At 45.8% G+C, this 287,531-nt stretch overlaps 5 protein-coding genes, 2 long non-coding RNA genes, 2 other non-coding genes and 1 pseudogene across 16 annotated transcripts in view; 6 read left to right on the top strand and 4 right to left on the bottom strand.

Moving 5' to 3' along the window:
- The window catches only part of LOC126939074 (uncharacterized), a 10,517-nt gene extending 3,040 nt beyond the window's left edge, over positions 1-7,477 (top strand). The window contains exon 3 of the long non-coding RNA XR_007720298.1: positions 7,400-7,477. This is a non-coding gene — a long non-coding RNA (uncharacterized LOC126939074). The remainder of the gene's footprint in view (positions 1-7,399) is intronic.
- LOC126939075 (uncharacterized) lies at positions 500-7,522 on the bottom strand. Its single transcript, XR_007720299.1, has 3 exons — positions 7,455-7,522; positions 1,698-1,754; positions 500-734 (listed from the first exon to the last, which is right to left on the bottom strand). It is a non-coding gene; the product is annotated as an uncharacterized LOC126939075 (long non-coding RNA).
- A 20,204-nt stretch (positions 7,523-27,726) lies between these two features.
- Positions 27,727-55,964, top strand: ALDH3A2 (aldehyde dehydrogenase 3 family member A2). 4 transcript variants are annotated; one of them, XM_050763909.1, is made up of 11 exons: positions 27,941-28,031; positions 28,164-28,325; positions 30,427-30,658; positions 31,426-31,511; positions 33,720-33,928; positions 35,167-35,284; positions 38,792-38,933; positions 41,316-41,482; positions 43,234-43,333; positions 50,167-50,402; positions 51,966-52,090. In XM_050763909.1, the coding sequence occupies exons 2-11, from the start codon at positions 28,173-28,175 to the stop codon at positions 52,047-52,049; spliced, it is 1,527 nt and encodes a 508-aa protein (XP_050619866.1). In that variant the 5' UTR covers positions 27,941-28,031; positions 28,164-28,172; the 3' UTR covers positions 52,050-52,090. The 4 variants fall into 4 exon arrangements, with proteins under 4 accessions (XP_050619869.1, XP_050619867.1, XP_050619866.1 ...); XM_050763911.1 differs by having other exon boundaries at positions 27,963-28,031; positions 28,154-28,325; XM_050763912.1 differs by lacking the exon at positions 51,966-52,090 and adding an exon at positions 53,949-55,964 and having other exon boundaries at positions 27,727-28,325.
- LOC126940041 (small nucleolar RNA SNORA31) lies at positions 39,989-40,079 on the top strand. Its single transcript, XR_007720566.1, has one exon. It is a non-coding gene; the product is annotated as a small nucleolar RNA SNORA31 (small nucleolar RNA).
- A 726-nt stretch (positions 55,965-56,690) lies between the features above and the next one.
- On the bottom strand, positions 56,691-96,183 carry SLC47A2 (solute carrier family 47 member 2). Of its 3 annotated transcripts, none has more exons than XM_050763902.1 (17): positions 95,891-96,183; positions 94,646-94,747; positions 94,248-94,316; positions 93,353-93,501; positions 92,249-92,291; positions 89,825-89,869; positions 89,415-89,512; positions 88,861-88,958; positions 87,740-87,853; positions 86,570-86,637; positions 85,193-85,301; positions 84,250-84,325; positions 83,765-83,834; positions 59,872-60,004; positions 59,700-59,794; positions 58,306-58,393; positions 56,691-57,285 (listed from the first exon to the last, which is right to left on the bottom strand). In XM_050763902.1, the coding sequence occupies exons 1-17, from the start codon at positions 96,011-96,013 to the stop codon at positions 57,065-57,067; spliced, it is 1,701 nt and encodes a 566-aa protein (XP_050619859.1). In that variant the 5' UTR covers positions 96,014-96,183; the 3' UTR covers positions 56,691-57,064. The 3 variants fall into 3 exon arrangements, 2 of the variants coding, with proteins under 2 accessions (XP_050619859.1, XP_050619860.1); XR_007720286.1 differs by lacking the exons at positions 56,691-57,285; positions 58,306-58,393 and adding exons at positions 58,402-58,527; positions 58,809-59,446; XM_050763903.1 differs by lacking the exon at positions 89,825-89,869.
- Positions 96,184-118,247: 22,064 nt separating this feature from the next.
- On the bottom strand, positions 118,248-128,686 carry ALDH3A1 (aldehyde dehydrogenase 3 family member A1). Its single transcript, XM_050763917.1, has 11 exons — positions 128,577-128,686; positions 125,225-125,391; positions 123,509-123,740; positions 122,824-122,909; positions 122,291-122,499; positions 121,382-121,499; positions 120,617-120,758; positions 119,797-119,963; positions 119,285-119,384; positions 118,592-118,722; positions 118,248-118,499 (listed from the first exon to the last, which is right to left on the bottom strand). Exons 2-11 carry the CDS (start codon positions 125,384-125,386, stop codon positions 118,485-118,487), a joined length of 1,362 nt encoding a protein of 453 aa, XP_050619874.1. The 5' UTR covers positions 125,387-125,391; positions 128,577-128,686; the 3' UTR covers positions 118,248-118,484.
- A 4,885-nt stretch (positions 128,687-133,571) lies between these two features.
- On the top strand, positions 133,572-136,995 carry LOC126939485 (TBC1 domain family member 25-like; annotated as a pseudogene).
- A 14,274-nt stretch (positions 136,996-151,269) lies between these two features.
- On the bottom strand, positions 151,270-256,708 carry ULK2 (unc-51 like autophagy activating kinase 2). Of its 3 annotated transcripts, none has more exons than XM_050763872.1 (28): positions 256,097-256,708; positions 254,488-254,580; positions 253,552-253,593; positions 236,576-236,608; positions 236,203-236,239; positions 228,493-228,666; positions 226,766-226,839; positions 224,646-224,747; positions 223,354-223,412; positions 220,367-220,449; positions 207,452-207,499; positions 206,722-206,810; positions 198,140-198,311; positions 191,684-191,744; positions 186,009-186,146; positions 183,053-183,198; positions 180,767-180,847; positions 178,688-178,974; positions 177,397-177,584; positions 176,922-177,025; positions 166,968-167,117; positions 164,415-164,623; positions 162,627-162,805; positions 161,721-161,839; positions 161,212-161,369; positions 158,013-158,148; positions 156,735-156,833; positions 151,270-151,510 (listed from the first exon to the last, which is right to left on the bottom strand). In XM_050763872.1, the coding sequence occupies exons 1-27, from the start codon at positions 256,184-256,186 to the stop codon at positions 156,775-156,777; spliced, it is 3,111 nt and encodes a 1,036-aa protein (XP_050619829.1). In that variant the 5' UTR covers positions 256,187-256,708; the 3' UTR covers positions 151,270-151,510; positions 156,735-156,774. The 3 variants fall into 3 exon arrangements, with proteins under 3 accessions (XP_050619829.1, XP_050619831.1, XP_050619830.1); XM_050763874.1 differs by having other exon boundaries at positions 164,415-164,527; positions 256,097-256,250; XM_050763873.1 differs by lacking the exon at positions 151,270-151,510 and having other exon boundaries at positions 154,590-156,833; positions 256,097-256,689.
- LOC126939064 (NADH dehydrogenase [ubiquinone] 1 beta subcomplex subunit 4-like) lies at positions 221,855-222,392 on the top strand. The gene has a single exon (XM_050763961.1). The coding sequence runs from the start codon at positions 221,995-221,997 to the stop codon at positions 222,382-222,384; it is 390 nt and encodes a 129-aa protein (XP_050619918.1). The 5' UTR covers positions 221,855-221,994; the 3' UTR covers positions 222,385-222,392.
- On the top strand, positions 249,608-249,678 carry TRNAG-CCC (transfer RNA glycine (anticodon CCC)). Its single transcript has one exon. It is a non-coding gene; the product is annotated as a tRNA-Gly (tRNA).
- Positions 256,709-287,531: the final 30,823 nt, after the last annotated feature.

Below are 287,531 nucleotides of genomic sequence, written 5' to 3'. Positions count from 1 at the left end.
GGGGGGGAAACAACCTAGTTTGCAGGTGAAGACTGAATGAGAATGCATATGCAACACTCACCACGACGCCTGGCACATATGTTCGCCCGACGTGGAGTTGGTGCTAGGATGCAGTGGGGTGTGAGATGGGGTCAGCTCCTGCCCTCTGTGGCTCATGGCCCAATAGGGAGACAGAGATGAAGCAAGTACATGGATGAGTGAGAGCATCGTAAATGTATGTGATAGGTAACATTTAAAAGCAAAAGCAGAGCCAGGTGCAGTGGCTCACGCCTGTAATCCCAGCGCTTTGGGAGGCTGAGGAGGGCAGATCACCTGAGGTCAGGAGTTCAAGACCAGCTGGACCAACATGGTGAAACCCTGTCTCTATTAAAAATACAAAAATTAGCTGGGTGTGGTGGTGCGCGCCTGTAATCCCAGCTACTCAGGAGTCTGGGCAGGAGAACTGCTTGAACCTGGGAAGTGGAGGTTGCAGTGAGCTGAGATTGCGCCACTGCCCTCCAACCTGGGCGACAAAAGTGAAACTCCATCTCAAAACAAAAACAAAAACAAAGCAAAAGTAGGACTGAGATGCATGAAAACTGAGATGACACCTTTTTGGCTTGGGTAGTCAGGAACGGTCTTTCTTTATTGCTGTTTAAGCTGAGACTTGAAGGATGAGAGGAGCCAGCTTGGGAGTCTGTGTGCAGGAACCAACTGCTCAGCCTGGGCCAAGGCTCTGCAATGGGTCCAAGCACCTGGCGTGGAAGGGGTGAAGGGTTAGTGAGGAGAGGAGGGTAGAGGGAGGCTGGAGGCAGCATGCAGGGCCTGTAGGCTCCAGAAGGAAACAGCCATTCTTGGTGCCACGTAGAAGTGGGCTTATAGGGGCACAGGTGTGGGTGGGAGTTGGGATGGCGAAGAAGGCTGTTGGAATCGTCCAGGGGCACAAGCAGGAGGCTGCTGGTGGGGGAGGAGAGAAAGGGGTGGATCAGTTATGTGTAGAGGCAGAATCGACAGGTTATGATCAGGGTTTGGTTGTGGAATGCAAGACAGTGAAGGAGAAGGGTCACAGACTGCAGAGTTTCTGGCTTGAGCAACTGTAGCAGTAATACCTGTTTGCCTTTTGATGCTTTTTGAATGTCCCAACCCAGTGCAGATATCCCCTTTGTTTTGTTTGTTTCTTGTTTGTTTTGTTTTTAAAAGGTCAACTGAGGCCATCTCAGCAGTGGAATTATGGGCCATTTGTGTGTGTGTGTGTGTGTGTGTGTATGTATATGTACACATATATATGCGTATATATACTATTATTGACTGTACAACAAAACCTGATCCATACGAATATTGATCCGTACTAGAAATTCTTAATATCGCATAGTGCATATATTCGTTCATTGGACATGGCACATTTCAGTCAAGAAATCTCTTGTCAACATGGATATCCCTGCCAGGTTTTGGTCTCTTAATCTACCAGCCTCCGAGAAATCATCATCCCGCTGGGGAGTGCTACCCTCCTCATTCCAGGCCCATAACACTTGGGGGCGACTGTCCTGAAACTATACCTGGCATCTGGTTCTTACTTCAGGGCCATAAAACTAAGATCACCCACATGTTCCCCTTAAATAAGACATCTCGATGGACTAATGACTACCACCCTATTAACCAGTCACGGGAGCGCTGTCTTGCATTTCGTATTTTTAACTTTGGGGGATGCTGTCACTCACCATTGCATAAGGCCTAGTCCCCTCCGAATCTGCCATAGATGAACTTGGATTTGATTCCTGCTAAATCAATTGTAGAAGCTGAGCTTATATTGAATATTCCAGGCTGGCATAATAAGCATAAGGTATCAATTAATTCATGCTTGAAAGACATAACAATTAATCAATAGGCAGGTATGCTCACGCATGTCCGCTCACTTTCAAGAACGATTTCCATTAAATCCGCAAAAACAAGAGACTAAAATGCAACCCAGTCAGAGCCCAGAAATCATATTTTAACCACGAATACCCCAACAGCCGCCCCTCGATGGATGTCATTTTCCTAAAAATCTTAAGATCCTCCTACTAAATTAAGCCTCCATTTTATATAACAAATACAATCACTAAATTTCCACCCTAACACTGATATAATACCTTGAGCGTACTCCTCTGAAAGTGCTACCCCATACACCATACCCTAAATCAATTATGTCCGAATTATGAGTGGTCCTCTCAGCCAAACCTCTGCTAACTCAACTTTAAAGACCCTGAATTCCCAGAACTGTAAACGACTATTTATACTTACTTCTTTCCTTCTCATATTTTAATTTTACATAAGTATTTATGCAGTTAATGTAGCTTAATTATTCAAAGCAAGACACTGAAAATGTCTAGATGGGTCTGCACAACCCCATAAACAGATAGGTTTGGTCCTGGCCTTTCTATTAGCTTTTAGTAAGATTATACATGCAAGCACCCACGCCCCCATGAAAAATGCCTTCTAGATCACCCAGATCAAAAGAAGCAGGTATCAAGCACGCATAAATGCAGCTCAAAACACTTTGCTCAACCACACTCCCATGGGAAACAGCAATGATAAATCATTATTAATAAGTGAAAGTTTATGCTGATATCTAGGGTTGGTCAATTTCGTGCCAGCCACCGTGGCCATACGATTAACCCAAGTTAATAGAACTCTGCGTAAAGAGTGTTTAAGGTCTGGCCTCAATAAAGCTAAACTCCATCTAAGTTGTAACAAACTCCAGCTGAAATAAAATATACTAGGAAAGTGGCTTTAATACCCTGAAGATACAATAGCTAAGACCCATGCTGGGATTAGATACCCCACTATGCTTAGCCCTAAACTCTAATTAATAGTTACATTAACAAAACCATTCGCCAGAATACTACAAGCAACAGCTTAAAACTCAAAGGACTTGGTGGTGCTTTATATCCCTCTAGAGGAACCTGTTCTATAATCTATAAACCCCGATACACCTCACCACTTCTTGCCCCCGGCCTGTATACCGCCATCTTCAGCAAACCCTAAAAAGGTTGTAGAGTAGGCCGGGTGCAGTGGCTCACGCCTGTAATCCCAGCACTTTGGGAGGCCGAGACAGGCGGATCACGAGGTCAGGAGACCGACACCATCCTGAGTAACATGGTGAAACCCCGTCTCTACTAAAAATACAAAAAATTAGCTAGGTGTGCTGGGGCAAGGTGGCGGGTGCCTATAGTCCCAGCTACTAGGGAGGCCAAGGCAGGAGAATGGCGTGAACCCAGGAGGCGGAGCTTGCAGTGAGCCAAGATCACACCACTGCACTCCGGCCTGGGTGACAGAGCGAGACGCCATCTCAAAAAAAAAAAAAAAAAAAAAAAGTTTAACTGTTAATCTAAAGAGGGATAGCTCTTTAAACCATAGGAAACAGCCTTCCAACAGAGAGTAAAAAATATTACCACCACAGTTAGCCCAAAAGCAGCCACCAATTAAGAAAGCATTCAAGCTCAACATCTATCTATCTTAAATTCTTTTTTTTTTTTTTTTCTTTTTGTTGAGACAGAGTCTCGCTTTGTCGCCCAGACTGGAGTGCAGTGGCCGGATCTCAGCTCACTGCAAGCTCCGCCTCCCGGGTTCACGCCATTCTCCTGCCTCAGCCTCCCTAGTAGCTGGGACTACAGACGCCCGCCACCTCGCCCGGCTAGGTTTTTGTATTTTTTAGTAGAGACAGGGTTTCACCGTGTTAGCCAGGATGGTCTCGATCTCCTGACCTTGTGATCCGCCCGTCTCGGCCTCCCAAAGTGCTGGGATTACAGGCTTGAGCCACCGCGCCTGGCCTATCTATCTTAAATTCTAATCACTCTACTGAACTCCTAACATCACATTGGACTAATCTATTACTTAATAGAAGCAATAATGTTAATGTAAGTAACATGAAGATATTCTCCATTGCATAAGCTTACATCAGATCGGAATAACCCATTGAAAGCCTAATATTAATAAGCACCCTATTATTTATACTGTTAATCCAACACAGGTATGCTCTAAGGAAAGATTACAAAAAGTAAAAGGAACTCGGCAAATCTTACCCTGCCTGTTTACCAAAAACATCACCTCTAGTATTACCAGTATTAGAGGCACTGCCTGCTCCGTGACATACGTTCAACAGCTGCGGTATCCTGACCATGCAAAGGCAGCATAATCACTTGCTCCCTAAATAGGGACTTGTATGAATGGCTACATGAGGGTTCAGCTGTCTATTACTATTTTTTTTTTTTTTTTTTTTTTACAGGCGTGAGCCACTGTGCCCGGCCAACTGTCTCTTACTTTTAATCAGTGAAATTGACTTATCCGTGAAGAGGCGGATATAAGAGAAGACCCTATGAAGTTTTAATTTATTAATGCAAATAAAAATTCAAAAAAAGCCTACAGACCCTAGCCTACTATCCCTGCATTAAAAATTTTGGTTGGGGTGACCTCGGAGCATAATCCAACCTCCGAACAACCTAAACTAAGACTGCGCTAGTCTAAGCGAGTTAATACACATTGACCCAATAATTTGATCAACCAAGTAAGTTACCCTAGGGATAACAGCACAATCCTAATCTAGAGTTCATATTGACAATAGGATTTACGACCTTGATGTTGGATCAGGACATGCTAATAATGGTGTAGCCGCTATTAAGGGTTCGTTTGTTTTATGATTAAAATCCTACATGATCTGAGTTCAGATTGGAGTAATCCAAGTCAGTTTCTGTCTATTTAACATTTCTCCTATTACAAAAGGATAAGAGAAATAGGGCCCACTTCATAAAGCACCCTCACCCCATAGATGATGTTATCTCAGTCAAACAGATCATCACACACCCAACCCAACAACAGGGTTTGTTAAGATGGCAGAGTCCAGCAATTGCATAAAACTTAAAACTTTATAATCAGAGGTTCAAGTCCTCTTCTTAACAACGGGCCTATAATTCACCTTCTCCTCCTCATCATTCCTACTCTAATCGCTATAGCATTCCTTACACTCATTGAACGGAAAATCTCAGGCTATATACAACTATGCAAAGGACCTAACCTTGTAGGTCCCTACGGACTGCTTCAACCACTCCCTGACGCAATAAAACTTTTCACCAAAGAACCCTTATGGCCCTCAACATCTGCTATTACCCTTTATGTTACTGCTCCAACCCTGGCCCTTTCTATCGCTGTCCTCTTGTGAACTCCCCCCCCATACCAGATACTCTAATTAATTTTAATATAGGCCTCCTATTTATACTAGCCACATCAAGCCTAACCGTCTATTCTATGATCAGGATGAGTATCTAATTCAAATTATGCACTGATTGGTGCATTACGAGCTGTGGCCCAGACAATTTCATATGAGGTCACCCTAGCCATCATCCTGCTGTTAGTTCTACTTAAGTGGCTCATTTAACTTATATGCACTCATCACAATGCAAGAATTCCTCTGACTGCTCCTACCATCATGCCCCCAGCCAGAATATAATTTATCTCCACAGTAGCAGACACTAACCGAGCCCCTTTTAATCTAACAGAAGGAGAGTCAGAGTTAGTCTCAGGCTTCAACATTGAATATGCCGCAGGTTCATTTGCCCTCTTCTTTACAGCAGAATACATGAATATTATCGTAATAAATGCCCTAACTACTACTATTTTCCTAGGAGCACTACACACTATATATTCATTCACCAGAACTCTATATCACAAATTTCATTACCAAGACCCTCCTTCTAACCACCCTGTTTTTATGAATTCGAACAGCATACCCCCGATTCCACTATGACCAACTCACATATCTTCTATGAAAAAACTTCCTACCACTTAAACTAGCATTCTGCATATGTTATATCTCAATGCCTGTCCTAATTTCCAGCGTCCCACCTCAAACATAGAACATATGTCTGACAAAAGAATTACTTTGATAGAGTAAACAATAGAGGTTAAAATCCTCTTATTTCTAGAACGATAGGAATTGAACCTACCCCTGAGAATCCAAAATTCTCCATGCTATCTGTTACACCACATCTTAAAGTAAGGTCAGCTAAATAAGCCATCGGGCCCATACCCCGAAAATGTTGGTCATACCCTTCCCGTGCCAATTAATCCATTAGCTCAACTTATTATCTACCCTACTATTTTCAGAGAAACTCTTATCACAATGCTGGGCTCACACTGATTTCTCATCTGAATAGGCCGAGAAATAAACATACTAGCTTTTACCCCAATCTTAATTAAAAAAAATAAATCCCCGCTCTACAGAAGCAGCCACCAAATACTTCCTTACACAAACAACCACATCTATAATTCTCATGATGGGTATCCTTTCCAATAACCTGTCCTCCGGACAATGAAAAAGAATAAACACTAGTAATCAATTTTCATCCTTAACAATAATAATGGCCCTAGTAATAAAACTAGGAATAGCCCCCTTTCACTTCTAGGTCCCAGCGGTAACCCAAGAAACCTCTCTAATGTCTGGCATACTTCTCCTCACATGACAAAAACTAGCACCTATCTTGATTATGTTTCAAATTTTCCCCATCAATAAACATGAACACCCTCCTATCTATCACAATCGTATCCATTATAGTGGGCAGTTGAAGAGAACTTAGACACAACTGAGTAAAATCCTAGCCTACTCCTCAATTACTCACATAGGTTGAATAATAGCAGTACTAATTTATGACCCCCAAATTACCATTCTAAACCTGATTATTTACTTCACTTTAACAACTACTGCATTTCTAGCACTCAACCTGAGTATAAGCACTGCAGTTCTTTCACGATCTCATGCCTGAAACAAATGAACATGATTAACACCTATAATTCCACTAATTCTACTATCCCTAGGAGGTTTACCCTCATTAACAGGATTTTTACTTAAATAAGTCATTATTCAAGAATTTACAAAAAGCAATAGTCTTATTACCCCCATCATTATAGCTACCATAACCCTACTCAGCCTGTACGTTTACATATGCCTAATTTATTCCATCTCAGTGACAATATTCTCCACATCTAATAACATGAAAATAAAATGACAATTCGAAAACACAAAACCCGTACTACTCCTCCCCCCACTTACCATTTCTTCTACCCTCCTCTTACCCATCTCTCCATTAATACTTAGAAATTTAGAATTTCCACCACTTTAATGAAGCTAAGCCCTGGCTAGGCTGGTGGAATTCAAACCCACGAAAATTTAGTTAACATCTGAACACCCTAATCAATTGGCTTCAATCTACCTCTCCCACCGCTGAGGGGAGAAAGGTGGCAGAAGCCACGGCAGGATTGAAGCTGCTCCTTTCAATTTGTTAATTCAACATGAGAAATCACTTCAGGGCTGGTAAAAAGAGGCCTTGACCTCTGTCTTTAGATTTACAGTCTCATGCTTACTCAGCCATTTTACCTTTTTCCCACTTAGGTTCATCAGTCGTTGATTGTTTTCAACTAACCACAAAGATATCGGAACACTATACCTGCTATTAGGCGCAGGAGTGGGGATAGTGGGCACCGCCTTAAGCCTTCCAATTCGAGCAGAATTAGGCCAACCAGGAACTCGGCTAGGAGATGATCAGATCTACAACGTTATTGTTACCACCCACGCAGTCGTCATAATATTCTTTATGGTAATACGAATCATAATCGGAGGTTTCGGCAACTGGCTAGTCCCTCTAATAATTGGTGCACCCGATATGGCATTTCTCCGGATAAATAATATGAGCTTCTAGGCCGGGCGCGGTGGCTCAAGCCTGTAATCCCAGCACTTTGGGAGGCCGAGACGGGCGGATCACGAGGTCAGGAGATCGAGATCATCCTGGCTAACACGGTGAAACCCCGTCTCTACTAAAAAAGACAAAAAACTAGCCGGGCGAGGTGGCGGGCGCCTGTAGTCCCAGCTACTCGGGAGGCTGAGGCAGGAGAATGGCGTGAACCCAGGAGGCGGAGCTTGCAGTGAGCTGAGATCCGGCCACTGCACGCCAGCCTGGGCGACAGAGCGAGACTCTGTCTCAAAAAAAAAATAAAAAATAAAAAATAAATAAATAAATAATATGAGCTTCTGACTTCTCCCCATCTCTTTCCTACTCTTACTTGCATCCTCAACAGCAGAAGCCGGTGCTGGAACTGGCTGAACAGTTGATCTCCTTTTAGCAGGAAACCTAACACATGCAGGAGACTCTGTAGATCTAACCGTCATCTCATTCCACTTGGCAGGTGTTTCTTCTATTTTAGGGGCCATTAATAGTAGATGTATGATAGTTAATTAAGGAATTTTCAGTATGTGCTTATATGTATGTGGACGACATACATATAATAGCCAGCCACCATGCCTGGCTAACTTGTGTATTTTTTTGTAGAGATGGGTTTCACCATGTTGCCCAGGCTGGTCTTGAACTCCTGAGCTCAAGTGATCCTCCCACTTCAGCCTCCCAAAGTGCTGGGATTACAGGCATGAGCCACTGCACTTGGCTTCCTTAACATTTTTTTTTTTTTTTTTTTTTTTTGAGACAGAGTCTTGCTCTGTCTCCCAGGCTGGACTGCAGTGGTGTGATTTGGCTCACTGCAGTCTCTGCCTCCTGGGCTCAAGCAATTCTTCTGCTTCAGCCTCCCAAGTAGTTTGGATTACAGGCGCCTGCCACCACGCCCAGCTAAGTTTTGTATATTTAGTAGAGATAGGGTTTTGCCATGTTGGCTAGACTGGTCTCAAACTCCTGACATCAGATGATCCACCTGCCTCGGCTTCCCAAAGTGCTGGGATTAAAGGCATGAGCCACCGTGCCTTGCCTCCTTAATCTTTTTTTTTTTTTTTTTTTTTTTTTTGAGATGGAGTTTCGCTCTTGTTGCCCAGGCTGGAGTGCAATGGTGTGATCTCAGTTCACCGCAACCTCTACCTTCCGGGTTCAAGCAATTCTCCTGCGTCAGCCTCCCGAGTAGCTGGGATTACAAGCATGCACCACCACGCCTGGCTAATTTTGTATTTTTAGCAGAGACAGGGTTTCTCCATGTTGGTCAAGCTGGTCTCAAACTCCCGACCTCAGGCGATTCGCCCACTTCAACCTCCCAAAGTGCTGGGATTACAGGTGTGAGCCACCGCGCCCGGCCTCCTCCTTAATCATTTTTAAGTGTACAGTTCAGTAGTGGTAACTGTATTCACATTGTTGTGCAACCAGTCTCCAGAACTTTTCATCTTGCAAAACTGAAATCGTGTACTCATTAAACAACTCTCATCTTCCTTCCCCAGACCCTGGTAACCACCTTCTACTTTCTGTTTCTTGTCACAGTCTGTTTTGTTAGAGACAGTGAGGCAACAATTCTTCATTATTCCCTAACACTAACAGCAACACCACTAACCGCTAAACAAGCCCTGTTAGTGGTGAGCTTACAGTAAAAATTATAAAATGTAAAGAAGTAATCCACCATGAACAAGAGTTAACACATACAACTAACAGGAAAATTAAAGTTCAGAATTTGCAATAATGGTATCATAATCAGAAAGAGAATAGAAAATTATGTTTAAAATCATTAGACATAAAGGCTGGGCATGATGGCTTACGCCTGTAATCCCAGCAGTTTGGGAGGCTGAGGTGGGTGGATCACGAGGTCAGGAGTTCGAGACCAGCCTGACCAATATGAAACCCCATTTCTACTAAAAATACAAAAATTAGCCAGGCATGGTGGCAAGCGCCTGTAATCCCAGCTACCTGGGAGGCTGAGACAGGAGAATCCCTTGAACCCCGGAGATGGAGGTTGCAGCGAGCTGAGATCATGCCATTGCATTCCAGCCTGGGCAACAAAAGCAAAACTCATCTCAAAAAAAAAAAAAAAAATCATTAGACATAAAAGAAGGAATTGAAACCAAAAGAACAATATTGGAAAAAGGACCACAGAGAACCCAGAAGTAAAAAATATATCCATTGACATCTAATACTTGGTAGACTAAACTACAGATTAGTTATAACCAAAAGAGTAAATAATGAACTTGAAGATAGATTTGTGGAAATTCCCCAGAATAAAAGATATGTAAAGAGATGGAATGTATGCAAGATCTAGGTGTTTTCTTGTTGTGTGTTTTTTTTTTTTTTTTTTTTTTTTTTTGAGACAGAGTTTCACTCTGTCGTCTAGGCTGGAGTGCAGTGGCGCAATCTCGGCTCACTGCAACTTCCGCCTCCCAGGATTAAGCAATTCTCCTGCCTCAGCCTCCTGAGTAGCTGAGATTACAGGCACCTGCCACCACTCCCAGCTAATTTTTGTATTTTTAATAGAGATGAAGTTTCACCATGTTGGCCAGGTTGGTCTCGAACGCCTGACCTCAGGTGGTCACCCGCCGCAGCCTCCCAAAGTGCTGAGACTACAGGCATGAGTCACTGCACCCGACCTAGGTCATTATTTATCTGATAGAAATTCCAAGGAAAAGAGTAGGAAACTGGTGGAGATGTAGTATTCAGATATTTGACAAAAGACACTTGAAGTAAGGGATGAATCTTAATATTCACAGATCTAATGAGCATTGTACTGGAGATTCTATCCTGGGTGATGAGACAAGAAAAAGAAAGAAAAGACATCCAGCTTGTAAGGGAAGAAGTTAATCTATCCTATTTGAGTGTGACATGATCGTTCATTTATAAAACCCTAAGGAATCCATACATACTTACACAAAACTAAAACTATTAGAGCTAATAAATGAGTTCAGCAGGGTTGTAAGATACAAGATCAATACACAAAAATCAGTTGAATTTCTATCCACTAGCAATAGACAACCTGAAAATGAAATTAAGAAAACACTTCCATTCACAAAAGTACCAAAAAGAATAAAATACTTAGGAATAAATTCAATCAAAGGAATGCAAGACTTGTCAGTATTAAAAGACATTAAAAACATAAATAAAAATTTCCCATGGTAATGGACTGGAAGCCTTAAAATTGTTAAATATACCCTAAATTGATCTACAGAGATTCAGGGCAAGCCCTATCAAACTTTAAATAGGCCCCCTTCTTGCGGATTGGAAAATACATCCTAAAACTCATATGGAGATGCAAGGGACCCAGGATAGTCGGAACAATCTTGTGAAAGAAGAAAGTTGGAGGATTCACACATCAACAACAACAATAAAAACCAGAAGACAGTGAAATAATATCATCAAAATGCTGAGAGAATAATGTTACTCCTCATCCAGCTACACTATTGTTCTCAAAAGCGGGCAAATTAAAAGACATTTTCCAGCAAATACTGAGAGGCATCACCATTTATTTATAGAGCATTCATGGAAAAAAAAAAAAACAAAACCACTGATGTCCAAATAATGGCAACAAAATTGGTAAATATGGATATATTGAAACTTGCTTTGAATTTAAATTTTAAAAAATAATAGGATAATTCACACAGTACAAAAATAAAGTAGAAATAAAATATGTACAGCAATAAAAGGTAAGATTGGGAGAAGGTTCTCTTAGTTAAAGCCATCTAGATATTATCAGGGAAGAGGGTAGGATATAGTGATTGACAAAGTTTTTAAGTTATGTATGCATGTTGCCATTTTAAGGGAATAACCAAAAGGGAAGAAATAGAATACATAATTTATAAATCAGTAGAAATCAAAAGGAAACTAAGAAAACAATCTAACATAAAGCAGTGAAAATGAAGATAAAAAGTAAAAAGAAGGCATTATAATAATACAAAATAAGACAGTAGAATTGAATCTCAAATATGTATAATCACACTAAAGGAAAATACACACAATTTCCCAAAGATAGACTCTCAAATCTCCCCGCCCTCACTTCCAATCTCTTTGCAGTGTTTGTTTTTGTCTCAGCTGTGTTCTGTTTTTTTACTTAACATTACCACACAAACATGTTTCTTATGTTTATAAAGGCACTTCCTGAAAATAATGTTAAAATCCAATTGTCTCTGTATAATCAGTACCTGATTGACACACTGTTCACCTAATTACTTCATTGTCATTGGACTTTTCATGTGTCTAGTTTTTCACTATCACCTATAATTGATTCACTGAATATCTTTACACAGAATTTGATCCTTGAGACTAGAATCCTAAATCAGAAACAAGTATTTCAAAAAATCTTTGCTAGCTCAGTATATGAAAAATGGGTACTTAATTTCAATTTTTTTTATTAGTGAGGTTGACTATATTTGACTAGTTTTTCTTTTAATTATCTTTTATCTGTTTATATCTGTTGCCTGTTTATCAGTCTGGGGTTTATTTTTCTTTTCAATTTATATGAGTTCTTTATAACTAGAAGTTTATTAGTTTTCTATCAGTTGTGACTGTGACAAATTTTTCCATTTTATTTTAAAATTTTATGTATTCTTAAAAATGTTTTATTATAAAAGTTCTGTTCTTTGATACAGAACTTAACTGTATCAAAGCTCAAGTGTATTTAAAATAGTACAAGAATATGTAGTACCCAACAAAGTAAAATCACAATGTCTGGCATACAATTAATAATTACCAGGCATACAAAGAAACAACAAACTAAGATCCATAATAAAGAGAAACATCAATCAATAGAAACTGACCCAGAAATGAACAGATAGAATTACTACTCAGGAATATTAAATGGTTTCTATAATTTTGTTTAATCTTTAAGAAAACAGAGAATAACATGGAGTATGTTAAAGTGAGACATCAAATTTACAAAAAGAAAACCAAATTGAATTGCCAGAGATGAAACAAAAAGTCTGAGATGAAAATACATTGGTTGACATTAACAGCAGATTAGACACTGTAGAAGAAAAGATTAGTGAATTTAAAGATACAGCAATGGTAAACATCCTAAATAAAATGTAGAGAGAAAAAAGACTGAAAAAAATGAAAATGAGCAATCTGTGAGTGGCCTAAAAAGCATATAATCATAGTTCCCAAAGCAGAGGAGAGAGAAGAGGGGCAGAATAATTTTTTTAAAAAAAATAATGACAAAAAACTTTCCACATTTAATAAAATCTTCATATTAAAGGGGTCTAAAAGGGTATTTGATGTAATCACCAATCTGACCTTGGGATTCCTCCAGAACATCCTTGCCAGGCTGTCCAGTTTATACTTAATTACCTCACTGATGAGGAACTTGCTACCTCCCAATGCAGCTTTGATTCTCAGAACACTTTTCTTTTGAACTGAAACCTACCTTTCCTACCCATAACTTTCACCCACTGATACCAGCTGTTGGGCTTATGATCCTGTAGGAGAGTCTGTCCGTTTTTCAGTTACTGCCCTACGGGTGTTTTTATGATGGCTCATGCTCCACAGGATCTTCATGGTAAACATTTGTAATTTCTTCAGTCATTTTTCATGGAATGTGATTTCGAGTCTCTACTCTCTTCATCTTGAATTCATGCAAGCCTGAAGGCAGTGTCCGTAGTACAAACAGAACCATTTAGAGCAGAACCATTTCCATTAGAGCAGAACCTATTAGACTTTTAGGGAAGTACTAAGTTTTTGATGGCTATACCACATGACCTGGCAGTGTGCCACTGACCAGCCACAGCATCACCACCCTCCCTTTGTGTGGTTGTCCTCCTGAGCCCAAGTGCAGAATTCTACATTTGGACCCACTGTTTTTTCTTATTTTTCAGTCATCTTAACATTTTTGGTGTCTAATTTTTCCAGTGACAGTATTTCCTATCCTTTCCAGCTAGTGGCCCCTATACATGTGATATATACTTTTATATCTTCATTTCCTCCTCTCTTATGTAAAACTCTAGCACCTTCATACAGTCTTTCTAACCCCAAGTCTTACCAGCATCCTATGTGAACTCAGCATCCTGTGTGAACTCAGCATCCATAGAGATGAAGACATTCAATGCCCCAGTCCCTCACCTCAATTCCCCAGTCCTCACTCCAGTAACGTTCTCTGCCCCACCTCAGGCACACACTCCATAATCATACTTTGGGCTTTTTCATTGCATATAACTGTTCTACCTTCAGCCCTTTAACTGGCCACATCTCTAATCCTTCCAGCATACTTTCATTGCTATGTCTGCTTAAGAGATTTCTTCAATCACTTGGGCCTCCCAGTCAGTTGACAACTCTTTCTCAATCCACTACATTCCTGCCTTTACTTCCTTCCTTATGTAGCTTCGTCAGTATGGTTCATCATTTTAGTAACTCTTTTGCCAGTAACCTGAATTCTTTTGACCCTTCTACATGACAGAACTCCATCCTGGAGGAACCCAGTTGCACATTTTCTGTACTAATAGCCGATCACTTCATATTGGTTACACTAGAAACTTACGACCATTAACCATAATTAGACCCTCAGCACCCTGCCCTGCCTTTGTTTAGTCATGTCACTGTCCATCTCTGCAACCCATGTTAAACCTTCTCCACTCTTTTAAAACCACTGACCCCTCCCTACCACCTTCCACCATTACAGTCAGCAAATGACCTTGCCCCTCCTCAAATTCACCCTACTTGGTGTTTGTTGGGCCTCTTGAATATATAGATTCATATCTTTCATCAAATTTGGGACATTTTCAGTTATTCTTTCTTCAAATATTTTTATGTTTTTTTCTTTCTCTCCTCACCTCTGAGACTTCCATTATTTGTATGTTGGTATACTTGATTGTGTTTCCTAGGTCCCTACATCTGTGTTCACTTTTCTTACCTTTTTTTTCTGTTCCTCAGACTAATCTCAATTATCCTATCTTTAAGTTTGCTGATTCTGTCTTTTGCCAGCTCAAATCTACTCTTGAGCCCTCTAGTGAATTTTTTCACTTCAGTTATGGTACTTTTCAACTCCATAGCTTTTTTTTTTTTCCTGAGACGCAGTCTGGCTCTGTCACCCAGGCTAGAGTGCAGTGGCACAATCTCAGTTCACTGCAAATTCTACCTCCTGGGTTCAAGCGATTCTCCTGCCTCAGCCTCCTGAGTAGCTGGGACTACAGGTGTGTGCCACCATGCCCGGCTCATTTTTGTATTTTTAGTAGAGACGGGGTTTCACCATGTTGGTCAGGCTGGTCTTGAACTCCCGACCTCGTGATCTGCCCACCTCAGCCTCCCAAAGTGCTGGGATTACAGGTGTGAGCTACCATGCCCAGCCTGCGATTCCTCTATGTTGCAGCATGTCTCTCAAAACTTGATTCCTTTCTCTGGCTGAATAGTTTATTGTGTGATATGCCACATGGTGTTTACTAATCAGTTGATGGACTTTTAGGTTGTTTCTACTTTTTGGCTATTGTGAATAATGCTGCAGTAAATACTCTTGTACAAGTTTTTGTTTGAACACCTGTTTTCACTTCTTTTCAGTCTATACCTAGGAGTGGAATTACTGGGTTATATGATAATTCTGGTTTTTTTTTGAGGGACTGCCAAAATGTTTCCCATGGTGGCTGCACCGTTCTTCATTGCCACCAGCAATGTATGAGGTTTCCAGTTTCTCCACATCCTTGCTAACGCTTGGGATTTTCTTTTTGTTTTTAGTTATACCATAGTTGTGGGTGGGAAGTGGTGTCTCATTGTGGTTACTAGAGATCACATACTACTAATGATGCCACACCTATTTTCTGAAATACTTCAGAAACTCAGATACACATAAAGAAAGGAATTATGTATTAGTAAAGGAATAAATGAAGGTAAAATATTTTATCTTTCTTATTTTTAATTGATAAAAATTGCATGAAAATAATAGCAACAATGTATTTGGTTACTACAGCTTGTGCATAGCTAAAATGAATGACAGCAGTGTTATAAGGGTCAAGAGGGAGGAACTGAGAATATTCCAAGGCACTTGCACTACCCATGAAGAAGGACAGTGTTATTCAAAAGTGGAATTAGGTTAATTGTAAATGTATATTGCAAACTCTAGGGCAACTAATGGAAAAGCTTTTAAAAACTAATATAATCAATATACTAAGAGAAGAAAGAAAATAGAATCTCATAAAACGCTCAGTTAATGGAAGAAAAAAAAAGCAAGGACATCAAATAGAAAAGGTAACATATATACATACTAATCTCGCTATACCAATAATGATACCTTTTCTTTGAAAAATAAAAACACTTAATAAAGTGAGAATAGAAAGAAAGTTCCTCAAAATGATAAAAGCCATATATGACAAACCTCCAGCTAAGATCATACTCAATGGTGAAAGACTAAAAGCTTTTCCCCTAAGATCAGGAACAAGACAAAAATGTCTGCTTTCCCCACTTATATTCACAATACTATTGAAAGTTTAAGATGGTACAATTAGGCAACAAAAAGAATAAAAGGTATTTACATTGGAAAGGAAGGAGTAAAATTACCTGTGTTCAAAAATAACATGATCTTATATGTATAAAATCCATGACATTCCCAAAACCATTATGCCCAATTAACAAATTCAGAAGTCACAGGATGCAAATCACAACACATAAAATGAGTTGCATTTCTATACACTAGCAATGAATGATCCCAAAAAGAAATTAAGAAAACAATTCCACTTTTAAGAGCATCAAAAAGAATCAAATGCATAGGAATAAATTTACCAAGGAGGCAACAGACTTGTACACTAAAAACTATAAAACATCATTGAAAGAAATTAACGAAGACATAAATAAATGGAAAGACAACCCACTCTCACGCATATGAAGACTTAATACTGTTAAGATAACAATATTACCAAAAGCGATTTAAAGATTCAATGCAATCTCTATCAAAATCCCTAAGACATATTGCAGAAATAGAAAAATCCACCCTAAAATACATACGGAATCTTAATGGACCCCAATAGCCAAAAATGTCTTGACAAAGAAGAACAAAGTGGAAGGACTCAGACTACTTGATTCCAAAACAAACTACAAAGCTACATAATCAAAACAGTGTGGTATTGGCATAAAGACACGCCTATGGACAGGATTGGGAATGCAGAAATGAACTCTTGCATATATGGTCAAATGACTTCAACAAGGGTGCCAATACCGTTAAATGGGAAAAGGAAAGTCTTTTCATCAAATTGTGCTGGGAAAACTGGATATCCACATAGAAAAGAATGAAGTTGATCCCCTATTTATCATATAAAATATTAACTCAAAAGTGATCAGTCTGGGTACAGTGGCTCACACCTATAATCCCAGCACTTCAGAAGGCCAAGGTGGGCTGATTGCTTGAGCCCAGGAGTTCAAGATCAGCCTGAGCAATATGGCAAAACCCTGTCTCTACAAAAAATACACGCACACACACACACAGTGTGGTGATGTGCGCCTGTAGTCCCAGCTACTTAGGAGGCTGAGGTGGGAGGATCACCTGAGCCTGGGAGGTGAAGGCTGCAGTGAGCTCTGATTGCACCACTGTACTCCAGGATGACGGAGTGAGACCCTAGCTCAAAAAAAAAAAAAAAAAAAAAAAAGTGATCAAAGACCTAAACATAAGAGCAAACACTAAGCCTTCCAGAAGAAAACATAAGGGGAAATCTGGATTTGGCAGTGACTACTTAGATATGCACAAGCAACAACAACAAAACGGATAAATAGGACTTCAGTGAAATTAGAAATTTTGTGCATAAAAGAACTATCAATAATATAAACAGGTAACCTTCTGAATGGCAAAAGGTATTTGAATAGCATATATCTGATAAGTGATTTATGTTCTGGACATAAATTCTTAACAACTCAGCAACAACAAAATATACAAACAGCCTAATTCAAAACTAGGCATATGGCTGGGTGTGGTGGCTCACGCCTGTAATCCCAGCACTTTGGGAGGCTGAGGCAGGTGGATCACTTGAGGTCAGGAGTTCGAGACCAGCCTGGCCAACATGGTGAAACCCATCTCTATTAAAAATATAAAAATTAGCTAGGCATGGTGGCAGGCAGCCTCAGGAGGCTGAGGCAGGGGAATCACTTAAACCTGGGAGGCAGAGGTTGCAGTGAGCCAAGATCACGCCACTGCACTCCAGCCTGGGTGACAGAGTGAGACTCTGTCTCAAAAAAAACAAAAAAACAAAAAAAACTAGGCATAGTACTTGAACAGACATTTCTCCGGAGAAGATAAATAGCTATTCAGGGCATGAAAACATTCTCTCTACATCACTAGTCATCAGGAAAATGCAAATAAAAACCACAATGAGACATCACTTTATACCTATTACAGGGATCATTACAGAAAGAAAACAGAAAGCAAGTTTTAGTGAGAATGTGGAGAAATTGGAACTATTGTACATTGCTGATGGGAACGTAAAATGGTGCAACTACTATAGAAAATAGTATGTGAGATCTTTAACAAATATAGAATTATGATATGCTGCAGGGACTCAAGCAGATATTTGTATACCAGTGTTCACAGCGCATTATTCACAATAGCCAAAAGGTAGAATCAACCCAAATGTCCATTCTGTAAATGGATAAACAAAATGGTATACTTACAATGGGATATTACTCAACCTTAAAAAGAAAGGAAATTCTGATATATGCTATAACATGGATGAACCTTAAAAACATTGTGCTAGGGCTGGTGGTGTTGTGGCTATTGCCTATAATCCCAGCACTTTGGGAGATGGAGGCAGGAGGATCCCTTGAGCTCAGGAGTTTGAGATCAGCCTGGGCAAAATGGCGAGACCTTGTCTCTACAAAAAAAAATTAAAATTAGCTGGGTATGGTGGCACATGCTTGTGGTCCCAGTTACTCAGGAGCCTGAGGTGGGAAGATCACTTGTGCCTGGGAGGTTGAGGCTGCAGTAAGCCATGTTTATGCCACTGTGCTCCAGCCAGGGCAATAGAGCAAGACCCTGTTTCCCCCTAAAAAGAAAACACTGTGCTAAGGAAAATAAGCCATATGTAGGCCTATTATACAAGGACGCTTGTACAAGTATGCAAGGACACATATTGTATGATTACACTTATGTGAAGTACCTAGAATAGTCAAAATCATACAGTATAGAGGTTATTAGGCAACTGAAAGAGGACAAGAGGGGAATTATTGTTTATGGGTACAATTTCTGTTTGGGATGATGAAAATGTTCTAAAAGTGAATGATATTGATGGTTGCAGAATGTTGTGCATGTACTTAATGTCACTGAATTGTGCATCTTAATGGTTAAAATAGTAAGTTTTATTTATCTATTTTATTTCAAGAATAAAAATGCCTCATTTGGATCACAAACATCTACAAAATTCTACAGATAACATATTAGTCAAAAGAAGCTGCATGCCTTCCTGCTAATATTAGGAACAAAGCAAGGATGTCCCCTCTCCACTGATTTTCAACATTGTAACTGGTTTTAGCTAATGTGATAAGACAAATAAAGGAAATGGATACATAGTAGGAAGAAAGAAATTAAGCTGACTTTGTTCACAGATAACATGATTGTCTAGGTAGAACATCCCAAATAATCAACAAAAAAGGTTTCTGGAACTAGTAAGTGATTATAGCATGGTATCAGGATGAAAGTTACTATACAAAAGTCAATTATTTTACTATACAATAGCAATGAACACTTTGGATTTGAGATTAAAATTAAAAACACCACTTACATTAGCACCAAAAAGGGGGGGAAATACTTATATATAAATCTAAATACATACAAGATCTATATGAGGAAAACTACAAAATTCTGTTGTAAGAAACCAAAGGAGATGTAAATAATAAATGAAGAGACAGTCCATGCTCATGGAAATGAAGAGTCGAAGTTGAAAAGATGCCAGTTCTTCTCAACTTGATCCATGGATTCAACACTCCCAATCAAAATCTAGCAGGTTATTTTGTGGATATTGACAAACTTAATTCTAAAGACGACATGGAAAAGCAAAAATCCAGAATAGCCAACACAATGTTGAAGAACAAAGTTGGTAGACTGACACTACCAACTACAGGATTTACCATAAAGGTGGAGTAAACACAATAATGTGGCACCGATGACTGAATACACAAATAAATCAATAGAATAGAATACAAAACTGAAAAATGGATTCACACTAATACAGTCAACTGAGGTTTGACAAAGAAACAAAAGCAATTCAATGGAGAAAGGACAGCCTGTTTGACAAATGGTACTGAAACAACTAGACATCCACATGCCAAAAAACAAAACAAAACCAGAACCTAGAGAAAGATCTTAGACCTTTCTTTTCTTCCTGACATGCATCACTCTAAAACTCCTAGGATAACATAGGAGAACATCTAGGTGGCCTTGAGTTTGGCAATGACTTTTTAGATACAAAACCAAAAGCACAATTCATGAAAGAAAAAATTCATAAATTGGACTTCATTAAAATTTAAAACTTGCTCTGTAAAAAAACACTGTTAATAGAATGAAAAGACAAGCCAAGGATTATGAGAAAATCTTTGTAAAAACATATCTGATATAAAGGCTATTTATCTAAAATACACAAACAACTCTTTAAACTCAACAATAAAAAGCAACCCAATTAAAAATGGTCTAAACAGATACGTCACTGAAGAATCTATACAGATGGGAAATAAAGATGTGTAAAGATACTCAACATTATGTGTCATCAGGGAATTGGCAATAAAACAATGAGTTACCACTACACACCTATGAGAATGGCTAAAATCCAAAGCACTTACACCACAAAATGCTGGCAAGGATGTGGCGCAGCAGGAACTCTCATATATTGGTAGGAATGCATGATGAATGGTACAGTCACTTTGGAAGAGTTTTGCAGTTTCTTACAAAGCTAGGCATAGGTCTCCAATAAGCACACACCAGCTATTTACCCAAATGAGTTGAAAACTTACATCCACATGTTTTATGCATTTTTTTGTATCTTTTATGTATATTTTACCATTTTAATCATTTTTAAGTGAACAATTCAGTGGCATTAAGTACATTCACAATGTTGTGCAATCATCGCCAGTATTTACCTCCAGAACTTTTTCATCATTCCAAATGGAAACTGTCCCCATCAAGCAGTAGCTCCGTTACCGTAACCGCTTCCCTTGCCCCCTGCCCCAGCCCTGAGTAACCACTGTTCTACTTTTTATTTCTATGAATTTGACTACTCTAAGTATACCATGTAAGTGGAATCATTTGTCTCCTTTTCATTTTATGTAATTTTGTCAAACTGCTCTTTTTGTATCTCTTACCTTTTGTTCTCATGTGACTTTCATCTCTATCAAGGTGTGCTTTTCTCTTCTCTTTCTTTCCTGAGTTCCAATTTGAGTTTACCCTCTCCTATTTTCTTATAATCTATTATGTAATCCCCCACAGCCTTCCTTTGGGCTAACTCTTCTGCTTCTGCCCCCAAAGACCACGTTTCCGTGTCTTAATAGATTGTGAGAATTACACATCAGAACGCTTCATCTTTTGTAAAGGTATCTCCTTTTTCCTTAGAGTTATATGCACGTGTGCGTGTGTGTAGTGTCTATGGACCTGTGTTTGTTCTTTTCTATTACTGGTCTGTGAACACAAGCATTTATATTGGCATTTGCTGAAGAAGAGTGTGTTGAAAGTTAGGAAAGGTGTCCAAGGCAGTCTGAGGCTTCAGTTCAGGTCTGCTATCTTAAACACCTTTCATAAAATCTGCTATTCCTAGCTATGGAAATGTGTGCAAATAGTCAATACACATGAAAAGGTGCCCATCATGATTAGTCACTAGGGAAATGCAAGTCAACATCACCAGGAGTTATCACTACAAGCTGGGTGCAGTGGCTCACACCTGTAACCCCAGCACTTTGGGAGGCCGAGGCGGGTGGATCTCCTGAGCTCAGGGGTTCGAGATCAGCCTGGGCAACATGGCAAAACCCTGTCTCTACTAAAAATATAAAAATTAGCCAGGCATGGTGGCATGCACCTGTAATGCGAGCAACTAGGGAGGCTAAAGTGAGAGGATCCCTTGAGCCCAGGAAGCAGAGGTTGCTGTGAGCTGAGATGACACCACTGCACTCCTTTTTTTTTTTTTTGAGACTCTGTCAAAAAAAAAAGATCACTACGCATCCACCAGAATGGGTAACTTTTTTAAAATCCAGTTTTAGAAAGGAGCTGCTAGACTGTGTCGCACATCACTGGCGGGGAATATAAATTGGTATAAACACGCTGAAAAATTATTTGGCCTCTGAAGTTAAACATGTATTTACTTTCACCCAGAAGTTCTGTAGTGGTGACTGGGTAGGGGCCTAAGAGGAATGCTGGTAATGTTCTGGGTCATAGACACAGGTAGGTAAACTCTGTAATAATTTACTGTAGGCACTGTTTGGTATTTATGTAGTATCCAATGAAAATGTAATGAAATTTGGGCCAGAAGGCAGAAAGAACTCCTGGGTACACACTCATTACCTTAGTCCTTCTGAGGTTTAAATAATTAAAAGTGTCTGTTTCATCCCTGCCTTTAAGAAAACTCCCTCTGCCGACAACTGAGGAGATCAAAGATCTAAAGGTTGTGGTGGACAAGGGTCATGGAGTAGATAACCCACAATAAAAACAAAAACAAAAACTCGTTTTTTTTAGCTGACAAAGGAGGATGGAAAAGTATAGTGGGCAGGCATACTAAAATCACTACCGTCTACTGCATTCCTGAAAGGAGTAGCCTGTGAGGACTCACCCCTTACCCCTATATCCCGCTGTGGTGATTTCATTACCCATAGCTACTTAAATCAATGAGTGTATTATATTCAAAAGCTGAAGGGAGAATATTTCAGCTTGGGAGTGTAGTAAAAGAATTCCCAGTCCTCTCTTTGGTTCCATAAATGTATCTCCTTGTTCTGTTAAAGCACTTGGATGTGATTTTTAAAGAAAACGTTCAAGAGTTGGTAGAAACTCTTGGTGATTATGCCATTAAAATCAGAGTACCTCGTTTGTAAGAAATCCTTGGCCGGGCATAGTAGCTCATTCCTGCAATCCCAGCACTTTGGGAGGCTGAGGTGGTAGATCATGAGATCAGGAGTTTGAGACCAGCCTGACCAACATGGTGAAACCTCACCTCTACTAAAAATACAAAAGTTAGCTGGGCATGGTGGCGGGCGCCTGTAATCCAGCTACTCAGGAGCTTGAGGCAGGAGAATCGCTTGAACCTGGGAGGCGGAGGTTGCAGTGAGCTGAGATTGCGCCACTGCACTCCAGCCTGGGCAACAGAGTGAGACAAAGAGAAGAGAAGACGGGAGGGGAGGGGAGGGGAGAGGAGAGAAGACAAGAGAAGGGAATAAATCCTCACATCTTATCCTCAGCAAAAGCAGCAGCTCTTCGCTACTCAGTGATTAATTTGCCCTAGGTAAAGCCGATTCCTGTTCTAATTCCACACTGGAATTCTGTTCATTATTTACACTTTTTTTTTTTTTTTTTGAGATGGAATTTTGCTCTTTTTGCCCAGGCTGGAGTGCAATGGTGTGATCTCGGCTCACCGCAACCTCCGCCTCCCAGTTTCAAGCGATTCTCCTGCCTCAGCCTCCCGAGTAGCTGGGACTACAGGTATGTGCCACCACCCCGGCTAATTTTGTATTTTTAGTAGAGACGGGGTTTCTCCATATTGGTCAGGCTGGTCTTGAACTCCCGACCTCAGGTGATCCACCTGCCTTGGCCTCCCAAAGTGCTGGGATTACAGGCGTGAGCCACCGCCCCCAGCCCATTATTTACATTTTTAAAAAAATGGAAGCATGATTCGTATCTCAATTTACCTAGTTCCTTACACAATATTTATTATCTCAGCATTTAGAACTGGTTACTCTTTCAGATCAGATAAACAAAGATTATTGGGTACACTCTGTGGCAGACTTTGAGCTGATTTAAACATTGCTGCTACACGGTTCTAGATACTGATATTGGTTGGCTGGCTTCCTATGCACAAGCACTCCTCAGTTACTTACATAATTGAATTAAACACTTTGTATATGTTGGAGGCTACTGCTTTTCTTTGTTATGTAAGCCTGCTTGCCTTCTCATCTACTGTCTCCCAACTTTAACCATGGTATTTCCAGATGGGCTGGATTTTTTTGTATTTGTCCAAAGCAGGCAAGTGAGAAGTAGAAGTGAACAGTTTGATGGTCTTGCTAATTTCCTTGCTTTATCATGAATCTCCTTAAGCTTCAAGTTACAGGCTGTTGAGAAAGCCACAAAAGGAGACAGTGCCAAGACACTGAGACTAGAGTATGTAAGAGTGTAGCATTCATTCATTCATTCATTCATTCAGTAAACACTTACTGAGCACCTACTGTGGGCCAGATTCTATTCAAGGTACTAACATTACAATGAACTTGAACAACAAAGACCCTGACTTTACACGACATTCCAGTGAGGAAGACACATTAAAAACAACAAACAAACAGATACATTTATATTAAGAAAAATAAAACAGGGTCAGGGACAGAAAGTAGCAGAGACTGATATTTTAGACATGGTGGTCAGGGAAGGCTTCTTTAGGGAGGTAATATTGAAGCAGAAATTGAACGAAGTGAGAATGATAGCTGGACACTACAGGCCAAGGAAACGGAATGCAAAAGCCCTGGGCTAGGAACGTGTTTAGAGTGCTCAGTAGTGTACAGCAAGGGAGCCACTCTGGCTGGAACTAAGTGGGAGAATCCTACAAAAAGAGGATGAAGAGGTAGTCAGGGGCCAGGGCATTTAGGCCTTGTAGAATATGTATAGAAAATTCACGTTCTGAATTTTATTCTAAACATGAGGGGAGGCTGTTGGAAAGTTTTTAAGCAGTGAATTAACATGATCAGGGTACCTTCGGACACCAACGGCTAGGTGGAAAACAGCCTACAGCAAAGTGTTATCAGAGTCCAGTCATGAAAGAGAAACTAGTTAATTCATGCGGAGGGAATTTTAAGAGTAATAGATGTCAAAAAGAATAATGGGGTGACATTATAGATTTAAAAAAAAAAAAAAAAAAGCAGCTAAAAATACCCTTAGCTGGAACCCATGGAACTGCACCAGCTACTGTGCCATTTGGAGACACTATCACTTTCATCCTCTGTCTACTAGAGAGGTGCCACCTTGACCATGGAAGGAATTCCTAAAGAATAATCCCTCCTCCACTTTCACTATAGAAATGGGCAGCAACTGCCACACGATTGAATCCAGAAGCAGTAAGTTACTATCGCCTGCCTTCTGATTTCCTTGTAGTGCCCCCTACTGGCAGAAGCCAGCTGGCATGAGAGCCTGGGAAATGGGGTTCACACACTCTAGGCCCCCGCAGTAGAGTATAAAAGGGCAAGTGTAGAACTGAAAAATAACAACCCCTAGAGTCAAGAGTAGAAGCAGGGGGCCGGCGAGGTGGCTCACATCTGTAATTCCAGCACTTCGGGAGATTGAGGGAGGCGGATCGCTTGAGCCCAGGAGTTGGAGACCAGCCTGGGCAACATAGCAAGTCCCTATCTCTACAAAAAATACAAAAAATTTTAGCCAGGTGTGGTGGCACATACCTGTAGTCCCGACTACTTGGGAGGCTGAGGTGGGAGGATCACTTGAGCCTGGGAGTTGGAGGCTGCAGTGAGTCATGATCATGGCCACTGCACTCCAGCCTGGGTGACAAGAGTGACACCTTGTCTCAAAAAAAAAAAAAAAAAAAAAAAAAACCAAAAGGGTACAAGCAGGGAAACCATCAGGATGCCCGACCTGTTTTTTCTTTTTCATTTTTTCCCCCTCATCTGTGGTAATTTAGCTAATTCAAAGGCCTTATTCTCCATAATTTCAACTTTCCTTCAGCTTTGACCCCGTCAGGTAGAGCTGGTCAAGCCCATTGGGAAAAAGACCAAAACAACAACAGAAACAAACAAACTGTTAAGCAAAATAAACAATCGCACAATTTGTATTACTGAGCGCTCTAATGGTAAGGAGAAATTAAGACCAGTTGGTTGTTAATGTTAACTTTAGTCACTAAGGTGAGTTTCCAAGACAAAACTCCAATTCAGGTGCTTACCTAGGAATAGGGCCCAGGCTCAAGACTGCTCTTTACCATTTTAGAAGGAGGAAAACAACTCAGACTCACCTTCCCTGCTGGAAGCCAGATGAAATTCCAGCACTTTGGGAGGCCGAGGCGGGCGGATCACAAGGTCAGGAAATCGAGACCATGGTGAAACCTCGTCTCTACTAAAAATAGAAAAAATTAGCCGGGCGCGGTGGCGGGCGCCTGTAGTCCCAGCTACTCGGGAGGCTGAGGCAGGAGAATGGCGTGAACCCGGGAGGCGGAGCTTGCAGTGAGCCGAGATTGCGCCACTGCACTCCAGCCTGGGCGACAGAGCGAGACTCCGTCTCCAAAAAAAAAAAAAAGAAATTCCAGAAAGGAGTTGCCTGCTCGCCATCGTCCTGGAAGCAGGAAACTCGACTTCCTTGTTGGGAGTTAAGTACAACTGCAGAAAAGAGGTGTACAGCAAAATAAACCATATATCTCAACCAAATTTTGGGAGATCAGGGATTCTCTGGAGTGCGGAGCTCCCAGATCTTAGCAAATTGTCCTGTTCGAGTAATAAAAATAGCCCAAGCTGGTACCAAGCACTGATAGATTTGTCAAAGGTCAGGGCTACCTCCACTCAGAGTCACTTCCTTTGGCTGCCAGTTTGTAAACCAAAACCAGCTCTCAATCAGTTTGGAAGTTTATTTTGCCAAGGTAAAGGACATGCTTGGGAGGGAGGTCTATGCCTTTATCTAAATATGATTTTGAGGGCTTCAATATTTAAAAGGGAGGAGCGGGCTGGAGAGGAAAGGGGGGAAAACATGGTCATTACTGAATCCACACATTGCACAAATAGAACAAGGAACAGGCAGGGGAATAGTCAATTATGTATTTGCCTCACGCTCTGTAAATCACCACTTCACTGAGATAAGGTGAGGACAGAGCAGCTACCTGTGGGGACATTTAACCTTTTATCTGTAGCCATCTACTTTGGAACATACAGAAAGGCAGTTTCTTGCATGACTCAGCTTTCTGCTTAATTTTTTCCTTCTGGCATAGTGAATTGGGTTCCCACGGTTTTTGTTGTTTTGTGTATAAGTGGGGAGTTCATTTTGTGTATAAGTGGGGAGTTCATTTGGGCCAGGGCCCGGAGTTATTTTCTGTTCACAAATATACCCTCTGGAGTTCAGAGGAAAGGCTGGGATTAGAACTTTCTGTGAGCACTATCCATGGGATTACACGAGGAAGTGGCTGTGAAAAGGTAAGACCTCGTACTAAGCCCTGGGCGCCTGAACACCTAAGAGGTCAGGAAGGGGAGAAAAATCCAGCAAAGGAAAACCCAGAGGTCCCGGCCAGTGAGCTAAAAAGAAAAGTGCAGAAGAGTGCAGGGAAATGGTAAAGAAAAGAAAGCTTTCCACAAGACAGGACCGATCAGCTGAGCCAACTGCTGCCGAGTAGTGATGAGAGCTGAAGTCTCTCGCCCGAAAGGCAGTAAGGCGGGAGGGGGAAACCTGAGGGCAGCGGGTTCTCTCTCGGGGGCGGGTACATGGAAGGGTGTGCAGCGGGGCAAATGCAGCCCGGGGAGCTCTGAGTAACGGACGTGCGAGGATGATGCTTGTGCACGAAGGAAATGACCGCTGTCCCGGCTCCGCGGGAGATTAACCCGGGCTTCCCGCCCTCAGGGACTAGCTCTCCAGGGAACCAGGACGGTCAGTGCCGGTCAAGTCGAGGCAGCTCCTCGCTGAAGGAAGGAGCACGGGACAGGGAAGCAGAAAAGGGAGCGCTAGGCCTCCAACTCCGTCCATCTGGCCACGTTTGAAGAGCCACAAAATGGAGGAGGGAACCCCTCTGAGCGTGCCGGAGCGGAGACGGCTCTCCGTTGCAGCCCGGACGCTTCCGGCCGGGCGCCCACTGCCAGCGGCGCGCCCTCCGCCTGCTCTTCCAGGATTCCTCTTCGCCCCCTCTGGGGCCGCCCCGGGGCGCTCTCAGCAGGATGGCCAACACCTTCCCTCCATCCCTACACCCCTCCGCTCCCGGGCCCGTGGCCGCGCTCCGCTCTCGCACTCCGCACTCTACTCGCAGCAACCTAGCCCGCTGCCAGAACCCGGGAGAGAGCGGGTGCCGCGTGGGCGAGGCCGGCGTCCGGCCGGCGGCTGTCACGTGGGCCTCCCGGGCCAATAGGCACGAGGCTTTGGGTCAAGCTCAGTCAGCCCCGCGGCAACTGGGTCTGGCAGTGGGACTAGGCGGGCCCGGAGGCCGCGGCTGAGCGAGCAAGCCCTGGCGAGTGAGTTGTGGCTGCGGGTCGGCGGTGGGGACAACCCCCGGAGGGAGGCGGAGGGAGGGGAGGCAAGGCCCGCACCTGCCTGCATCCCGCCTCCCACGCCCCAGCGCCCTCCGACCGTGCAGTTCTCTGCAGGACCAGGCCATGGAGCGCGAAGTACAGCGGGTTCGCCAGGCATTCCTGTCCGGACGGTCGCGACCCCTGCGGTTTCGGCTGCAGCAGCTGGAGGCCCTTCGGAGGATGGTGCAGGAGCGCGAGAAGGACATCCTGGCGGCCATCGCCGCCGACCTGTGCAAGGTACGCGCGCGAGCGGCGGGGCGCTGAGAAGCTGGCCCCAGCCGCGCACTTGCGGGCCGGAGCTTCTGCTGGGTTTTGTTTTTGCTTTTACATTTCGGATTACTCCAGCGCTGGGAGTATGATCTCCAGCAATACAGATAAAGCCAAAGTTCCTCTGACTTTCCCTGTCCTCTAGCACTCAGAAGGGCATATGTTGTTACCTGGCCTCTGTGGTTCCTTTTCTGCCTTTTCTATTGTTGTCTGTTTTTGTTACTTTTGTGATTCTTTTCCTTATGATGTGTAGGAACTCTTTGTATATTCTGGATTTCAGTAATTTGTCAGTTTACCGTATTGTAGATACTTTCTTTGAGTTTCTTTCTTTCTTTCTTTTAAAACCAGTAAAATTTAGCAGTGGGAGAGTTGTATACCAACTTTAGTGACAGTAATATTTAATAAGTTCTGAATAATCCATTACCCTCAGACCAGTCTCTGGGTCTATTTCTTGCCTTTTAGCTTTGTTTATGGTTTATTTTGTAGACAGAGTTTTGTTTTTAAGTTATAGTTGCACTCAGATTTTTCTTCATAACTTTGTGTGTTACTAGGTCAGTTCTACTCAAATTTTAATGCACTAACAGACACCTGGGGATCTTGTTAAAATGCAAATTATTGTTCAGTACGTCGGGGGTGGGATCTGAGATTCCAAGTTTCTAACAAGGTCCCCAGTGATATCATATACCTCTTTTGGAAACACGCTTTGTGTAGCAAAGTTTTTATTGTTTTGATTTGTGTGTGTGTGTGGTTTTCTTTGTATGTTTGCTTGTTGTTTTGCTTTTAAGACAGAGTCTCACTGTGTCTCCCAGGCGGGCGTGCAGTAGTGCGATCTCGGCTCACTGCAACCTCCACCTCTCGTGTTCAAGCGATTCTCTTGCCTCGGCCTCCTCAGTAGCTGGGATTACAGGCGTGCGCCACCATGCCCGGCTAATTTTTGTAATTTTAGTAGAGATGGAGTTTCACCTGTTGACCAAGCTGGTCCTGAACTCCTGGCCTCAAGTGATCCGCCTGCCTGGGCCTGCCAAAGTGCTGGGATTACAGGTGTGAGCCACCACTCCTGGCCTGTGGTAGCAAAGTTTTAAGTAATGTTTTAGGGTGTAAGTATATTCCTCTCTGTTTTCTGATAATAGTTACTTTTTTTTTTTTTTTTTAAAGAGACAAGGTCTCCTTTTGTTACCCAGGCTGAAGTGCAGTGACTCAATCATAACCCACTGCAGCCTCCAGCTCCTAGGCTCAAGCAGTCCTCCTGCCCCAGCCTCCCAGATACTAGGACTACAGGCACGAGGCCGTCATCTTGTTTTATCTGCATTACATGTGTAGCAAAGCTTTACTCTGGGTTTGTGATTTTTCCCTTCCCCACAATCCCCTCAATCAAAGATTATTTTAATAAGTCATAACAGTAGTAGTACTAGTAGCAACTATAAAATTTAGAGTACTTTTGGTGGAAAGGGGCTGTGATATTAAATAAACAAGATGGGATAATTAAGATTCCAAAAAGACTGTGTCATTTAATCATTCTTGAAGAACTAAATGTTTGTGTGAGTGTATATATAGGATGACTCAAGAAATACAATAAGTTCCCTGTCCCCAAAAGTTTTAAACTTGGTTGGGAAACAGAGCATACACGGATAAAATGTGAGTAATAGTTATAAACCAGTGCGTTAAGGGTGAAGTATTAAGATGCAGGTCAACAGCATAATTACTGTGATATAGAAAGTATGATCAGAGCAGACCTTTATTACTCAAGGAAATCTTCCTGAAAGAGGTAATATTTAAGCCTGGCTTTTAAAGGGTGTGGATTAGTAAAGAAGGATTTACTAGTGGTACTACTACTAGTACTAGTGTTACTACTCCCTGAAATAATCTTTGATTATTTTTTTAAATATATTAGAGAATTAGCAAGCCCTTATCAAGGGCATGAAGGGTGCAAAAGGAGTCTGGATGGCAAACCAGCTAGTCTGATAATACCAGTTGTTGTCACTGCTGGTGTACCTGGCTTGAGTGTTTTGACATTCAGGGCGAAGTGTATCATACTTACTCTGCAAGATTAACTGTGATTCTCTTATAACAGAGTGAACTCAATGCATACAGTCAGGAAGTCATTACTGTCCTTGGGGAAATTGATTTTATGCTTGAGAATCTTCCTGAATGGGTTACTGCTAAACCAGTTAAGAAGAACCTGCTCACCATGATGGATGAGGCCTATATTCAGCCACAGCCTCTGGGAGTGGTGCTGATAATCGGAGCTTGGAACTACCCCTTTGTTCTCATCATTCAGCCACTGATAGGAGCCATCGCTGCAGGTCTGGTGCCGGCTTATGTCTATATACCTTTTTAGGGAGGCTTATTTTGTCATATTCATTGTAAATTAAGGATAGTGGCTAATTAAATGCATTTACTTTGGTGGTTTGCCTTTGTTTACACCACCAGTGTACTGAGAATTCATACATATCATACGTATTTTTAAATGAGCTGCTGAGGAGATTTGTGTGGCTATGTTTTGAAGCACGTGGAGAATGAACCTGTGGGAGTGTAAAGGTGTCTGAGTCAATAGGCCCAGGAGTTTGGAGTCAGGCATCCGTATTCTAATATGGTTTCAGTTGCTGGCTCTGGCTTTGGATGAACCATTTGATTCTGTCTGACCAGTTTCTTCATTCAAATAAAGGCTATGAGAGTAATGCTAGCTTGGGTATATAGCAAATGCCAGGAGATTAATTTCTCACTTTGCAGGATCCAGATAGAGAGCTGTATGTTGAAATCGCTCATTTGCCCAATAATTCCCAGGCAGAGGACAATCTAGGGGCAGAAGTGGGAGAAAAGTGATAGAAAGTTGAAGGAGTGGGAAGGGCTGATGGAACCCATTGACAGTGACCTGAAGACGATGACAGCTAAGGAGTTAGCCTTTGAAGAGAAAGTGAGGTGAGCTCTTACGCTCATTTTGAGGATGTGCAGCATTGAGAGCTGCAGAAATAATTGGGAGTACCTAGCCTGTACTTCCCACTGAGTGCCATTTTGGTAGCTATTACAGTTAAGTATTAGATGATACTGTTCTACTTTTTACTTTGTTTAGGAAATGCTGTGATTATCAAGCCTTCTGAACTGAGTGAAAATACAGCCAAGATCGTGGCTAAGCTTCTCCCTCAGTATTTAGACCAGGTAAGAATTTCTTGACCCATCTTCAACATACGTGTTTACTGGGGAAAACACACATTTGATTTTCTTGCTATTGCATGTTATTGCTGGCCAGGGACCCGATTGCAGTTTCTTTAAGCCTTCAGCAATTGGCTTAGTAAAAGGAGTTCAGTTCCAAAGTACATTGTGGAGTCACCCGGCTGTGGAGGTTACACAATATATGTAGGCCCATGACTTCATGGGTATGTCCTCCTGCTGTCGACAGATTCTGTCTGTTTGGCATTTTGGAATAATCTTTATTTGAGCTAACATGATTTTAGGTGTTTTCATTTAATGGATTATTTAATGAGGGACTGGTACTGTGCTGGGTGCTAACATATTTCTGTTACTCATAATTTCTTTTGTTCTAACAAAATGTACTTTTATATGATTGTATAAGAGTACTCTTTTTTGTTGTTTTTTGAGCTGGAATCTTGCTCTCTCACCCAGGCTGTAGTGCTGTGGTGGGATCTCGGCTCACTGCAACCTCCGCCTCCTGGGTCCAAGTGATTCTCCTGCCTCAGTCTCCCAAGTAGCTTGGATTATAGACATGTGCCACCACGCCCAGCTAGTTTTTGTATTTTTGGTAGAGATGGGGTTTCACCATGTTGGCCAGGCTGGTCTTGAGCTCCTGACCTCAGGTGATCCGTCCACCTTGGCCTCCCAAAGTGCTGGGATTACAGGTGTGAGCCACCATGCCCAGCCTTTAAGAGTACTTCTGCTTTCAAAAAAGACATGTCTGTGGCATGAAAACATGCCACACACACAAAAAAAGTGCCCTCCTGAATTAGAGGACGTATTCTCACACTGACTTAACACGCTGGCATTTAAGAATATCAAGAACTGAATAAAGGAAATGATCTGCTCAACTGCGGGGTAGTTCATCTGTCGGAGTCAGAGGTTCTTATGCCCTCCTGGGAAGTTAATGATGCCGCGAAGAAATTGGCACTGCTGAGTTCTACATGAGTTGCTGCAGAGAGGAGTCTTCATTTAGCTTTCATTGAAAGACAGCTTACAAATATCTTAACCTGTGTTCTGGACATCAACTTGTAATGGCTTGAGGCCAGTTCTGGTTCTTGGAATGATATTGTTCTCTTTGTTAGAACCATTTTGTTCTAATAGTTGTAGTGATCCAATCAAGAAAGATGAAATGGAAGACAGTGAGATGTCAAGGATTGAATAGGACTTAGAACCAGAAGAGAGGTTGAAGGTACTGCTTTGCCCCTGACCAGGGGTAAATTATTCAATAACTGACTGTCCGGATGAGGAGGATAATAATGCCCTACCAGCTTCAGTTACCGTGTTAGGGGGTTAATAATATATGCTATGTAGATTAAGTCATAGAAAAGTTAAAGCTTGAAACATTTGTTGGGCAGCTGAACTATGAAGTGAATGAAACTGATTCGTCTTCAGAACAGGAGATCAAGTGGAAACATGAGATCCACAAGCCAACTTTTAGTTCACATTTCTACCTTGGAGTCTTGAATACCTCTCTGTCTTCCTTGGTTGCCATCTGTTCTCTTACTTTTCATGCTGTTATTGTCTAAGGTGTTATCTCTTAGAACAGCTGGTAATGATAGCACAATGCGTTAAGGGCTCAGTCCACAGAAGCTACATGAATTCTCCCAGTGCCAGATGAAGAAATTGAGGCTCAGAGATGTTCAGTAGCTTGCCTAAAGTCAAATAAGCTAGTGAGTGACAGAGCCCAGATTCAAACCAGATACACTTCAAAAGCAAGCGCTCTCAGCTACTGTGCCGGGTATACCATTCAGAATAGCATGGGCTGAGCCTACTCTGTTGTGAGACAGAGAACATTCAGACTAAGATATGCAGCTGGGACCTGTCCTGTGGGAGCCATTCTTCACCAGAGTCACATCTGCATACACCCACATCTCATGCATTTTCCCTGGTCAAGTTCAACCATTTGTTCTCCTTAGTATCTTTGTTGCTGAGCTCATGTAAAAAACCGAGTCTCCAGGTTGGTTCTATGTGGGTTCAGGTTTCCCAGATGCCAGCGGACTGTGTGTTCTCCTCTTATCCTTGGTCAGCTCCCTCTCCCATCCCTCACAGGGACTGGTCGTGACACTCTCTGGGTTTTACTGACTGTTACATGTTTATGTTGAAGAGATTGCTGATGTTAAGATGTTAGGATTAATTTGGCAGTGCAAGAGTTTGTGTTTCTCTTTCTTTGAGGACCTCTATGTTGTTATTAATGGTGGTGTTGAGGAAACCACGGAGCTCCTGAAGCAGCGATTTGACCACATTTTCTATACGGGAAATACTGCAGTTGGCAAAATTGTCATGGAAGCTGCTGCCAAGCATCTGACCCCTGTGACTCTTGAACTGGGAGGGAAAAGTCCATGTTATATTGATAAAGATTGTGACCTGGACATTGTTTGCAGGTGAGTCTGGCTGTCTGATTTTCTGCGGTTTTCCCAGCACAGTGGAGACTTTTCCTGACAATGTTACTCTTTGCATTTGAACCCCATACCTTATGGCTCCAAGATGCATCATTTAACTTTGGTGGTTGATGTCATCAAGAGTAACTGAAGTCTTTCACTGTCTCTTGGTGCCACTGTCAAAAATGATGAGCTGTAAGTCCTGACATCATGTGGTTGTCCTTAGGAATTTTGAAAAAGTTATTTCTGTCCTCAAGATTACAGCTAGATCTAGCAAGAAATTTAATGTTCTTCTGGCCAGTGATCTGTGAAGTACATAATCCAAAGTATTGTGTGCGCCAAATAAAATCTTTAAATTCCCATTTGAGAGGGTACTATGCTGATCTCTTAACTGAGATCCTTTGTGGACAAAACGAGTGTTCCTCATTTTTTAACTGTGAATAACATCTTGCATCTGAACATCAGAAAATAAGAGGTTTCAGGTTCTCTCTGCTAAATCCGGTTTAGCTACTAAGAAGTGCCAAATCATAGAACTGACTCTGCTCTGGGTGGCGTGGCTTTCTCTCCCCTTCATGACTCTGTGCTCTGGGTGGCGTGGCTTTCTCTCCCCTTCATGACTCTGCTCTGGGTGGCGTGGCTTTCTCTCCCCTTCAGAGATTCCAGGTCAGGGTTCCAGGTTGGCTTCCTAAGTAGAAATCTTGTTGCCAAAACCGGACACCCTCAGTTAGTGAAGGTTCAGGGCGTGGGTTTCTGTCCATGCATGGGAAAGGTCTTCCCAAGTGGGGCAGGGCTCCACAAAGAGGAGGGTGGCCTTGAAGTCTGGCTGCCATCCTGCTTTGTACCTGAACATCTTGCCGGCAGAGCCAAAAGCCACAACCAGGAGAGTGTGTACCGAACTCCTGTCATCCAGGACTTTCCTTTGGCTGGACTGGGAGAGGGGAAAGGACATTGGGAGGCTGTTTCTCCTCTTTTCCTGCTGCAGGCAATGGCATCACTGTTTACCAAGTACTGTTTCCCATGAGCTGGCGTGAGAATTCCCTGCTGTGTAGAATATTCTACCTCATTTGGAAAATACATTCTAAGTTCCAACCGACTGATTTAGAAATGAGTTTTTAACTTTTTAATAAAAATTGCCAGATAAATATATGAATCTATTTTAGTTGCAAAACATTCAAACAACACATTGTAACAACTGAAAATTTGACTAAATTATATAGCTGTTCTGGATTTTTTCCCCTCAGACGCATAACCTGGGGAAAATACATGAATTGTGGCCAAACCTGCATTGCACCTGATTATATTCTCTGTGAAGCATCCCTCCAAAGTCAAATTGTGTGGAAGATTAAGGAAACGGTGAAGGTTTGTATTTAAAACATCTGATTCCACTGATTTTAATAAGATAAGGAGTCAAATTAACTATTCTCAGGCAGCATCCCCATTTGTTTCTCCCTTCAGGAAAATTTTAAAAGCATATGTGACTCAATGAACTTACTAATATGAAAATGCTCTGTGTACCTTTCATAGAATATCTGCTGGGAGCAAGGTTGCCTTGGTGTTAAATCTACTTAAGTTGTCTAGTTGATTTGTTGATGATTAGTTGTGTCATATACTTTTTAAAAAAAAGTTAAATAATTGTGTGTCCGTGGTTTTGAGGGAATGTTGCCAACCCTTTAGGTATAATCAGAGAGACCCTGTGGCATATTGGCCATTGCTGATGAAGGTTATCAGGTTTTGTGTATGTAGAGGGCCTAGAGTGGCCAGTAGTTTGGAGGAGTGACTTACAGTGTACCCTTTGTATAGTTAGCAATCTTTCAGGGTGTTTAAAGTAAATATCTGCAGTGAGGGAACCAAGGAAGACTGCATGGTAGAGTCCCAAGCCAAGACTTGAAGGAAATGTAGAATTTAGGTTGGTAGAAAGGAATGGGGGCTGGGCACGGTGGCTCATGCCTGTAATCCCAGCACTTTGGGGGACCGAGGCGGGCAGATCACTTGAGGTCAGAAGTTCAAGACTAGCCTGGCCAATGTGATGAAACCCCGTCTCTACTAATTAGCCAGGGGTGGTGGTGCATGTCTGTAATTCCAGCTACTCAGGAGGCTAAGGCACGAGATTCACTTGAACCCTGACGAGAATTGCTTGAACCCAGGAGGCAAAGGTTGCAGAGAGCCAGGATCATGCCACTGCACTGCTGGGTGACAGAGCAAGATTCTGTCTTAAATAAATAATAAGAATGGGATGACCAGTGTGACTGAGTTCAGCAGTGGGTGAGGGTCATTAACCCCTCAGATGAAAGAAATTATTGGAGTAGTCACTGTTTACTCGACAGATGTTAATTAGCACTAAAAGGAAGGATCAGAAACACCAAAGAGTAATACATGTGATCTGAAAATGAAAATTGTTGGCCGGACATGGTGGCTCACGCCTGTAATCCCAGCACTTTGGGAGGCCGAGGCAGGTTGATCACTTGAGGTGAGGAGTTGCAGACCAGCTTGGCCAACATGGCAAAACCCATCTCTACTAAAAATACAAAAATTAGCCGGGCATGGTGCACCTATAATTCTAGCTACTTGGGAGGCTGAGGCACAAGAATTGCTTGAACCCAGGAGGTGGGGGTTGCAGTGAGCCAAGTTCATGCTACCACACTCCAGCCTGGGTAATGGTATGAGATTTTGTCTCAAAAAATTAAAAAAAAAGAAAATGAAAATTGTTGCCGGTTGCAGTGGCTCACTCCTGTAATCCGAGCACTTTGGGAGGCTAAGGCAGGAAGATCGCGTGAGCCCAGGAGTTCAAGGTCTCAACATAATGAGACCCTGTCTCTACAAAAGAGAAAAAGGTTAGCTGCGCATAGTAGCACATGCCTGTAGTCCCAGCTACTCAGGAGGCTGAAGCCAAAAGGATCACTTGAGCCCAGGAGTTCAAGGCTGTGATGAGCCATTATAGCACTACTGTGCTCCAGCCTGAGTGACAGCGTACGATTCTGTCTCAAAAAAAAAAAAAAAGAGAGAGAAAATTGGCTGGGCATGGTGGCTCACTCCTGTAATCCCAGCACTTTGGAAGGTCAAGGCAGACAGATTGCTTGAGGCCAGGAATTCAAGACCAGCTGGGCAACGTAGCAAAATCTTGTCTCTACAAGAAATACAAAAATTATCCAGGTGTAGTGGCTTGTACCTGTGGTCCCAGCTACTTGGCAGGCTGAGGGAGGAGGATCGCTTGATCCTCCTGGGATGCGGAGGCTGCAGTGAGCCAAGAGTGTGCCACTGTACTCCAGCCTAGGTGACAGAGTGAGACCCTGTCTCAAAAAAAAGAAAAGAAAGAAAATTGTGTACCAGGAAGTTCAGGGCAATAGTTCACCATGTGTTCCAGGCAGAGTAACTTCGGGGATGAGGTGCTAGGGCCTTGATATGGGTATTGGACTATCATTTTTAGTGATAGGACTAAAAATGGATCCAGATGAGCACGCGAAGGAAGAGTTGCCCAGATTCAGGGTACGTGGGAAGAGAGAGTGGTTAAAAGATACTTGTGAGATTGAAAATATTTGGAAATTGGAGAAATGCTTGGTTGAGTGTGGTGATGAATTCAATTTCAAAGGAATAAGGGCGGCCGGGCGCGGTGGCTCAAGCCTGTAATCCCAGCACTTTGGGAGGCCGAGGCGGGCGGATCACAAGGTCAGGAGATCGAGACCACAGTGAAACCCCGTCTCTACTAAAAATACAAAAAATTAGCCGGGCGCGGTGGCGGGCGCCTGTAGTCCCAGCTACTCAGGAGGCTGAGGCAGGAGAATGGCGGGAACCCGGGAGGCGGAGCTTGCAGTGAGCCGAGATCGCGCCACTGCACTCCAGCCTGGGCAACAGCGTGAGACTCCGTCTCAAAAAAAAAAAAAAAAAAAAAAGGAATAAGGGCCTCTGCCTCCCTTTGAGGCATTTATACTCTTAACACAGTGGTTCTCAAGCTACATGTTAGAATCATTAGGGAACCATTTAAAAACAAGTTTGCAAGCCTTACCCTCCAAAGATTCAGCTTGTCTGAGGCCTCCAGGTAATTAATTCTCTGATGCCCTCAGCACTGAAAGCTACTGTTGGTGACTCTGGAGTCAGCTCAAGCCCATGCATTTTAGCAAGCTGCACCAGGGATTCCGACCACCCAGACTTGAGAGTTGCTCTTGGTAGAGGTTGGGTGAACAGTGTTCATTTTGATTTGAGATTAAATTGAGAACTCTCCCGAGGCTTTGAAGTGATGCAGCAATTCAGTAATTTTGTTTTACAAAGTAAATACTGATTGTATGATTACTAAGGTTCTTTTACCTTGGTAATTTCCCAAAGCTGTATGTTGATCCTTCGAGTGGTTTCACCATCACGTGTAAGTGGTGGAAATACCAGTTCAAAGAAGACCAAAACAGCAAAATGGAGCAAAGATTGGCAGCTGTTTTCTGTAAAGGGCTAGGTGGCAAATATTTCAGACTCTGCAGACCTTTGGGTCTCTGCTGTAACTACCGAACTTACTGTAGGGGGAGAGCAGGCACAGCCAATGTGTGAACACATAGGCAACCCTGATGCAGAGCAAGACTTACCCCAGCCTGCTCCCACTGTCAGCCGCAGGAGGTGGAGGCCCGTGGGTGGACCGTAAGATCCGTAAGAACCTTTGGAACTATGGATGTCTTCTGTGTGTGTGCGCTCTTTATTTTCTAGTCCTCGACCTGCCAGAAAGCTGAAATTTACTATCGTACTATTGTTACATTATTTGAGGGGTGGGGTGTTAGATTCTGTGAGGGTATAAAACCAGATTGATTTTGGGCATGGCTGGATTTTGTACTCACTGAAATTGAATTGTGGGTCTTTGTGACATTTATATACTCCTGTTGTTTTAAATAGGAATTTTATGGAGAAAATATAAAAGAGTCTCCCGATTATGAAAGGATCATCAATCTTCGTCATTTTAAGAGGATACTAAGTTTGCTTGAAGGACAAAAGATAGCTCTTGGTGGGGAGACTGATGAGGCCACACGCTACATAGGTAATGGAAATTCTTCTTTCCTATGGGAAGATGGCAATTTGGCAGTTTTTGCTGACACTACTTATTAACACTACATACACTATTAAATATATAGCATTTAATTGTTGATTTAATTGTTGAAGTACTAAATCCTGCTTTCTGGTATACTGTAGCTTTTGTTATAAACTATTTAAAATCTCTATGTTTCTGTGTATTGAATGATGCCACCAGCATTGCTCCAGTTCATACTTACACGTAACTACTTTTTTCTTCATAACAATCCTGAGAAGCAGAATAGAACTTGATGTAATTAGCTTTAGTTCGTGGATGGGAAAACAGCACAAAGAAGGAAATAGCTTGGTCACTATTCCACAATTAACCAGTGACGGTACCATTCCAGAAATAATGTTTTGGTCCACCATGCTTGACCTTATTATTTGTGTACCTTCTTTGTGCTTTTTCTTCTTTGCCTTGAATATATATTCCTTTGAATGTTAAGCACATTTTTCTAAAGTAACATATAAGGTGACAGAAAAATTAGACACATTTGGACTTGGCTGGCAAAGAAGCTGCACCACGTAGCTTTACTTATCCCCTTTATCAGATAAGATGCTACAAGTTACCAAAAAAAAAAAAATCAACTTTAAAAAAACAAAATTTGGCCGGGCGCGGTGGCTCAAGCCTGTAATCCCAGCACTTTGGGAGGCCGAGACGGGCGGATCACGAGGCCAGGAGATCGAGACCATCCTGGCTAACACGGTGAAACCCCGTCTCTACTAAAAAATACAAAAAACTAGCCGGGCGAGGTGGCGGGCGCCTATAGTCCCAGCTACTCGGGAGGCTGAGGCAGGAGAATGACGTAAACCCGGGAGGCGGAGCTTGCAGTGAGCTGAGATCCGGCCACTGTACTCCAGCCCGGGCGACAGAGTGAGACTCCGTCTCAAAAAAAAAAAAAAAAAAAAAAAACAAAATTTAAAAATGAAATAATAAGCAGAAATTGATTCTCTTGTAATTCGCAGTCCCGAGGTTCTGCTGAGCTGTATAATTCAGTGGCTTCATGGTACCATCAAAAAACCCTGATTCTTTGTACTAGGATGCAAAAGAAAACAATCCTTGTGCCTTCTGTCTCTCCTGGTGGCGGCCCAGATCGAACTGGGGAATACATCTGTAGAAAAAAGAGAAAACGGACTCTACTTCTTCCACCTCTCTGTTCTCCCATCCTCAGCGTGTCCACATTGCCCGTTTCTAGGTTAATGAATGGCAAAAGGAAGGGGCTATCCTGATTAGCTTGTAGACTAATTAGGACTTTCCCCTGACTTCGAGCTAGGATCATTTTACCTGAGCACGGCTATGCAGAGGAAGTAGACACTCAGCCCAAATTGGTTCTCTGACCTGAGGAAGATGTGGGCAATGGATTTGGGGTGGCAGTTTATATACCCCTGGAAGTGGTGCTGCAAGAAGCTGCCCACAGCCACATTGCCAAGATAATCTATTAGAAACTAGGGGTAAAGGAGAAGTGCCAACTTGTTATTGTCAGATGACTTCTCTTTTGGATGACGATCCAGTTTCTTATTTACAGAGTCTTCTGGAGTACTGCTAGTTGGTGACTTACATTGGCAGCAGATGCTGGGACACTTTGCATAGCCTCCCCAGCATCTGTTTCACCCTCCTTTTTTGTGCCTCTTCCCTATGGTAGATGGGACACTGAACTAAGGCTTAGGGAATTTTGACCATTTAACTCTGTTTTCTTAATCTGTCTAACAGAGTTGTAATAAAGGTTAATGAGATAATATATATGAAAGCGCTCGAGTTAAGAAAAAATAGTATTGATTTGATTCACGGTTGAGCTGTCTTTGCTCCTAGAAAGACCTGTCCGTTCAAGACCAGCCTGACCAACATGGAGAAACCCCATCTCTACTAAAAATACAAAATTAGCTGGGCATGGTGGTGCATGCCTATAATCCCAGCTACTCTGGAGGCTGAGACAGGAGAATCACTTGAACTCGGGAGGTGGAGATTGTGGTGAGCCGAGATGGCACTGTTGTACTCCAGCCTGGGCAACAAGGGCGAAACTCTGTCTCAAAAAAAAAAAAAAAAAAAAAACACTCTGCACAGAAAAATGTTAAGTATAATCTATAGTTAAATATATGCATGGCTGTGAACAGAGTTCAATGTGAAAAAGATAGATTTGCACAAGTATCCACAGGCTTGTGATTCACAGGCTTTGGAGACATCGAGTATTTGCACAGCTCATCCACCTGCTCAGGATTTTTCAATAGATATGACTTGCGGAGGAGAGGGAAAGGGATGGATAGGTGACACAATGAAAGAGATACAAGATGAGAGTTGTACATTTTTGTCTAATAAGTATTTTCATTTTCATTTTGTTTATTTTCTTTTTAGCCCCAACAGTACTTACTGATGTTGATCCTAAAACCAAGGTGATGCAAGAAGAAATTTTTGGACCAGTTCTTCCAATAGTGCCTGTGAAAAATGTAGATGAGGCCATAGATTTCATAAATGAACGTGAAAAGCCTCTGGCTCTCTATGTGTTTTCACATAACCATAAGGTAAGCTTTAGCGAGAACAGCTCACTAGCATAAGCGACTATCAAGAGTCATGTTCCTTCTTTGCTGTAAAACAATGTGGAAAACAATGTGAAACAATGATGGTTTCTTCTGTCATATCAGAGTCCACTAAGTGAAGTTGTGTTCCTAGGTTGCTGTCTTGGTTTATGAGGCTCTGGGGTTATCACAGCATCCGGTCCCCTCCTCCCTCGGGTTAGATCTGAGTCTGCAGGGTTGAGTGTCGCAAGGTTTTTGATTCACAAACACCTCCTGTATAATTGGAAGACTTATATGTGCCAGCATTAAATACTTTTCTGATGTTAATCCACAGGGCGTTGTCGAATAAGAGCCTGCACAAAATGACATTCACACCCACTGTGTGGGACTAAGACCCTGACACTGTCACATAAATGGTTGTGATATGATGGATTTTAGTTTCTCACGTGACGCTAGCTTCTTGTTAGAGTGGTGGAACCGCATCACCTGGTTGAGCAGTTCTGCCACTTTCTGCATGGCTCACTCATTCATGTCACTAGGGGACCAGCTGCTACTAAGAGACAGTGGCCCAAATGTTTTCGGGAGAACTTCTGATGGTAACGTGTAGATAGTCGTGTGACAGCTTTTGGAGCTTGTGAGGCTATTGAGATACAGATAGCTACAGGTATTTGAGTGAGACCAAATGTGTGGGGCTCAGTAAAGGCTGGGTTATTAACGAAACCATGGTTTGACATTTAAAACCATGGATAACATGGGCAGGAAGGAACCTTCCTGCCAGGGTTCCTTCCGGCTGGCCAGGGTACAGGTCAGGTGTGGAGCACTTCCCAGCAGTGGGTCACCTGAGGTCACTACAGTCCAGACAGGAAGAACTGTCAAGGGCTTGCTGGCCCCCAAGGGAAATGACATTTACTAGTCAAGTGTTCTTGTGCTTTTCTGGGCCTTAGGCCAAACAACCATTTATTTCTTAAAAAATAGGATGCTAAATCTAAAGTCTTAAATATTTTCACATTTCATAAAGACTAAATCATACCTATTAATCATTTGTTATAATGTAGAGCAGAGATAAGAAAGAAGTAATAACAGTGTTTAAAACTGGAATATAGTCTAAGCTGTCCCCTTACAAAGAGCCTTGCTGGGCGCGGTGGCTCACGCCTGTAATCCCAGCACTTTGGGAGGCCGAGGCGGGCGGATCACAAGGTCAGGAGATCGAGACCACGGTGAAACCCCGTCTCTACTAAAAATACAAAAAATTAGCCGGGCGCGGTTGTGGGCGCCTGTAGTCCCAGCTACTCGGGAGGCTGAGGCAGGAGAATGGCGTGAACCCGGGAGGCGGAGCTTGCAGTGAGCCGAGATCGCGCCACTGCACTCCAGCCTGGGCGACAGAGCGAGACTCCATCTCAAAAAAAAAAAAAAAAAAAAAACAAAAACAAAAAACAAAGAGCCTTTTGCTGCTGTGTTGGGGAGTACACCTCTAGGTTGTGGCTGAGTAGGCCCAGAGGTTTGGAGCTGCCTCCCTTTGTGCACGGGATGTGTGTCTGAGAGGTTGGGTATCAGTCACTTTGCAAAACTAACCACAGTTGAGGTTGTTTGTCTATCTGGCACGGTGTCCCCAAACTCAAGAATTTTCACTGACACAAAGCCAGAATGTGCATGCTTTGAGCTCGTAACTCTGAGCACACAGCCCTCTGTGTGGTGGGGCCATGAGTGTTCCCTGAGGGGCAACTTCACTGACCTGGATGCCTTTGGTCTGTCCTCAGCTCATCAAACGGATGATTGATGAGACATCCAGCGGAGGTGTCACAGGCAATGACGTCATTATGCACTTCACGCTCAACTCTTTCCCCTTTGGAGGAGTGGGTGAGTCTTTATTTTCTCCTGCTCGTAGTAGATATTTCAAAAGCACCACCATTTCATGAGTGGATTGTGCGGGCTGTTGAATTAGCCAGCTGTTGCGTACCCTGGGTGTCCTGTCCTGAGGGAGGCCTTTCCTGGTCACCCAGTTGACTGGTTTTCCTGCTTCCCCACCCACCCCTGCAGTACAGGATGAATGTCCTGTCACTCTTTCTGTCAGCAGCACTGACTGACCGCAGCTGTAATCATTACTTTGTTCACTTTATTGATTTTGTTTATTGTCCCGCCGCATTTAGGAGATTTGGGAACCAAGAGTCAGGTCTCAAATTAAGAAGGTCTCTCTGTGTGGTTTTTTTTTTTAAATGAGGTAACTAATGAAAGGTTCCGAATACCAGAAACAGACAGAAGGTAGAGGGGTTTTCTAACGCGCCTTTGTTTTCTGCTCAGTTCTTACCTGCATTGTTCCCCGGCCCTTTGTTTGGAGGAGCAGCCTCTCCTGGAATTGTTTTGTGATTTGAGTAAAATGAGACTCCCCCTGTTCTAGAGAGGAGGGGCAGAAAGAAATTCATTTCAAGGGAAGCTCTGTGGACATAGCCTGATCCTTGCTGTTCCCTTTAGAACGTGACCTGCCTCCCTCTCCCACATGGGAGATGACCGACTCAGTGTTTTATTTCTCCTTTGGAACCTAGGCTAGGTGGGCTTTTCTACTATCTAATAGAGATATTACAAAATAGCCAATATGCAAACATTGTCATAACAAAAACCCAACCATAAAAGCCCCTGTCTTAAAGCCCTTTTCTATCCTCTCCCTTTGTAATACCGGAAGTCATTTGCTCCATGGGATGCGATGGCCCAGCTAGGCAGGACCGTCTGTTTCTGGTTAAAGAAACCTTGTCCTATGACCAAGGAGCCTTGACCTACAGCCACAGGTCCTTGTCTAGGAGGTAAACATATTGCCAGCACCCAGCACAGTGACTGACATGGGTGAGGGACAGGCAGGAAGAGGCCAAATCGGTAGGTATTGCCAGATCCAAATTGGAAATGGTGGTGGCTTGTAGAGGGTGGTGGCAGGGGAGGTAGTGGAAAGGGAAGGGGTTATTTTTGGGATCAAGCAGCAGGATTTGCTGATGGAGTGAATGCTGGAGGAGGGGGTGAATGAAAGAGGATGACTCCTGGGATTTTGGCTGGAGTAACCAATAGTTTTGTAGCCCAGATGCTTAAAAGATTGGACTCCGTTGTCTCTAGTTCCTCAGCTCACCGCATAGGATCCTGGCATCCACTGTGCTAGTGCAGTAATCAGCTCGGTAATTGTTCCATATGGTGTCTCCAGTGCCTTCTAATTGCAAATCTAAGTGACTTGGGTTCAGTCCCTGTCCCTACTTGACCAGGTAGCCCGTGGCATCATTGACTATACCATCTTATTTAAAACAAAACACGACTGGGCGCAGTGGCTCATGCCTGTAATCCCAGCACTTTGGGAGGCCGAAGTGGGCAGATCACTTGAGGTCAGGAGTTCCAGACCAGCCTGGCCAACATGGTGAAACCTTGTCTCTACTGAAAATACAAAAATTAGCTGGGTGTGCTGGCACACATCTGTAGTCCCAGCTACTCAGGAGGCTGAGGCAGAAGAATCACTTGAACCCGGGAGGCGGAGGTTGCAGTGAGCTGAGATTGCACCACTGCACTCCAACCTGGTGACAGAGCAAGACTCTGTCTCAAAAAATAAAATTAAATAAATAAATAAATAACAAAATAAAATAAGCAACCTATTATGTACCCACAAAAGTTAAAAATGCAAAAAGAAGATGCAAAAGAAAAAAAAACAGGTTTACTGTCTTAGCAAATTTCAGGCATATAATACATTATTATAGTGGCCATGCTGTAAAAAAATAAAAGTAAGACAAGCCTTGACCCCCAAATGTAAAAAGAATACAGGCTTTTTAAGAAAAGTTGGAAAAGATAGAAGAGCCCAAAGAATAAACATTTACATTACCCGTAACCCCACTATGTAAAGATAACTGGTATATATCTTGCACATATATGCATACACATATACACAGACACCTGAATATTCTATGCAAAAAGGTATCATAGTATATATTGTTCTCTACCCTGTATGTGACAGGATAGTGTGACACTTTTCCTATGTCAGTATTCTTGCATGTGATAATTTTAGTAACTGCATACTTTTCCGTCATATGAATGTGGCATATTTATGTAACCAGTTCCCAGTATTAGAGTTTTGTGATTTCAATTTTTTTGGTATTATGATTCTTATATAATGTCTCTTTAGACACTCTCTGATTATTTCTTTAGGAAAAATGTCTACAAGTGTAATTACTCTGTTAAAAGGGCTTATACAATTTTCCAAATTGAAAAAAATGCTTTTTTCTTCTAATTCTCAAAGTAATATAGACACAGCGGCAAAAAGTCTGAACAGTTAAACTTTAAGGAAAAATGTAATAATCTCCCAGGCATAAACACTATTAATATTTTGGCATATAGTTTAGATTTTTCTTTTTCTTTCTTTTTTTTTTTTTTTTTTTTTTTTTGAGACTGAGTCTCCCTCTGTCACCTAAGCTGGAGTGCGGTGGTGTGATCTCAGCTCATTGCAACCTCCGACTGCTGGGTTCAAGTAATTCTCCTGACTCAGCCTCCCAAGTAGCTGGAGCTACAGATGTGTGCCACCATGCCCAGCTAATTTTTGTATTTTTAGTAGAGACAGGGTTTTGCATGTTAGCCAGCCTGGTCTCAAACTTCTGGGCTCAAGAGAGCCACTTGCCTTGGCCTCCCACAGTGCTGGGATTACAGGCGTGAGCCATCGCACCCAGCTTAGGTTTTTCTTTAGAAATGCTTACCTTTAAGGCTTTTGATACATATTTCAAGTGTCTTTGCAGATTTCTGCCACTTTACATTCCCATGAACATTATATGAGTGTTTACTTCCTTATATCCCCAGTTCTGGATTATTCCATTATTAACTTTCTAGACAGAAAGAAAAGGGTCTCATTTTAATTTGTACTCCTTTGATTATTAGTGAGTTTGAATTTTTTTTTTAGCACTCCCATTAATTTTCTATTTATGTCCTTTGATATTTTTGCTGTGTTCACATCTTCCTTATTAGCCTTTAAATAGCCTTTTTTATAAGTCAGAAAATCCTCAGTCCTATCTGTAACACATATCCCTTTCCAGATTTTAATTTTTCTTTTAATTTTATCTATGATTTGAAGCATTTATTTATTTAGAGACAGAGTCTCACTCTGTCACCCAGGCTGGAGTGCAGTGGCGCGATCTTGGTTCACTGTAACCTCTGCCTCCTTGCTTCAAACAATTCTCCTGCCCCAGCCTCCCAAGTAGCTGGGATTACAGGCACCCAACACCACTCCTGCCTAATTTTTGTATTTTTAGTAGAGATAGGGTCTCACCATGTTGGCCAGGCTGGTCCCCAACTCCTGGTCTCAGGTGATCCACCTGCCTCAGCCTCCCAAAGTGCTGGGATTACAGGCATGAGCCACCGCGCCTCACCTAAGCCTGTGTGGCTTTTTGTTTTTTGGTTTCTGATTTGGAAAGTAGGCTTAGAAAAGCTTTCCCTATTTCAGTATTATATAAATATCATCTGCAGGCTGGGTGCAGTGGCACACACCTGTAATCCCAGCATTTTGGGAGGCCAAGGCATCTGGCTAACATGGTGAAACCCTGTCTCTACTAAAAATACAAAAAATTAGCCGGGTGTGGCGGCACCGTCTGTAATCCCAGCTCCTCAGGAGGCTGAGGCAGGAGAATCACTTGAACCCTGGAGGCAGAGGTTGCAGTGAGCAAAGATTGCACCACTGCACTCCAGCTTGGGCAACAGAACGAGACTCTGTCTCAAAAAAATAAAAATTAAATAAATAAATAAATAATAAATATCTGTAGTTTCCCTCCCTCGCTCCCTCCCTTCCATCCTTCCTTCCTTTTAACCATGGAGTTGGCCAGTCGTGGTGGCTAACACCTATAATCCCAGCACTTTGGGAGGCCAAGGCAGGGGGATCACTTGAGGTCAGAATCTTGAGACCAGCCTGGCCAACGTGGTGAAAACCCGTCTCCACTAAAAATACCAAAAAAATTAGCTGGGCATCGTGGCTTGCACGTGTAGTCCCAGCTACTTGGGAGGCTGAGGCAGTAGAATCGTGTGAACCTGGGAGGCAGAGGCTTCAGTGAGCCAAGATCATGCCACTGCACTCCAGCCTGGGCAACAGAGTGAGACACTGTCTCAAAACAAAAACAAAAACAAAAAAACACCATGGAGTTCACTTTAGAATGCATATGCCGCGTGATGTAATAATGTGCCTTTTTTTTTTTTTTTTTTTTTTTGAGACGGAGTCTTGCTCTGCCGCCCAGGCTGGAGTGCAGTGGCCGGATCTCAGCTCACTGCAAGCTCCGCCTCCTGGGTTTACGCCATTCTCCTGCCTCAGCCTCCCGAGTTGCTGGGACTACAGGCGCCCGCCACCTCGCCCGGCTAGTTTTTGTATTTTTTAGTAGAGATGGGGTTTCACCGTGTCAGCCAGGATGGTCTCGATCTCCTGACCTCGTGATCCGCCCGTCTCGGCCTCCCAAAGTGCTGGGATTACAGGCTTGAGCCACTGTGCCCGGCGCCTTTTTTTTTTTTTTTTTCAAAGAGTAAACTAGTTATGCTGGCACCATTTTTTGAAATTATCATCCTCATACCTACAGTACTCAATAAAAACACGTTTAGGTCATTCTTAGGGTTTTTTCATTGGTTGCATTATCTTTCTGGTTTGTTTTTTCCGTGGGCCAGTACCACAGTTTCAATGACAGTAGTTGTACCGTTAGCTTTATAAGTGACATTTAGTAAGTGCTTATTATATGCCAGGTACTGCGGTTGAATCCATGCCTTTTCTTTTCTTTTTTGAGATGGGGTCTTACTCTGTCACCCAGGCTAATACAGTGGTACAGTCACGGCTCACTGCAGCCTCAACCTCTTGGGCTCAAACAATCTTCCCGCCCTAGCCTACTGAGTAGCTGGGACTACAGGGGTGAACCACCATGCCTGGCTAATTAAAAACATTTTTTTGTATAGAGACTGGGTCTCAGTATGTTGCCCAGGCTGGTCTTGAATTCCTGGGCTCAAGCAATCCTCCCACCTCAGCCTCAAGCAATCCTCCCACCTCAGCCTCCCAATGTGCTGGGATTACGGGTGTGAGCCACTGCGACTGGCCAAATGCACACATTTTAGAGACAGACAACTAATGAGTAGTTAAGCCAAGAAATGAGCCAAAGTTGTCTGGCTCCAAACCCCACATATTCAATCCAGTAGCTTGCTCTGTAGGACACAGCACTATTTCAAAATCTAAAAGTAAAAGCTCCTCGTTTTTATTGCTTTTCAGTGTTTTCTTGCTTGTTCTTATCTAAATTTGTTTTTCCAGATGATCTTTGGAATCACTACCTCCTCCTGTTTAAAAAAAAAACCAAAACCTTCTGAAATCCCCTGGGATTTTGATTAAAATTGATTTAAACTTAAATTATTTTGGGAAGAATTTATCTCTTTAAAATGTGGAGTCTTAATGGGAATATGTTATATCATCTCTTCATTTATATAACCTTTTTATATCTTTGAATAAAACTACCTTGGTTATGTTGGTTATGTCTTTGGCTCGCCCCTCCCTCATTCTTTTTTTTTTTTTTTTGAGGCGGAGTCTCGCTCTCGCCCAGGCTGCAGTGCAGTGGCGCAACCTCAGCTCACTGCAACCTCCACCTCCTGGATTCAAGCAATTCTCCTGCCTTAGCTTCCAAAGTAGCTGGGACTACAGGCGTGCGCCACCATGTCTGACTAATTTTTGTATTTTTAGTAGAGACAGGATTTCACCATGTTGGCCAGGATGGTCTTGATCTCTTAACCTTGTGATCCGCCCGCCTTGGCCTCCCAAAGTGCTGGGATTACAGACGTGAGCCACTGCGCCCAGTCCCCTCCCTCATTCTTTACCCTCCCTCAGTGTCAGGTTTTCTCAGGGTCTTGTCCTTGGGTCTCTTCTCACACCAGGCCTGCTTCATGAATGATTCTTTCCTGCATCCTGGCCTTGGTAAACTGCTCCCTGGCCTCTGGTCACCTGTGTCTTACATCACACATGCCATTCCCTCTGCCCAGCTCACACTGCTCCCCTTTGTGCCTGTCAGTCTGTTGTACACACAGAGTTAGAGAAATGAAAACTGTCACAGAGCGTGGCTTCGTGGAGGGCAGAGATTTACACTTGCTTGTTATCACCCAGCTGTGCAACCCTGCCGCCCTGTCTTACTTTCTACAGCCTTAGAGAAAGCAAGTGGGTCAGTGGGGCCATGGATGACTGAAGCCATGGGAAGGGATGCTGGGAATGAAGGGATGGTGGGAAGAGAGCACATGTAGCATTGAGAGTCTGATCCAGGTTCGGGTTCTGGCTTTGCCACTTACCAGCCATGTGACCCTGGGCAGGTTAACTGACTCCATAAGCTCCCTTTCCCTCTCTGGAAATGAGGCTGCTGATAATTCACCAGGTGGGATTGTGGTGAGAATTATCTTAAGAGAATGATTTAAAGTCTTAGCACAGTCCCTGGCATAAATGAGAGCCACAGCTCTAGAAGAGGTGCAAGTCCTTGTCTTGCTCGTGGAAAGCATCCTGTTTGACAAGGACATTGACTTTTCCAGGGAAGTTGGTAAGGACTCCCTGAAAAGAGATACTTCAGCTGGCAGAGTTCAGTGGGGGCTCCCAGGCAGCAGGGAGTACATGTGAGCTTTGGCTGTTGTTAGACAGAAGTAGCTTGCATCATCTACAATGAAGCTTGTTTTGTCTGTTCCCTTTATTTCAGGTTCCAGTGGGATGGGAGCTTATCACGGAAAACATAGTTTCGATACTTTTTCTCATCAGCGTCCCTGTTTATTAAAAAGTTTGAAGAGAGAAGGTGCTAACAAACTCAGATATCCTCCCAACAGCCAGTCAAAAGTGGATTGGGGAAAATTTTTTCTCTTGAGACGGTTCAACAAAGAAAAACTCGGTCTCCTGGTGCTCACTTTCCTGGGCATTGTAGCCGCTGTGCTGGTCAAGGTGAGTCCCTATTACCCATGAGTGCCATTCTGTCTGGTCCTGGCCCAATGGCTGCCAGATGCTTATTCTAGCAGGACTCTACATTAGCTTGTAGAGTGTAAGACAGGGTCAGTGAACCACAGCCTGCTGGCCAGCTACCTCTTTTTGTCACTAAAGTTATTGGAACACAGCCACACCCACTTGTTTACTAATCATCCACAGCTGCTTTCATGGGATGGTGACAGAGCTGAGTAGTTGCAACAGAGGCTGAAAGGCCCTTAAAGCCTAAATTATTACAGAAAAGTTTGCTAATCTCTGGTCTAAGAGGTTAAAAACAGTGTAGAACTTGATTGCAGAATTCTGACTTATCTGATCAAAGGGTTAGCCCTTTGATCCTTCTGGTATTGGACTTTCCTTGTCACTTACAGCTTTGTTCTTTTTTTTTTTTTTTTTTTTTTTTTTTTTCCTTTGAGGAGTCTCACTCTTTTGCCCAGGCTGGAGTGCAGTGGCGCAATCTTGGCTTACTGCAACCTCTGCTTCCCGGGTTCAAGCAATTCTCCTGCCTCAGCTTGCTAAGTAGTGGCGACTACAGGTGCCTGCCAGCCTCAGCTTCCCTAGTAGCTGGGAGTACAGGCGCCAGCCACCATGCCCAACTAATTTTTGTATTTTTAGTAAAGACGGAGTTTCACTACACTGGCCAGGCTGGTCTCGAACTCCTGACCTCAGGTGATCCACTTGGGCCTCCCAAAGTGCTGGGATTACAGGCATGAGCCACCACGCCTGGCCAGCTTTGTTCCTGAATGTGCATGAAATCAGCTTGCCACGGAGATGGAGGCAAGAACTCTGGTGCAACAGCTTTGGTGAGGGATATTTTATTAGGCTTGAATGTTTTTCCACCAAAGTTGACTACCTGATAAAGTTTATCTTTTGTGATTAATCATTATAGAGATGGGCTTGCAAAGAGGCCCTCATGATAGCTGCCTTCTCAAAGCAGTTTGCATATTTTGAGGTGAAGAGGAAATCCATAATTAAAGTTAAGATGGAATGACGAACACAGTTGTGTCTGTGGCACCCTCAGCCGTTCAGCTGAGGATGTAACGTTGAAAATATTGACCATATCAGTGAAGAATGGGCTTGGAAAAGGCAATGGTAATAGCTGTGTTTATATTTTGTTTAAAATTTGAAAGGGGGCTGGGTGCAGTGGCTCACGCCTGTAATCCCAACACTTTAGGAGGCTGAGGCGGGTGAATCATGAGGTCAGGAGTTCAAGACCAGCCTGACCAATATGGTGAAACCCCGTCTCTACTAAAAATACAAAAAATTAGCCGGGCATGGTGGCGCGCAACTGTAGTCCCAGCTGCTCGGGAGGCTGAGGCAGGAGAATCACTTGAACCTGGGAGGCGGAGGTTGCAGTGAGCAGAGATAGTGCCACTGCACTCCAGCCTGGGCGACAGAGCGAGACTCCATCTCAAAAAGAAAAGAAAAAAAAAAAAATTTGAAAGGGGATTGGCTCGTCTTACAGTATCCTAGCCTTAGTGGAGTTGGAGATACCAGTTGCATTTGAAATCGTTTGGGTTTTCTCAGAAATACCAAGCTGTGCTGAGGAGAAAGGCCCTGTTGATTTTTCTGGTAGTTCACAGACTGCGTTGGTCCAGTAAGCAGAGATGAACACCAGATTTCAAAACCCAGCCCTGTCTGTTAAGAGTGAGGTAGGAACTTTTTGTTTTCTTTCTATATGTAAGGTGGGCCAAGTTGGGGTATGTTTTCTAGGGTTTGTTTTTTTTTTTTGCTACAGTTGGAGGCTTAGGGGTTATTGAAAAAAGAATGGGCCGGACACAGTGGCTCACGCCTGTAATCCTAGCACTTTGGGAGGCCGAGGCCTGAGTTTAGGAGTTTGAGAACAGTCTGGCAACACAGTGAAACCCCGTCTCTACTTAAAAAAATTAGTTGGGCATGGCGGCGTGCGCCTGTAGTCCCAGCTACTCAGGAGGCTGAGGCAGGAGAATCGCTTGAACCCAGGAGGCAGAGATTGCAGTGAGCCGAGATTGTGCCACTGCACTCCACCCTGGGTGACAGAGCGAGACTCCGTCTCCCAAAAAAAAAAAAAAAAAAAAAAAAAAGAGAGGAAAGAATGTTTAACTTACTTATCTCTAGACATTTTGGACCTGGCCTCAGAGTGTCAGGGTGTTAAAACTCCACTTATCCACAGTTTTAAAAGGGCGAGGCAACTTGCTAGGAATCTAAGAGAAATGTGCAGAGGCGATGGCTTAGCTGCGTCCAGGTGAAGCATATATTATTTCTAGGAAAAGGGCAGCCAAGTGTGAGCCTCATTTCTCCTCCCCTTCTACTCAGCTCTCCTAGGGGAAGTGCCAGCTGACTAATTCAGACTTGTCACCCCCAAGAAGCCTCCCTCAGGTGCAGCGCACTCTGCCAGGCAGGTTCGCGTTCCCAAAGGGTTTCTCTGTGAGGGTCTAGAGAAGCAGCAATATATAAAATCTTTAGCAGGAACAAGAAAATGTGATTTGATTCTTGGCTTAATGACCTTGGGCAAGGCCTTTTCTGAGCTCCTCCTTTGGCCTCAGCTTGCTCATCTACAGGATGAGGGAGTAGGTGTCAGTGATTCTCCAGGCCACTTCCAACCCTCCCTCTCAATTCTCATTACTATTACTTGTTAATATTTCTTCGGATTCAGTCTGGAACTAGGTAGAGATTTGGTTTTCTTTTCTGCTTTGCTGCTTTTCTGCTCCTCTCTGAGCTTTTAATCCTCTTTTTATCAAATTGCCTTTTATTTTAAATAAATGGCTTTGAATCTGTACTGTATATTTGCCTGAAGAGTCTATTTATTGTAATTACATTTTTCTGAAATGGTTTTTATGTACTTAATAGTTTCCTTATTTTGTTTCACCCTTGGATTTTATTTTATTAACTACCTTACTAGAATTAGAAGGGATTTAGAGCGTAAGTACTGTACACAAAGTAAAGTTCCAATAAAGCTTATAAGCTACAGAAGGCATTGTGGGAGATGTGGGTTTTAAAAGGTTGAGAAACATAGGAGGTTAATGTTGATAAATTTCATTAGGCCTTTGACAACTAAATATGACATTTGAACCTTGAGATTACAGCAACCCTTCCTCAGTCTTCAACAGGAAGGATTAAATTCAGTACCACTTTTGAATTTTAGAAACAAAATTGTTTACCAGTTTTTGAATTCCATGTAGAGACTTTAGCTTCCTACTGAACATGCCAGGATAAGAAGTTAGTACTCTCATCTTCTGTCTCTACTGTAACATTAGCTAATTGACAGTGGACAGAATATAGCCTCCATTATCACGTAGTCTCGCTATTATTGTTATTTTTTTTTTTTTTTTGAGGAAGGGCGTAATCCTTTAGCCCAAACCACGCTTCCTAGGCTTCCTAGGGATATGTAGTCCTTTTTTGTACAATGCCTGTAGAGTCTCTTCAGACAGGAGGTATCTGAGTCCCAGTGCTGAGCTTGTGTTGCAAGGCTGATTGTGGGTAGGTTTTTAAAGCAGCTGAGTAAACTGGATCCCTTTTTCCTCTCTCCAGGCTGGATATTACTGAAGAATGATCCCGTTCAACCTCCTAGTGCCTCTACTGAATTATTCCTCTTTTAAATGGTTAATGAACCAATAATTTTTAAATCCTACCAAAAATAGTAAGAAAATATGCAAACACACTGTGATCAAACTCAAAAGTCATTGCCATTCATCATTAATAAAACTTGCCATTTCAACCAAATCCCAACATTCCCTAATAGGATATTCAGGGAACCTGCCTTAAATTGTGCTTATCTAAATCTTGGAGCTTTGAGCTAGAGGAGGAGAATGTATTAGACTAAATACAAACTTTAAGGGAGTCTCAGAACCTACTTAGTGAATCCTTCCCTCCAGGTAATGGCACTGCCCACCTCCTGCCCCTGCTACCACCATCACTGTATGAAGCTTTCAAGAGCCTGGTGCTTCCCAGGGCTACCAGCAGTCCTCTGTAGTCAGAGAGGTGAGGTCAGATGGTATCGGTTCCCTGTGAGATTTCAGGCACTAAAACCCTATGTGGGGGAGGGAGGGGTTACTCTTCCTCCAATGGGACTCAAGGACTTGACCTCCAGGAGTCAGGCCCCTGGTCAGAAGTGCCATCTCACCAGTGGTCTTCATTCTCCCTCATTCATGCTCCATCATCCTGTGTTCTGTTTAGTTGCAACAATCTCTTGTGACTAATATCACTCAAAGCATCTTGTAAATCCTAGGGCTTCCTGGAAGTTAGTTGCCAAAGTCATGCAAGCATCACCTGTCATTCTTGTGTTGGAGTTACAGAATTCTACATCTTATAAAACCTAACTGGCATTTTAAAAATACTGTAGCCGGACATGGTGGCTCATGCCTGTAATCCCAGCACTTTGGGAGGCCGAGGTGGGAGGATTGCTTGAGTCCAGGAATTTGAGACCTGCCTGGACCCCATAGTGAGACCTCATCTCTACCAAAAAGTAAAAATAAGCTAGATGTGGTAGCATGAGCCTGTGCTCAGGAGGCTGAAGCATGAGGATCGATTGAGCCTGCAAGGCCAAGGCTGCGGTGGGCTGTGATTGCACCACTGCCCTTCAGCTTGGGCAACAGAGCAAGACCCTGTCTCCCAAACAAAAAATACTGTCATAAAAGTACTTACACGAATCCTCTCTCAGGACCCGAAGGTTGCAGGTTAGTAGGTCTTCAAGGACAAATCTGTAAGTTTCTTATTTCTATAGCACAGTGCAAGTAAAATTTCACTTTTTTAAACTATAGAGAGATCCCTTTCTGAATAGCCTACAGAACTGAAAGTGAGGGAACCATTGCCTCTCGCAGACAAAGAGGCGTTGGATATTAGGACTTTGGGGTTTGAGAGCTTCACGGGGCAGACAGTTGGTGGATGGTCTGGACACGAAGCGAGTAAGCCACTGCAATTGGTCGTACTGAAGGGGATGGATGGCAAAAGGATCCCCTGAGCAAGTCAGAAGTTACTCTCATCAGTCGTCCACGGCCACAACCTGAGGTACTCAGCTGAGTGGACAAGGCTGAAGAAGAGGCCTGCGGAACGCAGTGTTACCTGCTGGACGGGGCAGGGCAGGCAGGGCTATGCCCTGGAGCTCCTGACTGCAGAGACGCGTCCCCACACTCAAAAAGACTCAGCTCACTCAATGACAGAATGTAATTTACTTTATAGAATGTATAATCAACTTTGTTGAATAATTTGTTCTATTAAGGCTGTCTAAAGTATGTGATGTCTTCATCATAGCATGAAGTGTCGAGAATTCATAACTAGCCCAGTTTAGGAAAAAGCTGCTTAAAACTGGCTCTAAGAGAGTAATCATAAAATACCTTAGATAAAATTGCATTATGGAATTTTCATTGAGTATGTTTAAATTACTGGCTTGTCTACTAATACATATCTGCTTCAAAATGAACATCTTTCATAAAATTGGCATCAATTTTAATGACGTTCCTGGTGTGGAACCTCAGATGTTCCCTATTGGAGATAATCCTTGGGTTATAAATTCTCCCCAACTATAAATCCTTTTATGTCTTTATCATAGATGGTGTTTGTCAACTTTTTTTGGTCATGCTTTCTCATTTTAAAATTCTTAGCCGAGAAGATTTTCTCAAACCTCATGGTTCTGCTGTGTGTGTTGGGGGTGGTGGTTAGTAGCTGTAGTAAATAGGTTTTTCCAATGGCGTCCTCTTACCCCCAGTTGCTGATCTAGAACAACTGTAAGCATATTCGTAGAACGCTAATCCCACAAGATTTTACACACAAAAATGATCCTGCTGCAGGTCCTGTATACCACTGGCTTGTAAAGCACATCAGCAAACTAAAGGACACAGGTCCTTCGGAACCTCTGAAGTGCTAGTATGTGCAGTTCCCAGACTTCCTTGACCGTGGAGCCGTTTACCTTAACACCTGTTAACCGTGGACCACACTTGGGCAAACAGTGCCTTAGAGTCTGGAATTGCTTCCATGATGACTTTGCTGTGCTCTGTTCCTACTTGTTTTCTGCCCTTATTTATATCGCATCACTACTAGAAGAAAAAGTACAGTAAGAACAAGTGTTTCTCAAAGTCTGTGATAAATGAAAATGCTGATGGAATGAAAGAACTGGAGAAAAGGGGAAGAAGGGTATATGGACAGCCACCGCCCTGGTCAGGGTCTCACAGCACCTGTATCTGCTGGGGGCACACAGGAGTTGCCTGGACAGAACCCACTGGCCCCGTTCTCAGAGCTTCACAGAGGCTTCATGACAGACTTGAGCCTCAGGCTGTGCCTAGGAAATGTGTAATCTTTAATGTAACAGTGGTTTTGGTGATTGTATCTGCAGTCTCCCATTTGAAGCCATTTACATTATTAATTATAGTGGCAGTCCCTGGACTCTGACTCGTGCAGTTGGCTGATGTCTTCTACAGAGCAATCCAGGCCAGAGAAGAAAACTCCAGCTTGACCAGAACAGAACTGTGAAGTCCGCTCTGTTCAGACCCCTCTGAGTGTCACCACAAGGAATCAGCCAAAGTTCTTTTTTTGAGGAGTCGTTCAAAGTGTCCTCCTGCACTGGACCCCATTGGCGCTTTTGCAGGGGAGACCGTGGTGTGTTTGGGTACCGGGGACAGCCACTCCTGGCTTTCTGTTTCCAAGCTTCTTTGCTAGTGCCTGGTGGCTAGGATCCTGACCGCGAGCCCCATCAGCAGTGTGGCTGACGCCGCCCCCAGAGCAGCCCCACGGCGGATGACCAGCTGTTTCACTGACAGTCTGCTGGCAGGAGCTGAAAGGGTGTGGGCCTCCTCTGGAGTCCTGAAGAGGTCCACGTGGCAATCAGACCTTGAATACGTTGTCAAGGTAATGCCAGGGGAACTCCCTGTAGCCACTGTGGAAGCAAACAGGAGCAAACTCAGCAGGTCAGGGGTCAGAGGGAGAGCTTTGGCCTTGGAATCAGAAAACCTAGATTAACCACCTGGCTGTGTTTGTTACACCTCACAAGGGACAATGCCTATACAATAGAAAAATACCTGCTTTATCTGCTTTGCAAGCAAGATCAGAGGAGGGGATATGCAGGAAAGCGTCTTAAACTGAATTTCACATGCAGATAAGGCTTACTACTGAGATCTGGTGAGGAGTGTTCTTGTCGGTGCTTGGCCCTGTGATGATCTGTGGCTTCAGAAGCACATGGGAAACACAATCGTGTCTTACTGTATTCTCTCATGACACCTGACACTCCCAGAGTTTTAGCTGCCTCACTACTGCCCTGATCAAGGATTAGCCCAGGATGGATGAGGTCACGGAGACATCATCTTCCTGAGCTTTGGGCCATTTGCACACACACCTGGCACTCAGGACCAGCCGTGGGGCAGAGCTGGGGCCATCACTTCATGACATGGACATTGGGCATAAACCAGAGAGATGCTTGTCTGCCTGAGGAGGTGGAGAGAGGTAGGTAGCAGGTGCCCCCCCAAAGCCGGTGAGTCAGCCGGGCTCCCCAGAGGTTAAAAGTTGGCTTTTCATCTTGAGCAGAATTCAGTGGGGGAGATCATGAGCTTTAGAGTCCGACGGGTTGATGCTCAGATCTTATGTCTGGCCTTTACAAGTTGTGGGATGAGGGAGGAAATACCTGAGTTCTTTCAGCCTCACTTCCTCATCTGAAAATGGGCATACATCTAGTTGCCTCTTAAGGCCAAAGACTTGACGTAGGGCCTGGTACTTGCATGCCTGCTAGACAATAAATGATGATGTTGTCTTCCTGGTGCTTAGGACATCATTTTCATAATGGAAGAAAAACAGCTTTGGCTTGTACAGTTTCCAATTGCATGAGGCACAGAGGGCAGACAGGAGCAACATGCCACTGACATTTCTATGTGTACCAAAGTAGAAGCAGCCGTGACAGCATTACCTGAAGATAGGACTGCTTTCTCAGGCCCAGGTCTGGGTGCAGTGCTGTCTGCTCTCTGCTGCTGCTGCTGGCCTGAGTGTTTCTTCGCCTAAAGGAGAAAGAACTCGCTTGGGTCAACTGCCAGCTCAGCAGTTCACGCCTTCACCGCTGGCCTCGCATTCACTGTTTTTAAAGCATTGCAAGCTGAAGCAGCACATGTGCATGTATTCATGGTTGGTGGGGCTTTTAGAAAGTATCATTTTGGCCGGGCGCGGTGGCTCAAGCCTGTAATCCCAGCACTTTGGGAGGCCGAGGCGGGCGGATCACAAGGTCAGGAGATCGAGACCACAGTGAAACCCCGTCTCTACTAAAAATACAAAAAATTAGCCGGGCGCGGTGGCGGGCGCCTGTGGTCCCAGCTACTCAGGAGGCTGAGGCAGGAGAATGGCGGGAACCCGGGAGGCGGAGCTTGCAGTGAGCCGAGATCGCGCCACTGCACTCCAGCCTGGGCAACAGCGTGAGACTTCTCAGAAAGTATCATTTTAAGGCTGGGCGTGGTGGCTCACACTTGTAATCCCAGCACTTTGGGAGGCCGAGGCGGTGGATCGCTTGAGCTCAGGAGTTCAAGGCCAGCCTGGGCAATATAGTGAAACCTGTCTATACCAAAAATACTAAAAAAGTAGCTGTGTGTGGTGGCACATGTCTGTAGTCCTAGCTACTCAGGAGGCTGAGGCAGGAGAATGTCAGCCCTGAGAGGCAGAGGTTGCATTGAGCCAAGATCGCGCCACTACACTCCATCCTGGGCAACAGAGCGATACTCCATCTCAAATAAATACATGTATCATGTTAAATATCTGTTTATCCGGCATCTTAAGTGTCAGGATGACTTTTTCTGTGCACAGAGGCAGAACCACACTCTGATGATATTCAGGGTCTTTGAGAGAACACTGCTTCTGTGCTCTGCTTGCAGACTGAGTCGTGCCTTCGCTGTGCCTGAGATGCAAAGGCTGCCCTGCCCTGTTTAAAAAGGACATCAAAGAGGATGGTGGGCAGGGTGGTTTTATTACCCCTTCCAAAGTCAAGGCACACGCTCGGGGGTTCATCCGGGTTCAGACTGGTTTGAGTTCTTTGTGTTTGTTTGGTTTTCCACAGATGGGGCTGTCTAAGGAAGGTTTTTGGTTTTGTTTCTGTGTGTAACCGCAGAGCGTGCTTCTTATCCTGGCCAACCACAGTGACAGGAGCCACTGTTGAGGCTCAGGTGGCCCCTCTGTAATCCCCCACAAAACACCTGCAGCTTATACCACACTGCCGCCAAGTTCTCGTGTGTTCTGGGCATTTCTGGCTGAGTAGTCACTCTACCTGCTGGGGTCCGGTGCAGGATGTGTCCTGTGGCCAGGGGCAGCCGACCCACTTACCTCCTCTGCGGCAAGCTTCCAGTCCAGCCGGGCAGTATAGGCAACAAAGGCAGCAGTTGCCAGGAAGACACAGGCCAGCATGCCCAGCCAGAGGCCTGGAGGAGACAAGTGATGATGGGAACAGTGTCCGACCGACCACCCAGGCCCCTCCCGACTTCCTCACACCACATACCCATGATTCTCATTCTGACCAGAAAGGTCAGAAGGATGCCCAGTGGTAGGCCGATGATGTAGTAGGTGATGGCATTCACAGCGGCACCAAAGGCCTGCTTCCCAGTTCCTCTTAGGACTCCGCCATAGACACACTAGGAGGGGAGACAGAAATGGGAAAGAGGGTCGTGATGATGCGACTTTAAGAGCAGGTGTCATGCAGCAGGCACTTTGCTAAGCCGTTCGCATGGCATTGCTTCACTGAGTTCTCATAGCGCTGGATGGGCGCCCTTATCTCCCTTTCTTCGCCGAGGGTGGCTGTCCAAGACGAGTCGGATCACTTGTCCTTGTTACACAGAAGTAGTTGTGTTTTGAACACAACCCCACAGCACCCAGGCTTCACCACCATACCATATGGCCTCCCTAGAAAATAAAGGTAGAATTGGTGGCCAGCAACCAGTTGGTCCGGGAGACTGGACTACACATGGTATAGGGGTGGTGTGTTGGTTTCCTGTGGCTATGTAGCAAATTACTGCAAACGTAGTGGCTTAAAAATAACATAAATTTGGGCCGGGCACGGTGGCTCATGCCTGTAATCTCAGTACTTTAGGAGGCTGAGGAGGGCAGATCACTTGAGGTCAGGAGTTCAAGACCAGCCTGGCCAACATGGTGAAACCCCGTCTCTAAAAATACAAAAATTAGCCAGGCAAGGTGGCACTGTAATCCCAGCTACTTGGGAGGCTGAGGCATGAGAATTGCTTGAACCTAGGATGTGCCACTGCACTCTAGCCTGGGGGACAGAGCGAGACTTGGTCACACACACACACACACACGCAAATTTATTCTTTTACAGTTCTGGAGGTTAGAAGTTTGAATTGGGTCTCACTGTGCCAAAATCAAGAGCTGGTTCCTTACGAAGGCCCTAGCTGAGAATGTTTCTCTGCTTTTTCTAGCTTCTAGAATTCCTTCTGTATTCATTGGCTGGTGGCCCCACATCACTCCAGCCTCTGCTTCCAGGCTCACATCTCCTCTGATCCTCCTGCCTCCCTCTTCTAAGGACCCTTGTATTTACATTGGGCCCGCTTGGATGACCCCGGATAATCCCCCATCTCCAGATTCTTAATTGCACCTGCAAAGTCCCATTTGCCGTGAAACACTCACAGGTTCTGGGGATTACGATGTGGACTTTGAAACTTGGGGGCCATTATTTTGCCTAGCACGCATGGCAGACAGTGGTGGTTAGCTTATTCCATATGAGACAAGCAGCCCTCACAAACTGCAGTCTGTGATTATGTCTCATCTGGAAGACGAGAATTGCTTTGGAAAAAGTACTGTTTATTTCATTAGCCTCATTTTCACAACATGATTCCAGATCTTCTGAACTACAGGCACAGCTCATCCTCAGTCAGGATTATTGGCCAATAGATACTTGGTTATTTTTATTTTATTCCCATGAGAGGTGCGGAGTATTTTGTGGTTTGTACATATTTGAACAAGAGGTAATGCACTGGCGTTAGGAGATGTATGCCTCTTGAACTTTGAAATATGGCATGTATATTTCTGGTTATTATATGTCATGGCGTGATCTTTTTTGGCTAAAGAAAGACTTCTCCCAAATTATGACTGATGTACCCTGGACCAGTGTTTCTCAAATGGGGATGGCAATTTCTGGGATGTTTTTGTTGTAACAACTGTGGGGGTGTGGTGGGGGGAAAGTATTACCGTATCTAGTGGGTAGAGACCAGGGATGCTGCTAAACCTCCTGCAATGCTCAGGGGACCCCCCCCCCCACCTCCCCCAAACAAAGAATTATCTGGTCTAAAGTGCCAGTAGTGCTGAGGTTGAGAAACTCTGATTTATAGCACTGGGAATTGAAGTGGCCATTTCAGTGGCAGGAAGGGCCAGTGGCTTTGCTAGCCTGAGGTTGTGGGCCTGTTTGGGAGAAACCATCAACCAGTGGACTAGGCGGGGATTTAAGAGGGAGTTTGATGAGATAAAACAGCCAAGGGAGTGGGGAGGTACTGATAAGGTCTCTACATATCCCAAGCCGACCAGAGGCTGTGCATACAGCATAGCAGAGACCAAGCCTCCCACATGTTCCCGGACAGTGGAGCCTGCCCACACAGGTGAAGAGACCAAGAGTACTCAGAAGAAAGTAAAAGCCAGGACTCACTTGAAAAAGCTGGAACTCTGAATGTGTCTCTAGCCCACACATGGATCTGTCAGCAGAGAATGGAAGCCTTGCTAGCTATCAGAGGTGTTGAGTACAATCTCTGACCAGTAATTGGCTTGAACACTAACCTCTGCAGACATTTTTAAGCCTAGAAAGATAGAACATTTTAAACTAGAGAGCTAGACTTAAAAATAAGAACAAGGGGAAAAAAACTGAGCAAGAAAGATCAGCAGCTGCATATTGTAGAGGAGACGGGAGTCACAGAATTAGTCTGTGCAAGTTACTTAACCAACACAATGACATTCCTTGGGTGTGAATCCCACATGCAGCATTCTCCAGGATAGGCCTGTGGTAGGCCACAAAACAAGTCTCAATAAACTAAAACAAATTTTTTTTAAGAGATGGAGTCTTGCTATGTTACCCTGGCTGGTCTTGAACTCCTAGGCTCAAGCAATGCTCTCATCTCAGGCTCCTGAGTACCTGGGACTACAGGCACATGCCATCGTGCCTAGCAAATTTTGAAAGACTGAATTCATACAAAGTATGTTCTCTGGCCACAACAGAATTAAATTGGAGATGCTGACCAGAAATAAAAGCCCAAATATTTGGAAATTAAATGCACTTCTAAACCATAAGTCAAAGAATAAATCACAAGAGAAATTTAAAAATATTTTGAACTTGAAAATTTTGAGGAACATCAAAATTTATTAGATGCAACTAAGGCAATGCTTAGAGGGAAATGTACAGCTTCAAATGCCTGTATCAGAAAAGGAGAAAGGTCTCAGATCAATGACCAATATTCTACCCTAAGAAGCTAGTAAAGAAGAACAAACTATACCTAAATAAAGTCAAAGGATAAGAATATAAAAGATTAGTGTGGGCCAGGCATGGTGGCTCACACCTGTAATCCCAGCACTTTGAGAGGCCAAGGCAGAAGGATTGCTTGAGGCCAGGAGTTAAGAGACCAACTTGGGCAATATAGCAATACCGTGTCTCTTTTTAAAAAAAAAAAAAAAAAATTAAAAGTTACAAAATAAATAGATAAAAGATTAGCATGAAATCATTGAAATAAACAGCAGAAGACTAAAAGATGCATCTATTTAAAAAACTACTTTTCAAGACAGTGTAAGATATAAATAGAAACAACAAAGTTAAGAAACAGCAGGGGATGAAGTTAAAGTTTTTATTAATTTTATCTGCTTGTTTTTGCAATCAGTATTTAGTTGTCATTAGTTTAAAAATAATGGATTATTAGCCGGGCACAGTGGCTCAGGTCTATAATCCCAGCACTTTGGGAGGCCAAAGCTGGTGGCTCACCTGAGGTCAGGAGTTCAAGACCAGCTTGGCCAACATGGTGAAACCCCGTCTCTACTAATAATACAAAAATTAGCCAGGTGTGGTGGCGAGCACCTGTAATCCCAACTACTCGGGAGGCTGAGGCAGGAGAATCGCTTGAACCCGTGAGGCTGAGGTTGCAGTGAGCCGAGATCACACCATTGCACTCCAGCCTGGGCTATGAGAGCGAGACCCTGTCTCAAATAAATAATATTGCAAGCCTCATGGTAACCTCAAAAACCTACAAAAGATACACAAAAAATAAAAAGTATACCACCAGAGAAAACCACCTTCACAAAAAGGAAGACAGGAAGGAAGGAAGGAAGAGAAGACCACCAAACCAGAAAATAAATAACAAAATGGCAGGACTAAGTCCTAACTTATCAATAATAACATTGAATGTAAATGAACTAAACTCTCTAGTTAAAAGACATAGAATGGCTCAGTGGATAAAAAACAAAACCCAATGATCTGTTGCCTACAAGAAGCACACTTCACCTACAAAGACACACATGGACTGAAAATAAAGAAATGGAAAAAGATACTGCATACAAATTGAAACCAGAAGTGATCAGGAGTAGCTTATACTTAGACAAAACAGATTTCAAGACAAAAACTATAAAAAGGGACAAGATCATTAGATAATGATAAAGGGGTCAATTCAGCAAGAGATTATAACATTTATGAATATATATGTACCCAACACTGGAGCACCCAGATATATAAAGCAGATATTATTAGAACTAAAGAGAGAGATATATTTCAATAGAATAATAGCTAAAGATTTCAACATCCCACTTGCAGCACTGGACAGATCATCCAGACAGAAAGTCAACAAAGAAACATTGGACCTAATCTGCCCTATAGACCACATAGACCTAATAGATATTTACAAAAGATTTCATTCAAGTGCTGCAGATACACATTCTTCTCCTCAGCATATGGATCATTCTCAAGGACAGACCACATTTGAGTCACAAAACAAGTCTTAAAAATTTCAGAAAAAATTGAAATCATATCAGGTATTTTCTCTGACCACAGTGAAATAAAACTAGAAATCAGTAACGAGGAACTTTGGAAACTATACAAAAACATGGAAATTAATATGTTCCTGAATGATCAGTGGGTCAATGAAGAAATTAAGGAAATTTTTAAAATTTCTTGAAACAAATCATAATGGAAACAACATATCAAAACCTATGTGATACAATGAAAGCAGTACTAAGAGAGTTTATAGGAATAAGCACCTACATCAAAAAGTGGAAAAACATCAAATAAATAACCTAATGATGCATCTTAAAGAACTAGAAAAGCAAGAGCAAACCAAACCCAAAATTAGCAGAAGAAAAGAAAGAATAAAGGTCAGAGCAGAAATAAGTTAAATTGAAACAAACAGATCAAAAAAATACAAAAGATCAATGAAATGAAAAGTTGTTGTTTTGAAAAAATAGGCAAACCTTTAGCCAAAGGAAAAGAAAAGATCAAAAATAAATAAAATCAGAAGGGAAAAAGGAAACATAACTAATACCAAGAAATGCAAAGGATCATTAAAGACTACTATGAGCAACTATATACTTATACATTGGAAAACCTAGAAGAAATGGATAAATTTCTAAACACATACAACCTACCAAAATGCTACCATGAACAAATCTGAAACCTGAACAGACCAATAACAAATAATGAGATTGAAGCTGTAATGATAAGTCTCCTATCGCTTCTCAGCCTTTTGGCTAAGATCAAGTGTAATAGTAAGTCTCCTAGCAAAAAAAAGCCCAGGACCCAATGACGTCACTGCTGAATTTTACTAAACATAGGACCAATACCAGTCCTATTCAAATACAGGAGGGAGGACTATTTCCAAACTCATTCTATAATGAGGCCAGTATTCATACCAAAACCAGACAAAAACACATCAAAAAAAGAAAACTACAGTATCCCTGATAAACATTGATATAAAAATCCTCAACAAAAATACTAGGCTACCAAATCCATCATGACCAAGTGGGATTTATCTCTGGGATATAAGGATGGTTCATCATATGCAAACCAATCAATATGACACATCATAACAAGAGAATGAAGGACAAAAACCATATGATCATTTCAATTGCTGAAAAGCATTTGATGAAATTCAACATCACTTCATGGTAAGAAACAAACAAACAAAAAACCCTCAAAAAAACTGGGTATAGGAGGAATATTAACACAATAAAAGCCTTATACAACAGACCCACAGCTAGTATCGTACCAAACGGGAAAATTGGAAACCTTTCCTCCTAAGATCTGGAACAGGACAAGGATACTCACTTTCACCACTATTATTCAAAATAGTACTGGAAGTCCTAGCTAGAGAAATAAAGTGCCTCCAGATTTAAAAGGAAATCCAATTATCCTTGCTTGCAGGTGATACCGTCTTTTTTTTTTTTTTTTTTTTTTTTTTAGAGATGGAGTCTCACTCTGTTGCCCAACCTGGAGGGTTCAGGCACTTCTCCTCTGTCTCAGCCTCCCAAGTAGCTGGGATCGCAGGCCTGCACCACAAAGCCCAGCTAATTTTTGTATCTTTTTAGTAGAAACGGGGTTTCACCATGTTGGCTGGGCTAATCTTGAACCCCTGACTTCAAATGATCTTCCCACCTCAGCCTCCCCAAAATGTTGGGATTACAGGCATGAGTCACTGTGCCCAGCTGGTGATATCACCTTTTAATTTATTTATTTTAAGAGACAGGGTCTCGCTATGTCATCCAGGCTGGAGTGCAGTGGTGCATTCACAGCTCACTGCAGCAGCCTTGACCTCTTGAGCTCAAGCAATCGTCCCACCTTAGCCTCTCAAGTAGTTAGGACTACAGGCATGCACCACCACACCTGGTCACTTTTTTTTTTTTTTTTTTTTTTTTTTTTTTTTTTTTTTTTTTGAGACGGAGTCTCACTTTGTCACCCAGGCTGGCGTGCAGTGGCCGGATCTCAGCTCACTGCAAGCTCCGCCTCCCGGGTTTACGCCATTCTCCTGCCTCAGCCTCCCGAGTAGCTGGGACTACAGGCGCCCGCCACCTCGCCCGGCTAGTTTTTTGTATTTTTAGTAGAGACGGGGTTTCACCATATTAGCCAGGATGGTCTCGATCTCCTGACCTCGTGATCCGCCCGTCTCTCGGCCTCCCAAAGTGCTGGGATTACAGGCTTGAGCCACCGCGCCCGGCCCACTTTTTTATTTTAGTAGAGATGTACCACCATTCCTGGCTAACTTAAAAATCTTTTTGGAGAGACAGGGTCTCACTATGTTGCCCAGGCTGGTCTCAAACTCCTGGCCTCAAGCAGTCCTCTTGCCTCAGCCTCCCAAAATGCTGGGATTACAGTTGTGAGCTACCATGTCTGGCCCAGATGATAGGATCTTATATTTGGAAAAACCTGAAGACCTCCACCAAACAACTATTAGAACTGGTAAGTCCAATAGTTACAGTATACCAAATCAACATACAAAAGTAAGTGGCATTTCTATATGCCAACAGTGAACGGTCTGAAAAATCAAGAAAGTATTCTCATTTACAATAGCTACAAGTAAAATACTGAGGAACAAACTTAACCAAAGAAATGAAAGATGGCCAGGCACAGTGGCGGCTTATGCCTGTAATCCTAGCACTTTGGGAGTCCAAGGTGAGTGGATCTCTTGAGGTTAGGAGTTCAAGACCAGCCTGGGCAATATGGCAAAACCCTGTCGCTACACAATACACAAAAATTAGCTGGGTGTGGTGGCGTGCATCCGTAGTCCCAGCTACTTGGGAGGCTGAAGTGAGAGGATCACCTGAGTCCAGGAGGTCAAGGCTGCAGTAAGCCGTGATCATGGCAGTGCACTCCAGCCTGAGTGACAGAGTGAGACCTTGTCTCAAAAAAAAAAAAGAAAAAGAAAGAAAAATGAATAATCCCTGCAATGAAAACTATGAAACATTGATGCAATAAATTGAAGAGAACATACAAAAAATGGATATTCTATGTTCATGGATTGGAATAATTAATATTGTTAAAATGTTCATACTACCCAAAGCATTCTACAGATTCAATGTAGTCCGTATTAAGATACCAGTGACATTCCTCACAGAAATAGAAAAAATAATCCTAAAATGTACATGGAACCACAAAAGACCTCAAATAGTTAAAGCCATCCTGAGCAAAAAGAACAAAACTGTCACACCTGTAATCCCAGCACTTTGGGAGGCCAAGGCGGGCGGATCACGAAGTCAGGAGATCGAGACCATCCTGGCTAACACGGTGAAACCCCGTCTCTACTAAAAAAAAAAAAAAAAAAAAGCCAGGCGCCTGGCGGCCTGTGGTGCCGGGTGCCTGTAGTCCCAGATACTGAGGAGGCTGAGGCAGGAGAATGGCATGAGCCTGGGAGGCAGAGCTTGCAGTGAGCCGAGATCACACCACTGCACTCCAGCCTGGGTGACAGAGCAAGACTCCATCTCAAAACAAAAAAAAATGGAAGAATCACATTACCTAACTTCAATTTATACTACAGAGCTGTAGTAACCAAAACAGCATAGTACTAGCATAAAAACAGACACATAGACTAATGGAATGAAATAGAAAACCCAGAAGTAAATCCATGCATCTACAGTGAACTCATTTTTGACAAAGGTGCCAAGAGCATACGTGGGGAAAGGACAGTCTCTTCAATAAATAGTGCCAGGAAAACTGGATATTCATATGTAGAAGAATGAAGCTAGACCCCTATCTCTCACCATATACAAAAATCAATTCAAAATGGACTAAAGACTTGAACTGAAGACCTCAAACCATGAAACTACTAGAAGAACAACTTTGGGAAAACTCTCCAGGAAATTGATCTGGGCAAAGATTTCTTGAATAATACCCTCAAAGCACAGGCAGCCAAGGCAAAAATGGACAAATGAGATCACATCAAGTTAGAAAGCTTCTGTACAGCAAAGGAAACAATCAACAAAGTGAAGAGACAGCCCACAGAATGGGAGAAGATATTTTTTCATACTATCAATCTGATGAGAGATTAATAGCCAGAATATATAAGGAGCTCAAACAACTCTATAGAAAAAAATCTCATCCAATTTAAAAATGGACAGAAATAGAAAAAATAATCCCAAAATGTATAAGATCTGAATAGACATTTCTCAAAAGAAGACATGCAAATGGCAAACAGATATGTGAAAATGTGCCCAACATCACTGATCATTAGAGAAATGCACATCAAAACTACAATGAGATATCATCTCACCCCGGTTAAAATGGCTTCTATTCAAAAGGCAAGCAATAATGGATGCTAAGGAGGACATGAAGAAGTGGGAACCCGTTGGTCAGGCGCGGTGGCTCACGCCTGTAATCCCAGCACTTTGGGAGGCCCAGGTGGGCGGATCACCTGAGGTCAGGAGTTGGAGACCAGCCTGACCAACATGGAGAAACCCCATCTCTACTAAAAAAAAATACAAAATTAGCCGGGCATGGTAGCGCATGCCTATAATCCCAGCTACTTGGGAAGGCTGAGGCAGGAGAATCGCTTGAACCTGGGAGGCGGAGGTTGCAGTGAGCCGAGATCGTGCCATGGTACTCCAGCCTGGGTGACAAGAGCGAAACTCCATCTCAAAAAAAAAAAGGGAACCCTTGTACATTGTTTGTGGGAATGTAAATTAGTACAGCCACTGTGGAGAACAGTATGGAAGTTGCTCACAAAACTAAGAACTACTACGTGATCCAGCAATCCTACTGCTAGGTAGATACTCAAAAGAAAGAAAATTAGTGTAGCGAAGAGATACCTGCACCCCTATGTTTATTGCACTATTCACAATAGCCAAGATTTGGAAGCAACCTAAGTATCCATGAACAGATGAATGAAGAAAATGTGGCACGTATATACAATGGAGTACTATTCAGCCATAGAAAGGAATGGGATCCTGTCATTTGCAACAACATGCAGGGACCTGGAGGAAATTATGTTAGGTGAAATAAGCCAGGCACAGAAAGCCAGACTTTGTACGTTCTCACTCATTTGTAGGAGACATAAATTAAAACAATTGAACTCATGGAGATAGTGAATAGAATGATGGTTACTGGAGGCTGGGATGGACAGTGGGAGAGGGAATGGGGATGGCTAATGGGTACAAATATATAGTTAGATAGAATGAATAAGATCTAGTATTTGACAGCACAACAGGGTAATTATAGGCAACAATAATTTATTATACATTTTAAAATAAAAGTATAATTGGATTGATTGTAGCATAAAGAAATGATTAATTCTTGAGGTAATGAAAACCCCATTTATCCTGATTATTAGGCATTGCATGCCTTATCAAAATATCTCATGTATCCCATAAATATATACATCTAATATGTACCTATTAAGATAAAGAAATAACCAGAGAAAATTAATAAAAACAAAAGTTAGTTCTTTCTTAAGATCCATAAAATTGGCCAGGCACAGTGGCTTACGCCTGTAATCCCAGCACTTTGAGAGGCCCAGGTGGGCAGATCATAAGGTCAGGAGTTTGAGACCAGCCTGGCCAACATGGTGAAACACCGTCTCTACCACAAATATAAAAATTAGCTGGGCATGGTGGCGGGCGCCTGTAGTCCCAGCTACTCGGGGCTGACGCAGGAGAATCACTTGAACCCAGGAGGCAGAGGTTGCAGTGAACTGAGATTGTGCCACTGCACTCTAGCCCAGGCAACAGAGCGAGACTCCATCTCAAAAAAAAAAAAAAAAAAAAAAAAAACAGAAAAAGAAAAGATCCGTAAAATTGACCCACACTTACCAAGGATCTGAGCTTGGTAAAATAAAACCAAAAAATAAAGAGCGTTAGACATAGATTACCAAAATCAGAAATGAAAATGAGAGCATCACTGCTGACCATAAAGAAGAAAATTAAAGGAAATATGAAGAGCAACTTCCTGCAAAAGAATTAGACAATTAGGGTCAAGCAAATAAATTCCTAGAAAGGCACAAATTACTAAAACTAACTTAACAAGAAATGGAAAATCTAAATAGACCTATACCAAGTAAATAGATTGAATTTATAATTTAAACTCTTCCGACAAAAGCCCAAGCCCACGTGACTTTACCGATGAATTGTATTCAATATTTAAATAAGAAATAATGCCAATTCTTCACAAACTCTTTTAGAAAGTACCAGAGGAGAGAATACTTCCAAACTTACTCTGTAAAGTCAATGTTACCCTTATACAAAAACCAGTTCAAGATAACAGGGAAAAAATAAAAATTACAAGTATTCCTCATGAACACAGACTCAGAATTTTTAACAAAATATTAGCAAATCAAATTTAGTAATATACAGAAAATATATACACCATGATCAAGAGAGGTTTATCTGGGCCGGGCGCGGCGGCTCAAGCCTCTAATCCCAGCAATTTGGGAGGCTGAGGCAGGCGGATCACGAAGTCAGGCGATTGAGACTGACCCGGCCAACATGGTGAAACCCCGCCTCTACTAAAAATACAAAAATTAGCCGGGCGTGGTGGTGCGCGCCTGTAATCCCAGCTACTCAGGAGGACGAGGCAGGAGAATTGCTTGAACCCGGGAGGCAGAGATTGCAGTGAGCCAAGATTGCGCCAGTGCACTCCAGCCTGGCGACAGAGTGAGACTCCATCTCAAAAAAAAAAAAAAAAAAAGAGGTTTATCCCAGAAATGCAAATGCAATGTATAACACCTGAAAATCAATTAATGCAAAACACCATATTAATAAAGAACAATTAATGCAAAACACCATATTAATAAAGAACAAAACTACGTGATTATTTCAATAGAAGCAGAAAAAGCATTCCACAAAATCTAGCACCCAATCATGAGATGTCTCAACAAACTAGGAATAGAAGGGATCTTTCTCAACCTGAAAAAGGGCATTTAGGAAAATCCTACAGATAACATTTAACACAGAAAGACTGAATACTTTGAATACTTTCCCCTTAATAGTGGAATCAAGGCACAGATGTATGCTCTTTACACTTCAATTCAACATTGTACTGGAGAGCTGGGCACAGTGGCTTACACCTGTAATCCCAGCACTTTGGGAGGCCGAGGAGGTCTGGAGTTGGAGGTCAGGAGTTCAAGACAACCCTGGGCAACATGATGAAACCCCGTCTCTACTAAAAAATAATAATAAATAAATAAATAAATAAAAATTAGCCAGGCACGGAAGTGCGTGCCTGTAGTTCCAGCTACTTGGGAGGCTGAGGCAGGAGACTCGCTTGAACTTGGGAGGCAGAGGTTGCAGTGAGCTGAGATCCCACCATTGCACTCCAGCCTGGGCGACAGAGCGAGACTCCGCCTCAGAACAAAACAAAACAACATTGTACTGGAGGTTTTCCCCAATTTGGAAAGCAAAGGTAAAACTGTCTATTCACAGATGACATGATCCTACATGTAGAAAATCTTAAGGAGCTCAGACACACAAAATATTAGAACAAGGTCACAGGATAAAGGATCAATAATCAAAAAATCAATTTTTTAAAATAAATATGAAATCAAGAAAACAATTTCATTCACAGTAGCATCCAAAGAATAAAATTCTTTGGGATAAATTTAACATAAGAAGTATAAGATTTGTCCGTTGAAGATTATGAAACATTGCTGAGATAAAGAAGTTCTTTTTCTTTTTTTTTTGAGATGGAGTCTTGCTGTGTCGCCCAGGCTGGAGTGCAGTGGCACAATCTCAGCTCACTGCAAGCTCCGCCTCCCAGGTTCACGCCACTCTCCTGCCTCAGCCTCCCGAGTAGCTGGGACTACAGGCGCTTGCCACCTCGCCTGGCTAGTTTTTTTGTATTTTTTTAGTAGAGACGGGGTTTCACCATGTTAGCCAGGATGGTCTCGATCACCTGACCTCGTGATCCGCCTGTCTCGGCCTCCCAAAGTACTGGGATTACAGGCTTGAGCCACCGCGCCCGGCCTGGAAGTTCTATTTTAAATAGAGACATTCTGTGCCAATGAATCCATTGGAGGCCTCAATATTGTTAAGATGACACTTCTCTCCAAATTGATCTATAGATTCAACACAATTCTTTTCAAAATCCTAGCATGCTTTTTAGTAGGAATTGATAAGGTGATTCTAAAATACATACAAAAAAGCAAAGGACCTAGAAGAGTCAAAGCAGTTTGGGGACAGAAAAGAACAGTTGGTATATCAATAGTACCTGATTACAAAACTCCCTATAAAGCTACAGTAATTAAGACTGTCACAATAGCATAGCATAGACATAAATGAATGGAACGGAATTGTGAATTCAGAAGTAAAACACTACATTTATGGTCAGTTGATTTTCAACTGTGTTTCCAAGAAAATTTACTGGAGAAATGAGTCTTTCATGTGCTAACAAATGGTGCCAGGACAATTGGATATCCATATGTAAAAACTGAATTTAAACCCTTACCTCATACACAAAAATGAACGAAAAATGGATCATAGGCTAGGTGCGGTGGCTCACACCTGTAATCCCAGCACTCTGGGAGGCCAAGGCGGGTGGATCATGAGGTCAGGAGTTTGAAACCAGCCTGGCCAACACGGTGAAACCCCATCTCTACTAAAAATACAAAAATTAGCCAGGCGAGGTGGCACACACCTGTAGTCCCAGCTACTCAGGAGGCTGAGGCAGAAGAATCGCTTGAACCCGGGAGGCAGAGGTTGCAGTGAGCCGAGATTGTGCCACTGCACTCCAGCCTGGGCAAAAGAATGAGACTCCATCTCAAAAAAAAAAAAAAAAAAAAAAAAAAAAAAAAAAAGGATCATAAACCTAAGTGTAAGAAAGACTTAAAACTTTTGAAAGAAAACAGAGGAGAAAATCTTTGTGACCTTAAGTTAGGCAGAGTTCTTATATATAAAATAGCAAAAGCATGAGCCATAAAAGAAATTAAGGAATTGGACTACATTAAAAGTGAAAACTTTTGCAGCTCAAAAGATACCATTAAGAAAATGATTCAGTTAGGCAGGGCGTGGTGGCTCACGCCTGTAATCCCAGCACTTTGGGAGGCCGAGATGGGCGGATCACGAGGTCAGGAGATTGAGACCATCCTGGCTAACACGGTGAAACCCCGTCTCTACTAAAAATACAAAAAATTAGCTGGGCGCAGGGCACAGTGGTGGGCGCCTGTAGTCCCAGCTACTCAGGAGGCTGAGGCAGGAGAATGGCGTGAACCCGGGAGGCGAAGCTTGCAGTGGTCGAGATCGTGCCACTGCACCCCAGCCTGGGCGACAGAGTGAGACTCCGTCTCAAAAAAAAAAAAAAAGAAAAAAGAAAATGATTCAGTTAGGAAGAAAAAGTTCAAGAGACCTATTGTACAACATGATAACTATTGTATACTTGAAAATTGCTAAGAGTATATTTTAAGTGTTCCCACCACAAGAAAATTAGAATTACGTAAGGTAATGTGTATGTTAATTAGCTTGATTTAGCCATTTCACAATGTCTAAACATAGTGAAATGTTTACTTATATACAAACATAGTGGCTGGGCGCATTGGCTCACGCCTGTAATCCCAGCACTTTGGGAGCCCAAGGTGGGAGAATGGCTTGAGCCCAGGAGTTCTGTAGTGAGCTAATGATGATGCCACTGCACTCCAGCCTGGGCAAGAGAGTGAGACCTGTCTTAAAACAAAACAAAAAAAAAAAAAAAAAAATGTATACCATAAATATATTTATCTGTGAATTTAAAAAATAAAATTTAATTTAAAAAGACAAGCCACAGCCTGGGTTTGCAAATCATAAAGCTTGATAAAGGACTTGTATCTAGAATATATAAAGAACTCTTATAACTAATAATAAATGTTGCCGGGCGCGGTGGCTCACACCTGTAATCCCTGCACTTTGGGAGGCCGAGGCAGGCGGATCACGAGGTCAGGAGATCGAGACCATCCTGGCTAACACGGTGAAACCCCGTCTCTACTAAAATACAAAAAATTAGCCGAGCACGGTGGCGGGCACCTGTAGTCCCAGCTACTCGGGAGGCTGAGGCAGGAGAATGGCGTGAACCCGGGAGGCGGAGCTTGCAGTGAGCCGAGATGGTGCCACTGCACTCCAGCCTGGGCGACAGAGTGAAGACTCTGCCTCAAAAAAAAAAAAATGTTATGGATTGAATTGTGCCTCCCACAAAAGATACTGAAATTCCTTTTTCTTTTTTTTTTTTTGAGATGGAGTTTCGCTCTTGTCACCCAGGCTGGTGTACAGTGATACGACCTTGGCTCACTGCAACCTCCACCTCCCGGGCTCAAGCAATTTTCCTGCCTCAGTCTCCTGAGTAGCTGGGATTACAGGTGTGTGCCATCATGCCTAGCTAATTTTTGTATTATTGGTAGAGATGGGTTTCACCACGTTGGCCAGGCTGGTCTTGAACTCCTGACCTCAGGTGATCTGCCCACCTCAGTCTCCCTAAGTGCTGGGATTACAGGTGTAAGCCACTGTGTCTGGCCAAAAGATGTTGAAATTCTAACTCTCAGTGCCTATGAATGTTATCTTATCTGGAAATAAAGCCTTTGCTGATGATCAAGTTAAGATGAAGTCATTAAGACCCTAATCCCATATGACTGGTGTCCTTATTAAAAGAGGGAATTTGGGCCTGGTATGGTGGCTCACACCTGTCATCCCAGCACTTTGGGAGGCCGAGGTGGGCAGATCATGAGGTCAGGAGATCAAGACCATCCTGGCCAACATGGTGAAACCGCGTCTCTACTAAAATACAAAAAAAAAAATTATCCAGGTGTACTGGTGTGCACCTGTCGTCCCAGCTACTTGAGAGACTGAGGCAGGAGAATTGCTTGAACCCGGGAGGTGGAGGTTGCAGTGAGGCCAGATCGCAGTACTGCACTCCAGCCTGGCAACACAGCAAGACTCCGTCTCAAAAAAAAAAAAAAAAAAAAAAAAGAGGGAATTTGGACAGAGACAGACATGGAAGGAACACGAAGAGACAGGGGAAAGATGACCATCTACAATCCAAAAAACCCCTGAGGCTGCCAGAGCTAGAAGAGAGGCCCAGAACAGATCCTCCCTTAGCGCCTTCAAAGGAAGTATAGGTATGACTCTGCTGACACCTTGATTTAGGATATCTGGTCTCCAGAACTGTAAGACAGTAAATTTCTGTTATGTAAGCCATCCAATTTTTGGTACTTTGTTATGGGAATGCTAGTGTCTTAGTCCATTTTGTGTTGCTGTAACATAATACCATAGACTGGGTAATTTATAATGAACAGAAATTTTTTTGGCTCATGGTTCTGGAGGCTGGGAAGTCCTAGCTCAAGGGACAACATCTGGTGAGCACCTTCTTGCTGTATCATCCCAAGGCCAGAAGGGTAAAAGAGCACACAAGAAAGAGGGGAAGGGGGCCAGACTCATCCTTTTGTCAGGAACCCACTCTTGAAATAATTAACCCACTCTTAAGATAATGACTAATCCATCTCTTAAAGGGCCCACCTTGACAGGGCACACTTTGGGAGACTGAGGCAGGAGGGTTTCTTGAGGCCAGCAGTTCAAGACCAGCCTGGGCAACATCATGAGACCTTGTCTCAAAAAAAAAAAAAAAAAAAAAAAAAGCGACCAAAAAAAGTTCTCTCTCTCAACACTGTTACATGAACATATGAACTTCGGGGGACACATTCAAACCAAAGCACTTAGCAAGCGAATACAACCAGCTACCAAATATTATATTTTCACATTTTTAAAATTTGTTTTCTTTTATTTATTTTGTATATTGAGACAGGGTCTTGCTCTGTCACCCAGCCCAGAGTGCAGTGGTGCAGTCATAGCTCATTGCAGCCTTGAACTTCTGGGCACAAGCCATCCTCCCACCTCAGCCTCCCTAGCAGCTGGGACTGCAGATATGCACCACTATGCCCAGCTTTTTTTTTTTTTTTTTTTAATGTTTTGTAGAGATGGTATCTTGCCATGTCATCAAGGCTGGTCTTAACCTTCTGGGCTCAAGCCAACCTCTTTATTTAGCCTCCCAAAGTGCTGGTTTTATAGACTTGAGTCATCACACCTGGCTTATTTACTTTTTAAATGGGCAAAAGACTGAAATAGAAATTTCACTGAAGGCTACATATGAATGAATAGTAAGCACACAAAAAAGGGCGCATCATTAGAGAAATGCACACTGAGACCACAGTGACATAATAGCATATACCTGCGGGGATGGCTGCAACAAGAAAGGAAAAGCCATCCCAGCAGCTTGTTTTGTAGATATTGACAAGCTGATTCTAAAGCTTATGTGGAAAGGGAAAAAAACTCAAAACACAACATTTACAAAGAAAAGCGATGTTGGAGGAGTGATACTATCCAATTTCAAGAATTACTATGAAGCTACAGTAATTAACACAGCATGGTAAAGTTGGCCACACTGTCTTGTCTGTTGCATTATAGTCAACCCTAACGTCTATTAAATGGCTATTGTGTTTCAGACACTTTCATACATGTTAGCTCAGTTACTTTTCCTATCAATACTTTTTTTTATTATGATTATTTTTTTGAGACAGATGCTCTGTCATCCAAGCTGGAGTACCGTTGGCACTATCTTGGCTCATTGCAACCTCCACCTCCCGGGTTCAAGCGATTCTCATGCCTCAGCCACTGGAGTAGCTGGGATTACAGGCACATGCCACCAAGCCCAGCTAATTTTTGTATTTTTTGTAGAGACAGGGTTTCACCATGTTGGCCAGGCTGGTCTCGAACTCCTGACCTCAAGTGATCCGCCTGCCTCGGTCTCCCAAAGTCCTGGGATTACAGGCATGAGCCACTGCACCCAGCCTTGTATCAATACTTTATGTCAGGGTTGATTTAAAGAAATCCTTTTAATTATGATAAAATACACATAAAATGTGCTGTCTTAGCTGTTTTTAAGTGTACAGCTCAGCAATGTTAAGTATACAGCCAGCCTTCCATACCCACACATTCTGCATCCATGGATTCAACCAGCCATGGATCAAAAATATTTGAAAAACAATAATACAATAATTTTAAAAAAACAGCATAGCAACTGTTTACATAGCTTTTACATTGTATTAGGTATTATAAGTAATCCAGAGATGATTTAAACTCATAGGAGGATGGGCATAGGTGATATGCAAATTCTGTGCTATTTTATATCAGGAACTTGAGCATCAGTGGATTTTGGTACCTTGTGGGGTCCTGGAACCAATTGCCCAAGGATACCTAGGAATGACTGTATTGGTGAAAGAATAGACAGAAAGATCAGTGGAATGGAAGAGAGAGCCCAGAAACAGACTCATACAAATATAGTCAACTGATTCTGACAAAGGAGCAAAGGCAACTGGAGAAAGCCTAGTTTTTTCAAGAAATGGTACTGGAACAACTAGACATCCACATACAAAATAATGAATTTAGATATCCTGTTTTACAAAAGTTAAAACCACAGACCTAAAAGCAACATGCAAAACTATAAAATTCCTACAAAATAATAGAAAGTTTAGGTGAATTTGGGTTACACAGTGACTCTTAAAAAATTTTTATTTTACTTTATTGTTAGAGGTGCAGGTCTCACTCTGTTGCCCAGGCTGGAGTGCAGTGGTACAATCATAGCTGACTATAACCTTTAACTCTTGGGCTCAAGCAATCCTCCTGCCTCAGCCTCCCAAGTAGTGAAGACTATAGATGTGCGCCAACCACCGCCCCCCGCCCCCCAGCTAATTTTTAAAAACTTTTGTAGAGATAAGGTCTCCCTATGTTGCTCAGGCTGGCCTTGAACTTCTGGCCTCAAGCAGTCCTCCACCCACAACCTCCCAAAGTGCTGAGATTACAGGCATGAGCCACCACCCAGCCTGACTTTTTAGATACAATACCAAAAGCATGATCATGAAAGAAAAAACTGTTAAGTTGAACTTCGTTAAAATTAAGAACTTCTGGCTGGGCACGTGGTGGCTCACACCTGTAATCCCAGCACTTTGGGAGGCCGAGACGGTGGATCACAAAGTCAGGAGATCGATACCATCCTGTCTAACATGGTGAAACCCCGTCTCTACTAAAAATACAAAAAAATTAGCCAGGCGTGGTGGTGGGCGCCTATAGTCCCAGCTACTCAGGAGGCTGAGGCAGGAGAATGGCGTGAACCTGGGAGGCGGAGCTTGCAGTGAGCTGAGATCCGGCCACTGCACTCCAGCCTGGGCAACAGAGCGAGACTCCATCTCAAAACAAACAAACAAAAAAGAACTACTGCTCTGCAAAAGATGATGGTAAGAGAATGAAAAGCCATGGGCTGGAAAATAATATCTGCAAAGCACATATCCAATAAAGAACTGATATCCAAAACATGCAAAAAAAAAAAAATCCCCTCAAATCTCAACAATAAGAAAACAACCCAATTTAAAAATGGGCAAAAGATCTAGGCAGACACCTCTTCAGAGAAGACCTATACAGTTGACAAATAAGCATATGAAAAGATGCTTAACATCTTACATCATTGGGGAATAGCACATGAAAACAGTGAGATTCGGCCAGGTGCAGTGGCTCATGCCTGTCATCCCAGCACTTTGGAAGGCCAAGGTGGGTGGATCACTTAAGCCCAGGAGTTTGAGAGCAGCCTGGCCAACATGGTAAAACCCCATCTCTACTAAAAGTACAAAAAAAAAATAGCCGAGTGTGGTGGCGCATGCCTGTAGTCCGAGCTACTTGAGAGGCTGAGGCACAAGAATTGCTTAAACCCGGGAGGCAGAGGGTGCAGTGAGCTAAGATCATACCACTGTACTCCAGCCTGGATGACAGAGCAAGACTCTGTCTTCAAAATGAAGAAACAAAAATACAGCTGCCACTATACCTATCAGAGTGACTAAAATCCCAACACTAACAACAGGAAATGCTAGTGAGGATGTGGAATGACAGGGATTCTCAAACAGCACTGGTGGGAATGCAAAATGGTACAGCTACTTTGGAAAGCAACTTGGCACTTTCTTAGAAAGCTTCCATAGTCTTACCATGCTATCTAACAATCATGTTCCCAGATACTTACTCAAATGAGTTGAAAACATGGCTACACAAAAACCTGCATGTGACTGTTTATAGTAGCTTTATTGATAAATTGCGAAAACTTGGAGCAAACTAAGATGTCTTTCAATCAGTGGGTGGATACACAAACCGTGGTACATCCCTACAATGGGGTATGATTCAGTGATAAAAAGAAATAAGCTATCAAGCCACAAAAGACATGGAGGAACCTTAAATGAGCATTGCTATGTGAAACAAGCCAGTCTGGAAAGGCCACATACTACATGATTCCAACTCAGTGACATTCTGGCAAAGGCCAAACTATAGAGACAGTTAAAAATAGTGGTTGCCGGGGGTTCCAGAAGGGGGTGGGGAGAGGCTAAGGGATGAACAGGTTGTGCACAGGGACTTGTTAGGGCAGTGAAACTGCTCTGTGTGATGCCGTGACAGTAGATATATGTCACACATTTGTCAAAACCCATAAGATGCACCCTAATACCAAGAATTGGCAAGGAAGTAAAGAAACTGAGGCCGGGCGCGGTGGCTCAAGCCTGTAATCCCAGCACTTTGGGAGGCCGAGACGGGTGGATCACGAGGTCAGGAGATCGAGACCATCCTGTCTAACACGGTGAAACCCCGTCTCTACTAAAAAATACAAAAAAACTAGCCAGGCGAGATGGCGGACGTCTGTAGTCCCAGCTACTCGGGAGGCTGAGGCAGGAGAATGGCGTGAACCCGGGAGGCGGAGCTTGCAGTGAGCTGAGATCCGGCTACTGCACTCCAGCCTGGGCAACAGAGCGAGACTCCGTCTCAAAAAAAAAAAAAAAAAAACAAAAAAAAAAAAAACTGAAATCTGGTAGGGATGTAAAATTATACAACCACTTTAGAAAACAGATCGACAGTTTCTCTCCTCTCCCCTCCCCTCCCCTCCCCTCCCCTCCCCTCTCCTTTTCTAACAGGGTCTTTCTCTTTCACCCAGGCTGGAGTGCAGTGGCATGATCACAGCTCATTGCAGCCTGGACCACCTGGACTCAAGTAAATCCTCCCACCTCAGCCTCCTGACTAGCTGGGACCACAGGTGTGCACTACCATGCCCAGCTAAGTTTTAAATTTTTTGTAGAGATGGGGTCTCCCTCTGTTGCCCAGGCTAGTCTCAAACTCCTTGGTTGAAGTGATCCTCCCATCTCAGCCTCCCCAAAGTGCTGGGATTAGCAGCACTGGTATGCTGGCATGAGCTACCACACCCAGCTTGGCCGGGCGCGGTGGCTCAAGCCTGTAATCCCAGCACTTTGGGAGGCCGAGACGGGCGGATCACAAGGTCAGGAGATCGAGACCATCCTGGCTAACACGGTGAAACCCCATCTCTACTAAAAATACAAAAACCTAGCCGGGCGAGGTGGCGGGCGTCTGTAGTCCCAGCTACTTGGGAGGCTGAGGCAGGAGAATGGCGTGAACCCGGGAGGTGGAGCTTGCAGTGAGCTGAGATCCGGCCACTGCACTCCAGGCTGGGCGACAAAGCGAGACTCCGTCTCAACAACAACAACAACAAAAAAAGCTAAAAATAAAATTATCATTTGACCCAATAGTCCAACTCCCAGGACTCTACTAAAAGAAATGGAAACAAATCCACACAAAGACTTCCACGTGAACATTCTAAACAGCATTATTGATGATAGCAAAAACGAGAAACAACGCAAATGTCCATCCGCTGATGAACTGAATGGATAAACACAGGCGGTATTTCCATACAATGGAACTACTCAGTTTAATAAAAGGAATGAAGCACTGACGCATGCCACAGCATTGATGAACCTCAAAAACAGTATGCTAACGAGAAGCAGCCAGACACAGGACTGTGGTCATATGACCCTAGTTACATGAAATTGTTCATCCAGACAGAAAGCAATGCAGTGGATTGCCCAGAGCAGGAGGTTGGAGCAGGGATTAACTACAAAACAGTCTCCAGGAAATTCTGGGGGCTGATGTAAAACTAGTTGGTGGTGATGGTTACATAACTCTAAATACATTTAAAATCACTGAGTTATATACTTATATATGAATTTTATCATATGTAAATTATAACTCACTCAAAGTTTACAAAATATATAAATAAGGCTCATGGAAAATGTAAATTAAGAAGAAACCGACTAGCCAGGAGGAAAAATGATGGGCTGCACATACACAGGCCCTCAGGCCCCAGTAACTGTTCTCTGTAACCCTGACTCGGAGTTTCTTGGTAGCCAAGTGACTAGAGAAGTACTGCCCCCTGGAAGGGGAGGCCTACTTAATTTCTTAAGAAATGCTGGGCCAGGTGCCATGGCTCATGCCTGCAATCCCAGCACTTTGGGAGGCCAAGGCAGGAGGACTGCTTGAGCCCAGGAGCTCAAGACCAGCCTGGACAACATGGCAAGATTCCATCTCTACAAAACTTTAAAAAGAAAATGAGCTGGGCATGGTAGTGCACACCTGTAGTCCCAGCTACTCAGGAGGCTGAGGTAGGAGGATTGTTTGGGCCCAGGAGGTGGAGGCTGCAGTAAGCTGAGATGGCACTGCTGCACTCCAGCCTGGGTGACAGAGCAAGACCTGTCTCAAAAAAAAAAAAAAAAAAGCAAAGCTATTCTTAGCTTTCAATTTCAAGAACGATTTCTCAGGTGTGGTCTCACCCAGACACTAGAGAAAAAGTATGAATAGTGTCTTTTAACAGTATCCAAGCCGGGCGAGATGGCTGACACCTGTAATCCCAGCACTTTGGGAAACCGAGGCGGGTGGGTCACCTGGAGCAAACTACTGAGGTCAGGAGTTTGAGACCAGCCTGGCCAACATGGTGAAACCCCGTCTCTACTAAAATACAAAAATTAGCCAGGTGTGGGGGTACAGGCCTGTAATCCCACCTACTCGGGAGGCTGAGGCATGAGAATAACTTGAACCCGGGAGGTGCAGGTTGCAGTGAACCAAGATCACACCACTGCACTGCACTCCAGTCTAGGAGACAGAATGAGACTCTGTCTCAAAAAAAAAAAAAAGTATCCTATGACAAAAGCAATAATGGGCTCCATAAACTAGTTTCGCTTAATGTTCCTTGATAAAGGCCACAAATATAATACCAGAACGCAGCTCAGAGAAGGCATTTCTGCCGAGGCTAAGAACATGTGACCCAAGCTTGTCGCTTTCCGAATGCCCAGCTGTATTCAAAAATAAATCCTACAATAGTTAGTGAACTGGATGGAGTGCACAGAGGCCTTTGGAAAAATCCTCCATAAATATGATTTATTTCAGTAGACTTGCAATGAGTTGGTAATTATTATGCGAGTGTTTTTTCCCCGGGTGGGGAAAGAGCTGGAGTGTGCCAGGGTTCCGTGTTGCTAATTAAGGGCATATCCCTCTGCAGAGCTATGGGAATGTATACAAGGGGTGTGTTCCTGAGGAATTCACAGAACTTGAGATGCGAAGTCGGAGAGCTGTGAGTTCCAATTCTGCTTATTAAGCAAGAGTTTGGTGTTTTGGGTTTTGTTGTTTTCTCTTGCTTTTAAAAAGTCATAGCTGGGTACCGTAGTTCATGCCTATAATCCCAGCACTTTGGGAGGCTGATACGGGAGGATGACTTGAGCCCAGGAGTTAGGGACCAGCCAGAGCTTGGAAGATAAACCCGGCAGCTCCCGAGGCCAGCCCTGCCTCCACTGTGCCAGTGTTCCTCTGGCCCAGGCTGGTGACTCAGGCCAGTGTTGGAAGGCCCACCAGGAGAGGACTCCACCTACCATAGTGTGACCCTGTCTCTACAAAAAATACAAACTTTAAAAATTAGCTGGCTATGGTGGCATGCACCCGTAGTCCCAGCTACTCAGGAGGCTGAGGCGAGAGGATCACTTGAGCCCAGGTGGTTGAGGCTGCAGTGAGCCATGATCGCACCACTGCACTCCAGCCTGGGCGACAAAGCGAGACCTTGTCTCAGAAAAAAAAAAAAAAAAAATCACATAATTCAAATCTATGTTAAATGACACCTGTCCTTTAGTGATCGAAGAAGCAGAAAGTCCAGGTCCTTCTGTGTTCTGGGTGGGCTCGTTCCCTTGTAGAAATGTCCCTCTGTGCTGGCAACAGGATATGGTTGCCATTCAGCTCCTGGCCAGCCTGGGGCATAGGTCAATGTCATGGTCCCTGCTCATGAGGAATCGGGAAGAAAAAGATTTGTGGCTTTACACTGCTGCAATGTTTCAGTTCTTTGCTAATCTGCATTCGCTTTTGAGCTGTGTAAATTACAGAAGAAGAGGGAAGTCGTCGTTTGAAATAAGAATGGAACTATTATCAGCAAATACTTTGGGCACGTACTATACAGTTAGCCCTTCACGTGTATTAACAAGGTCATCCTCACAGCCCTGCGAGGTCTTGGGGAGGGCACAAATACATACATAAATCATGTGGCGGGGAGTCAGGCTTTGGATCAAAGTGGTACTTACACAGACGGCCTCAAACACGTGAAAGACGCTATAAACCGGCAAGACCTGGCTCACCAGGGCAATGACATCTCTACAGAAGAAATGAGAAAGCATTAAGACAGACGTATCCTTTCAGACCCGTTTATATCCCTTCTATTCCACACCCCACCCCCACAAGAAAAAGCTTTGGAATAGAGGTAGATCCCCCACACAAATGTAACTGGCACTGCTAGCCCAGAGTTTTCTGTGTCTGTGGGTCACACCTAAACTTTCAGAAGAGCCCCCACAATTTTGGACTGCCCTTCAATTAGCCTCTTGTCTGTGGACAGGCACTAAAGGCCTAGGGTGGACAGACAGAGGTTGGCTTCCTCTCAGTGACAGCCAAGCCTGGGCTCTTCCTGCTTCCTTTGGGCCGAGCACTGAGCCAGGCCTGTGAAAAATCTGAGGACAGGCTGGGAACCACTTTGACATTTTCCAAAAGTCAGCATAGAAAACTGATTACCTACTCATCACTGGTAAAAATACGCCCCAGCTGATTTTTCAGGATGCTTATCACGGTGCCCAGGAGCACGGAAATGCCAACTGCAAGAGACAAAAGGTGCAGCAATGACAGCCCCCGAGCCAGGGAGCACCCCTGCTCAGATCAGCAAGTCAGCCCAGCCCTCTGCAACCAGGTGCCTTTTGTCACGGGCCCTGATGTCCCCTGCATCCAAGGCGTTCATTTGGGCTAGACGGTCTTGTAGGAAGGGCAGAGTGGAAGACGCTTCCACTCCAGTGGTTCTCAGAGTAGGCGGCACACTGATCCAGCAGCAACGTCACCTGGGAACTTGCTAGAAACAGATTCTCAGACCCTGCCTCCGACCTACTGAATCAAAGCCTGCTGGTGAGGCCCAGCAATCTGTGACCAGCCCTCTCGGGGATTCCGGCGCAGGCTACAGCCTGAGAACCACTACAGAGAAGCCCGTCTGAGCCTCCCAGTCTCAGAAAGCACAGCCACGATGTCGGAAGACACGAGTGGCTCCTTCTCAAGAGTGGGTTGGCAGCTGCCGGGCTCATGGGGGTGCCGGGAGGGCCAGGCTTGCAAAAGGACTCTGGACAGCTGGAAGGAGAGTGCTGGGCAGGAAGGGCCTTCAAAGAGTCAGGCTTTTCTCTAAGGTAAGTGGTGGAAGCCAGCTGTCTCCACAAGAGTCCCACAGTCACAGCGGCAGGGAAGGCGTGAGTGGGGATGGGGAGAAGGTGGTGGGAGGATCGCTTGCTGCTCAGAGGGAGGCAGCTGTCAGCCTAGCAGCAGAGGCTGGCCTGGGTCGGATGGCAGGTCCAGCAGGCTTGGAAGATAAACCTGGCAGCTCCCAAGGCCAGCTCTGCCTCTACCATGCCAGCCTTCCTCTGGCCCGGGCTGGTGACTCAGGCCAATGTTCAGTGGCCCTACCAGGAGAGGATTCCACCTACCTATGCAGAGCACGCCCGAGACGGCCGAGCGCTTGGCCTGCACAGTGTCCGCAGCCCCCAGAGCCATCCCCACTCGGACACAGACCCCGATGCTGAGCCCCAAGGGAATCTGGGATCAAAGATAAGAAAGCACTGTCAGTGGGCCCACCCTCCAACCCCTGAAGTCCTGAGCCAGCCTGGGCCAAGAGGGACGGGAGCGGGAAGGCAGGGCAGATCTCAGGCATGCAGCATAAGAAGTATGTCACATTCTTGCTGCTGACAATGAGGCCGGGAGAGCTGGGGCTGGGAGAAGGGTGGGGGTACCCCCCCATGAGCCAACCAGTCCCACCACCACCTGCGCCCTCAGAGGCAGCACAGGCAGGCGGGCCTTGCAACCGAAATCACTGTGTTGTCAAAAGCAAATGAGTAAACAGATTTTAAAGAGGCGACTGTGGTCTTAGTCCCGGAAAAGCTCCCTGTAAGAAAAAAGAGATTTCAGCAGAAACCATTTGTAAAAATAAGAATCTGTAAATTGGTTTTGTAATGTAGATTTCTGTGACTCCTTTGCTTAACGCTGGGGTCAAGGATAACATGCAGATGCACACCGGAGTGACATGAGCTGCGTAAGCAAGATGATGGCTGTGTCTCTGTGGGGAGTAGAGGGGAGGTGGGGGCTGTGGTGGAGGAGAGCCCATGGCCCTGGTGGGGACGCCGTCACCCAGCGCTGGCCGACTGCAGGGTGCAGGAATGTGGGCCACTGCTCAATGGAATGTGCCTTTTTTTTTTTTTTTTTTTTTTTTTTTGAGACAGAGTCTCACTCTGTTGCCCAGGCTTAAGTGCAGGGGCACGATCTTGGCTCACTGCAACCTCCACCTCCTGGGTTAAAGCGAATCTCCTGCCTCAGCCTCCCAAGTGGCTGGGACTACAGGCCTGTGCCACCACACCCGGCTAACTTTTTATATTTTTAGTAGAGACGGGGTTTCACCATATTGGCCAGGCTGGTCTTGAACTCCTGGCCTTGTGATCCGCCCACCTCAGCCTCCCAAAGTACTGGGATTACAGGCACGAGCCACTGCACCCGGCCTGGAATGTGCATTTTTTAAAGAAAATTCAAAAATAAGATTCTGATGTGAAATCTCCCAATTTTAAAATAATGCTAATTACTTTTTAAAATTCCAACATCTGTGGGTGAAATATCACCCTTGGTGGACAGGTTGTGGGCACCTGTGTGTGAACCCTGGCGTACGCTGAGCAGGGCCTGGACCTGGTGGGCACGAGAGGCCCAGGGCGGTCCCTTAGGAGACAGAGACAGCCTCAGGTGACAGCCTGCCCCCCTCCTATGACACCTCCAGCCGTCAGGTGGGGGATCTGGGGAAGACACCCCTTCAGGAGCCTTACCATGTAGGTCACAGTGGCCACCTCGTAGATGACAGCCTGGGCGGAGAGATCCACCACGCTGAGCAGCCCTGGAGGAGAGGCCTGCCGTGAGCCCAGCCCGCAGCCCCAGACACCCAGACCCTGCACCAACAGGACGCTGCTCCACTTTGGGGACTCGTGCAATTTTTGTTTTTTTCCTTGAGACAGAGTCTCACTCTGTAGCCCAAGCTGGAGTGTGATGGTGCAATTACAGCTCACTGCAGCCTCCACCTCCTGGCTTAGGTGATCCTCCCACCTCAGGCCCCCAGGTCGCTGAGACTACAGGTGGTGCCATCACACCCAGCTAAGTTTTGTATTTTTTGTAGAAACAGAGTTCCACCATGTTGGCCAGGCTGGTCTCAAACTCCTGGCCTCAAGTGATCCACCCGCCTCGGCCTTTCAAAGTGCTGGGATTACCGGCGTGAGTCACTGAGCCCGGCTGATTTTGAGGAGCAGATTGGTAACAATGACAACAAAAAGACATTCCTGCCTGGCCTTCAGCCCGTTAGGAAAATTCTGCCCAGTGCCCCGGAGGCCCCTGCAGGCTTCCCTGTGTGGTCTGTCTTTTCAGATGAACTCAGTGTGAGGGAGGAGACAGAGCGCGGGACCAGGGTCCGGCAACTCAAGTTCGGTTCTCGGCCCTCCGCTGATTTTTTATTTGTGGAGTTGCTCTGTTCTTGCGCCCCATTTTCTCATCTGCAAACGTGGGGCAGGGCAGGGGTTCTCATATTCAGGCTGCCTGGAGTCCTCACTTCGCCGAGTGCTTTAATGAGCACGCACAAGGCAGCGGGTGGGAGCCTCATACTGGCAAGCCCGGGCCTCTGCTCACACCCGCAAACCAGTTCAATCTGTCACTCCTCTGTGCCTTGGACACCTCCCACGGGCACCTGCTCCGCCTGGCCTGTGCTGGGATTCAGGCACGAAAGGCCCAGGCCTGCCTCCTGGATGCTCACAGCCTAATGGAGAGGCAGACCAGCAACAGATGGATCAGCCCCGCTGGGCAGTGGTGCTCTCTGGGTCCGTGCCTGAGGGCCTGGCCAGTGAAGTCGGAAGGGGGCTGGTGAGCTGCCATCCTGGGGAGGGGGCTTCTGGGCTGGGTGAGCCGCCCACACGCCATTGCGCCCCCCCCCCCCCCCGTGCTCTCCCACGTACCCATGAGGAAGCTCCCGATCTCATAGGCCCACCACTCAACACAGATCATGAGCATGCTGGGGACAGCTAGGGAGAAGAAGGGGCCCCAGTCCTGCAGGCACTGGCTGGACCAACCTGGAAACAGAGGCCCCGTGAGCTCACATCCTGCCCTGCTTGCCCACCCCATTCCTGCTCCCCACAGCCAGGAGGCCCCTAAACAGCTTTGGCTCTTCCTGCTCTGGGGCTTAGCAGGCCCAGGCACTGCGCGTTTTGTAGAGGGAATGCGGCTGGTCTAGAGCTGGCGTTGGGGCCCGTGGAGGAGGAGGATGCAGGAACAGGGCACCAGGCTCACCTGGCCGGTCCACGGGATGGCCCCAGGGCCCAGGGCGTGGATGTTGGTCCCCACTCCACCCTCAACAGTGTGGGATCTTGAGCAACTACCCACCACTCCGCAGGCTCCATTTCCATCTGAAAACCCCAGGCCTTGTATCTGCTCTGCCTCCCTGGGGAGTTTTCAGGGGCGGCATGAGATCAAGGATACTGAAGGGAAACACACCGCAGGTGCGCCGGGCAAGCTTGGAAAGGGCTCAGCCAGAGCCCTGCCCCACGTGAGGCCCCAGGGGCCTGCAGAGCTGTTCCTGAAATATCTGGCAAGAGGAGGTCCTTGTTGTATGGGATTGGCTCTCAAGAGGCAGAAAAGCACGGGCAGGCCCCTACACGCCTGGTGTTTCAGCAAATTACTTAACCTCCATCTGTCATAATCTCCTCTTTGTAAGATGGGGCTAATGAGGTGGGGTGAGGTTTAAATGAATTCAGGAATGTCGGGCACCCCACGCACTGCTGAAGCCTAGTATTCCATGGGTGTCACTGCTCTCACCGCCATCCTGAGAGCAGGGGCTGGGCAAGAAAGCTCCCTGGGCCAGGCTTCTGTGAAGCAGGGCTCTGCATCATGACACCTTGGATGGAGGGACTCCGGGCCCTTGGGGCTGGGGAAGCAAAGGGGGAGGAGGGGGCCGTGCAGGGTCCTGCACCTCCTCCAACAGGCTCCACTGCACCCTCTGCCTGCCGACTGCCCTGCCCCAAGGCCTGGGCAGCTGTGCCGCTGGCCTGCTCAGCCTCCCAGAGCAGGCCAGGCCTCCCACCTGCCCACGTCTCCAGGTGCAGCTTCTTCAGCACAATGTAGAGAAGGAGGAAGACGGTCTGTGCGAACTGGGAGATGATGTTGGCATAGGCAGAGCCCCTGGGAAAGGAGAGAGAACAGGGCTGGGACTGATGCCAACTCTGCCACTGCCCTGCCTGAGAGAGAGGTTGCTCTGGCGGCCAACCCGTGTGGGGCAGGCATGGCTCTGCTCTACTCCCATCCTGGGATCAGACTCAACCAGGGCCCACATGCACCTCTGGCCATGGTGGCTCTTCCCAGGCAGCCATAACTACAATGTCCTGGGGGCCACCCTGCCAGTGCCCACTTCGCCTCTGCTGGTGGGATTGGGCAGGAGTGAAGAGTGGCTGTCCTCTCACCCGATCAGGCCTCAAACTGAGGTCCCCAAGGGACCATCAGGCCCCTCCAACTCCCCATAACCCTCCACTTCAGGATGGCACAGGCAGGGCCAGGATGGTGACTGATCTGTCTCCAGCAGGGGTGGGGAACTCGGTGGGCAGTGTCCCCTGACTAGGCCCCACCAAACCCTGGGCTCACCTGATCCCCAGGTTCAGCACAGAAACCAGGACATAGTTGGCCACACCGTTGACACAGTTGCCCACCACACCACTGAGGACTTGGGGCCAGGTGATCTTCTGAAAATAAATGAAAACTGGCCCTGCTGAGGTGTGAGTGGGATGGATGGAGGATGGACAAACCCAGGGTTTGGAATGGGGACTCCTCCTCCTGCCCCTTCAGCCATCCCTGTTCGGGAGTTGGCAGAGGCGGGGACGCACAGCTTCTCACCTGCCTCTGTGCGGGAGGTCAGGACGTGGCAGGTGGGTTGGAAGCAACCCCTTTCAGAAGCCGGTTCACAGAGGGTGGAGAGAAGGGGAAAGCCCCAGGCCCCCTCCCACTGGGATAGGGCAGTGTGCTGGGAGAAGGGCCTCCCCGCACACCAAATGTACCTGATTTTGCAAATATTTTGCCAGCAGATTATAAAGAAAAATCACCTGTATGAAGAGCAAGCCCAAACAAATCAACAACAATGACCAAAACCCACCAAATGAGCTTTAACAGACATTCCTTTCCAGGACATAGTACCCTAGATTGGGGCAATGACTTCATCAAAGTATGTCTGGGGCCTCTCAGGTGCGGCCAAAGCCTACCCAGCCACCTGGGCTCGTGCTTGGGCCCGGCCTATGGGAGAGGCCCCCTCAGGGCTCCCTTCTGCCACGGGGGAGACGAGCAGGCGTGCTTTGGCTCTGAGAGAGTACCCTTTGCACACATGCTCATGGTGCACAGCGCCTGGTAGGCCTTCTGGCTGCTAAGCCAGGCCCCCATCAGCTTAGGAAGGTGAGAAGTGACCCAAGGGCCTGTTCACAGAAGGGGCTACTTTGCCTCTGGCCTTAGAGACAGGATTTGAAGGCGTGACCTCGGACGACGGAATGGCAGGTACTGAGACATGCTGGCCGCGAGCAGCCTAGGCTAAGCAGGTTCAAGACCCTACGGGGGCGGCAGGCCCTTCCCTGGCCGGGGAGGACCGCAGGGGAGTGTGCGTGGCAGTGTGTGTGTTGGGGACACTTTATCTACCCTTTCTCTCCTTTCTTAAGGGGAATAGAATGGGCATCAACTGAAACCTAACCCAGGGCCCTGTCCCATTCCTTCCTGTAGCTCTCCACTTCTTTTCAGCATAGTGTACTGATACGAGTACAGAGCTGGAATAGACTGGGTTCGATTCCTGGCTCTGCCTCTTCAGAGATGTGTGATCTTGGGCAAGTTACTTAACCTCATACTTACAGATGAGTTTGTCTCCTCATCTGTAATGGGGATAATAATAGTGCGTGTGTGTACTTAATATACACTTAATATTTTACATACATACATATTGCAAAGTTAATATTGCAAAGTGCTTACAAAATGATACATGGGACATTTTAAGCATTCCAAGTGTTAGCCACGCCCTATGTTAGTCTTATTAGTCACTATTATTGGTAGTTAACTTTTGCAGCTGCATTTTATGGAAGGGCCTTGGCTTACTGACAAGACACCACAGTGACATCTTTTTTTTTTTTTTTTTTTTTTTTGAGACGGAGTCTCGCTCTGTCGCCCAGACTGGAGTGCAGTGGCGCGATCTCCACTCACTGCAAGCTCCGCCTTCCCGGGTTCCCGCCATTCTCCTGCCTCAGCCTCCCGAGTAGCTGGGACTACAGGCGCCCGCCACCGCGCCCGGCTAATTTTTGTATTTTTAGTAGAGACGGGGTTTCACCGTGTTAGTCAGGATGGTCTCGATCTCCTGACCTCGTGATCCACCCGTCTCGGCCTCCCAAAGTGCTGGGATTACAGGCGTGAGCCACCGCGCCCGGCCTCACAGTGACATCTTTATAGGGCATTTCCCCCGACCCAGCCCCAGTAGTCCTGGTTGACAACATGCCATCACTTTTGTCCGAAAAGCCAAAGTATGGATTATATGGAAGACTCAGAGAAGAGCAGTCCTATAAGGGGGTTTCCATATACCGGAAGAAATCTGTAACCAACTAGGCCCCAAAAAGGTCATGGCACTGGCCTGGCAGAGAAGTGGGCGTGGCTGGGTCTGCTGGGACTGCACGCTGTTCGGGCCTCCCACCTTCACCCTGACCTCTTCCCTGCCCAGCTCCCTTGCCCACAATTCTCCGCCTGGTGCCATGGAGGCTACACTGTCAGAAAGTGAGCTCAGCCTGGTAGGGCCGTCCAGCACACAGAACTGGCAGTCGTAACAGGCATCACCAACCTGCAAGTCAAACAGTGAAGCACTGGGCTGCAGAAGAGGCATAGAGATCCCCGGGTCGCTGGACATACAGACACTGACCCAGATAGATGCACTGCTGATTCATTTAGTATTTAACAAATCAATGCAGAAGGGAGAGAATATGCAATAAATGGTGTTCAAAACATTTTTAGTTGGATTAATATGTTAAATGTAAAAATAGAAACCCTGGAAGAGTCCAAAAAAGTATAAGCAAATGTGTATATAATCTTGCAGTGGGTTAAGTCTTTTTTTTTTTTTTTTTTTGAAACAGAGTTTCACTTTTGTCACCCGGGCTAGAGGGCAGTGACATGATCTCGGCTCACTGCAACCTCCACCTCCCGGAGGTTGAAATGGGATCAATATGTGTATATTGGGTTATAATATGCTTTCTCCCTTTAAAATATGTCATTAGTCTCTTTGTAGGACTGAATAACCTTCCACAATATCAATTCCAAAGGTTATCTGGTACCCATAGTTAGGCCATACTTCTCTTCTGTCAATCATCCTCATGGCCCAGCAGGAAGTCACAGCAGGATAGGGTGGGAAAGCAAAAAGCCAGAATTTAGGAGAATGTGATTCCATGCTCAGCAAACAGGGCACCTACCGGAAGTCCTGGAATGAAAATCATGACATAGTCCTCGGTCAACCTGCAAGAGAGGGAGAAGCTCCGGAGCTGACCAGGCTGTGGCCTGGGGAGACAGGGCCCTCTCCCCTGTGTCCTCCAGGACAGGGTGCTCAGCCGCCGTCCCAGGGTCTCCGCCAGGACTATGAAACCTCAGCATCAGGGACTGCTGCTTCCAGATGCTAAGCAGGTGCCAGGAGGGGCAGCTGAAGCACCCAGACACCCAGGCCTCAGGACCAGGGAACTTCAATTCAGAATAACGTGGTTTGTAAGAAAAAACGGTTATATCTTAAAAAGCAATAATCAAATGAAATGTACATTATATAAATGAACAAGGCATCCCTAAGACAGGGCATCTCTAAATTTCATAATAAACTATAGGATGGGTACAGTAGCTCACGCCTGTAATCCCAGCACTTTGGGAGGCCGAGGCGGTGGATCACGAGCTCAGGAGATAAAACCATCCTGGCCAACATAGTGAAACCCCGTTTCTACTAAAAATACAAAAATTAGCCGGGTGTGGTGGCGCATGCCTGTAGTCCCAGCTACTCAGGAGGCGGAGGCAGGAGAATCACTTGAACCCGAGAGGTGGAGGTTGCAGTGAGTCAAGATCGCACCACTGCACTCCAGCCTGGGCGACAGAGCGAGACTTTGTCTCAAATCATCATCATCATCATCTATAATTCATCAGAAAGTGGTTGTCACCTTTCTCCTTTTTGGAATATGGGAAAACGCACACACTTCATTTCTCCAAAAGCATCTGTAAAGCTCCAACTGTGTCCGGGCACACAAATGCAAATAAAATGCGAATCCCAAATTGTTTCTCGCCTTGCCTCCTTAATTAAAACTGGGCGTTTGTCCGCCTCTTCCCCTGCTGGTCACTGCTGGAGCTGCAGCCGTGGGGAGAATCCCCAAACCAAAGCCTGGAAGGTACCCACAGGCCCAGTGCACTGTGAGCACTGGTGGCCTAGAGAAGCATGGGGTCTGAGGGCTGAGCTGCTTCAGGGTTTCCCTCGGCAGCCCGGGTTTTCCAGGAGCCTCTGGGTCTCTGGCAAGCCCCATCTTCCCAGCCGGAGCCCAGCGCACCTGGACACGTCCGGGTCCTGCCTGAAGAGCAGCAGGAGGTGCTGGGTGTTGAGGAAGAGCGCCCAGCAAGGGAGGCAGCAGAGGAGCAGGACCAGCGCGCCCCGCTGCAGGATCACGCCCACGTGCTTCTTGTTGGGGCTGCCGAAGCTCTGCAACACAGCCCGCCCCGCGTCAGCCCTTTCCACTGCCCCGGACATTCCTAAACCCCGCGCAGGGAGCGAACTGTCAGCAGCGCCAGCGGTGTGTGGCGGAGCCTGCGGCCTCTGGTGACTGCAACCTGGCGCCCGCAGCCTGTAACGGCACAGGGGCCTTCCTGAGCCTGGGCCCCCCACTGTCTCCAGTGTTCTTCCAAAGCTCCAAGGAGGACGAAGTCATGGGGGGCTTCATCATATGTCGCGGAGGGATAAGTGGAGCCAGGACCAAGCCCAGGTCCACCGTGAGGCTAGAACCCCCAGGGAGAAGTGAGGCCTTGCTGCTTTGTGACCCCACGGCCACCTGGGCAGCCCCTGCTGGACTGCAGGCCCCTGCAAGCAGGGAGGTTCCTTCTGTGTCCGCTTGGCCTTTGACACATGCCTGCATGTAGGCAGCCGAACTTAGGAGTGAGGCTGGGGAACTGGTTGTCTTTCTCTACTTGGTGACCTCCTCTGGGGACAAGAGGTCAGAGAACTGTCTCCACCGTCTCCACCCCTTTCTCCTGGCCCAGACTCTTTCAAAGGGGAGGGTCTGTTTCCCTGACAGCCTGTGGTCCTTGGAGGTGGGGCAGGGGCAGCTGACCCCAGGGCCCATCACTCCCAGATCACCTGGGTACATCCCTTCCACCTGCCATCTCCATGGCACCTGTGGGATTGGCTCTGCCCTTGCCTAGCTTCCTGCCGAGCTCCGGGAGGCCACCCACCTGAGACATCAAGGTGTCACATGCCGACGACAAACCAACTCCTACAGAAACTCCGCAGACATTGACAAACTGGTGCCACACACAGGAGGAAACAAGAGCTTGTCAGGCGAGGCCTGAAGAGAGGCCCCTGCATCTGGGCTGAGCCGGGGTGGGGAAATGCTGCCCATCAGGCAGCGGTGGCAGAGGTGGCTCTGCTCCGCAGCCTCACGTGCTGTGTGCCCCAGGGCGAGACTGCCTCCATCTCCGGCCCTCAGTTTCCACCTGTGAAGGCGGCTGTCCAGCCACGTGGGCTGTGTCTTCCCATCCCTGACCAGCCACCCAAGACGGGCCCACCCGGGAACCCGGTGGAAAAGCCTGGCGAGAGAATGTCCCTGCTCTGGGCCAAGCTGGGTACTCACGGCCACCGCAAGGGTCACCGATGCCAGCTCCACCTTGCCCAGGTGCCCACAGAACACAGTGCTCACGATGTAGATCATGAAAGTCAGCATCTGGAACAGGAACTGGAGGACAGCGGCTGGGTCAGACCTGGGGCCACAGGTGCCCACACAGCCCAGCCCTGCAAGACAGGCCTCTCCAGCTTTGAGGGCCCCGCACCAGTGCCCCGAGAGGTCACCTACGCCCGGGGAAGCCAGGGCCGGAGGTCGGGTGGCTTGAGCCCAGCTCCCATTCTGTCTTCTGCAGCCACAGTCACCCCTGGCCTCCACGTCCCTTCCCAGAAGGGTCAGTGCACGAGAGACACCCAGCGCAGTGCCTGGCGCCCTGAGCTTGACCCAAGTGTCTGATACTGATACTGCCGTTCCTATGATAACAATAATTTGGTAAGGCCGCACAACCCAAAAAAGGAGGAGAATTAAATACACCAAAATATTTAGTAATGGCTATTTCCAAGCACTAGGATTTGAGTTAAACTTCTTTCTTCTTTATAACTTTCATTTTTTTCTGAAAGTTTTACAGGAAGTGCAAATCCATTACTCCTTTTTTTTTTTTTTTTTTTGAGACGGAGTTTCGCCGTTGTTGCCCAGGCTGGAGTGCAGTGGCGAGATCTCGGCTCGCTGCAACCTACCCGTCATGCCTGGTTAATTTTTGTATGTTTAGTAGAGTCAGGGGTTTCTCCATGTTGGCCAGGCTGGTCTCCAACTCCTGACCTCAGGTGATCCTCCCTCCTCGGCCTCCCAAAGTGCTTAGATAACAGGCATGAGGCACCGCGCCCAGTCCATTACTCTTCGTGGTCAGGAAAAAAAAAAATGTATATAAAACAATTTCCCCTTTGGAAATGAAATGGGCAGCCGGCCCCTTCTTCCCGCCTGCGAAGGTGCTGCAGGTTTCATGCATCTCTGGGCCGCATTTGTCCTGGAGCCATCTTCCAACTCAGGCTTTTGTGGGTTTCCAGCTGAGGCACACCCACCCCTTCTGTGTGGGGGCTGCCTGCTGCTGAGCAATGTCAGGCCCCACTGCCACTGGGGATTGTCCAGGGACAGCCTCCAGGAGCCGTCCTGCTGTCCCCAGACCCTAGACCTGGCAGTCAGCATGGGCAGTTTCTGGAGAAAATGTGAGCACATTTCTGGATCCTGCCTGCAAGGCAGACACCCTCAGCCTCTCAGCTTCCTCCACTCCCTGCCTGCCCCCCAGCTCCTCCTCCTTACCAGGGGTCCAGAAAGGGCAAAGAGAGTCCACATCTCAGCCCCAAAGCCTCTGGGAACCAGCCTGCTGAGGGCAGGACAGCAGCCCCCGTGGTCCGGGGGCACTGTGTCCTGGAGGCTGTCCATTCCTGGCTGGGGCGCTGGCCACCCTGCACGCCTGAGCGCCCGCACGGCCAGCTTTGTCCAGCGAGTTGTCCCCTGCCTGGGCAACCCGTGTCAGTACAGCTTGGCTAATGAGTAAGGGGCAGGAGGAGGGGCCACCATGGCAACTTGTGGGATGAGCCCTGCCTCCCAGGGCACTGAGGCCCTGCTGCCCAGCCCACTGCCCCAGCCACTGGGGAGGACAGGATAGAGGCCTGGGCTCCTGGGAGTCACCCAGACGGCTGCCTGTTGTGTCTGGTCTCCCAGAGGGATTGGCAGTAAGGCCTCAGCAGGAGAAGGTCCAGGGCTGCCGGCAGTGGCTGTGGGAGGTGTGCTGAGGCCAGGACAGGGCAGCCTGGCTGGGGCAGCTGAGCCACTGGCGTCCTGTACCCAGGTGTGATGGTGCCCACAATGACTCCCATTTTTCAGAGGAATTGGTGGCCTGCCCGAAGTCACAGAGCAGGTAGTGGCAGAGCCTGAACAGCCCCCAGCCCTGCCTTTCCCTGGGAGAGGGCAGCTTCCCAAGAGACAAGGGTGTGGCAAACCCCGTGGCAGTGTGGTCCCTAGCCTTTCTTGCTGGAGGGGCCTGGGCCTGTGCCTGGGGATGGGGATGGCAGTTAGGACACCTTGGCAGAGTCCCAAGCCCCCCACTGCCCGTCACCCCTTTCAGCAGCATATCTGAGAGCTGGGGGTGGCATTGCTTGGGAAAGCAGCTCACTATGCACGCCAGTCATTGTGCCCAGCAAGGCTGTGACTCGGTGTCCCACCAGGGTCCTCCATCACCCTCCCAAACAGCCCTCTCTGCTTTTCCTTGCTTAGATGGCCTGTGACTCCCCCCTCAACCTGCCCCAAGACTGCAGGGCAGTGGGAACCAAGAGAGGCATCTAAGGATTGCACCGGTCACCTAGCCCAGTCCTGGATCAGGCTTTTGGGTGTGGGTTCAGCCCAGGAGAAGTGAGCGAAGGGGCAAGGGGGGCAGGAAGATGGCAGGCAGGCCAGCGGCTGTGGGAGGCCTGAAGATACCCCAAAGGCCCCACTTGGTTCCCATGTCCATCCCTGCATCGGAGGAGTGACCGGTGGGATTCTGAGGTGCAGTCCCCAGAGCCACGAGGAGGAAGGAGCAGATCCTGAAGGAGAGGAGGCAAGACAAATACAAAAAAAGGGGTGCACTACACCCATGGGCCACCCCGAACATAGGCACAGCCCCACCCCAGTCAACATGCAGCCTTCTTTTTTGACACAGAATTCTGAAACGCTCCACTGGAAGCACCTGTATCAGGATCACCTCGGAGGTCACGTTCCTGCCCTTGTTCTGATGGCTCCTATCACGGCACTCTCCAACCTGTGCACCAGATAGTACCTTTACCACCTGGCTAGAGGAAAGAAGACATTTGATCACCGTCGTGATTGTGATGATGACACCAAACGGGAGGAAGTACAGGTGAAAGCTACAGCCCCACAGGCCAGGCTATAGTTAGTATGTCTGACTTCCCTCCTCCAACACCTTCTCCACATCCTTCTCACCTTTGGCCAGTTCTCATGGTCAGCCTACATCTTCCAAAAGGGCAGCCGCAAATCCTCCTGTATCCAGGGGACCTGGGCCTGGGGTCTCTGTTATGTGAAACCAGCTGCTTCCAGCTGACAGGGCCTCTGGGGAGAGCAGTCACTTGCTGGCCTTGGCCTGTCACCTCCTGTCACAGCATTGCAGTGAGCCCTGTGGCCAGAAACAATACTTCTTGGGAGCCCGTAGTGATGGAGATGTTCGGGAGCCCACACGTGGAGGTATAGGCAGAAGAGTCCATCTCACTCCAGGTCACTTTTTTTTTTTTTTTTTTTTTTTTTTTTTGAGACGGAGTCTCGCTCTGTCGCCCAGGCTGGAGTGCACTGGCCGGATCTCGGCTCACTGCAAGCTCCACCTCCCGGGTTCCCGCCATTCTCCTGCCTCAGCCTCCCGAGTAGCTGGGACTACAGGCGCCGCCACCTCGCCCGGCTAATTTTTTGTATTTTTTTAGTAGAGACGGGGTTTCACCGTGTTAGCCAGGATGGGCTCGACCTCCTGACCTCGTGATCCGCCCGTCTCGGCCTCCCAAAGTGCTGGGATTACAGGCTTGAGCCACCGCGCCCGGCTCCAGGTCACTTTTAATGAGGACAGCTGGCTCCATTGCCCCACCAAGCTGGAATATGTTCAGTGCAGACGCCCCGCCATTAGCTTGGCGACATCAGGCTTTACCCAGAGCTGATTGGCGTTCAGCACTCAGCTGCACAGGACATCTTCCCGAGGGCCAGTCCCAGGCCGAGCATCTCCAAAATCCCTTCTCAGGAACATTCCCAGGATTGTTGTGATAGGAGCCAATGCATTCCCACATTCTCTCTGGGGAGACAGTCCCCTCCCACCTCCTCTCAGAATTTCAATCCCCAGGCCCCAGTGGGTTTGACCCTGGGGAGGAGCAAGGGCGATTACTGACTCCACTGCCATGCGTTGGCCGCCCCAGGCAAAGGGGGTGCAGGCGGAGTGTGGGGTGGGGGGAGCCACCTCCTCCAGGTGTGGAGTGTCAGAGCTCCACGAGTCCTCCATAGTCTCCCGGCAATGCCTTCAGGCCCTCCTCTTGTGGTGGTAACTGTAGACTCAGCAGCACCGCCCTGCAGCCACCTGCAGACTCAGCTCTGAGTTGGGTTTTCCGGGATTCCACCCTGGAACCTGAGACACTTTGAGCGGAGCTGCAGATGGCCCCTGTGCGCCATCCTGTGGCTGGGAGGGCAGATCTCCGAGACCGCAGCCTCTGCCCTCTCCAGAGCTTCCAATGCTGTCAGGAGCAACACGCCACCCTTCAGTCCTGCATCTTCTGTGGTCCCAGATACTGCACACAAGAGACGGATCAGCAGCTCACTCTTGGGAACAGGGCTGCCAATCCCCTAGAATATGCAAGCAAGTCCCGGCAATGCTGGACCCTTTCCCTTCTCAGCTGATCACTTGTTTCCAAGGCCCTTATTTCCTGAGGCACGTGGCCTATGACATCCTCCTGATGCCAGTTGCTGGGTCAGCCACGGTTCTCTGATGGAAACAGTAGAAACGAACTGGGATCGTGCCAGCAGATGGAGGAAGGGAGGAAGCGGGAGAGGGGATTGTTATTGCCAGGTGATACAGAAGAGGGCTGAGCCACTGGCCTTGAGAAGGGAGAATCATGTAGCCCCGGACTCTCAGGGTGATTCAGGGAAAGCTGACTCAGCCCCAACACCTTCAGTCCCAGAGACAAATTCCTGGAAGACTGGGGCAAGAGCCAACCTGAACAAGAATGGAGGTGGAAAGGGTGGGAAGGAGGGACGCTGAGAGCTACCTGAAGTGGGGCAGGGGGCCGCCCAGAGGGTGGGATGCTATGAAAGTAAAAACGTGCCTACACACCCTGCCTCATTTATCTATTACTGCACGACCCATGCCCCCCAAAATTGGTGTCTTAAAACCATTATCATCTGTGTCATGAGTCTGCGAGGTGAGTTGGGTGGTCCTTCTGCTTCCCCCTGTCCAGCTGTGTCTGCAGTCACCGGGGACTGGCCCAGACTGGCCTGTCTTCCAGGCTCATGTCCAGGCCACGGTGGGTGCCTGCTATCAGCTGAGACTGTCAGTCGGAGCATCTCCACCTCCCCTCATAGGACCTCCCCATGCACCATGGGCATCCAGCATGGAGCGACCTCCCCATGCACCACAGGCATCTCAGCGTGGAGCGACCTCCCCACGCACCACGGGCATCTCAGCGTGGAGCGACCTCCCCACGCACCACGGGCATCTCAGCGTGGAGCGACCTCCCCATGCACCATGGGCATCTCAGCGTGGAGCGACCTCCCCACGCACCATGGGCATCTCAGCATGGAGCTGGAGCAGAAGACAGGACATTTGATGGTGCAAGTGGAAGCTGCATACAGGTCTAGAGCCAGCCTGGGAGGTCCCCATGCCCCTCTGCCTCATCCTGTTGACCACACGGCTAATCATGGACTCTCCCAAATTTCACAGGAGAGGGAACAGCCTCCACTTCTAGGTGGGAGCGGCCGAGAGGCCATGCCTTCTTTAACCAGCACCTTCCTCTTCGTCCTTTCTATTCCTCCCTCTCCATTCTCTCTTCTGCTCTCTCCTGTGCTACCCACTGTCCACACTTGGCCCCGAACAAGGGCAAACAGATAAAGACCCCTGAGGTCAGTGGCGAGGGGACTCCTGCATATCCAGGACCTCTCTGGGGAAGGAGGACCCAAAGCTACAAAATCCTGGGAGTGGCAGGAGGCAGGGGGAGGGCCAAGGGAGTGGAGAGGCCTGGCAAGCCCCCAGCACACACCCTGGGATTAGGGAGACTCCCAGCCAGCGAGGGGAAGCTTGACCCAGGGGGAGCTGGCCCCCCAGCCCCAGCAGCCTCACTGAGGCAGAGCCACGAGGCATGTGGGCATGCCAGGAAGTCCTCCTCACTTGAGGGCTCAGCTCCTGCAGGCTCGGGGCCTGCTGGGGACAAAGGCCAGGTCCTTGGGCCCTGCCTTCACGTGACTAATTTCCTGGAGTCCTGCCAAGTACAGCCTGGGTTCAGGGCCTCTGTTAACCTTTCCTCACTAGGTTACACCTCACTGGGCCCAAAGGTGTTGCATTTGCCCTTTGGCTCCCAGAGACATGCACCCCAAGGGCCGTGGACCAATGTCGTTTCCTCCAACCCCTCTCCACTGCCTCGTGACTGCAAAACACCCATTCCTCCCCTAGCAGGGTGGGGACTCTGGCTGATGGCTCAGCCCCACATTCAGGGCAAAGGACAGGTGGGGAGGACTAAGCTGTCCGGCCCCTGCCTCTTCCCCCAGGTCTCCCACTGGACAGTGACCAACACCTGCTAAATCCCTGAGGCTACCCTCCCCCACTCCTCCTCAACCATCTCATAGATTTTGGCAGCTGCCTCTCTCTCTCTGCCTCCACCTAGTTCCCCCTCCCTCCATCCCTCACCCCTTCCTATCTTCCTCTCTCCCTCCTCCCACAAGGTCTCCCTGGGCACCTTCCAGGCCCAGGTGCTGCATCCCTAGAAATGGCCAGGGCTCAGTCCTTGAGCTGACGTCAGCCCTTCCAATCCTGCAGGCCAGGGGAGCGACAGAGCCAGCTGGCAAAGCCCTCAGCAAGTGGCAGCAAGACCCCCAGAAGACACTGCCAAGTGCTGGAAGATGGTGGGCCTTTCCATCTGGAGAAAAGTTACAAGAAATAAAAATAAATATTACTCATCGATAAAAAGAAATGAGCTATCAAGCCACAAAAAGGCATGAAGCAACCTCAAATGCATATTGCCAATCTAATTGGAAGAAGCCAGTCTGAAAAGGCTACATACTGTACAATTCCAACTCCATGACATTCTGCAAAAGGCAAAACTGTAGAAACAGTAAGATCAGTGGTTGCTGTGGGGGTTCAGGATGAATAGGAGTACAGAGGAATTTTAGGGCACAGAAACTGTTCCGTAGGATCCTGTAATGGTGGATACCTCGCATTATTTCCGCAAACCCATAGGATGTAGGACACCACTAGTGAACTCTAATGTAAATTATGGACTTTAGTTCATAGTAATGTATCAATATTGGTTAATCAGTGGTAACAGACATACTATCCTCATGCAAGATGTCAATAGGGGAAACTGGTGGGGAGGTGGGGTGGAGGTAACGAGGTCACTGAAAACTCTGTTCTTTCTTTTAGATTTGCAATTCTGTAAATCTAAACCTGCTCTAAAACAGAAAGTCTGTTTTTTAAGATGGTACACAAAATAATAACAACGGGGCATTTCTTGAGGTGTCTAGGGAACATGTCCCCCTCTTGCCCATGCAGTTCATGTTGGCTCCAGAATGCAGCAGCCGCACTTTTCACAATTGCCAAAAACTAGGGCAAGCTCAAATGCCCGTGCACTGATTAAAGGAATACCAAGATGTGGAATATCCAATAATGGCATATTATTCAGCCATGAAAAGGAATGAAGTATTGATCCACTAAAAACACGGATGAACTTTGAAAACATGATGCTGTGTGAAAGGAGCCAATCACAAAAGGTCAGAAAGTGTGTGATTCCATTTCTATGAAATGTCCAGAACAGGAAAATCCATAGAGACAGAAAGTAGATGAGTGATTTCCAGAGGCTGGCAGGGAGCGGGTGGCGGGGCATGCAGGGCACGTGGGCACATAGGGTGACAGCTAAGTGGATATGGGGTTTCTTTGGGGGTCATGAAAATGTTCTAAAATTGATTGTGATGCTGGTTGCACATCTCTGTGAATATACTAAAAGCCATGGCATTGTATACTTTAAAAAGGTGCATATGGCAGCTGGACACAGTGGCTCACGCCTGTAATCCCAGCACTTTGGGAGGCCGAGACGGGCGGATCACGAGGTCAGGAGATCGAGACCATCCTGGCTAACACGGTGAAACCCCGTCTCTACTAAAAATACAAAAAACTAGCCGGGCGAAGTGGCAGGTGCCTGTAGTACCAGCTACTCGGGAGGCTGAGGCAGGAGAATGGCGTGAACCCGGGAGGCAGAGCTTGCAGTGAGCCCAAATCGTGCCACTGCACTCCAGCCTGGGCAACAGAGTGAGACTCCGTCTCCAAAAAAAAAAAAAAAAAAAAAAAAAAAAAGGTGCATATGGCATGTGACTTTTATCTGAACGAAGCTATTTATAGGTGTGGGGGGAGGGATGCTGTAGGCTCTTTACACACCAAGGTTACATATGTGTAGGGACGGTGAATAATTGCATGTGCAAAGATAGATTTTTACATTTTGGGGAAATGTATAAAAGAGGCTGGAGGCTCACCTGCAAGGCGGCCAGGATGGCGGCAAGAGAGGTTGTCTGTTCAGCCTTGTCATATTTGTGGGGAGCCGCCACCCCAAGCCCTGGGCCCTGGCACATCTCCAGCAGGCGTCCCAGAGCCTGAACATTGTGCTGAAAGAAACTCCATCACCTCATCCAAATGAGAGCCTGAGAGCTTTGGCAGCAACTCTGGGTGGCAAATTTGGGTTTAAACCAGCAGTGCCCATCCTTGGCTGCACTGCATCATCACTTAGGAAGCTTTCACCCCCCCACCCCCAAAACAACAACAACAACAACAACAACAACAAACTCCACTATCCAGGGGCCGCCCCAGACATTCTTATCCGAAATTGGCCCAGACAGCTGGGTTTTTTTGCCTGATTTCTTTAACTTCTTATTGAAGTATATCATTTATATAGAAAACTGTGTACGTATACAGCTCCTTGGATTTTCATAAAATAAATGCACTTGAGTAACCAGCAGACAGATCAAGAGACAGAACTTTAGTGGCTTCCAAGCCCCCTGGTTTCCCCTTCCAGTCACTGTCCCTTACCAAAGATAGCCACTGCCTTGACTTTGGGCACCAGAGAATTATTTGCCAGGCATTCTTCTAAACCACCCTCTCTGATGTCTGAGAGCCACGGGTCTGGACACATTCACCCCCGGGCTGGGGAAGGGCCCAGCTTCTCAGCCTGTTGCTGCCAGATTTGATCCCAATTAGTGTCCTTGGCAAAGATGGAGGGGTGCAGTGCCATTGTGCTCAGTGGTTACTTCTCAGATTAACAGGTGCATGTCCTGACTCTCCTAGGACTGCCTGATGTGGGTGGGCTACTGAACCTGGCTACTGTTGGCTCTACACCTATTTGTCCCTGAGGTTACCCTTCCAGGTACTGCCAGGGCTGTCAGGGCTCAGTGCCTTGAGACTGCTTATCCCCGCTATCCCCTCCCAACTTGGTCAGCCCCCGCCAAGGGGAGGATTCGGGGGTCTGTGAAGCTAGCCGGGGTACGGTCCAGGGGGCAGGCGCTGGGGACTTGGGCACCCAGCTGCAGGGATCCCTCTTAACTCCACTGTCCTCATTGGGCGGAGACCGGCTGGCCTGAAACACTGGGCTTTCTGAGGTCAAAGCGAGGCTTCGCCCACGCACTTGACACCGCCGGGGCGCGCACACAGGAAGCCCGAGCCCCGGCTGCAGGCGTTGGCACCGCAGCGCTCCGCTGGCCTCTCTAACCGCAGGCCGTGACTCAGAGCAGCCTCCGGCTCGGGTGGCCGGGATACCGAGGCCTGCGGGGGAAATCCGCCGCCTGGAACTCCCTGCCCGGTCAGCCAGCCCCGCAGGGCGGCGCGCGCTCACCCACTCCCCGTGGACCCTGCCCTCGGGGGCTGCGCAGGGGGCCCCAGGACGCGTGGCCCCCACACTGGACCCCCGGAGGGGCCCCGCCCACGCCTTGGAAGGCGTGGTCCTGTATGCCACGTGACAGCCTCCGTGCGGGCCACAGGGGGTTGGACACCTCTCCCAGGACGGACCAATCTTTTTCTTTTTTTTTTTTTTAAGTTGAGACGGTTTGAATGGCATCTGTTCCTCCTAACCCGTGACCCCTGACTGTGTGAGGCCTGTCGGGACGTCTATCTCCCCATCCACAACCTCAGTGTCTTCACACTGACCCAAATGAACAAAGCCTGGCTTTACTGTCCTTCCTCATGAGCCTTGCTAGGAGCCAAACCCCTAGCGCCAGGGCCAGGGGAGCTTCCAGACCACCCAGCAGGCCATTTCTTGACCCATCAGACCTATGTCAGCCTGCGGGGAAAGAGGACGTCCCCACCTGCTCCTCATACCTGCACACCCTTGGTTGAGGTTGTTTGTTTAACCCAACTGGAATGAGAGAAAGGAAATACGTAATTTAAGCTCACTTCAGATAGACTTGGGTTACCTTCTGATTCTGCCACTTTTTCCTTGTGTTAACCTTGGGCGAGTCATTTATTCTCTTTAGTTTGTTCCTTCCTTGTAATAAAATCATGACCCTATGATCCAGCAACTCCATTTCCATAAATACCCTAAAGAACTGAAAGCAGGGACTCAAACAGGTATTTGTGCACCCACGTTCACAGCAGCATTATTCGCTACAGCCAGTGTTGGAAACAGCCCTAGTGTCCATCAGCAGATGCGTGGGTCACCAAAGTGTGGTACATGTATATGATGGAATACCTACTCAACAATAAAAGGAAGGTAAATCTGACAGATGCCACATATAATGTGGATGAACTTTGAGGACATTATGCTGAATGAAATAAGCCAGACACAAAGGGACAAACACTGTGATTCCACTTACATGAGGACTTAGAGTCATCAAATTCAAAGAGACGGAGAGTAGAATGGTGGTTGTCAGCGGCTGGAGAGAAGGTGGGAGGAGGTGGGAGCGGTTTAAAGTGTAAATTGTTTCAATTTTGTAAGATGAAAAGAGTTCTGGAGACTGCTTACACAGCAATGTGAAGGTATTTAACACTATTGCACTGTACACTTAAAATTGGATAAAATGGTAATTTTTTTGAGACGGAGTCTGGCTCTGTTGCCCAGGCTGGAGTGCAATGGCCTGATCTTCGCTCACTGCAACCTCCACCTCCCAGGTTCAATCGATCCTCCTGCCTCAGCCTCCCAAGCAGCTGGGATTACAGGCGTTCACCACCATACCCAGCTAATTTTTGTATTTTTAGTAGAGACAGGGTTTCACCATGTTGGCCAGGCTGGTCTTGAACTCCTGACCTCAAATGATCCACCCCCACTCGGCCTCCCAAAGTGCTGGGATTATAGACGTGAGCCACCTCTCCCAGTCAAGATGGTAAATTTTATGTTGTGTGTATTTTATCACGATTAAAATAAAAATAACAACAAACTTGACGTAGAGTATTGGTACAAGAAGGAGATAGGCTAACATAGATGTAAGTGTCTGGGACCTAGAAGACATTTATCCAATGTTATGGTCCTTTTGTCTTTCTTCCTAAAATTCTGGGTCCTTGGCTCCTGATGTTTTAAAGACATAGACTAGATGAAACTCATTTGTAAGTAACCCAAACATTACTTATATATCAGTGAACACTGTAAAAGTTCTCAGGTTTCTTTTCTTAAGTAAGTTAAATAATCTGCATAACACATTTTGTTACATAACAAATCTTTTTGAAGAAGGAGTAAGAGGAGGAGAACAAGAAGGAGGAGGGCGGAGAAGGAGAAGAAAAAGAAAACTTTGGCTTGGGGCTTAGCATTTTCATTTCTGCAAATTCCCCACAGAATACGTCTGAATGGCATGTAGGAGCGTATGTGATGATGTAATGATATATGTAGGGATAGGTGTCTCCATTATGTGCTAATTGTGCAGCACGAGACACATCTCATTTAATCTCATTTAATGTCAACCTTTTCAGGCAGATATGCTTATTTCCATTTTACAAATGACAGTATTGAAGCTCAGAGAAAGAAAGTACTTGCCCAAGGTCACACTGCTAGAAAGTGGCAGAGTCAGAATATGAGGCTGGGTCTGTCTCCTATCCAAGTTCACATCCTTTCTACTTCATCTGGGATGACAAATAGCTTTTCTCCAGTCTGTCAGTTCTACTCTGTTGTACTGCATTGCTATATTGTGAACTTCAGATGATTCAGCAAAGCAAACAAGAGTGCGGTGATCAACTTGTAATGTCTGCCGTGGGCACTGGATAGAGGAGTAACAGTATGTGTGCTGTGCAAGGACATCTCCAACTTACCTCACAGTGAGCTCAGGTTTAGGAGCAGAACTAGAAAGAAAAATATTTTTTTCTGTCTGTCTAGCAACTGTTGGCCTGAAAAAGAACTCAGTGTCAGAATGCTCAGGAAGGCCCAGCCTTCCTACTGTCAGGGCGTCTAGCTGGGGCTGGGTCTTCTCTGTCCTCACCCCTTTGCCTTCCCAAGGTAAGCAAGGTGTAGAAACTCCAGTTGGGAATTTCTGGTAGAAACTTCTACTCCTGTTGCCAATTTCTACCAGTCCCCAACCCTGTAAACTTCTATCAGGCATATAAGCCTTGGGCAACAGAGAGCTCTTGTCTTTCTCAAGCACAAGTTACCAGCAACAAACATTTGTTTCCCAGCAGGTCACATGAGGACTTGTGAGATCATTTCTGGCCCTGGCTCAAATGGAAGATGTTCCGTTAAAGCAGTTCCCAGGGAGCAGGCCTGGGCAACGTTCCTAGGATGGGCAAGGCCGTTGTTTGGGAGCTTGGCACCTGCGCAGCCCCATTGTCGTGTGAGGAAACAAAGGGTGTGAGCTTTCCCCCACCTGTCCACTTAGAAGCGTGGGTCAAAGCAGAGACGAGGGGACATCTCCTTCCCACCTGCCCTTGTCCTCCCTCCCCACCCAGGCTGAGGTGCTGCCTACTCCCCTTGCTCTGCTAAGAGGCCGAGGTCTGTCCAAGCCGTTGGCAGAACCCTCGAAGGTGCTCCCAGGTCATCCCAGGCCTCCCAGAGTCAAGGTCTGGCAGGGTGGAGAGCTGCCATCATGGCAGAGAACTTCAGCACAAGGCAGGGAAACCAAGGCAGGGCCCAATGAGTGTGGATGAAAGCCGAACATCCAAAAGTACACGGCTGCCCCCAGGCACCGCATATCCTGGACCTGAGCAACGAGAGTGCCTGACCTCACGATTGCCAGCAGCCGCCTGTCCTGTAAGGCCTGGCCCTTCGCCAGGGCAGCTGCTTTGCGTGTGGCTGCCTCGCCTGCCCAAACAATTTCTGTTGCCTTTAGGAATGAAGGAGCTCAGGCCAAGCCCAGTTGGTGTTTCAAAATTTCCTGTAAACAAAGGAAAAGATGAAGCTTATATAACACGCTTGGCTGGAGAGTCAGCGGATGCTTGGCATAGCTGAGACAGAGGCCTGGGCGCAGAAGGCAGTGTGTCCAGGCAGGCATGGGCCTGGGTCATCCCTCTCAGGACTATTCTTTCTGAACCTTCTGCAAACTCTCCATTGACCTCCAGGGCCCATTTCAGAGGTCTGAGCAGCTCAGGCTTGGAGAACCACAGAGCTAGGAGGAGGAAGTATTGGAAACAATAAGAACTAATATTAGCCCCTGATTAGGCACAAGTGCTTTACCTGCACGATCTCATTTAATCCACACCAACCCTAGGAGGCAAACACTGATGTAACCAATTAGTAACTGAAAGATAGGCCCGGAGAGGGCGGCCAGCTACCCACGTTCACATGGTTGGGTATGATCGATCACTTGGCTGTCAGCTTCCCTTCCACCTCCTGCTCGCAGCTTTCTACGTAGCAGCAGCTAAAACCCACATTTCCCAGACTCCCCTGGGGCAGGGTTCCAGGGAAGAATAAAGTTCTGCGCTTGCTTTAGATGCACTTGCATGAGAGTTGGCTGCTTCAGATTGGGTGCGGTGTCTCATGCCTATAATCCCACCACTTTGGGAGGCCGAGGAGGGCAGATCATGAGGTCAGGAGCTCGAGACCAGCCTGACCAACATGCTGAAACCCTGTCTCTACTAAAAATACAAAAAAAAATTAGCCAGGTGTGGTGGTGGGTACCTGTAATCCCAGCTGCTGAGGAGGCTTAGGCAGTAGAATCGCTTGAACCTGGGAGGTGGAGATTGCAGTGAGTAGAGATCGAGCCACTGTACTCCAGCCTGGTGACAGAGGGAGACTCCGTCTCAAAAAAAAAAAAGAGAGTTGGTTGCTTTGGTTGACAAGGGTGTGGAGATGCTGGGTTTCCTGCACTAGTGATCTCTTATCCAGCAGCTGCTTCTGTAGGTGTCAAGAAGCAGTTACAGTGGTGATGGCAGTGCCAGTTTCCCAGTCCCAGCTTCCCTTGGATTGAGCCCATGACTTTTTTTTTTTTTTTTTTTTTTTTTTTTTTTTTTTTTTGAGATGGAGTTTTGCTCTTGTTGCCCAGGCTGGAGAGCAATGGCAAGATCTCGGCTCATTGCAACCTCCACCTCCCGGGTTCAAGTGATACTCCTGCCTCAGCCTCCCAAATAGCTGGGACTACAGGTGTGCACCACCACACCCAGCTAAATTTGTATTTTTAGTAGAGATGGGATTTCACCATGTTGGCCAGGCTGGTCTCAAACTCCTGACCTCAAGTGATCCACCTGCCTCGGCCTCCCAAAGTGCTGGTGTTACAGGCGTGAGCCACCGTGCCCGGCCGACAGGGAGTTCTGCCAGGGAGTTCTTGACCTTCACAGTTGCAGGGTGGCCTCAGGTGGGTGGTGTGGATGTGTCCCGACAGCCATTCCTGGAGGCCCAGCCTCGATCCTGCTCCTGCAGCTCTTCCAGTGATTTTGCACAGACCTAATTCCCTTTATTGAATATTTTCTGTTGAAATTGCCTAGAGTAGTTTGTGTGTCCTGTACTAACCTGGCTGATCCAGCCCCGGAGCACATCAACACAAATTTGGGACCAACACCTGGGTCTCCCGCCTCCACACACCCTCTGCCACCTCTTCTGTCCCTCAGAGGAGGGAGTTTGGGGGCAGCAGGGATCTGTGCAAGGACTGGCACGCGCGGGCGTTTACAGTCTGGAGGCCCTGCTGACGCCCTGCAGGTCTAGGGGGGAAGAGACTTGGAGGGAGGAGGTGCTGGGAGGTCTAAGCAGAAGTCTCAGGGAAACAAGCCAGCCCTGTTCAGGAGACACTGGAACAAGGAGTGGACCAAGAGGTAAGAGGAGGAGAGACAAGATGCTCTCAGATGTAAGTAATGGGAAATGCTTCAAAATGGCAAAATGGCTTGAGGAAAGGACAATTTGTTAAACAGAAGGCAGCTCCAGCAGCTCGCTCACATCCCGGAGCAGCCCGGGTGCATCATCTCCCTACCGAGCTGGTCTCAGCCGGCCGGCCTCACCGCAGGGCTGTCCTCATGGCCACAAGATGGCTCTGCATTTCAAGTTCACAACAAGATATGCCACCTGTGATGAGAGAGGGGTCACCCTTTTTTGTGCTTTTTGTTTTTATTGGTGCCACGATCTGAATGTTTGTGCCCCCCTAAACATTCGGGTGTTGAAATCCTTGTCCACAGTGTGATAGTTTTAGGAGTTTGGGGCCTTTGGGAGGTGATTAGTGTCCTTCCAAAAAAGGCCTGAGGGGCTGGGCAGGTGCGGTGGCTCAGCCTGTAATCCCAGCACTTTGAGAGGCTGAGGCGGGCAGATCACTTGAGGTCAGGAGTTTAAGACCAGCCTGGACAACATGGTGAAACCCCGTCTCTACTAAAAATACAAAAATTAGCTGGGCGTGGTGGTGCACAACTGTAATCCCAGTACTTTGAGAGGCCATGGTGAGTGGATCACTTGAGGCCAAGAGTTTGAAACCAGCCTGGCCAACATGATGAAACCCTACCTCTATTAAAATTACAAAAATTAGCTGGGCGTGGTGGCACACGCCTGTAATCCCAGCTACTCGGGAGGCTGAGGCAGGGGAATCACTTGAACCTGGGAGGTGAAGGTTGCAGTGAGCTGAGATCGTGCCACTGCACTCCAGCCTGGTCAACAGAGTGAGACTCCGTCTAAAATAAAATAAAATAAAATAACCCAAACATAGTGATGGCCTGGCTCCATCCCAGAACACAAAATGAAAATCTCAGGATCCTAGGCATCATCATTTTTAAAGAAATTTTCAAAATTGAATTCTGTTAACAATGAGGGAGGGGGAACGGATTTGCACAGGCAACAGCAGTGTTTGCCACGCTTGCTCAGTCCAGGCGGTGAGTCCAGCCACTCAAGGTGACTCCAGAGACATTTTGGGAAGGAAGGGGACTCAGAGAAGAAGCCACTGTGCTGTCCGCCGGGCAGGGCTGGCCCACAGCAGAGGCGGAGCTGAGTCCAAGCCTGGCACCAGCCCTCCCTGCAGCCTTCTGGAGTGTGAGCTGGTGGAGTTCCTTTTTAAACTTTTTGAATCTTAGTTTGCTGCTATTTCAACATCATCCTGACAGATTAGGATCCGGGAAATGTCACCGCTCAGCCCTGAGCACCCCAGCGTGGGATGAGCAGAGAGATGGCCAGGGAGTGGAGGGGACTCCCTGGAGAGTGGTGAGGGCTCTGGAGCCGGGGGCCCCACATTCAAGGCAGATGGTGTGGGGACTGCCTGGATGGCAGCAGTTGGGAGAGAGGGGACAAGAGTCATTGCAGGTCAGGGTTGGAGCGCAGGGGCCCCGTGCCCTACCTTTCCCTCAGGCGAGTCCTCAACCAATGGTCTCTAAACCACCAGCACATCCCTCATGACCGGCAGGCGCTGCCTGGCTTTGTAGGTAGTTCTCCTGTCACTTTATTCTTGCGTTTAATGTCTTTATCTGTCCACGCAGCAGGGACATTTGCTGCTCAACAAATGACGACTGCTCCTCCGCAGTCCCCAGAACCCTTTCAGCTCTGGGCTGCGGTCCTGGCCAACGGGCTGTGATCTGGGGTGGCCTCTCCAGTTCTCCCTTCCCTGCTTGGGTGAACCTCTAGCCCTGCACTGAGATGGTGAAGCCTCCATCAGCTCCTCTCTGCCTAACCTTGTGGAGCAGAGCTCCCCCAACCTCCTCTGTAGCCGCGGCCCTTCTGAGGTTAACTTCTTCCCGCCGCATAACCCTGCAGGTCCTGCCTAAGACACTTCCATCAAGGTGAGCTCCTAGAGTGTAGTCCACGCCATGACTGCCTGCTAGAGGAACACATGGCTGGGCGCGATCTTCCCTTCTGCTCTAGAACATCAGGAGACAGAGGGCATCAGCAACGCAACAGAGATGGAAGCCTTCTATGGCTCGAGACTTTGCCTTTTAGTTTCTCATTTGGGAGAGATTCTGATTACATTTTTTTTTGTTTTGTTTGGGTTTTTTTGTTTGTTGGTTTATTTTGAGACGGAGTCTCACTCTGTCACCCAAGCTGGAGTGCAGAAATGCGATCTCGGCTCACTGCAACCTCCACCTCCTAGGTTCAAACGATTCTCCTGCCTCAACCTCCCGAGTAGCTGGATTACAGGCACCCACCACCACACCCGGCTTATTTTTGTATTTTAGTAGAGATGGGAGTTTCACCATGTTGGTCAGGCTGGTCTGAAACTCCTGACCTCAAATGATCTGCCCGCCTCAGCCTCCCAAAGTGCTGGGATTACATACATTTTTTTTTTAATCTGAGAATCTAAACACCAGGAGCCACCAATGGACTCAACAATGGCGTACTATGGCTGTGGCTCCTCGGCAGAAGTAGGTCCCCTTCTGTGCACCGTGCACAGCGTGGCATGGATTGCAATGTGCAACCCAGAAATATCACCTGCTCTCCTTGGTGACATGGGAGTTGTGATTATCCTTGGTCTTTATGTTTTGGACAATAGCAACTGTGTGGAAAGGTTGAATCATAATTGGGCAAATATTTTTTTTCCAGCCCATTCCTTAATCCATGTCATAGAAAGAAAAAACAGCAGATGAAATCATGGTGTTGGGACTACACCAATTTTTTTTAAAATTGCTGTTTTATTTTAAATTGAGATCTAACTTGGAAATAGAATTAGTTCAGAAAAGTTCAGACTTGGGGCATTATGAATAAATAGGTAATACTGTAAATTGTAAGAGTGTCATACTAACAACACATAGAAAAAGGAGATGGAAGAGGACGAGAAGAAGAGGAAGAGGAGAAAGAGGTGATTATGACTCTCACCCATCTACTCTAATTCTTCAGTTTGGAAAACGCAGATAATGTCCTTGGAAGCCCTCAGCTTTCTCTCCTCCATTCTGAATGTTTCCAACTGTGCCAACAGCTCCTGATGCAAAGGTTTTGAGGAGCGTCTGTGATGTCAGAGAAGACCAGATGTCCCAGAGCTGTGGCACCTGTGGCTGGCACCGGAGACCTGGGCTAGTGACACTGCTTCCTGAACCTCTGGTTCCTAATCTATAAATGAGGTCAGTGTGATGGCTCACACCTGTAATCTCAGCACTTTGGGAGCCTTAGGCAGGTGGATCAATTGAGGCCAGGAGTTCGAGACCAGCCTGGGCAACATAGTGAAACTCTGTCTCTACAAAAATTTAAAAATTAGCTGGGAATGGTGGTGCACACCTGTAGTCCCAGCTACTGGGGAGGTTGAGGGGGGAGAATTGCTTAAGTCCAGGAGTTCGAGGCTACAGTGAGCCGTGTTTGCACCGCTGCACTCCAGCAACAGAAATCTGAAGGGGTGGCCAGCCCCTCCACAACTGTGGGCGTTTCTCCTCAGTTGGGACTGGAGACTGAGAAAAGAAAGAGACAGAGACAAAGTATAGAGAAAGAAAAGTGGGCCCAGGGAACTGGCGCTCAGGAGGACCCACACCCCCACTGGCACTGGTCTCTGGGTTCCTTCAGTATTTATTCATCATTATCTCTACCATCTTGGAGAGGGGGATGTGGCAGGACAATAGGGTAATAGTGGGGAGAGGGTCAGCAGGAAAACATGTGAACAAAGACCTCTGTGTCATAAATAAGTTTAAAGAAAGGTGCTGTGCCTTGATGTGCGTGTACACAAACATCCCTGGCCTTAAAGAGCAGTATGGCCGCTAGCATGTCTCAACTCCCGCCCTAAGGTGATTTTCTCCTATCTCAGTAAATAGAACATACAATCGGGTTTCACACCAAGACATTCTCTTCCCAGGGAGGAGCAGGAGACGGATGCCTTCCTCTTAGCTCAACTGCAAAGAGGCCTTTCTCTTCTACTTCCTCAGCACAGACTCTTTCTGGGTGTTGGGCTGGGGGAAGGTCAGGTCTCTCCCTTCCCCAGAGACCATATCTCAGGCTATCACTCGGGAAGAAACCCTGGACAATACCTGGCTTTCCTAGGCAGAGGTCCCTGCGGCCTTCCGCAGTGTATTGTGTCCCTGGGTACTTGAGATTAGAGAATGGTGATGACTTTCCCCACAAGATCCTGTCTGTAAAATAAAAAATAAAAATAAATAAATTTTAACAAACGGGCTCACATCCTCACTGCACAGGGCCATTGTGGGGTGAAGGTGAAGGTCAGAAGGCAGTGTGTGCCAGCCAAGCCTTCCTCTTCCTCCCACCTTCAGCTGGGGGCAACTGTCATTTATCAGAGCATTGCCTGTGGGGCCCTTACCTGGGATGCGTGAGGACAACAGGACACACTGTCTTTGATTAGGATGTTGTCTTTGTGGTTAATATGGTTTAAAACCTCTGGGCTGTTTTATCCCACAGTGGGATCCTATGAAGTTTGTTGTCATCTAAAATCAGGTAATTTCAGGCTGGGCACAGTGGCTCATGCCTATAATCCCAGCATTTTAGGAGGCCGAGGTGAGTGGATCATTTGAGGTCAGGAGTTCGAGACCAGCCTGGCCAACATGGTGAAACCCCGCCTCTACTAAAAATACAAAAATTAGCCTGATGCGGTGGTGGGCACTTGTAGTCCCAGCTACTCAGGAGGCTGAGGCAGGAGAATTGCTTGAACTCGGGGAGGTAGAGGTTGCAGTGAGCCAAGATCGCACCACTGCACTCCAGCCTGGGTGACAGAGCAAGCGAGACTCTGTCTCAAAATAAATAAATAAATAATAAAATCAGGTAATATCAGATGAGATGATGGTGCGGCGTGGGGGGGTATTTAGAGCAACAAAACACCAATGACGTCTTTGAAACTCACTCATTTTTTCATTTATTCAACAAATATTTACATAGCCCCATCTACGCATAGGCCACTGCTCTAGCCTCTAGAGATCTAGAGTGAATACAATGGACAAAGGTCAGCACTTGCCTTGAGTGGGGAAAGACAGGCAATAAACAGATGCACAGACAAGACAAAAACTAAGGCAGGTGAGTGAGAGTGAATAGGGAAAGGAGATGAGGTTTGAGCTGGCAGAGGCTGATGAGAAGGATCCAGGAGAACAAGGAACAGTCCTGAGGAAGGGCAAGGCTTGTAGGAGGCCGTGGGTGTTGAACCAGGAAGTTCGTGGCAGAGGTCAGAGAGTAAGACAGGGCCCAGAGCGCGTGGCGCTTTGCAAGGCAATTTACGGATCCTCAAGTGCAATGGGGAGCCATCATAACATTTTATGTATTTGTTTATTTATTTGTTTTGAGAGCTGGAGTCTCCCTCTGTCGCCTGTGCTGCAGTGCAGTGGCATGATCATAACTCGCTGCAGCCTTGACCTCCTGGGCTCAAGTGATCCCCTTGCCTCAGCCTCCTAAGTTGGGACTACAGGTGTGCACCATCACGCCTGGCTAATTTTCTCATATTTTGTAGAGATGGGGTTTCACCATGTTGCCCGGGCCGATCTTGAACTCCTGGCTTCAAATGATGCTACCACCTTGGCTTCCTAAGGTACTAGGATTGCAGGTGTAAGCCACTGTGCCTGACCTGCTAATTGGCTCTATCCAGAAAAAAAAACCTCTCATATCTTTATGACAGGAGGTAATTTTGCAACTTGGACAGACATGCCCACTGGAAGTTAGGCTTCTTCCCTCTCACAGGAATTAGAATTTGGGGGTGCATTTCAAAGAGCTGACACCCCAGCCCTTGAGAAAGACGTCTGGCTCGTAAAGCTGACAAGAGTCTTATTTATTATAGCTCCTGAAAAGACTTACACACATTTCGAAAAGACAGAACTTATAATGACATGTTTTGCAAAGTAGGTGCTCTAAAACAAAGGAGGGGAGAGAAATCTTTTATTTTCAACAGAGAGAATTAAGGCTCTTTTTTTCTATTTTTTGAGACAGAGTCTTGTTCTGTTGCCCAGGCTGGAGTGCAGTCGTATCAACACAGCTCACTGCAGCCTCAAACTCCCGGGCTTAAGCGATCCTCCCACCTCAGCCTCCGAAGTAGCTGGGACCACAGGCATGTACCACCATGACCAGCTAATTTTCTTATATTTATAAAATATAAGATGGCATCTCTCTCTGTTGCCCAGGCTGGTCTTGAACTCCTGGATTCAAGTGATCCTCCTGCCTTGGCCCCCCAAAGCACTGGGATTAGAGGCATGCGCCACTGTGCCTGGCATGCCTCTTATTTTTGCATTTTTAACTTTGCCCTAACGGAGATTTTTGTATTGGGAATATCATCTGGGTGCACAGTGAAGAATGAAGCACAGGGAAGCGAGAGTGGAGGAAAGAAGGCCACTTAGGAGGCATTTGCCGGTGCTCAGGCCAGGGGGGTGCGGGTGAAAATGCAGAGTTGGACACGTTTTTGTGATAGTTGAAGGTGTTCCCCTGGGGGCTTGTGGAAGTCTTGGACATGAAGGAAAGCTGGGGAGTAAAGGCTGACTCCTAGGTTTTGGCCTCAGCCACTCTGCAGGGTGACACGCATTGGGAAAGAATGGCTTAGGCCGGGCACGGCGGATCACGCCTGTAATCCCAACACTTTGAGAGGCCGAGGCGGGCGGATCACGAGGTCAGGAGTTTGAGACCAGCCTGGTCAATATGGTGAAACCCCGTCTCTACTAAAAATATAAAAATTAGTTGGGCGTGCTGGCACGCTCCTGTAGTCCCAGCTACTCGGGAGGCTGAGGCAGAAGAATCGCTTGAAACTGGGGGCAGAGGTTGCGGTGAGCCGAGATCGCACCACTGCACTCCAGCCTGGGCGACAGAGAGAGACTCTGCCTCAGAAAAAAAAAAAAAAAGTGGCTTAGAGGGGAAAATCAAGAGTTCTCTTTTGGGCATGGAAGTGTTAATTTCCTATTGAGACTCCAAGTTCACAGGTCAAGTTGGTTGTCGGTTGTCGGATATATGAGTCAGGAGCTCAAGGTCAGGAGGGATGGAGACTAACTTGGGAACATAAGCTGGTGAGGAAGGAGAACTGCAGCATGTGGGGTCCAGGAACCCGGAGAACAGAGTGCTCGAGGGAGGGTGGGGTCGGATGGAAGGAGGCGGCAGGGCAGTGGAGACATCCAAAGTGGCTGCGAGACCCTGGGGATCTGCCCACACGAGACTGCGCCTGCCTGGTCAAGAGCCAGGGGTTCCCCATAGGACAGAGGTGAGGGAGGGTCACCTGGGCAAGCGGAAGTGAGTGGGGGCAGGAAGCGCTGTTTGAGAACACCCATTCAAATGAGTCTTGCTGGGAAGGAGCGTAGAGGGATGAGGCAGTCGCCGCAGGGGGAGCCAGTTAGGAGAAAATATTATTTTGTTCTGTTCTTGGCTTTGGGTTTTAAAATTTTTTTAGAAACAGAGTCTCACTCTGGCACCCAGGCTGGAGTACAGTGGCACCTCATAGCTCACTACAGCCTCGAACTCCTGGGCTCAAGTGATCCTCCTGCCTCAGCCTTTCTAGCAGCTGAGACTACAGGCACACACCATCGCACCCAGCTAATTTTTTATTTTTAGTAGAGACAGGGTCTCTATTGCCTAGGCTGGTATTGAACTCCCAGACTGAAGGGATCCTCCCACTTTGACCTCCCAAAGTACTGGGATTATAGGCATGAGCCACCACTCCCAGCCAAGATTTAGTTTGGCTCAATTCTCTGGGTATACTATAAGTCACAGGTCCACGCGGGAAACATCCAAACAAAACAAAACAAAAGTTTCCTCTCTGCCCCTGCTCCCACCCCTTCGCTGGAGGGAAGGAAGCACAGGTAACAGTTAACGACTTTTCTCGTTGCATTTGGGGTCTGGGGGACTTAGAATAAGGCACAAGACACTAGAGAATAGGAATGGTCCAGGACAGAAGGGAAGACTGAAGACTCAGGGGAGAGAGGAAGGTCAGGAGTGGGAAGGGGGTGGTGGTGGCAGGGCACGGACCACGTGGAGGGTAGGCTTTTATTGGGAGCAGCCAAGTGGCCGGCGGCAGGCGAGGGTCCCAGGCGGGGCTGGGCACACCTGGTGGTGACAGCACAAAACTCTGTTTTCACAAGGAAATCTCAGCAAAAGCTGGGAGGGTTTTGCTGCATGATACCAGGAGAGTCTGTGTAGAGGACCCAGAGGGACCGGCCCAGCCTCAGCAGGCCTCCCCCAGCAGCCTCCCCTTACCTGCCAGGCCCAGGCTGGGAAGCTTCCTGGCTCTGGGTCTCACCAGCCCCCAGAACACCCAGCTCAGACTCGCCTTGCCGGACCCTGTCCTGGCCGTGGGTGCTGGTGCTGCCTGGCCTCGGGTCCTTTGCCCCCATGAGCAGCACTATGCCATAACCAAGGCGTTTTGTGTTGACTACTGCATCATCTCACAAAGTGACCCCTGCCCGAGATAGTGAAGCTAGTCTGGGAAGAGCGAGCATCAGCTCTCCGTATCTGAACCACTGTGCCAACAAGGCTCAGCCTCCTCAGGCTCTCCTTGGCTGAACACACCAGAGATGGAGCTGACCTCCCCAAGGCTAAAAGGAAGATGAGTGTTACCCTGACACTGTACATGGCCTCCTGGCACAAGGCCCCACCAGCTGATGAGAGGCCTTTGCTGGCACGTCAGTGACCACGCTTCGTGGGGCAGTGGGATCAGGCAGGACAGGTCGGTGGGTTCAGTGCTGCATAAGAAGCGCCATATGCCTGCATTTGCTGAGTTAGAAAATTGTATTCATCTCTTTATTGGTCTAGAATGGGGTGGGGACTTGGAGTGGTGAGGCCCGGGCCCATGTGGGAGTGGGGTGTGCACAGGACAGCAGGTCAGCAGAGGAGCGGGGCTGGGCTGGGGCTGCAGGAGTGACTCTCCCAGGGCCAGGAGAGCCAGTGAGGGTGGTCCGCACTCTGATGGGACACAGTGTGGCCAGGCCAGGCGGAGCAGCCCCTCCTCAGTGCCAGGTCATCTGTGAAAGGGACACGGAGCAGGCAGTGATCCCCAGGCCCTTGTCCCACGCAGCCTGGTCTCCCCCCACCCACAGCCCCTTCCCCCTCTCACCTTGGCCGGGCTCGGGGGGTATCTGACTTTCAGTGCTTCATCATTCATCAGAGACCTCACCAGGCAAGAGCGGCGGTGAGAGAAGGTCTCAAAGCTCTTCTTGCCGTGGTAGGACCCCATGCCGCTGTTCCCTGCGGAGGAGAAGTCGGTTCAGGGCTCAGCATCCTGCCCCCAGGATGCCCCAGGCTTCCCTCTCCACCTTGTTGGGTGTATCCCAGAACCACAAGGACAGACAGGCAGAGCCCCAGCCATCATCACCCATCCTTCCCTCAAATCCTGGGGCCCTCAGCACCCAGCCCCAGGTTGTGGCCCTTTTCTGGGCCTCCTGAGGGTGGCCAATGTCCAGGGTGTCCCCAGGGCATCCACGCTGGGGACAACAGTGGGAGTGCCCAGCAAGGGTCTAATCCCAGGTCTGCCACTAAATAGCTGTGTGACCTTTGGCCTGGGTCACCTTTCTCAGGCCTCCATGAAACAGGCTGGTGCACCAGGTGACCTCTAGGACCCTCTAGACTCCCAGGTTAAGTGTGTCTGATGGATGGCAGGCAGAGGCCAAGGCCCAGATGGAAGAGGTTAGCAGGAAGCTGCGGCCTGGGCCACAGGAGGCGGCCCCTCCTGAATTTGCTGGGTGAGGGTGCCCAACCCTGGGGGCCCCCGAGGGAGGCAGGGAGGCAGCAAGCTCAGCCCCAGACTCACCCACTCCCCCAAAGGGCAGAGAGTGCAAGGTGATGTGGACGATGACATCGTTGGCCGTCACCCCACCGCTGGATGTCTCTGCAATCATCTTCTTAATCACCTGCACCAGGACCCAGCCACTGACCTCAGTCTCCTGTCCACAGGATGCCACAGCCCCCCACCCCACCCTGCCTGGGTACAGCCTGGAGCCACAGGGACAGGAGCAGGTGGAGGCAGAGCCCTAGCCGCCGTCTCCCGCTCTTCCCGCAGACCGCGTGGCCCTCAGCACCACACGAGCAAAGAGCGACAGCAGCCGCCCCCACGCCTGTGTGCAGGGCCCTGGGCAAGGATCGCTCATTCAATGCCCTCAGGTGATGCTGCTGTCCTGATCTTAGAGATGAGGTGAAAGGAGCTCAGAAAGATCCATTGACTTGCCCAAGGTCACACAGCCAGAGAACAGTGAAGCTGCAGTTTGAACCCAGGTCTGTGGGCCCCAGGACCCTGGAGGAGGGCACCCCAGGCCCACTGCCCACCTTGTCGTTGCTGGAGAACACGTAGAGGGCCAGGGGCTTCTCGCGCTGGTTGATGAACTGGATGGCCTCCTCCAGGCTGCGCACGCACACGATGGGCAGCACAGGCCCGAAGATCTCCTCCTGCATCACCGGGGACTGGGGGTCCACGTCCGTGAGGATGGTGGGGGCTGAGGCAGGAAACAAGCCAGAGTTGGATGGCACAGAGACCCCCACGCGGTTGGAAAATGCAAGCACCTAGACCCAACCTATTCCAGGCGAAGCTGCCCAGGCTTGGAAAAGGGCAGGGACGAGGCCCCAGAGAGGTGCCGCAGGCACCTGTGTCCCGGGTGCCATCTGGGCAGACCACTGGGGACAACTACAGGTTAACCTGTATGGAAGGACCCGAGATCTGTCTCCAGGAGCAGGCACTGCACCCGCCGGCCACCCGATGCCCTGCCAGAATTCTCTTGTCTCCTTGACAAACTCGGGGCCAAGTGGGCCCCATGTGGTGACCCACAGCCTGGGCACTGGGGGCCCCTCACGGCTTGGCACACCTGGGGCTCCTATGGCCTCTGCTGTCCCTGCTCCTGCTGCTACAGAGGGGCGGGGAGATGAGGCCCCTCTTTCTGGGCCTTTGTTGGGAGAGGGGATTCTGAGGCTGGAGCAGGGGCTGTCCTCAGCCCCTGCCTGCTAGAGTCTACCCCAGGCTCCCTGGTGAAAGCAGTTTATACCCAACCCGAGGTCATGTCTGCTTATCAAGTATCTGTGCCCACTTGCTGTGAACTTGCTGGGGACCCCTGTGGCCTGGGCAGGTGGGCTATGCCCTTCAGGGGTCACGCACCTATGTAGCGAGTGGCCGCATCCCCGGTGCCCCCATAAGCCACCTTCTGGCCCTCAATCAGGCCCATCACCCTCTGGAAGTGCCGAGCACTAATGATTCTTCCATAGTCCCGGGACTTCTTGGCATCTTCCCCATAGAACTCCTGTGGAGAAGAGGTGGGGGCTTCGGGTAAGGACGCAGACCCTCGTCGTGGCCAAAAGCTGCTCAGACACAGGCCAGCAGTGGCTGTCTTTGGCTGATGGGATTCTGGGTGGAGATTTTTCTTCTTCTTTATGCTTTTTAATCTTTTCCAAATTATCTATAGTGAGTGTGCATTACCTTTTTTTTTTTTTTTTTTTCTTAGAGACAGGGTCTTGCTCTGTTGCCCAGGCTGGAGTGCAGTGGTACAATCATAGCTCACTGCCGCCTCGAACTCCTGGACCCAACCAATCCTCCAGCCTCACCGCAGCCTTCCAAGTAGCTGAGACAACAGGCATGCACCACCCATCCACCATGGTTGGCTAATTTAAAAACATTTTTTGCAAAGACGGGATCTTGCTATGTTACCCAGACTGGTCTCAAACTTCTGGCCTCAAGTGATCCTCCAGCCTCCACCTCCCAAAGTGCAGGATTATGGGTGTGAGCCACCATGCCTAGCTTGCATTATATTTATATTAGAAGAAAATAAATCCACTGTTTCCAAATCCCTAGAAGTTAGTTAAGGGGCCAGGCCCACCTTGTGATGGGAGGCTTCCCATCCCACCCCGCCAAGGGTCCCATACTCACTTTCAGTGACTTCTTGAGTTTCTCCACAATTTGGTTCTGGATCGAGGGGTCACAGAGGATGTAGTCGGGGGCCACGCAGGTCTGGCCACTGTTCATGAATTTCCCCCAGGCGATGCGTCTGTGAAAGTCCCAGACTGGACTAAATCCAAAAGGTTCCCCAAGAGCTGCACCTCGTTTTGCAGACCCTTGAGCTCTCTGGTCAGCAGAAGCCATCGGCTGTGACCTTGCCACCAGTGAGTCCTCCCAAGCGGTCTGCTTACTTCTAGACACTGGACCAGGAAGACCCAATGCCCCGATTGTGTTCACCGGGGACTGGTAGGGAATTTCTAGAGGACGTCTGTTGGGGGCAGCCTCCGTGCTCCCTGATCACGCCCTTGCCCTGCACAGCCAGATGTCACTGCTACTCAGGCTCCCCTACATCTCTGGGGGCCACAGATGTGGGATAGGGAGGTGGCCACAGCCCTGGCTAGGGTCGGGAGGTGCAGATACGGGATCTTCCCCAGACCCCGAGTGGCGGTGGCTCTTCTCCCTCTGGGCCTGCTCTCCAGAACTCAGATTGCCCTGCCCCAGCAGAGGGCTGGACCCAGTACAGTTCCTTGTGTCCTGAACATCCCACAGTTGCTTTTTCTGCAGCCTCTGCTTGGAGTACCACTTCCCCAGTGATGCCCACTCAGCGAACAGAGCTCAGCCTGGACCTCTCCCCCTCCAGGAAGCCTTCTGGGACTCCCCACGCGTCTTCTGTGCACCTGGTCCCCACCCCTATCCCCATGTGAGTTTCTGCCAGGACCACTGCTCCGTGAGGCAGGGAGTGTCTGTGCTACTCAGAGTGGACCCACAGCGTGAGGTGCAGTCATGTGTGCTGGAAGGCAGAGTAAGGGCCGCTGCAGCCAGCAGGCCGGAGCCTCTCACCGGCAGGCCACGTCCAGGCCACAGTTCTTGTCCACGTAGCAGGGGCTCTTCCCTCCCAGCTCCAGCGTGACAGGGGTCAGGTGCTGGGCAGCAGCCGTCATGACGATCTTCCCTACGCCCGTGCTGCCCGTGTACAGGATGTGGTCGAACCTCTCCTTGAGCAGCTCCGTGGTCTCAGGGACACCCCCATTGATGACTGGGTACAGATCCTTCCAAGCAAGGAGAGGGGGGGGCTCAGCGAACACCAAGCCCTTCCTCGCTCTCACAAGTGTAGATGGGCAGTGGCCGAGACCAGCAGCCCCGAAGCCCAGCACCCCACCTTGGGGGCAGGGGGTGGTAACTGGCAGTAGACCCCCTTTCCTGGCCCAGGGGCTCTGTTCACCCCAATGAGAGAAGGCAGCTGCTAAGGACCATCCTCAGCGCCACCAGCTTGGTCCCTTGCTGCAAGAATTCACTATTTCTCATCCCCCAAATACCTGGCCCCAGCTCAGTTATGAGGCCATGGAGTTATGAGGCCCCGGAGGGCACCTCACCTTGTCCAGGTACTGGGGGATGATGGTAGCCAGCAGGCTCGCCATGTTCTCACTCAGCTCCGAGGGCTTGAGGACCACCGCGTTCCCTGCAGAGCACACAGAGCCAGGCCTATGCCCAGGGTACCTCACCCAGAGGCTCTGCCCTCCCAAGGACCACACCTGAAGCCTCCCCTCCATTGTGTGTCCTCGGAAGAGTGGATGGGAGAGTTATTGGCACACAAGCACATGCCACGGGGCACAGCCAGGAGCACACACGGGCACATGACAGAGGGACACGCACAGGCACACGCTGGCCACAGTTGCACCACCTGGCCCTCTGAGTTGCTGAGATGTTGGAGGAAAAGCAGAAAGGGGAGAGAGGCTCTGGGGGCCTGGATGGTAGAACAGCGCTGGCCCCTTCTAGGAAGGAAGCCCTGGTGCATATTAGGTAACAGAAGCTCCAGCCCCCCAAGGGTGGGGGAAGGCAGGCCCTCTCTCCATCATCAGGTGCGGACACCTGAGCCTGACTGGACCTCAGGCACCAAGAGGCCTGGCTAAATAGCGTGGTCCCCACAGCCTCCCGTGACAGACCCAGCAAACCCTTATCTGACCCCAGGACTCTTCACACGGGCCTGAGCCCGTCCTGGCTCGGCTCCGTGGTGGTGGACGGTGCTCCCCCAGCTTCCCTTCCCACAGGGCCATGCACCTGCAGCGATGGCGCCCACCATGGGCTGGATGGTGAGGTTGAAGGGGTAGTTCCAGGTGCCGATGACAAGGACCACGCCCAGAGGCTCCGAGTGGATGTAGAGCTCATCCTGCTGAGTCTGGGGCGTCTTCTCCACGGGCTCATCCGCAGCCCACTCGGGGAGCTTCTGGATCATGTACTCTATCTCCTCCAGGACGTACACCACCTCCTCGTAGTAGGCATTCCATTCGTTCTGCAGGGATAGAGCCCCTGTGAGCTTCCACGGCCAGGGCCCGCCTGCAGCTGGGGCGAGTGAGGAGCCCCACTGCTCAGCTGCCAGGGTGATGGGGGCCGCTCACTCAGCCCAGGGTGGGGGCAGCCGCAGAAGACCCCCAGGGGAAGCAGAGCCAGGATTATCCACTTGGACCTGTGGGTCTGAGAAGGCCCCTTTGTGCCAGAGGAGGGCCCAGGTAGGTTTGGATGTGTGGGGCCCCAGGGGAGAGAGCGTGAAGGGGCCAGGCATGGGCAAGGGGATGGATCCAGGTAGGGGGAATAGAGCTGGGCAGGGGAGAGTAGATCCAGGCAGTGGGGATGGATCCGTGGAGGCGGGGATGGATCTGGGGACAGGGGATAGATCCGGGCACTGGGAGATGGATCCGGGCAGGGTGGACGGAGCCAGGCCCTTCAGATGTCTGGAGGGGGATGCAGGACCAAGGGCTGCTGGGCGCTCAGGGCCTCCTTCGGGAAGCAGGGGTGAGAAGAGGGGATGCAGATGGCGGAAAACGCCTCTCTTTTATAAACTTGGGCTGTGAAGAGCAACACAGAAGCTGTAAAGTCAACGGAGTGGGTTTCCTTATTGTTTCTGGTTTAAGATGAGAAGTCCTGGGCGATTTCTTTAGAAGTAGAGGAGCAGGCCTGGCGCTATGGCTCACGCCTGTAATCCCAGCACTTGGAGAGGCCGAGAACTCCTCCTGAGGAACTCCAGAGGTCAGGAGTTCAAGACCAGCCTGTCCAACATGGCGAAACCCCGTCTCTACTAAAAACACAAAATTAGCCGGGCATGGTGGTGCACGCCTGTAGTCCCAGCTACTCGGGAAGCTGAGGCAGGAGAATTGCCTGAACCCGGGAGGCGGAGATTGCAGTGAGCCGAGATCGCGCCATTACACACTCCAGCCTGGGTGACAGAGTAAGACTCCATCTCAAATAAATAAATGAAATAAAATAAAAATAAAAGTGCAGGAGCAAAGAGGGTAGTCGGTGGGAGGATGGACTCCGGAGCGCCGGACCCCAGGCAGGATGTGGGGACAGCAGGGGTCTGCAGACGCGGAGGCGTCTGATCTTGCTCAGGGCGAGGGACGGAACAGCCCCTGTGAGGACTGGGAGGGAGGGAAGAGCCCCCCATGCCCTCCGGGGTGCCAAGCTGCTCTGGTTCCTGGTGTGGAGAACCAGGTGGTCCTGCGTGGGGCTGAGGAATGGGGGGGACCAAAAGTTCGGGGTGTCGGGGCAGCAGGAGAGTTGAAATGGGGGACGCTGCGGGCGGGACGCGGAGGCCAGGCCAGGAGGAAAAGGCCAGAGGGCGAAAGAGGCGGCAGGGAGGCGGGGTGGGGGGGGCGCGGGGCCCGGCGGCCCAGGTGGCCCCAAGTTCTTCCTGACCCTCTCCGGGCCGCACTGCCCCCAGCCCCCCGCCCCGCCGCGAGGCCCCGACACTGGCAGAGGGCGGCCGCCCAGCCCGAGCACCTTGTGCAGGTCTGCGGCCAGCGCGCCCACCAGCTCCTGCTCGCGCTCCTGGATCAGGCGCCGCAGCGCCTCCAGCTGCTGGATCCGGAACTGCAGCGGGCGGGTCCTCCCCGAGCTGAAGGCGGCGCGGGCGCGCTTCACGGCCTCGCTGATCTTGCTCATGGTGCCTGGGGACAGAAAGCACCTGCAGCTGGCGGAGGGGCACGAGCGCACCCCGCCTCCCACCCCGCCTGAATGCTATAGGAAGGGACTTCCCTGGGCCCGGGCTCGGCCTTGCGGAAAACGGCCTTCCCGCTGGAAGGTCCGCTTTCTGCCTGGCCTCCTCTCCCGCCCCTCACTCAGACGCCGGGGCCCCTGGCTGCCTTGCTAGTCCCTGAGAAGGTGACACCCGCAGCAACACGCGCCCTAAACAGAACTGCTGCTGGGGGCTCTTGGCAGCGTGCTGGGGCAGGGCCTTTCCTGGCCTCTCCCGCTCCGATACTTGCTTACAAAGCTGGTGGCACAGTCCCAGATCAACACCCCTAGAGCTCTGCACACACAGTCAGCCACTCTCCAGATCAGATTGGAGGGGCACACCCAAGCCGATAAAGGAAAACCCAGCACCACCCTCCTGGCTAAGCCATTGTTCTAAAAAGCGCTGGTTTCTTGGCAGAGCTGAACCAGGCTTGGTGTGTAAACCCATGCGTGCCACACCTGGGAGACGCACGCCCATGACCACCAAGGATTCACAGAGCTGCAGATTTCCACAAAGAGGTGTGAAGGTGATTCCTGCTACCAATACACGAAACCATAGTGGCAAATTGGGATGGCCCTTCTGGGGGCAATTTGGCGATATGTGGCAAAAGTTTTTCAAACGTATTTCTCTGTGACAAAGAAGTCCTACAGCCTTTCCTAAACATTCACGAATAAGAAAGTCACTGTTTTCTATAGCAGGGAAATATTGGAAACACCCCAAAGGTCCGAAAGAGGAGACGGTTTAAATGACTCCTGTCACACCCACGTGAGGGATTACTGTGCAGTGTTTAGGGATTAGGTGGAGCAGGCTATTCAGAGCATGTTTGTAGGGGCTCTCTCTACACCAGGGGTGTCCCAGGCACTGAGGATAAGAAAGAAAACAGGTTCCAGGCTGGGCGCGGTGGCTCACGCCTATAATCCTAGCAAACACTTTGGGAGGCTGAGGTGGGTGGGTCATCTGAGGTCAGAAGTTCAAAACCAGCCTGGCCAACATGGTGAAACTCCGTCTCTGCTAAAACTACAAAAATTAGCCAGGAGTGGTGGCAGGCGCCTATAGTCCCAGCTACTTGGGAGGCTGAGGCAGGAGAAGTGCTTGAACCAAGCCGGGAGGAGGAGGTTGCAGTGGGCTGAGATTGCGCCATTGTACTCCAGCATTTTGACCAGGTGAATGGAGTCATAATCACAGAGGTCTCCTATTAGATTAGTGGTAGGAGGTAAGGCAAGGTTAGTGAGATTTGCTAGAAGTCAAGAGGCTATCAGTGGAAGCGGTATTTGAATGCTTCGGGTAAGTAATATAATTACTTTTAGCGAGACTTCATCGAGAAAGAAAAGAAAAGAAAAAAGAAAAGAAAAGAAAAGAGGTTATGGAACAACTCCATCAAGAAAGAAAGAAAGGGAAGGGGAGGGGAAGGGAGGGGAGGGGAGGGGAGGGGAGAGCAGGGAAGGGGAGGGGAGTGGAGGGGAGGGAAGGGAAGGGAAGGGAAGGGAAGGGAAGGGAAGGGAAGGGAAGGGAAGGGAAGGGAAGGGAAGGGAGTTATGGAATAACAGACGTACCAGGCGTGTGTGTGTGCGCGTGTGTGTGTGTGTTCTAACATGCAAGAAAGGACTAGAACGGTAGCCCCCAACGTGATGGGACAATTGATGGGGGTGAAATTATTGATGATCTGTTTTCCTCTTATGCAATGTTTGACTTTTTGCAATGAGCTTGTATTTTTTAAATTTTGGTGCATTTTAAGATAGGCAATACATGCTCATGAAACAAAATGTAAAATATAGCAAACGGACACAGAAAAAGGTCCACCGCCCTCGTCCCTGCTCCATCAGCTGTCAGGTGCTGCCCCACAGAGGGGCCACTGTTATCAGTTCCTGACTCCCCTTCCAGAGATACTCAGCCCACTTGCAGACCCGGCATAACTTTTAACATCAGCAGAAATAGGGTATCTCCATTTTTTTAAAAAAACCCTATATATCATAAGTAATATATAATTATATTGTATATAGATATATGGTCCTGCCTACCTTCCAGCGAGTGGCTTCTGATCCATTCTCTGCCTCCCCTCCCCATAGGCTGACCCCTAGCCCCAGGCTTTCTGCACAGGGAGCGGGGACCTGCTGGCTTCGAGGGTGCTCTAAGCCTGGCCCTTCCATGGCCCCTCCCTGTGATCTGATAGGAGGCTGGGGAAGCCCCCTCTCTGGGACCTTCTCAGTTCCATGGGCCAGGCCCCTCCTGCTGACCACAACCCCAGCCCTAGGTCCTGCTTCTCTCCCGAGCCTTGTACGGTCAAAGCAGGGCAGCAGCCTTAGGCACCAGCCACCGAGGCAGGCCGCCCAGGTGGGAAGAGCCTGGTGAGCGTGGGACGGGACTGGTCTTGCACCCCAGCATCGCCACTCGGAACTGTGGTCTCTGGGCAGGACGGCCTTCCCAGGCCTTCCCCGAGAGACAGGTTAACAAAGATGCCACTTCACAGAGATGAGTGGAGACCATCACGTTGCAGCTGCACCCAAATGGGAGCTGCTGCTGCATGCACTGGGGGCCTCCTCAGCACCCGTCGCCTCACACCCCACGTTCTTGCACCCCGCTCCTCTCACCTGTGCCGGTGTTGACTTTGCCCCCCAGTGGCACCCCCTCCCTTCCTCACTGCCTTCTGTGCTCACAAAAGCTCTAGAGTGGCGCCTATGAAGAAGGAACAATGATGAGTGCGTTTGACAGATGAGGAAAGGGAGACTGAGAAACGCTCAGTGCTCTGTCTGGTCTCACAGGTAGCAAATGGCACGTCGGGGCTTGAACCCACATCCATCTCTGTTGGCAGCTCATGCCTTTACCACTTGGCTCTGCTACCTTCCCTCCAGTGATGGAGTCTGACGGCCCATCAAGGCCTCTCACCCCACAGCCACCTTGGTGTCTCTGCTCCACGGATTCCTGGGACCTCCGCCTCCCGGTTTGGGGGATGGCAAAGCTGCCAGAGGTCCAGGAGGATGCTCCAGAGATGATGGTCCCGGAGGCAGGGACCAGCCCCCTGGGAGATGATGTAGGACTCTTAACACTTAGGGCCCCCGCTCCGAGGGCAGGCGCCACCTAGACAAGAGAAAAAATAAGGTAAGCAGGGAAGAGGATTACCTTTGACACAGCCTCTCCTGGTAACTGGGGCTCCTGGAACAGCAACAGCCAAGAGGGGACGTATTTAAGGACCCTCCTTCCTGCCCACTGAGCCCTTGGAGTTCCTGCCCAGGAAGTTTGCGTGACAAGAAAAAAAAATATTCAAATGTGGGGTGTGGCGTCCTCTGGACCTCTGCTCCCTACAGCCCTGGTTTTGGGGATTAGGTCCCGGGCTGTCTGCTTTTGTTCGCTTCTGAAATGCCAGAATGTTTCTGAAGGCTTGGGCAGGGCACACATCTGATCTTCAAAACAGTCTGTGTTCGCCCTGGGCATGGGGGCTGCTGATTGATTCAGCCTGGCGTGGAGCTCTTCCAGCTTTCCAGACTTGCCACTGCCAGATGCGATTCTCCGAGTTCTCTGGTTACATAAGATCGGCAGGGGTCAGCCACGAGCCACAGTGAGAGCATGGCCCCCTCCCAGCCAGCGCTGCCCCGGGCCCTTCACATCCCCCAGTGTGCACAGGGCCCCACTGAGGCAGAGACCCTAGCCCTGGGGAACCACAGGCTGGGGGCTTTTTTTTTTTTTTTTTTTTGAGACGGAGTCTCGCTCTGTCACCCAAACTGGAGTGCAGTGGCCGGATCTCAGCTCACTGCAAGCTTCGCCTTTCGGGTTCACACCATTCTCCTGCCTCAGCCTCCCGAGTAGCTGGAACTATAGGCGCCCGCCACCTCGCCCGGCTAGTTTTTTTTTTTTTGTACTTTTTAGTAGAGACGGGGTTTCACCGGGTTAGCCAGGATGGTCTCGATCTCCTGACCTTGTGATCCGCCCATCTCGGCCTCCCAAAGTGCTGGGATTACAGGCTTGAGCCACCGCACCCGGCTGGCTGGGAGCTTTTGATGGGCGTCTCCAATCTGTAAATCTGCCCTCTCGTTGAATAGCTGAGAAGAGGGCCAAGGAGGGTGAGAACTCTGTGTGGTCACTGAAAACCAGAGACGCTTGGGAAGGAAGGAGTCTGGAAAAGCCTTTCCCACGCCCTCTGATCAATGTTCGCTGGGTTCCTGCTCTGCACCACGCTGTGGGGAGGAGGCAGGTGTGGAACAGACTCTCGGCCCCTCTCACCAGGCACTTCCCGCCACCCTCACCTGCCTGCAGGCTGCTTACCAGCATGGGGTCCCTGCTTCCCATTTCATTCGAGGCAAACACAAGGTCCCCGTCATGGCCTACGAGTCCTGAGGATGTGCTCTGGCCCTCCTGCTTACCTCCACCTGGAGCCCTTTTCCCCTCCATCCACCCACGCAGCTCTCCGCCAATGCGCTATGGAAAATAGCACAATGCTGTCCTCTTCCTCCATTATTTTTTCTCTGGAGCATTTATATCTTGTTTGCTACCTGTCCCTTAACTCCTGGCTGCTAGAATTTGGTTCATTCACTGCTGTGATCTCCATACAGCATCTATAGTAGATGCTCAATAAATCTTTATTGACTGACAGAATAAACAGGAAATTTCAAAATCATGTGAACACTGTAAGGACCAGGTAGTCAGAGGATGCTAGAGGGGCTGGGGTGAGAGTCCGTGGGAGGGGTCATCGTCTGAGCTGAGTGAGAAGCATTTGGGCAAGGAACAGCAAGGGGGCTGGAAGAGCAGAAGAAAGGCACAGAGGCAGGGAACACTATGTCACGAGAAGGTGCGATGTGTCCACTGTTGCCAGCAGGAGGTGTGGAGGTGAATGACACTCCTGGGGTGGAGGCTCACAGAGGCCTGTAGTCCAGGCCGGCTGTGGGGGTGCGGGGCACTGAGGAGCTTATCAGACAGACAAATGTCGGTTATTTTTTGGTTTAGAGAACCCCCTGGACAGGGCACAGTGTCAGACAGGTCCAGCCCAAAAGCCGCAGCTTCCAGCAATGCAGGCAAGAAATGACGAGACCCCCAAATAAGAATGGGAAACATTCCAGAAACAGCAGAAGGAAGCATCTGCAGGACCTCGCACCTGGTGGGGGGGCCTGGACTGGGTGGTAGGTGCAAAGTGGGGTGCCTCCTGAGAGGGGGAAGAACAGGCGGGGCCCAGGCCGGTGCCAGCCTCTCCCCTTTTCTGGTGGCAGCAGCTGATTATCTTTGAAGGCAACCCCTTCCTACTTGGTGAGATGGCCAGCCAGGTGCCTGCTCCAGGCCAGCCATGGGTTGGGGTGGGCTCCCCATGAGGCCTCCCCAACTCCCCTGGGAATTTGGATCCTGAGTAGAAGGCAGAATGCAAGGCCAAAGGCCATTCGGAGCTGGCTCATCATGGCAGCGGCCCTCCCCTGGGAGAACCATGGAATCAACTAGCAAAAGCCAGCAACGCAGCAGTGAGTACACCAGGTGACCAGAACAGTGCCTGGCGGGCCGAGGGCATCTTGGAAAGGTTAGGTGGCGTGGGTGTCGTCGAAAGTGGCAGCAGTAGCGGTGGGAGCGTCAGAGCAAGGAGCCTAGAAGCAGTTCAAATCTACAAAGAACAAAATCCTTGTTTGCGTGTTTGGGTTTTGGTTATAGTTTCAGTAGTGGCGAAAGTGTGGGTTGTGATAGAAACTTACAGATATTTGCTTTTCGGATTTTTTTTTTTTTTTTTTTTTTTTTTTTTTTTTTTGAGACAGGGTGTTGCTCTGTTGCCCAGGCTGGAGTGCAGTGGTGCCATCATGGCTCACTGCGACTTTGAATTCCAGGTGCTCAAGCGATCCTCCCACCTTGTGACTAGAGGAACGTGCCACCATGCCTGGCTAATTTTAAAATTTTTTGTAGAGATGGGTCTCATTATGTTGCCCAGGCTGGTCTCAAACTCCTGGGCTCAGTCGATCTTCCCGCCTCAGCCTCCCAAAGTGCTAGGATTGCAAGCATGATTTAATCTTTGCAAGTCCTAATAACTCCATCCCTGATGCCTCATCCTTGCCTGGGCTGTCACTCTCTCTCTCTCTCCCAGGCCACTGTTTTTGCCCTCTGCCTACTGTCCTTGAGTCCAGGCTCAGCTGCCTTCTCCCAAGTGGCTGCCAGAGAGACGTGCGGACGATGAGGACCTGAGCATGTCTCTCCCCTGATTCACATCCTTGGGTGGCGCCCCCTTGCTGTCGGGAAGCTTCCTCCCACTGCCTGTGAACCCCTGAGGGGCCTGGCTCCTGGTTGCCTCACCGGCCTCACTTCGCACCACTTCCCACCATTCTCACTGCACTGCAGTCCACTGGCATTCCTTGACTGACCCAGGCAATTTCCTACCACAGGGCCTTTGCACATGCTGTTCTTGCTCCTTGGGACACTTTATCTTCCACTCTGCACCAGACTCTTATCCATGTTCAGATCTCAGCTTCCCTGACCTCTCCCACCCCCCAAATAAAACCTTCGTTGCTTCCAGGAACCTGTCACAACCTTCAAGCATATCTTTGCTTATGTGACTATGTGTTGATTGTTTTTCTTCTCTCCTTGTCCCCCCCATGGACTGGAACGTCCACAAAGGCAGAGATCTCAACTTTTGTTCAGTACCATATCCTGGCGCAAGGGAGACCTCCTAAGATATGGAAGCAGTCCACTACGCCAAACCATCCCTTGACAGAAAAGCAATCATTTAGCAAGACGATTTTCAGCAAATTCACCCAAAGCTAGCAAAAAAAGGGTTGAATGAATGAATGAATGAAAAGTGAGTTTGCTTAAATTTCAAGGAACGTTTAGATTAGAAATAGTTTTTGGGAGGGGAAACCACTTCCTTTATATGAGTAGAAGGAGCCTGGGCATCATAGAGAGACTCATCTCTACAAAAAATAAAAAATTAGCCGGGCGGCTGGGCGCTGTGGTTCACGCCTGCAATCCCGGCACTTTGGGAGGCTAAGGTGGGTGGATCACTTGAGCTCAGGAGTTCGAGACCAGCCTGGACAACATGACAAAACCCCATCTCTACTAAAATACAAAAAATTAGCTGGCCATGGTGGTGCATGCCTGTAATCCCAGCTACTCAGGAGGCTGAGGCAGGAGAATCACTTGAACCTGGGAGGTGGAGGTTGCTGTGAGCCGAGATCCCGCCACTGCACTCCAACCTAGACGAGGGCAGAGCGAGACTCCATCTCAAAAAAAAAAAAAAAAAAAAATTAGCTGGGCATGGTGGCATGCACCCAGTTACTTGTGAGGCTGAGGTGGGAGGATTGCTTGAGCCCAGGAGGTCAAGGCTTCAGTGAGCTGTAATCGTGCCAGTGCACTCCAGCCTGGGGGACAGAGTGGTAGACCCTGTCTCAAAAAAAAAAAAAAAAAAAAAAAAGAGTAGAAAGGAGAAAATTAGGCAGCGGGTCTCAGGAATCTCCCCATTGGTTAAAAGCGTTATGCCTCAGGAAGACAAATACCACGTGTTCTCCCTCACGTGTGTGAGCCAAACAAGTGGATCTCATGAAGATAGAGAATAGATTGGTAGTTATCAGGGCTGGGAAGGGTGGGGAGGTGGGGGAAGGAAGGGAGCTTGCGTAATGGGTACAAATATATACTTAGATAGAAGGAGTACGACTTAGTGTTCAGCCAGGCACGGTGGCTCACACCTGTAATCCCAGCACTTTGGGAGGATGAGGCGGGCAGATCACCTGAGGTCAGGAGTTCGAGCCCAGCCTGGAAGACCAAGCAAGACCCTATCTCTACAAAAAATGTGAAACTCCTCTGGGCGTGGTGGCGCGCACCTGTAGTCCCAGCTACTCGGGAAAGCTGAGGTGGGAGGATCTCTTGAGCCCAGGAGTTGAAGGCCACAGAGAGCTGTAATCCAGTCACCGTGCCCAGCCAAGGGCAGTCAGTCAACTACTGTTACAGAGCCCCTCTTTGGAGAGGCACGAAGTCAGCAGAACTGGCTGTGCCCGGGACACTTTCCCCCACTGTGTCCGCACCTCCTGGGGACTTGCAGGAAAGGATTTCTGGGGCTTCTGCGTTTCTTTATCTGCCGCTAGTCATAGTGCCTTGGGTCAGAGAAGCTGCAGGTTTGCAGCCTCGGGAGGTGAGTGCGAGCAGGGGGGAGCCTCCCCTAAGATGCGGCAGAGGCCCCCAGTCCTCACCCCATCTCCCTTGGACTTTCCCGCTCCCAGGAAGCTGTGGCTCCCAGGCCCAGGCCCTGGCTCCCAGGAAGCCTCTGCCGAGGGCATCTTAGCGGGGCAGAAGGCATGAGTGCTGGCGGGAGGGGAAGTGGGTACTAGGACCATCCTGGCTAAGTCAGCCCGCCAGGCAAGATGGCAGCAAAGTGCAAGTCATGGTGAGTTAGGCACAGGCAGCCTCACAGCAGGAATGCCCGGCCCTCCCAGCCCAAACGGAACCTGCCTGAGTCACCGCCTGGCTGCAGCCCCAGCTGCAGAGCCTCTGCAGACCAGCCCACGCCCCGGCCGTCCTGGAAGGGACCCAGCGGGCACGCCAGGAGAACATGCCAGGGCACGCTTGGGTTGGTACTGCCAGTCTCTTGGGGCCTGGGAAACCCCATCCTGGATCTTAACAGACATTGAATGCACCCTCATCACACAGGAAATATAATGTTTACTCGAAAAATGCAAACAAAAACTAAGTGTTACTTCTTCACAATAATCACACAAATGTAATTGTACAAACATAATACACATTGTTTAGCTCAGACATTTTCTTTTGTGTGTACTTGGTTTGCCCCTTTCTCAATATGAGTGTCTCATCAGTAATCCACAATATTTTCCCTAAGTTTTCCTCAGTGCTTATTTAACACACACAAAAATGGTACATGACACATTGGGAGCTGTCAGCATTTTAAAAGCAGAGCCTCATCATGCACCCTCTTCTGCATCTTCTGACCCCACTCCCTCCAGGGCAACCGGGAGCCGCAGTCCGTTCCTCCTGGTGGCCGTGGGAAAGCAGTGGCAAGCACGTTGAATGTGCAAGTAACCACAGTGTTGCCTGTGGATGGGAGACCACTTTGCCTTCCACTTTGGATCAATGCTGCATGGGCCACTTTGCATGTCCTGGCGTGTGTATTTCTGTGTGTTAGATCCCGGGGATGCTGGCTTTGTCAGTCTTCACAGGTGTTGCCAGTGACTGTCCACCAAGGTGGCCCTAAGGGGCTGCTGTAGTTCCAGCTGGCCTGGCGGTGTGCGGCACTCTGCCGTTTCCCTGCCGTCTGGTGGCATTCCTCACCATGCAATGGCCATTGGCATTTGCCCATTTCTTGGAAGGCGTTTGTGTTTTCCTTGTCAGTATCTAGGAGCTCTTTGCATATTACAGCCATCTGTATCACTAGTATTTTCCTGAATCTATCATTTGTCCACAGACTTTATTTATGGTATCTTTTGTTATATAAAAGTTTTTTATAAAGCTAAATGGAACTCTCTTGTTTAGTTTAGATTAGGAGGGTTTCCTTGCCCCAGGATTAATTCCTAATTTTCTGTTAAGATTTTTATTGTTTTATTATTTACTTTGAATCCATCAAGAGTTGATTTTACAAATGCAAGTGAAAATGCACATTTATTTTCTTTTTTCTTTATATATATTTTTTGAGAGGGAGTCTTGCTCTGCAACCTCTGCCTCCCAGGTTCAAGCAATTCTCTGCCTCAGCCTCCTGAGTATCTGGGATTACAGGCACCCAACACCATGCCCGGCCAATTTTTGTATTTTTAGTAGAGACGGGGTTTCACAATCTTGGCCAAGCTAGTCTTGAACTCCTGACCTCGTGATCTGCCCGCCTCCCAAAGTGCTGGGATTACAGGCGTGAGCCACCATACCCAGCCCGCACATTGTATTTTCTTGCAGATGCACAGCCTATGTGCCAACACCGTTTAGTAACAACTCCACCCCTTCCTGATCCTTTGCTGTGTGCCAGGTCTGAGCACTTACGAACCCTTTAGTTCTCACAAGTACCCAAGAGGCAGGAACTATCACTACTTCCATCTGATAGATGATGAACTGAAGCACACAGGGGTTAAGTGATTTGCATAAGGTCGCACAGCTAGTGAGTGATCGAGCCAGGTTTCACCCGAGAATGTGACCCAGCGTCCCCTTGAGGAGACTCATATCCTGGGGAGTCCGTCCCCCACGTTTGCAAACGTATTGCCAGAGTGTGGAATACAGTTTTCTCCAAATTCTGTTCTCATTTCTAGTCTTGAACGTGTCTGCTGCCCCCATCCCCCTGGAAACTGCAAGTCACGATGTGCTCAGGTCTGTTTCATCAGCGCTTGCAGAGACCTCGTTGCCGTCCAGCGCATTGCGCATGCGTAGATGCGTGGGGTCGCTCATCCATTCTAATAAAGTATGAATGGGATGCGTGTTGGTTTCCTAGCTCATTGATTTCTGTTTTAATCAATTCCTAGTTTCTTTTGGTGCTTAAACTATATAGGTCCTTTTATTTTTGTTTTCCTATTATAACACAGAAGGAACGAAAGTCTGCTTTTCCTCTGAATTTGCTGCTGGAGCTCAAGCGAGAGTTCGCCTTGGAAGATGCCTTCCGCATGCGTGAGGTCACCTGAAGTTCGCTGCCCCCTGATCCTCCTGAACATGAGGGAGAACAGGTTGGGTCCCCCAGCCAAGTGGCAGACACTGGTTTTGGTGGCCACAGGGGGCAGCCCGTGCGACAGGCACATGCTGAGGCCTGCCAGTGGAGGAGGTAGTACCTTTGAAGATGCCATTGACCACCTGGCCACAGCCAGCCAGGGGCCTGGTAGCAGGGGGTGTCACCTGAGACAAGCCATCCTGGATGGCCTCATGGATAACATGGGCTTCAGGAGGGACCCTCTGGTCTAGCTGCCCCACCCAACCGCCCTTATTAGCTCCAAGTCCCTCTCCAAGCCTTTGCCAAACTTCCCACACCCACTGCTCTCCTCCTTTTCCCACCCTGATTCCCCATCTTCCTCATCTCCACCATCCAACCAGGAGGCATCTGCCACTGGTAACATGGCTGTAGGCTCCCCCTTGATGCGAGAGGTAGGCTCCCAGAAAGATCCTGGAAAGTCCCTGCCACCCACACCACCAATGGGGCTGCCCCCACCCCAGGAGTCTGGCGGGGGAACCCATTTATGCTGTTCCTGTGCCTGGCCCTCCTGCTGGAGCACTACATCATGTGCAGTGGGCTGGATGACAACGAGCTGGCCATGTGCTTTGACCGCCTTGGGAGACCTGGGGCGTGTCTTGTGCTGAGCCTGGGCTCTCTTTGCAGATGACCTGCAGTCAGAGGTGGGGGACTTGGAGGAGGGGACTGAGGCCACAGCTGCATCTTGATCAGGCTTTCTCCAGCCCACCATCAGCCCCACTAGATCTCCATTCTTTGCGATGAGGGCCAACACATGAGAACCCACCTCCCTGCCTGCCAACCCTAGAGCTGCTGGAGCATAGAGCCCTTTCTCCCCAGGTCTAAGTATGCAGGGCCGTGCTCCGGCACTGCCCCCCGGGAGCCACAGCCTCTTTACTCTGTTTCTGTTGTTTTAACAACTATACTTTACACACATGGGAAAAAAAAAATCTCCACCTATTAAATCAAATGTATTGGTTATTCTTTGATATCATTCCTTTGTGTTGATTGGCTTGAGAGCTGTGTATTGAAATCTCCCACTGTAACTGTATTTGGATCAAGCTCTCCTTTCAATTCTAGTAACTTTGGCTTTGTGTATTTAACCAACATTTTGCGTAGTCCATACGGGTCTATGACTTTTTTCCTTTATAAGTTTTGCTTTTCATCATCACGTGTTCTAAGCTGAAGGTCCGCCTGTCTGCGGCTCACACTGCTGGCGCATCACATTTGTGTCTTGTCTGTCCACACACGGACCGTCCCCAGCCCTTCTCGACCTTACTGTTCCGCATGTATCCCATCAATCCTGCACAGCTAGGGCTGGTTTTCAGACAATATCCTGACAGCCTCTCTTTGTGTAATGGCTGAAATACTTGGGGTTATCCCCTCCATTTCCCCCTGTGTGGAGCAGTTTACTTCCGCTGGTTATTTCCTCTCGCCTCCAGTCCTGTTCCTTCCACTGCCCCTGGCTCGTCTGCGAGTTCTTCCTACCTTCCCACTGTGCCGATGGGTCCTCCCGTCTCTGCTCCCGTCATCACACGCGCATGTCTGTACCCAGTTTCCCACTCTGGGCTGCCCTCCTTTGCCAGGACACGAGCTTCAGACTCACCTCCGCTCCACTGCCACCCCAGGCCCTGGCTGTGGCATTTGGGATGGACACCTCTTCCCCTCCCCACCTCTGGGCCCCAAGGTTTTTGCCCCCCACTTAAAACTAAAAGTACAGAGCCCTCCTGTACTTTTAGTTTTACACTATTATTTGGCCCAAGTGTGAACACAAAATGACTTTTTTCCCAATTACTGCCTCCCACCGTCCCTTGTCCAACCTTTATTTTCCATCCCTGAGACACCCCAACAGCTCCCATCCCTTCCTGGCTGGTGTCCCACATCAAAACGCCAGGTCCAGGAGAATATATTAAGCAGACCTTAGTGAATGCGCTTCTGCCCAGCCAGGGTTGGGCCTGTGGCCCTGAGGAAGGGGTCAAGGCCTCACTACCCCTCCCACCCTGGGTCTCGCTTTCCCTCTGGAATATCGGCTGGTAGGAGAAAAACGGGCAAGAGCGAAGGACTTCAGACTTAACTGGTGCTCCTGGGAGGTGCGGCTCTCAGCAGCCCCTGCAGCGCTTACCCGCCACTGGGTTCCTGGAGAAGGAGAGAGATTCCTGCTGCCCCCCATACCCTCCGCCAACTACCTTCCATGGGGCCCCTCACCTCGCCAGCAGGCCCCTGGCCATGGCATCGGCAAGGCGGCCCACCCAGCAAGCCTCTGGGGGTGCAGCTGGCCCAGAGGGAGTGAACGCGTCATCCCCATGCAAGATGCGTGTGTAGGTGCCGTGCTCAGCCCCTCTCTGCCCAGCCATCTCTGTCTCGTTCTTTTTTCTTGCTCAACCAGCTCCAATGACACAGCGGGCGGCCCGGCTAGTCTCTTGTATGAGAAGACATCCCAATGGGCAATGAAACGCCACCCCTTTCCTTGCAGGTACCCCCATCTCCATCAGGGAGTCCCCTGGAGCCCCATGGTTGGCACAGAGTGGTGGGGAGCCCATCTGTGTGTGAGGCGGGTTCCAGGGAAGGAAGGAAAAAGGTCCCATTTCTCTCCCCTTAGGTTCATGATTCCTTCAACTCTCACCAGCTCTCCAATGTCTAGTTTTCTGTTTACGTGGCAGAGATGCTGGAAGATATGGAAGGGCTGGCTCTGCTCCCGTATCCTTGGGAGAGGTCTCCATGGGGCAAAGGGCCCAGAGCACACGAAGGAAGTACAGAGCCCAAGAGGATGGCATTTCAGGCCTTGGGACCCCTGGTGATGGGTGGAGAGTGGGTGAGTCTCCCAGTGCCTCCCAAACTGGAGCATGCTCCATTCCAGCTGTGTCCATCCACCCCATAATCACTGAGACAACCACAGAGCCCCCAGGGCCATTCAAAATCATCCACACAATTCACATACAATGGAATATTATTCACCCTTAAAAAGGAAGGAAGGCCAGGCACCGTGGCTCATGCCTGTCATCCCAGCGACCCAAGAGGCTGAGGTGGAGGATCACTTAAGACTGGGAGCACAAGACCAGCCTGGGCAACAGAGTGAGACCCCCATCTCTACAAAAAAGAAAATTAGCCAGGCATAGTGGCACACGCCACCAGGGTTGCTTGAGCCCAGGAGTTTGAGGCTGCAGTGAGCTATGATCGAACCACTGCACTCTAGTGGTGGGAAACAGAGCAAGACCCTGTCTCTAAAAAAAAAAAAAAAAAAAAAAAAAGGAAGGGGGCTGGGCACAGTGGCTTACACCTGTAATCCCAGCACTTTGGAAGGCCATGGCGGGCAGATCACTTGAGGTCAGAAGTTTGAGACCAGCTTGGCCAACATGGTGAAACCCTGTCTCTACTAAAAATACAAAATTAGCCGGGCATGGTGGCGGGCGCCTGTAATCCCAGCTACTCAGGAGGCTGAGGCAGGAGAATCACTTGATCCCGGGAGGCAGAGGTTGCAGTGAGCCGAGATTGTGCCACTACACTCCAGCCTAGACGACAGAGCAAGACTCCATCAAAAAAAAAAAAAAAGGGAGGAAATCCTGACGTGTGCTACAACATGGATGAACCTTGAGTGAAATAAGCTGGTCACCAAAGGACAAATCCTGTATGATTCCACTTACGCGAGGTACTGAGTGGTAAAATGTATAGAGACACAAAGTAGAATGGTTAGAATGATGGTTGTCGGGGGCTGACTGGAGGGGAATGGGGAGTGAGTGTTGAATGGGGACAGAGTTTCAGTGTGGGGAAGATAAAAGAGTCTGGGCCAAGTGCAGTGGCTCACGCCTGTAATCCCAGCACTTTGGGAGGCTGAGGCGGGCGGATCACCTGAGGTCGGGAGTTGGAGACCAGCCTTGACTAACAAGCACAAACGTGTTGCCTGACCAGGTTTGTTCATGGAGGCCTGAGAGGGTGCGATGGGTGGGGCGGAGTGGGGTCACCCTGAATGCAGGGCAGAGGTGCTTGGACTCTGTTCTGGGGGCAGTAGGGAGCACAGGGTAAACTTCAGGTGGACGTGTATTAGTTGGCCTCTCCTGCAAATGACAAGCACCAAGAGAAGACACTGCTTCCGCCCGCTGGGAGGAGCCCGGGCTCCTGCTGCGATGCAGGTGTAGGAGCGAGCTCGGGGCCTGGGGCCCGCTGCAGGAGGGTGTGGTCTGTCTCCCTTCCTCTCCCTCTGCCCTCCCTGCCCTCTGCCTGTCTCTGCACATCTGCCTCATTCCTCCTGCCTGCTGGAGGAGAAGCGGGAAGGAGACAGGGAGTGTCCATGAACTCCCATGCCTGGGCTCAGTGAGGCCCCACACTCATACCCACAGCCCTAGCCCCGAGGCCTGCTTGCCACCAAAGGCAAGCATCTCAACACGTAGCCTAATGCCTTCTGTGCGAATCTGTGGGGCCTCACGCCCCACTCACCTGTCATTTCGAGATTTCCGCGCTCCTGCTCCTTGGCTGCCCTGCCCCACACCCCACCCCTCCGTCCTGCCACCCCTTTGTCCACCCATCCATCCAAACCCTGCCTCTGGGCCCTCCGGAAAGCACAGTCCTCCTCCTCCCTTCCTGAGCCCCAAATCTGTTTGTCCAAAGGACCAGGGCAGCTTCCCTGCGGCCCTCCTTTCCACGGGTGCTGCCTTCCTCCAGGGCCCTCACGCCTCAGGACCTGGGGTGGAGAGGGCTCCTCCTACCTCCGTGGTGCATCCAGGCCACAGAACGGTACTTTTCTCCACAAATCCCAGCTCCTCAGAAGCTCACACCACGGCCCGAGGCCCCTCCTCTCTCCCTCTCCCTCAGGGAGGCCCTTGGGGCCCTCCTCGCGAGATGCTCAGCCCCAGGGCCCTCGGCTTCTGATCTCATCTGCACGGACTTTTTCTTCCATGCGCCTTCAACTCGCGCTGCCAAGGTCCCACTGCGAGCGATGAGCTTTACGCTGTGACAGCCCTGGCCAAGAGAAAAGTGCTTTCTCAAAACTGATGATGCCTGTCTGGGACCAGCAGGATCAGAGCTGGAACTAAGGAACAAACACTGGCAAATAAGTGCCTTACTCTTCTCTGTAGACCTATTTTTTTTTTCATATTTCTTTTGTAGTGAAAATACATAAAATAAATTCACCATTTTAACTGTTTTCAAGTGTAGAGCTCAGTGGCATTAAGCACATTCACACTGTGTAGAGTCTTCAGCTCTATCCATCTCCAGGACTTTTTCATCTTCCCCAAACTGAAACTCTGTGTCCATTAAAAAACAACTCCCCATAGCCACTGGAAACCACCATTCCTCCGTCTCTATGAACCTGACGACTCAGTGCCTCATGGAAGTGGAATCGTAGGGGATTTGTCCTCTGTGTCTGGATGCTTTCACTCAGCATGATGTCCTCAAGGTGCATCCCGTGCTGCAGAACGTCAGGATCCCCTTCCTTTTTCGGGCTGAATAACATCCCACCGTCTGTCTATGCCTCATTTTGCTCCTCCACTCACCAGCCCGTGGACACTTGGGTCACTCCTACCTTTTGGCTATTGCAAATCACGCTGCAATGAACATGCGGGTATGAGTATTTCCTTGAGACCCTCTTTAGCTTCTCTTGGGTTTATAATCAGAAGCAGAATTGCTGGATCATGTGGTAATCCTAGGTTTAATTTTCTGAGGAACTGCCAGACTGTTCTCCACCGCAGCTGCACCATTTTAACATCCCCAACCGCCACGCACAAGGGTTCCAATTTCTCCACATCCTCACGACACTTATTTTCATGGAGGTAACTTAGTCACCACAGTGAACCAGCAGGTCTCAGAGTTTTGCTGTCAGAAAAACAACTCTCTTTTCTCCCTTCTGACCTCTGGAGCTAGTTCTTCCTGGACCTTGGGACGAGAACTGGGGCAAGTCCATGATGTTCCCAGTCCCTCTCTGATCATGAATAACAGCATGATTTCAGTCAGTTTTTAAAAAAAGCCTGTTGGGGCCAGGGCGTGGTTGTTCACACCTGTAATCCCAGCATTTTGGGAGGCCGAGGCGGTCTGATCACCTGAGGTCAGGAGTTGGAAACCAACCTAGCCAACAGGGCAAAACCCTGTTTCTACTAAAAATACAAGAAAATTAGCTGGGCGTGGTGGCGGGCGCCTGTATTCCCAGCTACTCGGGAGGTTGAGGCAGGAGAATCACTTGAACATGGGAGGCGGAGGCTGCAATGAGCCGAGATCATGCCACTGCACTCCAGCCTGGGCAACAGAGCAAGACTCTGTCTCAAAAAAAAAAAAAGTCCGTTGGGGTAATCCTTGGAGCCTCTTCCAGGTACCTCCCCCAGTGGACCCCTGCAGCTGCAGGTGCTGTCAGGGGGCAGGAGGCCCTATAGGCTTCTCAGCCTCCCCACCTTGCTCCTCCTTCTCCTACCCCTCCCCCACCTCCTTCTCGGCCTCAGTGAGCCCTGGCTCCACCAAGATCACAGAGGGAAGGCAGGCAAAGGGGCCGCAGAGCAGCTTTCTCATCTGCGCCAGTCTCAGGTGGTTCCCTCTGAGGTCTGAAGCTTGCTCGCTCACACAGCAGCTTTTGACAGCCTACCACACCCTCTGTCCCCAAGGACTGCTGCCTTGGGCTCCCTTTGACAGAGGAGACACCGTCTCTGAAGATGGCTCATGCTCCTCCGCTGCCCCTTAGCCTCTGACAGACACCCCTTGCTTTCCTGCCAAGGCCCCCTTACCCCAAGCATTGGAGCAGCCATGTTGGACAGGACCCCCAGCTCTCCCTGCCTAGGTCTCTGCCCTCATCGCCCCCTCGGCACTGCCGCACACTCTTTGGCCTACAGAGTGTTTGAGAGCAGCTGGCCAGAAGTGAACTCTTGGCCATTTGATTTTTCAGGCAGCAGGCACCCACACAGCATGTCTCCCAGGCTTCAGAAGATACATAGAAAAGCTCTTCCAAAGGTGCCACCAAGGAGGGGTGCCAGCAGCTTCAGCCCTCCATCAGAGAGGGACACTCAAAGCAGTCTCACCTAGCATCCCTCAAAAGCAGGGCCGGGGAAGGAGAGCCAGCGAAAGGGCAACACTGAGTTGGGTCCTGGCTACATCCATGGGGACGCCTGAGCAACGGTCTGGCCGGTCTCCCCTGGCCATGGTACACCCGGAGGACTCAGCACTGCTCTCTGCTGCTGGCAGGTTGGGCTTAGCAAAACCAGCCTGGTGGGCCCACCGGTAGCCTGTAACTCCATCACCATGGCGGGCTTATCATGGGCTCACGGTACAAGCACCAGGGTGGCCAAGGACGGAGGCCGGTTGACCTCCACTAGACAAGTCATTCACCTCCTGAATCTGGATTTGGCCATGGGGCTTTTGCTTTGGCCAACGGGACACTGGAAAATATGAGGCACGCAGAGACATGTAGGGTGCTGGTGCTTGCGCCCTGGGACTTGCTCTCCTCTTACCACGGGACACCACCATGTAAACAAGGCTGAGCTGGCCTGCCAGATGATGGCAGACAGGAGGCCAAGTCATCCTTGATGTCCCAGCTAAACATCATGCAAGTCTACAAACCCAAGTGAAGCTGCCTTAGACCACTGACCACCAGCCATGTTGACTCAGAACAGAACTGCCTAACTGGCCCATAAGCATGATAAGAAATAATACACACTTATTATTTTAAGCCATTAAGTTTTGGAGTGGTTTGTTATACAGCAAAAATCAACTCATACACTTTCTAGCAACTGAGAATACTGATAGATACCCACATCCTATTAATCTCCAAAGCATTTTAACTCCTACTCATCTATTGAAAACATCCATCATTCTCATGTGAGTAAGTTTCATCTGGTCTCCCTGAATCCATTTGTGGCCCTCTAATCTTTTCTGCAACCTGCCAATCTGATTAGGCCACATCCCATGCTTAAAAATGGCTGCAAGGCAGGTGCAGTGGCTCACCTCTGTAATCCCAGCACTTTGGGGGGCCAAAGTGAGTGGATCACTTGAGGTCAGGAGTTCCTGACCAGCTGGCCAACATGGTAAAACCCCATCTCTACTAGAAATACAAAAATTAGCCAAACATACTGATGTGCACCTGTAGTCCCAGCTACTCGGGAGGCTGAGGCAGGAGAATTGCTTGAACCCAGGACACAGAGGTTGGAGTGAACCAAGATCCCGCCACTGCTCTCCAGCCTGGGCAACAGAGCCAGACTCCGTCTTAAAAAAAAAAAAAAAAAAAAAAAAAAGGGCTGCAAGCTCATCAACATACCTCTCCCTCTCCCTCTTCCCACCCAGACTCTCTGACCTGCAGTCACACAGTGACAGTGCTGACAGCCTGTGTTCTGTCATGGGCTGAAATCCCCGACTTGCTCACATATACATAGATACGCTTAAAGCTGCACCTAAGCAGATCCGTCTGCTTCATTTACATCTAGAGATGGGCTGTAAGAACATAAGCGCTGGAGGAAGCCTGCCTGAGTTAGAATCCTGGCTCAGGCACCCACCACCTTTGAGAAATTAAGCAAGTTACTTAACATCTCTAAGCTTCAGTTTCCTCATGGGCTGGCTGTGGGTTCATATAAAATGCTTAGAACTGTGACTGGCAGGCAGGGCGCAGTGGCTCACGCCTGTAATCCCAGCACTTTGGGAGGCTGAGGCAGGTGGTTCACGAGGTCAGGAGTTCAAGACCAGCCTGGCCAAGATGGTGAAATCCCATCTCTACTAAAACTACAAAAATTAGCCAGGTGCAGTGGCAGGCGCCTGTAATCCCAGCTACTTGGGAGACTTAGGCAGGATAATCGCTTGAACCTGGGTGACAGAGAGCCAGAGGATGCAGTGAACCGGATCGTGCCACTGCACTCCAGACTGGGCAGCAAAGTGAGACTCTGTCTCAAAAACAAAACAAAACGAAACTGTGACTGGCACAGGGAAGACATGCAGTGTATGTCAGCCATTATTATCATTTTCCACAAATATCAAATATATGTTGAGTACCTACTATCTCCCAGGTACTGTCCTAGGAGCTAGGGACACAGTAAGACAGTAAGGCTCCTGGCTTTAGAGAGCTGACGTTTTAGTGAGGTGATAATAATAATAAACAAGTAAAAATACACACAAGATAATTTCTGAACGTGATTACTGCACTGCAGAAAGCAAACCTGCTGGCCTTTGCCCATGCTGGTCTCTCCCTCAGAACACTCCCCTCTCTGCCGACTTCATGCTCCCTTCTTTCCTGGCTTCCTTGGCTGGTCCGGTTCCCCTACCACAAGTCCGCATAACAACATCACCCGCCTCTCTTCTGTGGCATTAGTCACAATTGTCATGTTGTCTTTACCAACGTCCTGTCTACAGTGTGTGCCCCATGAGGGCAGGCCATGCCCTTTCTCCCCTGTGTCACAATATAGCGCCAACTCACAGCAGGTGCTTAATAAACAACTTCAAGGGAATGAATGACGCAGGAAAAAAGACCCAATATCAAGCCAAACATCACAATTTCTCAAAATTTGTCCATTAGCCTCCGGCATAGGAAACATCCAGGGAAGGGAACTCCTTCCTACCCTAGACCTTGCCTGCCCCACACCACCGTCCTGCAAGCTTCTCCTGGCAGCAGGCTTTTTTTTTTTTTTTTCTCTGACGTGGAGTTTTGCTCCCGTTGCCCAGGCTGGAGTGCAATGGTGTGATCTCGGCTCATTGCAACCTCCGCCTTCTGGATTCAAGTGATTCTCCTGCCTCAGCCTCCCGAGTAGCTGGGATTACAGGCACCAGGCACCACACCCAGCTAATTTTTATATTTTTAGTAGAGACAGGGTTTCACCATGTTGGCCAGGCTAGTCTTGAACTCCTGACCTCAGGTGATCTGCCTGCCTTGGCCTCCCAAAGTGCTGGGATTACAGGCGTGAGCCACCGTGCCCAGCCGGGATTTTTTTCTTCTATGCGCTAGTAGGCCTGAGGTCTTACCTTTCTCACCTACAAAAGCCCATCTAGGCCAGGCGCGGTGGCTCACGCCTATAATCCCAGTACTTTGGGAGGCCGAGGCGGGCGGATCACGAGGTCAAGAGATCGAGACCATCCTGGCTAACACCGTGAAACCCCGTCTCTACTAAAAATACAAAAAATTAGCCAGGCGTGGTGGCGGGCGCTTGTGGTCCCAGCTACTCGGGAGGCTGAGGCAGGAGAATGGCGTGAACCCGGGAGGTGGAGCTTGCAGTGAGCCGAGATCGTGCCACTGCACTCCAGCTTGGGTGACAGAGCAAGACTCTGTCTCAAAAAAAAAAAAGAAAGAAAAAAAAAAAGCCCATCTAGAGCAGTCCTCACATGGGGCAGCCCCACCCTGCCAAGCAGAAGCAGGCCCCAGGAGGGACATGTGGCGAGGGCAGCCCTTCCCTCCTGCGGGTGGCCCTGAGTTCTGCAGGTCTGAGTCTCCTTTGGGGCAAGCTCACTCCCCAGCCTCCTCTCAAGGCAAGGGCAGATCTGACCAGACCCAAGAGGGGATCGAGGAATCTTTGGGGCAAGACAGCAGAACTTCTTTGGGGAAAGGGGACTTGAAGACTCACCTCACTGCTTCCCTTAAGGGAGATGGGCTTCCGGGGAGCCGGGAGTCCCCATCACCTAGTGACAAGGGGGCACCGAGGGGGCAGTTCTCATATTTTCTGAGTTTGTGCCTTTTCTGAGGTTTTCCTCAGACTCTCAAAGGGGTCCCTGATGGCGACCCCTTGGGAAGAAGTTACCTCACTGTCCCTTCTCCCCTCCCCATGCAAGATACTGTCCTTTCTCAGGGAGCAGCCCTAGAAGCCTCACTGCCTGGGGGCGGGCGCCCTCTGCCGGTTGAGGGCGGGACCGGGTCTGGCTCAGCGCACGGGGTGCTGCTGGCAGTGGGGCTGGTCAGGGAGACACGTGGGGCTGGACAGGTGTGTGGGGCCTGACCTAAGCTCCTTCTCCAAGGGCAGAGAAAGCACTGAGGTGGGGATATGACTCCCAGGGGTGGGGCCTGCCGCTGACAGTGCGTGGCTGTGGGGGTCCAGAGGCACATGACCTCAGAAGAGTTTGTTTCAATGCAGACAGGCAAGGCCTAGAGTATACACTTCGTATTTTAAAAACCGAGGACAGAGCTAAAATATTTATAGAGGATCGGCCCCATGGTTTTTTGTCAGCCCCACAGCAAGGAACCAGAACTTGGTTTTGCAAAAATCAATATGCTCACATAGCCCTACTGAGACACGGCAACAGCCCAAGGCCCGGCTCCCTGACACTGTAGGCAGCTCTTTATAGGAACAGGGGCATCAAATCCCAGCACGGCAGGGAGAGCCTCACTTTGCTTACTGCCATCATTTATTGAGCACTTGCTAAATGCCAGGCACTGTGCAAAGAGCATTTTCCCCACACAAGCAGGATTAGAAGGTAGTAGTCCTCTTATCTTTTCTAATGGATGGAAAAATTGAGGCTCAGGATGGGAAGGTAACTTGTCCAAATAACACACAGGAAGATTAAAAGTAGAACACCCCATTTCTCAAAGAAGCAGAAAAATATGTTCCAAAACTACCAATGGAGAAAAATTTGCATGCTGTAAACTAACAGTTCATTAAATTCTGTTTAAGGCTGGATGCTTTAAACAGATCACGCCGGTAATCCCAGCACTTCAGGAGGCGGAGACGGGCGGCTCACCGGAGGTCAGGAGTTCAAGACTAGCCTGGCCAACATGGCGAAACTCCGTCTCTAATAAAAATGCAACAATTAGCTGGGCGTGGTGGCACAAGGCCTGTAATTCCAGCTAATGGGGAGGCTGAGGCAGAAGAATTGCTTGAACTCGGGAGGCGGAGGTTGCAGTGAGTCAAGATCACGCCACTGTACTCCAGCGACAGAGACTGTAGAGAGAAAGAAAGAAAGAGGAGGGGAGGGGAGGGGAGGGGAAAGAAAAGAAAAACAATGGAAAATTCCAGAAATAAACAATTCCTAAGTTTTAAGTTACACACCATTCTGAGCAGTGTGATGTAGTCTCCTGCCATCCCACTTGGGACACAAATCATTCCTTTTGTCTGGCGTGTTCGTGCCGCAGATGTGATCCACCCTATGCTATGTGATTGTATAGGGAAAAACAGCATACATACATGGTTTGGCACTTTCCAAGGTTTCAGATGTCCACTGGGGGGTCTTGGAGCATAACCTCATGAATACGGTGGGACTCCTGCCGTCGTGACAGAGACCATACAGTCTTCAAAACCTAAAATATTTGCATTTTTCTGTACAGGAAAAGCTTGCCAACCCGTGGTCTACACACCTGGTATCTTGGACCATCCTGCCCCAGACTTCCTCTGTAACAACGCTTATAATGTCTCTATGACCACAGAAGTAAAAGGAAATTGTGACCTTTACCAATAAGCAACTTATTTTTACAAATTACTTACGTAATAAGCATCCTGTTTCCAAAACAGACCTCAGTTTTCATGTCCGTTTTGAATGAACATTTGTCACACTGCTGGCTCCTTTGTTACTAACGGTATATTCTTGAGATCAACTTTTCTAAGAAATGTTATTTTAGCACATGTCCCATGGAAAGGAGGGTTTATGGCTCCACAATACAGATGTGACAAAGAGGAAGCAGCATGTGACTGCCAACGAGGAGAACCAACAGAGTGGGTCCTGAGGCCTCCCGTGTCCTTTCAGCCTCGCTCTGCTCCTCCTGCTGCTGGCCACGCCAGCCTCAGCCGGGGGCTGCCATGGCAGCTCATTTGACTCTCACAGGAAACCTGAGAGGCAGGTTGTGTTTCTCTCTCTGCTTTACTGACAAGGACAGGGAAGCCCAGGGAGTGAGGCGTCTCACCCAGGTCAGTGTCGGCACACACAGGAGGCAACCAGAGCATGTGGCAGGGCCCCACAGGACACCAGGGCCTCTCAAACCCACTACCCTTTCAGGCCCCTCTGCTGCTCACCATTGGTGACATGAGGCTGTCAGGAACAAAGGGAATTTCTGGATTTTCTCCTAACATTTTCTCCCACTTTAACCTCCCTTCATCTGTTGAATTTACTGCAAATCTTTCCTAGTCTTTTAGTTTTCCTATACTTAAAAAACCTTGTTTCTAAAAATTAAATAATTAGGCTGGGCACAGTGGCTCACGCCTATAATCCTAGCACTTTGGGAGGCCGAGGTGAGTGGATCACCTGAAGTCAGGAGTTCGAGACCAGCCTGGCCAGCATGGTGAAACCCTGTCTCTACTAAAAATACAAAAATTAGGCCGGGCGCGGTGGCTCAAGCCTGTAATCCCAGCACTTTGGGAGGCCGAGACGGGTGGATCACGAGGTCAGGAGATCGAGACCATCCTGGTGAACATGGTGAAACCCCGTCTCTACTAAAAAATACAAAAAACTAGCCGGGCGAGGTGGCGGCGCCTGTAGTCCCAGCTACTCGGGAGGCTGAGGCAGGAGAATGGCGTGAACCCGGGAGGCGGAGCTTGCAGTGAGCTGAGATCCGGCCACTGCAACTCCAGCCCGGGAGACAGAGCGAGACTCCGTCTCAAAAAAAAAAAAAAAAAAAAAAAAAAAAAAAAATTAGCTGGGCGTGGTGGCAGGCACCTGTAATCCCAGCTACTCAGGAGGCTGAGGTAGGAGAATCATTTGAACCCGGGAGGCGGAGGTTGCAGTGAGCCGAGATCACGCCACTGCACTCCAGCCTAGGCGACAAAGCGAGACTGTCTCAAAAATACACATACACACACAAAAAAATTAGCCAGGTGTGGTGGCACACACTTGTAATCCCAGTTATTTGGGAGGCTTAGATGGGAGAATAGCTTGAACCCAGGAAGCAGAGGTTGCAGTGAGCCGAGATCACGCCATTGCACTCCAGCCTGGGTAACAGAGCGAGACTCTGTCTTTAAAAAAAAAAAAAAAAAAAATTAATTATGTAAGCTCATGGTTAAAAATATTAGCATTATGGAATATAAAATTAAATGTCTCTTATAATCCCAGCACTTTGGGAGGCCGAGGCAGTGGATCACCTAATGTCAGAAGTTTGAGACCAGCCTGGCCAACATGCTGAAACCCTGTCCCTACTAAAAATACAAAAAAATTAGCCAGGCGTAGTGGCGGGTGCCTGTTATCCCAGCTACGTGGGAGGCTGAGGCAGGAGAATCACTTGAACCTGGGAGGCAGAGGTCGCAGTGAACTGAGATCGCACCACTGCACTCCAGCCTGGGTGACTGAACAAGAATCCGCTTCAAACAAACAAACAAAAGTCTCTAAAATAATTCCCATTTTCCAGGTCCATCAGACACTACAGATAGGGAAGGAAAACTTAATTCCATTGGACACCCACAGATATATCTTGATCATCTTATAAACACTTAAAATATATTCAAATCTTTTGTGCATATTTTTATCATATTGTAGAAAAGTTCTCTCCAAGAGACAGGTGTATGGGGGTGCTGTTTTCTTTCTCAGAATGTAAAAGGGATTTATGAAAAAACTGTTCATGCTCAGAATATTCTGGGTTTCTACTAAATCCATTTTCCAATCACAAGGCATTCCATATCAAAGCCTGCACTCTTTCTGCTCCTTATGAGAATTCCTACCTAAATCAGCCATCTTTGGTTTAGCTCCAAAATGTATCAACTCACCTTCATCTTCACTGAAATTTTCCAGAGGGAGCAGAGCAATAGCCTCTAGCCAGGGCCCCTCAGAAGCCCTGGCTGTAGGTTTCCCATCACTGCTTCTGAAGGGAAACCATGTGCTAGATAGGAAGTCACTTTATTGTCCGTGAGACTTGGGAGAGGCCTTCCAGAGATCCGGCCAGACTCAGGCCACTATCTTCTTCCCCAGCCTCTCCCTGTAGTAGCGGGTGGGAGTGCCAACGTAAACAAGGGCCCTCATGTGGGCTGAGACGGGAACAATAGGACAGAAGGTAGGAGAAGGCAGCAACTGGGTGGACTTGGTGGCTGCAAACAGGGTTCTACACGCTGTCCTCCTCCTGCGTAAGCCAAAGGGTACCGGCACTGAACGCTAGGCTGGGCAGGCCGAGGTAAGAATGGGAGTGCACACAGCCTTGGCGGGGCAGCCTCTAAAGAGCATTCCTGGAGAAAGGAGAAATGGGCTATGTCTACTGCCATCAGTGAAGGAACTGGTCCCAGGAGGCTGGCAGGGCCTGTGGTGGGGGAAGGTCCTCTGGGCACACCTAGAATTGAGGGTCCTCCCACTTCCCACTGAAACAATTCCCTGCTGCTCAATCTCACTGCCATATGCAAAAACAAGCAAGCAAACAGGAAAACTTAAAAGTGGGTTGATCGAATGCTTGAGTTTATTAACATGTCTCCGAAGTCTTTTTTACTGGGAGTTTCAGGGTGGTCTCTGAAATCCATTGCTGTTGAGCTCCAACTCCAGGCCCCATGGGGTTGCACCAAGCTGCTCAACCTCACCTGTTTCTTGAAATTTTGCTCCCTTCCACTAGGCAGAAGATGGGTCCAGCAGGAGACATTGGAGCACCAAATGGAAAAGCTCTTCCTTCTTTCCCCTCTTCCTGCACATCAGAAAGAATGCATTAGAAAGACAAGGAGTGTGCATTTGGGTTTTCTAAGGGTGAGACAGTGTGGGGCTCCTGTAGGGAGGTGGGTACTCCTGCGCCCAGTGTGGCCTCCTGCTCCCACCACTATTCAGCTGTGGGGTTTTTCCTTGGGGGAAATTACTTTCCAAATTTGATTTTTCCACCTGTAAAAGGAGGCAAGTAAGGGTTGGTATGAGGATCAAATGAATTAACAACTATCAGACTGACACAAACATTCCACTTAAACAGCCAAATTGACTTAAAAGGGCAACATAGATGTCTGAAGTTAGAGTGCCTGGTGGGTAAGCTGGAGAAAGGAACTTCTATGCAAGAACTGTGTCCTTTCAGAAGCTCCAGCCAGAACGCACATGGTTCGAGAGAGCCCTGAAGACAGGCATTGCCCCCCCCACACACACAGAACAAATTGTTCTCCACCCTCTCCCAAAACAAAACAAGAACAGTGAAGAGCCACAGACTGATGACCAGTACAACGGATACAGTATTGCTGAGCCCTTCCATGTGCCAGGGGCTGGGCAAAGAATTTCATATTAACTTATTTCTCACTTCAATTCTGTGAGACATGCACTCTTCCCCCACTGACAGATTCGGGGGAGGAGAGGAACTTTGCCAAAGAACACACAATTGCACATGGTGGAGCTGGAGTTTGAGACCAAGTGGACCACTAAGCTACCTGCCAAATTCAGTTGCAGAAACCCCAAAGCAGGTATAGAACACAGTTTCCAATAAACAAGAGCTTATATCGGCACTTCCCAGTGATAGAAGCTAACTGTCCAAGAGCACGACTGTCTTGGGACAGGAGGTCATGCTGCAGAGCCCAGGGCGGTCCGCCCTGCACAGAGAGGGAGTGCAGACCTAAGGAGAGGCACACTCTGTGAAAAGAGGAAAAACCTACAGATTGATTCCACCTGTTCAGAGCAACAGGCACGGCTTCACTTGGGACCACATGTGCCCAGGGGCTCCACAGGGCTGGGTCCTGGCTCTGTGGCCATCTCTACACAGCCTCTGCTGGGCTACTCCGTGAGAGGTCACACTGGCTGGCAGCAGGATTTCAGCCTCTGCTCCTTTCCCTAGTACAGTTTGATCTCTGAGTTCACTTTGATCTTTTTATTTTTTTTTTTTTTTGAGACGGAGTCTCGCTCTGTCGCCCAGGCTGGAGTGCAGTGGCCGGATCTCAGCTCACTGCAAGCTCCGCCTCCCGGGTTTACGCCATTCTCCTGCCTCAGCCTCCCGAGTAGCTGGGACTACAGGCGCCCGCCACCTCGCCCGGCTAGTTTTTTGTATTTTTTTTAGTAGAGACGAGGTTTCACCGTGTTAACCAGGATGGTCTCGATCTTCTGACCTCGTGATCCACCCGTCTCGGCCTCCCAAAGTGCTGGGATTACAGGCTTGAGCCACCGCGCCCGGCCGCCCACTTTGATCTTTTACCAGTTCGGCTTCACCTCTTGCACCAAGGCTGTGATTTCTCAGGGCAAGTTGTCAGTTTTCCCGTATGCAGTGTTTTTCTAGGTGGATTGTTTCTGATGTGGTTTCCTCTGATGCAGGTGAGGGAAGTATCACCTTGACTCCTCCCCCAATACAATTATTCTCACAGGGCTCTGCTAAACATGAGACTTGGGAGGGACCCAAGAGCTTGCTTGGCTGCAGATTCAAGGGTCCAGAACTCAGAAGAAAGTGGTCCGAGGTGTCTAGAAACAGGCACAGATGCTTCCAGAATGCACTTAATACCAAGTTCTCTGAGCAGTAGCTACTCCCTGCCAAGTAACCCTCCTTGAGAAACACTGATCAACCTTGCTTTATTCCAGAAAGAATTTAAGACTGCCTACAGAAAACACGAGGGAGCATAGTTAAAATGTGTGAAGTCCTCCTCCAAAACATGTACTAACCACTAATATCAATATTAAGGATTTTGGCCAGGCACGGGGGTTCACGCCTGTAATCCCAGCACTTTGGGAGGCCGAGGCAGGTGTTTAAGACCAGCCTAATACGGTAAAACCCCATCTCTACCAAAAATACAAAAATTAGCTGGGCATGGTGGCACATGCCTGTAATCCCAGCTACTTGGGAGGCTGAGGCAGGAGAATCACTGGAACCCAGAAGGCAAAGGTTGCAGTGAGCCAAGATCGCGCCATTGCACTCCAGCCTGGGCAATACAAACAAACAAACAAATAATAAGGATTCTTCAGATATCCAAGTCCAGGTCCTCATATCCACTGTGTCCAACTCAACTTCTCCTTATTACTGTGCAGACCGAGGCAGTCCAGCCCTAAAAATCCCCTCCTCTCAAGCTCCTAGACGGGACTCTAGTGAGGGGAGAACTGCTGCCCTGGTAATTCCTATTGTGGGGACAAAGGAACATGGGACTATGGGCAATAAGTTACTTATCAGTCTTCACTGGAGGTTGTTTCTCTCAACTAAAATTATCAAAATTGGGTGTTACAATTTTTAACTTGATATTCCCAGACAAGTGCCAGGAGAGAAGCTGTTGCAAATAGCTGGCTGAGTGGAGAGGAGAGAGCCTCAGCAGAGAGGCAAGCTGGAGGGAGGGATGGATACTATCCTTCTCTGAACTGAAGCAGTCACAGGATGGCTGCACACAGCACTCCCGGCATGCAGAAGGGGGCGTGGGGACTCAGACACTCTGAGATGCATGGGTTTGGGGTACCCACTCGAGGCCTCATGTCCACTGTGTCCAACTCAATTTCCTCCTTATTACTGTGGAGACTGAGGCAGCTCGATCCTAACAGTCCCCTCCTCCCGGCTCCTATTCACCACTCCAGCGAGGGAAAACAATTGTTGCTCTGGTTGCTTCTCTCAGTGGAAGGAGGGGACAGGGACTATGGGAAACCAACTATCTAGAGCACAGGCCTCCAAGTCCAGTGGAGGGTACAGTTAAGCAAATCCTTACAGTAGTAATAGCTGGTCAGCAATTTTCCAGGTTATCGTTTGAATACAGGTGTCAACCCATGAATGTATGTATGAACTGGTACATTTCCACTTTATGAAACACGATATGAAATTAAAAAATACTCAGGGAAACATAAAGCATTTGTTTATTATTGCTATACTCAAGGCAGTATCTCTTAAAACAATTAGCCTTGATAATGGAAGTATAACCAGAACCATTATTCATGAATTTACAGTTTGTTCTTTTCTGCTGTTGAGACTTCACTGTTTCACACACACCATCTACCCCAAGAACTTTATTATACAAGAACAAGAATAATTAACTTGAAAGTCACAAAGCATGGCTTGACAGCTTGCCTAGTTCCTGACTTTAGGCCAATCACGTCCCCTCTCTGAACCTGTTTCATCCTGTGTTAAAAAAGAAATGGGAGGGGAAGAGGAGAGGATAGAATAAACCTACAACTGAGATAACACAGGTGATAACTGAAAGAATATGAATGAAATTTCACTGTGAATAAAAAATATTATACACAATATCACTAATAACAAATAGGGCTGGGGAGGTAAAACAGTCTATGTTCCTGGAAGCCTGCATGACAGCAGCTGAGAACTAAATCCTGGGGCAGGACAAAGGATATTCATGGCCAAGTCTCTAAACTCACTAATGAAGTACCTGGCTCAACAAGTCACTTAATATGTACCCAGCTACACCCTAGAAACATTTCGTCAGTTTTATTTTACCTTAATATACATTTGTACAGGCAGTAATAAAAAGGCTATTACACAACAATTCAGTGAGTTTTACCTAGTTTCAAGAATAATGCATGCAGTTACAAATGAGAGGTAGAAACACTGTATTAAAGACCTAAAAATACAAACGTCATATAAATAAATGTTCAAATTAACTCCTGGAATTTCATACAGATAAATAAGGTAAAAATTACATTACTTTGTCAAAGTAAAGGAAAACCCATGTTTGTTTTTATCAGTACATTAAAATGAGATTAATGCCAAAGAGCTCTGTGCAATTTGTCAAAGAGTTCAGATTATTTTATGTAAAAGGATTAAAATAAAAGGATTAAAATTGGTGAATGGTTTATTCAAGTATTCAAGCAGGTAAGTAAAAGAAACCAAATAATATACAACGTAGGAACCATTCCTGGAGGGATATTAAGTTAACTGCCTGCATTCTCCATGACTAGCTATTTGGTGAACTGTCAGGATTAACATGAAAAATACACATTAGGCAGAAAAGAGCTGCCCATTTTCCTAAGAGAAAACAAACTTCATTTTCCACTCACTTCATGTAGGAACTCCACATCACTAACAAGCCTTTAGGTCACCAACTTTGTTTTGGCCCTATTCAAATTCTCAAGAGTATCTCTTGATCCATGATTTTTTTTCCTAATACTGCCCAAATAAACCTAGCCTTTAGTAAACCTAAGGTCACAGGCATCAATGTACATTTTGCATGCACAATAAAAAATGGAACCAAAAGCTAACAAAAACATTACTGAGAAAATCTGTAGGTGTAGATGAAGAAAAAAAAAATTGCAAAGGTTCACATGAATACAAGTTTTAACCACTTAAAAGTTCACTGGAGATTACATGTGAATTCTGGGAAGGGTATATGTATACAATCAAGTAAAATATTTTAAACAAGTCCATTGTGCCTCGGTTAAATTACAAAATCCAATACACAGTTGTTTTAATAAATTAGTGCAATATGAAAGATTTTGGAAGATTAACATGTGTCCATATTAGGATCAAATTGAAGATTTCAAAATTTCTTCCAAGATCCATGTTTCACTTCTTCTTAAGCTATTTCTTCCTGAGCTGTTTAAATATACATGCTCAGATTTAAACAAACTTACTCCAAATATCAAACTGCCTGGATGAGGGGTGAATACTTTTACCTTTATACCTCAGCAAACACACGGAATTTCACACACTGCTCTGATGAACCGAGTGATGAGCACTCACTTTGTTACATTTTTAATTATCTTTAAGAATAACTGTACCGGTTATCCTAGTTCTAAGGTATATTTATTCACCAAGTCCAAACTGGGAGCCAAACACTCTTGCTCCTGCTTCTACAAAGAAAAAGGGAAAGGGTGACTTTCTCCAATAAGGCAGATTTCCTACAAATATGTAGTTTTTGGATTGTTTTTCCCTTTTGAAATCACTGCTTGTTCTTTGGTAGTCACCAGTTAAGAAGCTACAGTTTCCTGGGGATGGGGTGACAGAACTCAAGCTGTAATCCCAAAGGCATCACCTCAGGTTCCCACCACCGGTCCATGGGATGAGCCTGCTGCTCACACGGTTGCGGTGCTATGGCAGAGCGCCGACAGTCTTCTCTCAATACTACATTTATCTAGAAATAAAATAACAAAAATGAAGAACTAATGAAAAAAATCACTAATTATATTGTCATCTCTATTCTATCTTTGCCCCAAAGTTAACAGTTCTGAACATGTTTTCTTATTTCTGCTTGGTAATAGTTTAGATATGACTTCTAGCTTAGTGCTGCAAAGTGGTAAAATTTAGGTAAGCACGTCGGCTAGCTTGCTACATAACTAGCTTGCTCAAAACTGCAAATAGTCTTAGAACTGCCATCCTCTTGTGGCTACTCAAAATGTAGTGTGACCACATACACTCCAAACAGTCCACCACCTCTGCCTAAAAAACCAGATTACTGGGCTTGTGTGTCATAAGTAATAACATCCTGGTATCCCATCAATCTCCACTCTGCTAACTATACCAAGTCTGCAGTACACAGAAGTTTCACAGGACTCTTCCGTCACTAAGCCCATGAGGCTTAAAATAGTTGCATTTAATAATAAAAATAAAGTCCTCCTACATATACGAACACTTGCCAACAAAGTAACACAGTGTAGAAATCTAAAGATGAATTACACAGTCACCAGTGCTTTTCATGCATCACCTATAATCCTCACAACAACCCTGCAAGGCAGGTACTGCTGTATCTATCTATGTCTCTATCTAGCTATGTATTTATTTATCTATATATCTATATATGTATCTATGTATCTACCTACCTACCTACCTACCTACCTACCTACCTACCTACCTAGGATGCAGTCTTGCTCTGTCACCCAGGCTGGAGTGCAGAAGCGCGATCTCAGCTCACCGCAACCTCTGCCTCCTGGGTTCAAGTGATTCTCCTGCCTCAGCCTCTCAAGTAGTGGGGCTTACAGGTATGGGCCATGATGCCCAGCTAATTTTTGTATTTTTAGTAGAGACAGGGTTTCGCCAGGTTGGCTAAGCTGGTCTCAAACTCCTGAACTCAAGTGATCCGCCCACCTTGGCCTCCCAAAGTGCTGGGATTACAGGTGTGAGCCACTGTGCCTGGCCCTACTCCCATTTTATGAAAAAGAAGCTGAGGCCGCGCAAAGGCTCAGTGATTTGCTCAAGGCTGGAAAGACACGATTCAAACCCAGGCAGGATTCCAAACTCCAAGCTCTTTGTACTATGCCTGTGGTAGACAATTAAAATGAAGTCAGTAAATACACTACTTTGTAAATCAACTTACATTTATGTACATTTTCAATATCTGCAGGGTCCTGTAGAATCTTAGTTAGGCCTTCCAAAAGAAGGGCTGCCTTATGATAGCGATAAACAATATCTTCGGTCTGCTGAAACATCTCATCAAGGGCTGCAGACTGAACCTGGAACCAGTCAACAAAAACACAATTCTCTCAATTTTTCCAAGAAAATACAAATGCATTTGGGCAATGAAGCTTTAAATGGAATCCACCTAAAATTAACACATTTTGGTAAAGTGATATAATCTGCAAAACTGCATAAAATTCAAAGATTCTTTGGGATGAGCAATACGTAAGAGCAACTTCATAAAAAGTCATTCTGCTTTCAAACACAGCCTTCTGGTATTCAGAGGTATGCCTCATAGACTTCTTACTAGAACCCTTCTAAACTGGCTCTTTTATGACTTCACTATAAATTGATTTTAAACACACACTTCCACACAAGGGTAACCTAAAATTTCATTAAAGTAGATTCTGTTTCAATCATACAATTAAATGATGCTAACAGTCACTTACTGGCTTTATTGGCTTCTTTTTCTAGCCAAATAATTTTTGGGTGTTGTCATTCATTCATTCAAATATACTTATTAAGCACCTACTAAGTGCCAGGCACTGTGCCTACAACGAAGGAGAGCTCGCAGTCTGGAGGGAGATACAGTCCTGCAAAAAATGCAATTCTAATTCCAAGGGACACATGGTATTACAGGAGGAAGCACTGGATGGTACGGAATACAAAGGGGATGCCTCTAACCTATATTATGGAAGAAGATGATTAGGGGAAGCTTCCAGGAGGTGCTGTTTGTGCTGAATCATAAAGCAACAGCAGAAGTGAATTAGGTGAGGAAAATATGGGAAGGGGCTCTCCAGAAAGAGGGGATGGTAGCATTATTCACAGGGGTTTCCCCATCGACATTCTGATTTTCTCTTTGATCATTAAATACCAAAACTCTCAGTAATCTAGTATCCAAATTTACTTGTTAATACGCTATATCTTTGTTTTTAATTTTAAAAATATATTAATGTCTTCTTATACAGATGGGGTCTTGCTCTGTTGCCTAGACTGATCTCGAACTCCTGGGCTCAAGCAATCCTCTCGTCTCAGCCTCCTGAGTAGCTGGTACTACAGGTGCTTGCCACTGTACCTACCTATTCTCTCTCCTTCAAAAAAATAATTTCAAGTAGCTAATAACAAGCAAATAAAATGGATACAGAAAATCAGAGCCAAGACAAGTAAAAAGAAAAAAATAACTTAAGTGTTAATGCCTCTAAGCTCACTAAGCAGCCAGGAGGAAAGGAGGAATTTATTAAGTTATAGATCTCTTTATTCCGAGAAGGAAAAACAGCATAATAATACTTTATGGAGAACATTTTTCTGGTGCAAAATTCTAAAAATAATTTATCATATAAGGTCTCAATTCAGCATACAGTGATGCAGTGCATATTATTCACCTCAACAGTTTACAGCAATATGATATACACTATTTTTGTCAAGAATTTATATTCCAAAGTTATTTTCCTATGGTTATTTTAATAAATTTCAAAATAAGGCCATGGAATATAACAGCACAGTTCAAAGTAGACAAATGGAAAATGGAAAGGGGGATCTATTATGTTAATGTGTAGAAATACAATTAGCACGCCGAGCGTGGTGGCTCATGCCTATAATCCCAACACTTTGGGAGGTCAAGGTGGGTGAATCATTTGAGGTGAATCATTTGAGGTCAAGAGTTCAAGACCAGCCTGGCCAACATGGTAAAATCCCATCTCTACTAAAAATACAAAAATTAGATGGGCATGGTGGCAGGTGCCTACAATCCCAGCTACATGGGAAGCTGGGGCAGCAGAATCGCTTGAACCTGGGAAGCAGAGGTTGCAGTGAGCCAAGATCATGCTGCTGCACTTCAGCCTGGATGACAGAACAAAATTCCATCTCAAAAAAAAAAAAAAATATGATTGGCTAACGAATGAATTTTCCCCCACTTAACTACTTTTTCAACAGCCTCTATTTTTATTTCTACTTCAGAGCAATTTTTCCCCAAAAGAGGCAGAAAACAAATTATTTCCAATATTATAACCAGAAAATTGGAAAAGGAGGTTTTACTTTGTGTCTACACTACAATAATTATCAGTAAGTGGGACCTGAGCACATAAATTTGTGTGGATTGATTAATAAAGCAGTGTTTTTTCTTTTTTTTTTTTTTTTTTGAGACGGAGTCTGGCTCTGTCGCCCAGGCTGGAGTGCAGTGGCCGGATCTCAGCTCACTGCAAGCTCCGCCTCCCGGGTTCACGCCATTCTCCTGCCTCAGCCTCCCGAGTAGCTGGGACTACAGGCGCCCACCACCTCGGCTAGTTTTTTTTTGTATTTTTTTTAGTAGAGACGGGGTTTCACTGTGTTAGCCAGGATGGTCTCGATCTCCTGACCTCATGATCTGCCCGTCTCGGCCTCCCAAAGTGCTGGGATTACAGGCTTGAGCCACCGCGCCCGGCCAGCAGTGTTTTTTCTAAGAGTTTTATCAAGCCTAACTTTCTTAAACAACAGAAAATGCAGGAACAGATCCTGCTAATGCTTTTAGATGCACACTATAAAAAGATTAGATCGGCTGGGCACAGTGGTTCATGCCTGTAATCCCAGTACTTTGGGAGGCTGAGGAGGGTGGATCCCCTGAGGCCAGGAGTTTGAGACCACCCTGGCCAACATGGCGAAACCCCATCTCTACTAAAAATACAAAAATTAGCTGGGCATGGTGGCAGGTGCCTGTAATCCCAGCTACTCGGGAAGCTGAGACAGGAGAATCACTTGAACCCGGGAAGCAGAGGTTGCAGTGAGCTGAGATTGTGCCACTGTATTCCAGCCTAGGTAACAGAGTGACTTCATCTCCAAAAAAAAAAAAAAAAAAAAAAAAAAAAAAGATCATTCCTAATGCCAACAATGTTTAATAAGAGCTGTAATAAACTTTTAGCAAATGTGGTAAATTACAAATGTGGATTTGTAATTACATCAAATACATTCAATAAATTACATTAAGAGTTGCTTAAATCCAATTACTTCTTTAGTAGAAGGCGATCCACAATACTTGGGATTGAGACATTATCTTTTAAAATGATAGCTGTCAAATAGATATTCAATTAAAAAGACACTTAAAAGATAAGTAGTACTATACAATATTAAACCTTAGAAAGGGTTACCATTTCTACAGCACAATTATAGATGAGTTTCTCTGCAGTCACACTGTTGATTTCATCAATAAACCTCTGTTTGTCAGAGAAGAATCGATTCAGCTTTTCTGTAAGTTTCTTGCACATGGTGATGCAGAATTTATATCGTTCGTTCAGATTTTTGACAACTGAAAAAAATTGAGATGGGAACTAATTTTAATTTTCCTCCAGAAATAAAGACACAGTGATATGTATCTTTCTTGCTGATATATAGGGAAGGTGTCACTAGTGATCATTCAAAAAAAAGGACCAGAAATAGGATTCTTTCATATGTTATCTCTTTCAATATGAAAAGATTGAGAATAATGCACTTCTGATTTATATCAATTAAACTGCAAAAAGTTAATAACCCAGCATCTTTTCTCTTTAAGAATATTGAAAAATAAAAATAACAGTGAGTACTCATCAGACACTCTCACGGTGTGATGGGAAAGAGCAACTTAAGGACCCCTGGAGTCACACGCTGCCTTCTCCCATACCTTGTTTCACTGCTGTGGATGGGCTCAGTTTCCCGGACTTGATCTGGGCTTTGGCAAGATGCAGAGAAGCCGCAAGCAGCTGTGCTGCTTTCATGTACAACACCAGCTGCTCCACCCGCCTGCACCCAAAAGACAGTAGCAGAGGGTTATCTAGTGAACTAATCTAAGATGTGGCACTCTACACAACAGGTCAACATTAACATTGCCTTTCTATAAAGGAATAGCATCCTCTTTGATTTCCTTTTTTTTTTTTTTTTTGACAGAGTCTTGCTCCGTCCCCCAGGCCGAAGTGTAGTGGCTTGATCTTGGCTTACTGCATCCTCTACTTCCTGGGCTCAAGGGATCCTCCCACCTCAGCCTCCCGGGTACTAACATCTGGGACCACAGGGGCGCACCACCATGCCTGGCTAATTTTTGTATTTTTTGTAGAGACAGGGATTTATCATATTGCCCAGGCTGGTCTTGAATCCATGGGCTCACGCAATCCTTCTGCCCTATCCTCCCAAAGTGCTGGAATTACATATAGGCGTGAGCCACTGCGACCAGCCCTCCTTAATTTCTTAATGCACAAGTAAACTCTAGAGGGACAAGGCATAAAGATGTGTGTACTTTGAAAACAACGGATACACTCAGATAAAAATAAATACAATCTATTTACATAAATAGTAAAATTTATGTAATTTTAATGTAATTATCAACAGTATAATTTACAAGGAAAGGCAACACTAAGGTTGTATAATCTCCAGGTCTTGGCTCATATAGTGAAATCTAGTACAATGAAATAACTGAGACTCCTAGCTTTTAGCAGTGAGATACGATCTTCAGTGGATGACAATACCTATGACTTAGACACAAGTTTAGAGAAAGCATGAAAAGTCTGGAAATGAATGACAGGGGGGTACCCACCCCCAGTCTTTGCTCAGCTGACTGATCTGGTCCACCACCACACTCTCCTGGATCTGGTACAAGGACACAGCAGATGTGCACAGCTCAGGGTTTCCTCCCCTCACGGCTGTCAGGTCCAGCACACATTCGGTGAACATCAGCATCACATTCAGATGGCGTAAGGTGTCCGTGTGTTCCCGCTGCAGCAAAGTCAATTTGTCTTAGAAAATTTCAGATTAAAAATCGGTACATACTCATTTCTGTACATAAACCATGGCCACTGATCACATTTTCTATACTTATGAGTATCAGAATGACAAAAGGAGATTGAAATTTTTAAACTTCAGAAAGCTGGTAAGAAAATGAACACAAATGAAATCAAATTTAGGCATATGCATGTGTTTGTGTATACATATCAGAGTACCCACATAAGTAAACTCTCAGGATGAGTCGCTGTGCTTTTACCAGAAAAAGAAAAGAAAGCTGAAATGATTAAACCAATATACATGAGACAAAAACGTGACAAGTTAGACACCAAGATTATAAGGATACTATAGGTGCTAAATTACACCTCTTGATACTGTAGTGAATTCTGTTGACTTCTTATAATTTCAGAGTTGCTTTACTTAATTTCTGGTGGTTTTTCAGTTAACAGTGATTACTAATACCAAAGCTCTAAATTTCTGTGATCTTTTCAGTTAGTTAAAGAGGGGAGTGTGGGTAGACATAACAACATTCAGAGGGCTGTCATTTAAAAATGGGTATTCTAGGCCAGGTATGGTGGCTCACGCCTGTAATCCCAGCACTTTGTGAAGCTGAGGCAGGTGGATCACCTGAGGTCAGGAGTTTGAGACCAGCCTGGCCAACATGGCGAAACCCCATCTCTACTAAAAATACAAAAATTTGCCGCTGTGGTGGCATGTGTCTGTAGTCGCAGCTACTCAGGAAGCTGAGGCAGGAGACCGGCTTGATCCCAGGAGGTGGAGGTTGGAGTAAGCTGAGATCGCGCCACTGCACTCCAGCCTGGGTGACAGAGTGAGACTGTCTCAAATAAACAAACAAATAAATAAATAAATGGGTATTCTAGAATGTTGTTTTGAGATTTGTTTTTAGTTACAAATCCATTCTGAAATCTCAAATAAGCCTAAAAGTTTCCCACTCTATTATGGTTAAAGAAAGATGAGAATCATTTTCCTGGTGACAGAATAAGCCAATTGACTTCTAAGTCTTTCTGTTCTGTGACAGCATATTGGACTATATGTTTCAATATACTGGAACATGTACTGGAATGTACTAGAATGCTCATGCCTGTAATCCCAGCACTTTGGGAGGCAGAGGCGGGTGGACCACGAGGTCAGGAGTTCAAGACCAGCTTGGCCAACATGGTGAAACCCTGTCTCTGCTAAAAATACAAAAATTAGCTGGGCATGGTGGCACATGCCTGTAATCCCAGCTACTCGGGGAGCTGAGGCAGGAGAACTGCTTCAACCCAGGAGGCGGAGGTTGTGGTGAGCCAAGATCGCGCCACTGCACTCCAGTCTGGGCAACACAGCGAGACTCCATCTCAAAAAAAAAAAGAAAGAAAAACACAGAATCTATGCGTTTCTTCCTATAAACCAAAGCTTATTATGGATGAGTGTCACTGTCAACATTAATCTAAAACGACATCAGCGATACTTTTCAAACAGAAAAGGCACGTTAAAGAGAACATAATTTAGTAACTATTTAATGTATTTTGTTCTTGTCATCACTAGAATGTTCTCATACCAAATCAACATTACATTCACACCACTATAGTCTCTTCTCTACCTCCATCAGCGTCTCCTCCGGCAGTTCAGGGGCTTCAAAGGTGATGAGCCCCTCCAGGCTGGGGGGTGAAGCACCGTAAGGCACGTATCTCAGGCTGGGAGCTGCCTCTGCTCCTGGAGGGGAAGAGCCGAAGCCTGGGCCAGGCGGGGACCCCACACACACGCGGCCACTCACGGCACACAGAGAGCCCCCCGAGTTGCTAGGCCCCACTACAAGGAAACAGAGGATACATGGCAGTGTCCAGAGTCAGGGCTTTCACACCCACTCCTACTCTTATGTATTGAATAAACCTGCTGAGGTGATAAAGGAAATGTTAAAAGAAACTCACTGACCCCTATGTACTATTTGAGGATATTAATAGTCTTTACCTATCCATGTTCATTGTTATTCCTTGTTTATATATTTTATATTAGACATCATCACAGCTGGTTTTTTTAATACTCTGGTTTTTTTTTTTTTTTTTTTTTTTTTTTTTGAGACGGAGTCTCGCTCTGTCGCCCAGGCTGGAGTGCAGTGGCCGGATCTCAGCTCACTGCAAGCTCCGCCTCCCGGGTTTACGCCATTCTCCTGCCTCAGCCTTCCCGAGTAGCTGGGACTACAGGCGCCCGCCACCGCGCTTGCATTTTTTAGTAGAGACGGGGTTTCACCATGTTCGCCAGGATGGTCTCGATCTCCTGACCTCGTGATCCACCTGTCTCGGCCTCCCAAAGTGCTGGGATTACAGGCTTGAGCCACCGCGCCCGGCCAATACTCTGTTTTAAACAAATTTAGATCATATTCATTTCTCCTTGCTGTTCCACAGGGCCTCATAATTATAAAACTCAATGGATGCATAGTGATTCATTAAGTTTATATATAATGTTTATCTGGAGTTATTTATACTATTTCTGATTTTATTCATATTACAAATAGCACTGTAATGAAATGCAGTTGTTCCTTCTTTTGAATAATTTCTTTGTGATAAATACTCTGAAGTGGTATAAGAAGGAATGGAATTAGCATATTTTTACAGCTCTTCCTAAGAACTAAGATCAATACATATTTTTATAGCTCTTCCTAAGAACTGCTATATTACTCTTTAACGCAGCCCTGAGTAAGCACATAGATCCTATTTAAACCTCAATAACACTGGACATGATACTTTTTTTTTTTTTTTGAGACAGGGTCTTGTTGTTGCCCAGGCTGGATTGCAGTGGCGTGATCACAGCTCACTGCAGCCTTGATTTCCTGGGCTCAGGTAATTCTTTCATCTCAGCCTCACAAGTAGCTGGGACTATAGGCGTATGCCACCATGTCTGGCTAATTTCTGTATTTTTTTTGTAGAGATGGGGTTTTACCATGTTGCCCAGGCTGGCCTCGAACTCCTGACCTCAAGTGATCCTCCTGCCTCGGCCTCCCAAACTGCTGGGATTACAGGCGTGAACCACCATGCCCAGTCTTGGATATTATACTTTTTAAAATGTAGTTAGAGTTAACAGATACAAATGTTACTTTCTTAAAATGGCATTTTCTTATTATTCAAGGTTTTTAACTGTCTTAAAAATACGATTTTAGGTCTATTTTCTCTTATTATCTATTTCTGTCCTTTGCTTATTAATCTGGTATCTTGATTAGCAACTTATTTAGAATAAGATAACTTGACTCATGGTACAACAGAGAAGATGTCGAATTATTGATTTCAAGTCCAATCTAAATACTTTCTTAATTTTTGGTATTAACCTATTTACAGATTATAAATGATAAAACAAATCTATTAGCCTTCTAACTGTATATAGGATTAAGTGCAAAGATTGAGACCCAAAGTACAAAAAATTTAAAAAATAAATAAAACAAGTTTCTTTCCTTTTTTCTTTTTTTTGAGACAGAGTTTTGCTCGTTACCCAGGCTGGAGTGCAATGGCGCGATCTCGGCTCACTGCAACCTCCACTTTCCAGGTTCAAGTGATTCTCCTGCCTCAGCCTCCTGAGTAGCTGGGATTACAGGCACCTGCCACCACATCTGGCTAAATTTTTATATTTTTAGTAGAGACAGGGTTTCACCATGTTGGCCAGGCTGGTCTCGAACTCCTGGCCTCAAGTGATCTGCCTGCCTCAGCCTCCTAAAGTGCTGGGATTACAGGCATGAGCCACCGCACCTGGCCAAAACAAGTTTCTTTAAAACAAACAAACAAACAAAAAGCCTATAATTTTCAAATAATTTATTGGATCTACTAAAGTAACCCTTTAATATATAAGCTGAGAAGAACCATATTTGATTTGCTTCTTCATGAATAAGTCATATTTATACTATGTCACTTTGTAATATATTATATAGAACATATAGTATTTTAATATATAATATAGCACTTTACAAAGTTTTTTTTCCCACAAATAATGCCTCATTTACTTCTTAAAACCCATTAAGATAAAGAAAATAGTAATCTCCATTTCACTGGTAAAGAAACTGAAGCCCCGAGAATTAAGTGACTTGGCCAAGTTACAACACTGAGTCATTTGTCAAAACACTACATTCCAAATACTAGCCAAAGACTGTAATACAATAAATGCTCCTTACCTGAGGTTGTTCTTGCTCGAAGGAGCATGTGGGTACAAGTGGGGGCTACTGCACTGTGTGGAGGAGACCCTACAGTGAAGAGGACAGCCCTGGAACTTGCAGCTATACCTGCAGGAGGTGCCAGAACAATACCACAGGCTCCTGCTGGAGCTACAACAAAAAGTTTACAGAAGGTCATGTTACCTTGATAGTGTTTATATCTGGGAGATGGGATTGCAGGTGGATACTGACTTTTATATCAGGAGTCTAGTTTTTTTTTTTTCTCTCTTCTTACAAAAAGTACTTATTGCTCTTAAAATCAGAAAATGTAATACAATATTTTCATTAAAATAATTTATAGTAATCTCAAGTGTGAATCTTCTTCACACCAAAATCTAGCATTTGGAGTTTTATTTGTATACTTCTAAAATACATGAACTGTAAGTTATACATGTTGAAGACAGTCCTAAAAAGTGAAGGCCAAGAACTGGGAATAAAAACATGTTAAGCTAGGGTGGGTGTGGTGGCTCATGCATGTAATCCTAGCACTTTGGGAGGCCAAGGTGGGTGGATCACCTGAGGTCAGGAGTTCGAGACCAGCCTGGACAACGTGGTGAAACTCTGTTTCTACTAAAAATGCAAAAAATTGCCGGGCGTGGTGATGCGTGCCTGTAATCATAGGCCTGACTCAAGAGCCTGAGTCAGGAGAACCTCTTGAACCCAGGAGGCAGAGGTTACAGTGAGCCGAGATTGTGCCATTGCACTCAGCCTGGGTGACAGAGCGAGACTCCGTCTCAAAAAAAAAAAGAAAAAAAAGAAAATAAATCAAAATAAAGACATTCTCAAATAAACAAAAGCTGAGAGAATTCACTGCCAGCAGACGTGTCTTACAAGAAATATAAAGGACAAAGGATAGTTCTTCAGACCAAAAGTAACTAACTCCAAATAGTAATCCCAATCTGTAAAGATAATTATAAAACACAAACTGTATAGTTCTTCTGTTAACTGATTTAAAAAGCAAGTGTATAAAACATGTATACAGTTGCATTGTCAGGTCTATAGCATATAGAAATGTAAAGTTCATTTAATTATTATTATTATTTATTTATTTTTTTTTTTTGGAGACGGAATCTCACTCTGTCGCCAGGCTGGAGTGCACTGGCGAGATCTTGGCTCATTGCAACCCCCGCCTCCTGATTCTCCTGCCTCAGCCTTCTGAGTAGCGGGGATTACAGGTGGGTGCCACCACGCCCAGCTGATTTTTGTATTTTTAGTAGAGACGGGGTTTCACCATGTTGGCCAGGATAGTCTCGATCTCTTGACCTTGTAATCCACCCGCCTTGGCCTCTCAAACTGCTGGGATTACAGGCGTGAGCCCCCGCGCCTGGCCTTACTTTTTATTTTATTTTATTTTATTTTTTTTATTTTTTTTGAGACGGAGTCTGGCTCTGTCACCCAGGCTGGAGTGCAGTGGCCGGATCTCAGCTCACTGCAAGCTCCGCCTCCCGGGTTCACACCATTCTCCTGCCTCAGCCTCCCAAGTAGCTAGGACTACAGGCGCCCGCCACCTCGCCCGGCTAGTTTTTCTGTATATTTTTTTTAGTAGAGACGGGGTTTCACCATGTTAGCCAGGATGGTCTCGATCTCCTGACCTCGTGATCCGCCCGTCTCGGCCTCCCAAAGTGCTGGGATTACAGGCTTGAGCCACCGCGCCCGGCCTTACTTTTTATTTTTTTAGAGACTGGGTCTCCACCTGTCACCCAGGCTGAAGGGCAGTGGTATAGCTCACTGCAGAGCTCACTGCAGCCTCGAACTCCTGAGCTCAAGTGATCCTCCTGCCTCAGCCTTCCACAGTGTTGGGATTACAGGAGCGAGCCACTGCACCCAGCCAGAAATATATTTGATAATAATAACATAAAGGAGTCAGATGGGATTAAAACTGTATTAGGGTAAGGAAATGACACCAGATGGTAAATCAAATCCACAAAAACAAAAACAAACCAAGAGAACCAGAAATGATAAATAAGAAAGTTAATATAACAAACTATAAACACATACTTGCTTTCTTTTCTTAGCTTCTTTTCAAAGACATAAAATTACAAACCAGAGTAAGATGGCAAAATAGAAGCCTCCACCAATTGTACAATACACCCCCCCAAAATTTGCGCACAATAAAGCACCTTTATAAGACCCAAAAATCAGGTGAATAATCACAGTACCTGGTTTTAACTTCGTATCACTGAAAGCGGCGCTGAAGAGGGTAGGAAAGGTAGTCTTGAACTGCCAGCACTACCCTCCGCCACTCCCCTGGCAGTGGCTGTGTGTGGTGAAGAAATAATCTGTGTACTTGGGGGAGGGAGAGTGCAGCAATTTGGGGACTGCACATTGAACTCAGTGCTGCCCTGTCACAGTGCAAAACAAAACCACGCTGAACTCCGCTGGTATCCACCCACAGAGGGAGCACTTGGACCAGCTGTAGCTAGAGGGAAAGTGCCCACCTGAGTGGCCAGAATATGAGTTTCCGCAAGCCTCGCCACCACAAGCTAAAGCGCTCTGGGTTCAAAGTGAACTTGAAAGGCAGTCTAGGATACAAGGAACGCAATTCCTAGCCAAATCCTGGTTCTGTGCTGGGCTTAGAGTCAGTGGATTGGGGCACAACCTAGGGAGACATCAGACAGCGCTTCTAAGGGAGGGTTTGTGCCATTCCTCCTCCCAAACCCAGGCAGCGCAGCTCACAGCAACAAAAGTGACTCCTTCCTTCTGCTTGAGGACAAGAGAGAAAGGTAAAAGGGGCTTTCTCTTGCGTCTTGGATACTAGGCTCAGCCACAGTAGGACAGACTCCGGGCAGAGTCGTGAGACCGCCATCCCAGGCCCTAGTTCCTGTTGACATTTCTAGCCACACCCTGAGCCAGAAGGGAACTCACTGGCCTTGAAAAAAAAAGACCCAGTCTTGGCAAGATTCATCACCTACTGACTGAAGAGTCTTCGGGCCCTGAGTAAGCAATAACCACTACCCAGGGAGCATGCTTGGGCCTTGGGGGAGACTCTGAGACATGCTGGCTTCAGGCATAGCTTGATCACAGTGGCATAGAGCACTAAGCAGGCTCTTGGGGTTTCCAAATCTAGGCCTAGGCTCTTGGACATTTCTGGACCTGCCCTGAAGGGTGGGGTCCTAGGCCTAGTAGCACTCAGTACACGCTGACTGAAGAGCCCTTGGGCCTTAAGTTAACATCAGTGGTGGCCTGGCAGAACTCCTTGTGGGCCAGTGGTGGTTATGGCCACAGGGATAGGTTCTTCTGCCTGTGGTAAGGGCGGGAAAGATTGGGAAGGACTTTGTCTTGTGGTTTGAGTGGCAGCTTCGCTGCAGTAGGATAGGATACCAGGTAGATTTCTAAGGTTTTTAAATTCCTATCCCTGACTCCCAGATAGCATCTCTGGACATGCCTGGAGCCTGGGGAACTTGTTGCCCTGAAAGGAAGGACACAAACCTGGCTGGTTTCACCACCTGCTGATTTTAAGTCCTGGGGCTTGAGCGAACATAGGTGGTAGCCAGGCAGTGGTTATAGAGGGCCTTGGGCAAGACCCAGGGCTGTGCTGGCTTCAGGTCTGAACGAGGTGGTTCCAGTGGTGCTGGCCACAGGGGTGTTTGCATCACCCCACCCCCACCTCCAAGCAGCTCAGCATAGAGAGAGAGATACGCCATTAGTTGCTCACCTTTTGATAAAAAGGGAACAGAACAAAAGTCTCTACCTGGTAATCCATAGAATTCTTCTGGATCTTATCCAAGTCTACAAGTCTGCAAGAACTACAGCATTATTGGGCTTGGAGCCCAAGTCCCGTCAAATACCTGGAAAGTCTCCCCAAGAAGGACGGGTACAGATTGCAAAGCCCAGATTGTGAAGACAACAGTAAATACCTAACATGTCAATGCCCAGACACGGACAAAAATCTATATCAAGACCAGTCAGGAAAACATGAACCTACCAAGTGAACTAAATAAGGCACCAGGGACCAATCATGGAGAAAGAGAGATATATAACCTTTCAGATAGAGAATTCAAAATAGCTGTTTTGAGAAAACTCAAGGAAATTTAAGATAACATAGAGAAGAAATTCAAAATTCTATCAGATAAATCTAACACAGATTGATATAATTAAAAGAATCAAGTAAAAATTCCAGAGGTGAAAAATGCAATTGACATACTGAAGAATGCACTGGAGTCTCTTAATAGCAGAATTGATCAAGCAGAAGAAAGAATTAGTGAGCTATGAAAATAGGCTATTTGAAAATAAAGAGGAAACAAAAGAAAAAAATGAAAAAGAATGAAGGAAGCCTACAAGATCTAAAAAAAATAGCTGCAAAAGAACAAGTCTAAGGGTTATTGGCCTTAAGTAGAAAGACTAAACAATGACCCGATGAAAAATAATAACTACAACTTTTCAAAAGGTAGACAGTACAATAACATGTAGAGAGAAACAACAAAAAGTTAAGAAGCAAGGAGATAAATTTAGAGTATTTTTAGTTTTCTTATTGCTTGTTTATGCAATCAGTGTTGTCATCACTTTAAAATAATGCATCGGGCCGGGAGCAGTGGCTCACGCCTATAATCCTAGCAATTTGGGAGGCCAAGACAGGTGAATCACCTGAGGTCAGGAGTTTGAGACTATCCTGGCAAACATGGTGAAACTCCATCTCTACTAAAAACACAAAAATTTGCCGGGTGTGGTGGCAGGCGCCTGTAATCCCAGCTACTTGGGAGGCTGAGGCAGGATAATCACTTGAACCCAGGAGGCAGAGGTTGCAGTGAGCCAAGATCGCGCCATTGCACTCCAGTCTGGGTGACAACAGCGAAACTCCATCTCAAAAATTAAAAAATTAAATTAAATCGAATTAATGGATAGTATTTGCAAGCTCATGGTAACCTCAAATAAAAAAACATATACTGGATACACAAAAAATAGAAAGCAAGAAATTCAATGATACCACCAGAGAAAATCACCTTCACTAAAAGCAAGAAGGAGGGAGGGAGGAAGGAAGGAAGGAAAAAGAAGACCAGAAAACAAATAACAAAATGGCAGGATTAAGTCCTTAGTTACCAATACAAACATTGAATATAAATGAACTAAACTCTTTAATCATGAGTTAAAAGACATTGAGTGGCTGAATGGATTAAAAAAATAAGCCCCACCTATCTGGTGCCTATAAGAAACACACTTCACCTATAGAGACACACATAGACTGATAATAAAGGGATGGAAAAGGATATTCCATGCAATGGAAACTAAAAAAGAGCAGGAGTAGCTATACTTACATCAGACAAAATAGATTTCAAGACAAAAACCATAAAAAGAGACAAAGGTCATTATATAATGACAAAGGGGTCAATTCAGCAAGAGTATATGACAACTGTAGATATATACGCACCCAACACTGGAGCATACAGATATATAAAGCAAATATTATTATTAGAGCTAAAGACAGAGATAGACCCCAATACAATAATAGCTGGAAACTTCAGCACCCCATTTTCACACTTGGATAGATCATCCAAACAGAAAATCAACAAAGAAACATCAGACATAATCTGCACTATAGGTCCTAATTGATATTTACAGAACGTTTCACCCAATGGCTGCAGAATATACATTCCACTCAGCATATGGATCATTCTCAATGATAGACCATATGCTAGGTCACAAAACAAGTCATAAAACATTAAACAACAACAACAATGGCATAGTGGCTCACACCTGTAGTTGCAGCACTGTGGGAGGCCGAGGCGGGCAGATCACTTGAGGTCAAGAGTTCAAAACCAGCTTTGCCAACATGGCAAATCCTGTCTCTACTAAAATTACAAAAATTAGGTGGGCATAGTGGCTCAAGCCTATAATCCCAGCACTTTGGGAGGCTGAGGCGGGCAAATCACATGAGGCCAGGAGTTCCAGACCAGCTTGGCCAACATGGTGAAACCCCGTCTCTACTAAAAATACAAAAAAAGCTGGGTATGGTGGCACACACCCGTGGTTCCAGTTACTCAAGAGGCTGAGGCAGGAGAATCACTTGGATCCAGGAGGAGGTTGCAGTGAGCCAAGATTGCAGCACTGTACTCCAACCTGGGCAACAGAGTGAAACTCCCTAAAAAGAAAAAAAAAAAATTACAAAAATTAGCTAGGCATGGTGGTACACACCTGTAATCCCAGCAACAAGGGAAGCTGAGGCACAAGAATTGCTTGAATCTGGGAGGTGGAGATTGCAGTGCACCAACATCATGCCACTGCACTCCAGCAACACCCTGTTTACAAAAAAAAAAAAATTTTTTTTGAAATAATATCAAGTTATCTTCTCTGACCACCATGAAATAAAACTAGAAATTAATAAGAGGTATTTTGGAAACTATATAAATACATGGAAATTAAACAATATGCTCCTGAATGACCAGTGGGTCAATGAAGAAAGAAGGAAATTGAAAAATTTATTGAAACAAATAATAATGGAAACACAACATACCAAACCTTTGGGATTACAGTGAAAGCAGTAGTAAGCGGGAAATTTATAGCTAAAAGTGCTTACACATCAAAAAAGAAGAAATCTTCAAACAACCTAACAATGCATCTTAAAGAACTAGAAAAGCAAGAGCAAACCAAACCTAAAATTACTAGAAGAAAAGAAATAATAAAAATCAGGGCACAAATAAACAAAATTGAAACTAAGAAAACAATATAAAAGACCAAGGAAATGAAAGTGGTTTATTGAAAAGATAAATAAAATTAACAAACCTTTGACCAGACTAAGAGGAAACAAGACCCAAAAGCCCTCATGAATAGATTAATGCCATTATAAAAGGAATTGAGGTTAAAGGACAAGCCCTCTCCTGACCTTCTGCCTTCCACTATGTGACGAAGCAGCAAGACTCTCACCAGAATAAGTGCCTTGATCTTGGACTTTCAGCCTACAGAATGGTAAGAAAGTAAACTTCTGTTCATTATAAATTATGCAGTCTCAGATGTTCTGTTATAGCAGCACAAAATGGACTAAGAAAGACTTCAATATTCACTAAATTGATCTAATAATGCAATCTCCATCAAAAACCCAGCCAGTCTCTCTACAGAAACTGACAAGATGATGCAAAAATTCATATGGAAACTCAAGACACCCCTAATAACCAAAACAATCTTGAAAAAGCACAAAAAAGAAAAACTCCTATTTCCTGATTTTGAAACTTAAGACAAAGCTACAGTAATCAAGGTAGTATGGTACCAGCAAGAATTGACATATGTATCAATGAAATAGTTGAGTCCAGAAATAAACATATTTATGGTTGTATTAGTTCGTTTTCCTACTGCTATAAATAACGCCCAAGACTGGGAAATTTATAAAGGAAAGAGGTTTAATTGACTCACAGTTAAGCATGGGGCTGGGGAGGCCTCAGGAAACCTACAATTATGGTGGAAGGCAAAGGAGAAGCAAGGCACTTTCTTGACAAGGCAGCAGGAAGGAGAAATGCTGAGCAAAGTGGGGAAGAGCCCCCTTATAAAACCATCATATCTCGTGAGAACTCACTATCACCAGAACATCATGGGGGAAACTGCCCCCATGATTCAATTACCTCCACCTGGTCTCTCCCTTGACACATGGAAATTAAGGGAATTACATTTCAAGATAAGATTTGGGTGGGGACACAAAATCTAACCCATCAATGGTCAACCAATTTTTGACAAGGCTAGCAAAAATAGCAAAACAACACAACAGGGAAAGAATAATCTGCAATGGTGCTGCGACCACGGAATAGCCCATCCAAAAGAATAAAGCTGGATCCCTTCACCACATCATCCATAAGAATTAAGTCAAACTGAACCACAGACGTAAGTGTAAGAGCTACATCTTACACTTTTAAAATTAGAATTATAAAGCTGTCGGAAGAAAATACAGAGTTAGGCAAGGTCCAGATGCAATTTAAGGAGTGTATAGGGAAACCCAAAGACAACAGGAGAGACAAAAACAAGGATACCAGAGAAACTTTTAGCCTCTGATACCCACAGCTACGGCAAATGCTAAATAAAGCTTAACTCCTGGCCAGATAAACAAAAAACCTCATACTAGAGGCCTATTTAACTCAGTTTTTAAACAAAGTATATCATACTCCCCTCAATTAAAAGGCATGCTAAATGGCAAAAATACAGTTTGAAAAGAGAGAGCAAGTCAAACATCAGAACCAGACTCACATATGGCAGAGATACTGGAATTATTTAATATCACACTGGGAATTTAAAGTAATGATAATTTAATATACTAAGGGCTCCAATGGAAAAAGTGGACAACATGCAAGAACACATAGGTAATATAGACAGAGAGATGGAAACTCAGAAAGAGTCTAAAAGAAATGCTAAAAATCAAAATCACGGTAACAGAAACAAAGAATGCCTTTGATGGGCTCATCAGTAGACTGGACTTTGCCAAGGAAAGAATCAGTGAGATTAAAGATACGTCAATATCTTCCTGAAACTTCCTGAACTAAAAAGCAAAGAGAAAGAAGAATGAAAAGAAGAAGAAAGGCCGGGCGCGGTGGCTCAAGCCTGTAATCCCAGTACTTTGGGAGGCCAAGGCGGGTGGATCACGAAGTCAGGAGATCGAGACCATCCTGGATAACATGGTGAAACCCCGTCTCTACTAAAAATACAAAAAACTAGCCGGGCGTGGTGGCGGGCGCCTGTAGTCCCAGCTACTCGGGAGGCTGAGGCAGGAGAATGGTGTAAACCCGGGAGGCGGAGCTTGCAGTGAGCCGAGATCGCACCACTGCACTCCAGCCTGGGTGACACAGCGAGACTCCGTCTCAAAAAAAAAAAAAAAAAAAAAAAAAGAACAGACTAAGAACAATGGAGCCAGTGCCTGGCTAGCTCAGTCAGCAGAGCATGAGACTCTTAAGACCAATGGGCCAACTGTAAGAGTGGAACATATACTTAATGGGAATACCAGAAGAATGAGAGAGAAAAGCAGAAGAAACATTCAAAGCAGTAATAATGGCTGAAAAACTTCCAAAATTAATGACAGAATCAAACCACGGACCTAGGAAACAGAAAACACCAAGCAGAAAGAATATGAAAAAATCTGCATCTAAGCATATCATATTCAAACTTCAGAGAATCAAAGACAAAGAGAAAATTCTGAAAAAAGCCAAAGACAAAAACACACCTCACCTATAGAGAACAAGGGTAAGAATTACATCAGACTTCTCTTTAGAAACTGAAGGGAAGAAGACAGTACAGTGAAATATTAAATCCTACAGTATTCTCTTTGGGTTAGAAACCATGCTGGCTCAGATATTTCCTCCTTTGGATGCTCGTGGGGAAAATTAAAAAATCATAGAGAAAAAAAACCAAGTAGATTACAATAGTGATTCTCAAATTTGAGTGTCCACAATAATCACCTGGGAGTGTATTACATATATTGATTCCTAAAAACCCCCAGAAAATTTAAGCAAGCAAGTCTGGAATACGGAATTAAGAGTCTAGAATCTGCATTTTGTTTTTGTTTTTTGACACGCAGGCCAAGTAATCTAGATATGTATGGGTGGTTATGAACGTACAGTCTCTGGAGCAACTCCAAAAGGTTCAGGGGTCTAGTGATGTATGGGTCTTTATAAAATCCAGTCACTGTAAAGTAAATGCTCAGGAATGCATGTAGGTTTAGGCCAACTTCGACCAGTATTATCCTACTGACAAAAAACAATCTTTGTCAGAACTCCTTCTATTAATAACTCACAGACTGCTGCTCATCAAGATACTGAATAAGCTCCTGCTGTGAATGGGCTACTGAGGAGGAAGATGAGAGGATAGGTATGACATCCAGAACTGTAAAATAATACATTTGTGTTATTTTATGCCACCAAGCATGTGGTGATTTGTTACAACAGCAGTAAGAAACTAATACATATGCTAGCAAATTATCTGCCTAAAAAGAAACTACATTTTTCTTACCTATATCCATTGGTCGTTCTGTATTTAAACTGTCTGTGCTGCCCTGATGTCCACCTATAGGAGTCTTTCCTTGTTGATCTGATAACTTCCCAGTACTGACAGATCTAAAAAGAATGGTGATGTTTTTAATAAAGGAAAACTATACTTTTTAAAACTAGAAGGGTTAATAGGAAGTTAGAGAATGAGGAAACAAGAAATAGATACCAAACAATTCAGGGTAGAGATAAACTTCAATAATAAAAATAAAGGACAGAAATAGAATATTCAAGAAGTTCAGGAAGAACTATGTACTTACACAGTTACAGGAAGCATCTATGGTTTTCAGAGATTCTAAATGTATGCTGTACATATCAATAACCATATGGCATAAATCACCTGCTATACTAATGTAGTCTTGCTGCTTTTATAATAGAAATCTATTTGTTTTACTATTACAGTTTTCATGTTTAAGGCTAGAATGGAAACAGTCTTTTACCTGCCAAACACTGCCTTGCTCTGCTGCTCAGCCCGCTGCCTCTCACTTCCTTGCACTAAGAGGCAATGGGCACATTCCCGTGGTTCATTCCCATCTTTGGATTGTTCTTCAGCAGGCCCATGACGAGTAACCAAAGCTAACAGGTTGGAAGATGCTTGCGTTTTAGGGATTTTGAAAGGAGCTGTGGTCTAAAGAGACATATATATATGTAAACTAGTTAATATAATGCATGAACTATTCAGTAATGCAAGGTTTGTGTGACCCAGTAGTCAGAAGTATTGGTCAGGGTGGTGGGAAAAATTGTAGAAAGATACAAACCTTCTTGGAAGGCCGAGAGGTTTTACAAAAGCTAGGATTTAGCTGAAGGCAGCCAGCTTCTCTTATCCGGTGCCTAACAGGTTAGGTTAGGTAACAACGGGATGAAAAAATACTGATCTAGATAAGTTAGTTTACTTAGGCCTTGGAACCTGGACTTTAATCATCTACACACAATTACCCACAAGTATGTTGACTCAAGGCCTTTATCATTAAATCTGTACTAAATAAATGCCTGCAGCACTAGCATGTCAGAGCCATGGCAGCTACAACTCTTTCTGTGAACGGCCCGGTCCCCTAGCCCACTCCTTCACTGAATGTGTTGGAGTGCATTTTTTCATCCACTGCTTCGTCAGGGTCTGCGGGTCAGACCTGGCAGGAGTATGGACTCTGGCGTCAGTCAAACCCAGATTCAAACACTGGCAGCTCTATTTACAGCTTGAGTGACCTTGCACAGTTCATTTAAACTCTCTAAGCCTCAATTTCCTTTTATCAGGATTAAATGGGATCATACACAAAAAGAATTCTGCAAGTAAAGTACTTACACTGCATCTGGCACATAGAAAGTGTTCATTATATTATAACTATTATTGGCCAGGAGCGGTGGCTCACACCTGTACTTCCAGCATTTTGGGAGACTGAGGCAGGCAGATTACTTGAGACCAGGAGTTCAAGACCAGACTGGCCAACATGGTGAAACCCCATCTCTACTAAAAATACAAAAAAAATTAGCTGGGCAAGGTGGCACATGCCTGTAATCCCAGCTACTCAGGAGGTTGAGGTACCAGAATGGTTTGAACCTGGGAAGCAGAGGTTGTAGTGAACTGAGCTTGCACCACTGTACTCCAGCCTGGGCAACAAAGCAAGACTCTGTCTCAAAAAATGAAATAAATAAATTATAGCTATTCTCATAATGAATCCTTTCCATAAAGTACTATACTAGTTCCTAACCTACAAAAGGGTTTAATAAACACACCTTGGTAGGAGAGCCAATGATTGTTGGCAAAGGAGTTTTAAAGAACCAGTCAGAACTCCGTGGAGAGGACCCCAAGTGCTTGGTGGGAGAAGTTCCAAGGCTGCCAGGCCGGCTGGGCTGAGGTGAGTAGCTGTACCCAGCCCCAGCATGGGTTGGGCACACGGGGTCAGAGTGCTGCTTTCTGAGCTTCTGCTTGTTCTGATAGATGTCAGTGAGGGTGGGGGCGCTCTGCAGTCTAGCACCCAATAAGAGGGACTGTGGTGACTGAGCTTGTGGCACTGGAGAACCTAACAAGAAAACAAATGTAACGTTAACCCAAAGTGAAGAAGTGCAGTGCAAAAATGTAAAAATTAAGAAGACAGTTTTTAAAATGAGAATTCTGATAAATATCTTATTTTTCATAAGACATTCTAAAAGTGATTTACTTGGCAAGAGACTATTTTTCTGCCATCCTTTGCAAAACAAATCCATTGTTCATATTCTCAGGAGACAGATTTTAATGATTATGGGTTACTCGCTGTTTTTAATCAGTAGCTAGTAAATAACTCAGATTAATGCAAGGTCTGATTAGCACCAAAGAGAGCAATATCGTTAGTGATTAAAGTTAATGAATACAACAAAAACCTAGATTGAACAGGATGATTTTTACTCTATATGAATACATACCTTGGTAAATCTATGTAATTATTCTCTTTTCTCACACAGCAACTAAAAGAAAACTCAAACTAACCCAAAATAACTCCTTATTCAAAAAAAACAAAATAAACAAATATATATAATGTGTAGGAAAGAAGATCATAAGATAACAGACCTTTCCCAAATTTTACTTTGTGTAAAAATAACAAGCATGTGAATTTTCTGTACTTTGTCCATTAAATTACACACTTAAAACCAAAAGCATCCATATTCTCACAAAGAGAACACTTGCCCGCAGATATCCTTGCCTCTCAGGAGAAACCAAATCAAGAGTCTAGGAGATAAGGTCCCCTTTTCCCCCCTACAAACCTTGTTGCCAACCCAAGGTCCACTAATCCTTGACTCCAGTTACACACTCTTCGGAGTTTCTTAGAAGCCAAACTATCAAGAATTAACATTAAGAGCATGCAAATATTCTTAGTGACCTAACCATCATTATTCTAAAAACAGAAACCAACAGAAGCTTTGCTGTTGACCACTCCTGGCTTCACCTCATTCCAAACTTGATATTTAATTTTACTGCGCTTTATAAAAATAAATTCGTGTTAAAATCTTATGGTCTGACTAAAGTTATTTAAGCTTCGTTAAAGAGTGCTTTTCTAAGTAACACAGGAGTCCTCTAACTGGTCAACTCCTCAAATATCCATACAATAGAATTTAACTTATAAAGCTGCGATTCACACATATATTTTCAGGCATATACATATAATTTTAAAAATCTGTATTATTTTATCTGATGCTGACTCATGGCTCTTACCAAACAGTATTAATCATTCCGAAACGGTGGCTCACACCTGTAATTCCAACACTTTGGGAGGCCAAGGCAGGAGGATCACAAGGTCAGGAGTTCGAGTCTAGCCTGGCCAATATGGTGAAATCCCATCTCTACTAAAAATACAAAAGTTAGCCGGGCATGGTGGCGCTCGCCTGTAGTCCCAGCTACTTGGGAGGTTGAGGTAGAAGAATCGCTTGAACCCAGGAGGCGGAGGTTGCAGTGAGCCAAGATCGTGCCACTACATTCCAGCCTAGGCGACAGAGCGAGACTCCAATTTAAAAAAAAAAAAAAAAGGTATTAATCAATAGTATTAAAGTAATGAAATTTCACTTCGTAAATAATTTTCATTATCTATGTGAAAATAAGCAAAACTTAGCCAAGTTATTTAATTCCTAAGACTTACTTTCATTAAGGAATCTCATATTCAAAAGGAGGTATTAGATTAGCTTTATGATATGTTAAACCACATTAGACCAATATTCTAAAAATCAGGATGGCAGAGGAGATAATTCATATCAATTCTGTTCTTTGAGAAGACTAGAAAAACACAACTCAAATCCATTTATAATACAATTCAAATTATTAATAAACCAAATACATTCTCCTACCTGAGGAGTTTCTAATCCTGGAGTCATGGCCCTGAGGATGCCCACAGCAGCACTGACTGAATTGCTCAGGAATGGTACCAACTACAAAAAAAAAAAAAAAAAGATGGGAAAAGGAAGAAAAACATCCAAAACCAATAAAAGACAGCAACAGGCAACACATGCACAAATTACACAGTAAATTACTGGTTAGAAAATTTTAAGGAACAAAGGTTTGGTTCAACTAACATTTACCGGAGGACCAATCTGCTGGGTGCTGCACACTAAGATAAAAAGTATCGTATAATCTGCCTTGAAACAAGAACATTAGGGGAAGAAAAGCCACATAAACAAACAAATGCTCCTAACAAGTATGTCCATAAGACAGATAAGTACAAAGAGTTTGTACAAAGTGTCCGGGCTTGGGGAGCTGCGGGGCATGGCTAACAGACAGCCCCAGCTGCAGTCCCTCTGGATCTACCACACTGGTGCCAAGGCTAGGCTTCCCCCAGGAGCTGTTCCCAGTCAGTGACTGCATATGGTGGGGCACTAATTCAGGCTTGTTGAAGCAGGTCAGGGAATTCCTCTAACAAGACAATCCAGTGCTTGGGGCTACTCCTTCAGTCTGGCTGAAACCTTCTTAGACCTACATCACAGTCTGAGACTCTTCCTGGCCAGCTCTTCCTCCTTCCTGCCCTCCTTTTCCAGGTGTTGGACCTATGTTTGGTCTGAGGGCCCTCCCTGCTTCCTCCTGCTCCTCCCCTTCATTCTTCACAGGAGTTTCCCCAAGTCACTCTCTTGTATATAGCATGTTCTATGCATCCATTTCTCTGAGAACTAAAACTAACATAGAGATAGGAAGGCTTCAGGGGAGTTTAAGCAGATGAGAAACATATGTCTACATCAAGAGGGCTCATTCCAAGGGATCAGGCAGCGGGCAGAGATCAGATCCTTAGGGAAGGGCTTTATTCTTGTGTGCAAGAATGAGATCTGGACCTTGTCTTTGGAGACCCTGAAGTACCTCAGGGGCTGCTGCAGGAGTGAGAAAGGGCCAAAATTTTATTCAAAGATTTTTCATCTAAAAACAGCTTTGAAACCATTGCAACAGGTAATGTGGCAATTTAAACTTTTTTTCCTTTTTCAACACTATCATTGTGTGTTTTGTCTTGTTTTAAATAGGGCTCCTGAGGAAAGCCCTTCTCTTTCTGTCTCTTCAGATTTCTTCCTGTTCCATCTTAGTCTTACTTCAGCAGTTCTGACTGAAGGTGGGGCCCTCCCCTGGAAGTATTTTTTTGCAGTTTTGAGATCTGCCACCCCGGGCCCTGTGTGCACCACCTGTTCTTCCCACCACCTCAATGCTGCCTCTCATACAGCTGCTGTAGTCTCAGTGGCTTTGGCTCTCTTACACATATTTCTGGAGTTTGAGCTTTTATTTCTGTCTCTTGGTTTCACTGAAGATACGGTATACGGTTTGTTTCTCCTTTTGGGAGGGTTTTTGTTGTTGCTGGTGTTGTTTGTATTGGCATTCTCCTTATTACAGTACCAGGAGAAGTGGGAAGATCTGTAACGAAGCTGCCACCACATGCCTACCGGAACTGGAAGGTTTCTGGTAATTGTGACCCAGAGCTGCTATACAGTAATCCTTATAAGTATGAGTGATAAGTAGAAAAGGCATTTTATGCACTTCAACCTAGGGTTTCTGACTTTGCATTCAGAGCCCAATCCCAAAGGAGACGCTTTTTATACATAAGTTACATTTATATTATTGTATTTCCAGTAGAGATCCTAACACATTTATACAGAGATTCTCAAAAAGAATTGGGGCCAGATGCGGTGGCTCACACCTATAACCCCCGCACTTTGGAAGGCCAAGGCGAGTGGATTGCTTGAGCCCAGGAGTTCGAGACCAGCCTGGGTAACATAATGAAACTTTGCCTCTATAAAAATAAAAAAATAAAAAAAATTAGCTGGGTGTGGTGGCATGTGCCTGTAATTCCAGCTACTTGGGAGGCTGAGGTGGAAAGCTCCTTTGGACCCAGGAGGCAGAGGCTGCAGTGAGCCGAGATCATGCCCCTGCACTCCAGCCTGGGCAACAGAGTGAGACCTTGTCTCAAATAAAGAAAGAAAAAGAAAAAGAAAAAAAGAAAAGAGGGAGTTGGGATTGGGGTAAAGATGGAAGGACGGGGTATGGCCTCCAATCAGCTGAGAATCACTGCCATCATGAGCCAAAGTTCCTAAAGAGAATGTGTAACGTCAGATTTATTACAGTGAAAAAAAGGTTGAAAACAACTGTTTTTAAACTCTCCTTACCCAAAGGGGAAGGTGAGTAAGGCCTAGAAGACCCAGTGGAGAGCCTTCGTCCAACTGTCTGTGCTGTGTCTGCTGGCACCGGGGAGCATGATCCCAGCCGGAGGAAGCCCATGGGGCTGGTGTTGGACCTTCGCACCACTGCAGATCTGAAAAGTAAATTATTCCTTTTATAAAAGGTTCTAGAACTCTCTCTTTATTCCTGCATTTTGTGAAACTTCCTAACAATATGCCATGGAGTAGTTTTCAGAAATATGTAATGTAGTCACATGGAACAATTACAAGATGCATAAAAAGAGTGAGGTCTCCCTCTCATTTTTCTATTCTATTTGCCTAATACCCAACACTTCCCCAATTCTATTCAAAAGGTTACCATGATTCTTAGTTTCTAGTGTATTCTTTCAGAGTTCCTTAATGCATACACAAAACAAACTAAATATATACTCTTATTTTCACCATGTTTTAACACTAAAGGTGGTATGTTACATACCAACCATTTGGAATCTTTTTGGTCTTAGGTCCTCTTTATACTCTTAAAAATTACTGAAGACCTCAGAGAGTTCTGTTTATGTAACTTATATCTATTGATATTTACTGTATTCAAAATGAAGCTGAGAAATTTTAAGAATTATTAACTCATTAATAAGCTTATTCCATGTAATATAAGATTATGAAAAAAAAGCATATTTTCCAAAACAAAATAAATTAGTGAAAGGCATGGCATTATTTTATACATTTTTATAAATTTCTAATGGCTCACAGAAGACATTTGGATTCTCACAATTGCTTCTGCATTCAATCTGTTGTAAGACACGTTATTTTGAGTAAAGTATATGAGGAGGATCCAGCCTTCCACAAATGTGTAACTGTGAAAGGAAGGAATATTTTGGTAGCCTTTTCAGGTTAACTGTGACATGCTTCTTTGATACTACACCAAAATTCAGCAAGTGGTTGTTGCTAAAAGGTTGACTGCAATGTGGATCTGAAACCAGATTAATGAACTCATACTCCATTATGCGAGACTCCATTCTTTTGCAAAGAATCTTGCACTTTGAATGAAACTTTTACCTGTGCATGATTTTTTTAACCATTTAGTAATTTGGAAAACATTGGTTCACTGAGTTATGCAGATATTCCAATGTTGATACATTAAACAATATCAAAAAGTAATATTCATAACAAAATATCACCCTCAATTTTAAAAGAAACACCTGTCAAGGTATAACAGAAGCTGTCAAACTTGTATTGACCACTGAATTTTTCCAACATTCTAATTTTTGCTTAAAAGCTCAAGTTTTATCATTGACATTTACCATCACTTGTTTTCTTCAAAGTGGACTTACCATTTTTGACAAAATGGCTGCTTGATACCCATAACCATCGTTTGTCAGCCATTTTTTAAAGTAAAAAGGGTACTCTATGACAAAGCAGCTAGTTCAACTTGGAACTAGAACAATCATACCAGTGCTTTTCCTAAGATAACTACTCTAATATTAATGTGGCAAAAGTGCTTTATGTGTACATCCTACTCAAGGATTGAGATTTTCAAAGAAATATATTAATTTTTACTGCCTCTTTAAGGACGTTCCTTTGTACCGCAAGTGTGTGGTGGAGAAGAATACAAAGACTAACAGTACTGTACTGTTTGGGTATCACCACCCTGACTCAGGCAAAGGTTCCAATAGCTTTATCCATCTTTGCTGTTTGTACTATCAGTGCATGTATCAATGCAATGAAAAAAGCAAATAATGTCCTAATTTGTATTATGAAAATAGTTTTGATCTCATTGACCCTCTGAAGGGATCCACAGACTAAGCTTTGAGAACCACTGCATAATATACTGTCAATCACTTTACTTTTTTCATTTTATAATATAACTTGGAAATCTTTCCACTTTGGCACAGAGGGAGCTCCTTCACTCTTTGTGGAATGGAAGGTGTGTAATATTCCATTATCAGAGATGGATCATAATAAATTAGTTCATTACTGGTGGCCACTTGGCTTATTTTTCATCCTTTGGTATCGTAACAGTTAACAACTTTGTGTAAATGCAATTTCATACACAGGAGAGGCCTGTATATGTAGAGTATATCCATGACTATACATATATGTAGAATTAGTTACCAGAAGTCAAAGTGCTATTTCCTCCCTCCACTCTATTGAGTTCTCTGAGATTTAGGTCTCTCTGAGGATACTGTGGGTCACAGTGATTCTCGTTATGTCAGAATCCCTGATTATATGCATACTTAACGTCTGCCATGCTAAATCAAGTACCATTCTTCTATCCCCTTCTGTTTTCCAGAAATTTACTGCACTCTCTCTCTCACTGAATAGAATAAGAATAATCTATGCTTGGCCAGGCATGGTGGCTCACACCTGTAATCCCAGCACTTTGGGAGGCTGAGATGGGAGGATCGCTTGAGGCCATGAGTTCAAGACCAGCCTGGTCAACGTAGTGAGACCCCATCTCTAAAGCACAAAAAAAAAGAAAAGAAAAAGAAAAAAAAAAAGAATAATCTATTCTTATTTCATGTGTTTGTGTGGACTTGTACCTTTGTCATTCCTTTAATATGATCTTAGTAAGGTCTCAGGATCGGGGAAAAAGTAAATAATATGTAAATAATCTGCTACAACTGGTGGGATTTCATTTTTTTAATAAGTTCTTCCTCAATTCTTAAAACTAATTATACTTTATAAGTATATGTATCTATACACATGTATACTTAACATATATAAATAAAATATATAAATATATACATATACTATATTATCAAGTTAAACTTAAATATCATTTAAATTATCAATTATAAAACTTTTTTATTCAATTTTGTGCATTTCCAGTATACACACATGTAAGAGACTAACTATGCCATGGAAAGTAACAGTCTTCCAATAACAATAAAAATTTTTTTTAAAGGAGAAGAAAAAGAATTAAGCAAGAAAAAAGCTACAAACTTACCTTGGAGAACCATGTACATTTGTGCCTGAGCTGGCAGTAGATGTAAGATTCTGCTCTATGCGCTGATAATTCCTTATTTGAGTAGGTACTGGAATTGGTGCTGTTTCACTGTGAGGTGACACGGTAGGCTGACACTGCCTGCAATCACAATTTATTGAAAAAGGAAAGAAACAGTGGTAGGACGGTTTTTCTTTCATTTGACCCATTAGTTATATTTAGAGAAAATTCTAGAAAGAGCCAAATGGTCACTCCACTACCTTAATAAGAAATGATCTTGTTAAAAAATATATAAAGCCAAAAAACTCACATTTATTATCTAAAAAACTCCTGGCATTCATATGCATATTGAGGACTAAGAATTACAACAACCTGGAAAAAAGTTCCTTTACAACAACAGGAAAAGTCCACAGGTCAGCAAAACTGTCTCATCCACTCACATTCTGCTATTCATTACTATGTGAGAGAAAAAATATCTAGGAAAATATGCCGGGGAAAAGAACAGGAAGTTCAACAGCAAAGATGACTGGAATGTTTGCAAAAGTCATGAATGCTGTAAGCATTCCCAAAGAGCTCTGACTTTATGAAGAAGGAGAACACATTGTGCAAATTCTCAAAGCATGCAACTCATCTGACGTCCACATTTTGTAGTGTCAGTCTTTGGTTTCTTTAATAGCCTCTTTCCTCACTTTTCATAAATTCAGAAATAGAATGTTCTCATATCACTTTCAATTCACTTTACAATATATCCTAAAACATATCAGAGATAACACTGGGCCCTAAGAGAGATGACTTATTTCAAAGTAAAAAGAAATACAAAATACTTCTGTAGTGGAGATGTTAGCTGCTTTCCCAATATCCATTCAGCTTTTATGTCTTACTAAAAAATAACTTAAATTTTATTAGTAGCAATAATATGCCCAATTAATTGTAGCATATCCCAGACTCCCCTGCAGCCAAGGATAGCCATATGTCTTTTTTGGTCACTGAGATATAAACAGAAGTCTTCTACTCATTCTTCCTGCTCAAAATGTGAGCATACTTGCTGGAGCTTCAGCAGGTTCCTTTGAACCACAAAAAAAAGGGCAAAAGACCTGAAGACATATAACTTCCTTGAGCCACAGAAACCAAGGAAACAACTACTTATCTTGACTTTTTTTCATGTGAGAAAACCTTTAGCGTTCAACCACACTACAGTTAGGACCCTGTGGTTTACAGCCAAGTGGAATTCCTAATGATACACCATTTAGTGTGTTTCTATGAGCTCTCTCTACACATTTTGATTTAGGTATTTCCATTTAGTATCTTTAAATACAATAATGAATTTTTTAATATCTATACATCTGATTCTTCAGTTTATCTACACCCTAAAAACAAACAAAAGCCCCAAAACACAAACCCTCTACTACCACTAAAACAGCTTAACAGTACTTCACTAATCAGCTCTGATGTCTGCAAGCCAGTGCACTCACAGGTCTGACAACCCAAGTTCCTTAACAACAGAATAACAACACAGCCATCAAATATCAGAATGTGAATGAACAAATGCCATTTTTCTATTGTTTCAATTTAGTAAGTAAACAGTGTTTTTGAAGCATTCATTCCCTGCTGAAGCACATCAGGGAATTTTTTTTTTAAATACACATTACCAAGCTCTAAAATTTTTCCTGTACTGGTTAATCTCCAAAGGGAAGAAGCTAAATAAAGGTACTCAAAGAAGTAAACTTAGCAACCTCATAATTCTAAGCACCTCTCTCAGGTAATCTCAGCTGGCTTCTCTAACACCTCTGGTTCCTCCCACCACCAGCATGAGGACATGAACAACCATGGACCACGTTCTGCAAATGTTATCTCAGATAGTCTCTGGACAGGACCTGCAAGCAGACTTGCTCAGAGTTTAGAAAGTCTTCCCTGGACAAATTCCAGACCTCCAGCTAGTTAAGACAACTGCAGCCATTTTCCTGTACAACTTAGTATTAACACCAATATTTAACCATCACTCAACTCCCTGAGTCCAAGGTAAGGAGACGGAAAGTCTATGTATGTCCTGAGTCTCCAGCACATCTTCCTCACCTCCACTAGGGCCTGCAATTCACAACATTCTCTGTGTGAAACGTCATCTTGGACCCGTATGAAATACTTGAAAGATGAGGCAGCCTGGACACACGGTAGCACAATCACATGTTATTCTACTTGTGCTGAGAGGAAAGCACAAATGCAGAAGGACAAATAAACACTAGGTGATAGCATGATAACTTCCTCAAATTCACAATCTTCACATCAGGAGATCCCTAGTTGCGTCTTTGTTTCAGAAGACTCCATGAGTAAACCCTGAAAGGCTGACAAGTAATCAGGAAAGCAAGGGTTCAGCTGGAAGTAATATCAAGGGACACAGGGAGAGAAGAAGGAAGGATCTATGCATATAAGAGCTTCTGTGAAACACAATCTAGCAGACTAATGCTAAGCCACAGCTGTGAGCTCACACTCATGAGGCTGTGTAAGCGATGGGGAGCCAAGTGGAGATAACCTGCTCATTACCCAGAGGCCAAAGCAGCATCAGAAAAGAGCCTCGTCTGGCACACAGGCACACAGCTGGCAAGGTTCCAATGAGAAAGGAGTTACTTCATGTAAAGGGAAGCAATCAGAAAGTTAGAAATCCACTCAGATGGTACACTCTAATGCACCATGGGCTGTGTACACAGCTGGCCTCCATCAATGTCTGGCAACAACCAGTTTTCAGAATTCTGATATCCTAATTCCCATGCCTGTGCCTATTTTTTGTCTGGATGCGCAAGGAATAGATATTCCCTACGTGTACTGAAAACTGCCATGTAGCTAATGGAGGCACTGTTACTAGGAAGTGCTGCTTTAGAGAAAAATGCATAATCACTGGCAAAGGAAAGTTCAAGAATTAGACCATAGGAAGAGAAGCCAAAAAGGAGCCAAAGATGACTCAAGAAGAAAAAAAGGCAGCAAATCAAAAGAAGTGAAAATCTGGCAATATACAATTCCCGTATTTAAATTCCCATATCCTCAAAGAAAGGAAAGAAACAAGTTTGTACAAGATTTGCTTATCCCCATGGTTCCCAAACTGTGCACTGAGGGACCCCAAGGTACTGGTGCTACTCAAGGGGTGCCTTAGAGTACATCAAATTGTTTAAAGTTTGGGAGGCTGAGGCAGGTGGATCACGAGGTCAGGAGTTCGAGACAGGCCTGACCAACATGGCAAAACGCCGTCTCTACTAAAAATACAAAATATTAGCCAGGCGTGGTGGCAGGCACCTGTAATCCCAGCTACCCTGGAGGCTGACGCAGGAGACTTGCTTGAACCTGGGAGGCGGAGGCTGCAGTGAGCCAAAATCGCACCACTGCACTCCAGCCTGAGTGAGCAAGAGCGAAACTCCATCTCAAAAAAAAAAAAAAGATACTCTTGCATATACAGTGAAATGATCTCAGACAAGAATGCTAAGACCACACAATGGGACAGGGACAATCTCTTCAGCAAATAGTGCTGGGAAAACTGGATATCCACATGCAAAAGAGTAAAGCTGGAATCTTATCATACACCATATACAAAAATTAACTCAAAGGGGATTAAAGGCCTGAACATTATACCCAAAACTATAAAGCTCCTAGAAGAAAACATAGAGGGAAAACTTAATGACATTAAGAGTAGGCAATGATTTCTTGAATATGATGCCAAAAGCACAGGCAACAAAACAAAAAATAGACAAATATGACCTCCTCAAACTTAAAAAAACTTTCATGTATCAAAGGACACAAAGAGTCAAAACACAACCAACAGAATGGGAATAAATATTTGCAAATCATACCTGACAAGAGGCTAACATCCAAAATATAGAGAGAACTCTTAAAACCCAACAACAAAAACCCAAATAACTCAATTTAAAAATAAGCAAAGATCTTGACTGGACATTTCTCCAAAGACGACATACAAATGGCTAAGACATATAAGAAAAGATGCTCAATCAACATCACTAATCATTAAAGAAGTGCAAATCAAAATCACAATGAGGTATCACCTCACGCTCATTAATTAGGATGGCTACTATCAAAAAAATTGGAAATAACAAATGCTGGTGAGAATGTGGAAAAACAGGAACCCCTGTGCACTGTTGGTGGGATTGTAAAATGGCACAACCGCTATGGAAAATTTAGCCAATTCCTTAAAAAATTAAACACAAAATTACCATATGAGCCAGCAATCTCACTTCTCGGTACATATCCAAAGGTACTAAAAGCAGGATCTTAAGGAGATATTTACACACTCATGTTCATAACAGCATGCACAATAGCAAAGAGGTTGAAGCAACCCAAATGTTCATCAATAGATGAATGGAGAGACAAAATGCAGCATATACACACCATGGAATATAATTCGGCTATAAAAAGGGAAGAGGCCTGTCACATGCCACAACATGAATTAACCTTACAGTCATTATGCTAAGTGAAATAAGCCAAGTCACAAAAAAGACAAATGCTATATGGTTTCGCTTACATGAGGTATCTAAAGTAGTCAAATTTATAGAAATAGAGAGCAGAATGTGGTTATTATCAGGGCCTTGAGGGGTAGGGGAAATGGGGAGGTAATGTTTAATGAGTACAGAGTTTCATATTTGCAAAACGAAAAAGTCCTAGAAATTAGTTGCATAACAATATGAACATACTTAACACTAATGAACTATAAACATGAAAATGGCTGAAATAGTAGATTTTATGTGTTTTTTATCACAATTAAAATTTCAGGCCGGGCGCAGTGGTTCACACCTGTAATCCCAGCACTTTGGGAGGCTGAGGCGGGCGGATTACCTAAGGTCAGGAGTGTCAGACCAGCCTGGCCAACATGGTGAAACCCCATCTCTACTAAAGATACGAAAAATTAGCCGGGCACAGTGGTGCATACCTGTAATTCCATCTACTCAGGAGGCTGAAGCAGAAGAATCACTTTAACCCGGGAGGCAGAGGTTTCAGTGAGCCGAGATCCCGCCACTGCACTCCAGCCTGGATGACAGGACGAGACTCCGTCTCAAAAAAAAAAAAAAAAAAAAAAAAAATTAGCAGGGCGTGGTGGTACATGCCTGTAATCCCAGCTACTCAGGAGGCTGAGACAGGAGAATCGCTTGAACCCAGGAGGTGGAGGTTGTAGTGAGCCAATATCCCACCAACGCACTCCAGTCTGGGCCACAGAGCAAGACTCCATCTCAAAGAAAAAAATTACTAAATGAAATTTCAAGAAAAGACATAATGAGGCTGGGTGCGGTGGCTCACGCCTGTAATCCCAACACTTTGGGAGGCTGAGGCGGGTGGATCATGAGGTCAGAAGATCGAGACCACCCTGGCTAACACAGTGAAACCCTGTCTCTATTAAAAACACAAAAAGTTAGCCGGGCGTGGTGGCAGGTGCCTACAGTCCCAGCTACTCGGGAGGCTGAGGCAGGAGAATAGCGCGAACCCGGAGGCGGGGCTTGCAGTGAGCTGAAATCGCACTACTGCGTTCCAGTCTGGGCAACAGAGCCAGACTCCGTCTCAAAAAAAAAAAAGAAATAATGGACTGTAAAACAAAATAAACCTTAAATCAAGAACACTAAGTTCTATAACCTTACCCACAAAAATAAAATATGAAAAATATTTTAATAAGACAATGTAAATATACATACCCTCCACACACCAAGAACTCATTTGAAGCACGCCTGCCAGCAGTCCCCAATGGCATATCATCTAAAGGAGAAAAAAGTACAATCAGTTCCTGTTATACCATCTGCTTAAAAAAACACAAATTTGTTTCAACATGATTATTAGGCTTTCATGCACAATGCAAAATTACCATTGGCTTATGTTATGATTTCATCTATAAGAAATAATAGATGACCTCAGAAAACTACACCTAGCTGAAGACATAGGCTGCAACTCTTTGGATGTCCACTTCTATAAGCAAATTTGAGGTCTTCTTCAAAATAAAATGTCATATTTATTGCAGTGTTTACATACTTCTTCACCATTAAACATGCAAAAACTGTGCTACTGTTTTTATCAGGTTCCATTTTCTGTGTCAATGACAAAGGTTCTGACAGTTGTGCCCTTAATACCATTTTGCACATAAGTTTATTGCAAAATTTTGCAAAGAACATGTATATAACATAATAGAAGAACTGACCATAAAACAGAGTCTAGTTCAATAAAATGTCGGATTACTCCATCCTCCTGCATAACACTCTCTCAGGTCTTGCATGGGTTGTTGAACAACATGTCATAGAAGGCCAGATGTGGTAGTTCATGCCTGAAATCCCATCATTTAGAGAGGCAGGGGCGGGAGAACAGCTTGAGCCCAGGAGTTTGAGACCTGCCTGGGCAACACAGCAAGACCCCATTCTCAAAAAAAAAAAAAAAAAAAAAAAACACAATAATGTCAGGTAGCAATAACCTTTATAAAGGAAAATAAATCAGGGTAAGGGGACAAAGAGTAGCAGGGCAAAGGGGAAGTCCATTTTTATTTAAAGACAATGAATACTTGCCTATAGGAGAATTCAGAAAACAGGGAGAGGAGGCAGGGATAGAAGCTAGACTTCACTAAGTGTATTTTCTTTCATAGCTTTGAGTTTGAAACCATACATAATTTTCAAACGAAATTAAATCAAAAGAAAATAAAATCCCTAAAAATCAAAAGTAAAAGAATCTAATCATGTAGCAACCTGATAGCTTAATCACGAGAGGGAAATTATTTCAAGTAACTTTTTTTTTAAAATTTATGTATTTTTGAGACAGACAGGAGCATGATCTCGGCTCACTGCAACCTCCGCCTCCAAGGTTCAAGCAATTCTCCTGCCTCAGTCTCCTAAGTAGCTGGGATTACAGGTGTGTGCCACCACACCCAGCTAATTTTTGTATTTTTAGTAGAGACGGGGTTTCCCCATGTTGGCTAGGCTGGTCTCGAACTCCTGACCTCAAGTGATCTGCCCACCTTGGCCTTCCAAAGTGCTGAGATTACAGACATGAGCCACTGAACCCGGCCTCAAGTAACTTTGATACTCAATAATTTGATTGCATATACCCAGTGGGATTATCCTAAGGACAAAAAAGATTCACAAAAAGATCTTAAATGGCTTTCAATGACCACATTTTAAAAAATTTTAAGTCAGGACCAATAAATAATCATATTTTAAGTAATATTCATAGAGTTTTGATACCATATTGTAATTCTGAAACTATAGAGGCAACGGGAAGGACAGAAAAGAGAAGAGCCTAAACTCACAAGGATCAAAAAAAACCCAGAAAAGTCCACAGCCACCAAAATTTGGAAGGTATAAAGTTGATGGACGAGTAGTATTTGACTTAGCTGACCCAAGAAGATAGAACCTTAGACAGCTGGACACCCCAGAAGTAAACCAATTTACATCACAGAACTCCAAAATGCTGAGTAATCAGCAGTACCAGATACCTTTCAGAGTGGCACTGAAGGTAGGACTAAAAGCAGGATTGACTAAAAGTCTGTTTAGAAGCAGTCAGAATATAGTTCATCATAGTGTATCATACTCAGGATTTTTGGTAAGTGAATAGATTACAGCCGCTCATGGAGCGGGCGTGGGTAACTATGTGAGTTGATGAATACATTAATTTATTTCACTGTAGTAACCATTTTACTATAGACAGATGCCCCTCAACCTAAGATGGTGTCGCTTTTGAATAAACCCATTGTAGGTTGAAATTGTCCTGAGTCAAAACGCATTTAATACACCTAACCTACCGAACATCATGGCTAAGCCCAGCTACCTTAAACACGCTCAGAATACTTACACTAGCCTACAATTGGGCACACAAAGCCTGTTTTATAAAGTGTTGAGTATCTCCAGCATCAGCTGTTTACTCTGGTGATCGCGGGCTGACTAGGAGCTGCAGCTCACTGCTTCCACCCAGCATCACAAGAGAGTTCTGACTGCATATTGCTAATACAGAAAAATATCAAAATTCAAAATTTGAGGGATGGTTTCTACTGAATGTAAATCATTTTCCTATTCACGTAAAGTCAAAAAATTGTAAGCCATTTGTATATCTCATAATATCATGTTGCATAGCTTAAACATACATAATACAACGTATTTTTTTTATACAGAATTCTTTTTAAAAGAAGCAGTTAGAATTTTATATCCTTTCCCCAACCTTATGCAGGTAGGCAATGCCCATCTCCCACTGTACATTCACACTTGGGACAGAGTAAAACAGAGGGTCTCTGGACTGCAGAACAGCAGGAAAAATTAAAAGCAAGGGTACTACACTGACAAAAGACTAGTGGAAAAAAGTTATTAAATGAAATTTTACACTGACTATTGAGAACTCCATACTTCTTCCCCCATTTTGCAAATCCAGATAGTATCAGGTTCTCTTTAGGCAAAATATTGGATGAGTCTTTTGGGGGATCTGAGTAGCCCTCCAAAAGGGAAATAGTCCCAAGAATTGCCCCCACCATATCATTCATCAAAGAGGCTTGCTGTCAATGAGACGTTCCCATGTACAGAGCTCTCAAACAACTTTCAAATTCTCCATCCTCAAGAAGCATACAACAATATACTGCATGTTGAAATAAGAACAATACTCAGAGAAAAAACTTCTGAAAATTTAAAACATGAGGGCATAAAATGAAAACTCCCTACAAGGGTAAGAAGAAACATTAATGAAATTAAATTAGAGCAATAAAACAAAAAGATGGAAAATCAGACCAACAAAAGATAAAAATCAGCTGGGCACTCAGGTATTTGTTATACATTACTTTTAAACTGTATAGCTGTTTTAAACATCTTATATGTATGATACGTTTCACAATGGCACATTTTTAATCATTAAAAAGAAGGGCGAGATCAACTGTAACAAGTGTGGATACATCAGGACAATGAGGAATGAGAACTGACCCCTAGGATTTGGCAGCAGGAAGATCTTGACAGGAGCAGTTCTGAAACATTTACACCAGCACACACAAGAAAAAAGACAACTAGAATAAAACAAAAGATGTGAATGCTCTTTATATAGAAAAGTATAAAAATGTATCAAAACACATTAAAGAAACCTAAATAAGTGGAGAAATACACATTCGTAATTAGGTGACTTAATATTGTAAAGAACCTACCTGTCCTTGAATAGGTCATACTATACAGTCAATCCAATTCCCATCAAAATGCCAAAATGGTTTTCATAAAATTATCGAGCCGAAATTAAACTATATGTTGGGGGAAAGGGCCAAGAATAGCCAGAATGATTTTGAAGAACACTGAAATGCTCTCTGCTCTCTGCCCCTCCTTCCCTCCCTGACCACACACACATACTGACACACACAAATTTAAAAATTATTATAATATAGACAAAAAAAAGAAACCCCATCCTGTATTTCAAGCTGACATGACAAACGTGACATGACAAACGTGACACTGCATATCAGTGGAGAAAAGACAAATATTTAATAAATAGGACAACTGACCGATCTCTACCTTGCTCCATCTACAAAAATGAATTACAGGTAAAATTATATGTGAAAAAAAATCTTTAGAAGAAAATATAGAACACCATCATAACACTAGGGCTGCATGAAAAAGAATATTAGTACAAGTTGTTTGTACCAATATATTACAAAGTTGTAGATATCTAAGTTTTCAGTTAGAAGAAGTTCTGCGACATGTACACAAGAATGTCTGTTATAATATATATATATTTTTTGAGACAGGGTCTTGCTCTGTTGCCCAGGCTGGAGTGCAGTGGCACAATCATGGCTCACTGCAGCCTCAAACTCCCAAGCTGAGACTGCAGGCATGCACCACCACACCCAGCTTTCTATTTTTGGTAAAGATGGGGTCTTGCCATGATGCCCGGCTGGTCTTGAAATTGGGGGTTCATGCGATCCTCCCACTTCAGCCCCCAGAGAAGCTCTGATTACAGGTGTGCACCACCACGCCTGGCTAACTTTTTTATTTCTGTAGAGAAAAAATCTCACTATGTTGCCCAGACTGGTTTCAAATTCCTGGGTTCAAGCAATCCTTCCTCCTCAGCCTCCTAAACTACTGGGATTACAGGTTGTGAACCACAATGCCTGGCTCATTACATTTTGGATAGTGAAAAGGTAGAAATAACCCAGCTATAAATCAGTAGGGAGGCCGGGCACGGTGGCTCAAGCCTGTAATCCCAGCACTTTGGGAGGCCGAGACGGGCGGATCACGAGGTCAGGAGATCGAGACCATCCTGGCTAACATGGTGAAACCCCGTCTCTACTAAAAAATACAAAAAACTAGCTGGGCAAGGTGGCGGGCGCCTGTAGTCCCAGCTACACGGGAGGCTGAGGCAAGAGAATGGCGTGAACCCGGGAGGCGGTGCTTGCAGTGAGCTGAGATCCGGCCACTGCACTCCAGCCCGGGCGACAGAGCAAGACTCCGTCTCAAAAAAAAAAAAAAAACCAAAAAAAAAAAAAAAAAAAACAAATAAATCAGTAGGGAAATGGATAAACTGTGTTTTAGTTATATTATACAATTATACAATTCAGATATTAGAATGAATTTCGAATTTTAGAATATTTACATTATACTGAGCATTCCAAATGCAAAAATCTAAAATCTGAAATGCTTCAGTGAGCATTTCCATTGAGCATCATGCTGGCACTCTAAAAGTTTCAGATTTGGGGGCATTTCAGATTTTCTAATTTGGCAGGCTCAACCTGTAACTGTAAAAACACAAAAATCTTTTTTTTTTTTTTTTTTTTTTTTTTTTTTTTGTTGTTGAGACGGAGTCTCGCTCTGTCACCCAGGCTGGAGTACAGTGGCCGGATCTCAGCTCACTGCAAGCTCTGTCTCCCAGGTTTATGCCATTCTCCTGCCTCAGCCTCCCGAGTAGCTGGGAATACAGGCGCCCGCCACCTCGCCCGGCTAGTTTTTTTTGTATTTTTAGTAGAGACGGGGTTTCACCGTGTTAGCCAGGATGGTCTCGATCTCCTGACCTCGTAATCCGCCCGTCTCGGCCTCCCAAAGTGCTGGGATTACAGGCTTGAGCCACCGCGCCTGGCCACAAAAATCTTAAGTATGGATACAATTATACGTAGAAATACAAAATCTACAGGAAGAATATACCCCTAGCAAGAGCAGAAAGAGAAAAGGCACTTTAGCTGTACTTACAGCATTTTTTTGTTTTGTTTGTTTTTTGAGACAGAGTCACTCTCTGTCAGCCAGGTTGGAGTGCAATGGCACAATCTTGGTTCACTGCAACCTCTGCCTGCCGGGGACCCCAGTGCTCCTGGAGGAGGTTCAAGCAATTCTCCAGCCTCAGCCTCCTAAGTAGCTGGGATTACAGGTGTGCGCCACCATGCCTGGCTAATTTTTGTATTTTTAGTAGAGACGGGGTTTCACCATGTTGGTCAGGCTGGTCTCAAACTCCTGACCTCATGATCCGCCCACAGCCTCCCAAAGTGGTGGGATTACAGGCATGAGCCACTGCGTAGGCGACTTACAGCATTTTATGTATTTTAAAAAGACATCTAAGACAAATATGGCAAAATACTGACCTATATAAAAGTAACACAGCCTAGTGGGTACCTTGAGTATATGCTCTATTATTTTGTTTAAAATGTTTCATGATTTTAAAAGTTTTAATTACTTTTGGTAAAGAAATAAAACCACTGTACTAGATGACTTTTAAAGGTAACTCTCAGTTCTCATAATGCTGGTTATAAACTGCCACAGCACTGCTGCTGTGGTCCATGTTTTCCCTTCCGCAGCCAGCTAATACTTAATTACATTCAGTCTAGGGATTACGGTCTTCACAACAACTAGCAAAGTGCCTAGAATGAGCATCTACTAAACAAGTACTCATTCACTGGTTTCTCTGTTTCTGTTTGGATACAAACAGAATTTGAGATCATTTCCTATAAAGTTTTCATGTACCTTCAGAATCCAAACTTACTGTTTAATAGAAGATGATTGAGCAAATTTTAGAAAGGTAGGAATATAATTCTGAGAATTTAAACAACTAAATAAAATGCTCATTTGAAAAGGTGCCCTATGCAAGAAAGTGTAATATACGGGTTTAAAAAAAGATGCTAGTTTAGTAGATTAAATAATATAATGTGTACAAGTAGAAAAGATTCTCACATGAGTGGTCTGACGAGATGTTGTGTGGCACCAAAACAAAGTCATCCGTGTCACAAGAAGAATTCTTGCTACTAGTACTGGCAGAATCTTTGGAAACTTGTAGATAGTTGGGAGGACCCAATGGTGGGGAAGATAAGTTTTCTTCCTGAATATGCTGCATATCTGGAAGGGACTAAAATTAACAACATAAAATTAAAACTGGCCTAATAATCAAATACAAGTCAGAATAGTGACTAGACTAAGGAAATTTTTTTTGTGTGTGTGTGTGATGGAATCTCGCTCTGTTGCCCAGGCTGGAGTGCAGTGGCATGAACTTGGCTCACTGCAAGCTCCGCCTCCCAGGCTCACGCCATTCTCCTGCCTCAGTCTCCCAAGTAGCTGGGACTACAGGGACCCGCCAACATGCTCGACTAATTTTTTCTATTTTTTAGTAGAGACGGGGTTTCACCATGTTAGCCAGGATGGTCTTGATCTCCTGACCTCGTGATCTACCTGCCTCAGCCTTCCAAAGTGCTGGGATTACAGGCATGAGCCACTGTGCCCGGCCTAGACTAAGGAATTTTTTTCCCCCCCCACAAAAGTGGGCATAAAGTCCAATTCCATCTAAGGTTTCAAAAAATCTCTCTGGAAAAGCTTTCCTTTAGAAAACCTTTCTTTTAAAAGTGTTTGCATAAAGACTTCTAAAATGTCTTCCAAAAATGATACTTAAAAATATATCATACCACTTATCCACATGTACTTGCCTCCCTCTCCTGAAGTTTCTGAGAAAGTGAATTTTTATCATCACATTATCCTCCAGTTCTAGCTCATGGCCTAACAAAGCAGATACTTAATAACTCTACACTTAATGACTAAACACAAAATGTCCAGAGACTTTAAATTAATGACATCTTACACACACAAAAGTTTTAAATATATAATGAAGAAAAATTACAAGGAGGAAACCAAGAGACCACATTATGTAAAAAAGTAGACAAATCAGGAAGGGTGCCTGCACTTAAGACCAGAAATATATTTATAGACTTGGAAAACTTTACAGGTGTGCGTGTGTTCCTCTTGTTTTTGTTTTATCAGGGGTAGTAGTTGGTTTGTTAGTAGGAGATAGAATAGGAAGAGAAGAAAACCATGTAAATATATTTAAACAAATACTTAGAGCTAACTAGCTACGTATCTTTTGTCATTTATCTAGTTCAAGGACCCTAGTTGACAACTCATTGAATATCTTGACTATACAATGGTTTTCTACAACAATGAACTTCACAGCTTATTGTGTTAAGCCCCTATTAACCTGTTTCATCTTTGCCTTTATTTAAGGAAAGGAAAAATACTGTATCATGCTCTTTAAACCCAAGCCTTAAATACCTGGTTCACTGCTGCTGCTCCTCTGAATGTCACTGTGCCAGGGTATCAGTCACTGATACCAGTTATTTTCATGTATGTGACATGCACTTGACACAATCTCTCCTTATCACTTTTTGAAGAGACTTTGTATCTCAAAGTAATGAAGGGAAGGGAAGATGAAAGAACTAGCACTACTAAGCCTCAACCATGGGCTAGGCACTGTTAAGAGCTTTCCATGTTATCTAACTTTAGACCTACTGTGAACTCCATTTCACATATAAATAAACAAAGTTCAGACAGGTAATTTGCCCTAGATCACACAACTAAAAAGGAGTCAAGCTGAGATGTGATTCTAAGTATCTAACTCCACAATTTCTTTCCAGTGGTTTAGGCAGGAACTTTCCCAGTTTCTTCTCCCGCTATTTACAAAATTACCTGCATCTACAATCACCCTGGTCGTTCTTCCTCATAACAGTGGAAGAGATGCTTCTCTTCCATGGGAGCTTCTCTCTCCACCTGTGCTCTGCATTCCATGCTCCTCTACGTCCCCAGTAACCTAGAACAACTCCCCTTGGCTCCTGACATTTTCACACTCTCCCTTTATTATGGCATTTTTCCCCTCTGTAGATAACCATGTTTAACTTTCTCACATCTCAAATCCCTACAACCCTCTCAAATTACCATCTCTTCTCCATTTCTTTTTTTTGAGATGGAGTCTCAGTGTGTCACCCGGACTGGAGTGCAGTGGCATGATCTCAGCTCACTGCAACCTCTGCCACCCAGGTTCAAGTGATTCTCCTGCCTCAGCCTCCCGAGTAGCTGGGATTACAAGCATCTGCCACCATGCCTGGCTAATTTTTGTAGTTTTAGTAGAGACGGGGTTTCACTATCTTGGCCAGGCTGGTCTTGAACTCCTGACCTCATGATCCACATGCCTCAGCCTCCCAAAGTGTTGGGATTACAGGTGTGAGCCTGTAAACATTTCTTGAAATTATCTTCACTGACTCAAATTTGTCATATCCTATATATTCCTTAATTCAACATAACCCACTCTGTCTTCAATCCTTGAATAAAACTGCTTTTACTAAGATTATCAATAATTTCTATTGCCAAGTCCAGCAGGTATTTCCCATACTCCTTAAGGTACTTGAACTTTCTGCTCCATCTGTACTGTGGACCATTCTTCTCAACACTCTGCCCCTTCATTCAGTGACCCTGCAATGTCTTGTTTTTCCTCCTATTTCTTGGGGACTCCTTCTGAGTCTCTTTTGTGAGCACATACTTCTCATGTGCCCCTCAAAAAGGAGGAGCAGAAGAGTACAGAGTTCCCCATGAGCCACCCTGGGCTCCTCACGCTTCAGTTGTTGTATTTATCCGAGCGACCATGCTCACCATCCCTCCTACCTTTAACTACCACTCACAGAATGATGGTTCCCACTTTTTGATCTCCAGCCACGATTCTCTCTGACGAGCTCTAGATCCGTTTGTTCACTTGCCTATACAACACATCCATGCCTATATGTTAACTCTCACCTTTATATTCCAAAGCACTGCTCCCCAAGTTCCCTCAGAGTGACCTTGCCAGTCAGCCATTGTCACTAGCAAAGTCTCACTCTTCCTCAGGTCCCAAGTTCAAGCAATCTTCAAGATCTGTGCGCTCTTTGCCTTTCTCTTACCTGGCTCTTCTCCTTTCCTATTGCCGCCTTAGTTCAGGCTTTGTTCTCAAAACAGTAATGACGTAAACAACAAAAATGATGATAAAAGGTGCAAGGGTCTCAAGGTGTTCTCTCTCCGCTAGTGGAGACCTCTGTATTTCCTCTCTCACTCCAACCTAGTCCTCCACGCTGCTTTTGGGAGAATCTAGCTAAAAAACACACTGGATCATAGCACTCTTCACTTTAAAATAATTCCAATGGCTCACCACACCTTTTTTTTTTTTTTTTTTTTTTTGAGACAGAGTCTCACTCTATCACCAGGCTGGAGTGCAGTGGGGTGATCTCAGCTACACTGCAACCTCCGCCTCCCAGGTTCAACCGATTCTCCTGCCTCAGCCTCCCGAGTAGCTGGAACTACAGGCGCACCCCACCACGCCCAGCTTAATTTTTGTATTTTTAGTAGAAATGGGGTTTCACCATGTTGGCCAGAATGGTCTCAATCTCTTGACCTCGTGATCCACCAGCCTAGGCCTCCCAAAGTGCTGGGATTACAGGTGTGAGCCACCGGCCTGGTTCAGTACAACTTTTGAGAATGCAGCTGAAATTCATTTGCTTGACCTCCAAATACTCCCAGGCCTCTGTCTCCCTCTCTAGCTGTCTTTCCCCTTCACCCATCAACAATGCTCTCTACATCCACCAAACTGATCTACTGAGTGCAGCCTTGTCCTTTCTGCAATGATGGAAAAGGCCTATATTTGAGATATGCACCATGAGAGCCACCAACTAGCTAAGGCTACTAAGCACTTGAAATGTGGCTGGTGTGAATAAGAAAGTGAATTTTAAAATTCACTTAATTTTAACAAATGTAAATGTAAATAGCCATGGAGAGCTAGAGAGTTCCTTCAGTGGCTCATGCTTTTATGACTTCATGTACGGAAATTCTTCTGCTTACAATATCATTCTTTCACTAATTGATCTAGCAAACTTTCTTCAAAACTCAGCTCAAACAATCCCCTCTTCTGAGTAGCCTTCCTAAATCTTTAGCCTAATTTTGATGTTCCCCAATCATATTACCATAGGCAATGAAGATACATATACACATGCTTCTGGCAATGATTGAGCTACCTACCTCTTCTCCATACAATTAAATTAAAACCCCCTTAATGTCAGGGACCTGGTCATCTCATTCATTAGTATAAACCAGAACATCACACAAAGTAGGTAATCAATAAATGTTATAAAATGAATAAATAGGCTGGGCGAGGTGGCTCACACCTATAATCCTAGCACTCTGGGAGGCCGAGGCAGGCGGATCACCTGAAGTCAGGAGTTCGAGACCAGCCTGGCCAACATGGCGAAACCCTATCTCTACTAAAAAAATACAAAAATTACCTGGAAGTGGTGGCGCATGCCTGTAATCCCAGCTACTCAGGAGACTGAGACAGGAGAATTGCTTGAACCCAGGAGGCGGAGGTTGCAGTGGGCCGAGATCGCGCCACTGCACTCCAGCCTGGGTGACAGAGTGAGACTCTGTCTCAAATAAATAAATAAATAAATATTCAAGATTTACCATCTAAATAGCATTTAATCTCCAGTCAGTATCATAATTAAAAGAGTGATTTGGAGATTTTATTGTTTATAATTTTTTGTTTTGGGGGGGCCTAGAATTTTTCTGGAATAAAATAGCAGCTAGATATTTACATGAGAATGTAAAAACGACAATGCTATATCGCATGCCTGTGTATCTCAAGCCTCTGTATGAGTCTACACCAGTCCTAGAAAGAAGGAAAGGGATGCATATATGAAATCATCTTATTTTTGACACGTTATGTTAAATATAAGGTCTATAAAACCACCCCATTTTCCAATCCCAGTAACTGGAAACTAGATACAAAGATTTGTACTTTCCTTTTCTCCCGTTTTCTACTTTATTTCCATTTTTTAAAAAGGCTTCCTAAAATAGTGTTTATTGGTTGGTTGGTTGGTTGGTTGGCTTTTGAGACAGGGTCTCTCTGTCAGAGGCTCAAGCACCCAGCTAATTTTTAATTTTTTTGTAGAGATGGGATTTCACCATGTTGCCCAAGCTGGTCTCAAGCAATCCTCCCACCTTGGCCTTCCAAAGTGCTAGGATTACAGGTATGAGCAAGCGCACCCAGCTGACCTTATCTGGTTGTTTTTTTTTGCTTTTTTTTTTTCTTTTTTTTGAGACGAAGTCACAAAGTCTCACTCTGCAGTGGCACAATCTCAGCTCACTGCAACCTCCGCCTCCTCAGTTCAAGCGATTCTCCCACCTCAGCCTCCCAAGTAGCTGGGATTGCAGGCGCGTACCACCACACCTGGCTAATTTTTGTATTTTTAGTAGAGACAAATTTTCACCGTGTTGGCCAGGCAGGTCCCAAACTCCTGATCTCAACCGATTTACTCACCTCGGCCTCCGAAAGTGCTGGATTACAGGCATGAGCCACTGAGCCCGGCCCAACCTTATGTTTTAAAGAACTCTAATGAATAAGACATAAAAAGGATATGTTTATGCCAGTGACTTATTTTATTGTTTTTTTTTTTTTTTTTTTGAGATGGAGTCTCACTGTTACCCAGGCTGCAGTGCAGTGGTGTGATCTCGGCTCACTGCAGCCTCTGCCTCCTGGGTTCAAGTGATTCTACTGCCTCAGCCTCCTGAGTATCTGGGATTACAGGTGCATGCCGCCATGCCTGGCTACTTTTTGCATTTGAAAAAACACCGAGACAGGGTTTTGGCATGTTGGCCAGGCTGGTCTCAAACTCCTGACCTCAAGTGGTCCACCCGCCTCAGACTCCCAAAGTGCTGGAATTACGGGCATGAACCACCACACCCGGCCATTTTACTGTTTTTCGTTTGGTTTGTTTTTTTTATTGAGACAGAGTCTTGCTCTGTTGCCCAGGCTGGAGTGCAGTGGCGTAATCTTGGCTCACTGCAACCTCCACCTCCCAGGTTCAAGCAATTCTCCTGCCTCAGTCTCCCGAGTAGCTGGGACTACAGGTGCGTGCCACCACGCTTGGCTAATTTTTTGTGTTTTTAGTAGAGATGGGGTTTCACTATGTTAGCCAGGATGGTCCTGATCTCCTGATCCAGCCACCTCAGCCTCCCAAAGTGTTGGGATTACAGGCGTCGAGTCACCACGCCCCGATGGATTTTTTCTTTTTTTTTTTTTTTTTTTTTTTTAGTAGAGGCAGGTTCTTACTATATCGCCCAGGCTGGCCTTGAACTCCTGGGATCAAGCAATCCTCCCATTTCAGCCTCCCTTACAGCTGAGTCTACACTTATGCCCAGGCACACCTGGCTTTTTTTTTTTTTTTTAAAGTAGAGATGGCTAGTCTTGAACTCCTGGGATCAAACAGTCTTCCTGCCTCAGTAAAAATAGGTTTGTCCACCAGAGTTTCTAACACCTAAAAAAGTCCTTCTTTCTCCTGCCTCTCTTCACTCCTCCAGTTAGTTCTACATTCAGCTACTCCTTGGCAGCCCTAACCTGGCTGCTATTTTGTTCTCTTTCAACCAACAAAAACCCCAAAATGCTCTCTCCAGTCAAAGAAAATTTCCAGTTCAACGTCCTCCCTGCTGGCCTCTCATCCCTCAGTCACACTATCATCCCACAGGCTCCTTTATGTTTGGTCTCCCAAAATTAGATTCTTCCCTGTTGTTCTTTTCTCTAGCACAAGCTTTGCTTTTCATATTACATTGTGTCAAATATATGGTTCATAATAATGGCCACAATTTATTGAGAATTTGCCATGGCTAGGCACTTCCCACACATTACTACCAGGACCCTGCAAGCAAAGGTTAATCAAGCCTATGGTCCAGATGAGGACACCATGGCCCACCTCTCTAACTGACCGGCCCAAAGTCACTGACTGGGCAAGCAGCAGGGCTAGGATTGGTGCCAGCATACCTGGCTCTTAATTTTTTTAGTTCACCAGAACGTAAGTCTTATTAACATAATCTGCTTTATCTACTTGGTATGAATTTGCAGGGCTGCATAAGAAACATTTATTGCCAGTTTTGAGACTTGTCTGTTTGCAACAGGCTACATCTGCATCTGCTTTACCTAACAGTTGCTACCTCCTGCATTATATACTATGTGTCAGACCCTGCATGCAGTAAGTGTTTGTACTCACTTATCCCTGAAGAACCCTACAAGGTAGGTAAATTACACTCACTTGATATACAAAAAAAAGGTGCCCTAGTTAGTATAAGGTAAGGCACATGGAGGCTGCAAGTCTCATCCACTTAAACCTCTGAGTTGCCTCACTTTTATGGCTCCCTAACCTTTGCGCCAGAGGCATTCAAGAAATTGATGCCTGGGGCCGGGTGCCGTGGCTCACACTTTGGGAGGCCAAGGTAGGCAGATCACTGGAGGTCAGGAGTTTGAGACCAGCCTGGCCAACATAGTGAAACCCCATCTCTACTAAAGATATAAAAAAGGTTGGGCGCGGTGGCTCACGCCTATAATCCCAGTACTTTTTTGGGAGGCCGAGGCGAGTAGATCACAAGGTCAGGAGTTCAACACCAGCCTGGCCAAGATGGTGAAACCCTGTCTCTACTAAAAATACAAAAATTAGCTGGGCGTGGTGGCACGTGCCTGTAATCCCTGCTACTCAGGAGACTGAGGCAGAGAACTGCTTGACCCTGGGAGGTGGAGGCTGCAGTAAGCCGAGATCGCGCCACTGCACTCCAGCCTGGGCAATAGGGCGAGATTCTGTCTCAAAAAAAAAAAAAAAAAAGATACAAAAAATTAGCTGGGTGTGGTGGTGCGCACTCATAGTCCCTGCTACTTGGGAGGCTGAGGCTACAGAATCGCTTAAACCCAGGAGGCGGAGGTTGCAGTGAGCCAAGATGGCGCCACTACACTCCAGCCTGGGTGACAGAGCGAGACTCCATCTCAAAAAAAAAAAAGAAAAAAAAAAAAAAAAAAACCTAAGAGGAGAGATAGGTAAAACCCTGGGAGAGTGGAGTAGGAAGAAGTGACAAGAGTGACCAGAAGGCCTCAGGATTAGGAAGAAGTACTGAAATGGGAGGGAACACAGCCATGAAGAAAATGCCTTGGGAGCTTCAGCAAAAGGAAGAGGTTTGAGTAGAAGCCACCTTAAAGCGCCAAAAATCATGATTAAGAGAATCTTAAGTCAGTGAAATCTGGCTCAGAGGTGACTCCTCCATCAGTAGAAATTCCACATACAAAAAAAATCCAAGCTCATGTCTATAGCATTCAGATAAAATAAATATTTATTGCCTATCCACCTGTAATGGGTACTCTTTGTAAGTATCATCACCAAAACACCATAGGGTATAAAAAGGTGATATTACTGTACTCACTGTTCAGAGGAAAATGGCCCAGAGAAGTGATATTTCTTTCTGGAGCTTACACAGTAACATATGGGCAGAGGTCCAAATACAGGTCCATTTGACCCAACTATAATGTTCTTTCTCCCAAACCTCAACTGCATTAGTAAACATTACACATAAAAAGAATATCCACAGTGTATGTTCATGCTCCATTTGAGAACAGATGTAATAGCACTAACTCTGAAACTATTTTTAATAAAACCAGAACTTACTGGTGGAGAAGCAAAACGACAAGATGGAGAGCTGCCACAGGAGCTTCCAGAGACAGAACCAGAATACACGGGCACTGGAACTGGGCAAGCTAGAGGAAGAAACACAAATGAACTACATCATTTTGTAGTGCAGTCACATGACCTGTATAATAGAAACACCTGCCAAAACCACTACACCTTTGTGTTCCCTGAAAATTTGCATTCACCTATTTATTACCACATCTGCTGATGAAACTAAAAATGCAGCAATTACTAAAACTATATCAACTTTGTTTCAGAAGGAAAAATAGAACAGTTATTCAACAAACACAATCGTAGGTATCTAAGAAAATCAGGCCAGGCACAGGGGTTCACTCCTATAATCCCAACACTTTGGGAGGCTGAGGCGGGAGGATCACTTGAGGTCAGGAGTTTGAGACCAGCCTGGCCAACATGGTGAAACCTCGTCTCTACTAAAAATACAAAAATTACCCAGGTGTGGTGGTACCCGCCTGTAATCCCAGTTACTCCGGAGGCTGAGGCAGGAGAATCACTTGAAACCAGGAGGCAGAGTTTGCACCACTGCACTCCAGCCTGGGTGACAGAGCAAGACTCCATTTAAAAAAAAAAAAGTAAATTCAACGAAATTTTAAGAGGCACTATAAAAGATCAATTTTGTAATAAAAATAATTAATTTTTCCTAAAGCTTGCATTCATTCTTTAAGTGAAAATACAAAAAATGGGTACTCACATTTTTTTACTGGAACTTGCTCAAGAAAAGGATGGCTAAAAAATGCTTCTGTAACAAGAAATGAGAATGTAACCTTTAAAGAGACATTGACTAAAATATCAACCAGGTTATTTTTCTCAACGTATTCAACACAACGTCTTTGAGATCAGAATTTAACTTCTTTATACAGCCTCCATTTCCTTTAAATGTAAAAGCATATTTTTTATAAATCCTCTATAAAAACTATTTTTATAATCATATAAAATAATGAATCAACAAATTTTAAGTAATTATGCATTTTCAAAACATGTATCACCAACACAACATACTCTGATGCTACTTACACAGACATGTTCTCTAACATATGCCACCCCCCAGTGGACAGCTCCACAGGAGAACTGTGATCTCCAGGCCCGTGTAGAACCCATGTGAACTACAGCTGTTAATTGTCCTAAGAGGAAATTGAGGCAGCTGATTTATACAACAAACTATCCTTCGCCCCTAGATGTACTCCTAATGCTGGTTTCACATTAAAAAGAGAAAAAACTGGCTGGGCATGGTGGCTCAGCCAGCACTTCGGGAGGCTGAGGCGGGCAGATCACCTAAGGTCAGGCGATTGAGACCATCCTGGCTAACACGGTGAAATCCCGTCTCTACTAAAAATACACAAAATTAGCCAGGCGAGGTGGCGGGCGCCTGTAGTCCCAGCTGCTTGGGAGGCTGAGGCAGGAGAATGGCATGAATCCTGGAAGCGGAGCTTGCAGTAAGCCGAGATCGCCCCACTGCACTCCAGCCTGGGCAAGAGTGAGACTCCGTCTCAAAAAAAAAAAAAAAAAAAAAAACTACAAAAATAATACATTCAATAGTTGTTTCACTATTGACAATAATTCTCATGGTTCAGAGCAACTCTCAGCTTAACTTCTCCCTAATAGGTATAAATATTTCCAACTACATGAACTTAATTTTTATTCCAACTTTACAAAACATTAAGAAAATAGGTATTCAGACCATTTCAAATATTTTCCCTGACATGGAAACAATTACAGCTATCCTCTACTGAGTATTCGACATTCACTAAGACAATGAACTGGGTGCTTCACAAACCTTATCTGAGGAAATATATCCTCGTATCATGGGTAAGAAAATTAAAAGCACACAAAGACCATGTTTCTTGTCCAATGTCAAAGAGTTAGTAAGGTGAGGGACTAGAATTCAAATTCCAGTCCATCTTATTTAAATACCAATGTGGATTTCCAATTATACTATACATTAGCAAACCAAAATCCTGGAGTATATTTCCACAAATCTCTGTTAGTATCACAACTATTACTACAGGAAAAGTTACTTTTTTCCCTAAAAGCTACAAGATCAGGGTTAATTTGCTAAACATGTCTTAATGATTTCTCTGGTCTGACATTTTCAAGTATTGCTGTTTTTACCTAAGATAAGAATTAGGTTGGGCCGGGCGTGGTGGCTCACGCCTATAATCCCAGCACTTTGGGAGGCGGAGGTGGGCGGATCAGCTGAGGTCCGGAGTTTGAGACCAGTCTGACCAACCTGGAGAAACCCCGACTCTACTAAAAATACAAAATCAGTGGGCATGGTGGCAAATGCCTGTAATCCCAGCTACTCAGGAGGCTGAGGCAGGGGAATTGCTTGAACCTGGGAGGCAGAGGTTGCGGTGAGCCAAGATCCTGCCATTGCACTACAGCTTAGGCAACAAGGGAGAAACTCCGTCTCAAAAAAAAAAGGCAACTTCCAAAAACTCTAAGACAAACTGATGAGACCCACACAGAGATACAGAATCAAACTTTTAAAAGACAGAGAGAATCTTGGAAACAGCAAGAGAGAAGCAACTTGTAATGTACAGGGATCCTTAATAAGAATATCACCCAATTTCCCATCAGAAATCTTGAGGCCAGAAGGCAGTGGGATATTATCTAAAGTGCTAAAAGAAAAAAAAAAAAGTAAACTGAGAATTCTACATTCCACAAAACTGTCCTTCAAAACTCAGGAAGAAATTAAAATATCTCCAGAAAAACAAAAGCAGAGGGAATTCATTACTGTAACAAGACCTCCCCTATAAGAAATGTTAAAGAGAGTACTTCAGGTTGAAATGAAAAGAGCTAGACAGTAAAGAAAAGCCACATGAAGACATAAAGATCTCTGGAAAAGATAAATGCCAACGGCAATTTAAAATCCAATAGTACTGTAATTTTGGTTTGTAACTTTACTTTTCACTTTCTACAGAGTTCAAAAGACAAATGCATTAAAACTATTATAAAGACATAATTTGTGATATCAACATAAAGGGGGGACAGACCAATACAGAAGTAGTTTTTGTATGCAACTAGAGTTAAGTTAATATGAATTCAGTAACTTTAGATGTTATATGTAATCCCCAGGTAACCACAAGGAAAAATATACACAAAAGGAAATGAGAAGGGAATCAAAACATACCACTATTAAAAAAAATCAAACAACACAAGAGAGCAGTAATGGAATAAATGTGGGACAAAAAAGCTGTAAGATATAAAAATAGTGAAATGGCAAAAATCTTTCCTTATCAGTAATTACTTTAAACGTAAATAGATCTCCCTAGGCAGAGATTGGCAAAGTAGATTAAAAGGAAATAATCCAACTATAAACTGTCTGTAAACAGAGACTCCCTTTAGGCCATGTGAGGTGGCTCACGCCTCTAATTCCAAGCGGATCGCTTAAGCTCAGGAATTCAAGACCAGTCTGGGCAACATGGTGAAACCAAAAATACAAAAAACTTAGCCAGGCATGGTGCTGCACATCTGTGGAACCAGCTGAAGTGAGAGGATAGCTTGAATTTGGGACACCGAGGTTGCAGTGAGCTGAGATTGTGCCACTGCACTCCAGCTTGGGTGAAAGAGTGAGACTCCGTCTCAAGAAAAAAAGAAAAAAAAAGAAAAAGCAAAAGAGACTCGCTTTAAATTTAAAGACACAAACATATTGAAAGCAAAATGATGGAAAAAGCTCTTCCAAGCAAAAGAGAAGTGCAAGGTTGGCTATCAGACAAAATAGAATTTGAATTGAAAACTGTTATAAAAGACAAAAAGTACATTAAATAAGGCCAGGTACAGTGGCTTAAGCCTGTAATCCTAGCACTTTGGGAGGCTGGAGGCGGGTGGTTTGAGCTCAAGAGTTCAAGATCAGCCTGGGAAAGATGGTGAAACCCCTCTCTACACAAAAATACAAAAATTAGCCAGGTATCGCGGCTTGCACCTGTAGTCCCAGCTACTTGGGGGGCAGACGTGAGAGGATCACTTGAGCCCAGGAGCAGAGGTTGCAGTGAGCCAAGATTGCACCACTGCGCTCCAGCCTAGGTGACAGAATAAGACCCTGTCTCAAGGGAAAAAAAAAAAAAAAAAAAAAAAAAAAAAAAAAGGGCTGGGCGCAGTAGCTCATGCCTGTAATCCCAGCACTTTGGGAGGCTGAGGAGGGCAGATCACAAGGTCAGGAGTTCAAGACCAGCCTGACCAACATGGTGAAAACCCGTCTATACTAAAAATACAAAAATTAGCTGGGCGTGGTGGCAGGCACCTATAGTCCCAGCTACTCGGGAGGCTGAGGCAGGAGACTTGCTTGAACCTGAGAGGTGGAGGTTGTTGCAGCGAGCCGAGATCACATCACTGCACTCCAGCCTGGGTGACGGAGACTCCGTCTCAAAAAAAAAAAAAAGACATTAAATAATGATAGAAGGGTCAATTAACCAAGAAAATTTAAGATTTATAAACATCAGAGCCCCAAAATACATGAAGCAAACATTGACAACTGAAGTGACAAGGAGATTTGTATAACAATAGTTGCGGACTTCAATAAAGGATAGGATAGCCAGATACAGCATCAATAAGGAAATGGAGGCACTTAACAATGCTATAAACTAACTGGACCTAACAGACACACACAAAGTACTCTAGTTTCCGAGAGCAGAGCATATACTTTTCTCAAGTGCACGTGAGACATTCTCCAAAACAGACCACACCTTAGGCCACAAAACAAGTCTTAATAATTTTTTTTTTTAATCAGAGACAATGTTGCGCTCTGTTTCTCAGGCTGGAATGCAGGGGTGCAATTAGCTCATTGCAGCATCAAACTCCTGGGCTGAAGCAATCCCTCTTACCTCAGGCTCCCAAGAAGCTGGAACCAAAGGTGCACACCACTACACCCAGCTAATTTTTAAAATTTTTTGTAGAGACAGGTTCTCACTATGTTGCCCTGGCTAATCTAAACTCCTGGCCTCACGCAGTCCTCCTTCTTCAGCCTCTCAAAGCACTAAGGTTACAGATATGAGCCACCATGCCTGGCCCATAAATTTTAAAAGACTGTAATCATGGTGATTGATTATCTTTTCCAATCACAATGGAATAAAAGTAGATATCGAGGGCTGGGCGCAGTGGTTCATTCCTGTCCTTTTGAGATTCTGTTTAAAAAAAAAAAAAGAAACTAGAAATCAATAACAGAGGAAATAACGGGAAAACCCACAATATGTAGAAATTAAACAAAACACTCTTGTTTTAGTCTGTTTTCACACACTATAAAGAACTACTTGAGGCCGGGAGCAATGGCTCATGCCTGTAATCCCAGCACTTTGGGAGGCCCGGGCAGGCTGATCGCTTGAGAAGTTCAAGACCAGCTGGCCAACATGATGAAACCGGGTCTCTACTAAAAACACAAAAATTAGCCAGGCGTGGCGGCACGCAGCTGTAATTCCAGCTACTCAGGAGCCTGAGGCAGGAGAATTGCTTGAACCCAGGAAGTGGAGGTTGCAGTGAGCCAAGATTGCTCCACTGCACTCCAGCCTGGGTGACAGAGCAAGACTCTGTCCCTAAACAAAACAAAACAAAACAAAACAAAACAAAAAAACTACCTGAGACTGGCCAGTTTATGAAGAAAAGAGGTTTAATTTAGTTCTCCATGGCTGGGGAGGTTTCAGAAACTTACAATCATGGCAGAAGGTGAAGGGGAAGCAAGCATGTCTTACCATTGCAGAGTAGGAAGGAGATGTACCACACGTTCAAACCATTAGATCTTGTGAGAACTCACTATCGCGAGAACAGCATGGAGGAAATCCGCCCCCTTGATTCACTCACCTCCCACCACGCCCCTCCCCAGACACATGGGGATTACAACTCAAGATGAGATCTGGGTGGGACATAGAGCCAAATAATACTAACTCTGAAGCAACCATTGAGTCAAAGAAGTCATAAAGGGAAATTAGAAAATATCTTGAGACAAATGAAAATGAAAACAACATACTAAAACTTACGGGATGTAGCAAAAGCAGTAGTAAGAGGGAAAAATATACCTGTAAACACCTCCTTTAAAAAAGAAGAAATGGGGCCACATGCAGTGCCCCACGCCTACAATCCCAGCACTTTGGGAGGCCAAGGCACGCAGATTACTTGAGGTCGGGAGTTCAAGACCAGCCTGGCCAACATGGTGAAAGCCCGTCTCTACTGAAAATACAAAAAAATTAGCCAGGCGTGGTGGCGGGCACCTGTAATCTCAGCTGCTCGGGAGGCTGAGGCAGAAGAATTGCTTTAGCCCAGGCAGCGGGGGTTGTAGTGAGCTGAGATTGTGCTGCTGCACTCCAGCCTGGGTGACAGAGCACGACTCTGTCTCAAAAAAAAGAAGAAATAGGCCAGGCATAATGGCTCGCACTTGTAATCTCAGTATTTTAGGAGGCTGAGGCGGGTGGATCACCTGAGATCAGGAGTTTGAGACCAGCCTAGCTAACATGATGAAACCCTGTCTCTACTAAAAATACAAAACATTAGCCAGGCATGGTGACATGAGCCTGCAGTCCCGGCTACTCTGGAGGCTGAGGCAGGAGTATCGCTTGAACCCAGAAGCTGGACGGCGATCGCAGTGAGCTGAGATGGCGCCACTGCACTCCAGCTGGGTAACAGAGCAAAACTCCGTCTCAAACAAAAAAGAAACATCTAATCAATAAGCTAACTGCATGCTTATGGAACTAGAAAAACAGCAAACTAAGTCCAAAACTAGTAGAAGGAAAGAAATAATAAAGATTGGAGTTAAGATAAATAAAACATTTTCTTTTTTTTTCTCTTTTTAGAGAGGGTCTCACTCTGTCGTCAAGGCTGGGGACGCTGGCATGATCACAGCTCACTGTAGCCTTGACCTCCAAGGCTTAAGCAATCCTCCCAGCTCAGCCTCCTGAGTAGCTGGGACTACAGGCCCACACCACAACACCAGCTAATTTTTTTATTTTTAGTAGTAGGGTTTCACCATGTTGTCCAGGCTGGTCTCAAACGCCTGAGTTCAAGTGATCTGCCCACCTCAGCCTCCCAAACTGCTGGGATTACAGACGTGAGCCACCATGCCCAGCTGTGCTTGAACTTTTAATGCATTCCCCAAGCCACACAGAGATCAATGGACAAAGGATGGTAACTTACTGTCTCGAAGCACCACCTTTGACCAATCACTGGCTGACCACTAAAAAATTGTAGACACAGGGGTGATCCCTAGGAAACTGGGCTTTACAACTTTTTTAACTGAAAAAAATACAAAAACAACTTTGGAGATAGATCAATGTTAAAAAACTGCAAGGAAAACAATATTCCACAGATTTGGTCCAGGCAAGTTACTAAACAAATCGAACAATCCGATGAGGCATCGTGGCTCATGCCTGTAATCCTAGCACTTTGGGAGGCAGAGGCAGGCAGATCACTTAAGGTCAGGAGTTCATGACTAACCTGGCCAACATGGTGAAACCCATCTCTACTAAAAATACAAAAATTCGCCAGGCGTAGTGGTGTGCGCCTGTAATCCCAGCTACTTGGGAGGCTGAGGCAGGAGTATAGTTTGAACTCGGGAGGTGGAGGTTGCAGTGAGCTGAGTCGTGTCATTGCACTCCAGCCTGGGCAACACAGTAAGACTTTGTCTCAAAAAAAAAAAAAAAAAAAAAAAAAAACAACCCCCAATTGGGAGAGGGGGAGGGTGCAAATCTAAAGTTGCTATTTGTATTGTACAAAATGTTTGATTTGATTTTCGGCAAAAAACTGCAAGGCATGCAAAGCAACAAAGAAGTATGACCCATACACAGGGGTATGAAGCAATCAACAGAAACTGTCGTGAGAGGGCCAAATGTTGGACTTAGCAAAGACTTTAAAGCAGTTATTTTATTTATTTATTTATTTTTTTGAGACAGAGTCTCACTCTGTCGCCTGGGCTGGAGTGCAGTGGCCGGATCTCAGCTCACTGCAAGCTCCGCCTCCCAGGTTTATGCCATTCTCCTGCCTCAGTCTCCCGAGTAGCTGGGACTACAGGCGCCCGCCACCTCGCCTGGCTAGTTTTTTGTATTTTTTAGTAGAGACAGGGTTTCACCATGTTAGCCAGGATGGTCTCGATCTCCTGACCTCGTGATCTGCCTGTCTCGGCCTCCCAAAGTGCTGGGATTACAGGCTTGAGCCACCGCACCTGGCCTAAAGCAGTTATTATAAATACATTTTTAAAAGTAGAGAAAGCCAGCCGGGTACAGTGGCTCACGCTTGTAATCCCAGCACTGTAGGAGGCCGAGGTGGGTGGATCATGTGAGCCCAGGAGTTCGAGACCAGCCTGGCCCACACGGTGAAAACCCGGCTCTACTAAAAATACAAAAAATTAGCTGGGCATGGTAGAGGGTGCCTGTAGTCCCACCTATGCAGGAGACTGAGGCAGGAGACAGTGACTCAACAAATAGAGAATATCAAGAAAAAGACGGAAATTGGCCAGGCTTGGTGGCTCACGCCTGTAATCCCAGCACTTTGGGAGGCTGAGACGGGCGGATCACGAGGTCAGGAGATCGAGACCATCCTGGCTAACACGGTGAAACCCTGTCTCTACTACAAAATACAAAAAAAAAAAAACTAGCCGGGCGAGGTGGCGGGCGCTTGTGGTCCCAGCTACTCGGGAGGCTGAGGCAGGAGAATGGCGTAAACCCGGGAGGCGGAGCTTGCAGTGAGCTGAGATCCGGCCACTGCACTCCAGCCTGGGCGGCACAGCAAGACTCTGTCTCAAAAAAAAAAAAAGAAAAAGACGGAAATTATAAAAAAGAACCAAATGGAAATTCTGGAGTTAAAAAGTACAATAACTGAATAAAATAATCAGCAAACCTGAGAACAGATCAATAGATATTTCCAATCTGAAAAACTCAAAGGAAAAAACAATATGGAAAAATGAACAGACTCAGATGTGGGATATTATCAAGCATAGACCATTAAGTGCACATAATGGGAGTCTCAGAGAAGAGAAAGAGAAAGGGACAGAATGAATACTTTAAGAAATGATGGTTGACAACTCCCCAAATTCAGTGAAAAACATTTATTTATATATCAAAAAAGATCAATAAACTCCAAGCAGGATAAACACAGATACACATCTAGACAGATCACAGTTAAAATTGTTGAAAATCCAAGACAGAGAAAAATCTCAAAAGCACTAAGAGAAAAATGACTCATCACCCACTAGGGAAACTAGTAAGATTAACAGGTGACTTCTCATCAGAAACAACGGAGGCCAGAAAGCAGTAAGATGACATAGTCAAAGTACTGGCTGGAGAAAATCCTAACAACCAAGAATTCAGTATCTACCAAAAAAACACTTTTCCAAAGTGAAGGTAAATAAAGGGAAATAATGACATTCCCAGATAAATGAAGATTCTGAGAATCTGTATAAAGAGCATTGGTAATTATGCAGATAATTACAGAAGAGTATATTATGTATTTTTCTCTTAACCAATTTAAAGGATAACTGTATAAAATAATTATAAGATTGTACTACTGGGTTTTGTTTGTAACATACAAAGATTAATATATATGACAACACAAAAGAGGAAAGGAATGGAATTATATGAGCTAAAAAAAAATGACACCAAACAAAAAAGAGATACAAAAAAATACAAAAAGAAAAAAAATGACACCAAACAGTAACTTGAGTCCATAAGAATAAATGAAGAGTGCCACAAATGATAAATTTATAGGCTAAAATAGTACTCTAAGGCTATTTAATCCCAGCACTCTGGGAAGCCGAGGAGGGATGTTTGCTTGAACCCAGGAGTTGGTGACCAGCCTGGGCAATATGGCAAAAACCTCCCTACAAAAAATTTAAAAATTAGCTGGGCATGGTGGTGTGCACTTGTAGTCCCAGCTACATAGAAGTTTCAGGCAGGAGGATCACTTGAGCCCAAGAGCTCAAGGCTGCAGTGAGGCATGTTTGTACCACTGTACTTAGGCCTGGATGCAGAGTAAGACTCTGTCTCAGAAAAAAAAAGAGAAACACACAAAAAGACACTATACATGTTTTTCACCTTTCTTCTCCTCACTTCTTTAAAAGAGGTAAGACTGTATAAAGCAATAGTTGTAACACTGCACTGCTGAAATTACAACATAGACATAATATGTGAGACAATAACAGCACAAAGGGAAGAGCAAATGAAGCCATATTAACGGAACAAAGCTTCTATATTTTAATGGAATTCAACTAGTTTTTTGTTTTGTTTTTGTTTTCTTTTTCTTTTTTTGGAGACAGAGTCTCACTCTGTCAACCAGGCTGGAGGAGTGCAGTGGCAAGATCTTGGCTCACTGCAAGTTCCGCCTCCCGGGTTCATGCCATTCTCCCGCCTCAGCCTCCCGACTAGCTGGGACTACAGGCGCCTGCCACCATGCCCAGCTAATTTTTTTGGTACTTTTAGTAAAGATGGGGTTTCACCGTGTTAGCCAGGATGGTCTTGATCTCCTGACCTCATGATCCGCCCACCTCAGCCTCCCAAAGTGCTGGGATTACAGATGTGGGCCACCACGCCCTGCCTCGACTAGTATTTATATAAAGTAGATTGTGATAAATTAAAATGCATACTGTAATCCCTAGATCGATCATTAAAAAAAAAAACAAATAGCACAAAAAAGCCAGAAGACTCAATGAAAGAATTTAAATGGTACACTAGAAAATAATCTATTTTGACTAGGCACAGTGGCTCATATCTGTAATCCCAGCACTTTGGGAGGCAGAGGCAAGAAGATTGCTTGGAGCCAGGAGTTCGAGAATAGCCCTGGCAATATTGTGAGACCCTATCCCTACAAAAGGGTAAAAAAATTAGCCGACTGGGCTAGGCCCGGTGGCTCACGCCTACAATCTCAGCACTTTGGGAGGCCAAGGCAGGTGGATCCCCTGAGGCCGGGAGTTCGAGACAAGCCTAAACAACATGGCAAAACCCCATCTCTACTAAAAAAAAAAAAAAAATACAAAAATTAGGCCAGGTGTGGTGGTTCACGCCTGTAATCCTAGCACTTTGGGAGGCTGAGGCAGGCCGGATCATGAGGTCAGGAGTTCGAGACCAGCCTGGCCAACATGATGAAACCCCGTCTCTACTAAAAATACAAAAATTAGCTGTATATAGTGGCGTGCTCCTGTAATCCCAGCTACTCAGGAGGCTAAGGCAGGAGAATTGCTTGAACCCAGGAGACAGAGGTTGCAGTGAGCAGATACGCATCACTGCACTCCAGCCTGGGCGACAGAGCAAGACTCCCTCTCAAAAGAACAAACAAGCAAAAAAAATTAGCAGGGCATGGTGGCGGGCGCTTGTAATCCCAGCTACTTGGGAGGCTAAGGCAGGAGAATCGCTTGAACCTGGGAGGCGGAAGTTGCAGTGAGTCAAGATCATGCCACTGCACTCCAGCCTGGGCAACAAGAGCAAAACTTCGTCTCAAAAACCAAACAAAACAGACCGGGCATGGTGGCTCATGCCTGCAATCCCAGCACTTTGGGAGGCTGAGGTGGGCAGATCACAAGGTCAGGAGTTCAACACCAGCTTGGCCAAGATGGTGAAAAACCCTGTCACCACTAAAAATATAAAAAATTACCGGGCGTGGTGGCGGGTGCCTGTAATCCCAGCTACTCGGGAGGTTGAGGCAGAGAACTGCCTGAGTCCAGGAGGCGGAAGTTGCAGTGAGCCAAGATCGTGCCATTGCACTCCAGCCTGGGTGACAGAGCAAGACTCCATCTCAAAAACAAAACAAAGCTGGGCGCGGTGGCTGACGCCTGTAATCCCAGCACTTTAGGAGGCTGAGACGGGTGGATCATGAGGTCAGGAGATCCAGACCATCCTGGCTAACACGGTGAAACCCGTCTCTATTAAAAATACAAAACAATTAGCCAGGCATAGTGGCGGGCGCCTGTAGTCCCAGCTACTCGGGAGGCTGAGGCAGAAGAATGGCGTGAACCCAGAAGGCAGAGCTTGCAGTGAGCTGAGATAGCGCTACTGCACTCCAGCCTGGGCGACTGAGTGAGACACCGTCTCAAAACAAATAAATTAATTAATTAAATAAACAAAACAAAAAATTAGCCGACTGTGGTGATGCAGGCTTGTAGTCCCAGCTATTAAGGAAGCTGAGGTGGGAGAACCACTTGCCCCCAGGAGTTCAACGTTGCAGTGAGCTACGATCACACCACTGCATTCCCGGTCCAGCCTGGGTAATACAGTGAGGCCTTCTCTCAAATAAAGGGGGAATAAAAAAGAAAATAATCTATTTAATAAATATTGCTGGGCATGGTGGCTCACATCTGTAATCTCAGCATTTTGGCAGGCCAAGGTGGGTAGATCGCTTGAGCCCAGGAGTTTGAGACCAGCCTGGGCAACATAACGAAACCCTGTCTCTACAAAAAAATACAAAAATTAGCCAGGGGTGTTGTTGTACACCTGTAGTCCCAGGTACTGGGGAGGCTGAGGTTGGAGAATCACCTGAGCCTGGGGAAGTCGAGGCTGCAGTGAGCCATGATCATACCACTGCACTCCAGCCTGAGTGACAGAGTAAAATCCTGTCTCAAAAAAAATTTTTTTAATTAAATAAATAAATACCAACCACAGGCTGACAACTCCCCAATCTGCCCCCAGTCTACCCTTTTCTGAAATTCAAGTGCACTTCTGACATTGACACTTAGACATCCAATGGTTATCTTAAATGTAACATATCCAGCAGAAACTCATCTTGTCCCCATAGCCTGCTCTATCCATACAGTCTTTCCCATCACTGTAACTGACAACATCCTTTCAGCTGCTCAGGCCAGAAACTTTGGAGTCATCCTTGAGTCTTCCCTCTCACACCCTCAGATTCAATCCATCAGTGAATGCTGTTGCCTCTACCTCCAGAAAGACTTCTTACCACCTCCACTGCTATTATCCTAGTCAAAGCTACACTCATCTCTCACCTGGGTAACGACAAGAGTCTCCCGATTAGTCTCCCAGCTTCTGCTCTTCCCCTTATATGCACACAGTCTATTCTCAAGCAGCAGCCAGCTTGATCCTTTTTAAAAACATTAGTCAGATCACTTTTCCTCCACTCAAAACTCTCTAATGGCTCCCATCACACTTTGTGGAAAAGCCCAAGTCTTCAACTGGCTTTCTAGTTGTTCCTCAAGCTTACAGGCATGTGCCCAGCCCTAAGCATTTGTATTGGCTGTTCACTCTGCTTAAAAAGCTCTTCCCACAGATATCCTATGGCTCACTCTCATTTCAAGTCAAGTCTTTGTTCAAATGTCACTTTCTCAATAAGGTGTTCACTGACTATCTTATTTAAAATTTCAATCCCCACCCCCACCCCACCCCCACTTCTTTATTCCCACAATACTTAGCAACTTCTAATATAATATGTAACTATGGTTTTTAATTTGTTTCTTGTCTCTCTCTACCACTAGAATATATGCTACATGAGGAGAGAGATTTTATTACTCCATCTCCCATACCTAGAACATAGTAATAAGCACTCAATAAATATTTACGAAACTAGTGAAGAAAATAAAAAGAAAAGCGAAACTGACTTCAATTTTCTTCTGAAATCTCTATTTTTAAAATCGTTCAGCACATATAACAATAAAGTTAGAAAGCATGCAAAAGTTGAAACTATTTCTTACCAAAGTCCATTCTATCTTTTTGGTTTCTCTGAAGCAAACCCAAAAGGAGATTAGCCAAATAAGGTGATGTTTCTCTGGGAATACTGGGGGAAAGGAAAAACACAACCACCTAAGTGATAAGTTTATATATATAAACAACATTAATTTTTGCCTTCCATATAGTAAACTAAAACATATATGTGGTTTCACAAATACCAATACATTTATACCAAGAAGACCATGTAAGAGTCATCTAAAGAAGGAAAAAAAAGCACTAAACTGCCTTTGAGAAACAGCATCAAATTGAGAAGATTCCTGTACTGTGCTTGTTGTTATTTGAGTATCTGCAGGAGTAAGGCACCTCACAAGCCCAATGTTGAGTTTTACCATAACTTCAATCTTGTACTAATAGTTGCTATAATGTTCTGTATTACAAAATAGCCACCTCCATTTCCGTCTGGAAAAGGGCAGCACTTAAACACAAGTGAGAACTAATACAACTTCCTAACATCCAATATGAAAACAACAAGCAATAGGAAAATGAGTGAAGTAATAGAAGTACACAATTCAAAGAATAAGAATTACAAAAATATATTAAACAGGCTGGGCACGGTGTCTTACGTCTGTAATCCCAGCACTTTGAGAGGCCAAGGCGGGTGGATCACTTGAGGTCAGGAGTTCAAGACCAGCCTGAACAACATAGTGAAATCCTGTCTCCACTAAAAATACAAAAATTAGCCGGGCGTGGTAGCCTGCCTGTAGTCCCAGCTACCTGGGAGGCTGAGGCAGGAAAATGGCTTGAAACCGGGAGGTGGACATTGCAGTGAGCCAAGATCATGCCATTGCACTCCAGCCTGGCAATAGAACAAGACTCTATCTCAAAAAAAAAAAAAGAAAGAAAGAAAAAGAAAAAGATTAAACAAATACAAGCCGGGCGCGGTGGCTCACGCCTATAATCCCAGCACTTTGGGAGGCCGAGGCGGGCGCATCACAAGGTCAGGAGATCGAGACCACGGTGAAACCCCGTCTCTACCAAAAATACAAAAAATTAGCCGGGCGCGGTTGTGGGCGCCTGTAGTCCCAGCTACTCGGGAGGCTGAGGCAGGAGAATGGCGTGAACCCGGGAGGCGGAGCTTGCAGTGAGCCGAGATCGCGCCACTGCACTCCAGCCTGGGCGACAGAGCGAGACTCCGTCTCAAAAACAAACAACAAAAAAAAACAAAAAACAAATACAAAGGAGCCAAACTCACTAATGAAGAGAACGATCCAAATTAAATTAATAGCTAACTGGTCCTCATGCATTTGTGCAGCATCAAATCCGCTAACATTCTGTGTTGGTAAAAATGAGGGAAAAGGGGCAGTCTTCTATCTTGCTGTATTCACTGGGATAGCCTATTTGGAAAGTGCATCTTTTGGTCTGACAATTCCATTTTTAGAAGTCCAAACTAACAAAATGCACACATACACAAAGGTGTACACACACACACAAACACACACACACACACACACACACTTCACTAGAGCCTGTTTGTAGTGACCAAAAAATGAAAACAGGGATCTGATTAAATAAAGTAATGTACATCTATGGGACTCTCTGTGGCATTTAAAAGCATACAGTGGCAGGTGCAGTTGTGCCCTGGGTCACCAAGATGTCGTTCCCAAAGTATATTCCATCGCGCCTGGCCACTCTGCCCCCAACCCTCGACCCAGCCAAATACGACATATCTCCAGAAACCCGACGGGCGCAAGTCGAGCCGTTGGCCATAAGAGTTCGGCTGAAACAAGAGTACCTGCTTCAGTACAACCACCCCAACTGCAGAGGGCTCATCGAAGATCCTGCCTTGATTCGTTGGACCTATGCAAGATCAGCAAATGTCTATCCTAATTTCAGACCCACTCCTAAAAACTCACTCTTGGGAGCTCTGTGTGGACTTGGACCCCTCTCCTTCTGCTATTATGTTTTCAAAACTGACAGGGATAGGAAAGAAAAGCTTATCCGGGAAGGAAAATTGGGTCAGACATTTAATCTCTCATGTTAAGTCTGTCGATGACTATATGTACTCCTGCCTAAATAGCCTATTAATCATCTAAAAAAAAAAAAAAAAAGCATACAGTTGGCCAGGTATGGTGGCTCACACCTATAATCCCAGCACTTTAGGAGGCCAAGGTGGGAGGATCACTTGAGGTCAGGAGTTCAAGACCAGCCTGGCCAACATGGTGAAACCCCATCTCTAATAATAAAAAAAAAAATACAAAAATTAGCCCGGTGTGGTGGCGGGCACCTACAGTCCCAGCTACTAGGGAGGCTGAGGCAGGAGAATTGCTTGAACTAGGGAGGCGGAGGTTGCAGTGAGCCTAGATCGTGCCACTGCACTCCAGCCTGGGAGACAGAGCAAGACTCTGTCTCAAAATAAAAAAGCATACAGTGGCTTTCCACATCCTGTTGAGGAACATCATCTGTGATGTACTACAAAGTAAAAAACAAAAGGACACTGCAAACAACTCACAAAATATGATGTAATTTGTCTTAAACTATGTGTGTGTATAAATACATACATAAACAAGCACTCATCTCAAGATACAAGTTCAAGAGAAAACAAAAGGAAAACAAGCACTCAAACATATATAAAGAATTCCCACAAAAACTATGTAGAAAGAGATACAGCAAACTCTTGTTACCCCTAAAGAAGAGAGCAAAGCTGTGGGGAATTCACTTTCTACTTTCCGTGTATCTATTCTGTCCACATTACCCTCCCCACAAGGAACACATGTAACTTCCATATCTTTTTCTTTCAAATTTACATTTACATTTTAAAAGGGAAAGAAAAGAGTACAGTACTACACAGACACCTATGATGTGCCAGCAATTTTCCAATTTGCTATAACAAATGCTTTCACATTATCAACTGAAAAAGAATTCAAAAATGAGAATACATAAAACACAAACAGTTCAAATAAACAACACTGTGTTCACAAATAGTAAAACCCAGTGTAATCTAAACACATACCTAGGCATTAAGCTCCTGTTTTTTTCATAAAACATCCTTAAGTCTTGAGGACTATTGGCCTATTAAAAAAAAAAAGGTTTAATTTCCTAAACAATGGGGGCAAAACTTCCAAATCATATGATTGACGCTCATATTCTTTTTTTTAACGGATTGAGGGAGTGGGAGTTTCAAGGAAGGGATTCAGAGGAAAGGAGGGAAAGTATGAGGGAGGAGGAAAGGAAAGAGAGATGATGCTCATATTCTTGCTACAGAACATAGATTCTCAACTTGAAAGCCATGGATTGCTGAAGGAGCCATAACTGGTCATTAGAAAGTCATAAAACAAAGTCATATGACATTGTGTGAAAATTCTGTACATCTGAGTATAATGTACCTTTTCTGAGGTAGCTTTTCTGAGGTCAGACTCTCAGAGGAGCCTGAAACTTAGAATAGATTAAGGGTCACTATTCCGAAGGTTACATGGCCTGCCCAATAAGTACGTTATTGTTGGGTAAAATTCAGGTGTACTTTACCTTAGGACCCTAAAGGAATTCAAAGAAAAGAACTATGTATACTGCTACTATGCAGTCTCTCCACAGCAACAAGTAGCTGATAACAAAAACTGCTTAAATGTAGAAGCCTCCTCTACAATGCAAACTAGACTAAGAAATTAAAAGTGTTTAACCTGGCTGTGTCACTAATTTTCTTAATACTATCTTAGGCAAATATTTTCATTTTGTTCCAGTTTTCAAATTCAAAGATCTTCTTTATGATATAAGAAATTATAACATGACAATATGAACTCAAGAGAAATCATCGTGATTATACTCTACAGGGTCACTTTTTGACAGGATGTTGGGGGAGAGGAGAAGACAGACCCATAATAATTTCCATAAAGCATATATAATTACCTCCCTCTCACCTAGCAGTGTCAGGAATAGAGAGCTAGAGATGGTTTCCAGAGATCTCCCCAGACAGCCCCAGCCCTCATGTGGATTCCAGGATCTCAAAACCAGGCTAACCAGGAAGCTGTGGTGTCACCATTCACACCCATTTCCCATCAGGCTGTTAGCCCTGATCCCAACATACAACAGACTGCATGCCCAGTTCAACTACAAAGGGCAAGCAGATAAAAGGGGAAAACCAAAAGATGTTCTGACTCACCAAAGCAGTTTTTGCCTATAAAAGAATCAAAGTAAGTCACAGAGGAGCCAAAAACACTGCTTTCAAAGTATTCTTCATTTTACAAATCAAATGCAACTATAAAATGACAAGATTCCAAAACTGAGGACATAAGAAAAAAGTCAGCCTACCTGAAAAGGTGGTTTTCCAACTAGGCATTGGTATATCACTGTTCCTATGCTCCACAAGTCAGCCTTAGCATCATAATGTTGAGACATAATAACCTCAGGAGCCTGGGGACAGAGAAATTTAAGGGGCATGCAGTATTTACATAATTAATATGCACATATTAACTGGTAAAGGTGACACTCCTAACAAACTACCAGAATAAAACAACACCCTGTGATAGTTCTCTAATCAAATAATAAGGCAATGAACTTACAACATATTATCATATATTGAGATTTACTAGTAAATCTCAAAATCAATGTTGCATGAAAAGGGGCAAGTTATAGAAACAAATGTTTCAACTGATTATAATGGACACATAAAGTACAATGAGAGGACCAAAATAATAACAAAGAAAAATACACACCATAGGACATGGTGTATAAAATACATACCATAGGACAGAGGTTCCCTCAGGTGTGTGAAAGGAGCGGAGGAGGAAATGGAATCAGGGAGAAGTACAAAAGGAACCTGGGCTGTCTCCAACATACATACATAAATATATATATATATATATATATATTTTTTTTTTTTTTTTTTTTTTTTTTTTTTTTTTTTTTTGAGAACAAGTCTCCCTGTGTCACCCAGGCTGGAGCGCAGCGGCACGATCTCGGCTCACTGCAACCTCCACCTCCTGGGTTCAAGCGATTTTCCTGCCTCCCCTCCCGAGTAGCTGGGATTACATGCGCCTGTCACCACACCCAGCTAATTTTTTGTATTTTTAGTAGAGACGGGGTTTCACCATGTTGGCCAGGCTGGTCTCGAACTCCTGACCTTATGATCCTCCCGCCTCGGCCTCCCAAAGTGCTGGGATTACAGGCATGAGCCACCATGCCCAGCCTATTTTATTTCTTTCAAAAACAAGATCAAGACAAACATGGCAAAATGCTAACTTTGTGAAATATGGATGGTGGGTACATAGGAGTTTGCTATATTATTCCCTATGTTTTTTGTAATCTGAACACTTCTACAGTAATAAAAACTATGACGCAAAACCCCACACAATAATAAAAATTGTCCTAAAAGCAAAACCATTTATCTGCTGCTTTGTTACAGGTATTTTCCCACCTCTCATCAAATTTTGCTTTTTAAATATACCATTAATCAGGACAAATACTAAACAGAAATGGAAAATATACTTAAAGATAGTTTTATTTCCCACATGTAACATTTCAACTTTAATTCTTTTTGGAAATGGGGTCTTGCTGTGTTCACAGGCTGGCCATGAACTCCTGGGCTTCAGAAGTCCTCCTGCCTCAGTCTCCCAAGTGGTTGGGACCAAAGGCATGCATCACTACATCCAGCTCAGACATAACATTTTTATTTATTTTCCCTAGTAAATTTCTTATTAAGTCAATTTCCTTTAATAATCAGCCAAAACACTCTAACCTCAAGGCTAAACTAATTTTATACTCAAGAAGTACAAAGTAATTTTAAAATTTATATTTTTTATAAATTTAAAATATATAAAATGTATTATATATAAGCAGTGAAATTATGATTGACAGTAAATCTGATAAAATTTTTTTTGAAATTTGATTAATAGTTCAAAGTTGATTTTAGTTTAGAGAAATTCTGAATTTAATATAAACCCATTTTAAACTTAGAACTGAAATAGGTACATTTCACATAATTCTGAAGCTCTAGAATTAAGGTATTTCCAGACTTAACACTGCACATTAGTTTAGAAGTTTCATAACCTAACCCTATAATACATGATGATATCTATATGAGAGGATAAAGGGGAAAGCTGAGGTATTTCAGCTTTGAGTGTGAGGCTAATAGAAAAAACATCTACAATATAGGATCCTGTCAAGAGAGTTAACATGCAAAAGATGAGCACATCCTACAGCTGAAGAAGTGCTCCCATAAGGTGTTTTTTAAGCATTCCTACTTTTATAGTTCACTATGCTAAGGCAAAAGATTTCTGTATTATAGCATTATCAGTAATATAATTAACATTAGTAATAACAACTTGGACTATATGTAAAATCACATCTTATTTGGAAGCAAGCATTATATTTAAATTCCAATGCTTATGGAGCCACACTTTAAACACACAAGGATGCAAACACTCACTCACCATGTACATCGGGGATCCACACAGTGTTGCAGCCATCATGTTACTATGTAGGTAACGAGCAAAACCAAAATCCGCTATTTCACAAAATAGAAAGTAGAAAATCAAATTATATCTTCGCTCATACCTAACATACATCATATGATTCTTCAAGACACAAGAAGGCACAAAGGACTGTGAAAAATAAACAGCTTACTGAATATCACTGTCCACCAAAGAAAAAACTAGCTACCTCAATTTCAACAAGCTAAAAATAGTAGTAATCATCAACTGTACAAGTCACTCCTCTGCCAGATTTGTAACCAAGGTGCATGAAACTTTGCAAGTGAAAATACTAATTATAGTAAGTAGCTCATTAATACAGTTTTCATTAAATATCAATACCAGATACAGAATGTAAACAATTATGTTTTTATTGTTTCAAATAATTTTGAGGTACTGCTAAAAAAAAAAAAAACTGCCAAGGGCTAAACCAGATGGTCTCTGAGATCCCTATGTCAAAAGCCTAGGAACTGTAAAGAATCAGGGTTATGGCTGGGCGTGGCGGCTCATGCCCATAATCCCAGCACTTTGGGAGGCCAAGGTAGGCAGATCACCTGAGGTCAGGAGTTTGAGACCAGCCTGGCCAACATGGTGAAACCCCGTCTCTACTAACAAAATATATACAGGCCGGGCACGGTGGCTCAAGCCTGTAATCCCAGCACTTTGGGAGGCCGAGACGGGCGGATCATGAGGTCAGGAGATCGAGACCATCCTGGCTAACACGGTGAAACCCCGTCTCTACTAAAGAATACAAAAAACTAGCCAGGCGAGGTGGCGGGCGCCTGTAGTCCCAGCTACTCGGGAGGCTGAGGCAGGAGAATGGCGTAAACCCGGGAGGCGGAGCTTGCTGTGAGCTGAGATCCGGCCACTGCACTCCAGCCTGGGCGACAGAGCGAGACTCCGTCTCAAAAAAAATATATATATGTACAAATAAAAAATGAGCTGGGTGTGGTGGAACATGCCAGCTACTTGCGCATCCCAGCTACTTGGGAGGCTGAGGCACAAGAATCCCTTGAACCTGGGAGGCGGAGGTTGTAGTGAGCCGAGATCGTGCCTCACTCCAGCCTGGGTGACAGAATGAGACTCCACCTCAAAGAAAAAAAAAGAAACAGGGTTATTAATTTGCTGCCAGTAACCACACCACATCAATTTTCCTCTCGAGAGACACAGGTATTCATATTTAGAGCTCCTGATGAGGGCCTGTCAGCATCGTCTGAGACTTAGCAGACACTGTCAATAATGTAAAGGATTCACCTAAGAGAACTTCACGATGTCAATAAAAATACCAAAATTGCATCAATAAAATCCATCATTTAGCCAGGTGTGGTGGCTCACACCTGTAATCCCAGCACTTTCAGAGGCTGAGGCGGGCAGATCACCTGAGGTTAGGAGTTCAAGACCAGCCTGGCCAACACGGTGAAACCCTGTCTCTACTAAAAATACAAAATTCAGCTAGGCGTAGTGGTGCATGCCTGTAATCCCAGTTACTCAGGAGGCTGAGGCGGGAGAATCACTCAAACCCAGGAGGCGTAGGTTGCAGTGAGCCGAGATCGTCCCACTACACTCCAGTCTGGGCAACAGAGCAAGACTCCATCTCAAAAAAAAAAATTCATCATTCAACAAAGCTAAAGTTGTCTAAAAATAGTTTCAAAAATGTCCTTTCCATAACACAATACACGGCCATTTACCTATTTTGATGCGAATACCACTGACACTTGATTTTCTGCGATTAGCATAGGACAGCAAGATGTTCTGTGGTTTGAGATCTCTGTGGATGATTCCTTTGCTGTGCAGGATTCGCATGGCAGCAGCAATCTGATGCAGAAACACTCTGATGGTATCTTCACTGAGAGTTCCTTTTGCTGGTACAAAAGGAGTCACGTAAATATTTAAGCACAAAAAATCAAATACCATCTGCATATTCCATCAACAGGATTGGGTTGTGAAGGACAGCATGAAGGGAATAAGGAATTTGGATTCACATTTATTCATTTTTAACTTTAATAATTGGCGTTTATGAAGAGATACAAGATTTCTCAAAACTTGTAGTCAACCTGTTGTAAAGAGAACTGATGGGCACTTTCATCTTGTTTCACCTGTGTGTTTTGCTTTTCCCTTCATGTTTTTACTGCTGATGGTGCCCACATGACTCTGAACACCATAGGTACTCAATAAATACGAATGTCCTTTACAAGCCAAAAGCTAAGTTCCCCTTCATATTAGTCAAATATCTGGAATAAGTGTCCATATTTAATTCCAACCATTATGTGAGCACAAGTTACAAACAAGCAAAATCTTTGACCAGAGGGACCTGGACACTACTGCTACCTGTACCTGTGAGGCATCTGTGTTACTGCATCTACTCTGTCCTTTTATCTCCCATATCACCCATTCCACTAGAATCTCTTTCACAACTAAAGATACCTAAGAATAAATGTTTTAACCTATTTCACCACTATAAAGAGGTGATATGAACATTATTTGAAAGTAGTGAGTCATTATTCAGTAAATTTTTTTTTTTTTTTGAGACAGTTTCACTCTGCCCCCAGGCTGGAGTGCAGCGGCACAATCTCGGCTTACTGCAAGCTCCGCCTCCTGGGTTCAAGAGATTCTCCTGCTTCAGCCTCCTGAGTAGCTGGGACTACAGGCATGATTCACCAGGTCCAACTAATTTTTCTATTTTTGTAGAGACAGGGTTTTGCCATGTTGGCCAGGCTGGTCTTGAACTCCTGACCTAAGTGATCCATTCGCCTCGGCCACCCACAGTGCTGTGATTACAGTGAGAAACATTGTGACCAGCCTATTCAGTAAATTCTACAGTATTTCTGTGTATGCCTGAGCATGTTGTGGTTAACAGCTTGATTTGGAGTCTGGCTGCCTTTGTTCAACTCCCAGGTCTTCCACTGAATGTGTTACCCTAAAAGCCGATCCCTCTGTGCCCACCTTCCTCATGTATAAAAGTTGATGAGACTACATGAGGTTGACATGATGATTAAATAAAACCCATTTAATAATGAAAACTTCTGCTCGTTTCAGCAGCACATATAATAAAACTGGTACAGAGAAGATTAGCAAAAAAAATTTACATTAAAAAGAAGCCAGGCGCGGTGGCTCACGCCTGTAATCCCAGCACTTTGGGAGGGCGAGGCAGGCGGATCACGAGGTCAGGAGATTGAGACCACCCCGGCTAACGCGGTGAAACCCCATCTCTACTAAAAATACAAAAATATTAGCCGGGCTTGGTGGCAGGCGCCTGTAGTCCCAGCTTCTCGGGAGGCTGAGGCAGGAGAATGGCGTGAATCCGGGAGGCGGAGTTTGCAGCGAGCTGAGATCGTGCCTCTGCACTCCAGCCTGGGTGACAGAGCAAGATTCCATCTCAAAAAAAAAAAAAAAAAAGAAAACAATTATGAAATCTTTAGAAAAGGGCTTTGCACATAATATTTCAATGTAGTAAGTATGCAAATGGCCGGGCGCGGTGGCTCAAGCCTGTAATCCCAGCACTTTGGGAGGCTGAGACGGGTGGATCACGAGGTCAGGAGATCGAGACCATCCTGGCTAACATGGTGAAACCCCGTCTTGGCCGGGCGCAGTGGCTCAAGCCTGTAATCCCAGCACTTTGGGAGGCCGAGACGGGCGGATCATGAGGTCAGGAGATCGAGACCATCCTGGCTAATACGGTGAAACCCCGCCTCTACTAAAAAATACAAAAAACTAGCCGGGTGAAGTGGCGGGTGCCTGTAGTCCCAGCTACTCGGGAGACTGAGGCAGGAGAATGGCGTGAACCCGAGAGGAGGAGCTTGCAGTGAGCTGAGATCCGGCCACTGCACTCCAGCCTGGGTGACAGAGCAAGACTCCGTCTCAAAAAAAAAAAAAGAAACCCCGTCTCTACTAAAAAATACAAAAAAAACTAGCCGGGCGAGGTGGCGGGCGCCTGTAGTCCCAGCTACTCGGGAGGCTAAGGCAGGAGAATGGCATAATCCCGGGAGGTGGAGCTTGCAGTGAGCTGAGATCCGGCCACTGCACTCCAGCCTGGGCCACAGAGCAAGACTCCCTCTCAAAAAAAAAAAAAAAAGTATATAAATAAGCTTATTACAATGAGTCTAAAAGTCACAAGTGTAATTCCTTACCTCCACTGAGGATTTAGTATCCGTGTACCTATTTAAATTATTTGTGATGCATGTCTGTCCATGTAATTCTTAGAATATGTTCTATATAACCTTTCCATTTGTAAATAAGAGAGAAATAACATTAATACTTGGAACAAGTGAAATATTATGGTTTTAAAATCATTTTAATGACCTGTCAAGTTTTACATGTCCTTAACATCTTCAAATAAAATAAAACTTTATGATTTAAAAATTACCAAATATGGCCCAGTGTGTGGCTCATGCCTGTAATCCCAGCACTTTGGGAGGCCATGGCAGACGGATTGCTTGAGCCCAGGAATTTGAGACCAGCCTAGGCAACATGGTAAGACTCTGCCTCTACAAAAAAATTAAAAATTAAGGCTGGGTATGGTGGCTCACACCTGTAACCCCAGCACTTTGGGAGGCCAACGTGAGCGAATCACCTGAGCTCAGGAGTCTGAGACCACCCTGGGTAACATGATGAAAACCCACCTCTACTAAAATGCAAAAAATTAGCCAGGCATGGTGGCACACGTCTACGGTCCAGCTACTTGGGAGGCTGAGGCACGAGAATCACTTGAGCCTGGGAGGCAGAAGTTGCAGTGAGCCGAGATCGTGCCATTGCACTCCAGCTTGGACTACACAGATGCCATCTCAAAAATTAATAAATAAAATTAAAAATTAAAATTAAAAAAAATTTCAGGGGGCTGGGTGCGGTGGCTCACGCCTGTAATCCCAGCACTTTGGGAGGCCAAGGCAGGTGGATCACGAGGTCAGGAGTTTGAGACCAGCCTGGCCAACACGGTGAAATGCTGTCTCTACTAAAAATACAAAAATTAGCCCGGCATGGTGGTGCACACCTGTAGTCCCAGCTACTCGGGAAGCTGAGACAGGAGAATAGTCTGAACCCGGGAGGTGGAGCTTGCAATGAACCGAGATCCTGCCACTGCACTCCAGCCTGGGCAATAAAGCAAGACTCCGTCTCAAAAAAAAAAAAAAAAAATTCATCCTTTGGAGATGAACACTGTTAAAAATTTGATGTACATTTTTCCAGATCTACTTTCTTGCAGATGCTAATATATATATTATTGCATAATAGTGGATAAGTCAAATCAACAACTAGAACTTTATTTTTGTTATGCTTTACTTAAATTACATAGCGACAACTGAAATGGATGGTGTATTTAAAATTCATTTTGGGCCGGGCGCGGTGGCTCAAGCCTGTAATCCCAGCACTTTGGGAGGCCGAGACGGGCGGATCACGACGTCAGGAGATCGAGACCATCCTGGCTAACACAATGAAACCCCGTCTCTACTAAAAAATACAAAAAACTAGCCGGGCGAGGTGGCGGGCGCCTGTACTCCCAGCTACTCGGGAGGCTGAGGCAGGAGAATGGCGTGAACCTGGGAGGCGGAGCTTGCAGTGAGCTGAGATCCGGCCACTGCACTCCAGCCTGGGCGACAGAGCGAGACTCCGTCTCAAAAAAAAAAATAAAATAAAAAAATAAATAAAATTCATTTTGGCCGGGCACGGCGGCTCACGCCTGTATTCCCAACACTTTGGGAGGCCGAGGAGGGTGGATCGCCTGAGGTCAGGAGTTCAAGACCAGCCTGGCCAACATGGCGAAACCCTGTCTCTACTAAAAATACAAAATTAGCCAGGCACAGTGGCAGGTGCCTGTAGCATACTTGGGAAGCTGAGGCAGGAGAATGGCTTGAACCCAGGTAGCAAAGGTTGCAGTGAGCCGAGATCGTACCACTGCACTCCAGCCTGGGCGATAGAGTGAGACTCTGTCTCAAAAAGATAAAAAAGAAAAAAAGAAAGAAAGAAAATGTAGGCCGGGCGCGGTGGCTCACGCCTGTAATCCCAGCACTTTGGGAGGCCGAGGCAGGCGCATCACAAGGTCAGGAGATCGAGACCACGGTGAAACCCCGTCTCTACTAAAAATACAAAAAATTAGCCGGGCGCGGTTGTGGGCGCCTGTAGTCCCAGCTACTCCGGAGGCTGAGGCAGGAGAATGGCGTGAACCCGGGAGGCGGAGCTTGCAGTGAGCCGAGATCGCGCCACTGCACTCCAGCCTGGGCGACAGAGCGAGACTCCGTCTCAAAAAAAAAAAAAAAAAAAAGAAAGAAAATGTAAAAGGTGTTTGTTTCAAAGAGCAAATTAAAGGACTAAATGATCCTATTGTGACACAATGGCATTCAATCTTCTAGACATTCCAGACCTTCTAAACATTCCAGACCTTCTAGACCAGTGCTCTCCAACATGAATATTAAGGTGGCCACACATCAAACTTTCCATTTTCTTGTGGCCAGATTTTAAAAGGTGAAAAGAAAGAGATATAATTAATATATTTAACTCAATATATCCAAAATATTACCATTTCAACTCGTAATAAATACTTTTAAATTAATGAGATTTAATCATTCTTTCCTTCTGATGAAGTATTCAAATTCCGTTGTGCATTTTACACTTACAGCACATCTTGATTCTGCCTAGCCACATTTCAAGAGCCCAATGTGGTCAGTGGCTACTATATTGGACAGTGCAGCTCTCAATAATTCCTCTAAGGACCAGAATTTCTTTCATATGTCTTTAAAGTGCTTTCATACTACAAGGGATTCCCTTACAGACTGTGACAGAGAAAGACCAGGGAGAAGTTATAAAACCAAAATCATACAGCAGTATGAGTAAACACTGGTGCTAGAACCATGCTTGCCTGACTGACTCCAACATTCAAGCTCTTAAGCTCTTCACTATTGAGTTTCCTAACAATATTGCTTTAGAGTATCAAACACAAGAGTTCAACAAAACTGTTGTAATAGTGCTTCTACGGGTGAATAATAGTTGTTAATGAGACTGATATTCTTCTTTTTTTTTTTTTTAACAACATGCTCTCTAGAAAAGAAAAAACTCTTTTTTTGTTTTTTGAGACGGAGTCTTGCTCTGTTGCCCAGGCTGGAGTGCAGTGGTGTGATCTCAGCTCGCTGCAAGCTCCGCCTCCCGGGTTCACGCCATTCTCCCGCCTCAGCCTCCCGAGTAGCTGGGACTACAGGTGCCCGCCACAACACCCGGTTAATTTTTTGTATTTTTAGTAGAGATGGGGTTTCACCATGTCAGTCAGGATGGTCTTGATCTCCTGACCTCGTGATCCACCCGTCTGGGCCTCCCAAAGTGCTGGGATTATAGGCATGAGCCACAGGAGTCAAAAAACAACTGGTATTCTAATAAGGGCTGTAAGCTGGTGTCACTCAGTCTGACCCCAAGTAGAAAAGTGCTTCTTCAGGAACACCAAGAACGTGAAGAAAGGCAGGGCAGGGTGCTTTCCAGCTTCAACTCCTTTCCAACAGCAGTGAATGAAAGTGTCTGTCTCACTGCGTTCTATTTATGAATAACATTTTGAAATGTGTTTACTAAATTGACAGTTTTTTTTTTTTAACTACCAAATTCAGGACAATGACTGCCTCTAGGGAAAGGACAGGAATGGGACCGCAGAAGGGCTTACAGGGAGCTTCAACTGTATTTATAATTTCTTTTTTCTATTTTTTTGAGTTTTTTTTGAGACAGAGTCTTGCTCTGTAGCCCAGGCTGCAGTAAAATGGTTTGATCTCAGCTCACTGCAACCTCCGCCACCCGGGTCCAAGAGATTCTCCTGCCTCAGCCTCCCAAGCAGCTAGGACTACAGGCATGCACCACCATGCCCAGCTACGTTTTATATTTTTAGTAGAGACAGGGTTTCACCATGTTGAACAGGCACCATGGTCTCAAACTCCTGACCTCAAGTGATCCGCCCACCTTGGCCTCCCAAAGTGCTGGGATTACAGGTGTGAGCCACCATGCCCAGCCTATAATTCCCTTGTAAATGGTGGTGCAAGTACCGGTATTCTTTACATTTTTCTCTACACAGCTTCTGAATGTTAGCAATATTCTATATTATCCTATATATCTATGTTATATTTTGTAAATTGTCCACAGTGCTTTTACCATCAACTGCCGTAATCTATTTTTTTTTTTTTTCCTGAGATGGGAGTTTCTATCTTGTTGCCCAGGCTGGAGTGCAATGTTGTGATCTCGGCTCACTGCAACTTCCACCTCCTGGATTCAAGTGATTCTCCTGCCTCAGCCTCCCAAGTAGCTGGGATCACAGGCATGTGCCACTACCCCCAGCTAATTCTGTATTCTTAGTAGAGATGAGTTTTCTCCATGTTGGTCAGGCTGGTCTCGAACTCCCAACCTCAGGTGATCCACCCGCCTCGGCCTCCCAAAGTGCTGGGATTATAGGCATGAGCCACCACGCTCAGACGCCGCAATCTATTTATAGGTTGAATGTGTTAACTTTTTACTGTCTTTTTGCATATTCCCCTTGTATCTTTTAAGGGGTGAACAAGTAGGTACTGGCTTCACTGGCCAGGTGCGGCGGCTCACCCTATAATTCCAGCACTTTGGGAGGCCTAGGATGGCGGATCACGAGGTCAGGAGTTTGGGACCAGCCTGATCAACATGGTGAAACCCTGTCTCTACTAAAAATACAAAAATTAGCTGGGCGTGGTGGCATGTACCAGTAATCCCAGCTACTCAGGAGGCTGAGTAGGAGAATCACTTGAACCCAGGAGGCGGAGGTTGCAGTGAGCCGAGAATGCACCACTGCACTCCAGCCTGGGTGACAGAGCAAGACTTTGTCTCCAAAAAAAAAAGAAAGAAAAAGAAAATACTCTGGAGGCACACAATTTGATCTGAATGCTTCATATCCTACATGTATGCATTTTGGGTTCAAAATTTCAAGCACCATCTAATACTAAAATCTTACTTCTGTACCACAAAATAATTTCATTGTTACCTTTAATGCCTTATAATGTTTTTTGTTGCCTTTTTTTAATTACAAGAAATGTTCACACAAATACATTCTTGGATACATTTTTCCACTACAATTTTTTTTTATTTTGAAAGAAATGAAAAGGACTACAACTCAGTGAAGCCTTTTGAAGGAGAGGAATTCTATGGGGTTTCTCCTCTCCTGGGGATAGGACCATCTCTCAAACACTATCAGAGAGAGACACACAAAAAGGTAAATACTTATATACAAGTAAAGCTTAGGAACAAAACCACAAACAACTGGTCTGCAAAGTGATCACAAGTCAAACAAATACACAAATATTTATTGAATGTTTCTATACAAGAGCAGAAAACAGGTAGTGTATTTCAAAAGTACCTCTTAGAATTAAACAGGCTGCAGCACTATCTTTATTGAACACTGACACACACACAGTTACCTTGCAAATAATCTGCGAGGTCTCCACCATTGCAATACTGACATAGAAAAGAGAAAGTAATGAAAATAAACACAGTGATTCAAGATTAATTCAATCCATTGTCAATTGTGATTAAAAAATCATTTGTATATAATGTCATGTAAATATAGCCTAAAAACATTACAGATTCAAAATTTTTAAAATTTTATATTCCTTGAGTAGAATCTAGATCACCGAATCAACTTTATTAATATAAACATTCAAATAATTTATCTACTGTCAATCTTAAGGTTCATATTAATCAAAAGGGATTTGAAATATGAAGATTTATGCTAGAATCTAAAAAAAAAAAGAAATTTGAAATAAATTAAACAGAAGTTTGTATACTACCTACCTCCATCACCAAAAAGACAGAGTTGGGTAATTCCTGAAAAGTAAACATATTAAATATAATTTAGAGAAAAATTAAACACAAAATGTAAGTATGATAGTTAAAAATACCACACTTGTTCATTATTAAAACTGGTAAAATGAAACCACAAAATCTATTAGAAGGTGAAATTAAAATTCGCAACACAATGATATATCTCCTCTACAAAGCCAAATCAAGTTTTAGTAACACTAATGTAGTCATCAACAAGTAAAATTTTGTTTACAGAAATAACTACATAAAGATTCATCTTTTGGTTATGATTGACCTAAAACAACAGATCTAGGACAAAAAGCACGGTAAATTTACAATGGGGAAAAAGGAAGGATTCTTTGGTCCTTGGGGAAACACTTCCTCTATGAAAAGTTTATGATTTGGAGCAGCAAAATGGCATAATCCTCCCTAGCAACACTAAATGCACAATCTGATTTCTGGAATATATTACTCAGGATGTCTGGTTTTTTGTTTTTCTGTTTTTTATGTTTATTTGGGGCAATTGCATTATCAGCAATTGTTGGCAAAGGGAAATGTTTTATCACATTATCAACACATGTTCCAAAATGTTGAGGAAATGAATTGAGGGCTCTTAAAAAGTCTCTCAAATCCATATAACTCCAAGTCTGCTGTTGATTAAGTAACTCAAATATTGATTAGCTGGCTCTTATATAAAAAATGGCATATAAATACCATTTATTAAAAAATGGCAATTTTTATAACGATAACTAAATTTCAGATTGAACTTCCCTGTGGCTTAACTTGAGCCAGTGTGCAAATGTGATTCAAAATATAGCTTTTGGCCAGGCACGGTGGCTCACGCCTGTAATCCCAGCACTTTGGGGGGGCCGAGGCAGGCAGATCACAAGGTCAGGAGATCGAGACCATCCTGGCTAACACAGTGAAACCCTGTCTCTACTAAAAATACAAAAAATGAGCCGGGCGTGGTGGCGGACAACTGTAGTCCCAGCTACTTGGGAGGCTGAGGCAGGAGAATGGCGTGAACCCAGGAGGCGGAGCTCGCAGTCAGCCAAGATCGTGTCACTGCACTCCAGCCTGGGTGACAGAGCCAGACTCCGTCTCAAAAAATATATATATATATATATATATATACACACACACACACACACACACACACACACATAGCTTTTGGGCTGTCTGTAGTGGCTCACACCTGTAATCCCAACACTTTGGAAGGCCAAGGTGGCAGGATCACTTGAGCCCAAGAGTTCAAGACTAGCCTAGGTAACACATGGAGAACTCATCTCTACTAACAATTAAAAAATGGCTGGGCACAGTGGATCACGCCTGTAATCCCAGCACTTTGGGAGGCTGAGACAGGTGGATCACCTAAACTAGGGAGTTCGAGATCAGCTTGGCCAACATGGTGAAACTCCGTCTCTAATAAAAATACCAAAAAAAAAAAAAAAATTAGCCGGGCGTGGCGGCGAGTGCCTGTAATCCCAGCTACTTGGGAAGCTGAGGCATGAGAATCACTTGAACCCAGGAGGCAGAGGTTGCAGTGAGCCGAGATTGTACGACTGCACTCCAGCCTGGGCAATAGAGTGAGACTTTGTCTCAGGAAAAAAAAAAAAAAAATTAGGCCGGGCACAGTGGCTCACGCCTGTAATCCCAGCACTTTGGGATGCCAAGGTGGGCAGATCACCTGAGGTCAGGAGTTCAAGACCAGCCTGGCCAACATGGTGAACACCGTCTCTACTAAAAATACAAAAAAATTAGCCAGGCACAGTGGTGCCTGCCTGCAATCCCAGCTACTCCAGAGGCTGAGGCATGAGTATCGCTTGAGCCTGGGAGGTAGAGGTTGCAGTGAGCTGAGATCGCGCCACTGTACTCCAGCCTAGGCAACAGAATGAGACCCCATCACAAAATAAATAAATAATAAAAATAAAAAAGTCTTGAAGGACACAAAACAGTATTTTCTTCTGGAAGAGGAAATAAAGAGGTATAAGAAGAGGGCATCTCAGCTGGATGCGGTACCTCACACCTGTAATCTCAGCACTTTGGGAGGCCGAGGCGGGTGGATCAGGACGTCAGCAGTTCAAGACCAGCCTGGCCAATACGGTGAAACCCCATCCCTACCAAAAATACAAAAATTAGCTGGGCGTGGTGGCATGTGCCTGTAGTCCCAGCTACTCTGGAGGCAGAGGCAGGAGAATCGCTTGAATCCAGGAGGCAGAGATTGCAGTGAACTGAGATCGCACCACTGCACTCCAGCCTGGCGACAGAACGAGACTCCATCTCAAAAAAAATTTTTTTTAATACAAAAATTAGCTGGGTGGGGTGGCGTGCACCTATAGTCCCAGCTGCCTGGGAGACTGAGGCAGGAGAACCACTTGAATCCAGGAGGCGGAGGTTGCAGTGAGCCGAGATCGTGCCACTGCACTCCAGCCTGGGCCACAGAGCAAGACTCCATCTCAAAAAAAAAAAAAAAAGCAGGCCAGGCGCGGTGGCTCAAGCCTGTAATCCCAGCACTTTGAGAGGCTGAGACGGGCGGATCACGAGGTCAGGAGATCCAGACCATCCTGGCTAACATGGTGAAACCCCGTCTCTACTAAAAAATACAAAAAACTAGCCGGGCGAGGTGGCGGGCTCCTGTAGTCCCAGCTACTCGGGAGGCTGAGGCAGAAGAATGGCGTGAACCCAGGAGGCAGAGCTTGCAGTGAGCTGAGATCCGGCCACTGCACTCCAGCCTGGGCGACAGAGTGAGACTCCGTCTCCAAAAAAAAAAAAAAAAAAAAAAAAAAAAAAAGCATAGGCGGTGGCTCACGCCTGTAATCCCAGCACTTTGGGAGGCTGAGGCAGGCGAACCACAAAGTCAGGAGATCGAGACCATCCTGGCTAACACGGTGAAACCCCGTCTCTACGAAAAATACAAAAAATCAGCCAGGTATGGTGCCTGGCGCCTGTAGTCCCGCTACTCAGGAGGCTGAGGCAGAATGGCGTGAACCCGGGAGACAGAGCTTACAGTGAGCTGAGATCACCACTGCACTCCAGCCTGGGCAACAGAACATGACAGAGCGAGACTGTCTTTAAAAAAAAAAAAAAGGCCGTGCGCGGTGGCTCACGCCTGTAATCCCAGCGCTTTGGGAGGCCGAGGCGGGCGGATCACAAGGTCAGGAGATCGAGACCACGGTGAAACCCCGTCTCTACTAAAAATACAAAAAATTAGCCGGGCGCGGTTGTGGGCGCCTGTAGTCCCAGCTACTCGGGAGGCTGAGGCAGGAGAATGGCGTGAACCCGGGAGGCGGAGCTTGCAGTGAGCCGAGATCGCGCCACTGCACTCCAGCCTGGGCGACAGAGCGAGACTCCGTCTCAAAAAAAAAAAAAAAAAAAAGAGCCGGGCGCGGTGGCTCAAGCCTGTAATCCCAGCACTTTGGGAGGCCGAGACGGGCGGATCACAAGGTCAGGAGATCCAGACCATCCTGGCTAACATGGTGAAACCCCAGCTCTACTAAAAATACAAAAAACTAGCCGGGCGAGGTGGTGGGCGCCTGTAGTCTCAGCTACTCAGGAGGCTGAGGCAGGAGAATGGCGTAAACCCGGGAGGCAGAGCTTGCAGTGAGCTGAGATCCGGCCACTGCACTCCAGCCTGGGCAACAGAGCAAGACTCCGTCTCAAAAAAAAAAAAAAAAAAGAAGAGGGCATCTCTTTTTTACTTCATATATTGCTAGACTATTTTAAGTGTTTTTATACTGAAGCTCATTTACTTTTGTAATTTAAAAAAACAATAAATTCTTTTTAAAAGTCAAAATAACATGAGTAGGTGGTTCTCTCAAGTAAACTCAGATGCCTAGAAGTAGAAGAAAATGGCAGCATGATACAAAGCAACAGAAAAGAAGTAAATGACAAGCCAGACAATTCAAAGAAAAATTCCCGGTTTCTTTTTTATTTTAAAGTGATATATTTTTTCTTTTCCTTTTTTTTTTTTTTTTTTTTTTGAGATGGAGTCTCGCTCTGTCGCCCAGGCTGGAGTGCAGTGGCGCTATCTCGGCTCACTGCAAGCTCCGCCTCCCAGGTTCACGCCATTCTCCTGCCTCAGCCTCCCCAGTAGCTGGGACTACAGGCGCCCGCCACCTCGCCCGGCTAATTTTTTTGTATTTTTAGTAGAGACGGGGTTTCATTGTGTTAGCCAGGATGGTCTCGATCTCCTGACCTCGTGATCCGCCCGTCTCGGCCTCCCAAAGTGCTGGGATTACAGGCTTGAGCCACCGCGCCCGGCCTTCCTTTTTTTTTTTTTAAGACAAGGTCCTGCTCTATTACCCAGGCTGCAATTCAGTGGTGTGATGGCTCACTGCAACCTCCGCCTCCAGGTTTCAAGCAAGTCTCCTGCTTCAGCACCCCCGAGTAGCTAGGACTACAGGTGCGTACCACCACGCCCAGCTAATTTTTATGTAGTTTTTCTAGAGATGGGGTTTTGCCACATTGTCCAGGCTGGTCCCAAACTCCTGGACTCGAGCGATCTGCCCACCTTGCCCTCCCAAAGTGCTGGGATTACTTGAGCCACTGCACCTGGCCTAATTCCTGGTTACTAAAACCCAAATCCTCACATCTCTCTGCTATATTCTTAATTCATTCTCCATTCCTCAGGCAACTTCTGTGGTTTATCTCACAGGAAAAGAGGAAAGAAACATTCCTACAATCCTTGGGCTTATTTCCCTTGGGGTTACCTGGTACTAGACTGTCTCACAGCATGACTAAGTAGGGTTGGAATTATCATCCATACTTTGGTGAGAGGGTGGTGTTAACATGGAAAAAGTGGTTTGCTCAAGATCCTAAGTTGAGTTTGCTAATAACAGTACTCTAAGCCCACGTTTCCTTATTCACATCTATGGCTCTTCCTCTTATGTCATTTCTTAGTCCATTTAGGCTGCTAAATTTTCATAACAAACTACCATATACTGGGGGGTTGAAAATAGAAATGTACTTCTCACAATTCTGGAGGCTGGGAAGTCCATCAAGGCACAGGCAAATCTGGCGTCTGGTGAAGGCCCACTTCTGGTTCAGACAGCCATCTTCTCACAATAAGCTCACATAGTTGAAGGAACAAGGGAGCTCCCTCTGTGGTCTCTTATAAAGGCACTAATATCTCATTCATGACACCTCCACCCTCATGATCTAATGAGGCCCCACCTCCTAATACCATCACCTTGAGGGATAGGATTTCAACACATGAATTTTGGAGGGACAGGAACATTGACACCACAGCAAATCAAGTTCTACAAAATTTAGAGATGCAAAATACAATACATGAAAGCCAATTCTGGCCAGGCATGGTGGCTCACGCTTGTAATCCCGGCACTTTGGGAGGCCAAGGCGGGCGAATCGCCTGAGGTCAGGAGTTTGAGACCAGCCTGGCCAACACGGTGAAACCCGTCTCTACTAAAAATACAAAAATTAGCCGGGTGTGGTGGTGCATGCCTGTAATCCTCAGAAGGCTGACGGAGGAGAATTGCTTGCTTGAACCCAGGAGATGAAGGTTGCAGTGAGCCGAGATTGTGCCACTGCACTCCAGCCTGGGCAACAGAGTGAGACTCCATCTCAAAAAAAAAAAACAGCACACAAAAAGAAGGCCAGTTCTAGCTTCCTGATCTAACACAAACCCAACATAGGTTTGTGGAAAAACTCTCCCTCAATGTGTATCTCAGTAATACCAATTACACCAAAGGCTGCAAAAATATTCAGAATATATAATACTGATTTATAAATAAATTTATAAATTGATTGATACTCACCTACTCTGACCCTGATTTGCTACAATTCTTCAAATTCCCTAAGTCCTAACTCTTGTTAACAGTCTTACAGAAGACTTCTTCTGTAGATATCCTCAAAAACAGGTTAAGAGTCTGGGATAGCTGGTTGGGCTTTCTGGATAATAAGTTGAATCCCTACATTATCCCTTTGTACATAACTAAGTTCCAGAGATCAAAAATATAAATATGAAAAAATGAAACCCTAAGTACTAGATGAAAACACAGAGAATCATTTTCATAAGCTCAGGGTAAATAAATCTATACTATGAAAACTAGGCCGGGCGCGGTGGCTCAAGCCTGTAATCCCAGCACTTTGGGAGGCCGAGACCGGCGGATCACGAGGTCAGGAGATCCAGACCATCCTGGCTAACCCAGTGAAACCCCGTCTCTACTAAAAAATACAAAAAACTAGCCGGGCGAGGCGGCGGGCGCCTGTAGTCCCAGCTACTCGGGAGGCTGACGCAGGAGAATGGCGTGAACCCGGGAGGCGGAGCTTGCAGTGAGCTGAGATCCGGCCACTGCACTCCAGCCTGGGCGACAGACCGAGACTCCGTCTCAAAAAAAAAAAAAAAAAAAAAAAATGAAACCTAGGGGTCATTAAAGAACAGGTTGGATAAATTCTACCATGTAGGAACTTCTATATATTAAAAAGAGGCAGGTGGGGCACTGTGGCTTACGCCTATAATCCCAGCACTTTGGGAGGCCGAGGCAAGTGGATCACGAGGTCAGGAGTTCAAGACCAGCCTGGCCAAGATGGTGAAACCCTGTCTCTACTAAAAACACAAAAAATTAGCTGGGCTTGGTGGCGGGTGCCTGTAATCCCAGCTACTCAGGAGGCTGAGGCAGGAGAATTGCTTGAACCCAGGAAGTGGAGGTTGCAGTGAGCTGATATCGCGCCACTGTACTCCAGACTGGGCAACAGAACAAGACTGTATCTCAAAAAAAAAAAAAAAAAGAGGCTAGGCCAGGTGTGGTGGCTCACGCCTGTAATCCCACCACTTTGGGAGGCTGAGGCAGGTGGATCACCTGAGGTCAGCAGTTCGAGAGCAGCCTGGCCAGCATGGTGAAACCCTATCTCTACTAAAAATACAAAAATTAGCCAGGTGTGGTGGTAGTCGCCTATAATCCCAGCTACTGGGGAAGCTGAGGCAGAATCACTTGAACCCGAGAGGCAGAGGCTGAAGTGAGCTGAGATTGCGCCATTGCATTCCAGCCTGGGCAACACAGTAAGACTCCATCTCAAAAAAAAAAAAAAAGGCTAAAATAAGACTCCCCCAAAATACCAGACAAAATGGGAAAAATATCTCAAAACATGACAAAGAGCTATCAACTCTGATTCCCTCTTGTTTACCTCCTACAGTCCAAGTGCCCAAGTCCTATCAATTCTATCTCCTAAACATCTCACCAATCTGTCCAGGCCTCTGTCTCCATTGATACCACCATTCTTTCTTTCTTTTTAATAACGGTATACACTGAGCATGGTGGCTCAGGCCTGTAATCCCAGCTACTCAGGAGGCAAAGGCAGGAAGATCATTTGAGCCCAGGAGTTAGAGGCTGCAAGGAGATACGACGGCGCCACAGAAGAAATGCACTCCAGCCTGAGTAACAGAGTAAGACCCCATTTCTAAGTAAGTATTTAAAAATAAAAATAAATGTACAGTTCAATGTGTTGTGACAAATGTTTACACCTATGTATCTACCCTGCCAATCAAACTACATAACAATTCCATCATCCCAAAAAGTTCTCTCATGCCCCTTTCCCATCAGTCCCTGGGACCAAGAGGCAACCTCTGTTCTGATTTCTATCACCCTAGCTTACTTCTGACTCTTCCCAAAATTCACAAAAACAGAATTATACTGTAGCAGTATATGGCACGCTTCCTTTTCTCAAAATAATGTTTGAGGCCAGGTGCGGTGGCTCACGCCTGTAATCTCAGCACTTCGGGTGGCCGAGGCGGGCGGATCACATGGTCAGGAGATCGAGACCATCCTGGCTAACACGGTGAAACTCTGTCTCTACTAAAAATACAAAAACAAAATTAGCCAGGCATGGGGGCGGGCGCCTGTAGTCCCAGCTACTTAGGAGGCTGAGGCGGGAGAATGGCGTGAACCTGGGAGGTGGAGCTTGCAGTGAGCTGAGATCGCACCACTGCACTCCAGCCTGGGTGACAAAGTGAGACTCTGTCTCAAAAAAAAAAAAAAAAAAATTTTAAAATTTTTTATGGTCGGGCACAGTGGCTCACTTTGGGAGGCCAAGACGGGCAGATCACCTGAGGTCAGGAGTTCAAGACCAGGCGGGCCAAATATGGTGAAACCTCCTCTTTACTAAAAATATAGAAATTAGCCAGGCGTGGTAGCAGGGCACCTGTAATCCCAGCTACTCAGGAGGCTGAGGCAGGAGAATCGCTTGAACCTGGGAGGCAGAGGTTGCACTGGGCCAAGATCATGGCATTGCACTCCAGCCTGGGCAACAGAGCGAGACTCTGTCTCAAAAAAAAAAAAAAACCAACTTTTTTTATATGTTCCTACTACAGCTTCTGATACAACATCTTCTGAGTTTCTTATCTTGATTTAAAATGTCTTTCCATCCCTTGGATTATATAGTCATCTAAATATTATTCTGAGACTATTATTGTTTACTTTATATATTTAAGCCTTTAATTCATTTGGAAATTATTTTGGAAAATGATGAGAATGGTGTTCCAATTCTATTTTTTGTCAGATGTCTCAGTTTTATGAACACCACCTATTAAATGAATCATCTTTTTCTTGAGATACTAAGAATTACCAAGAGGTAGATATTTAACCAGACCACTGACAATCACACAGTTATATATTCCTAAGTGAAAGTATTTATCTCATGCTCGGAGTGCTCTAGAAGATTTATCTTTTGAAAAACAAAAATGGTATCACTCTCCTACTTTTAAAACTCTTCAGTGGCTTTGCACTGTCCTTAAGATAAACATCAGATCTGGCTCCTGCTAACCTCTCCAGTATCACCTAACACTACACTCTCGCTCTCATTACTGTACTCCAGACACACTAACCTCCTTCCAGTTCTTCAAACTCAGTGATCTCTCCTGTCAGTGGTCTTTACAGAAGGCTTCATCTCCTTGGGAAGCTTACTTTTTTCTCCCATTAACCCCCACCTAGCCTTCTCCAACCCATCCCTCAATCTCTATAGACATCATTTCCCCAGGAAGCCTTCCCTTGTCCCACTTCCCTAGTCCCCATATTGTCCAAACCTCACCAACAGTTCTCCCTTACAGCACTTGGCAAACTTGGAAACAGTAACTATTGGCCCGGGTGTGGTGGCTCACGCCTGTAATCCCAGCACTTTGGGAAGCCAAGGTGGGCAGGTGGCTTAAGCTCAGCAGTTTGAGAACAGCCTGAGCAACATGGTAAAACCGCGTCTCTACAAAAAATAGAAAAATTAGCCACGCATGGTGGTGCCTGCCTGTAGTCCCAGATACTTTGAAGGCTGAGCTGGGAGGATGGCTTAAGCCCGGAAGGTGGAGGTTGCAGTGAGGCATGATCATGCCACTGTACTCCAGCCTGGGTAAGAGAGCCAGACCCTGTCTCAAAAAAAAAAAAAAAAAAAAAAGAAATAGCAACTATTTGCTTAATGTCATCTTTCCTAATATACTGTAAGAATTCCACAATGACAAGGACCATTTCTACTTTGTTCACAACTATACTCCTGTACCTCTCATTAACTAGCTCAAGAAACTCGAGTCACAAATAAATCAGTAAGAAAAATGAACACAACCGATGTATCACAGAACAGCAATGGGAACGTCACAGAAGAAATGTAAAAAGATAAATGCAGGAAAAAGATGACTGATACCCTAATGATTTAAGAAAAAAAAAATATATCAGCGGGGCGCAGTGGCTCACATCTGTAATTCCAGAACTTTGGGAAGCTGAGGCAGGTGGATCACTTGAGGTCAGGAGTTCGAGGCCAGCCTGGCCCATTTCTACTAAAAATACAAAAATTAGCCAGGCGTGGTGGTGGGTGCCTGTAATCCTAGCTACTTGGGAGGCTGAGGCAGGAGAATTGCTTGAGCCCAGGAGGCAGAGGTTGCAGCAAGCTGAGATCATGCCACTGCACTCTAGCCTGGGCAACAGAGTGAAACTCCGTCACAAAAAAAAAAAAAAAAGAAAAGAAAAGAAACAAAGAAATAAAAAAATTAGGCTGGGCACGGTGGCTCACACCTGTAATCCCAGCACTTTAGGAAGCCGAGGCAGGAGGATAACTTTAGTCTAAGAGTTTGAGACCAGCCTGGGCAACATAGTGACCTCGTCTCTATTCATTAAATAAATATAATTTAAAATTTTTTAAAAATACATTTTCCTAGTGTGAGATTGTAAAGATATTTTTTTAAAAAAGGTCACTACTGGTTAAAAAGAACCGGTGGCTGGGTGTGATGGCTCACACCTGCAATCCCAGCACTTGGGAGGCCAAGGCGGGCAGATCACAAGGTCAGGAAATTGAGACCATCCTCGCTAACACAGTGAAACCCCATCTCTACTAGAAATACAAAAAATTAGCCGGGCATGGTGGCGGGAGCCTGTAGTCCCAGTTACTAGGTAGGCTGAGGCAGGAGAATGGCATGGACCCTGGAGGCGGAGCTTGCAGTGAGCCGAGATCGCGCCACTGCACTCCAGCCTGGGCGACAAAGCGAGACTCTGTCTCAAAAAAAAATAAAAAAATAAAAAACAAAAAGAACTGGTATAGGCTGGGCGTGGTGGCTCACGCCTGTAATCCCAGCATTTCAGGAGGATGAAGTGGGCAGATCACAAGGTCTGGAGATCGAGACCATCCTGGCTAACATGGTGAAATCCCATGTCTACTAAAAATACAAAAAAGTAGCCAGGTGCGGTGGCAGGTGCCTGTAGTCCCAGCTACTTGGGAGGCTGAGGCAGGAGGATGGCATGAACCCAGGAGGCAGAGCTTGCAGTGAGCCAAGATAGAGTCACTGCAGTCCGGCCTGGGCGAAAGAGCAAGACTCTGTCTCAAAAAAAAAAAAAAAAAAAAAAAAAAAATTAGCCAGGCGTGGTGGCGGGCACCTGTAATCCTAGCTACTCCAGAGGCTGAGGCAAGAGAATCGCTTGAAGCCAGGAGGCAGAGATTGCAGTGAGCCGAGATTGTGTCACTGCACTCCAGCCTGGGTGACAGAAATAATTGGTATAATCTTTTAAAAGATAGCTAATATCTTTGACCAAGCAATTCCACTTCAAGGAATTTATTCTACAGGAACACTACAAAAACACACAAAGATATATGTACACAGTTTTCTCTGCAGTACTGTTTCCAATAGAGAAAAAATAGGAAACACTCCAAATAGCCATAATTCGGTGGTTTTTTAGGCGACAGGACTCACTCTGTCCCCTAAGCCAGAGTACAGTGGCCAGTGGTGCAATCACAGCTCACTGTAACTTCAAGTTCCTGGGCTCAAGCCTTCCTTCCATTTTAGCCTCCCAAGTAGCTGGGACTACAGGTATGTGCCAGCACATCTGGCTAACTTTATTTTTTGTAGAAACAGGGTCTCACGGCTGGGCGCGGTGGCTCAAGCCTGTAATCCCAGCACTTTGGGAGGCCGAGACGGGAGGATCACAAGGTCAGGAGATCGAGACCATCCTGGCTAACACAGTGAAACCCCGTCTCTACTAAAAAATACAAAAACCTAGCCGGGCGAGATGGCGGGCACCTGTAGTCCCAGCTACTCGGGAGGCTGAGGCAGGAGAATGGCGTGAACCCGGGAGGCGGAGCTTGCAGTGAGCTGAGATCTGGCCACTGCACTCCAGTCTGGGCGACAAAGCAAGACTCTATCTCAACAAAAAAAAATAAAAAATAAAAGAAACAGGGTCTCACTATGTTGCACAGGCTGGTCTTGAACTTCTGGCCTCAAGCAATCCTCCTGCTTCAGCTTCCCAAAGCACTGAGATTATGGTGTGAGCCACCATGCCTGGCTTATAATTGGGTTTTAAGTAAATTATCATTTAGCCCTACAATACCTATACTGATTATGACAAAGTATCTAAGACACATCAAGCTTAATAAAACATGTTGCATTTCTGTACAAACACTACCATTTCTCTCAAAATGAAAAGCTTTAAAAACCAAGTATAGGCCGGGCGCGGTGGCTCACGCCTGTAATCCCAGCACTTTGGGAGGCCGAGGCAGGCGGATCACAAGGTCAGGAGATCGAGACCACGGTGAAACCCCGTCTCTACTAAAAATACAAAGAATGAGCCGGGCGCGGTGGCGGGCGCCTGTAGTCCCAGCTACTCGGGAGGCTGAGGCAGGAGAATGGCGTGAACCCAGGAGGCGGAGCTTGCAGTGAGCCAGGATCGCATCACTGCACTCCAGCTTGGGCGACAGAGCGAGACTCCGTCTCCAAAAAAAAAAAAAAAAAAAAAACAAAAACAAACCAAGTATAAATGGTTATAGACTGATATACATATTTAGAAAATTCTAAAATATACCAAACAGTGGTTATCTCTGGGAACTGCCATCTCTTTTCTAATTTACCATTTGCACAGTATTTGATTATTTTAACTGTGGGCATATATTACTTTTGGAATCAAGAGGGAAAATGCATTTCTTTTTAAGTCTCATCTAAACTGAAAGCTGATTTTTACAATGTCAAAAGTTCTCAATTTATAAACTTCAGACAGATAACCAAAACTAATGGTCAGTAAAAATGACATTCACTCCGAGTTGACAGTTACTATATTAGTTCCTAAACATACAGTACCCATTGATGAACAATTTGAATCAAGAAAACAAATATAAAGTATTAGGTCAAGACTCTGTTTAACAGCCAAACGTTTAAGACATCTGATTAATACTTCTTGTTTGTTTGTTTTGTTTTTGAGGTAGAGTTTCCCTCTTGTTACCCAGGCTGGTGTGCAATGGTGCGATCTCGGCTCATCGCAACCTCCGCCTCTTGGGTTCAAGAGATTCTCCTACTTCAGCCTCCCAAGTAGCTGGGATTAGAGGTATGTGCCACCATGCCCGACTAATTTTGTATTTTTAGTGGAGACAGGGTTTCTCCATGTTGGTCAGGCTGGTCTCAAACTCCTGACCTCAGGTGATCCGCCTGCCTTGGCCTCCCAAAGTGCTGGGATTACAGGCATGAGCCACCACGCTCAGCCTGATACTTCTTAAGTTTGTTTTTATAAATTAGTTTCAAAGCACTGGTAGTGCAGTGGTAGAAGTTTCAAAGCACTGGTGGTTCAGCGGTAGAATTCTCGCCTCCCATGCAGGAGACCCAGGTTCGATTCCTGGCCAGTGCAGCTCCCACCTTAATCCCAGCTACTCAGGAGACTGAGGCAGGAGAATCCCTTGAACCCAGGAGGCAGAGGTGCAATGAGCTGAGATCATGCCATTGCACTCTACCCTCGGCAACAAAAGTGAGACTTCTTCTCAAAAAAAAAAAATATATTAGTTCTAATAGTATACCATGTACAAAATAAAACAACATTTTAATGCAGTCACTGTGAAATTCCTGATTGTTTAACAATTCACATTTTTTAGTATGTTCTCCCTAATGATACCTCAATTCTATAATCAAAGCTGGTACTAAAAAATACTTTTCATTCTGATAGAAAATAATCTAAGTATACTTTCAAAACGAAACCTACTCTGCAATTGCCAGGGTTTTCTGTATATCTCCAAGATTGGGAAACTAAAGAGTTAACATTATTTAACAGTTTTTGTACTAGGCACTGAGTTGTACCACTTGGTGCCCTCTGTCTACAGAGACTAAGACAAACTATACAAACAGCAGTGAGGAGAACCAACATTTCAACTAGGGACTGAGAGAAGAGATGAGTTTAGTTTTGACTTGAAAGGTTTCTCCCCTTTTTATGCTGCTTTGAATTTCTCAAATGAAGAAACGAATTACAGCTATCTGAACAGGTAATAAAATATACCCACTGCATTCACATATTCCATGAATGGAAGTTTAAATTGTAAAGTTTTTGTAAAGCAATCATACTCTACAATCAAAAACTTTAACACTGTGCATGCTATTTGACTTGGTCTTTCCAATTCTAGAAATTGAAGTTAAATAATCAAAAATATGTTCAGAAGGTATACATAATTCTTACAGCATTTTTCTTTTTAGGAAAAACTTAAACATCCTTTTTCTTTTTCCCCGAGATGGAGTCTGGCTCTGTCACCCAGGCTGGAGTGCAGTGGCACGATCTTAGCTCACTGCAACCTCTGCCTCCCTGGTTCAAGCAATTCTCCCGCCTCAGCCTCCTGAGTAACCGGGATTACAGGTGCCCGCCACCACGCCCAGCTAATTTTTGTATTTTTAGCAGAGACAGAGTTTCGCCATGTTGGCCAGACTGGTCTTGAACTGCTGACCTCTGGTGATCCGCTTGCCTCAGCCTCCCAAAGTGCGGATTGCAGGCGTGAGCCATTGCACCTGGCCAAAAAAATTTAAACATCTTATAACATGAGTTTAGTTACTTTGTGTTATGATATGACCACATGAAAAAAAATTTTTTTTTTTTTTTAGACGGAGTTTCGCTTGTTACCCAGGCAGGAGTGCAATGGCGCAATCTCAGCTCACTGCAACCTCTGCCTCCTGGGCTCAAGTAATTCTCCTGCCTCAGGCTCCTGAGTAGCTGGCTTTACAGGCACCTACCACCACACCTGGCTAATTTTTGTATTTTTAGTAGAAATGGGGTTTCTCCATGTTGGTCAGGCTGGTCTTGAATTCCCAACCTCAGGTGACCCGCCTGCCTCGGCTTTCTAAAGTCCTGGAATTACAGGTATGAGCCACAGTGCCCAGCAGAAAAATGACAATATTTTTTAAAAAGTAAATATACAACAGTCCATTTGTCTCACCCGCCTAAAACTAAACATATTGAAAGCAAAGACTTTGTTTTATTCACTGCTTGATTCCTAGCACTTAGAACAATGCCTGGCACATAACAGTCACTCAAAAACTTACAAAATAGGCCGGGAGTGGTGGCTCACATCTGTAATCCCAGCACTTTGGGAGGCAGAGGTGGGCGGATCACCTGAGGTCAGGAGTTCCAGACTAGCATGGCCAACATGGTGAAATCTTGTCTCTACCAAAAATACAAAAATTAGCTGGACATGGTGGCAGGCGCCTATAATCCCAGCTACTTGGGAGACTGAGGCACAAGAATTGCTTGAACCCGGCAGGCAGAGGTTGCAGTGAGCCAAGCTCACACCACTGCACTCCAGCCTGGGCGACAGAGTGAGACTGTCTCAAAAAAAAAAAAAAAAAAAAAAAAAAAAATTGTCAAATGAATACAGAAGAGGTTTTAGCTAGAAATATATATGTAATAGGATCACATAACATATACATTTACCTTAACCGAATTCAACTGTCCAGACTAAGCAAAAGAAAGAACTTATGTAAATCATGCATGCTGACTTGCCCTGGAGTGACAGTGGAGAGAAAACCAGAATCTGCTGTTCCCTCTGAGAGTCTCTGGTCCCTACAGCTCTCACATGGTATCGCACTAGCTACACGTGATTCTAGTTTTTTGGGTTTTTTTTTTTTTTTTAAGGGACGATCTTGCTCTGTTGTCCAGGCTGGACTGCAGTGGCATGATCACAGCTCACTGCAGCCCTGAACTCCTGTGCTCAAGTGATCTTCCTGCCTCAGCCTCCTGAGTAGCAAGAATTACAGGCTCAAGCCACCACACCCAGCCTGATTCTAGCGTTTAAAAGATTTTTTAACGTAAGATGGCCCTAAATATAAGCCAGCTGCTTCATCTGGTGCTACACCCAGAAAACAGCAATTTTCTACAATGCTGAGATCTGAAAAGCATTTCCAAGAGTAATTTTGACTATACGGAAATTTTGCATTAGAGGATGACTTTAGAACCTACTTCCCATTCCAAATAAAATGCAACTCTACTTCATGCCATAGCATACACAAATATATCTATAACCTATAATCATAGATATAACTGGGTGATGAATATGCATAGTGTCTTTGTTTTTATTTTCTTTTTTTTTTTTTTTTTTTTTTTTGAGACGGAGTCTCGCTCTGTCCCTGGGCTGGAGTGCAGTGGCCGGATCTCAGCTCACTGCAAGCTCCGCCTCCCGGGTTTACGCCATTCTCCTGCCTCAGCCTCCCGAGTAGCTGGGACTACAGGCGCCCGCCACGTCGCCCGGCTAGCTTTTTGTATTTTTTAGTAGAGACGGGGGTTTCACCCTGTTAGCCAGGATGGTCTCGATCTCCTGACCTAGTGATCCGCCCGTCTCGGCCTCCCAAAGTGCTGGGATTACAGGCTTGAGCCATCGCGCCCGGCCTTTGTTTTTATTTTCTAACATTTCTTCAATTTACAAATAGTGCTTTCATAATAAGAAAAAGCTCTATTTAGGCCATGTGTGGTGGCTCACATCTGTAATCCCAGCACTTTGAGAGGCTGAGGCAGAAGGATCCCTTGAGCCCAGGAGTTCAAGACCAACCTGAACAACATAGAGAGACCCTATCTCCACAAAATAAAAAAATGTTTTAAAAAAAAAAAATTTCTATTTAGGCGGGGCACAGTGGCTCATGCCTGTAATCCCAGCACTTTGGGAGACCAAGATGGGAGGATGACTTGAGGTCAGGAGTTCGAGACAAGCCTGGCCAACATGGTGAAACTCCATCTCTGCTAAAAATACAAAAAAGAAAAAAAAAATTAGCCTGGCGTGGTGGTGCGCACCTGTAGTCCCAGCTACTCGGGAGGCTGAGGCAGGAGAAACGCTTGAACCCGGGAGGTGGCGGTTGCAGTGAGCCGAGATCAAGCCACTGCACTCCAGCCCAAGAGACAAAGTGAGACTCCGTAAAAAAAAAAAAAAAAGAAGAAAAAAAAAGGTCTATTTTTAATAGTCCTTTCAACATTCATCAGAGAATGCTAGATTTGGTATCAATATTCCTCTACCTCACCTAAAACAATGCTACCTCTATAGTATATTATCAATCATTAATAAACTTACTCATGCAGCATATTCTTTCAGCCTATTACTCTGTTCTGTTTTAAATAATTTCTTAATTCAGAAACATGTAACTCAAGCTATGTATCTTTTCAACAAGAATTAAAGTCATTTTTATTTCTATTAAGAGTCACTTAAATCTGTATGAAATAGAAAAAATTTTTTAATTTTTAAAAAATTTCAAAATAAGGTACCTGAACATCATAGAGTGCTACAATATTTTCATGCTGAAGTTCCTATTAAGAAAATTGAGAATGAAAAATATGTAAGTATTCTAATACTTTTACTATATTTTAATATGTAAATAAAATTAAAGTATACACTTACACACTACTTCTAGTATTACACTTCTATTAATAGACTAGAAAAATCCAATTCAAGAATAAGAAATGTGCCTGATCAAACAAAAAGCACATTATCTCACTAAAAGAAAATATGATTTTTAGCTCAAAGTGCTACAATTCTTAGCAAAGAGCTCTCGACAGAAAGCAGTTTTGAAGAAATCGGGTGTTAAATGAGGGTTCCACACTTGTGTTAGTTTGGAAAACGCTACGTTAAGTACTTTGAAACCAGTTTCTTCATTGTAGAATTTTTCAGACTTTCTTTAATGAGCCATAGGCTTTGTGACTCTCCAAGAAGTATTTAGCAAATGGGGTTTTCCAAATTTACTTAACCATCTTCTCAAACCATCTCACTTAGATAACACTGGTTGTGAGTGATCTAAAAAAGCCACCTCCAAAGAATGTAACTGTCTTCCATTTAAAGACCCCCAGTGCCCCTACTATCCCCAAAAAACTTAGTAGTAACATGAAAGGGGACAACTGGAGAAGTAAAAACAGTGTACAAGATGGGTCTGCCTGGCCCTCTTCTCAAACAACAACACAGTCACTAGGAAAAAGGAGAAATGATGAGAAGCTAAACTCAGTCTTCACAGAATCCCTCTGAGCTTTGGTTCTTAAAAACAGCTTCTAAGTACTCAATGTTTTAAAAAAGTGAGCATGCAAAAAGGAGAGCAACAGTTGAAAATTCTCAAACTTAGACCCAACTACCAAACTGCAAAGGATGGCAGCATGCATTCATTTAAATTAAGTTTTAACCTTATATGAATACTACTATATAAAGTAACATACCTTTAAGATTTTAATTTCCTTTCCAAGCAGTATTTGTGATTTTGACAAGTTCTTTTTATTAATACTTTTAATAGCTACCTCCCAATCAGTTTTCTGAAAAAGAAAAACAGTGTTACTCCTAGATATTCCACAGATGTTTTTAGCAAATAAATGTACGGCATTTGGGAAAAATGGAAAAGAACCTGTATTTTCAATCATGGGAAAGTGACTTCATAAATTATAGTGTAATATGCCAAGGTCCTACAACACAACTACTAAAAATAACAAATATGAAGTCCACATAGTAACTAACATTGAATGAAAAAAGAACAGTTCACAACCACTTCAAAGTTATGGACAAATGTAGAAATAAACTTGGAAGGTGATACGGTTAACTGAAAACTTGTTAGTTTGGAATGATTACACCTTGTTTTTCTTGAGTTCTAAATTATTTTCCTAATAAATGAAAAGTAGGTCGGGCGCAGTGACTCACACGTATAATCCCAGCACTTTGGGAGGCCAGGGCAGGCGGATCGGATCACCTGAGGTCAGGAGTTCAAGACCACCCTGGCCAACGTGGTGAAACACAGTCTCTAGTAAAAATACAAAAAAAAAAAAAAAAAAAAAAAAAAAATTAGGCGGGCGTGGTGGCAGGCGCCTGTAATCCCAGCTACTCGGGAGGCTGAGGCAGGAGAATCGCTTGAAGCCGGGAGGCGGTGGTTGCAGTAAGCAGAGATCTCGCCACTGCACTCCAGGCTGGGTGACAAACCGAGTGTCTCATAAATAAACAAATAAATAAATAAGAAAAGTAGCATTACTTTATCCGATAAGCAACAAAGTCAGCCCACTTTTAACACGCCCCTTGGCAACAATCAGAACTGCCACACCCTTTAAGATTATTTTCACTCCCGATATGCCTTTGCAAATTCTTTAGATTCTAAAACCTCGTGTAACTGTACTTGCGAAATAGCAAAGGCTAAAAAAAAAAAAAAAAAAAAAAAAAAAAAAAAAAAAAAAAAAAAATTTAAGGCTTAAACATGATTTCATGTTCATTGTGATTGAAAATGAATTGTCCAATCACCTTTCTCACCCGGAGCTCATCTATCTGACTCCGGGGGAGAAAACGGTGCCGGGGCTCTTCGGGGTGCAGGGGACCAGTGCTGAGAAAGGTGACACCTCCCAGGCTGAGAAAGCCTGAGGCTAATGGGACATCGCCCATTTTCCGCTGGGTCTGTAATTATCAACCTCAAAGGTGACCAGCCCTGGGCACGGGGAAAAAAACCAAAGGTCCATTCACGCCCAAGCCTCGAGTCTGCACGGGGCAGTACCGTCTATTTTGGGTCGAGGGCAACCTGGGTGCAAAGGCTCCTGCGATCGGCCCGCGGGGTGGGTCCCGGGCACACAGGAGGGTCAGCAGCAGCCGGTCGGTAGGCGGAGCGCTGCCAGAGGCTTGGGCCTCACAACAACCCTCAAAGGACCAAAACAAACCGCGAGACGGGCTGCGCGCACAATAGCATCCCCAGGCGGCTAGCCGTGGCGGGGGGCTCGGCCCGCGGCTGCGCCAAGTTTCAGAACCACCTAGCCCCGTGCCTGCCGCCCGGGGCCCGGCCTCGCCCCGGCCGGCGCTCACCTGGCGGTGCCGCCCCCGGAAGACCACGGCGAAGGCCCCGTGTCCCACGAGATCCCTCTTGCTGTACTCGAAGTCGCCCACCACCTCCATGGCCGCGCCCCCGGGGCACACAGTGGGCGGGCTGGCGGCGTAGCGCGGCGCAGGTATCAGCACCGCGGGTCTGCGGCCCCGGAGCGCGCCAGCTGGCGGCGAGTCTGGGGCAGCCGCAGCCCCGGGCCCGGGCTGACTCTCATGCCGAGAGGCCGGAGCGGAAACGGGGGAGGCCGCCGCGCGGAGCCGGGGTCAGCGAGGCCCGGCCCGGCCCCGGCCGCTCCTCATGGCCCGGCCTGCCGCCGGTCGCGGGCTGTCTGGCGAAGCGGCCTCGGCGCTGCCGGGCCAGGGTCGCTGTCACCGTCACTGTGCACGCCCGGAGCCGCACACGCGCTCTGAGGCAGTGAGGGGCCTGGTACTCTCCATCCCCATCTCGTCCGGCCTCCTCGGCCCTCCCCGCCCGGGGCGCTGCTGCGGCGGCGGCAGCCGCCGCCCTAGAACCCGCACCGCCGCGGACCCGCGCTTCCCAGCCTCGCGGCGGCGCCCAACGCCCTCACGCGCGCTACCCGCTCCCGCGCGACTGGCTGCCCTCCGCGACGTCCGCGCGCCTTGAAGGCCGCAGCGCCAGCCCGCTCCCTCCGCCGGGGAAAGGAGTGCGGCCCGGGCGGGGCGCCCGCAGCTGGGGAGATCCTCAGCTGCTCCTGAGGCGGGGACGGCGGGCGCGACCCGCTGCGGCCACAGCGGGTTACGGGCTGCAGGCTCTGTTCTGGGCCTGGGGAGCAGATTCCAGCCGACCACGCCCCGGGCTCCAGGCCGCTGGGAGGCGGACTTCAGAGAAGCGAGTCTTGAACCCCAGCTGCAGGCAGGACGGGAGAATCTCTGCAGGGTAGACCGCCAAATTCCTGCCAGAGCAAAGGAGCGACTGCTACTCCAGGCTTTGCCCGCGCCCTCGAAAACCGGAGTTAATGCTGCCAAGCTGCCGGCCTTCGGACGCCTCTCGGGGTTTACTCTTTCCGGATCCCTAGAGGGACGGTGACAGGCGGGATTCTGCACCTTTTGGTGGTCCCTTGACTCTGCGAGAAGCTGGTCAAGCTCAGGGTCCTCTTTGCAGAGAATCGCCTCTGCATACCGACTCAGGATCGCACACGTTTTCAAGGCTCTCCTGGGGGCTCCCAGTGTCAGGCTAGTTTGACCTCGGGCTTACTTCAAATGGCCGAAGGGAGCTTTCTTTTCTACCTGATTGTTAAAGTTGTTCAAGTGACAAGGAACAGACTGTCAGGTTTCCCGCAAGGAAGTACCTTATGAAACCATTGACTAAACAATATGCTTGAAACGATGAGAAAACGCAGGCCCCACACTTGAGTGTGTGTTCCACTGTTTAGGGTTTGTGCTTTCAGGGTCTGTCCCTGCAAGCTGATCTCTGAACCGTGACAGAGTCAGCTGAGAGAACCCTCCTTCCTCACACGCTCAAAACCTAGGGCCTTGGGTTTCTGCTTCTGCTACTGTGCACCCTTACGTCATCCTGTCCTTACTTACATCTGGCCCAGGTGGTTGTGTTAGACACTGAAAATCTGGAGCCTTCAAAAGTTGACAGCAACTTAAGCAAGATTGCACTTACACCCAACAATGGATGGAAATGATTCCTTACCTCACTGAAAGATTCTCTACAGTCTAGCCTTTTCTGTACTTTTTTTTTTTTTTTTTTTTTTTTTGAGACAGAATCTCACTCTGTCACCAAGGCTGGAGTGCGGTAGCACAATCTCAGCTCACTGCAACCTCAGCCTCCCAAGTGCACGTGATTCTCCTGCCTGAGCCTCCCAAGCAGCTAGAATTACAGGCAGGCACCACCACACCCTGCTAATTTTTGTGTCTTAGTAGAGATGGGATTTCACCATGTTGGCCAGGCTGGTCTCAAACCCCCAACTTCAAGCGATCAGCCTGCCTTGGCCTCCCAAAGTGCTGGGATTACAGGCGTGAGCCACCACGCCCGGCCTGTTTTTTTGTTTTCAGACAGAGTCTTGCTCTGTGGCCCAGTTTGGAGTGCAGTGGCACGATTTAGGCCCACTGCAACTTCCGCCTGGTGGGTTCAAGTGATTCTCCTGCCTCAGCTTCCGGAGTAGCTGGGATTACAGACCTGCACCACCATGCCCGGCTAATTTTTTTTATTTTTAGTAGAGATAGGGTTTCACCATGTTGGCTAGGCTGGTCTCAAAACTCCCAACTTCAAGCCATCCACCGGCTTCGGCCTCCCAAAGTGCTGGGATTACAGGCATGAGCCACCGCACCCAGCCACATGAAGGTATTTTTAAGAAACCACTGATAGGCCCTTCATTTGGACATGGGTCGTGTCCTGTATTCATTCACAGGCCAAACATGGGCCCCATGGACCTATCCATTTGAAAAGCAAAATGTGCAGGATTTCTGACCTCAAGGGTCAGAAAAGAAGTGGGGGCAGGAGGCAGGGGGTGCTTTGCTAAAAAATGTTTAGTTAGGACTATGTTGGTAGCAAATAGCAAACGTCAAATGTGATAAGGTGAAACATAAAGAATGTAGATAAAGATACAGGTGTGCTTCTCAGAGTTCCAGGTCGGGCTTCAAAAGCAAACTACCCGCAGAACCAGGATCTCAAAGAGAACCGCCTTCCGTCTGTGCCCCTGGTTTGTTCTCTTGCCTGAGATCTCCTACATGGTGACAATGGCAGCCCCCGTCTCCAAACCAAATTCTTTTTTTTTTTTTTTTTTGAGACAAAGTCTCGCTCTGTCGCCCAGGGTGGAGTACGGTGGTACCATCTCGGCTTACTGCAACCTCCGCCTTCCGGGTTCAAGCGATTCTCCTGCCTCAGCCTCCCAAGTAGCTGGGATTACAGACACGTGCCCCTGCACCCAGCTAAAAATTTTTCTGCATTTTTAGTAGAGGCGGGGTTTCACCATGTTGGTCAGGCTGGTCTTGAACTCCTGACCTTAGGTAATCCAACTGCCTCAGCCTCCCAAAGTGCTACGATTACAGGCATGAGCCACCACGCCCGGCCACCAAATTCTTAAGGAAGGGATTCTGATCAACCTAACTTCAGCTGGGTGCTGGGCCCTGAACAATCATTGGAAGCCAGGAATGGGACTGAGGAAGGCAGGATCACGTAACTATGGCGGCCTCCAACACAAGCCTGTGGGCGTTCGGAGTCCCCAGAACTCATAGGCACATAGGCACCCCAAGAAGTGTTCACCCTAGATCAAATTTAGGCTTCATTTGAGAATGGAGGCCAGGGGAGATTTCTAGTTTACCTCTAAAATCACTGGAAATTGTCAATTTGATTCATGTTCATTGTTCTTAATTTGTCCTGTGTGTGTAGGTGCATGTGTGTTTAAACACGCTAAACTGTTGAAATCTTCAATACCAGTTAGTAAATAGAATAACAGTAACTGCAATGAGAGGTAAAATTAATTAGTAATATAGGCCAGGCGCAGGGGCTCATGCCTGTAATCCCAGCACTTTGGGAGGCCAAGGCAGGCGGATCATCTGAGGTCAGGAGTTCCAGACCAGCCTGGCCAACGTGGCGAAACCCTATCTCTACTAAAAATACAAAAATTAGCCAGGCGTGGTGGTGGGTGCCTGTAATCCCAGCTACTAGGGAGGCTAAGGCAGGAGAATCACTTGAACCTAGGAGGCGGAGGTTGCAGTAAACCAAGATTGCACCATTGCATGGATAAGAAGAGCAAAAATCCATCACACATACACACACACACACACATACAATCAGCCAGGTGTGGTGGCATTCGCCTGCAATCCCAGCTACTCCGGAGGCTGAGGCAGGAGAATTGCTTGAACCCAGGAGTGGCAGGTTGTGGTGAGCCGGGATCGCGCCACTGAACTCCAGCCTGGGTGACAGAAAGAGACACTGTCTCAAAAAAAATTAATTACTAATATAAATTCTAATATAAACTGTTTAGTTTATCATCCAGTGCTATAGAAATGCTCTGATGATAAAATGTCTCCTGTGAAAATAAATGTGAGAAATATTCTGCTGGGCAGGGAGCATTCCAAGATGCAGAAGAATAGCCAGTTTATTATTATCTTCAAATTACATCATTTCTATTCCTTCTATTTTGGTTCTATTGTTTCTAGTTTGATTACATTGCTGATGCTTTGACATTCTTGTGAATAGTTAGGGTGCAGTGCTTTAATATTTATAAATGCAAGAATTTACAATAAAATATGAAAAATAAGCACATAAAAGGAAGCAATAACAAATTTTGAGTATGTTTTTTAAAGTTTTAAAAAATACCATAATAACAAATCTTCTGAATAATAAATATAAGTTTGCTGAAACGGTATCAGTAATAAAGTTCAACATAGGAATATTTTGATGCAATGAAAAAAAAAAAAACCAGCAAGGAGCATCTTTTTATATTGTGCAAAAATCAGTATAAAATTTGGCCAGGTGTGGTGGCTCACGCCTGTAATCCCAGCACTTTCGGAGGCTGAGACGGACAGATCACAAGGTCAGGAGATCGAGGCCATCTTGGCTAACACGGCGACACCCCGTCTCTACTCAAAAATACAAAAAATTAGCCAGGGGTGGTGGCGGGTGCCTGTAGTCCCAGCTACTTGGGAGGCTGAGGCAGGAGAATGGCGTGAACCCGGGAGGCGGAGCTTGCGCTGAGCCGAGATCGCCCACTGCACTCCAGCCTCAGCAACAGAGCGAGATTCCACCTCAAAAAAAAAAAAAAAAAAAAAAAAAAAAAAAAAAAAATTGCATTTCAGGCCAGGCACAGTGGCCCACGCCTGTAACTCCAGCACTTTGGGAGAATGAGGCGGGCAGATTGCTTGAGCTCAGCAGTTCAAGACCAGTCTGGGCAACATAGGAAAACCTCATCTCTACAAAAAATAAAACAATTGACCAGGCTGGGCACGGTGGCTCACACCTGTAATCCCAGCATTTTGGGAGGCCAAGGCAGGAGGATCACTTGAGGTCAGGAGTTCGAGATCAGCCTGGCCAACGTGGTGAAACCAGAAGACGGCGACTCTATAACATTGCTTGGGGTTGCAAAGTTTTCTGGAAGAAAGTTATGTTGGAGAAAAGTCTGGAAAGATGTATCAGAGCTTGCCAAGTAGGAAAGGTGAGTGAAAAGAGCGTGTTCAAAATGTGGCATTTGTGGAAACCAGTGGGCTGTTTGACATAACAGGAATATAAGGGACATGGTTGGATGGGTTGGATAGAATAGTGGGAGATGGGGCTGGAAGTTAGGTTGGGACCATATCCAGGAAGGTGCTAGAGGCCCTGCCAACTCCTACTTCCAGCCCATCTGATAAGGTCATGTCCAAAAGGACTATGAAATGGGATCAAGAAGAAGCTGGTTTCCCCAGTTCTGTTCACCACACTATTGTCCATAGCTCTTACTTCTTCATCTGGGCTCTGGTGAGCATGTGTCCTAGATGAACAGATGCACAGGTCAAGGAATGTGGGAAGGGGCATGGAGCTTCTATGTCCTCTCCAGGCACACCACCCTCCAGGAACCTCCACCTGTTCAGCTATCCGGAAGCACTTCAAAAATGTCAACAGAATCTACTGTATGGTTTAGAAAGAATAGAGCTTTTTCAGCCATGATGGATTTCCTAGAACTTCAAAAAAGAATAAGACCGGCCAGGCGCAGTGGCTCATGCCTATAATCCTAGCACTCTGGGAGGCCAAGGTGGGTGGATCACTTGAGGTCAGGAGTTCGAGACCAGCCTGGCCAACATGGTGAAATCCTGTCTCTACTAAAAATACAAAAATTAGCCAGGTGTGATGGCGCACACCTGTAATCCCAGCTACTCGGGAGGCTGAGGCAGGAGAATCACTTGAACCCAGGAGGCGGAGGTTGCAGTGAGCCAAGATGGCACCATTGCACTCCAGCCTGGGCAACAGAGCAAGACTTGGTCTCAGAAAAAAAAAAAAAAAAAAAAAAGAAAAGAAAATCTAGCAATCTAGATTTGAGCTCCCTCTTGCAAAACAAAGACCCACTGAAATGACAAAACAACTGTCCTTGGTTGGGTTCTCTGCAAACAGATGCTGACCTGGACTTGAGGTACAAGATGATTATTAGGGATTAACACCAGGGATAAAAATGGGAGCTGGAAGCAGAACTGGACAGAAGAGGAAGGACTGTGATGCAGGCTCGACGACGCCTAACCTCCTCAGCAGAAAGGTCTGGAGCAGAACGGCAGTCAGAGTTGCATTGAGCCAAAACATCCCGCCTCACTCAGCCACCTGGTGGGGCCACCCAGGCCTCCTGACAGGGCGGTGAGGCTGCTCTGCCGCTGAGGCCGGGAGGAGTTGACTGCTGGAGGCTTATGTGCTACCCCAGCCTCACAGCATGTCCGTCCTCCGGGGAAGGTCTGGGCAGCATGTCCCCAAGGCTACTGCAACAACTTTCTGGAACACTTGGGAGTCAAGCTGTAATTTTCTACCATTATCAATGCCACGTCTATTATTTCACATTAAAGTATTTTAATAATGTCCTTAAATGCAAATTTTAAAACTAAAGATTGTTTAGTGCATCTTGTGAATTATGTGGAGCTAGCAGAAAAAATATCTGAAAGCATCTATTACATTTTTTTTCCTGAGACTCAGCCCAGTGTGTAATCGCAGCACTTGGGAGACCAATGTGGGCGGATCACCTGAGACCAGAAGTTCAAGACCTGCCTGACCAACATAGTGAAACCCTATCTCTACTAAAAATACAAAAATTAGCTGGGTGTGGTAGCGAATGCCTGTAATCCCATCTACTCAGGAGGCTGAGGTGGGAGAATCACTTGAACCTGGGAGGCAGAGGTTACAGTCAGTCAAAATCATGCCACTGCACTTTAGCCTGGGTGAAAGAGCAAGACTCAGTCTCAAAAAAAAGCAATCCATCCTGATTTAGACCGTTTAATAAAAATTGTAACATGGGAGTGGCTAAATAATAAATAAAAATTTTTGAGGGTCTAGTTTTAATAAATGATTTATAATAGAAAATTCAATCTTTTCTCTCTCTTTTTTTTTTTTTTGGGAGGCTGAGTCATGAGAATCGTTTGAACCCAGGAGACAGAGGTTGCAGTGAGCCAAGATCATGCCACTTCACTCCAGCCTGGATGACAGAGCAAGACTCCGTCTCAAAAAGAAAAATAAAAAGCCGGGTGCAGTGACTCACGCCTGTAAACCTAGCACCAATGAGCCACTGGGCCCGGCCCTTTTCTTTAGCTTTTAAGGATATTGTTGAAACTGATAGATTAATTCAATGGCTCTCGAAGTGTGGACTGTGAGGGTTCCTATTAGGTCTCCAACACACTATCAGGGGTTCTGCGAGGTCAAAACTATTTTCACCATAATACTGAGGTATGGGGTATTACTATGTGGCATCGTGTGAATATTTGCGCTGATGATACAAAAGCAAGGGTGGGTGAAACTAGCACCACAACGGAAATCTGGACAGTGACACTGACCTGTGCCACTCATTATTGAAATCTTTACCACCATGCACTCACCATAAAAAGAAAAAGCCTGCCGGCCACAGTGGCTCACACCTGTAATCCCAGCACTTTGGGAAGCGAAGCAAGTGGATCACTTGAGGTCTAGAGTTCGAGACCAGCCTGGCCAACATGGTGAAACACCATCTCTACTAAAAATACAAAAAAATTAGCCGTGAGTGGTGGTGGGCACCTGTAATCCCAGCTACTTCGAGAGGCTGAGGTAGGAGAATCGCTTGAACCTGGGAGATGGAGGTGCAGTGAGCCGAGATCAAGTCACAGCACTCCAGCCTGGGCAACAGAGCAAGACTCCATTAAAAAAAAAAAAAAGCCATTTAGCCACTTTCCCAAGGAATGTTCTTGGTGAAGCAGTAACAATTACTAATTTCATTAAATATCAACTCTCGGAAAAGCACTTGTGCAGTTGTCTGGGTCGTGAGCAGACTTAGCCACTGTTTTCGTGGATTACCATTTTTACTTGAAAGAAAAACTGACCAACTAACTATTTAGACGTGAGTATTTAAAAGACATTGTCCGCCAGGCACAGTGGCTCATGCCTATAATCCCAGCACTTTGGGAGGCCAAGTCGGTGGATCACAAGGTCAGGAGATCAAGACTATCCTGGCCAACATGGTGAGACCCCGTCTCTACTAAAAACACACCAAAAAATCAGCCGGGCGTGGTGGTGCACACCTGTAATCCCAGCTACTTGGGAGGCTCAGGCAGGATAATCACTTGAACCTGGGAGGCAGAGGTTGCAGTGAGCCAAGATCACACCATTGCCCTCCAGCCTGGCAACAGAGCGAGACTCCCTCTCAAAAAATAAAAATAAAAAGTAAATAAAAGACATTATCTTGACAAGGAAGGCCAGGTGTGGTGGCACATCTGTAATTCCAGTGGTTTGGGAGGCCGAGGTGGAAGGATAGCTTGAACCTGGGAGTTTGAAACCAGCCTGGGCAACATAGTGAAATCCTTCTCTACAAAAAAAAAAAACTTTAACTTTTTTTTGAAACAAAGTCTTGCTCTGTCGCCCAGGCTGGAGTGCAGTGGCAAGATCTCGGCTCACTGCAACCGTTGCCTTCCAGGTTCAAGCAATTCTTGCCTCAGCCTCCTGAGTAGCTGGAATTACAGGCACCCGCCACCAGGCTTGGCTTTTTTTTTTTTTTTTTTTTTTTTTTTTTTGCCTTTCTAGCAGAGATGGGGGTTTCATCATGTTGGCCAGGCTGGTCTGAAACTTCTCACCTCAGGTGATCCACCCACCTTGGCCTCCCACAGTACTGGGATTACAGGCATGAGCCACTGTGCCCAGCCAAACATTTCTGTCTCTTTTTTTGTTTTGTTTTGAGACGGAGTCTCGCTCTGTCGCCCAGGCTGGAGTGCAGTGGCCGGATCTCATTTCACTACAAGCTCCGCCTCCTGTGTTTACGCCATTCTCCTGCCTCAGCCTCCCGAGTAGCTGAGACTACAGGCGCCCGCCACCTCGCCCGGCTTGTTTTTTGTATTTTTTAGTAGAGACGGGGTTTCACCGGGATAGCCAGGATGGTCGCCATCTCCTGACCTCGTGATCCGCCAGTCTCGGCCTCCCAAAGTGCTGGGATTACAGGCATGAGCCACCGCGCCCGGCCATTTCTGTCTCTTTTTAAAATCAGGTTCTCACTCTGTTACTCAGGCTGGAGGGCAGTGAGTGGTACAATCACAGCTTACTGCGGTCTTGACCTCTTGAGCTGAAGCAATCCTCCCACCTTGGGTAGCTGGAAGCACAGACGTGAGCCACTGTGCTGGGCTAATTTAGAAATTCTTTTTAGAGATGGGATCTCACTTATTGCCTAGGCTGGTCTCAAACTTCTGGGCTCAAGGGATACTCCTGCCTCAGCCTCCCAAATTGCTGAGCTTACAGGTGTGAGGCACCACACCTGGCCAATTTCTGTTTTTAATTTCTGATACATTATGCATATGTCAATAGGTCTAGTCTACATAAACCAAAGCTCTTTGGGATTCTCAAGACATTTTCAGGGTGTGAAGGATTTCTGAGATGAAAGGTTTGAGAACTGCTCCACTAGTCCAAGCTCAGGCTAGTGCTGGCAGAGGCCAGGCTTCATCTACACTGTGCTGTTTGCAGTAAAGTAGGTTCAGTTCCAAATTGTGCCACATCCTGGCTGTAGGACTTTAGGCTCTCCTTCACCTCTCTGGGCCTCTGTGCCATCTGTAGAAATGGAGATGATGATGTTTGGTGACTGCTGGTGGCAGACAGAGATAGAGACCAAGTTCACTGACTTGTGAAACATTGGTGGGACAGTCAGGAGGTCCTGATGATGTATTACGAAGATGAGAGTAAAGAGTTGGTGGCCCGGGGCAGTGGCTCACACCTGTAATCCTAGCACTTTGGGAGGCCGAGACGGGTGGATCACCTGAGGTCAGGAGTTCAAGATCAGCTTGGCCAACATGGTGAGCCCCCATCTCTACTAAAAATACAAACATTAGCTAGGCGTGGTGGCAGGCACCTGTAATCCCAGTTACTTAGGAGGCTGAGGCAGGAGAATCGCTTGAACCCAGGAGGCAGAGGTTGCAGGAGCCGAGACTGTGCCATCGCACTCCAGTCTGGGCGACAAAAGGGAAATTATGTCTCAAAAATAAATAAATAAAACTAAAGTGTTGGTTTTTCTGATTTATTATGAAGACAGACCTATCTCATGATCTTATTCCCAAGGCTATTCTTTCTGTGTAGCCCCTGCAGCCCCTCAGTTCCTCCTTAGAGGAGTCTGTAATCAGGACGACTGATTTCTGGCTTCTGCATAATTGCTAACACTGGGAAACTCATATTTCCCTTTTTCTGCCCACTGTGGTGAGAATTGCTGAGCTGATATCTTCCCCCAACTCAAGAGGAAGTGAACGCCCTGCCCTGCGCAGGGGGCCCGAAGCCATCTCCTCTGCCTCTTGGGGATGTGGTCAGGATCTTGCCCCAGGTCAACCACACGGCGCACACATGCCTACACGCCACGCCTCTTGGGGAGGAAGCTCTTGGAGGCTGCCAGCCGCCTTCAAAGGAAGGAAGAAGCAAAACCCACTGGCAACAAGAACTAAAACTGTGTGTGTGATCTCAGTGCAGACATAGGCAGATACATCAGTAGAACCAAATGGGAAGCCTGGAGACACACCGGGAGGTCAGCCCACGGCGCTGCGCCATGACAGCGAAGGGGTCACCCTGAGAAGCTGCAGCCCATGTCCTCCCTAAGGCTTCACAGCGGGACGCCTGCTCTAGAGAAACCACCTCGGTTGGGATGCAGAACTTGGCCTGCAACTTCCGCGAACCTGATTTCATGAGCACCCAGAGATCGGGGTGAGAGTCTCTCTCAAGAGGAGTTCACGTTAATCACAATCCTAGAGGCTGTGACATTTACCCCAGAAGCCGAATGTATTGATTTGTGAGGGAAAGATCCAACTGTTAAAAAGTAAACCAGAAAAAGCACTTGACAAAATCCAACATTCATTTCTGATTAAAACAAAACAAAATAAAAAAACTCCTAGCAAACTAGGAATAGAAGTGAACTTCTCCCAACTTTGGCATTTGTCCAAACCCATAGTACATCTATCACCAAGAGTAGACACTAATGTAAAAACCCTCCTGTGAACAGTGGACTTCAGGTGATTAGAGTGTGCCAGTGCAGCCCGATGGATTGTGACCAATGAAGCACTGTGGTGGGGGATGTTGACAGTGGGGAAGGCTGTGCATGCAGTGGGGGCAGGGGGTGTGTGGGAACTCGCTGGACTTTCTGCTCAATTTTGCCGTGAACCTAAAACTGCTTTAAAAAGTAAAGTCCTAAAAAATGCTCAGCACCGCTAATCATCAACAAAATGCCCATTAAAAGCACAATGAGATATCATCTCACACCAGTCAGAATGGCTATTATTAAACGGACAAAAAATAACAGATGTTGGCCGGGCGCGGTGGCTCACGCCTGTAATCCCAGCACTTTGGGAGGCTGAGACGGGCGGATCACGAGGTCAGGAGATCAAGACCATCCTGGCTAACACGGTGAAACCCCGTCTTTACTAAAAAATACAAAAAACTAGCCGGGCGAGGTGGCGGGCACCTCTAGTCCCAGCTACTCGGGAGGCTGAGGCAGGAGAATGGCGTGAACCCGGGAGGCGGAGCTTGCAGTGAGCTGAGATCCGGCCACCGCACTCCAGCCTGGGTGACAGAGCGAGACTCCGTCTCAAAAAAAAAAAAAAAAAAAAAAAAAACAGATGTTGGTGAGGCTGCTGAGAAAAGGGAACTCTTTATATGCTGCTGGTAGGAATGTAAATCAGTACAGCCTCTGTGGAAAACAGTGTGAAGATCTCTCAAAAACTGAAAATAGAACCATCCTGTCTTTTGATCCAGCAATCCCTCTATGGGTATCTACCCAAACAAAAAGAAATTAGTGCATCAAAGGGATACCTGCACTTGTATGTTTATCGCAGCATTATTCACAATAGCAAAGATATAAAATCGACCTAAGTATCCTTCAACAGGTGAATGAATAAAGAAAGTGTGGTGCATATACACAATGGAATATCATTCAGCCATAAGAAGAATAAAATTATTGGCCGGGTGCGGTGGCTCGCGCCTGTAATCCCAACACTTTGTGAGGCTGAGGCAGGCGGATCACAAGGTTAGGAGTTCGAGACCAGCCTGACCAACATGGTAAAACCCCATCTCTTCTAAAAATACAAAAAAAAAAAAAAAACAATCGCCAGGCGTGGTGTTGCGCACCTGAAATCCCAGCTACTCAGGAGACTGAGGCAGGAGAATCGCTTGAACCCGGGAGGTGGAGGTTGCAGTGAGCAGAGAGCGAGTCACTGCACTCTAGCATGGGTGACAGAGGGAGTCTCCGTCTCAAAAAAAAAAAAAAAAAAAAGAATGAAATTATGTTTTTGGCGGCATCATGGATGGAAATGGAGGTCAGTCATTATCTTAAGTGAAACGAGCCAGGTGCAGAAAATAAAATACTGCATGTTCTCACTCATAAGTGGATACTAAGAAATGTGTGCACATGGAGGTAGAGTAGAACGCTACACAATGGAGACTCAGAAGGGTGAGGGGCTGGGGGGATGGGAGGGTGGATGATGAGAAATTAGTTAGTGGGTACAATGTACATGGTGGGTGCACTGAGAGCCCTGACTTGACCACTACGCAATCTATGCATGTAACACAATTGCACGTGTACCCAATACATTTGCACAAATCAAAATAAAGGTAACTAAAAAGATAAAAAATAAAGTCTTTAAAAGGAAAAGAGTAACCCAGATTATGTTGTTCTTTGTTAAAAACCCTACAGAGTCCTCTCACCCAATCAAGGGAACCTAAAGTCCTTATAATAACCTGCGAGAACCTTCACTATCTGGCCTGTTTCCCGTTTGTCCACATCTCACGTCACCTTCCCCCGCCTTGCCTGGCCCCAGTCACACTGGGCTACATGCAGCCTCCTGCTTCAGGGCTCCTGAACGTGCTGTTTCTTCCTCTGGGAATGTTCTCACTCTATCTGCAAGGATCACGCCCTCACTTCCTTCAGGTCTTTACTGAGCTGTCACCTGCTCAGTGAGGCTATCCCTAGCCTCCTTTTCTCAAGTCGTATTCCTCCCTCTACAATTCCTATCTCCCTTCCCAGGTTTCGTTTTCTCCTTCGTACCCATCACCAGCTAACATCCTACCTAGTTTGTTTCTTTGATGGTCAGCCAGCTTCCTCCACTAGAGAATAAACGTCTTGAGAACAGGGGTTTTGTCAGTTATTTCTATTATTATTTTAATATATATATTAAAAATGTAAATATGAATATAAAATACATATATTATATATATGTATATGTATTTCAGAAAGAGGGTCTCACTCTGTTGCCCAGGCTCTGAACTCAAGTGATCCTACTGCCTTCTCCTCCCAAAGGGTGCCAGGATTACAGGCTCAAACCATTGCAACCTGGCTACTTTGTCAATTTTGTTCACTCCTAAATACTTGCTGAATGAATGAACAGATGAACTATCTGGTGGGCTAAAATGCTGGTAACAGTAGCTCCTCACATACCCTCAGCTCTGCAAAGCCACCTGGGAAGCCATAGCTTCAGGGGTACTGAGTAAGCTGGAATCTGAGCCCAGGGTGTCTGCTGACCTTGGGCAATGCCGTTGAAGGCATCATCCTTGGCAAGGCAATACTCCTTCTCCCCCATATTTTCTCCTTGACACTGCCTTTTCATTCTTCCAGGGCTCTCAGCCCCTTTCTAATTTGTACACTCTTTACTCCCCCACCTCCCTCTTTTCCCCCTTGCTTCCTTTCAGTTTTTTCTTCCTTTCTTTCGAAAGGGTCTCATCTGTTGTCCAGGCTGGAGTGCAGTGGTGTGATCATAGCTCACTACAGCCTCCAACTGCTGGGCTCAAGAAATCCTCCTGCCTCAGCCTCCCAAAACACTGGGATTACAGGTGTGCACCACCGTGTCTGGCCAGCACACTCTTTCATTCTTTTTTTTTTTTTTTTGAGACAGCGTCTCACTGTCTTACCCAGGTTGGAGTGCACTGGCATGATCTAGGCTCACTGCAACCTCCACCTCCTGGGTTCAAGTGATTCTCCCGCCTCAGCCTCCCAAGTAACTAGGATTACAGGCATGCACCACCATGCTAAGCTAATTTTTGTATTTTTAGCAGAGACGGGGTTTTGCCATGTTGGCCAGGCTGGTCTTGAACCCCTGACCTCAGGTGATCTGCCTGCCTTGGCCTCCCAAAGTGCTAGGTAGGATTACAGGTGTGAGCTACCGTGCCTGGCCCTCACTCTTTCTTAAGATATGCTCAATTTAAAAGTCTTGCTGCCAGGCATGGTGGCTTATGCCTTTAATCCCAGCACTTTGGGAGGCTGAGGTGGGTGGATTGCTTGAGGCCAGGAGTTCAAGACCAGCCTAGCCAACATGGTGAAACCCCATCTCTACTAAAAGTACAAAAAATTAGCTGAGCGTGGCGGCGCATATCTGTAATCTCAGCTACTTGGGAGGCAGAGACACAAGAATTCGTTGAATCTGGGTGGCAGAGATTACGGTGAGCCATGATTGCACCACGGCACTCCAGCCGGGGTGACAGAGCAAGACTCTGTCTCAGCAAAAAATAAAACAAAAAACAAAAATGCTCTTGCTGCCTTGGCATTAAATTATTTCTCTAAGACATCTCACATAACCTCTGCTGTGAGTTATTTTTTGCTGATCTTGAACTCTGTCAGAACCAACCTCCTATCCACATAGCTCTCCTGGGAAACATCTATTATCCATGCCTCCATCATGAGAGTCTTAATGTCTGACCTAGCGCCATTAAAAAAAATTTAATGGCTCACAGCTGTAATCCCAGCACTTTGGGAGGCTGAAGCGGGTGGATCACCGGTGAGGTCAGGAGTTCGAGACCAGTCTGACCAACATGGTGAAACCCTGTCTCTACTAAATACAAAAAATTAGCCGGGAGTGGTGGCATGTGCCTGTAATCCCAGCTATTTGGAAGGCCGCAGCAGGAGAATCTCTTAAACCTGGGAGGTGGAGGTTGCAGTGAGCCAAGATTGCACCATTGCACTCCAGCCTGGGCAATAAGAGCTAAACTCCATCTCAAAAAAAAAAAAAAAAGAAAAAGAAAAAATTTGGCCTGGTGTGGTGGCTCACGCCTGTAATCCCAGCACTTTGGGAGGCTGAGGCAGTTGGATCACAAGAGGTCAGGAGTTCCAGACCAGCCTGATCAACATGGTGAAGCCCTGTCTCTACTAAAAATACAAAAATTGGCTGGGCATGGTGGCAGATGCCTGTAATCCCAGCTACTCGGGAAGCTGAGGCAGGAGAATCGTTGGAACCCAGGAGGCAGAGGTTGCAGTGAGCTGGATCACGCCACTGCACTCCAGCCTGGGCGACAGTGCAAGACTCTGTCTCAAAAACAAACAAAAAAAATTAGCTAGGTGTAGTAGCAGGCGCCTGTAATCCCAGCGACTTGGGAGGCTGAGGCAGGAGAACTGCTTGAACCTAGGAGGTGGAGGTTGTAGTGAGCCGAGATCATGCCATTGCACTCCAGCCTGGGCAACAAGAGCAAAACTCCAACTAAAAAAAAAAAATTTTTGGCCGGGCGCGGTGGCTCAAGCCTGTAATCCCAGCACTTTGGGAGGCCGAGACGGGCGGATCATGAGGTCAGGAGATCGAGACCATCCTGGCTAACACGGTGAAACCCCGTCTCTACTAAAAATACAAGAAAATTAGCCGGGCGAGGTGGCGGGCGCCTGTAGTCCCAGCTACTCGGGAGGCTGAGGCAGGAGAATGGCGTGAACCCGGGGGAGCGGAGCTTGCAGTGAGCCGAGATCGCGCCACTGCACTCCAGCCTGGGGCACAGAGCAAGACTCCGCGTCAAAAAAAAAAAAAAAAAAAAAAAAAAATTTTTTTAGAGACAGAGCCTTGCTCTCTTACCCAGGCTGGAGCACACTGACGCGATCATAGCTCACTGCATCCTTGAGCTACTGGGCTCAAGTGATCCTGCCATCTCAGCTTCCCAAAGTGCTGAGAGCAACTCTGGCAACTAAACAAAGTGTGGCCTCAAATAAGCAATATTAAAACCGTGACAACTCATTCAGCTCACAGATGCTGACTAACCGAACCCTTGCTCCACCAGCTATAGCTATAGCTTTGATTCGTCAAGAGACTGATTTCAGTAACTTTCTCCTGACAAGAAGACCACTTTTGGGAGGCCAAGGTGGGCGGATCAGTTGAGGTCAGGAGTTCAAGACCAGCCTGGTCAACATGGTGAAACGCTGTCTCTACTAAAAAAATACAAAACTTGGCGGATCATGAGGTCAGGAGATCGAGACCATCCTGGCTAACATGGTGAAACCCCGTCTGTACTAAAAATACAAAAAAAAAAAAAAAAAAATTAGCCGGGCATGGTGGCGGGCGCCTGTAGTCCCAGCTACTCAGGAGGCTGAGGCAGGAGAATGGCATGAACCCGGGAGGTGGAGCTTGCAGTGAGCTGAGTTTGCACCACTGCACTCCAGCCTGGGTGACAGAGTGAAACTCCGTCTAAAAATAAATAAATACATAAATAAATACATAAATAAATAAATAAATAATAAAATTTTTAAAATACAAAAATTAGCTGGGTGTGGTGGCGGGCACCTGTAATCCCAGCTACTCAGGAGGCTGAGGCAGGAGAATCGCTTGAACCCAGAAGGTGGAGGTTGCAGTGAGCAGGGATAGCGCCACTGCACTCCAGCCTGGGCGACATGAGTGAGACTCCATCTCAAAAAAAAAAAAAGAAAAATAAAAAAGACCTCTGATCGCGGACTGGCTCTTGTGGGTTTACAAAGGTTTCGTATTTTCATTCCTTCAGGTCCTGAAAAGATCTTTTGACATATAGGGCCTAACTGTAATACATTGAAATGTTAAGTCTCTACCCCAAAGTGAACACGGGTTGTATGTTACAGGTATGTTTGCTCAGTACACGTCAGGACTGCCTCATGAATATTCATAGCATAGCTCCTCCTGTAACATGTTGCATATGTATGCTTAGCCAACGTGTCCAGCATAACTTCTACCCTAACCCTTCCTCCTCTGAAGTGCCTATCTCTAGTCTTGGTCAGAGGCATGGTTTCCAGCCTGTGGGATGGCCACCTTGGGGGCTGTAACCCTTCTATAAAAAATCAAGTCTCTTCCCTTTTTCTAAGTTATATATTGTGGTTTTTAAAAAGTTAACAGCACAAACTCTTTTTTTTTTTTTTTTTGAGACGGAGTCTCGCTCTGTTGCCCAGGCTGGAGTGCAGTGGCCGGATCTCAGCTCACTGCAAGCTCCGCCTCCCGGGTTCACGCCATTCTCCTGCCTCAGCCTCCCAAGTAGCTGGGACTACAGGCGCCCGCCACCTCGCCCGGCTAGTTTTTCGTATTTTTTAGTAGAGACGGGGTTTCACCGTGTTAGCCAGGATGGTCTCGATCTCCCGACCTCGCGATCCGCCCGTCTCGGCCTCCCAAAGTGCTGGGATTACAGGCTTGAGCCACCGCGCCCGGCCAGTACAAACTCTTTGGAAGACACTTTATTAGTATCTGTCAATGTTGAGTACGTGCATTGTCTATGATCCAGCAGTTCCATTGCTAGGTATACAAACAGAAATGTAGACATACGTTCACCTGAATTCACAATCTAGAGTGTTTGTAACAGCACTGTTTGCAGGAGACATAAACTTGGCATTCGTGGTTTATGCGTACCATGTGATACTGAATAGCAATGAGAATGAGTGAAGGACCACAAGCTGTCTACGGATGACTCTTACATGCATGACGCTGAGTGAAAGAAAGCAGACACAAACCAGACAAAACTAAATCTAGAGGTTGCGATGGTGTTACCTTTTGGAGTACAGTGGTTGGATGGGAGGATGACAGGGTCTGTGACGGGGGAACTGGGTTTCCGGAAAAATGAGTGAATCCAGCTCATCCTATACGAAGAGGCCCAGCACTCTCAGCTAGCTCCAGTGACCCAGATCCTATAGCCCCAGTTGAGTCACCACAGGCAAAACCACGTGGGGCAGAGATGAACCATCCCTGATGGCCCTACCAGAATTCCTGACCTACACAATTGTGAACCCTTAATTAATTAATTAGTTAATTATTTTTTTAAGAGATAGGATCTTGCTTGGTTGCCCAGGCTGGTCTTAAACTCCTGGGATCAAATGATCCTCCCACCTTGGCCTCTGAAAGTGCTGGGATTACAGGCATGAGCCATCGTGCCCAGTCTGTGAACAGTTTTTTAAAAATATTGGCCAGGCACGGTGGCTCACACCTATAATCCCAGCACTTTGGAAGGCCGAGGCAGGCAGATCACCTGAGGTCAGGAGTTTAAGACCAGCCTGGCCAACATGGTGAAACCTCGTCTCCGCAAAAATGCAAAAATTAGCCGGGCATGATGGCGGGTGTCTGTAATCCCAGCTACTCAGGAGGCTGAGGCAGGAGAATAGCTTGAACCCGGGAGGCAGAGGTTGCAATGGGCCGATATCGTGCCATTGCACTCCAGCCTGGGTGACAGAGCAAGATGCCGTCTCAAGAAAAAAAGCTTTTTGGTTTAAGTGACTAAGTTTTGTAAAACAGCAATAGATTACTGAAACAATGTTCATCCTTGAGGGGCTACTGAGGAAGGAACCAAATCTTTCTTGTATTTGGGGTGTTAAATATGTTTAACAATATTTAATATAAACAGTATAGGCAACATTTAACAACATTATATGCTAACATACAAAATTTAACATTTTACTTTTTGAATAAGCCAAATAACACATGCCATAAATACATACATGCCATTGAAGATGTAGCATACATTATTGATTAAATTACTTTGAGGATTTCTAAATTATTTATCAATATTTTGAAGCTGTTGAGTGTTCATTTGTCTGATGTGGCTCTCCCTAGTTAAATGAGGGCTCATCTGAACCATGGTTTAACAACAGTGAACTATATCAAACTCTTCTCATGACTTCCCCACTAGATTTAAAGTCACTAACTGGCCTGTATTTTTTTTTTTTTTTTTTTTAAGAGATGGAGTCTCGCTCTGTCGCCCAGGTTGGAGTGCAGTGGTGTGATCTGGGCTCACTGCAATCTCCGCCTCCCAGTTCATGCCATTCTTCTACCTCAGCCTCCCAAGTAGCTGGGACTACAGGTGTCCACCACCACGCCCGGCTAATTTTTTTTTTTTTTTTTTTTTTTTTTTGTATTTTTAGTAGAGACGGGGTTTCACTGTGTTAGCCAGGATGGTTTCTATCTCCTGACCTCATGATCTGCCCACCTCAGCCTCCCAATGTGCTGGGATTACAGGCGTGAGCCACCATGCCCGGCCTGGCCTGTATTCTTAATACCTAGAGAATGTTTCAATATTAACAATATTGTTCATGTCTCTGAATCTTCTTAATCCTTGTAATAATGTCAGAGATTTAAAAAATGTATCCAACAGCTTTATTAGGAAGTATATATATAGTAATTTGTTGGAATAAATATCTTATTTATTTTTAATATTTATTTATTTATTTATTTATTTATTTTTGAGACAGAGTTTTGCTCTTGTTGCCCGGGCTGATGTGCAATGGCACAATCTCGGCTCACCGCAACTTCCGCCTCCCGGGTTCAAACGATTCTCCTGCCTCAGCCTCTCGAGCAGCTGGGATTACAGGTATGCGCCACCATGCCTGGCTGATTTTGTACTTTTAGTAGAGATGGGATTTCTCCATGTTGGTGAGGCTGAAACCTCACGGTGAAACCCCGTCTCTACTAAAAAAATACACAAAAAAACTAGCCGGGCGAGGTGACCGGCGCCTGTAGTCCCAGCTTCTCGGGAGGCTGAGGCAGGAGAATGGCGTGAACCCGGGAGGCGGAGCTTGCAGTGAGCTGAGATCCGGTCACTGCACTCCAGCCTGGGCGACAGAGCCAGACTCCGTCTCAAAAAAAAAAAAAAAAAAAAAAAAAAAAAACCCAGGCTAAGGGAGAAGAAGGGGAAATGGAGGGCGGAAGGTTGCCCATACTGAAGGAGGTAAGTTTAAAGAGAAAAGTAGAGACACAGAGAAGGGGGGCGGGGCGTGAACAGTCAAAGCAGGCGTCCCCGCAATTGACTTGCCACCAAGGGAATGTGGGTGAATGACCAAGGCAGGCGTCCCCGCAGTGATCAGATACCAATGGAGTGTGGGTGAATAACCAGGCAGGTGTCCCTGCAGTGATTAAACACCAAGGGAAGGCTGTCTTCCCGAGTCCGTGACCGGCGCCAGAGTTTTGGGTCCATGGATCAAATGTGTCTCCTTGTCTCTACTAGAGAGGAAAAAGAACTGGAATTGGAAGGACAGGGAGATTGGAGGGTAGCAAGAGAGGAAGACTGAAGGGTAGCGAGAGAGACTGGAGAAGAGAGTGAAAAGACTGCTTACCCAATTTGAAATTGGTGAGATGTTCCTTGGGCTGGTTGGTCTGAGGACCCTTGGTCGTAGGTGGATCTCCTCACGGAGGGCGAGGACAGGGGACTGGTGTCCTGAAGGAGTCCTCCTGTCCCGGGTCGTCGGCACCAAATGTAACGCGTGTCCACGTGAAGAGAACACCAAACAGGCTTTGTGTGAGCAACAAAGCTGTTTATTTCACTTGGGTGCAGGCGGGTTGAGTCCGAAAAAGGAATCAGCCATTTTTTTTTTTTTTTTTTTTTCGAGACGGAGCGCCCGGCCACCTCGCCCGGCTAGTTTTTTGTATTTTTTAGTACAGACGGGGTTTCACCGTGTTAGCCAGGATGGTCTCGATCTCCTGACCTCGTGATCCGCCCATCTCGGCCTCCCAAAGTGCTGGGATTACAGGCTTGAGCCACCGCGCCCGGCTTTTTTTTTTTTTTTTTTTTTTTTTTTTGACAGAGTCTTGCTCTTGTCTCCAGGCTGGAGTGCAATGGTGCAATTTCGGCTCACTGTAACCTCCGCGTCCTGGATTTAAGCGATTCTGCTGCCTCGGCCTCCCAAGTAGCTGGAGTTACAGGCATGTACCACCACACCTGGCTAATTTTGTATTTTTAGTAGAGACAGGGTTTCTCCATGTTGGTCAGGTTGGTCTTGAACTTCCGACCTCAGGTGATCCACCTGCCTCAACCTCCCAAAGTGCTGGGATTACAGGCATGAGCCACCGCGCCCAGCCTCGTGTTTTTTTCTTAAAGGTTAGTTACAACGTAGAGTCTGAACCATATCAATGAACTGTTCATAGTCTGTTATATTGAAATCTATTGCTGGCTCTTGCACTTTGATCTGTCACCTAAACATGATTTTTTTATAGCATGCACTGGTCATTTGGAAAATATTGGCTTGGCCAGGTTTGGTGGCTCATGCCTATAATACCAACGCTTTAAGAGGCTGAGGTGGGAGCATCACTGGAGGTTAGGAGTTTGAGACCAGCCTGGGCAACACAGTAAGACCCCCATCTCAAAAAACAATTGGACTGGGCTAGGCATGGTGGCTCACGCCTGTAATCCCAGCACTTTGGAAGGCCGAGGTGGGTGCATCACCTGAGGTCAGGAATTAAAAACATGGTGAAAGCCCATCTCTACTAAAAAAATTAGTCAGGTGTGGTGGTGCACACCTGTAATCTCAGCTACTTGGGAGGCTGAGGCAGGAGAATTGCTTGAACCTGGGAGGTAGAAGTTGCGGTGAGCCAAGATTGCGCCACTGCACTCCAGCCTCAGTGACAGAGCAAGACTGGGTTTCAAAAAACAAACAAACAAAATTGGACTGGATAATGCAGATCTTCCAAATATTGGCACATTTTATTATACAGCATTTTACAAATCACGTTTGTTTGCCGGTGTGGTGACTCACAGCTGTAACCCCAGCACTTTGGGAGGCCAAGGTAGATCACTTGAGCCCAGGAGTTGGAGACCAGCCTGGGCAACATAGCAAGACCTCTTCTCCACAAAAAAATCACGGTGGCACACTCTGGTGGTCCCAGCTACGAGGGAGGCTGAGGTGAGAGGATCACTTGAGCATGGGAGTTTGAGGCTGCAGTGAGCCATGATCAGACCACTGCACTCCAGCCTGGGTGACAGAGTAAGACCCTATCTTAAAAATGAAGAAGGCCGGGCGTGGTGGCTCAAGCCTGTAATCCCAGCACTTTGGGAGGCCGAGACGGGCGGATCACGAGGTCAGGAGATCGAGACCATCCTGGCTAACACAATGAAACCCCGTCTCCACTAAAAATACAAAAAAATTAGCCGGGCGTGGTGGCGGTGCCTGTAGTCCCAGCTACTCGGGAGGCTGAGGCAGGAGAATGGCGGGAACCCGGGAGGCGGAGCTTGCAGTGAGCCGAGATCGCGCCACTGCACTCCAGCCTGGGCGACAGAGCAAGACTCCGCCTCAAAAAAAAAAAAAAAAAAAAAAAAAATGAAGAAAATAAAATGTCTTTTAAAAACCCAATAGTCAACTGGTCAGTTGTTCTTTAAAGCAAAGATGGAATTCCATGAAAACGGTGGCTAAGTCAGCTGACCATCCAGACAACTGCACAGTGCTTTTCCTGGGGACAGCCATCACACTGCACTGCGCAGAAGTGCTTTATGCAGACTTCCCATTTGTTACGCACATTAAAATACATGTACTCGAGGGTTGATATTTAATGAAATTACCAATTGCTATCCTTCCCCAGTAACATTCCTATGGGAAATGGTTTTTTTTTTTTTTTTTTTGAGATGGAGTCTTGCTCTGTTGCCCAGGCTGGAGTGCAGTGGCGTGATCTCAGCTCACTGCAATCCCCACCTCCCGAGTTCAAGCACTTATCCCTGCCTTAGCCTCCTGGGGACTGGGATTACAGGCAACTGCCACCACGCCCAGCTAATTTTTATATTTTTTAGTAGAGACAAGGTTTTGGCATGTTGGCCAGGCTGGTCTTGAACTCCTGACCTCAGATGGACCCACCCACCTCGGCCTCCCAAAATGTTGGGATTACAGGCATGAGCCATCACGCCTGGCAGGCTTTTTCTTTTTTTATGGTGAGTGCATGGTAGTGAAGATTTCAATAATGAGTGGCACAGGTCAGCGTCACTGTCCAGATTTCCACTGAGATGCGTTTTGTCTATCCTTGCTTCTTTTTTTTTTTTTTTTTTTTTTTTTGAGGCGGAGTCTTCACTCTGTCGCCCAGGCTGGAGTGCAGTGGCGCGATCTCGGCTCACTGCAAGCTCCGCCTCCCGGGTTCGCGCCATTCTCCTGCCTCAGCCTCCCGAGTAGCTGGGACTACAGGTGCCCGCCACCGCGCCCGGCTAATTTTTTGTATTTTAGTAGAGACGGGGTTTCGCCGTGTTAGCCAGGATGGTCTCGATCTCCTGACCTCGTGATCCGCCCGCCTCGGCCTCCCAAAGTGCAGGGATTACAGGCGTGAGCCACCGCGCCCGGCCCTATCCTTGCTTTTGCATCATCCGTGCATTCACATGGTGACACCCCATCTTAGTCTGATTATGAAGTTTTGACCTCACAGACCTCCAGAAAGGGTCTCAGGGACCCTCGGGCACCTGTGGGATGATGTCTTGTGAACTGCTGGACCAGCACTAGAGACAGACATCTTCACGTCAGCCTCTTTGTAGGGGCAGACAGGGTGTTTTTCAGGCAGACGGGCCCAACAGGGCCATTAGCTGGGCCTGGTCCATTTACAGCAAACTTATTTCCCCCTGCATCTCCTGGGTCATGTTTCCTGGGGACAAACCCGTCTTTCCTGGGAAGAGCTCACTCACATTTGATGGCATAGAGGCCCAGAACCGAACCGTCAGTGATGCCAAACTGGATGCTATGTGAGGACAGGCTTGGCATCGGGAAAGGCTTTGGGAGGATGTGGAAGAGAAAGTGGTCAGTCTTGAGAAAAAAGAAGGACTTCTTTGGGCAGAATGTGGGGGAAGACATTTTAAATTGTGGGCATTGCTTGAGGATAGGTACCAGTTCTGAAGTGTCAAACCCACCGAGGAGAGAGATGTGTAGTTCAAGTAGTGGTGTTCCGGCTGGGTGAAGTGGCTCATGCCTGTAATCCCAGCACTTTGGTAGGCTGAGGCAGGTGGATCATCTGAGGTCAGGAGTTCGTTTTTTTTTTTTTTTTGAGATGGAGTCTTGCTCTGTGGCCCAGGCTGGAGTGCAGTGGCCGGATCTCAGCTCACTGCAAGCTCCGCCTCCCAGGTTTACGCCATTCTCCTGCCTCAGCCTCCCGAGTAGCTGGGACTACAGGCGCCTGCTACCTCGCCCGGCTAGTTTTTTGTATTTTTTAGTAAAGACGGGGTTTCACCGGGTTAGCCAGGATGGTCTCGATCTCCTGACCTTGTGATCCGCCCGTCTCGGCCTCCCAAAGTGCTGGGATTACAGGCTTGAGCCACCACGCCCGGCCGAGGTCAGGAGTTCGAAACCAGCCTGGCCAACATGGTGAGACCCCATCTCTACTAAAAATACAAAAATTAGCTTGGTGTAGTATAATCCTAGCTACAAAAATTAGCTGGGTGTTCCTGTAATCCCAGCTACTCAGGAGGCTGAGGCAGGAGAATTGCTTGAACTCAGGAGGTGGAGGTTGCAGTAAGCTGAGATTGCGCCACTGCACTTCAGCCTGGGCAACAAAGTGAGACTCTGGACTTTATTCAGTGGACAATAAGAACTTCATGAAACATACAGGTGATTTCTACATTTAATACAAATCCCTATTTCCCTAATAACAAAATCATTTAAAGTACCCAGAGTACTTAAACTTCTAGGAATGCTGATGAAATAGGCACATGTCTAGTTATAATATCTAATTTATTACTTTAGTTACACATGCATATTTAAAATAACATTATATATATAATACATTAATACAAAATATTGCTTTTTTCCCATTCTCACATTTCAAGTAACAATTTTATCCACTCTCTACATGCATCTTGGACATCAACATCTTCCTGATACCTAGAGTCCATGGCTCAAAGTGTATCTCCTTCACTTGCCTCTAAGCTGTCTGAGGTGCAGCGCTTCTCAAATACATGTCTGACTCACTGGAAAGTTTGACCCAAGTCACCACATTAGGACCACCCTCCCCAACCCCCAATTTATCATGTAGGTGTATTTGTAATCCTTACGACAAAATCACTTATTTTTCCTTCCCCTCTAATCCACTCCAATAGGAGGACTCTATAATGGTGCAAAATGTTATTGTTTGAGGCTGTTGTGGGTAGTGTGTGAGGAGAAACCGGAGGTAGAGCAGTTGCAGGGGATCACCGAGTTTGGATACGGGTGCAACCGAAGAGTGAAACGCCAGTGTTGGGAACAGGCCAGATTGCTGGACAGACTCTGCCATCATGGACAGTGATGTTCCTGGGTTGGGAATGAAGTGAAGACACCTGGGAGTGGTAGATGGAAGACCTGGAGAAACAGGTAGGAGTGGCCTGGAGCCGAGCAGATGGCAGAAGTGAAAGGGCAGTTTCGGGTGGCAAGGCTGTGGAGGACGGGGAGCAAGGCTGTGGAAGCAGCACTGGCCGGAAGCGGGTGCTACGGACAATGATGATGAGGTGTGGGGTAGGGAGTCAGGACTGGGAAGAAATGGTGTCTTGAGACTTGCAGAATGGGCAGGTCCTAGAGAAAGAGTGAGATGGTCACAAAATCTGTAAACTGCAGGGTTGAGGGAGGGCACCTAAACTGCCCCCGGCAGGTCCCTTACTGTCTAGTAGCACTCATCCCATTGAGTGGTCATTGCTTGCTTTCTGGACTGCAAGGAGGGCAGGCAGTGTTTGTCCTGGATACTGCTGTATCCCCAGCAACTACAACAGGCATATAGCAGGCCCTCAGGAAATACATACCTGATGAAGAAACAGAGGGAGGAAGGAAGAGGGAAAGAAACGACTAAGGTATGAGCATACTCTGGGAGGGACGTGAAAAGAAGGTCAATGAAGGAGAGATAGGCCAGGAAAGGCATGGTCAGGACCTCAGAGGGAACGGAGGACCTGAGGTACAAACGGAAAGAAAATGAACCAGATAGGATTTGTGTGAAAAGTTCCACTGGGATCTTGGGTATGATTCCAACAGCCGCGAGTCTCAGCCCAGACTGTCAAGGGCGCTGTTCCCAGCAAAGAGGCTGGGAGCTGATGACTATGGCGCTGAAACCGGTCTATGGTCTCTTCTAAGCCTCATCCCAGCAAGCAACTTGCTTTGATAGCCTTAGATCTGCCCAGGCTCCCAGAGACTGAAAAACTGTTTGGGTGTTCTCAGCTTTGATAAACATCTGAATAATAGTAAAGGATTTATGTGCTTGTTTGGGTGACTCATAAATAACAGATCTCAAACTACACTCCTGTGTAGCATGGTCATTCCCAATAAAAGGGAATGAAAATATGCATTTCCCAACTCACAGGAAAGATTTTAAGGCAGTGGTTCTTGAAAGTGTGGTCTCGGCCGGGCGCGGTGGCTCAAGCCTGTAATCCCAGCACTTTGGGAGGCCGAGACGGGCGGATCACGATGTCAGGAGATCGAGACCATCCTGGCTAACACGGTGAAACCCCGTCTCTACTAAAAAATACAAAAAAGTAGCCGGGTGAGGTGGCGGGCGCCTGTAGTCCCAGCTACTCGGGAGGCTGAGGCAGGAGAATGGCGTAAACCTGGGAGGCAGAGCTTGCAGTGAGCTGAGATCCAGCCACTGCACCCCAGCCTGGGCGGCAGAGCAAGACTCCGTCTCAAAAAAAAAAAAAAAAAAAAAGAAAGTGTGGTCTCCAGAGCAGCGGCATCTGGGAATTTGTTAAAAATGCAAATTCTTGCCTGCAATCCCAGCACTTTGGGAGGCTGAGGTGGGTAGATCATGAGGTCAGGAGTTCACGACCAGCTTGGCCAAAATGGTGAAACCCCGTCTCTATTAAAAACAAAAAAATTAGCCGGGCATGGTGGCGGGCGCCTGTAATCCCAGCTACTCAGGAGGCTGAGACAGAGAACTGCTTGAACCCGGGAGGCAGAGGTTGCAGTGAGCCGAGATTGCGCCAATGCACTCCAGACTGGGTGACAGAGTGAGATTCTGTCTCAAAAGAAAAAAAAAAAAAAAAAAAAGGCAAATTCTTGCACCATTCCAGACCTACTAAATTAGAAACTTTGGGGGTTAGGCCCAACAATGCAAATTTTCACAAGTCCTCGGGGATCCTGATGCATGTGAAAATTTAAGAACCACTGCTTTAAGGTAGATAGATGGAATGTTTTCCATTTTAAAGTGAATCCCTCTAATTTTTTCTGAAGTTTTTGATATCTTCTATACTTGTCTGTGGTGAGTACCAATAAGCGCAAAATGAGAGAAGGAAGAGAACATTTGCAGGATAGCATAGTTGTGAGTAAGAGGGCAGTCTCCCCTGGCCGAGACCCTGGAGAAATTCCTTTACCTCTTAAGCCTGTCTTCTCCTTTGTAAGAAGGGAAAAAATGGCCAGGCATGGTGGCTCACACCTATAATCCCAGCACTTTGGGAGGCTGAGATGGGAAGAGTGCTTGAGGCCAGGAATTCAAGACTAGCCTGGGCAACATAGTGAGACCCTCTCTCTAAAAGATTGTTTAAAGGAGGGAGAAAATCGGCCGGGCACGGTGGCTCACGCCTGTCATCCCAGCACTTTGGGAGGCCGAGGTGGGTGGATCATGAGGTCAGGAGACCGAGACCATCCTGGCTCACATGGTGAAACCCCATCTCTACTAAAAATACAAAAAATTAGCCAGGCGAGGTGGTGGGTGCCTGTAGTCCCAGCTACTCGGGAGGCTGAGGCAGGAGAATGGCGTGAACCCGGGAGGCGGAGCTTGCAGTGAGCTGAGACTGCGCCACTGCACTCCAGTCTGGGCAACAGAGTGAGCCTCCGTCTCAAAAAAAAAAAAAAAAAAAAAAAAAAAAAAAAAGACGGGAGAAAATCAGTACTTACAAGATTATCACAAGGATCAAATGAGACGCTGCCTGGCACACAGTGTTTACTCATTATCCTGATTATTATTACCACTGCAGAACTGGGGAGCTAATTACATAATAGAATTAGCTCAACAGCTAGCTAGGATTTTCCAAGGTTGTGATTTTACACTGCATGCATATAGTAACTGTACAGTAGTCTTGTTTTTAAGAATTCACATGTCCCAAAGCTCTGCAGAGCCATGGAGCTGAGACTGACTTTAGGCCTCTTCTAAGCCTTACTCTAAGGTAAGCCCTGTTCAGAGACTTGCCTTGATGGTCTCAGGCATCAAGATGCTGACGTATTGTCAACCAGGGGCTCAACACCTGAGGAAAAAACCTCCAGTCTTGCAGGAAGTGAACGGAGTGGCACAGCAACTGGTCCTTGTGGAAAGATGAGGCTGACAGGACACAGAAGGGGGACCTCTCTTCAGGCTCCCCCTCTCGGCTGCAGCTCTCCCTATGGGTCTATAGCAGGAGAGCCTGATGATTTCCAGTAGACCCTGGTGGGTAAGAGAGCTAAATCAAGGGCTCAAAAGACCATCTTGAATCAAAAATGCCAGCACAGTTTAGCCGCTATCCCAACTTCCATCACCTCTTCAGTAGAATGCAAGCTCCAAGGTGTCTGCAAGTTTTATTCCTTCCTGTGTCCCTGTCAACAGTGCCTGGCACTTACAGGGTGACTGAATGGGTGAATTTACTAAACCAACAGTTACGTAATTAGAAGAAACAAAAGGTACTCTTTGCCAAGAGAAAACGAAGAAAAACTTGAAAGAAGTGTGGTGCTTCCTTCAGCTGGAGCCTCTTTCCAAGTTGTATGGTGTGTGGAATTCTTACTGTGATGTGGGAGAGGCCAGCTTGGGGTCACTTAGGGATGAGTCTGAAGGCACAGTCAATACACAGGACTCAGCTGAAGCTGGGGAAATGGCACAGTTGTTGCAATCATCGTCTCTCATTTGCTTCTTGGTAAATCCCAGCTCCTTTCAAGCTGAAACTAAGCCCTCTCTCTAGGCTCCTTGCCCACAGACTGGGCCAGTCCAACAGGTGCTTCAGTGGTACAGGGGGTGGGGTGGGGAAGGAGATGCACTATCACCTTTAGGCAAGGGGCTGAACGCATCCAGGTGAGTTGTGACATCCTGGATGTGCCAGAGCAGGCAGTCTGAGAGGAACAGACTGAGGAAATACTTGTTTACATAAAGTTACTAAGGCAGGAATACCCACCCTCTTGTGTGCCAAGCAAGCCAGTGGGCAGCAACCCTCCCTGAATATGAATGCCCTCGGGGCCTTTACTCAAACTGCTCCCTCCAATGTCCTTTATTGGACATCACTGGCCATCTCCACCTGCCCAGAATCCACAGTATCACTGGTCCTACTCTGCCCCATTCCCAGTCCTGCCCAAGCAGAAGGGCTTTCTTTAGTGCTCAATGTTAACCCGGAGAGGGCCTCAGTGGGTAACTATCAGTGTGGGCCACCCAAGTTGTAAGCTTGAGGGATTTTACTGGGCTTTCTTCCCACTGTATGGTTCCAGCAAAGGCCAGAGACCTTGCCTAAATCGGCAGGTATTTACAAATTTTGTAAAAATTATCTCTCCTGCCAAACTTCTATCAGTACTCTAACCAAAAAACTTTCTATTTCTGGGTTTATTACAATTGCTAAAAGTGGTCATAATCCTCATTAGTCTTTGGAAGGATCTGAGAAGCATGAAAAGGCATTGGCCTAGGCCTGAGTTCTAATGGTGATCATCTCACAAGCCAGGGACTTCTCCCTTTCCTGGGCCTCAGTAACTGCTTCTTATAAAAGTAAGAGGTGTCGTGTAGGTGCATTAGGTTAGGACACCACTTTGAGAGAATACACATGATGACTAAGTAAAGTTTACTAAAGAAAAATTATTCTCCAGAAATCAGCAGTACTTTGCAGACATGCTGAGCATACGTAATCATTAGGAATTAGAGCAGTCTGGCAGTATTTTAGCCAAACTCCTTTTGGTTGCACGTGATTAAAAAAACTCACTTCAGACTGGTTTCAAAAAATCAAAAAACAGGCCGGGTGCCATGGCTCACGCCTGTAATCCCAGCACTTTGGGAGGCCGAGGCGGCCGGATCACCTGAGGTTGGGAGTTTGAGACCACCCTGACCAACGTGGGAGAAACCCCGTCTTTACTAAAAATACAAAATTAGCCAGGCGTGGTGGCACATGCCTGTAATCCCAGCTACTCAGGAGGCTGAGGCAGGAGAATCACTTGAAACTGGGAGGTGGAAGTTGCCGTGAGCCGAGATCGCGCCATTGCACTCCAGCCTGGGCAACAAGAGCGAAACTCCACCTCACACACACAAAAAATAAATAAATAAATAAAAAATTAAAAAAATCAAAAATCATTATAAGGATAACTGACAGATTGATGAAGTCCAATGCAATAATGCAGGACTAGACGCAGAAACCAGGGCTGTCTCCAGTGTTATCATGATAGCTGCTATCTCAGGCCCACATGCTTCTGTTTGTCCACGCAGTGCTGGCTCCTGATTTTGTAAGTGCCACATCCAAGCACCATCCCACATGGTGATCAGTATCTCTCTTTCCCCATGCAAAATTCTTTTTTTTTTTTGAGACAGAGTCTCGCTCTGTCACCCAGGCTGGAGCGCAGTGGTGCGATCTCGGCTCACTGCAACCTCTGCCTCCCAGATTCAAGCAATTCTCTCTGCCTCAGCCTCCCCAGGCGCCTGCCACCATGCCTGGCTAATTTTTGTATTTTTTTTTTAGTAACAGACAGGGTTTCACCATATTTGCCAGACTGGTCTTGAACTCCTGACCTCAGGTAATCCATCCACCTTGGCCTCCCAAAGTGCTGGGATTACAGGCATGTGCCACAGCACCCAGTCAAAATTCTTTTTTTTTGAGACGGAGTCTCACTCTGTGGCCCAGGCTGGAGGGCAGTGGCGCGATCTTGGCTCACTGCAAGCTCCACCTCCCAGGTTCACGCCCTTCCCCTGCCTCAGCCTCCCTAGTAGCTGGACTACAGGTGCCCGCCAACATGCCTGGCTATTTTTTTTGTATTTTTTTTTTTTTTTTTTTTGAGACGGAGTCTAGCTCTGTTGCCCAGGCTGGAGTGCAGTGGCCAGATCTCAGCTCACTGCAAGCCCCGCCTCCCGGGTTCACGCCATTCTCCTGCCTCAGCCTCCCGAGTAGCCGGGACTACAGGCGCCCGCCACCTCGCCCGGCTAATTTTTTTTGTATTTTAGTAGAGACGGGGTTTCACCGTGTTAGCCAGGATGGTCTCGATCTCCTGAACTCGTGATCCGCCCGTCTCGGCCTCCCAAAGTGCTGGGATTACAGGCTTGAGCCACCGCGCCCGGCCTTTTTTTGTATTTTTAATAGCGATGGGGTTTCACCATGTTAGCCAGGATGGTCTCGATCTCCTGACCTTGTGATCTGCCCGCCTTGGCCTCCCAAAGTGCTGGTATTACAGGCATGAGCCACCGCGCCTGGGGAAGTTTTTTTTTTTTTTAGACAGAG

The sequence above is a fragment of the Macaca thibetana genome, chromosome 16 (assembly GCF_024542745.1).
Source record: "Macaca thibetana thibetana isolate TM-01 chromosome 16, ASM2454274v1, whole genome shotgun sequence".
Classification (NCBI taxonomy): domain Eukaryota; kingdom Metazoa; phylum Chordata; class Mammalia; order Primates; family Cercopithecidae; genus Macaca; species Macaca thibetana.
Note: the sequence above shows the minus strand (reverse complement) of the source record. Positions and strands in the feature narration are given on the sequence as shown.

Bases quoted from the DNA above. Each gene is read 5' to 3' on its own strand.
- ALDH3A1 (XM_050763917.1), bottom strand. From the start codon at position 125,386: ATGAGCAAGATCAGCGAGGCCGTGAAGCGCGCCCGCGCCGCCTTCAGC. The intron at 122,500-122,823 runs GTGAGGTGCCCT...CTTGCTTGGAAG, and splicing joins TCCCCCAGTACCTGGACAAG to GATCTGTACCCAGTCATCAA. The intron at 119,385-119,796 runs GTGGGCAGTGGG...GTCCTGGTGCAG, and splicing joins TGTTCTCCAGCAACGACAAG to GTGATTAAGAAGATGATTGC.
- LOC126939064 (XM_050763961.1), top strand. From the start codon at position 221,995: ATGTCGTTCCCAAAGTATATTCCATCGCGCCTGGCCACTCTGCCCCCA.
- SLC47A2 (XM_050763902.1), bottom strand. From the start codon at position 96,013: ATGGACAGCCTCCAGGACACAGTGCCCCCGGACCACGGGGGCTGCTGT. The intron at 94,317-94,645 runs GTGAGTACCCAG...GTGTGGCACCAG, and splicing joins CGGTGACCCTTGCGGTGGCC to TTTGTCAATGTCTGCGGAGT. The intron at 86,638-87,739 runs GTACGTGGGAGA...CCTCTCCTCCAG, and splicing joins GATCGGGAGCTTCCTCATGG to GGCTGCTCAGCGTGGTGGAT.
- ALDH3A2 (XM_050763910.1), top strand. From the start codon at position 28,173: ATGGAGCGCGAAGTACAGCGGGTTCGCCAGGCATTCCTGTCCGGACGG. The intron at 43,334-50,166 runs GTGAGTCTTTAT...CCTTTATTTCAG, and splicing joins TTTCCCCTTTGGAGGAGTGG to GTTCCAGTGGGATGGGAGCT. The intron at 50,403-51,965 runs GTGAGTCCCTAT...GGGTTTTCTCAG, and splicing joins TAGCCGCTGTGCTGGTCAAG to AAATACCAAGCTGTGCTGAG.
- ULK2 (XM_050763872.1), bottom strand. From the start codon at position 256,186: ATGGAGGTGGTGGGCGACTTCGAGTACAGCAAGAGGGATCTCGTGGGA. The intron at 198,312-206,721 runs GTAAGTTCTGGT...TGTTAATTTTAG, and splicing joins GTCGTTTTGCTTCTCCACCA to TCCCTTCCAGATATGCAGCA. The intron at 178,975-180,766 runs GTAGGAGAATGT...TTTTCTTGTTAG, and splicing joins CAGGATTAGAAACTCCTCAG to GTTCTCCAGTGCCACAAGCT.